This window comes from Physella acuta, unplaced genomic scaffold (assembly GCF_028476545.2).
Source record: "Physella acuta isolate Inbredline_101_S28 unplaced genomic scaffold, ASM2847654v3 ptg000764l, whole genome shotgun sequence".
Classification (NCBI taxonomy): Eukaryota; Metazoa; Mollusca; class Gastropoda; family Physidae; genus Physella; species Physella acuta.
The window spans coordinates 1-207,091 of NW_026732282.1; the positions used below are offsets into that span (position 1 = coordinate 1).

The window sequence follows — 207,091 nt, forward strand, 5'->3', positions numbered from 1 at the left end:
TTCGGGGGGGGGGGGCGTTAGACTTTTCTTCGGACTCTCCCCTCTCCTACCCCCCCCCCCCCCATCCGAAGAGATGCCTGGTAGCAACTCTGTTTGGTAGAGTGGTCGAAATTTCTTTCGCAAGTTTCCAATCATGAAAACAACGACGGGGATTTAACTTCAATTAACCAAAAACCTTTAACAACGCGAGACAAAGCATTACGTTTTTTTTTTTCCAAGATTAAATCGTCCTGATTATAAATAAATCCCTCCCCCCTATCATGTCTGCCAGCTTGACTTATCCGTGTTTAGTTATACCACGTGACCGGATGTAGCGTAGAAGCGCGTGGCGTGACGTTTATCAAATATGATTGATGCTGCTGTGATTGGTGGAGAGACTTCATCCCACACAAATAAACACATTTTTTTCCCCATCCTGGACAACTTTGGCGGGATACTGCTAGTCACTTTGTATCTGTAGTTGACGTTTTTACTTCCCAATTGCTTTGTGCTATACAGTAACATACTGTTCTGATTGTTTTGTGATAAAACTCGTGTATATACGTATATGTCAGAGAGCTTGAATCATATAGAACAGTGGCTTAGGCGGAGGGGGTGGGGGGTTAGGGGGGTCATAACCCCCCCCCCCCCCATAGACCCCTCGGTATATAAAAAGTATGAGGGGGGGGGGTGCAAATCGAAAGTTTGAGGGGGGGTGCAAATCGAAAGTTTGTCCCCGGGTAAAAATTGGAACCCCCCCTTGAGACGATCCTGGCTACGCCACTGATACAGAATGTATGTGTATGAAGATGTTCGTGTGTGTTTCTATGGTATTATGTCATATGTAATTTATATGTATGAAGATTATGTGTGTATCTTTTAATTTACTTGTGTGGAGATAATGTGTGTATCTTTTATATGTAATTTATGTGTATACAGATTATGTGTGTATCTTTTATATGTAATTTATATGTTGGTGTGTGTCTGAGGCCTTTAATCAGATATAATTTATATGTATAGAGGCTGTTGAGGGTTCTTATCCTACCTAGACAGGCCAAACGCCCTTTTAATTACCTCGAATTTTTTGTGCCCTGACTAATCTTTTATATATCAATGTTCGTAAAAATTTCGTTAGAAGAGTTTTTTTTTTCTTTCATTAGAAAAAAAAGTTGGATCAATTCCAGGTATGGCCTCACCTTGCGTGAGTAAAATGGGGAGGGGGTGGGGGTGGAAACGTTTTTCTTTTTACTAAGTCGACTAGTACATTACTAGCGCTCAACAAACGACTCGGTTTTACAGCTTCTTACTTGGTCGGCTAGTACATTACTAGCGCACAAGAAAGACATGGTTTTACAACTTTTGACTTTGTCGACTACTTAATTACTAACTCTAAAGATAAACATGTTATTACAACTTTTTACTGTTAAACATTCGCTTGCATACTGTAAATTAGTATTGGTTATCTATTGTATAAAACGATCATTTATTCCTTCTCTTCCAAAAATAAGATGATCATTTTATGGTTGCTAAACCAAAAGTCTCGAGTTCGGAATAGCTCGATAGCTAGGAACATCAACTCTTCTAGGAGAGACAACTCCAAAATCAAACAACTGCTGCCTTGTAGTTTGTTCTTTGTTGGACAAAGCTATGGAAGCAAATCCAAAAAGAAAAGCAGGCTGAAATCGGAGTCAACGGCCCATGTGGCGCATAACAAGTTGACACGCAATACTTAACGGTGTTGGGGGGAATCTCTTCCAACATTAAAAATTAAGAATGAAGAAGGAAAATGATCATTTTAAACGTAGGCCTTCATCGTAGTGTAAAATAAAACGTTGACAATTTATTTTTATGACGAATACCCCCCCCCCCTCCCTATAGAGCTTTTAACAATATCACCATCTTATCTGTGCTGGTTGTCCTGATGGCCCGGATAGCGGCGTCACTTGGTGGTGGTGAGCGGACGAGTGGGAAGTCTGAAACTGAAAACTTAAATTTGATTTGACAATTCAAACCGTTGGTACTGTCCTCACTCGGTTACTTACGGTAATGGCGGCCAAAGATCTTTAGGCAAATTTTGTAGACTAAAACAATGGTAGTGTCCGAAGTTAAGATAGAGTATTGCTTGTTCCTTTGTTGACAAAAAGTATTGCTAGTTCCCTATGTTGACAAAAAGTATTGCTAGTTCCCCCATGTTGACAAAAAGTATTGCTAGTTCCCCCAAAGTTGACAAAAAGTATTGCTAGTTCCCCCATGTTGACCAAAAAGTATTGCTAGTTCCACCATGTTGACAATAAGTATTGCTAGTTCCGCCCCTCTCCCCCCCCCCAAGTTGACAAAAAGTATTGCTAGTTCCCCCATGTTGACAAAAAGTATTGCTAGTTCCCCCAAGTTGTCAAAAAGTATTGCTAGTTCCCCCATGTTGACAAAAATTATTGCTAGTTCCACCATGTTGACAAAAAGTATTGCTAGTTCCGCCCCCCCCTCCCCCCCCCCCCCCAAGTTGACAAAAAGTATTGCTAGTTCCCCCATGTAGACAAAAAGTATTGCTAGTTCCACTATGTTGACAAAAAGAATTGCTAGTTCCACTATGTTGACAAAAAGTATTGCTAGTTCCCCTATGTTGACAAAAAGTATCGCTAGTTCCCCAAAGTTGACAAAAAGTATTGCTAGTTCCCTATGTTGACAAAAAGTATTGCTAGTTCCCCATGTTGACAAAAAGTATTGCTAGTTCCCCATGTTGACAAAAAGTATTGCTAGTTCCCCACATGTTGACAAAAAGTATTGCTTGTTCCACCATGTTGACAAAAGGTATTGCTAGTTCCCTATGTTGACAAAAAGTATTGCTTGTTCCACCATGTTGACAAAAGGTATTGCTAGTTCCCTATGTTGACAAAAAGTATTGCTAGTTCCCCAAAGTTGACAAAAAGTATTGCTAGTTCCCCATGTTGACAAAAAGTATTGCTAGTTCCCCACATGTTGACAATTAGTATTGCTAGTTCCCCCATGTTGACAAAAGGTATTGCTAGTCCCGTCCACCCCCGTCCACCCCCCCCCCCCCCCCCCCCCCCCCCACATGTTGACAAAAAGTATTGCTAGTTCCCAGTCCACGTGCTGATGCGCGGACTTCAGGGAGTAAAGTCTACCACAAGGCATGTTCCCACCCCCTCTTATCATCTTTATCTCAGTCGGACCCCGCACACCAGATAAACGGCGCTCGGGTTCCGAGATGCCCTCGCTGTTAAGCCCGGTCTGGGACTCAGCACGGACGATAAACCCTGGCACCATCTCCGGTTTCACGGGGTGTACCTAGCGGCTCAATCATTACGTGATGTGCTGTTGTTGTTTTTTTCTGGGGGGTGGGGGCAGGGTTTCATTGACGAGAATGAGTCTATTTTTATCATCGGGAATTGCCGTGTGATGACGAGTATGAGAGATTAACAAGATTCAAAAGACGTAATTACAGCCGTGTCCATCGTTTCTGTAAAGATGTAATCAAAGCCAGACCCTCCCCTCCCTGGGATGTAATCACAGCCCCCCCCCCCCTTCTCCCTTTAGGCGAGTCTCGTGGGGACACAATCGGGTCATCTCTGGGTCATTATTTACATCGCAGCCGCCGCGTATAATTACAGGGGTATGTATGGTGCAGCAGATTTGGACGGGCGTGGGAGGAAATTATCTCACCTCTCTTGACTTCCGCCTTGCTCAGGTAAGCGAGCCAACTTTGTGACGCCGAAATAGAACCGCTCCTAGATCTAAATCCTCAATTATTTTTATTTATTTTTTTTTTACTTTTTTTTACCTTAAATGTTTGTTTCATGATCTGAAAATAAAGAGGATGGATAGAACTGAATGAACCCGGGGATTAAGCCATGAACACACTGATGAAGGCTAAGACAGGGAAAGTGATGACGTCTTATCTTAAAATGATTGTAACCGGGGCGGACACGAGGGCCGCACGTAACTTGCCTGACGCTGGCCATCATTACCGGGCCGGGGCGAGTCACGCCATCACGAGCCGCGATCGATCTCTGTCTCCGAGACGGACACACGTATACGTCTCAGGTGTCTACGGGGATGACGTCATGGGACGGCCGGTTTACCCCAAGTGGGAGGCGGTGGTCTTTAAATCATCAAGGCGCCTTAAATATGCGTTGGTCGGTGGTTAAGTCGTGGTGGTTGATCTGTTCCATAATGAGATCAGTCGGTCACCACAGGCCATTGTGTTCTCACCAGATACATTTTAAAGGTCAGGTCATGTCGACTCGTTTGTCACATGGTCATCTTTGCCAAGTATACAAACATATTTTAGATATCTAAATAGGCATATCCACCCATTCATCCATCCATCCATCCATCCATCCATCCATCCATCCATCCATCCATCCATCCATCCATCCATCCATCCATCCATCCATCCATCCATCCATCCATCCATCCATCCATCCATCCATCCATCCATCCATCCGTCCGTCCATCCGTCCGTCCGTCCGTCCGTCCATCCATCCATCCATCCGTCCGTCCGTCCGTCCGTCCGTCCGTCCGTCCTTCAATCCATCCGTCCGTCCGTCCGTCCATCCAACCATCCATCCATGCATCTATCCATCCATCCGACCGTCAGACCTTCCGCCCATCCGCCCATTCATCCATCCATGTAGGTATATATATATATATATATATATATATATATATATATATATATATATATATATATATATATATATATATATATATATATATATATAAAGTGTATGTGTGTGTGTTATGTATAATAGAGTGAGCATCGTATTCCCAGAGTCCTAGTTTAGTTTATCGGGTGCCAGCCACAGTTGACGCGCCCCCCCCCCCCCCCCGTCAACAACACGTTCACCCATTTGTTTGTGTTGTAATCGTCCGTTGAAAAATGCATGTTGACACGTCCCGACACACTGGCGAAAAAGGCCATGATGATTGGGTAATCAAATGCAAATTGTCTCACCATTGAAAGAAGAGAAAAAATTTCCCGCATGATTTTATTAGTATTTATTATTTTTCAGTGGATTTCTTCCGGGTAATTTTATCTTACCACTGGGGATCCTATTATCCGTTACATACTTCACTCCCCCACCCCCCTTCCCCCACCCCTCCCGTAGATCCCAGTCTTAAAGAAGACGTCTAATAGACGTGCGTGCCCACTGGGCGGGCGTCGATCAACTATTCATAATGGATATCCCCCGCCTGAACGTGAAAACAGCAGCGGCGCTGGGGTGCATTAATTATGCACGACGACCTTTCACACGGACATAATGGAGGAGCGGTTCAAAGGCAGATCGCGGCAATACGCTTTGATTGGACGTCTATTTGGTGTCCTGTCCCCCTCCCCACTCCCTCCCCTAACACAGATATTGTTGGAAAGGTTGTCACGTGAATGTCACCTCGGCGGATATTAGAGCGATACAGATATAAAGTAATTTAAAAAGTTATGGTGGAACGGTAGAGCGCACGACTGCTAACCCGAAAATCTCGAGTTCGGATCCTGGACTCAAGTGTACCCCAGCTATGATGAGTACCCGACTCAAGTGAGGTTTCAAAAACAGGTGATCTACTTGACCTTGGCCAGGTTCGAAAAGGTAACCTTACCACGTTCTGCCGTGAGAGGTAGCATCCGACGTAAAGCATCCGAGGTAAGGGAGGAGAGTCATAGGATATACTAAAGTGGGGGGGGGGGGGGGGGGAGGGGGGGGGGAAGATAGTGACCGTTAATTTTTTTTTAAAAAACAAAAGGTAATTTTCTTCAGAATGATGGTAATTTGGGGATGGGTGTTTTCTGAGGACGTTGAGGATGTCATATTAGTACGGGCAGAGTTCTGACTATTTGTGACTTTTAAAAAAAAATGGCGACCCGTTTAACAGACGCCTGTAAGGTCCTGAATTTTCTGAGGGACATGCCATAGACAACCGTTGACGTCTTATACGTTCGATTTTGCTACGTATGCAATTTTCTTATTATCTGTATCTTCAAGCTTTCGAGCCTTTCTCTAGAAATGTTCCCCCCCCCCCCCACTGGTCACCTTCCTGTAGTTTATAAATCAGGCGACCCAGTAGTTCTGCAATACAACGATCAGTTTAGTCACTCACTTTGGTAAAAATCTGGTTTCTCTGACAAAAGCTTTTTTTTTTTCCAATATTTTTAATGATCGCGCGACTTATTGAAATGATTGTATTACTGGTATCGATACTCTAACCTTTGCGCTAACACCATTGCATTTGTTCACACACACACACATACACACACACACACACCACACACACACACACACACACACCACACTCACACACACACCATTGCATGTTTAGACACCATATTTATGCACCAGATCTATACCCATTGGATCTTTTCTCTGATCTTCTTTACTGACACCTCTTTATTGCATCATTTCGTCATCCCCCCCTTCTGTCATTTCCCCCCCCCCCCACTACAGGCAGTGACCCCCATTCCCCCCCCCCGAAAACCCCACTAACCTTTAGACCCCCACAGCCATGATGTAAACACCCAACACATACAGACGGTGACCCTCGACCCCAAAAAACCCCACTAACCTTTAGACCCCCCACCCCCAACACATACAGACGGTGACAGTGACCCCCCCGACCCCGGAAACCCCACTAACCTTTAGACCCCCACCCCCAACACATACAGACGGTGACAGTGACCCCCGACCCCCCCCCCCCCCAAACCCCACTAACCTTAGACCCCCACCCCCAACACATACAGACGGTGACAGTGACCCCCCACAACCCCACTAACCTTTAGACCCCCACCCCCAACACATACAGACGGTGACAGTGACCCCCGACCCCAACAACCCCACTAACCTTTAGACCCCCACCCCCAACACATACAAACGGTGACAGTGACGTATGGCCGATGGGTACACCGATCGATTCATCTCCCCATAAGGAAATTATATGTTTTTTTTTAAATTGAGGACATCGTTTGTACGCTCGTGTGACGGGTGGGGGTGGGTGAGGATATATGGCGTTGTGTGTGTGTGGGGGGGGGGGTGGGGAGGTAAAAGTTGTTGGGGTGGGTAGGTGGGTGACGATGGGAACGTCTAAGTGTTTGGGGGTCAAAGGACGGTGTGTTGGTGGGGAGGGGGGTGTAGGACGGTGAGAACGTTTAACTGTGGGTGGGGCTGGGACGGTGAGTACGTTTAACTGTGGGTGGCGTGTGGGACGGTGAGTACGTTTGTCTGTGGGTGGGGGTGGGACGGTGAGTACGTTTGTCTGTGGGTGGGGGTGGGACGGTGAGTACGTTTGTCTGTGGGTGGGGGTGGAGGGGAGGGTCGGACGTGCGACTGTGAGTACGTTACAGTAACCCAATAGTCACCCTGCAGCACCGTGTCCCCCCTGTGTGGTCATTCAATCTCTGGGATTCATTAACTCTGGTCCAATACAATTTAAAGCCACTAATTCGATTCCCCTTGAAGCTGGAGTAAAAAAAAAATAAAACAAGACTCAACGAAATCGTATTTTAAAGACGAAATACCTTGTGTATTTGTAGATTTAAGTTTGTATTTCCATCTTTTAGTTTAAGTACAGTCTTCTAGTTACTGTTAAACGAAAGTCTTGTTTTGTTTTTTAGCGAAGTATGACACGGGTGAATGCACCGCGGCACACCAATTTGATTGTTTTGTTTGCCCAACAACAACAATGTTGTTGTTTTTGTACACACGTAGCTGAATGCTCAATAACATCAATGTGTTGTTTTGTTTTCTGTAAGCTACGGCACAGTTAACTGCACAAAATCAATGTGGGTATTGTTTTGCATTGAAAAAAAGCTGGATACACTTCACTGCACACAATCAATAAGGGTTTTGTTTCATGTAAAATATTTGACACGCATCAGTGCAGAAAATCAATGGGTTTTTTTTTTCTTGCTAGTTTACTATTTTAAGACGCACCTGACCACGATAAATCAATGCGATTGTTAGTTCTTTTAAAGGGGCGTACAACTTTCTATAGACCATAGTCCTATGAAGTAATTATTTTATGTAAACACGTGTAATTGACACCAGGACTTAGTCCTAACAAACTAATTATTGTTGTATGTAAAAACGAGTACTTATTACTAGAACTTTAGTCCTACCCATATAATTAGCTAACAAAGTAATTATTGTTTTATGTAAAAATTGTACTTATTACTAGAACTTAGTCCTACAGTCCTACCAATATAATAATTGCTTCATTTAAAAACGTCTAATGTATAATGCCACCCAGTCTTACCAATGTAACTATTGTTTCATGTGAAATCGTCTCCGTAATATCGTCACCTAGTTTTACAGATGTAATTATTGCTTAATTAAAAATGGGTCCTTTATAATATCGTCACCTAGTCATAGCAATGTAATTATTGTTCATGTAAAAACGTGTCTTACTGTCTTTATATTATCACCTAGGCCTACCGATCAGAGTTTCTTTCATGCGTCTCTTCTGGGTGGGGGAGGGTGCGAAGCAAGTCTGACGCCTGAATAAAAAATAATGTATATAGAAAATATATCCTTTTACTTGTCTTCACCCTCCCCCTCCCCACCAGCTCGGAAAAAAGTCTGAAAGTAACACTGCTACTGCAAAAAAAAGTCTACGTTATATCGTCCCCTAGTTCTAATGGTGTAATTATTGCTTTATTTAAAAACGTCTACTTTATATATATACTTATATCGTCACCTAGTCCTACCTATGTTCTTATTGTTTGAGGTAAAAATGTACAATGTCACAAAGGAACCTAGCCCACTACCACGGTAGCTGAGATTGTGGGTTTAATTTCAATCTCCTTTCGCCTTAGAGAGTTCACTAGGTTTGAGCTAATTGGTTGAATGGCTTTGCTCTTGTATTATGCATTAAGTTTATACCCGGCCCTAGCGTCAAGCGCTGGGGGGATTCCCTGGGCACCGGAACATCCCGTTACGCCCCGGGAGTCATTGGGTGCAACACAATTATCTCATTGTCTAGTGGCAGGAGAAATCCCAACTCTACATTGTCTAGAGAAATCTCATCTTTACATTGTCTAGAGCAGGGGTCTCCAAACTTTTCAGTCCGAGGGCCGCATTAACTATCAAATTTCAGTTCGGGGGCCAGTTTCTTCCTGGCATGTCTTTGATTTTTCTGCGCAAAGTTCCTCATCATCACCAACAAACGATTTTTTCTTGGACAAAAAGGTCTCCGCGGGCCGGATGAGAGGACTTCGCGGGCCGCATCCGGCCCGCGGGCCGTAGTTTGGAGACCCCTGGTCTAGAGGAATCCCATCTCTACTTTGTCTAGAGAAATCTCAACTCTACATGGTCTAGTGAAATCTCAAGTCTACATTGTCTAGAGAAAACCCAACTCTACATATCTAGAGCATGGGTTCCCAACCTGGGGGTCGCGACCCCCCGGGGGTCGCGAAGGTCTTTCTCGGGGGTCGCCAACTGGTATACTAACCCTTAGTAAGTTGAAACAAAACATAAATATTTAGAAGAATTTTTGAAATTCGGCTTCATTAACATCACTGGAAATGTAATAGAGAAGAAACAAAGCGCACTGTACAAAGTTGTTCTCAGTCACGAATCTATGAAATCTTTAAAACTAAAACGTTATTTGAGACGAGTCATTCGGAACACACCAAAAAATATATGGAGTTCTTTCGTCGGTAAGAAGCTAGTTGCAAACGCCTGATCAAACAGGAAGTTTTCACCAGCATTAGTGCAAGCATCAAATGAAGTCGCGATAGAAAATGCCAAGCAAAAAAAAAACAATAGGAGAAAATCTCATCAAACGCTGCATGTACGTAAATGTTAAATAACACATTTTTATTGAAATTAAGCTTTCACCATTGTTTGCTTTTCAAGTTGATAAATCAACAGACGTGAGTTCGTGTTCGCAGTTGCTGGTCTGTGTCTATATTCATGCGGATGATAGCAAAAATAAAAGAGTTGCTCTTTTGTGAAGATAGCATGGAGAAAATAAATATCTTTTTTGAAACTGGATGATTAAATTGGGTTAGAACGGCTGTGGGGGTTTGTACGGATGGTGCGCCATCTATGTTTAGCTCAAAATCGGGCTTTCAGAAAACAGAAAAGATTTAGCTCCCTAACCACTGCCCTAACCAATCGACATCAAGAGTCCATTGCTAGTATAAGTCGTAAATTATATAAAATCTGGAGCCTTCAAAGAACTGAGCAAAAACATTAATATAGATCACGAGGTTCTGCTCTTCTACACTACAGTACGCTGGCTGTCAAACGAAATGTTGTAAATTGTGTTTTTGAATTGAAATCTGAAATCAAATTGTTCTTGGGAGTGCAATTGAAACAATACTTTTTGGTATACTTAAAACGACATAGAGTGGTTAGAGAGAGTATCAAACCTAGCAGATATGTTCGAACATCAAGATAAGCTTAACCTGAAGCTTCAGGGAAAATGAACGAATACTATAACTTTCCATGATAATCTCGGGGCATTTTTATCAAAGCTGCAAAATCGGTAAAGAAAACAAATCTTGGAAATATTGTAAATTTGAGAAACTCTGCGGTGTGGTAGATGAATCTGATTGTGAGATAATTAAAATTTTCAAAGAAGCGATTTCTGGGCATCTTGAATCTCTTGAAAACGAACTGTATCGCTATTTCTCTGAGCTGAAAAAAGAAGAATCTGCATTTACCCTTTACCCATTCTCTTCTTCCCTTGATGTTGCCAGCATTCCCGATGAATTACAAGATGAATTCTTTGATTTGCAGAATGATTCCGTGTAAGATGAAAAACTGCAGACACAATTTTGGTGTAGTATTCACCATTCATACCCAAACGTAAAATTGATTGACTTTTCGAGAATATATTTTCAACACTATTCTTCGATTAAAAACAAAATTAAGATAATTATAATGACATAGGTTGGCGTTAACAAATTTAAAAAAAAATTAAAAACTTAACCACGAAGGTTTAGTGAATAGTATGCAATTTTACTCATGCTATTAAAACAGTTATCAAGAGTAGTTCATATTGAAAGTCTACTAGAAAATCTTATTTTAGTGCTTATTAATTTCCGCACTAATTTCGGCTTTTTGATTCTATGGGGGTCGCGGGTCACTTAATTTTTATAAAAGGGGGTCGCCACTCGAAAAAGGTTGGGAACCACTGGTCAAGAGAAATCCCATCTCTACATTGTCTAGAGAAATCTCATCTTTACATTGTATAGAGAAATCCCATCTCTACATTGTCTAGAGAAACATCAACTCTACATTGTCTAGAGAAACATCAACTCTACATTGTCTAGAGAAATCACAACTCTAGATTGTCTAGAGAAACATCAACTCTAGATTGTTAGTGGCTATATAAATCCCAACTCTACATTGTCTAGTGGCTAGAGAAATCCCATCCAAACTTTCTCACACATCAAAACTTCCTGTAACACATCAAAATGTTCCCTCCTTTATGTATTTCTAGCTAGGAATGCTGGTAAATTATATCATTACCATACCCAAAATAAAAATCATTCTCAAACTGCTGCATTCCCAAAATATAACATCACATTCCAACACACCCAAAATAAAAAAATTCTTACAGTAAAACATTCACACATCCACAATACCAAACATTCTTAAACACCGTTCCCAAATCTAAACGATCCCAAGCCCTCGTAAGATAACGCCTATCTATTTTCTATTATATGAATGGGAAAAACCATTATGTGTAGTCGAAAAATCCTTAGGCTTTATCTATGTCTCTAGTCAACACGTTCAAATTTCTCACAGCAGTTTTCCTTTTTTGTAAAGATTTCTGATATGACCTTGACCCGGCCTTCCTGTGTAAACAACGGGTCTTGCTTGGTATACTTTTGGACGTCACATTTTTGTGGTTCGTCTTGAAGAAAATTGATTGAACTTTTTATACTGCTGTGTCTGACGGGTGTCTACCCATCTCCTTCCCCTTATACGTTACACACATTTAGATTCAGTGCTAGGGTCAAGTTTATGAAATTTTTCGTCTCTTTAGCTCTACACAGTTATGTAACCCATTCATCTTGTTACACCCCCCCCCCCCAACAATTGTGTATTCATATTGTTACACCCCACACAATTGTGTATTCATATTGTTACACCCCACACAATTGTGTAACTCATTCATCTTGTTACACCCCCCACACATGTTATGTAACTTGCTATATCTGGGCAAACAATCCACCCTTACGTCCACTGTCCCTCTGCTGTATTACTATCCACCAAACAATCCACCCTTACATCCACCGTCCCCATCATGTATCACTATCCACCATAAAACTTGCTATGATGAACACAAGAGAATATTTAATTGACTCGTTAATAATTCCATTTTATAGGCGACGTGGGGTAGGGTCGCCTGAAGATGTGCATTAACCACATACAAAGACAACTTTCATTTGTTACAAACTCAAAAAGTCCCTTAAAAATATAGTAACCAGCACAACTAACTTTCATTTGTTACAAACTAAATAAGGCTCCTAAAAATATAGTAACCAGCACAACTAACTTGTATTTGTTACAAACGAAATAACTCCTAAAATATCGTAGCCAAAACAGCTAACCTTTCCTTTATTTGTTATTATTTAAAATATAATAACCATCACTTCTAACTTTTAGTAATCACAAACTAAATAAGGTCCCCCCCCCCTCCCCCCGTAAATACAATTTCATTTATTCGCCCTCCGGTCCTCCTAATTCCAACAGCATAAAGCAGCCCCCTCCATATTCAGCCGATGATTACAGTGGCTTGACTTAGCCTCCAACCCCGCTTCGCCTTTCTTTGACCGGCCGTTACCGATGAATATTTAATGTAAAGTATAGAGAGGACGAATCAATCACACGCTAAGCCGTAATAACTTTTTTTTTTAGTTTGGTTACGTCACGTCTTTTCGCTATCATCACTCGTGGTAAGATTTTTTACGTAGACTGAATTCGTCTCACTATTATCTAACGGTAAAGTTTTTTTGTTTTTGTTTAGTTGCCTCAAGTATTTTTTTCGCTCATCATTCGATACAATTATTTGTTTGTTTAATAGCCCCAAGTATTTTCTGTCATCTCTCGGTACATTTTTTCCTTGTTTATTTCCTATTTTCCCTCATAATTCGATCGTTTTTTTTTTGTTACTCCATTTTTTTCTCTTGATGAAAAACAAAAACCATATTAGGTAAGCCATACGACACCTTATTTTTTATTTTATTTGCTAGGTATCTCTTACGTAAGGAAACTGTCCTCAAAAACACGTATCTTACTCTTGTCTCGTGTTTTTGTTTTCGTTGTTAAATAAACAAATATAAAATGTACGTTTTGGAGAATCTTTCTGTGTTGGTACATCTAGGTGATGGACTTAATCCTGTATAATTTACTACCTCGTCTAAAATTAACTAGTAACACTAATATAAATACTAATACGCTTTGCGATCCTTTTAAAATTGAATACAGTTCACAATTCGTGGTACTTGTATGATAGCTCGGCGGGCGTATCGAACCTTTTTAACTTTTTGGTATCGATACACCGTCCCCTAAACCCGATGCTAGCCCTAACAGTAGAACCGACAGGAAGAAAATAATCGATACCAGATTATGACCCTGCCGTCGATCTCCCTGAGAGAATGTGTGAACATTACAAACGATCAGTAACAAAATATTCACGCTTCAGTGTGAACAAATTTTGATTTATACACTCAAAGAGTCGCAAGCAGTTCCTCTACTATCGGTCGTGTACAGTTGGGGTAGGAGTTGGGCTTTAAGAAACAACACCACAAAAGTTTGGACCCCAAAAATTTGGACCACAGTAAATTGGATCATAAAAAATTGGACCATAAAAAATTGGACCATAAAAAGTTGGACCATAAAAAATTGGACCATAAAAATTGGACCATTAAAAATTGGACCATAACAAAATTGGACCATAAAAATATTGGACCATAAAAATATTGGACCATAACAAAATTGGACCATAACAAAATTGGACCATAACAAAATTGGACCATAACAAAATTGGACCACAAAAAACGACTATCAAATTCTCGACCTCTCGCGTTATACCACCACTGCTACATCATTGTTGTAAAGATATGGGGAGTTAGTTGTATACACACACACATACACTCATTGACACACTTGCACTCATCCCTTATCTTTCCCCTGATACCCGACTCCAACCTCCCCCTCCCCTTCTTTTTTTCACTGCTGCTGGTTTATCTCCCAGGGATTCGTAGCTTTCGTTCAGTATGTCCGAGACACCCCATACATTAATCCACACCCCCATACATTCATCCCCACCCCCATACATTCAACCCCACCCCCATACATTCATCCCCATCCCTCCCTCTCTCTGTTCCTTCGTCCCCACCCCAAGCTAAACGTATAGTCGCCTCTAAAAGCACCATGTTTTATATCCTAGTCATCCCCACTTCTTTAGTCCCCACCCCCATCCCCTTGCTCCACCCCCAGCCCCCCCCCCCCCACCTTCTTCATCTCTACTGACACCCTCACCACCCCACTCTTTTTGTCCCCTTCACCCCCCCCCCCCCCTCCAAGATTAACCTGTGTTCCCCACCACAATACAATATGCACAACTGATTGCATTTGTGTGTTTACTAAAGATTTATTTTTCCCCTAAGCTGAAGGGGATGAAAGAAAAACGTGTCGATTGTCTTCTTGAGAGTTCGGAACACACCAGAAATCTTTTCCCTCCTTTGTCGCCTAACCATGCATTAATTATTGAAAAAATGTAACAATGTCGAGTATTTTTCAGCGGGTATTTTATTGGATTACTCGTTGAGAGCCGGATTAAAAACAAATTGGACAGAACAGGATTTTAAATATCGATTATCTAAAACACAATTCTTGAACACAATTGAATATTTTACACGATTTTTTTAAAAATAACGATCAAGTGTGAAGGATTTTGTGAAGACATTTAAAGCTCGCCTAATCAATAACAATTATAATGAAATTAGTTAAATTTTTCCCTCAGGGTTGGAAGATGGGGAAACTTAAATTTACGTCATACACCGCTGACGCTAAATACCTTTCTTACAACAATGTGTGTATGGGTGCTTAAACCTAAGCTTAAGAGATGTTTTAGTTGCTCTCCACAGTAAAAACAATTTTTTTTAGCCTTATTGATCTGTCCGGTCCCTAACCCCGTTTTAATCGATATTATTGGTTTGACTGATCCAGCATTTTTAACTGACCACGTTTCAATCGATCTGATTGATTTGACCCTCCCTGCCATCTTTCAATCGATGTGGTTGATCTGTCTGGTCCGGTAGTTGTGAAGAGCTGACCACTGGTCAAGCTATCGAAATGTTGAGTCAGCTTCTCTAGCATAGAGTTGGTCCTGACGTCCATCGATCCGTTAATATAGACGGTCTGGTATTTCTGGAACAACCAGCTGTCCATCCGTTTACTTTAATCTGGGTTAGCCAAATGTCCAATTGTCGACATTATCTAGGCTAACCAACTGTCCACCCATTTACTTTAATCCCTGTTAACCAAATTTGCATTAGTCTATTGGTTAACCTTCTGTCCATTTCTCTAATGTACCTGAGTTAACCACCTGTCCATTTGTCTAGTGTACCTGAGTTAATCTTCTGTCCATTTGTCTAGTGTACCTGAGTTAACCACCCGTCCATTTGTCTAGTGTACCTGAGTTAACCACCTGTCCATTTGTCTAGTGTACCTGGGTTAATCTTCTGTCCATTTGTCTAGTGTACCTGAGTTAACCACCCGTCCATTTGTCTAGTGTACCTGAGTTAACCACCCGTCCATTTGTCTAGTGTACCTGAGTTAACCACCTGTCCATTTCTCTAGTGTACCTGAGTTAACCACCCGTCCATTTCTCTAGTGTACCTGAGTTAACCACCTGTCCATTTGTCTAGTGTACCTGAGTTAACCACCTGTCCATTTGTCTAGTGTACCTGGGTTAACCACCTGTCCATTACTCTAGTGTACCTGGGTTAACCACCTGTCCATTTGTCTAGTGTACCTGAGTTAACCACCTGTCCATTTGTCTAGTGTACCTGAGTTAACCACCTGTCCATTTGTCTAGTGTACCTGGGTTAATCTTCTGTCCATTTGTCTAGTGTACCTGAGTTAACCACCTGTCCATTTGTCTAGTGTACCTGGGTTAACCACCTGTCCATTTGTCTAGTGTACCTGGGTTAATCTTCTGTCCATTTGTCTAGTGTACCTGAGTTAACCACCTGTCCATTTGTCTAGTGTACCTGGGTTAACCACCTGTCCATTTGTCTAGTGTACCTGGGTTAATCTTCTGTCCATTTGTCTAGTGTACCTGAGTTAACCACCCGTCCATTTGTCTAGTGTACCTGAGTTAACCACCCGTCCATTTCTCTAGTGTACCTGAGTTAACCACCTGTCCAATTGTCTAGTGTACCTGAGTTAACCACCTGTCCATTTGTCTAGTGTACCTGAGTTAACCACCCGTCCATTTGTCTAGTGTACCTGAGTTAACCACCTGTCCATTTGTCTAGTGTACCTGAGTTAACCACCTGTCCATTTGTCTAGTGTACCTGAGTTAACCACCTGTCCATTTGTCTAGTGTACCTGAGTTAACCACCTGCCCATTTGTCTAGTGTACCTGAGTTAACCACCTGTCCATTTGTCTAATGTACCCGAGTTAACCACCTGTCCATTTGTCTAGTGTACCTGAGTTAACCACCTGTCCATTTCTCTAGTGTACCTGGGTTAACCACCTTGTCCATTTGTCTAGTGTACCTCAGTTAACAACCTGTCCATTTCCCTAGTGTACCTGGGTTATACCTGTCCACCCGTCTACTTTAACCTGACCTGCCCAGCACCTGTTACCTAACGGGCCCCCTATGACCCAACCAGCCAATCGATGTAACCCGACCCCAACCAGCCCCCACTGTAGTGACCCCGGCACGTAACCCGACCCCAACCAGCCCCCACTGTAGTGACCCCGGCACGTAACCCGACCCCAACCAGCCCCCACTGTAGTGACCCCGGCACGTAACCCGACCCCAACCTGCCCCCACTGTAGTGACCCCGGCACGTAACCCGACCCCAACCAGCCCCCAATGTAGTGACCCCGGCACGTTACCCGACACTTACTGCAGTGACCCGTGTCTTCGATCAACACATTTGGTTCATCAGTATCGAAGTACTCGCTAGTACAAATCCCAACCAGCCCCCACTGTAGTGACCCCGGCACGTAACCCGACCCCAACCAGCCCCCACTGTAGTGACCCCGGCACGTAACCCGACCCCAACCAGCCCCCACTGTAGTGACCCCGGCACGTAACCCGACCCCAACCTGCCCCCACTGTAGTGACCCCGGCACGTAACCCGACCCCAACTAGCCCCCACTGTAGTGACCCCGGCACGTAACCCGACCCCAACCAGCCCCCACTGTAGTGACCCCGGCACGTAACCCGACCCCAACCAGCCCCCACTGTAGTGACCCCGGCACGTAACCCGACCCCAACCAGCCCCCACTGTAGTGACCCCGGCACGTAACCCGACCCCAACCAGCCCCCAATGTAGTGACCCCGGCACGTTACCCGACACTTACTGCAGTGACCCGTGTCTTCGATCAACACATTTGGTTCATCAGTATCGAAGTACTCGCTAGTACAAATCCCATGCGGAATTATGCATGAAAAAATGTAATTCAATATAGTATTACATTTTTAAAAAAATGAAACCATTCTCTTATCCTACTGCATATCTGAGATAATTAGTGTCGGTGACTAACGGTCGTTTCGGTAAATACTAAAACCTGACAGCTGGAGGGAAGGGGGGGGGCTTTGATGTTGCAGTAACCCCCACCCCGCGCTCCCAACGTCACGTGACTCGACTTCATTATAATACAATTAAAATTAACCGCCCGGAAAATTGTATGGATTCTCCCGGCTAAGAGACGGGTGGTGATGGCTAAACCTGCCAGCTCAAATCAATAGTGTACGTTTGATTTTTTTTTTAAAGTTTCGCTATACCTGTAAAGTGGTTGCGCATGTAAAAAAAAAAGGTTTTACAGTACTTGTGATGTAACTGGACAATTTTTGAAAATGTTTACTGAACGTGTAAGATGGCTGAACAATTTTAAACATATGTTTACAGTTCTTTTTCACGTAGCTCACTAGATTTTGCCGTAAGTGTTCGAAAGTTATAAATATCGACATACATATTCCTTCTTTGTGGGACGGCGTGGTCTAGCAGTAGAGCGCTAGACTGCTAACCCGAGTTCGAATCCGGGTTCAAGTCAGTAGAACGTCCTTGCGTCCACCTAGCTCTGATGGGAACCTGACTCGTATAAGGGAATGTAGAAGCGACTAGTCATCGTGCTGACCACACTGTCACCTGTTTCAATAATCGCCAGGTTCGAAAAGGCAACTTTACTTCTTCTAAGATATCGTCTTCCCTGATTTACAAGAATTTTAACTTTTAACTCTTGTTTAAAGTCTTTTTTCTATGTATCGTTATGTTAAAAAGATCACTTCAGGACCATAAGGCTTATACAAAAAAATAATGCGCCAAGCACTAGGCCCAGTCGCCTTTACCATCCCTGACGTAAATTAATAGCCCTTTAGAGTTTGCTGAATTCTTGGACGCATAATATACTCATCCATGATTGGTGTCACAGACTGTATAATTAGATATGTTTATATTATTGTGTTTTACATGAAGTTGCATGAATGAAGAGTACCTGGCTAGCGGAAGGACTGTTTGAGCGATCGTCATGTGTTTTTCCATGTTTTTGGGTGAGATCGCTCATGTACGTAAGGGAGAGAAAGGAGTGAATAAAAGGGAGAGAAAAAGGTGAACGGGTGTTGTGTGCTAGGACTTGGGACTGGAACGATGGCAGTGGATGTAAGATGTCTCCATGACTTGGAGTCGTTATTATTATTTGTACCTATATCAGTTGATCTTCAAATATGGATGTACCACGGATTTATCTGTACATAGTGTAAATAAAGTTGTCATTTCAAGTTGCCACTGTTGCTCGTGTTCCTGTATGAAACCCACAACAACAAAGAATACATGTTGTTACATATGGTGTCAGAAGTGGAGGCAATAAAGTGACGTTGTTACATTGTATTACTGTTACTTATGATGTCACAAGTGGTTGAAGAATTGGTGCTACATATGTCAGAAATGGAGATATTACAGTCTGTGGTCTTCCACTGTTTACCAAGTACGTCAAGTTCTTGAAAGTCATCTATCTACACGCAAGTCAGAAGGGTTGCTGTAGTCAAGTCAGACGTTTTGTTCAAGTCAAGTCATCGACGTGATAATTTTTATCACCTTATTTCGATATTGTCTCACCAATGTCGAGTAAATATCGTCTGTGAGTTTTTTCTGTTTGGATTTAGCCGATCAAGTCTTAGTGTTTCTTTTCTACTGTTTGGATTTAGCTGTTCAAGTTTTTTCTATTTGGATTTAGCTGTTCAAGTTTTTTCTATATGGATTAGCTGTTCAAGTTTTTCTACTGTTTGGATTTAGCAGATCAAGTTTATTTTTGTAACTGTTCCTAAACTGTTCCTAAAGATGTCTTATCTAAAACTGGACAAATTTCTACTCTGTAACAGGCTACTAGAACTATTTTGAATTTTTTCAACTTTTTGGAATCAACAAAGTGAACTATTTTTGTACTATATATGTACTATGAACTTTTCTTGGATTACTAGATGTCTCTAATCAACTGAACAAAGCCAGAATACAAGAAAGGGTATTGTAAATTAATTAACATTTATCTATTGTCAACTAATGAATTTATATTTTATGTCATAGAAAATATATCAAAATGTCATGTTTTGAAGAATATCTAGCACTAGCGAGGGCGCAAGGCATTAAGAAGATGAATAAGCAGATAGCCTGGGCAACCAATCGACTTGAAAAAGACATAGAAGAAGCAAAAGAAGCATGGGATGAAGTACCAGAACAACCCCGACGAGCTCATGGAAATGTATTGAGAGAACTAGATGATATGATAGAAATAGTGTGTAATAGATCAAGAGCTATTACAGACATGCATAAAGAAGAAGACATTTCAGAATTAGATAAAGTAGAAGAGACTGTACAACCAAAAGGAAAGCGGAAAAAAAGAAACAGAAAACAGAGAGCAGATAAAAGGGCTGAAACTATGGAAAAACAAGTTGGCCTACATGAACTAGCATATGAACAAGAACTATTAGAAATGAAAGCTATAACAGACACAAATGAACCAAAATTAGAAAGTGAACAGACAGAATTTAAAGCAGAACTTGAAGAAGTAAATATTGGCAACCTTTGGAATGAAGAACTAAGTAACATAGTCCAGGAAGAATTGAAACCCAAGGATAAAACAGAGGGTGAACTTACTAATGATTTAAAGGTGTCAGATACATTAGAATGCCTTAAGATTGACTCTTTATTGACTCAAACGCAGGTACACGAGAATATTATTGAAAGTTGTATCGTAAGTCCATCAGAGAATGGCAGTCAACAAGAAACAAGTCCATCAGTGAATGGTAGTCAAAATGATTTAATAAGCCCATCAGTGAATGGCAGTGATGATTTAATAAGTCCATCGGAGAATGGCAGGAATCATGATAAACTAATGATGATTAATGAATCAGTGAACTTAATAAGCCACAATGAAGAGAACGTACCTATTGAAGATTTACTTCGAAAATTGGAGTCAAACTATAAAGAAGATATACTAGAACTCAAGAATAAATTTAACAAAGAAATGGAGAAATTAACACATAAATTTATGTGTGAACTAGAATCAATAAAGAAGCACAAGGAAGTTAAGAAAGATGAAACAGTAACTAGAAACTACAATGTCATTGGTGCACAGGATGAAAGTAAAAGAAATTTAGCAAACTATGAATACAGTCAACATGTTAGTAAGAATGTCATTAATGTCATTAATGCACAGAATGAAAGAAAAAGAAATTTAGCAAACTATGAATACAGTCACCATGTTTATAAGAAGCCAAAATCTAGATGTTTTTACTGCGGAAAAACAGGTCATTACCAAAATCAATGTTGGCATAGGTTGGCAAATCAGAGAAGAAACAATTATGTACAAAGAAAGTCATGTGGGAAATATAGTAATTTAAGAAAGAATATATCATGTTCTAATGAAAGATACCGAAGCAAGATGTATTATGAAAGGCCAAAGCAATGCCATAATATTTATATTGAGTTGGTTGATGAACCAAACCAACATACACAAAGCAAGATAACCACTGACGTTGTTCAGAAACCTGAAAAGTTAAAATTTGCAAATGAAGAAATGGATTTTTTGGGATTCAAAGTAGGCAAAAATCAAATTAGACCTACTGACGGAAATAAAAATAAAATTCTCAACTTAGAAATACCTAAAACCAAGAAAGAAGTCAAAGGTGTATTGGGTCTATTTAATTTCTACAGCAAATTCATACCCAAGTACTCAGATATAACTCTACCTCTAAGACAGCTAATTACCAAGGACAGCAGTAGAACAATAAATTGGTCTAAAGAATGTCAGGATGCTTTACAGCTAATAAAGCAGTACTTTGAACATGAAGTAACGCTTACTGCCCCTAACTTTGAGAAGACACTAACACTGGTAACGGATGCTTCAAATTATGGATTGGGTGCATGTTTAATGCAAGAAGTGGACAAGGTACTACGGCCTATATTTTATCTGAGTAGATCACTAAATAAAACGGAACAAAACTACTCAACCGTAGAGAAAGAATGTCTGGCCATTGTATGGTCCATGACCAAACTGCAGAAATACTTATTAGGAAGAAAATTCATTCTCCTCACCGATCACAAGCCATTGTTAGCTATGAACAACAAATGGATAGCCAACAGCAAGATAAACAGATGGTTATTGATTCTGCTGGATTTTCAGTATGAAATTAAGTCTATAAAAGGGAAGGATAATGTAGTAGCAGATTTTTTGTCTCGGCAAAATGTTGACAGTACAGAAACTGAGCCTACCCTAAACCACATAAGTCAACATTTATAATAAAAATATTGGGATAATAATACATTATCAATTTACAGTTTATTAATATTATACAGTCTGTAACTGTAGAATATGGATATCAAACAATTTGTATCAGTAATATAAAATGTGTACTATTTCAAAAGATTGTAAACTGTATTATGTTAAACCTATTCTATACTATTAATTAACAGTGAATAAAGTAAATAAATAAAAGTTAGAGACTATTTATTCCGCATAACAATAAGACGGAAGTCTCAATGATGTATTGTGTATTAGTCAATACCTGTGTAAGGCAAGAATGTGATTGTGTTGTGACCTAGATTTGTCTGAAATGGGTCAACTAGGGGAGACAACAAAGTATATTAATCATGCGTCGTAATAACATGCCTTGATGATAAAGAAGTTTTTTTTACCACATAGGATATAGTTATTTAAATTATGAGTTGAATCAAGTCTTTGATAATTTCAACTATGTATTATAGTTTGGTAATTTACTAAACTCATTGATCTTGTTTATACTACAATTACTGGGTAATTGAAATGTTTTTCCTTCTCATATTTGAATATATTACACATAATGCTTGTGCATTAATCTACAAAGAATGTATTTTCCATGTTTTTGAGATGTATAAAAATTTTTGTTGTCTGGCACATGGTCCTGCCCTACCAATATTGTATTTATAAATTTTGTTACACAAAATTTTATTTGAAGGGGGGACGTGTCACAGACTGTATAATTAGATATGTTTATATTATTGTGTTTTACATGAAGTTGCATGAATGAAGAGTACCTGGCTAGCGGAAGGACTGTTTGAGCGATCGTCATGTGTTTTTCCATGTTTTTGGGTGAGATCGCTCATGTACGTAAGGGAGAGAAAGGAGTGAATAAAAGGGAGAGAAAAAGGTGAACGGGTGTTGTGTGCTAGGACTTGGGACTGGAACGATGGCAGTGGATGTAAGATGTCTCCATGACTTGGAGTCGTTATTATTATTTGTACCTATATCAGTTGATCTTCAAATATGGATGTACCACGGATTTATCTGTACATAGTGTAAATAAAGTTGTCATTTCAAGTTGCCACTGTTGCTCGTGTTCCTGTATGAAACCCACAACAACAAAGAATACATGTTGTTACAATTGGAACTCACGATTTTCGGTTTTTTTAATAGTGCTCTACCGCCCGGCCGTTGTGGTTGCCTGATGCAGTGGTCTGCAGATGGTGTATCTCGGCACATCGAGGTTGGGATGAGAAGAAGTTTATGAGATACCGTCCCACAAACGTTAGCTGCAAGTAAAACGTATATATTCTTGCATTGTCATCGGAAATGAGCTTCTCTGGAAAACGAAAGAAGTTGATGCAATAAAAATTAAGGGTCAGAACTGAGCTACACGAACCCATAGTCAAACATTGCATCTAGTAAAAACTTGTTAAAAATAAAAACAAGACCAATTTAACATAGCTTGTGTTATAACTCTACTTATCCAGTCCTATTGACCGTTAGGTCCGAAACGGTAACTTGTATTAGAACCAAGTTGGTTGGGATAAAATCGATGTTTGGAATCTTTTTGTGTGGTATTAAAATCTGTGACATTCATGCCCTATATCGCCCCAACCACTTCCACCCTTCGAACCATTCCTGTAACAGCATCACCCACCAACCATTCATGTAACACCCTCACCCACTAACCATTCCTGTAACAACCTCATCCACCAACCATTCCTGTAACAACCTTACCCTTCCAACCATTCCTGTAACAACCTCACCCACCAACCATTCCTGTAACAACCTCACCCACCAACCATTCCTGTAACAACCTCACCCACCAACCATTCCTGTAACAACCTCATCCACCAACCATTCCTGTAACAACCTCACCCACCAACCATTCCTGTAACAACCTCACCCTTTCAACCATTCCTGTAACAACCTCACCCACCAACCATTCCTGTAACAACCTCACCCACCAACCATTCCTGTAACAACCTCACCCACCAACCATTCCTGTAACAACCTCACCCACCAACCATTCCTGTAACAACCTCACCCACCAACCATTCCTGTAACAACCTCACCCACCAACCATTCCTGTAACAACCTCATCCACCAACCATTCCTGTAACAACCTCACCCACCAACCATTCCTGTAACAACCTCACCCTTTCAACCATTCCTGTAACAACCTCACCCACCAACCATTCCTGTAACAACCTCACCCACCAACCATTCCTGTAACAACCTCACCAACCATTCCTGTAACACCCTCACCCACCAACCATTCCTGTAACAACCTCACCAACCATTCCTGTAACACCCTCACCCACCAACCATTCCTGTAACAACCTCACCAACCATTCCTGTAACAACCTCACCAACCATTCCTGTAACCACCTCACCCACCAACCATTCCTGTAACAACCTCACCCACCAACCATTCCTGTAACAACCTCACCCACCAACCATTCCTGTAACAACCTCACCCACCAACCACTTCTGTAACAACCTCACCCACCAACCATTCCTGTAACAACCTCACCAACCATTCCTGTAACAACCTCACCCACCAACCATTCCTGTAACACCCTCACCTACCAACCATTCCTGTAACAACCTCACCCACCAACCATTCCTGTAACAACCTCATCCACCAACCATTCCTGTAACAACCTCACCCACCAACCATTCCTGTAACAACCTCACCCACCAACCATTCCTGTAACACCCTCACCCTCCAACCATTCCTGTAACAACCTCACCCACCAACCATTCCTGTAACAACCTCACCCATAAACCATTACTGTAACAACCTCACCCACCAACCATTCCTGTAACAACCTCACCCACCAACCATTCCTGTAACAACCTCACCCACCAACCATTCCTGTAACACCCTCACCCTCCAACCATTCCTGTAACAACCTCACCCACCAACCATTCCTGTAACAACCTCACCCATAAACCATTACTGTAACAACCTCACCCACCAACCATTCCTGTAACAACCTCACCCACCAACCATTCCTGTAACACCCTCACCCACCAACCATTCCTGTAACAACCTCACCCACCAACCATTCCTGTAACACCCTCACCAACCAACCATTCCTGTAACACCCTCACCCACCAACCATTCCTGTAACAACCTCACCCACCAACCATTCCTGTAACAACCTCACCCACCAACCATTCCTGTAACACCCTCACCCATCAACTCTCCTCCCACCCACCCCCCTCCTCCTCACCACCTCTTTAACACCATCCCCCTTCCCTCCTCACCACCTCTTTAACACCATCCCCCCCCCACCCCCTCCTCACCACCTCTTTAACACCACCCCCACCCCGGAGACCAGCTCTTCTGTTCACCGACATCGCGTGGTCCCCACGGTGCTGTTTGATTTAGTTGCCTCTCAGCTAACCCACACACTATCTCCCACACACCCCTCCCCTCCCCGTAATCTCTGTGGAACTTTTATCGTTTAAATTCTCCGATCGTCGTTTTTTAGTGTTGTTGTTGTTGTGGGGAATGGGGTGCTGAATGACATTCAAAACAAAACGTTCTGGTTTGTCATTATATAATACCATATTCCACAAAACCAACAGAAAGCTTTCATTATATCATACTGTATTTGTCAAAAGCTAGCATAGGAAACATTTTACTTTATCATACTGTATTCAATGAGGCTTTTCATGGAAAGCTGTCACTATATCCTACTGTATTCGACAACACAAAAATAAGTTTCACTATATCATAGCAAGCCCGGAAAAATTCTCACTATTGACTATGTCATTATATCATACTGTATTCCACAACGTAAGCCTAGAAAAGTTTCACTATGTCATATTGTATTTGACAAAGCTAGCCTAGAAAGTGCCTTACTGTATCATCATACTGTATTCCATAAAGCTAACCTTGGAAATGTGTCACTATAAATCATCATGCTGTTTTCCACCATGTAAGCCTAGAAAAGTTTCACTATGTCATATTGTATTTGACAAAGCAAGCCTAGAAAACGTCTTACTTTATCGTACTGTATTCCATAAAGCTAACCTTGGAAATGTGTCACTATATCCTACTATATTTCACACCTACCTGAGGCAGCTTGCTACTATATCCTACTACATACCTGTAGAACACAACTTTAAAAATACCACCTGAGAATACATAATTGAAGTTGATGAGTCGACAATTTATCCACCGCACCAGATGGTGCCACTATACCCCGATTGGCCATCCATTTATGCAGGGTCTAGTGTTTTATATGTAGCGTGCTGGCATTGTTTTATATAAAAGTCATGTTCCCTGACGGTCCGTGGGGCAAGTGAAGTAGAGTGAATGGATAGTGTTGTCAGAAATTTACCCAGCCGTCTTTACTTTCCCTAACGTGTTAGGCACCCGTCAGAGCTGGGTGGACTCGGTTACGTACTACTGACTTGAACCCGGATTCGAACTCGATACTTTCGAGTTAGCAGTCTAGCACCATCCTTTATAAGGTCTTCCGCTTTATATATTTTTTTTAAAGTTACCATATATTTTGTTGCTTTATATCGTCTTCTGTTAAGTGGGTTTGCGCATTTCCGTTGTTTTATAAAGTCTTCCGTTCAATGTGTTATCGTATTTCCTCTGTTCATTATTGAACTCTCCTTTTGTCAGGCTGTGGATTGCTTTTTTTTCTGTGTCGCGTATTTTATTTAAAAAATAAACCGGGAGTGATCTCCCCTAAACTTTCTCGAATATTCTAATATAACACTATGGGGGATGGCAACTCGGGATATAGACTTCTAGACATAATTTTTAATCCATTTTAATAACTCAAATTTTTAAAAATAGAATATAATCTCGTAGAAAAAAGAAATGCACACCAAGTGAACGCTAAATAAAGATGTGCATAATAGTGCGCAATCTTATTAGTACTTTATAATTTACATGCGTTTTTTGAGAAATCGGAAATAGCGTAAATAAGTACTTCCAGTAAACGGAAATTACTCAACATTTGACAGAAGGTAGAGAATTAGATCTTTTACTTACATATCAAATTTTATATATCTATCTGAAATAGTACTCAAGTTATAGGCTTTTGAAAAATTCAAAGTAGAAAAAATACCACTCCCGGTTATCGGAAATCGCTCAAAAGTTGATACGGATCTACGATTTTGATAAAATACTTATATATGAAATTTCATCAACCTAGCTGTAACGGTACTCAAGTTATCGTGTTTACACACGGGGACACACACACACACACACACACACACACACGCACACACGCACGCACGCACGCACACACACACACACACACACACACACAGAGAGACAGACAGACACAGACAGACAGACACAGACAGACACAGACAGACACAGACAGACACAGACAGACACAGACAGACACAGACAGACACAGACAGACACAGACAGACACAGACAGACACAGACAGACACAGACAGACACAGACAGACACAGACAGACACAGACAGACACAGACAGACACAGACTGACACAGACAGACACACACAGACACACACAGACACACACAGGCACACACAGGCACACACAGACACACACAGACACACAGACATACGGACAAGATTGCAAAATTATGTTTTTCCGTATCAGAGAGATGTAAAACGTCGAGACGTCGAGATTTGCAAAAATCTCGATTTTTTTTTTGCACGATTACAAGACTTTCTCTATACTTCGTATATACGAGAAAGTAAAAAACAGTAGACAATCAATACGTACGTAAGGGGGGGGGGGAATGTTGTATTCAAACTTAAACAAGCACAATACCAATTTTTATATTTAAAACTAAACTAATTATCTCTTAGTTGAAGTTCAGTTAAATCTCTTAGGTTTTTTTTTTATTTTACCCCTACCCTACCCCTTCCAACCTAAATCTACTTTTTATATAGAAAACAATTCCGGAACAGTCTTACCAAGTTTCCCCAGGGTGCAAATATTCCACTGTAAGGATTTCCCTGACTTTGTGGGGCCAAACCTTGGCATTGATCTTTGACTGAGGTCGTCTGCTCCGCGGTTGTTTAGTGCATGAAGTCGTCTGTGAAATATCCTTGGTTGATAATTAAATGGAAGGCAGCGAAATTGTCTGGGGTTTCTGGCCCCAAGAGCTTAACTGCAGAGATTTTTGGGAGTCCACGACTTAACCGCTACGTCAATTACTGTTTTGGTTCAGGTTTTTTTAGGGGATGCTAGTCGACAGATTGTGGATCTTTGGGTTAATGATTGACGCGGCTGTTTGAGGTAATGACTGATGCGGCTGTTTGAGTTAATGATTGGTGCGGCTGTTTGAGGTAATGACTGATGCGGCTGTTTGAGTTAATGATTGACGCGGCTGTTTGAGGTAATGACTGATGCGGCTTTTTGAGTTAATGATTGACGCGGCTGTTTGAGGTAATGACTGATGCGGCTGTTTGAGTTAATGATTGGTGCGGCTGTTTGAGGTAATGATTGATGCGGCTGTTTGAGTTAATGATTGGTGCGGCTGTTTGAGGTAATGACTGATGCGGCTGTTAATGACTGATGCGGCTGTTTGAGTTACTGATTGATGCGGCTGTTTGAGGTAATGATTGATGCGGCTGTTAATGACTGATGCGGCTGTTTGAGTTAATGATTGATGCGGCTGTTAATGACTGATGCAGCTGTTTGTGTTACTGATTGATGCGGCTGTTTGAGGTAATGATTGATGCGGCTTTTAATGACTGATGCGGCTGTTAATGATTGATGCGGCTGTTTGAGGTAATGATTGATGCTGCTGTTAATGATTGATGCGGCTGTTAATGATTGATGCGGCTGTTTGAGGTAATGATTGATGCGGCTGTTTGAGGTAATGATTGATGCGGCTGTTAATGATTGATGCGGCTGTTTGAGTTAATGATTGATGCGGCTGTTAATGATTGATGCGGCTGTTTGAGTTAATGATTGATGCGGCTCTTAATGATTGATGCGGCTGTTAATGATTGATGCGGCTGTTTGAGGTAATACAGTTTCAACTCCTTCTCTTGAATATAACTTCACAAGTGACATTTTTACTATTCCTTTACTTTCTTTAATCCAAGTTTTTAAAAATAATTATCACTTCCACTTCCTTTTTAATCCGATCCAAAGATATCTTTTTAATTACAATTTTCATTTGAATAATTTGCTATTTTAATTTTATCTGTTGTATTTTTCTTATCTCATCAAAACCCCGAGAAATTCGGCACAAAACGATGCTAACTGTTACTATATTTAGAAATACTATCTTCAGAAGCATATCACCTGGAATTTTTTACATTTCATTCATCCCTGGTCAGTTCCTGCCACATCAGAGTGTAGCATTGTGCCGCCCCCCCCCCCCCACTTCGTGACTTTCACTGTGTCCAAGGCTAGCTGGCCATGTTTGTCATACGTTCTTGTCTAGGGGGGAAGTACGTTGAGCAGAACATTATGCTCCGGATTGTTTTGACCCCACGGGAAACACTATCTACCAACGTCGGCCATAGATTAAATAAGGTATACGCGTATTAAATAATGTGCAGAATATATACGTACAGAATTTAACCGTATAGAACATACACTTGTAGAATAACGCCATCAACAAATCCTGTTCTGTTCTCTCCGTATTTCCAGGCTAGAGTTTCTTTCAGGCATTCCTTGAGGGGGGAGGGGGGCGGAGCCTCTGAGAAGAACGTCCACCCCCATCCCCCAAACGAAATAGAATGTATATACAAAATATATATTTTTACGGGTGTCCGCCCTCCACAACCCCGGCAAATTAAGCCCCCCCCCCCCGAAAATTTCAAGTGCCCCCCTTCCTCCCCGGAGAAAAAAGTCTGAAAGAAACACTGCTCCAGACACCCCAAAGGTGGTCACAACAAGAAATGTATCTGTATCTTCTTTACAAGAAATGTATCTGTATCTTCTTTACACCCGTCCACCTGTGTTTGGGAAAAGTATCCGAGAAATTAAAAAATCGCGAGGATCCAGTTTGCGAAAAGTTCTTAAAATAATTTTCTAACGCGAAACGACACCAGGGGTTAAAATATTGCGTGCTGCGGGAAAAACAACTGTTTTCGTAACGACGTTGCATGTCGCATTTTTAATCGCATCCGGGGTGTCGTTCACAGAATTAGGGGATGGATGTTCTAGAACAGGAAGTTCAAGGTTGCCCGCCTAAACTATCTCAGCAGGAGTGGGGGAAGTGTGGGTCTAGTAGTTTTGTTCTAAAGGTCATATACATCATGTGGGTAGTGTGGGTCTAATACTTTTATTAATATATAATAAAACTATTTTTAGGTATTTATTTTATTTAGCCGCATTTTAAGTATTAAATAAATCTGACAAAGCTACTTCAAAGACTGTCTTTCAATCGATTGTTCTTTGATTGTCGTTGTTCTGCTAAAGCCAGCTTTAGCAGTAAAAAATGTTGTTGAGATAAAACCCGCGCTAGTAGTTAAAAAAATTGTTTAGCTAAAGCCAGAAAAATTGTGTTGTTCTAAAACCAGCTCTAGCAGTAAGAAAACGTGTGTTGTGCTAAAGCCAGCTCTGGCAGCAGAGGCGTAGCGACCCTTCCCGGGGACAAACTTTCGATTTGCACCCCCCCTCAAGATTTCGATTTGCACCTCCCCCCCTCAAACTTTCAATTTATTTTTCCAACCCATTTTTGCGCCCCCTAAGGTCGGCGCCCGGGGACATATGTCCCCCCCCCCTCGCTACGCCTCTGTCTAGCAGTAAGAAAATGTGTGTTGTGCTAAAGCCAGCTCTAGCAGTAAGAAAACTTGTGTTGTGCTAAAGCCAGCTCTAGCAGTAAACAAACTTGTGTAGTGCTTAAACCAGCTCTAGCAGTAAAAAATTGTGTTCAGCCAGTAACATCTCACTCCACAGCCCGCCATGCTGGGAAAACTGAAGCAATCAGTGAACACACATTAATAAAAGACGTATTCATATTGAACTATAAATAATATAAACACAAATGAAAACGTTTTGTCGATACACAATTCAACAAACATAACAGTGGTGTAGCGAGGTCGGGTGTTACCCGGTGCGGCACTTAATGGTGTCACCCCCCAGAGGCGTAGCGACCCTTCCAGGGGACAAACTTTCAATTTTCACCCCCCCCCCCCTTAAACTTTCGATTTGCACCCCCCCCCCCCCCTCAAACTTTCCATTTGCACCTTTTAAATCACTATTTAACACTCGAATTAATCGCTTAATTAAGTGGAATTATCATTTTTCTCTGTATATTTTGCTATTTTTTGCCTTGGTGCCACCCCCCCCCTAAATGGTGTCACCCGGTGCGGTCCGCACCCCCCCCCTCGCTACGCCTCTGAAACATAGTACAAGATGGCTAAACATTATTTCCAAATAAAAATGAAATAAACTGAAATATTATTTTGTTTAAATTATACAGTGAAAAATCTTTAAAAAAAAAAAAAAAAAAAAAAAAAAAAACCAATGCCTTTTAAATAAACACGTTCTCAAGAGCGCATCAAGAAAGATGTGAAAGGGTGGGGGGGGGGGGGGGGCTATTAGAAGCTGCAATTACACTAATAAACTTTAAACTGATTTTCATTTTCTAAATGGATGAAATCGTCAAACAATGAATGGACTGCAAATGTTTTGTCCGCTCAATAAAAGCTGGAGAATATGTGGAATAATTATATCATTAATTAAATTACCTTAATGTCATTCCAGCTGTTAAAAAAAGGAGGGGGTACTGTAATAAGTAGGCCACACACGTGCTTTATCTTCTTCAAACGAAATGGAAATATATTACACTTGGTTATTTGTACTCATGAAAGCGACATAACTTATAATATATGTACTGCTGCAAGGGACACAACTCACATGTACTACTGTAAGGGACACAACTCACATGTAAGGGACACAACTCACATGTACTGCTGTAAGGGACATAACTCACATGTAAGGGACACAATGCACGTTTACTGATGTAAGGGACACAATTCACGTGTAAGGGACACAACTCACACGTGCTGCTGTAAGGGACATAACTCACGTTTACTGCTGTAAGGGACATAACTCACGTGTACTCATATAAGCGACACTCTCATTTAAGGGACATAACTCACATGTACTACTGTAAGGTACATAACTCATGACGCTATATTTACTAGCTGTCAGCCGCAGATAGGAAGATAAAATAAATCTAAATCTTATGAAATAATGTATCGCAATAAATTAGCAGCATTCGACCGTAGGATGATCAGAGCCACCGCTCCTCCGCGAATAGATTTAAGCAATTTTAAGTCATCTATTGGACTGCCACGTGAAGTAAAACAAGAGCAGGACAATGTGCGGTAGTAGGCACAATAAGTGCTATAGAATAAACTTAATCTATCATGAAAGGCCGCTACACAAAAAAAATGACAATGTAAGAATCCTCTTCTCTCGTATACGATTCAAGATATTTGCTTATACGCTGGAACGGGGTTAAGAATCGAGCATTTATTCAGGTACTACCCACACTACCAGCCACTAGACCCGTGGGTTTATGCCAGGGGTTTGCTTCCTCCCCCAGTGTATCGAATCATCTGGTTTGGAGATGGGGGGACGTTGGGTCAGAGGATGACTTACAGTCTCGAGCCCAGCATTCGAACTCGTGACTTACGGGTTAGCAAGCGCGCGGCTGCCCCCATATTAATTCATTTGCTCACAGTTTAAAAATAGGTCTTTAAAATTATATTGAAGCTAGTTACTTTCTAATAACAAAGCAACTTTAAAAAGCTGGAGACATTGTATTGTAAGTTAAACCAGTGAAGCAATATAATAAAATAAACTAGGTAAAAAAATACACACAGAGTACATGAAAATCGGGCCACGACAGGTTCAATGACCCACTTGAGAAGCGAAACTAGAGGCGAATATCCGGCTTTCTTCCCTTCTGTATACCTGTGATTTGTATCAGTGGACATTCAGCGAATGTCCGGTTGTGTACCTGTTATGTGTATCACGTGACAGTCTCTCTATGCTAAGTGGGCCACATATGTACGTCATGCCGCGCTACGATTGGCTGTTACGTCAGATGACCACAGGTCAATCTGCTGAAATTAATTACAGATAATAACAGATAAGCTGTGAGGTGGGGAGAGAGAGAAAAAATCACGGGTGTTTTTATAAAGATTGCGGTAAAATAATTGTTTCACTGTTACACTAGTGATATACGTGACACAGTTAAGATAGATCTAGTTCTTATCAGTAAATGATTTGTCCTTCCTTAGAAATGTCTCTCCACACACACATACTAACACATGAAATGTATGGGGTTTTTTTTTTATGTTCGCTGGTAGAGCGTACCAAACCACACGCAAAAAAAAAATAATAATAAAATACTCTCAATGAAAAGAGTATTGCCCATTTATGTGACGGGATATTGAGGGTTGTTACAGTAGTTTGTACGGGGCGGAAGTTTCGATAAACACTCTCAGAGAAAATTGAATTTCAAGTGGAATACTTCATGATGATTGCAAGGAGATTTTGGTGAAGTTACATCCCCTTAATGGTACCATCTTTGTTTTAGTCGTTATAGACTGAATCGTGATGTTACCATCTTTATAGTAGTCGTTTTAGGGTGATGGTGCCATGTTTGCATGTATCGTATTAGCGTGATGGTTTCATATGTGTTGTAGTTGTATTCGCGTGATGGTATCAAGTTTTGTGTATATGTATCTCGCGGGGACCATAACATAAATCATGTTTGTATGAACTTGATTGTATAGTATTTGTATGAACTTGATTGTATAGTATTTGTATGAACTTGATTGTATAGTATTTGTATGAACTTGATTGTATAGTATTTGTATGAACTTGATTGTATCATATTTGCTGTAATTATATCACATAAATACCGCCTTTGTGGTGGGTATCGTACCTGCTATCGCACGTTAATTTCGTTGTTTATATAGCGAGCCGCACAATGATGGCTATTGGCACATCTTTTGTCTGGTAATTGGTTTTATCCTGTCTGCTGGGATGTAGCGTCCTACAGTGGGACCAGTAGGCTAGTAAATTGTGGACCTCACACGTTTTCACATCATCTTCTTTTCTCACTTGATGCCGTGGTCTACTTGACCACATCCTGATGCGATGCTCAATTGACCACATACTTCTGTAATGACCACGTGACCACATACTGATGTAATGTTCACGTGACCACATACTGATGTAATGTCCACTTGACCACATACTAATGTAACGTCCACTTGACCACATACTAATGTAACGTCCACTAGACCACATACTAATGTAATGTCCACATGACCACATACTGACGTAATGTCCACGTGACCACATACTGATGTAATGGCCACTTGATGTTAGTTTTCTTTAACCTAGTATTAAGACCTAACTTAACCAGATTTTTAACGTTTCGTTACTTTTTCACTTTTTACAGATATCTACTTTTTATTTTTCGTTTCAGAAAATAGTCTGCAAAAAAAAAATCGGTATTTTTTTGTCTACCGACTTTAAAAAAAAATGTATGTCTTTTCACCGATCCATTTTCCTATTCATTTTTAATAAAACATATTTAAGTTTTGGTCTCTAAGTTGATTATGAGAACCCTGTTGTTTTCTATTTTAGTTGAATCCTATTTTTCACATAACCCCATGCGATACCCTGAGCTGTTTGTGAAAGTTTGGCCACCAGCCCTCCCTCCCCCTTCACCTTAAAAAAAAGCTCGCTTCTTTATTAGGTGTTCAGTTACCTTTTTGTTTTTTAGCGCCAGACAGTTTTAATTACCCGCTACTAAAATAGCTGTAATCTAAGCTCATTGATATTTAAGCTGTGATATTAACAAAGATGGGCCATGTTTGTTTTTTTTTTTTTTTTTTTTTTTTTTTTTGGATTTAAAAAAAATTGTTTGTCTTCCGTCAGCAAAGATTTACTTCAAGAAATATTTTTATATTAAATTATTTCATAAAGTGAATTCCCCCCCCCCCCCCTTGAGGACGAATCCCCAGTCACCAAATATCAATAAACACAGCCGCGAACTATCCCTACAACGCACGCGAAATGGGACTCCCGTCTATAAATTGTTCATAAAACACACTCGGATCCATTGCCTTGTCGGTTCCTCGTGGACGATTTAGAAATGTGGGGGTTAAATGGTTAACATATCACTCGCGGGTAGTTATGGGGTTAAAATGTGAACACATTACTCTTAGAAAATGGTTATGCGGGATTATAGTTCAAATAAATAATACTTCCGGGATGCTAATATTAGTGATATCAAGTAAACTGGACGATAGATGAAGTAGAACTCTTCTGTATTTGGAATCACGGCTTGTTAAGTCATCAAGAAAAGTAAAGGTCCCTTTCAACCCTGACGGTCCATGAGGCTAGTGAAGTAGAGTTCACCTGTTTCTGTGACCTCGGCATATGCAGGGAGAGTGTGGTCAGCACTATACCCAGTCGCCTTTACTTTCCCTAACTTGAGTTTAAAGTACCCATCAGAGTTGGGTGGACTCAGGGACGTTCTACTGACTTGAACCCGTATTCGAACTCGAGACTTACGGGTTAGCAGTCGTATGCTCTACCGCTAAACCACGCCGTCCCGTTCATCACCATGAACAGCCATTTTCACCTTCTCCTAGTTAAGTCAGGTACTCTTTATAGCTGGGTGGACTCGTGGACATCTTTTGACCTTGCCGTTAGCAACTGAGTGCTCTACCGTGTGTGTAAACCTGTATCTCACTATTCTCACATTACATCCAGGCTGTACTACCATACTGTGGTGAAATTTGATACAACACAGACAGATGTCTATCGACCGACAGACAAAACGTGTTACAGCCACAAACCCCCACTAAACTACGGTTAATCGTTGTGTGTTTGTAAACACGTTGTGTAGATGTGGTTAGTGGAGAGGCTAGGGACGTCATGCGTGAAGTTTGTGACGTCAATGGTAGAGTTAAGGACGTCATTGGTGAAGTTAGTGACGTAATTGGCAGAGGGACGTTGTTTGTGAATTTACGGACGTCATTGGTGGAGTTTGTGACGTCATTGTTGGATTTTTCTGACGTCATGTGTGGAGTGTGTGACGTCATTGGTGGAATTTGTGACGTCATTTGTGGAGTTAGTGACGCCATTGTTGGACATCAATGATACTATGCAGACTGGAACTCACAATATCGCGAGTTAAGCACGTGTTCTACCGTTCGACCACTCGGATAAATAAACGACTGTGTACATTTTCAACCAAAAAAAAATGATTTTATCGATTATTTAAAAAAAAAATCAAGTAACAGTAATAAAGATCAGAAACACACCCGGTCACTTGATGTGTTTCATTTTATCTTTACATCTCAACCGGACCGGCAGGATTAAAGACGCCGTCATTCACATCAGGCGCGTTATCCTTACACCAGAACTATACATAGCAACCGTTGTATACTTTCTTATTCGCTTGCGTACACAACTAGTGTTTAAATAATGTTTCACCAGCTGGAGGGGGCGGGGGGCATTTGTTTAACAAACATTGATTTGTTTTACACTGGCTATAAAAAAATATACTGTGAAAGCAAACCGATACTTAACTTATTTGTAATCATACCCCCCCACCCCCCCCCCCCCCTTCCTCACCCATGTTCTGTATTGCTGAAGTAACGGGCGGTAATCCGGTTTGTTTGTGAACTAAGGGAAGTCACTGTAAGCTCACATCTGTTTCATTGTGATGTATGGTTGACAGGATGGATAACCCACACACATTTTTTTTAAAACCAAGGATTGATTGGGGGTGTTCAATACATACGTAACTAAGTCCTTAATCGATGCGTAGAAACAATAACAGTCGAGAAAGATAAACTTCAGTAACTTTCCATTTTTGGAATTTCTTTTTAAAATTTCATCATAACCCTCGATGTTAAAAAATGATTATAGTTAATTAAGAGTTGGGTTTCATGTTAGTTTTAAGTTGTTGTTTTTTTGTCGCAATATGCATTATTTTATTTCCTTTCAATTCAGAATGTCCTTATAACTACCTCAAAATGTCCTTCCAACTACCTTAAAAGGTCCTTACAACTACCTCAAAATGTCCTTACAATTACCTCAAAATGTCTTTACAGCTACCTCAGAATATCCTTACAATTGCATCAGAATGTCCTTACAACTACCTCAAAATGTCCTTACAACTACCTGAAAATGTCCTTACAACCTCAAAATGTCCTTACAACCTCAAAATGTCCTTACAACAACCTCAAAATGTCCTTACAACTACCTGAAAATGTCCTTCCAACCTCAAAATGTCCTTACAACTACCTAAAAATGTCCTTACAACAACCTCAAAATGTCCTTACAACTACCTGAAAATGTCCTTCCAACCTCAAAATATCCTTACAACTACCTAAAAATGTCCTTACAACCTCAAAATGTCCTTACAACAACCTCAAAATGTCCTTACAACAACCTCAAAATGTCCTTACAACTACCTCAAAATGTCCTTACAACAACCTCAAAATGTCCTTACAACTACCTCAAAATGTCCTTACAACAACCTCAAAATGTCCTTACAACTACCTCAAAATGTCCTTACAACAACCTCAAAATGTCCTTACAACTACCTCAAAATGTCCTTACAACAACCTCAAAATGTCCTTACAACTACCTCAAAATGTCCTTACAGTTCTACTGGAGTTGTTATCTCGAGGCCATCTCCCCCGTTATCCCCACGTTCTCACATCTCACTGCAAGCGATAAAAAAAGATGCATTCCCCTCAAATGGACAGCGTAGCAATAAAACTCATCCTTGCAATATAACTGATCATGACAATAAAACACATTAGACACTAAAACACATCAGGACAATAAGACACCACAATATATATATATATATATATATATGTATATATATATATATATATATATATATATATATATATATATATATATATCATCATAATCATAAAACAAAACACATCATGACAATAAACATCATGACAATAAAACACATCACGCCAATAAAACACATCACCCTAACAAAACACACCATGACAATAAAACACACGATGACATAACCTCAACCTTTCACCCTGTACATTAAACAACCCGACTACTTTTTGTGGTGTTGTGGCCACCATAAAATGTCCATTATCTGGGCCGACTTCCCCCCCCCCCCCCATGTCTCCGGACAATACTGGCCAGTTAAAATAAAAAAGATTCTGTCCCCGAGTCGAGCGTGTAGTGCTGGTGCCTTATTTGAACTAGGATGTAAAGGGGGGGGGGCGACTCACGCCAATAACGGCACGAAAACGGGTGTCTCGTGATATGTCCGTTTGGGTGGGAGGGGGGTGGGACACAGGGCCCTCGCCCGACCCCCCCCCCCCCCCCCCATGTCCCGTTGATTACCGTCTGCTGGGATCATAACTGGCGATTAGACGGGGTCATGTTGTCGGACCGGGGTTGTTCCCCCCCCCCCCCCCTGTACGGGACTCGGTGAAGATGATGTAAACTCTGGTAGCACGAGATGTCGCTGGCAGATGTAAGTCTGTTAGAGACTTGTGCGGGGTAAACGTGGGCGTCCTGGTTGTTTAGTGTGTGTGTGGGGGGGGGGGAGCTTTCATGGGTTAGATACTTTAAAGTTAACCCAACTAAAAATCAGTTATGATAATAAACTTTTAAATGCACTGAAAATAAGAAAACAAAACCAACTTGTTGCCAAAATGTCGAGAAGATCTCATGAGCGACCAATGAAAAATGTAGTAAAAGCATGATTTTACCAATTACCGCTTACTTTCTCATCTCTCGGAAATCGTGAGTACAGCCATCGGTAGTTTCAAGTGACACCCCCCCCCCCCCCTCACCGCTGGGAAAAATGCCTGAAAGAAACTTTATTTACCAGCTGGTCTAAACGGTAACTAAACCAAACAGAGCTTGTAGCGTACCTGACCTAGGTGTCTAACACAGCCTGTGACCAGTTTCTGGATTAACTGACCACAATCACGTGACAAGGTTGTGCAATAACCAGCCCGTTCTGCTTTTGATCCACAACCACGTGCTCAGGCGGCCATGTTTGTTCGGTGTCGTCATCACCACGAGTAAATAACCAGCAAAGTTCGATATCTCACGCCCCCTTCCATGTCGCTAGATTTTGTTTGAAGTCTAAAAATAGAATTCCACTTCATTTCCGGTTTTAGTGTTAATCTTGTTCTAGCATGTTATAAAAATAATTAAAGTATTGACTGAGCAGCAGATGCATAAGACACGTTACGGTCTAGTGGTCACATGGTACAGAATTCGTGTTGAAATCAGCTCACAAAAAAAAAATGTGTGGCGTTCGATCAAATGAATGTGAACCGCCGAGCGACCGAGAGATGAAACTAGGGTCTAGAGATGTGGGTCTTAACTTTTTTACTGGAGATTTAGATCCGCTAAATTTTTAATACAGGTGTACATGTGGTCATATTAAAAAAGAAATGCAGATGTGGTCACCTAACTGCCCAACCACCTAACTGTACAATCACCCACCTGTCCAATCACCCACCTGTCCAATCACCCACCTGTACAATCACCTACCTGTCCAATCACCCACCTGTCCAATCACCCACCTGTACAATCACCCACCTGTACAATCACCCACCTGTACAATCACCCACCTGTCCAATCACCTACCTGTCCAATCACCCGCCTGTCCAAATGTTTTGCCTCAGATTAGGCAAGTGTCGAAACTTACATACACCTTTCCCCCCCCCCCCCCACACACACACTTCTGATGTGTGTGTCTGTGTTTAAGATAGTGTGAGAAGTGACGCAACAAGTGTTCATATACATACTTTCATCAAGGCCCAACCGTACCATAATCATACATAACACCACATACAGATCCAACCTCCAATGTTCATATTCTCTGTAGGAATGTTCTGGAATGTTCTGGTTTCTTAAGCTCCTGCCACAACTCTTCAGACGTCACCTGACAATAAGATCCTGTCAGCTTGAAGTATTTACGTATGGCGGGAGGGGGGGGGGATGGATGACGGGCGACGACTCTTTAATTAAAGACAATTTGTCACAACGTCACAATTTTGGTCTCATAAGTTGACGAACATAAAAACCCGCACAAAAATAGACGCGTAATTTAGGTGAAGTTTAGCGAAACAAATCACCCATCGTCAACCATTCGCGCTATACACGTCTTGAAAGAAAGGATGGGGTGGGGATGATGAAAAACGGTAGAATAGATCATCATTGCCTTGATTGTAACACAGAAATACCACATACAACGTCTAAACACATACAAGAACAACCACATAACTGTTAATACCAACCAGAGCTTGTAAAAATATACTGGGAGTGATCTCCCCCTAAACTTTCTCGAATATTCTTATATAACACTAGGGGGGATGGCAACTCGGTATATAGACATGATTTTTTTAACCATTTTTAATTACTTAAACTTTTTAAAATAGAATAGATTCTCGTAAAAAAAAAGAATTGCGCACTAAGTGAATGGCAAACAATGTGTGTATTATAGTGCGGCATATTATAAGTACTTTATAAATTCATAAGCGTTTTTGATAAATCGGAAATAGCATGAATTACTACTTCCGGTCAATGGAAATTACTCAAAATTTGACAGAAGACGGATAATTAAATTTTTTTACTTACATGTGAAATTTCATTTATCTATCTGAAACACTAAAAGTAAAATAAGTTCCATTTCCGGTTTTCGGAAATCGCTGAAAAGCAGATACGGAACTACAAATTGGATATAATACATATAATTGAAATTTCATCAACCTAGCTGTAACAGTACTCAAGTTATCGTGTTTACATATATACGCAAACATACGTGCATAAACACAGACATACGGACAAACACAAATCTCGATTTTTTTTGCACGATTACAATACTTCCACTATAGGCATACTCTGTATAGGAGAAAGTAAAAAATTAGTTCTTTGGTCCCGACTTGAAGAAAATATCATGCGTGAAATTAATTAATGGTACACAATAAGTTGACCGTGAGTGAACATCCTACCGACCAGACACTCTCTCAGTGAGCAGTAACTAGACTGACCATCTGAAAGGTCACTTCAATAATTTAGGTAGATCCGATAAACAATAGACGTCTATTGTGTCAATGGTGTGTCGTTTAACGAATGCTACCCAAGTGTTAGTGATTACAGAAACACAACTAAGTGTACGTAATTACACAGACACACAACTAAGTGTAAGCAATTACACAGACACACATATTTTAAAGTTCAAATATGTTTATTTAAATTTTCTTCTATTAAAACAACTTGGGTCACATGAAACCCAGGGTACCGTCCTAATTTTTAATGTCCTTGTTTTGTGATGTTGATGTCCGATTTCTGATATTGATGTCCAGATGTTGATGTCCTGTTCTAATGTTGATATACTATGTGGATGTTGTTGTTCTACTCTAATGTTGATGTCCTATTTTGATGTTGCTTTCTGCCTAATATTGATTTTTTATTCTGATGTTGATGTCGTAATGTCAATGTCCTGATGTCAATGATGCAAATATCCTTATGTCAATGTCCTGATGCCCATGTCCTGATGTCATTGTCCTGATGCCCCTGTCCTGATGCCCATGTCCTTATGCCCATGTCCTGATGCCCATGTCCTGATGCCCATGTCCTTATGCCCATGTCCTGATGCCCATGTCCTGATGCCCATGTCCTGATGCCCATGTCCTGATGTCCTCTTGTCTATTCCACAGTCTGCAGCCTGGTTGTCCACAAACGATGCCATGAGTTCGTCTCCTTCATTTGTCCAGGGGCTGACAACGGCCCGGACTCAGATGTGAGTACATCATTGCTTTTGTTGCTCTAATGTTGGACTATATGCTTGCTCTAATGTTGGACTATATGTTGGGTCTAATGTTGTATTGTTGTTGGGCCTAATGTTGTAACTTTGTTTGGTATAATGTTGTAACGTTGTTGCATGGTGCGGATACGTGCATGGGAGCGTGTACAATCTGTCCCTTGTTATGTCTTTGGCATGCAGTGAATTAGTGCATGGCAGTGAGTAAAATCTGGAACGTGCATTAGCTAAGTATGTGACATGCCGCGTAGTAGTATTGACAATACAAGCTGCATCGGATGTGACATTAAATATGACATTCAGAAATGTGGCATTCGATATGACATCAGGAACGACTACTGCAGTCACCACACTCAGCAGCGCTTACCCCCCCCCCCCCCCCTGCCTGGAGTGAGACAAACCACATAACCTTCATGTCGACATCCCCCCCCCCCCCCCGGATAACCTAATTGTCTGCGCCATTACGTCGATATCCACATAAATCCTTATTACTTATGAGGATCTGTGCGCTGTGTTTGACCACATGGTATAAACAATACCACCTCAATACCCCCCCCCCCCCCCACCCTACCCTAAGACACACAGCCCCCTAGGCTAAACAGCGTCCTGTATAGCTCTATACCCTCCCTGACGTCGTAATCAGATGATTTATTTTTATCTTCTCATCAGCGTGGCTCTAAGTTTAGCTGACTCTGGGCCCCTCGGTGTGTCTCGTTTTTTGTTTTTAAAAACAAAATTTCCAACCCCCTCACATGAACAAAATGTTAACCTAAAATCTCCAACCCCCTCGCATGAACAAAATGTTGGCCTAAAATCTCCAACCCCCTCACATGAGCAAAAGGTTGGCCTAAAATCTCCAACCCCCTCTCAGATCCTTAGTACAGGGTTGGCATAGAAATATCAAACTCACACCCCACAAAATGTTGGCATAGAAATCACAACCACCTCCCATAACGAACACAAGGTTGACATAGAAATTTTACCCCCCCCCCTAATCATAAAGGGTTGGCTATGAATTATCTAACACCCCTACCCCCTCACTCCCACCCCCACCCCCACCCTACCCCCACACACACAAATATTGACCTGCATACCTCACAATGCCATCTCCCAGAGCGGAATCTAACTTTTGCTTCCCAATTTTTTTTTAAACTCCCGCTCGTGAAAACTTCCTTTGGCTGTCTTTCGCCTGATTAGGACAATATTTACCGATTGATTTCCTTTCACAGCCGGTGTTTGTACTAGGATGCAATCGCTGGTGTTTGAACACACTAACACGACTAACCCTGGCGGCCTATACACGTTGACTCTACTGCCCCATCGATTCGTTGATTTTTGTTGGTTTTTTTTTTTACTTTTTTTTAAAAATCTGTACATTCTTAATGTTATTAACTACATAATTAGTCAAATGTTGAGGCGTTTGATTATTCACATGCTGTGATTGATGGATCATCTCTTCTGCTCTTTTACGAGATTAGTGTCACTAAATCGGATTAGCGGTGAGATAATCCTCTATGCGGGAGTAGCCTTACTACAGCATGTAGTTAAAGCGTGACACAGGAAACAATGGTGCTTTAAGGATTTGTTCCTTTGTAAACTTTAAAACCTATCACCTCATTAATCCATTGGATGCAAGTATCCACCAAGCATTCAATTATCAATCCATTGGATACCACTATCCACCGTGCCTCCAACAAAACAATCACCTCATCAACCCAATGGATACAAGTATCCACCGTGCCTCCACCAAAACAACCACCCCATCAATCCATTAGACTGCAGCGAGCCCCACAAATTGACACTGAGTGCCCAAATATTTGTTTGGTTGTGAAGATTACAACTAACATGGCCGACTCCTGGGAGCTCTTCTGGGCGCGGAGATATGCAAGCTCTGTTTTAGGAGCTTGTGTTGGAAGTTGTCTATTGAGCTTAGATGTGTGGGAGCTCAGTTTTTCAACAGGCTGAAAACAGAATTCTTCGGTTGGAATAATCAGTCATACTTTAAAAAAAACAAATCTTTAGGACGTTACACTATCAAACTGTTGAAAACTGACCTTGAAGTAGACACAGACATATTGAAAACAAACATTGATGTAGCCACACAAGTTGAAAACAAACCTTGAATTAGCCAAATATGTTGAAAACAGACCTTGAAGTAGCCACACCCATGTTGAAAACAGACCTTGAAGTAGCCACACCCATGTTGAAAACAGACCTTGAAGTAGACACACATGTTGAAAACAGACCTTGAAGTAGACACACATGTTGAAAACAAACCTTGAATTAGCGACACACATGTTGAAAACAGACCTTGAAGTAGACACACATGTTGAAAACAAACCTTGAATTAGCGACACACATGTTGAAAACAGACATTGAAGTAGCCACCCCATCACCAGCAGGTTTAACGTCCTCCTAACCAAAAAAAAAAATCTCTAATCGATCATCCATCACTTAAACCGCAAGTAAAAAAAAATCCTTTCACCCAACCGCGGCCATCTTTGTTTCAATCATATTTTTCTCGCATTTTTTCATCTCCGCCTTCATTTTTCACCATCCTAATATTTAATTTTTTTACTTTTGATTGAAGTATAGATTTTTCTTTAATCAGTAATTAACACAAGACAAAAGTGGGCGTCCGCCTCCGTGCCTTGTTTGTTGGGAGCTGCAGCGTTTAGTTGTGGAGAATCTGTTCGGGGAGGTCTGTCAATGCAGAGGTGTGTGTGTGTGTGTGTGGGAGAGGGGGGGGGGGGTCGATAGATAGATGAGTCAGACTAGAGTGTGGACAGATAAGAAGACAAAAATGCTGACATAAATCCATATATATACACAGATACGCACATACATACTCATAGACGTAAATACAAAAAAATACTGACTGGCGGGTCGGAGCACCATCCACAGACACACGCAGAAATACACACAAACACATCAGACAGATACACACGTCACTAGACAGACACACAGATACACACATCTGACAGATACACTGATACTCTCGTGATTTGAAAGAATCATAGATACACGCGTCATTAGATATACAGACATATACAGACTTCTTTGGCAAATACACAAACCCACCACCAAAAAGACATCGACAAACCACTACAAACATAACCGAAAAAACAGACTTACAAACGGCTAAATTACTAGTATAGCCACTCCTCAGACGGACAAAATTCTTGTTAAAATGGCTAACGTTACACAATCACAAAAAAAGTTTTTTTTTTTCGCCTGGGGTGATTTACCCAACATGACATTTCGAGATATTTTTGTTTCGTATCTCTCAACGCGCAGACGTCTACAGTTTTCTGAAAAAATCATCAAAAAATTGATGATTGCTCGGCAAAATATTGATGATTGCTCATCAAAATATTGAGGATTGCATCAATCATTTATAACCCAATGAGGGTATAAACATCGCCCCAAAACATGATTTCCGTAGCCGTTGTTATCTCACTAGCAGTCGTCTGCTTGAGAGCGAGTCATCTGTTTGGGAGAGTCGTCTGTTTGGGAGAGTCGTCTGTTTGGGAGAGTCGTCTGTTTGGGAGAGTTGTCTGTTTGGGGGAGTCGTCTGTTTGGGAGAGTCGTCTGTTTGGGAGAGTCGTCTGTTTGGGAGAGTCGTCTGTTTGGGAGAGTCGTCTGTTTGGGAGAGTCGTCTGTTATGGGGAGTCGTCTGTTTGGGAGAGTCGTCTGTTATGGGGAGTCGTCTGTTTGGGAGAGTCGTCTGTTTGGGAGAGTCGTCTGTTTGGGAGAGTCGTCTGTTTGGGAGAGTCGTCTGTTATGGGGAGTCGTCTGTTTGGGAGAGTCGTCTGTTATGGGGAGTCGTCTGTTTGGGAGAGTCGTCTGTTATGGGGAGTCGTCTGTTTGGGAGAGTCGTCTGTTTGGGAGAGTCGTCTGTTATGGGGAGTCGTCTGTTTGGGAGAGTCGTCTGTTATGGGGAGTCGTCTGTTTGGGAGAGTCGTCTGTTTGGGGGAGTCGTCTGTTTGGGAGAGTCGTCTGTTATGGGGAGTCGTCTGTTTGGGGGAGTCGTCTGTTATGGGGAGTCGTCTGTTTGGGAGAGTCGTCTGTTTGGGGGAGTCGTCTGTTTGGGAGAGTCGTCTGTTATGGGGAGTCGTCTGTTTGGGAGAGTCGTCTGTTTGGGAGAGTCGTCTGTTATGGGGAGTCGTCTGTTTGGGAGAGTCGTCTGTTATGGGGAGTCGTCTGTTTGGGAGAGTCGTCTGTTATGGGGAGTCGTCTGTTTGGGAGAGTCGTCTGTTATGGGGAGTCGTCTGTTTGGGAGAGTCGTCTGTTTGGGAGAGTCGTCTGTTTAGGAGAGTCGTCTGTTTGGGAGAGTCGTCTGTTTGGGAGAGTCGTCTGTTATGGGGAGTCGTCTGTTTGGGAGAGTCGTCTGTTTGGGAGAGTCGTCTGTTTGGGAGAGTCGTCTGTTTGGGAGAGTCGTCTGTTATGGGGAGTCGTCTGTTTGGGAGAGTCGTCTTTTTGGGAGAGTCGTCTGTTTGGGAGAGTCGTCTGTTTGGGAGAGTCGTCTGTTTGGGAGAGTCGTCTGTTTGGGAGAGTCGTCTGCTATGGGGAGTCGTCTGTTTGGGGGAGTCGTCTGTTTGGGGGAGTCGTCTGTTTGGGAGAGTCGTCTGTTTGGGAGAGTCGTCTGTTTGGGAGAGTCGTCTGTTATGGGGAGTCGTCTGTTTGGGAGAGTCGTCTGTTTGGGAGAGTCGTCTGTTTGGGAGAGTCGTCTGTTTGGGGGAGTCGTCTGTTTGGGGGAGTCGTCTGTTTGGGAGAGTCGTCTGTTTGGGAGAGTCGTCTGTTTGGGAGAGTCGTCTGTTTGGGAGAGTCGTCTGTTATGGGGAGTCGTCTGTTTGGGGGAGTCGTCTGCTTGAGTGAGTCGTCTGTTATGGGGAGTCGTCTGCTTGGGGGAGTCGTCTGTTTGGGGGAGTCGTCTGCTTGAGTGAGTCGTCTGTTATGGGGAGTCGTCTGTTTGGGGGAGTCGTCTGCTTGGGAGAGTCGTCTGCTTGGGAGAGTCGTCTGCTTGGGAGAGTTGTCTGTTTGGGGGAGTCGTCTGCTCCTGTGCAATAACAGCAGGTCGCCGGCATCAGAGTTCAAGTCTGATGTGAAGATTGGCATTGTTTAAATGTGATCAACAGCTCAACACTCAGTTTATTAAAGATTTACCAACGGCGTTTTAGAAAATGTCAATGGTTACCACCAGGGTATTGTAAAAAAAATACCACTAGTCTGCTAGAAATCTTAGTCAAGATTTACCACCAGTGTATTAGAAAATGTCTAGATTTACCACCTTCATTCAACAAAGCAATTTGTCTGTATCAATATGTCACAGAACGTATAACATTAATTTTGTCTAGATTTACCATAACTACCCATACACTTTGTCTAGCTGTCCCCATATATCAAGCATTCTGATTCTATATATTAGTGGCATTCTGTACCCATATATCAGTGACATTCTGTCCCCATATATCAGTGACATTCTCTACCCATAAATCAGTGACATCCTGTCCACATATATCAGTGACATTCTGTCCCCATATATCAGTGACATTCTGTACCCATATATCAGTGACATCCTGTCCCCATATATCAGTGACATTCTCTACCCATATATCAGTGACATCCTGTCCACATATATCAGTGACATCATCTACCCATATATCAGTGACATTCTGTCCCCATATATCAGTGACATTCTGTCCCCATATATCAGTGACATCCTGTCCACATATATCAGTGACATCATCTACCCATATATCAGTGACATTCTCTACCCATATATCAGTGACATTATCTACCCATATATCAGTGACATTATCTACCCATATATCAGTGACATTATCTCCCCATATATCAGTGACATTATCTACCCATATATCAGTGACATTATCTCCCCATATATCAGTGACATTCTCTACCCATATATCAGTGACATCCTGTCCACATATATCAGTGACATTCTGTCCCCATATATCAGTGACATCCTGTCCCCATATATCAGTGACATTATCTACCCATATATTAGTGACATTATCTATCCATATATCAGTGACATTATCTACCCATAAATCAGTGACATCCTGTCCCCATATATCAGTGACATTATCTATCCATATATCAGTGACATTATCTACCCATATATTAGTGACATTATCTATCCATATATCAGTGACATTATCTACCCATATATCAGTGACATCCTGTCCCCATATATCAGTTATATTTCTTTAAGACTTACAAATTACTGTAAACACTTGCATAGACTTAAAGACATGACCATTTCCCATGACTTAAAAGCTACTGTAAACATTTGTTTAGTTGTACCTGAAAGTTGTGCTAACATTTGCCTAACATCACCTTTAGTTCTGTAATCAATCAATTTCTTAGCACAACTATCACGTTGTCAGACACATAGGTTTACATAACACTACAGTTTTACACACACACACGAATATTCTAGAGAGTAAATTATTTTTTTTGGGGGGGGGGGAGGGGGGGGGCGGGAGTCCCACCTTCCCCCACCCCCACCCTCACGTGACTGGCTAGGAGATGTGTGCTCACCATCAGACCGCTGTGTCGTGGAGATAGCCACTGGCTAGAGTGTGGTTAATTAGTCTTTCGCGGCGTTAATAAGCTAAATATGTCGCGTGTGGGGAGGGAAGGGGTGGAAGGGCAGTAGCTGGTGAGTTACCCGGGGGGGGGGAGGGGAGATGTGAGAGGGATAATAGTGAGTAACCCGGGGGTGAGGAGATGGGTGGGGTAGGGGAGGGTGAGATGTGAGAAGAGCAGTAGTTGGTGAGTTACACGGGGGGGGGGGGGGATTTGAGGGATAATAGTAAGTTACCCGGTGGTGAGGAAGGGTAGAGGGGCTATAATAAGCTATCCGTTGTGGGAGTAGAGTTGAGAAAAGGGTGGGGCAGGGGTTTGTTACCCGTGGGATGGGATAACGTGTAGTTGTAATACCCAGCGGTGGGGAGGCGTAGAGACGGGCGGTAGTTTGTGAGTGTCCCGACAGAAAGGGGGTGGGGGTGGTAGTGACACCCATGGGCGGGGGAGATGGGCAGTAGTTATGTGTTAACCGGGGAATGATATACAGTTAGGGCGGCAGTTGTTATGAATTACCCGGGGGGGGGGGGGGGGTGATGGACAGTAAGGGGGACGGGCAGTAGTTAGTGAGTCACCCTGGGGCTCTTGAGGCTGGGAAGCGCTGCTTGTTGTCATCGTTACCATGGTAACGGTGTCGCTTAATCCGGTATTTGTGGACATCTATGTGCGGGGCTTGGTTTTAACCTCAGAGTCGCTTCCCTGTTTTTTTTGTGAATATCTTGGGTGACGCGTCACTAAGTGGATAATTTCTAGGTGGATATGTTGAAAGGGCGGATGATGATTTTTTGGCTTGAAGGCGCCGCTAGTTTTAACAACATCCATCTTTTGTACTTCTGCTGTCGGTAGATTTTTTTAGATTAGTTTCGATTTTATTATAGAAAGTTTGTACCTACAATAGAGCAAACTATTATAATTTTGTTTAAAGAAAAACGTCAAAAAAAAAACCCACCAAAAAAATACAATTGATTTAGAGCGATTCACGTGCTTTGAGATTTCTATCTATCCACTTTCTTGCTAATACATCTTACAATGTCTAATTGTATCAGAATACGGACATCGTTACATGTAGATTTTATGTTATATAAGCTGCACTCTGGAGTTTTGGAGATATTACAAAATATTTACATCAAATTCACTATTATTACAAACGATTTACACCAAATTCGGTATAATTACAAATGATTTATATCTAATTCACTATTTTTACTAATTATTTACACCAAATTCACTATAATTGCAAATGATTTACATCTAATTCACTATTTTTGCTAATGAAATATATCAAATTCACGATTAAAATATCAAATTCAGGATTCAAATTCTATTCATTGTCCATATCCTTATTCACGTATGTACGGCCTTGTAGCCTACATTTACATATATATGTATATATTACATAATATGTATGGAAGTCGAGGAGTGTTCCTTCTTGGCCTAGCACAGCGCTGCGGAACTCTTGAAAACCAATTTCCCCTAGTTTCAGTCTCCGCAAGCCGTTGCGTTTTCAACTCCATGCTTAAGATTATCATACGTGGGAACCTACGACCCAAGGGAGTTGTACATTTGCATAGGCTGCGTTAAGTTAGCCACGTTCATGCACAGGAAAGGGGGCTACACTTTCAGGCGTTAATTTCACAGGGTCCCTGAAGATTTGGGGAGCGTACTGTAATATCGGGGTGGATGAAATGTGGGATTCATTGCTGCACAACTTTAGGAATTGTGTCATATTCTGTTGGGTGAAATGTGGTATTCATTGCCTCCAAACACTAGAAATTATGTCTTATTTTGGTTGGTGAAATTTGGAATTCATTGCCGTCCAACTCTAGAAACTGTTTGGTGAAATGTGGTATTCATTGCCGCAAAACTTGAGAAATTATGTCTTATTTTGGTTGAAGAAATGTGGTATTCATTGCCTCCCAACTCTGTAAATAATCTCATATTCTGGTTGGAGAAATGTAGGATTCATTGCCGCCCAACTTTAGAAATTATGTCATATTGTGGTCGATGAAATGTGGTATTCAATCCCGTCCAAGTCAGGAATTATGCACGAGAAGCGGTATTATGCTGTTAATTTAATTACTTTAATGCAAACTTTATTGCTTTATTCGGGCGAGCGTGGTTCATAATTCAACAGTTGGGTTCTATAGCAGAAACTAGAGTAACTAAAGGCTTGGTGGTGTGAAGGTTTTATGGTGGGTGGTGTGAAGGTTTGGTGGTGGGTGGTGTGAAGGTTTGGTGGTGTGAAGGTTTTATGGTGGGTGGTGTGAAGGTTTGGTGGTGGGTGGTGTGAAGGTTTTATGGTGGGTGGTGTGAAGGTTTGGTGGTGGGTGGTGTGAAGGTTTGGTGGTGGGTGGTGTGAAGGTTTTATGGTGGGTGGTGTGAAGGTTTGGTGGTGGGTGGTGTGAAGGTTTTATGGTGGGTGGTGTGAAGGTTTGGTGGTGGGTGGTGTGAAGGTTTGGTGGTGGGTGGTGTGAAGGTTTTATGGTGGGTGGTGTGAAGGTTTGGTGGTGGGTGGTGTGAATGGGGTAAACATTAGGGAGGTAAAAGTTAAGCGGAGTTAGCATTCGGCAAGTAGCTAGATGAGATGACCACTGGTCAGTAGCTAGATGAGATGACCACTGGCCAGTAGCTAGATGAGATGACCACTGGCCAGCAATATTCCCTCTAAGGGAGAAAAGCTAGTGTGCAAAATGTATTTTGTGTGCGCACTGTCCTAAAAGTCTTATACAAGGATATATGTATTTTACAAAACCACTGCGCGGCAGCTCAAAACTACTGCGCGGCCGCGCAACCGCGCAGCTTAGAGGGAACATTGCTGGCCAGTAGCTAGGTGAGATGACCACTGGCAAGTAGCTAGGTGAGATGACCACTGGCCAGTATCTAGATGAGATGACCACTGGCCAGTAGCTAGGTGAGATGACCACTGGCCAGTAGCTAGGTGAGATGACCACTGGCAAGTATCTAGATGAGATGACCACTGGCCAGTAGCTAGGTGAGATGACCACTGGCCAGTAGCTAGATGAGATGACCACTGGCCAGTAGCTAGGTGAGATGACCACTGGCAAGTATCTAGATGAGATGACCACTGGCAAGTAGCTAGATGAGATGACCACTGGCCAGTAGATGAGGTAAGTACTCTGCTGAACGTGCGTATGGTCTAGACGTGATAAGAACAAGCCTCTCCCCCCTGACACCGGCTGGTCAGCAGACAGACACGTGTGGTCAGATAGTGTCAAGTAGCCCTCTCCTTTGTTCACTTCACCTTAGTTTTTTCTTTTTTTCTGGTTCAACATCAGCAACAACATCAGCAACAACAAAAACAGCATCAACACCAGCAGCAATAAAAACAGTAACAGCAACAACAAAAACGGCAACAACAACATCACCAACAACAAAACAAAAACAGCAACAACAACACGAATATTATCAACAAAAGCAGCAACATCAAAAATAGCAGCCGTCGACATTTAAAAAAAAAAATTATCGTTATATTTTTATCAGTGCTAGAGCCATGGGTGTTTGTATAGCCTTGTGGACCACTGAAATAGTCGGGGTTATGTTGGTGTTAGGGAGGTGATGGTAAGGACAGATTGTGCCTTCAGAATCCCAACGTCAGGTATCATAGCTGTGGGTAGGTTGTAAACATAATGATAGAGAAAACACGGCGTAATGGGAATAGATGATAACTATGGGAAATTTGATGGGTTGGTGTCGGGTATGTGTAATGGTTATGTTAGGTTTAGCGGGGGAGGACGTAAAGCCCACACACAAACCATTTAAAATTGGGCTTATTTTGAGTCACAAGTATAAGAATGTGTCTGAAGTCTCAGGACGATTTTGTGTAGTCAAAATTGGGGTTCTAACTAATCAGGCAAATATGGGGGTTGCATCTTATAAGGCTAAAATAGGGGTTGCAGCTAATCAGCCAAATATGGGGGTTGCAACTAATCAGGCTAAAATGAGGGTTGCAGCTTATCAGGCTCATATGGGGATCGCAGATATAGATTCAAACGGCGAGGGGACTGCATCGATGTGCCCCCCACTCATTTTTCACAGGGATTGTTCAAAGCGAAAAAAAAAGTTAATAATTTATAGCCAGAATCGGGTGCGGTGATCACAAAGCTATTGTCGGCTTTGTTGGGGTCAGATATTGATGTTTGATTGAATATGCACTCGGACATGAAGTTCATAGCCACGCTCACACGTAGGGGCCATGTTGCAGATGGAGAGCGGAAAAAAGTCACAGAAATAAAGTCATAGAAATGAAGTCAGTTTTTGCTAGGGAAAAAAGTCACAGAAATAGAGTCATAGAAATGAAGTCAGTTTTTGCTAGGGAAAAATGTCACAGAAATAGAGTCATAGAAATGAAGTCAGTTTTTGCTAGGGAAAAAAGTCACAGAAATAGAGTCATAGAAATGAAGTCAGTTTTTGCTAGGGAAAAAAGTCACAGAAATAGAGTCATAGAAATGAAGTCAGTTTTTGCTAGGGAAAAAAGTCACAGAAATAGAGTCATAGAAATGAAGTCAGTTTTTGCTAGGGAAAAAAGTCACAGAAATAGAGTCATAGAAATGAAGTCAGTTTTTGCTAGGGAAAAAAGTCACAGAAATAGTCATAGAAATGAAGTCAGTTTTTGCTAGGGAAAAAAGTCACAGAAATAGAGTCATAGAAATGAAGTCAGTTTTTGCTAGGGAAAAAATTCACAGAAATAAAGTCATAGAAAGGAAGTCAGTTTTTGCTAGGGAAAAAAAGTCACAGAAATAAAGTCATAGAAATGAAGACAGTTTTTACTAGGGAAAAAATCACAGAAATAAAGTCACAGGTATTCTTGAAGAAATAGTGCAATTTACTTGTTGAGAATTGTAAAATATTGCATACTAGATAAATGGCCCGTTGAGGAAGGGTACAACGGGCGCTAGGCTGATAGTGCTGTCTCTTTTCTCTAAACTAAAACCAACCCACCCCCCATACACCACCCCCACCCCACCCCCCACCCCCACACACCACCCCCACCCCCCAACCACACACCACCCCCACCCCAACCCCTCACCCCCACACACCACCCCCTCCACACACCGCCCCCCCACCCCCCACCCCCCCCCCCCCAAAAAAAAACATGTCTACTGTCCCATTCAACGAAATATAATTATATACTTTTCCCAGTGTCCGCCCCCTCCCAGAATATTCTACCCCCGCCCCCGAAAATTTCAAGTACCCCCACCCCTCTCCGGGGAGGAAAAAGTCTGAAAGAAACACTGAAACCAACCCACCCCCCCCCACACACCACCCCCCACCCCTACACACCACCCCCCCCCCCCACCCCTCTACCCCTCCCCCCCCAACCCTCCCAAAAAAAAAAACATGTCTACCTTCCCATTGCAAGAAAACCACTTTTTAGATTAGACACATTAATTATAATTTTATTATAGAGTATCGATGAGGAAATTTCTTTTGAGTTGGGGAGGGGGGGGGGGGCTCAGACGTTCTTACGCGGGGGGTGGGGCTTCGCCCCTACCCGAAGAATTGTATGCAAGAAACTCTTCACGCAAACCATTTAGATTAGACAACATTTCCTTTTTTTCAATGTTTACGCGATAATCAATGACGTCATATTACTGTGTGCACTCTCTGGTTTGAGATTATGTTCTACTCTACGCTAAATGTGTCGACGTCATATTTCGTTTTTCGAATTACTGTGCATGTTTTTATTTTGCTTGTGTTTTCTCTAGAGCGTTCTTGTCAGACAGAGCGTTCTTGACAGACAGCGAAACTATTATTATAGATTCCTCTTTTATAACTATGGGTTGTGTTTTTTCAAGTAAGATATTTATAAACTTTAAAGGCTTTATGGTTTACAATAATCTGACTTTCATCTTATCAATAAGTAAAAATACTAAAAGATAATTAATATAGCAGCCTCAAATTTTGTTAAAGATTTATTTGAATAATCATTTTAAAAAGTAGTGAAACAGAAATATAGGTACAACACTGTGCAGAGATGTGTTTGATGGATGAGTTTTGATTTGGATTATTGACCTGTCGTACTTTACACGGAGTTCAGCCTTCAGAACGCTTTTAGCTCACGTTACCTGTGCACCTTAGCTCTCACTAGAAGCTCGAAAAACCTGCACTTTTGTAAAGCAATATTTTCTCACAGCTAGACAGCGACCTGTCTCGTTAACATTTGTAAACCAAAAATAATTTGTTTGACAAAACAAAAATCCAAACTGGCAAGTAAAAAACGATTTGTGTAGCAAAATCTCATTTGAAAGATGATTTAGGAAAAAAAATTCGTTGTTCTAATTTATAACCGGAGTTTTAGCGCATAGATCACGTGATGTCTATTTTTAAATCTGACTGAAGAGAATGTACAATGGCGGCGATGTTCACCTCAGAATTTGTGTGTAAACAGCGACTCGTGTACCCATGAAGAAGAAATGATTTTTTTTTCGTCTGGTCATTTTAAAGGACGAGAGAGGAGATCGATATTAGTGTGTGTTCGATCTTAGGACAGGTGATAGCAGTGATCGTGCTTATGTGGGGTGGTTTGTGGGGTGGTTTGTGGGGTGGTTTGTGGGGTGGTCTGACGGTGGGGTGGTTGTGTGATGCTGCTGCTTGTGGTTGGTGTGGTTTTGTCTATGGTTGGTGTGGTTGTCCGACAGTAAGATGATGTTGCCTGTGGTTGGTGTGGTTGTATGATGCTGCTGTCTGTGGTTGGTGTCGTTGTATGATGCTGCTGTCTGTGGTTGGTGTGGTTGTATGATGCTGCTCTCTGTGGCTGGTGTGGTTGTATGATGCTGTCTGTGGTTGGTGTGGTTGTATGATGCTGCTGTCTGTGTCTGGTGTGGTTGTATGATGCTGCTGTCTAAGGTTGGTGTGGTTGGTGTGGTTGTATGATGCTGCTGTCTGTGTCTGGTGTGGTTGTATGATGCTGCTGTCTGTGGTTGGTGTCGTTGTATGATGCTGTCTATGGTTGGTGTGGTTGTATGATGCTGTCTGTAGTTGGTGTGGTTGTATGATGCTGTCTGTAGTTGGTGTGGTTGTATGATGCTGCTCTCTGTGGCTGGTGTGGTTGTATGATGCTGTCTGTGGTTGGTTTGGTTGTATGATGCTGCTGTCTGTGGTTGGTGTGGTTGTATGATGCTGTCTGTGGTTGGTGTGGTTGTATGATGCTGCTGTCTGTGGTTGGTGTGGTTGTATGATGCTGTCTATGGTTGGTGTGGTTGTATGATGCTGCTGTCTAAGGTTGGTGTGGTTGGTGTGGTTGTATGATGCTGCTGTCTGTGGTTGGTGTGGTTGTATGATGCTGTCTGTGGTTGGTGTGGTTGTATGATGCTGTCTGTAGTTGGTGTGGTTGTATGATGCTGCTGTCTGTGTCTGGTGTGGGTGTATGATGCTGCTGTCTGTAGTTGGTGTGGTTGTATGATGCTGTCTGTAGTTGGTGTGGTTGTATGATGCTGTCTGTAGTTGGTGTGGTTGTATGATGCTGCTGTCTGTGGTTGGTGTGGTTGTATGATGCTGCTGTCTGTGGTTGGTGTGGTTGTATGCTGCTGTCTGTAGTTGGTGTGGTTGTATGCTGCTGTCTGTAGTTGGTGTGGTTGTATGATGCTGTCTGTAGTTGGTGTGGTTGTATGATGCTGCTGTCTGTGGTTGGTGTGGTTGTATGATGCTGTCTGTGGTTGGTGTGGTTGTATGATGCTGTCTGTGGTTGGTGTGGTTGTATGATGCTGTCTGTGGTTGGTGTGGTTGTATGATGCTGCTGTCTGTGTCTGGTGTGGTTGTATGATGCTGTCTGTGGTTGGTGTGGTTGTATGATGCTGTCTGTGGTTGGTGTGGTTGTATGATGCTGTCTGTGGTTGGTGTGGTTGTATGATGCTGCTGTCTGAGCCTGGTGTGGTTGTATGATGCTGCTGTCTGTGGTTGGTGTGGTTGTATGATGCTGCTGTCTGTGTCTGGTGTGGTTGTATGATGCTGCTGTCTGTGATTGGTGTGGTTGTATGATGCTGTCTGTAGTTGGTGTGGTTGTATGATGCTGTCTGTAGTTGGTGTGGTTGTATGATGCTGCTGTCTGTGTCTGGTGTGGGTGTATGATGCTGCTGTCTGTGGTTGGTGTGGTTGTATGATGCTGTCTGTGGTTGGTGTGGTTGTATGATGCTGCTGTCCGTGGTTGGTGTGGTTGTATAATGCTGCTGTCTGTGGTTGGTGTGGTTGTCTGATGCTGCTCACTGTGGTTGGTGTGGTTGTCCAGTGGTATGTGCTGCTGTCTGTGGTTGGTGTGGTTGTATGATGCTGTCTGTGGTTGGTATGGTTGTATGTTGCTGTCTGTGGTTGGTGTGGTTGTATGTTGCTGTCTGTGGTTGGTGTGGTTGTATGATGCTGCTGTCTGTGGTTGGTGTGGTTGTATGATGCTGTCTGTAGTTGGTGTGGTTGTATGCTGCTGTCTGTAGTTGGAGTGGTTGTATGATGCTGTCTGTGGTTGGTGTGGTTGTATGATGCTGTCTGTGGTTGGTGTGGTTGTATGATGCTGTCTGTAGTTGGTGTGGTTGTATGATGCTGTCTGTGGTTGGTGTGGTTGTATGATGCTGTCTGTGGTTGGTGTGGTTGTATGATGCTGCTGTCTGTGGTTGGTGTCGTTGTATGATGCTGTCTATGGTTGGTGTGGTTGATGTGGTGTATGATGATGCTGCCTGTGGTTGGTGTGGTTGTATGATGCTGCCTGTGGTTGGTGTCGTTGTATGATGCTGTCTATGGTTGGTGTGGTTGTATGATGCTGTCTGTAGTTGGTGTGGTTGTATGATGCTGTCTGTGGTTGGTGTGGTTGTATGATGCTGCTGTCTGTGTCTGGTGTGGTTGTATGATGCTGTCTGTGGTTGGCGTGGTTGTATGATGCTGCTGTCTGTGGTTGTTGTGGTTGTATGATGCTGTTTTCTGTGGTTGGTGTGGTTGTTGTGGTTGTATGATGCTGTTTTCTGTGGTTGGTGTGGTTGATGTGGTTGTATGATGCTGCTGTCTATGGTTGGTGTGGTTGATCTGGTTATATGATGCTGCTGTCTGTGGCTGCTGTGGTTGTATGATGCTGTTTTCTGTGTCTGGTTAGCTGCGAGTGTGTGTACTCCCCACCAGCAGACGACGGTCACTTTGACAGAGTCCGGCACCTAATTGGTTCCGTGCCGTCTGGGACTGATAGAAAAATCTGGCCAAATGTCGTCTGCCAGTCGTCTGCGTGTCGTGACAACCTGGCACATCGCACACGGGAGGGGGACCTTTTCTTTGGGGGTTGTTGTCGGTGTGTGGTGGTGGTTGTCGGTGTGTGTGTGGGGGGGGGTGTTGTCTCTGTGTGTGTAGTGGGTGGTGGTTATATTCTGTATGTGTGTCTGTTGTGGTTGTTGTCTGTGTGTGGTGGTTATAGTCTGTGTGTGTGGTGGTGGTTATTTTCTGTGTGTAGTTGTTAAAGTTTGTATGTAGTGGTTATATTCTCTGTGTGTGTGATGGTTATTGTCTATGTGTGAGGTGGTTATTGTCTGTGTGAGGTGGTTATTGTCTATGTGTGTGTGTGTGGGGGGGTTATAGTCGGTGTGTAGTGGTTATAGTCTGTGTGTGTTGGTTATTGTCTGTGTGTTTCTGTGTAATGTTTATTGTCTGTTGTTAAAGCCTGTATGTAGTGGTTATAATCGACGTGAAGTGATGATAATTTTCATTGAATTACCAGTCCAGCAGTGAACTTCATACTTTTTTGAGATCTCTTTCTATGAGCGTCCACTGGCGGCCCAGCCACAACCAACATATCGGACGTGCACCGGCTCCTACACTGCAAATCAACCGGCTATAACAACGCATAACCGGGTTTCATCCTTATACAGTCCTGCTCCGACCGACCCATCAACCGGCCTATTAACCGGCACTGAACTAACGTCTAAACCGGCAGCCGGTGATGAGTAATCAGGTTATAAAGACGGCGGGTCCCCTGCATGTTAATCTTTCGGCGACACTTGTGGAAAAACTTGCCGGAAAAGAAATAAAGCGTCATTTACTGCCGGTTGATTTTTGTGGGTACCGGCATGTTTGTGATAGAGCTGGGCGGCTCAGCCCCTCTTTACTGCTCCGTACGATTGGCGGTTAAGGTCATGTGACTGTCAGCTGTCACCCTCCTGCTGTCTTGACATGGCGCTGGGGCCTTGATATTTGCATAAAAGTTTTAGTAAGCTACATGCCGAGTTGGCGTTTTATTGTCGTTTCCTGTCATTCATATTGGCCGCTAACTACAGCTCTCCAGAGTTCTCTGTCCTGCTGGAGTATGGGCCACTAACTACAGCTCTCCAGACTTCTCTGTCCTGCTGGAGTATGGGCCACCAACTACAGCTCTCCAGAGTTCTCTGTCCTGCTGGAGTATGGGCCACCAACTACAGCTCTCCAGAGTTCTCTGTCCTACTGGAGTATGGGCCACCAACTACAGCTCTCCAGAGTTCTCTGCCCTGCTGGAGTATGGGCCGCCAACTACAGCTCTCTGCAGTTCTCTGTCCTGCTGGAGTCTTGGCCAACTACTACAGTATTCCAGAGTTCTCTGTCCTGCTGGAGTATGGGCCACCAACTACAGCAGAGTTCTCTGTCCTGCTAGAGTATGGGCCACCAAATACAGCACTCCAGAGTTCTCTGTCCGGCTGGGGGTATGGGCCACCAAATACAGCTCTCCAGAGTTCTCTGTCCTGCTTGAGTATGGACCACCAACTACAGCTCTCCAGAGTTCTCTGTCCTGCTGGAGTCTTGGCCAACTACTACAGTATTCCAGAGTTCTCTGTCCTGCTGGAGTATGGGCCACCAACTACAGCAGAGTTCTCTGTCCTGCTAGAGTATGGGCCACCAAATACAGCACTCCAGAGTTCTCTGTCCGGCTGGGGGTATGGGCCACCAAATACAGCTCTCCAGAGTTCTCTGTCCTGCTTGAGTATGGACCACCAACTACAGCTCTCCAGAGTTCTCTGTCCTGCTAGAGTATGGGCCACCTACTACAGCTCTCCAGAGTTCTCTGTCCTGCTTGAGTATGGACCACCAACTACAGCTCTCCAGAGTTCTCTGTCCTGCTGGAGTATGGGCCACCAACTACAGCTCTCCAGAGTTCTCTGTCCTGCTAGAGTATGGGCCACCAAATACAGCTCTCCAGAGTTCTCTGTCCTGCTGGAGTATGGGCCGCCAACTGCAGCTCTCCAGAGTTCTCTGTCCTACTGGAGTATGGGCCACCTACTACAGCTCTCCAGAGTTCTCTGTCCTGCTGGAGTATGGGCCACCAACTACAGCTCTCCAGAGTTCTCTGTCCTGCTGGAGTGTGGGCCACCAACTACAGATCTCCAGAGTTCTCTGTCCTGCTGGAGTATGGGCCACCAACTACAGCTCTCCAGAGTTCTCTGTCCTGCTGGAGTATGGGCCACCAACTACAGCTCTCCAGAGTTCTCTGTCCTGCTGGAGTATGGGCCACCAACTACAGCTCTCCAGAGTTCTCTGTCCTGCTGGAGTATGGGCCACCAACTACAGCTCTCCAGAGTTCTCTGTCCTGCTGGAGTATGGGCCGCCAACTTTTTCCTGCGATATTCTCAATGTTTTTACTATTTTTAAATCATAAAATTAAATCGTTAATATTGTGGATTGAAAAAAAATCTTCTTACATTAAAACATAAAATATATGCTTTTTTAATTACCTCTATATTTCATTTCGACACAATTTGAAATTCAAGTTTTAAAACATCAACTGTGTCAGTTGAATTTAAACTTACTCTCTATCTCACCAGTGTTTTAATTATGCAAACGTCTTCGTCTAGCCTTCTCTAAACGCGTTTAAAAAACTTCCACGATAATCGCTCATCTCGGCACCATCAAAGTCTGGAAATAGAATCCAAGTTTTTAAAGAACCGCTAGAGCTGAACGCGAACATTTCCCCGCGGAGTTTGATGTTGAGTAGCCTCAGTATCAGGGACGGCGTGCTATTTAATGTACCATGGGGGCGCTGCATTCAAAATGTATGATACCCGGACACCGAGGGGATGTCTTCGGGTCACTTCACACTTCCGGTGTGTTTTTTCTTCTTCGCGGATTACAAGTTAGGAGTTTATAAAAAGGTTAGGAGTTCTCTTCTCTTGGGACTTTTGGGTTTTTTGTCTTGTAAGAAGTTGTTTTTCTTTGCTTCATTTGGTTTCTTTAGCTTGGCCGTCTGTCATTTGGTTTCCTTAACGTGGCCGTTTGTCATTTGGTTTCCTTGACTTGACCGTCTGTCATTTGGTTTCCTTGGCTTGGCCGTCTGTCATTTGGTTTCCTTGGCTTGGCCGTCTGTCATTTGGTTTCCTTAACTTGGCTGTCTGTCATTTGGTTTCCTTAACTTGGCCGTCTGTCATTTGGTTTCCTTAGCCGTCTGTCATTTGGTTTCCTTAGCCGTCTGTCATTTGGTTTCCTTAGCCGTCTGTCATTTGGTTTCCTTAGCCGTCCGTCATTTGGTTTCCTTGACTTGGCCGTCTGTCATTTGGTTTCCTTGACTTGGCCGTCTGTCATCTGGTTTCCTTGACTTGACCGTATGTCATTTGTTGATTGAACTAGCACCTATTCTCCAGGTGGTTTTCTAATGATCGATATACTGTCATACATATGCGCTAACGATCTCTCCTGTTACTTGGAGCAATAGGTCAAGACTCTACTACACATCCTCCCTTCTTGAAGCTGTAAATACTAACTCTACATTACATCATATCTTTAGGTGTTTTATATCTAAATTTTAGTAAATATCCCTATCACTTAGAGCAATAAGATCCAAATTCAGCATCGAAATTATTTTTTTACCGCTTGTAGCTGTAGCTCCTAACTCTAGTGTAGAAATCTCTTACATGCCCATACCGACAGGTTCATGCACAGACTGACTCTAGACATAAAATTACTCAACATTCACTGCAAGCGTCCCCTTTCTCTACCAGCACGAACCCAACCCCTCAATACGAAACCTCTATTAATGTGTCGTAATGAAGGTATTGTATTCTAATCCATTTTACACGCAGCAACCCAAAGCCTAATCGGATTTTATCTTTTTTTTTTCACCAAACCACTGGAGAGGTTTCAATGATTTATGAAGCTATTTTTAGCCCTGCTTTCAACTTGGCCCTCCACGCCATCACCACACGTACCCTTTGAACCGCTGTTTACCGACATTAGAGGAAACCATTTAAAACAGAAACACGATTTTTTTTTTTTAAATTAATTAAACGTGTACACGAAAAAAAAAATGTTTCTTTAATTTCCTGTGTAACTCTGGACGTGGTCTAATGTTACGTGTGCAGGAAAAGCTAGACAGTTCGTAATGTAAGATTCGATTCATCAACATCAGCAGCTACGTAGGTGTCGGCGTGGACGGTATAGCTCGTGGTTTCTCAACCAAAAAGTCCAGGGTTCTAACTCTATGCCAGACAAGGCTATTTAGCTAGGGACCGCAACTCTTCTAGGAGAGACAACTCCAACTTAAAAAACTGCTGTAGTTTGTTCTTGGATGGACAATGGCTGTGGAAGCAAACCCAGAAAGAAAAGCAGGCTGAAGTTGGAGTCAACGGGCCAAATGGCGCATAAACATGTTGACACGTAATATTTAACTGTGTTAGAGGACATACCCTCTCTCCAATATTCCAATTACCAACGAAGAAGTAGCTGCATCGTTACTTGATGTGCTGCGATGTTGTGTTGTTGGTGGATACAAATCAGATGTTAATTCCAGTCGCAATCCTAGGATATTCGAGAGGATCGATATGGTCAACACACACACACAGAGACAACATGCGACACGGATACATTGATATGTTCAACACACACACACAGACAGATAACATGCGACAGTGAGTGATACATTGATATGTTCAACACACACACACACACACACACACATGCGACATTGATACATCAACACAAATATGCGGACAACAAGATATCAGTTCTGTCGACGACTAGAAATTAACCGAACGGTTTTTATACACGAGCCGACCAGAACAAAGTGCCAGTTCAAGTCTGCAATCACACACACACACACACACACTTTCTCTCTCTCACACACACCCACATACACATGCACACTACTCACACTAACACACACATATTCTCTCTCACACACGTACATTTTAACAAAACTGAATCTGACGAGCCTTTGAAAAACTGCGACCATGTACTTCGTGCCGAACTCATCAAACTGTAAGCTAATTTCGTATCGTTGTGTAGACCCTGACACGACGTCTCCAGGAAGTTCCACAACTCAGCTTGCTAGATGTGTAAGAAAACATTGATATCGTGCAGAGGCGTAGCGACCCTTCCCGGCGCCCGGGAACATACTTTCAATTTGGCGCCCCCCCTCGGGAGCAAATTTTCGATTTGCAGCCCCCCCCCTCGAACTTTTCATTTGCACCCCCCTCAAACTTTCAATTTGGCGCCCCCCCCCCTAAGGTCGGCGCCCGGGGTACATATGCCCCCCCCCCCCCCGCCAACCCCCCCCCCCCTCGCTACGCCTCTGATATCGTGTGTACGATACATTATTATAAAGTTCCACAATTCAACTTGCTAGATGTATAAAAATCATTGATATCGCGTGTACGATAAATTATTATAAAGTTCCACAACTCAGCTTGCTAGATGTATAAGACATTGATACCGTGTGTATGATAAATTATTATAAAGTTCCACAACTCAGCTTGCTAGATGTATAAAAATCATTGATATCGCGTGTACGATAAATTATTATAAAGTTCCACAGCTCAACTTGCTAGATGTATAAAAAAAACATTGATATCGTGTGTACGATACATTATTATCAAAGTTCCACAACTCAGCTTGCTAGATGTATAAGAAAACTTTGATATCGTGTGTACGATACATTATTATCAAAGTTCCACAACTCAGCTTGCTAGATGTATAAGAAAACATTGATATCGTGTGTACGATACATTATTATAAAGTTCCACAATTCAGCTTGCTAGATGTGTAAAAATCATTGATATCGTGTGTACGATAAATTATTATAAAGTTCCACAACTCAGCTTGCTAGATGTATAAGAAAACATTGATATCGTGTGTACGATACATTATTATAAAGTTCCACAACTCAACTTGCTAGATGTATAAAAAAAACATTGATATCGTGTGTACGATACATTATTATAAAGTTCCACAATTCAACTTGCTAGATGTATAAAAATCATTGATATCGTGTGTACGATAAATTATTATACATAAATTATTTGTCTTTGCCCGTGGGGCTGGGCGATCTAAATTAAGACGTTGGCGATAACAAGCTTTATTCAATTATGAGATGAATTTTCTTTTAATGAAAAGTGGAAAGGGAAATAACTTCCAGCTTTATTCTAAAGATTCTCTTGTTGTTTTTTTTTTTATTTCAGTGATCCATGTAGGCCTACATATCACCATAGATATTTTGAGTTTTATTTTAGTAATCCATGTAGGCCCACTTGTCACCATATATATTTTGACAGTTTTATTTCAGCGATGTATGTAGGCCTTCATATCACCATAGGTATTTTGAGTTTTATTTCAATAATCAACGTAGGACTACTTGACTCTTAGTTATGTTTTCTGCAATAGTATCACTGTTGTTATTTAAATAAACTGCTAGTCAGCAACTCACATACATCTTTCAAATTGTAGCCGTAGCGTATCTAGCTTTGAACTTTCCCGATAATTTCCATTGTTGTCGGCAAACCGTTTTTACTATCTGTGAGATGTTGCATTATTTTGTTGAGTTCTATTTATATGCTCTCATTTTCCCCAAAATAGCTCAATCTTAAACACAAAAAAACCTTAACCGCTAAATTAAGAAATTACGATTGGAAAATGCGGATTTTAAAACTTCTTCAGGGGGAGGGAAGAAAACTCAACCGCACATTTTTTAAAAGATAAAATATAAAAAAAATATGTCTTGTAGAGATGATGCATTTAATTTCCGTGGTGTGTCCCTCTATGCTAGCGTCTTAGAGCTATTAAGTTTCACAAATTATATCGCTGAAATCTCCCCCCCCCCCCCTCCCCCAAACCACTAACTCTTCCATCTCATACCTATCCACAATACTTCGCCCATCTAAAGATTCTGTAATATGAGAGCGTGGGTGAGAAACGACCCAATATTTATGTAGTCGATTATGTCTTGTATTCGATGTTATCGGTTTTTTATTTTAGAGCCGTTTTTTGTCTTGTCTGTAGAATCATCTTTTATGTCGTTGTTTGCAAGAGTGTCGGTGTGCGGTCAGTGACTGATGTTGTTAGTGGGTGTGGTCAGGAGTGATGTTGTTTGCAAGAGTGTCGGCGTGCGGTCAGGGGCTGATGTTGTTTGCAAGAGTGTCAGTGTGCGTTCAGGGACTGATGTTGTTTGCAAGAGTGTCAGTGTGCGGTCAGTGACTGATGTTGTTTGTGGGTGTGATCAGGGACATGTTTGCGTTATTCTGGCGGTGGTCAAATTATTAAAAAAAATTTTTTATTTCTGATTAACTTTTTTTGTGTCGCTTTTTTTTTAAAATAGAAATTTGTTTTGTTAAACAGCATCTCCCGAGAGATGACATTTTTGTGTCAATTAACTTTCAACTTGTTGTGATGTTTCTCTAGCAGTGTAAAATCTGAGACGGCTGGCTGACTCGACAAGTGTGTCAAAGTTCTCTGAGACCTCATCTGGAGTCAGGGACGTCCTACTGACTTTAGTGGGTGGAGTCAGGGACGTCCTACTGACTATAGTTGGTGGAGTCAGGGACGTCCTACTGACTTTAGTGGGTGGAGTCAGGGACAATTTATTCACTTTAGTGGGTGGAGTCAAAGACGGCCTAGTGACTTTAGTGGGTGGAGTCAGTGACGTCTGACTGACTTTAGTGGGTAGAGTCAGAGACTGCCTACTGTCTTTCGTGGGTGGAGTCAGGGACACTTTACTAACTTTAGTGGGTGGAGTCAGGGAGGTCCTACTGACTTAAGTGGGTGGAGTCAGGGACAATTTACTGACTTTAGTGGGTGGAGCGCTTTACCACAAAACCATACCGGCCTACTGATTTTTCTGCTATGTCTGTAAATTGCTGTCTACCCACGTAAACAGCTGTCCAGCTGTACTCTCCTGGCCCAGCTGTTCTCTACTAGCCCAGCTGTTCTACAACCGTCCCGCCTTTGACCTTACTATGGCAGCCCCGTCTCATCGCTGACGAAAATCGCCCATCACTCGTCCTTTGAGATCGATACCGATACAAGTGAGTCGAAAGTAACAATTACCTTGTTTCAATAGACGTGTTTGTCATTATACCTAGTCGCTTCCCCCCTGGTGATAATCGATACCGCCCTAAAGTAAATTGTCCGGGCCTGTTCCAAAGATGTACCCGCTTATTATGTAGCAGGGATCCGGGGCACAGAGTGGCGGTATTCGACTAATGAAATTGTATTGGCTTTGATGATACGACTATCGACTTGTGCGAGGGGGAGGAGATATTATGAAACGTAAGGGGCGAGGGCGGTAGGGAATACGAGGTTCTCATGTAATGTCGTGAAACTTTTGAGAAATCCGAGATTCCTATGAAATGTTTTGAAACTTTGAGAAATCCTATATTCACATGTAATGTTATGAAATTTTTTATAAACCCGAGATTTCCTTGGTCGCTGGAATTAAGAAATACGAGATTCATGGTTTGAAAATTTTGAGAAATCAAAGATTCACATGAACTGGCATGAAATTTTCGAGAAATCCGAGATTCATGTGTAATGTTTTGAAACTTTTGAGAAATCCGAGATTAGCTTGGACACTAGCAGTAACAAATACGAGATTGCCATGAAATGGTTTGAAAATTTTGAGAAATCTATAGGTTCTAGCGTTAAGAAATCCGAGATTCACATGTGATGTTATAAAACTTTAGAGAAGTCTCAGAATCACACGATTTCTTGAAGCTGTATGGTTGCTAACGTTAACAAATATGAGTTTCACATGTTTTTGGCTTGAGATTCGCAATACGAGAGTAGAGCATTTATTTGAAATAATTATTTGTCTAGAATAAAATAGTTCATGCCGTTGTCACCAGATCAAATAGCAATTAGTCTGTGGTGACGTGGCTTAGAGGTTTGGAAGTCAAGGTGGTACGAGGTGGTCAGGTGGTAGAGCACAGGACTGCTAACCCAAACATATTGGGTTCGGTCCCACGCCTAGATTCGACGGAACGCTCGTGTCTGTCCACACTTGAGACGAAGAAAGTGAAAGAGGGTGGGGTGGGGCGTCGTGATGACCAATAACTCGACCTTACGTCGTGTTGACCATGAACTTGACCTTACGTCGTGTTGACCATGAACTTGACCTTACGTCGTATTGAGAGTTCACCGGATAGATTTCATCATCCACCGTCTGGAGCTGCCGATCACATTTCTGGCGCCGGCCTTCGTCAAGGTCAGTCTGACCTGACTTGTCCATCAAAACGCCCACTCGATGGCCGAGCCTCATACATCATACTTGTACGGCATACTTGTACGGCATACTTGTACGGCATACTTGTACGGCATACTTGTACGACATACTTGTACGGCATACTTGTACGACATACTTGTATGCATACTTGTACATCATATTTGTACAGCATACTTGTACATCATACTGGTACAACATACTTGTACATCATAGTTGTACAACATACTTGTACATTATACTTGTACAGCATACTTGTACATTATACTTGTACAGCATACTTGTACATCACGGTTGTTCATCATACTTGTACATCATACGTGTACATCATACTTGTACATCATACTTGTACATCATACTTGTATATCATACTTGACAGCATACTTGTACATCATACTTGTACAGCATACTTGTACATTATACTTGTACAGCAAACTTGTACAGCATACTTGTACATCATACTTGTACGGCATACTTGTACAGCATACTTGTACATCAGACTTGTACAGCATACTTGTACAGGATACTTGTACAACACTCTGATGTGTCCATGGTATCCCTGCCCTTGTTTGTCTTTCACCCCAGCGGAACAGGGAGCTTTGTTTGAAGTATTAAAAGCACTCCCCCTCCACACACATACACACACACACACACCATCCACCCCTCTCTGGGGTTGATCGGTATTGTCAACAGTGCAGTAATGACAGTGCTCACCAGCTCCCCCCCCCCCGACATCACAAATCATTGATTGCTTGTTGTTTAACACCCCCCACCCCCCACCCTGAAGCAATCGGCACCAACCGACGGGTAGGTCCTACGACTACTTCACCCAAGACGTTTACCCTTTCACGCGGCCGTAGGTACACGAGAGCTGATGAGTACCACAACACAACCTGTTTAGCGCCTAAAATAGAAAAAATACAAAAACATTTTACGCACGCACACACACACACACATGACAGCAATAAATTTTTTGCCATGATATATTTTGTCCTAATATATTTTGTCCTGATATATTGTCTTGAGATATTTTGTCCGTGAGATATTTTGTCTGAGATATTTTGTCTGAGATATTTTGTCCGTGAGATATTTTGTCTGAGATATTTTGTCTGAGATATTTTGTCCGTGAGATATTATGTCTGAGATATTTTGTCCGTGAGATATTTTTTCTGAGATATTTTGTCCGGAGATATTTGGTCCGTGAGATATTTTTTCTGAGATATTTTGTGTGAGATATTTTGTCCGTGAGATATTTTGTCTGAGATATTTGGTCCGTGAGATATTTTGTCTGAGATATTTGGTCCGTGAGATATTTTGTCCGTGAGATATTTTGTCTGAGATATTTTGTCTGAGATATTTTGTCCGTGAGATATTTTTTCTGAGATATTTTGTCTGAGATATTTTGTCCTTGAGATATTTTTTCTCAGATATTTTGTCTGAGATATTTTGTCCGTGAGATATTTTTTCTGAGATATTTTGTCTGAGATATTTTGACCTGAGATATTTTTTCTGAGATATTTTGTCTGAGATATTTTGACCTGAGATATTTTGACCTGGGATTACTTGTCCGTGAGATATATATGTGTGTGTAAATAATATGTAAATAACAAATACCGATTTCCATTAACACATATCCATACATACATATTTATAAATTGAATGTTAAGTTGTTTACCGTCTCCATAAGATATGCCCCATCGCTCCATTGTTTTATCACGGTGTTCAGCCATTTCGCTTCATCTAGCCCCCCCCCCCCCCCCCCCCCCGGTACCGCGTGAAATGGCTTCTTGATGATCCAAATCCCCAAACGCCCCCAAATATCCGCTCCGGTGCGGCTTGTCCCGACCATTAGCGCTAACTTAGACCCGGGGTCGCGGGGGGTCCGTCCTCGAGGGTCGGGTCATTAAAAGTCCGACCGCTCGGAATAATTTAACTGTTACTGGAATAATAATAGTTTTTTTTTTGTTTGAAACCGGGGGATGAGTCCATTCTATGTGGGGGGGGGGTATGTTTTAACATATGTTGAGATATGATCGATTTGGAGAGTATATTCAGATGTAAGCGAATATCTTTATCATTTGCCTTTTTTTTTTACAAGTGAAGAATTCGTTTAACAAACTGTAGGAGTTAGGTGGGTAGTGTAAGGATGGAGTGGGAGGTTGGGTGAGGGTGTCGCATGATGCTGGGATGCCGTTAAAATATTTGGGATTTTTTTTAAAGTCGACATCGTGGGTTGGTCGAAGTACTAAAAAAACCGAAGATGATTTCAGTCCATTCGATTCGAAGCGAGCAGATGTTAAAATATGTGTCATTATAAGCAGCCATTCCTTCCATTGTGATATGTCGTTTAGCAGTGACCCCCCCCCCTTTTTAAGGTCAGCAAACACGTTTAGCAGCGACCCCTTTTGGGGACAGATGACACTTTTGCAGCGACCCCTTTTGGGGACAGATGACACTTTAGCAGCGACCCCTTTTGGGTACATGTGACATGTTTAGCAGCGACCCCTTTTTTAGACGGCAGACACTTTAGCAGCGACCCCTTTTGTGTACAGCAGACACTTTAGCAGCGACCCCTTTTGGGGACAGATGACACTTTAGCAGCGACCCCTTTTGTGGACAGCAGACACTTTAGCAGCGACCCCTTTTGGGGACAGATGACACTTTAGCAGCGACCCCTTTTGGGTACATGTGACATGTTTAGCAGCGACCCCTTTTGTGGACAGCAGACACTTTAGCAGCGACCCCTTTTGTGGACAGCAGACACTTTAGCAGCGACCCCTTTTGTGGACAGCAGACACTTTAGCAGCGACCCCTTTTGGGTACATGTGACATGTTTAGCAGCGACCCCTTTTGGGGACAGATGACACTTTAGCAGCGACCCCTTTTGGGGACATGTGACATGTTTAGCAGCGACCCCTTTTGGGGACAGATGACACTTAGCAGCGACCCCTTTTGTGGACAGCAGACACGTTTAGCAGCGACCCCTTTTTGGCGACAGATGACACTTTAGCTGCGACCCCTTTTGGGGACAGATGACACTTTAGCAGCGACCCCTTTTGGGGACAGGTGACACTTTAGCAGCGACCCCTTTTGGGGACAGCAGACACGTTTAGCAGCGATCCCTTTTAGTAAAAGTGTCGACACAGTAATATTTATTTCATATCAAGATATATACAGTGCCGGTGTCACGTTATTTAGCGCCCTAGGCAAGACTTATTAAAACGCCCCCTTTCACACTAATTAATTACTAAAACATATGTATAAGAAAACAATTAAAAGTGACATATTAATTTATTATCAATTGCCTACACGTTTTAAGTAGACATCAAAATCAAATTTTACTTGCCTCCTTCGTCTCAGAAGTTTGTACTAATTCCTTCAATGCCAGTTTACAAGCGTAATCACATTTTATTGAGATAGTTGCTAAGTGCACGAGTCTACTTTGTACTTTACCACATCCCCCCCCCCATCATTCCCCCCCCCCCCCCTCCCGGGAGAAAAAAGTCTGAAAAAAACCCACTGAATACAATAAAAATGTCCTTCTAGTGTTGGGCTCCCTGCAGTCCTCCCAAGATAAGTTTTAAAACGGAACTTACTTGTTTGAAATGAATGTAAAGTTAAGCAACGAATTATCTCCCATTTGGAAATACAAATATCAAAATTTTATTCAAGGTAAATAACTTTCACAAGAATAGCTAAATTAATCAAGTGTAACTAAGACATGCTTGAAGTTCACAATAGAACGCTCTAAATTTCATTACGTAATCATTATATAAATTGTTATATATTGCCTATGTAACCTTGTGAAAAAAAAAATATATTACCTATTGAATACTTAACTGTATGGGGTTTTTTTTGAAAGCTTATAAACGGTAGCTTGATTACAACATACTTCCATTCAATTTCGATGACATTCATTAAACGTGGGTACTTAAAATCAACAATGACAATGAAATTTTGGATCCCCTAAATAAAGGGGCGCTTTTAAAAAATCCAACACAGGTAACTGTTTTAGACATTGCTAGAATTGTTGATTAATAAAAAATATTTTAAAAAATTATAATTTAAAAAAAAACAAAGTTAACGGTTAGTAATAAATTCCATCCTATTTAATATTATATATTAAGAGTAGTAAATATATAGATTCCTAAAAAAAACAAAAGATTTTTCAACTAGAGTACGCATACCTTTCTTTGTAGTGTGTTCCGTACTAAATTGAAATCATCTAACTTACGATAAACTCGACTACTCGACATACTCTACTACGTTCACAACACATATCAAACTTCGATACCTAAACATAACTAGACTCGATGCTCCTGAACTACGGCACCAACTCGTTTAACAAACAGTACTCCCAATCAGTGGCGTAGCGAGGTCGGGTGTCACCCGGTGCGGCACTTAATGGTGTCACCCCCCAGAGGCGTAGTGACCCTTCCCGGGGACAAACCTTCAATTTTCGATTTGCACCACACCCTCAAACTTTCGATTTGCACCCCCCCCCCCCCACAAACTTTCGATTTGCACCCCCCCCTCCTCAAGTTTTTCTCTATATATTTTGCTCATTTTTGCCTTTGTGACACCCCCCTAAATGGTGTCACCCGGTGCGGTCCGCACTCACGCCCACCCCCCTCGCTACGCTTCTGCTCCCAATCAACTATTTCACTGGACCTATTACTACACTTTAACAGTCAATATAATTCGATACCTGAATACCACAGCAATCAATACTCCCTAACTCCAGAACTACGATACTTCATCACCTGGATTATCATTTCTCTAATACCAATCAGATTCCACTAGACGTTCAACTAGAAAACAACCGAATAAAAATTTTGACACTTTAACACTTCGATACTTTATACCTACGAAACCCTATCAGCAACAGCCTTCCGCCGTTACTCCCAAATCTAAACGATTCATCAAGTCTTACCAAACAAGTAAAATACTTTGAACACCCCGTCAATACAAAACTTTATACACCAGGACAGATTTCTAATTCAAAGTCAGAGAAAACGAGACTTACAAGCCCTATTAACTTATTTAATCGTTTTCTACATCAATTGTATGACACCAAATTAAAAAGGCAATGTGACTGGTAAAAAACGCCCCGATCTTTCCAAATTAGGGATGTGGGGTTGCATTTTCCCCATCGCGAATAAGGATATGCCTATATAGACCTAATTATGGGGCGGGGGTGCAAAATTGATAGTTCGTCCTGGGCTCTACCAATAGATCGCTACTCCTTTAAAAAAGGTATTAATTATTAGGTACTTTTTGATAATAGCGGTTAAACATTTTGCGCACCCCTAGGGATGGCGCCCTAGGCGACCTCCTAGTTCGCCTTATAGGTAGCGCCGGCCCTGGATACATAACAACCTCATTGTGTCTAGAGTAGAGAGCTTTTTAAAATTAATTAGATTAATTAGAATAATTAGAACCAGGTCACACTTTCAAGCCGCTAGATCATGGAGAGTTATCGGAATATTTAATGTCGAGTTTGAATTTGACATTATCTTTACTTTAAACACAGAGACAGGTGTTAACGTTCAACCGTGCCATGTTGCATTAATGCTACACTGATACATTAACGCTAGTAACTGTAAGGAAATAATCTACCAAATGAAGTTAAAAAGTGGCCATATTTCTAAACGTGGCCTATAGTTGAAAAAAGTGGCCATATTTGCAAACGTCGCCTGTCGTTTAAAAAGTGACCATATTTACAAACGTGGCCTGTAGTTTAAAAAGTGACCATATTTCTAAACGTGGCCTGTAGTTTAAAAAGTGGCCATATTTCTAAACGTGGCCTGTAGTTTAAAAAGTGGCCATATTTCTAAACGTGGCCTGTAGTTTAAAAAGTGGCCATATTTCTAAACGTGGCCTGTCGTTTAAAAAGTGGCCATATTTCTAAACGTGGCCTGTAGTTTAAAAAGTGGCCATATTTCTAAACGTGGCCTGTAGTTTAAAACCACGGGCGAAGCTTCTCTCAACCGTTATGATTTCACGACTGGCACTGATGAGGTCACGGTACTCTTCCTGGTCGTTTCAAGAGTAGTCCCCCCTCCCCCCCCCCCTCCACCCCACCCTCAGGAGCCCGCCATCTTGTCATTTCAGATGACATTTAGCTGACACTTTCAAGATCGGTGTGGCGTCAACGGCGCCGTGCGAGTGGTCTTTAAACGTTGTCACGATTGGTTTGTGTGGTGTCACGTTTAGCATGGGGTGGGGGTGTCACGTTTAGCATGGGGTGGGGGTGTCACGTTTTGCATGGTGTGGGGTGTCACGTTTAGCATGGGGTGGGGTGTCACGTTTAGCATGGGGTGGGGGTGTCACGTTTAGCATGGGGTGGGGGTGTCACGTTTTGCGTGGGGTGGGGGTGTCACGTTTTGCGTGGGGTGGGGGTGTCACGTTTAGCATGGGTAGGGTGTCACGTTTAGCATTGGTAGGGTGTTACGTTTAGCATGGGGTGGGAGTGTCACGTTTAGCATGGGGTGGGGTGCCACGTCTGGCATTGATACGGGTGGCTGGGTTTCACATTTAGCATGTTGACCGGTAAAGTCACCGTCCAGTCAATGTTGACCGGTAAAGTCACCGTCCAGTCAATGTTGACCGGTAAAGTCACCCGTCCAGTCAATGTTGACCGGTAAAGTCACCCGTCCAGTCAATGTTGACCGGTAAAGTCACCGTCCAGTCAATGTTGACCGGTAAAGTCACCCGTCCAGTCAATGTTGACCGGTAAAGTCACCCGTCCAGTCTATGTTGACCGGTAAAGTCACCCGTCCAGTCTATGTTGACCGGTAAAGTCACCCGTCCAGTCTATGTTGACCGGTAAAGTCACCCGTCCAGTCTATGTTGACCGGTAAAGTCACCCGTCCAGTCTATGTTGACCGGTAAAGTCACCCGTCCAGTCTATGTTGACCGGTAAAGTCACCTGTCCAGTCAATGTTGACCAGGCACTCTAAACCCAACCCGTCTAGTCGTCATTGGGCGGCCACCATCTGATAGATGTAAAACAGCCTGCGATCGGTTGAAATTGCATTCACTTATCTTAAACCAACCACGATTGGTTGGAATTGCTATAATTGTGTTCCAACTGGCCCACTGATTTCACTGATGTCTTGGTCCATGCAACTGGACAGGCCGTCGCTAGATGGTACGTCATTTGTTTTAATTCCAGCACACCAGCACACAGGGCATGTGCTGAGAGTCTGTAATTAGTTCCACCCCCAGCCCCTGGGGCCAGGACAGTCGGTGTCCTCAAATTGATTTGTTAACATCACTTTCTTACAAAGATTTGTTAACGGAATTTCCTCATGTAGATTTGTAAACAGTACTTCCATGCGGATATGTTTAAAGCACTTGCTTGAACTATTTTACTGAGGCAGTGATTTTACGTGTTTTAGGTAACTGATAAAATGACGGACGTTTTGATGTGTCGTGATCATCAACATTACAGGATAATTTATGGGTGGCCCCAGTCAACATTACAGGATAATGAATGGGTGGCCCCAGTCAACATTACAGGATAGTGTAATGTATGGGTGGCCCCAGTCAACATTACAGGATAATGAATGGGTGGCCCCAGTCAACATTACAGGATAATGCAATGTATGGGTGGCCCCAGTCAACATTACAGGATAATGAATGAATAGATTGCTCTAGTCAACATTACAGGATAATGAATGAATTGATCCAGTCAACATTACATCGTATGGGATCGATAGATGAGCTTGAAGAGTCAACAGTCGGGTATCACGTGATCAAACGTCATGTCGTGGGGATCCAGTTGTTCCTTAAGGTTTGATTCACATGTCGCCTCTTTCTTTTGACACCATGGGCACATTTAGACATGTTTTGGGGTTCAAAGTTCACACAGATCACCGCGACCTCTAGAGTCAGACCTTTTTCTGTGAGTAAACAGTTTTACATAGACCGCCGGGTACAGTGAATCCAGCAACACAGCGACTTACTGAATGTTCAACAAAATCTCATGGACGCTACGCCGACACCAAAAAATTCCCCTAACAAATCGGGATTTCCCGCTTGACATGACCACGCGAAATCTCTGGTTGGCTGAAATTGTGGACATTTATGGACAGAACATATCCCCGCATGTAACAGTGACGTCAACAAACATCAAGCTCTAACTCTCTTCTGTACCAGATTTTAGCTCTCTTCGCCGTCAGACCGTAGCTCTGTTCTGCATCAAACTTTAGCTCTGTCTTGCAACAAACTTTAGCTCTGTCTTGCAACAAACTTTAGCTCTCATCAAACTTTAGCTCTCATCAAACTTTAGCTCTCATCAAACTTTAGCTCTCATCAAACTTTAGCTCTCATCAAACTTTAGCTCTCATCAAACTGTAGCTCTCATCAAACTTTAGCTCTCATCAAACTTTAGCTCTCATCAAACTTTAGCTCTCATCAAACTTTAGCTCTCATCAAACTTTAGCTCTCATCAAACTTTAGCTCTCATCAAACTTTAGCTCTCATCAAACTTTAGCTCTCATCAAACTTTAGCTCTCATCAAACTTTAGCTCTCATCAAACTTTAGCTCCGCCCTGCATCAGACCGTTTTTCTCTAACTCGTGGAAGTCGGCGATAATCTCGTTCCCCCTGACGTCACGAGTCTATCGTTTTTGTCGGCCCTAATCAGCTTATACAGCATTAAGCCCCTCGTCTTAATCCTTTTCGCTAATTGATTACAAAGTGTGGGTCAGGCTGACCTTTTTAAAGCCTGCACTTGACCTTGGGATTTTGCCTAAATTTTGAATATCATCCATGGCATTGGTGTCACTCACATCTGTTTTACAACCACTTAACTCCACCCCCCTCACACACACACACTTCATATCTGTCAGCTTTCACACACACCCACACATCGCACTCATCAGTATTCTCCAATTTTCCCACACACACCTCACAGTTCTCCCCTTCACCTCCCAGCGCCACTCCCCCCCCACCCCCACCATCTCAGCCCTCGTGCTGTGCACGTGATTAATTAACCCTCGACCACCCGATCCGTGTTCTAACGTCTTTATTTACAAGTCGCCACTACAACCTGTTGCTCATTAGCGGCTAGCACATGGACTGGGCCCCCTCTAATTCAGCAGCCAGTAAATGGACTGGGCCCCGTTACATTACCAGTCAGTAAATAGACTGGGCCCCCCTCTGTGCTACCAGACGCCGTATGCAGGTTCATGTTTTTATACCTATAACGCCAGATTCCTGGTGTCCATTGATGTGGAGTTGTGTCGTCTGCAACACAAGCGAGCTTGACTAGAAATCTTTTAGAACAAGACACTTAAGAGCAGACCGGAAGTTTGTTAGTGCCAGTTAGTCTGGTTCCAGGGGTTCCCATCTCATGGAACTTTGGCGGGGGGGGGGGGGGAGATTTTTACTCAAAGTTGATGTTTTTTTTAATGCATGACTTTATAGTTTAAAGTGGTCCTTTGTCTGGGTCTAGCGGTAGATTTATAAAAGGTCAATTTCTGATAGCAGGCGTGAGTTTTAGCGGTCTTCACATTGGCTACACGGCCCTACCCAACACACAGGTAAACATGACCCAACACACAGGTAAACATGACTCAACACACAGGTAAACATGACTCGACACAACACGCAGGTAAACATGACTCGACCCAACACACAGGTAAACATGACTCGACACACAGGTAAACATGACTCGACCCAACACACAGGTAAACATGACTCGACACACAGGTAAACATGACTCGACCCAACACACAGGTAAACACGACCCAACACACAGGTAAACATGACCCAACACACAGGTAAACATGACTCGACCCAACACACAGGTAAACATGACTCGACCCAACACATATGTAAACGTGACCCAACACACAGGTAACATGACTCGACCCAACACACAGGTAAACATGACTCGACCCAACACACAGGTAAACACAGCCCTACACGCTTCCTAGCACGTAATGAAAAGTTGTGAGCACATTTGTGCACTCACGCGCAAAAAAAACATGTCCTCAACCTTGGCCCGTGACCCCGACATTTATCCCCCCCCCACCCCACCCCTGACTTTCCCGTCTGTCAACGCTCCGGGTGAGCCAGCACGGCAAAAACCAGGGCAGCTCTTACCTTAGCCCCCTTTTTTCTCACCTCTTCCATTATCCCTGTTTGTCTTAATGTTACCTGTATCAGACGAGATTATTCCATTACCTGGCTCACCCCCCCCCCCACCCCTCTCCGGCTGGTGTTGTTGGCGAAGCTGAGTTGTCTGTCGTGGAATGATTTCTATATGGAAGGTTAAGTTGTTGGCTGATGATGATGATGTATGCAATATTGTATTTGTCGAGAGCTCTTGTACTACTTAATTTGCTGGGGTGATGTGGTTGTGGCTGACTGTGGTTATGTGTTTGTGCTGTCTCTAGCTGTGGTATTGTGGTTATGGCTGGTTGGCGTGATGTGGTTGTGCTGTCTATAGCTGGCTGTTTGCTGTTTCATGTACGAATCTGATAGTAAAGGATACCTCACATCGTCTGTGCAAGTTATCACTTTTTAGCCGGCTGTTTCCTACAATCTACTGTAAGGACGGCAACTGCCTACTACCTTCTATATAGACGAAAATGTCCTACCACCGGTGGTATGGACGGCAATGTCCTACCCCCTTCTTATAGACAACTACCGGCTGTGTGAACCTTTATTACCTACCATTGACCGTACGGACGACTATTTGCCTAAACACGCATTGCCCAAATCGGATCATAGGGTCCATTTCATAACATGTCCCAGAAAGTTTGTCGTTTTTTTTTCCCTTGGTCTCGCCCCTGCTGCCCGGTGTAAATCTAGATTCCATTAACGTCTGCCACACCAAATTTGCATAGCACGGAACCCCTGTCATTACAGCGCTGGTCTGGATCTCCTGTTTGATGAGGAAATGGCATTTGGACACGGAGACGGGAACACACGGGGATGAAACAAAAGGAAGTTTGCTTGGGGGGGGGGGGGGGGGGGGTGAGGAGACGTTAGATAACTTGGGTGTGGGGAGGGGGGGGGAGGTGACGTTAGATAACTTGGGTGTGAGGAGGGGGGAGGTGAGGAGACGTTAGAGGGGGGATTTGTGGTCAGTGGGGTCTGTTGCTGTTGGAGTCAGTGGGTTGTTTGTTGTTGGGTCAGTGGGTTGGTCGTTGTTGGGGTCAGTGGTTTGGTCGTTGTTGGAGTCAGTGGGTTGGTCGTTGTTGTGGTCAGTGGGGTCTGTTGCTGTTGGGGTCAGTGGGTTGGTCGTTGTTGGGGTCAGTGGGTTGGTCGTTGTTGGAGTCAGTGGGTTGGTCGTTGTTGGAGTCAGTGGGTTGGTTGTTGTTGGGGTCAGTGGGGTCTGTTGCTGTTGGGGTCAGTGGATCAGTCAGTTTAGGGGTCTATGTGTTGATTTTTGTGTGGATCATTTGGTCAGTCGTTATTAGGATCAGTAGATTGGTCGATGTTGGGGTCACTGGGTTGGTTGTTGTTGGAGTCAGTTGATCAGTCGTTGCTGAGGTCTATGGGTCAGTCGTTGTTGGGGTCTGTGGGTTGGCTGTTGTTGGGGTCAGTGGGTTGGTTGTTGTTGGAGTCATTGGATCAGTCGTTGTTGTTGTGATAATTGGCTGTGACGTTGATGTGGTCTCTGACGAATGTCTTTCCACGGATTCGTCTGGAGATCTGATTAAAAAAAAACATCTTCAAAATTCATTTCGATGATACATTTTTGTTTACAAATCTCTTTTTCAACGATGTCTAAATTATTTGGATAAAAAAAGGTTTTCCGTTTTCCTCACTAAAAGTTGAAACAAATATAGAGTCGCTTCAATTCTACAGGTAAGCAATTTTTAAATAGATTCCGCGGGCATTTTTTTTTTAAATGTGTGGCTTTAAATTGCAGACGTGAAGTAACGTGTGGTATAGGTTTCCTTCAAGTTCTTTGATAACAAACTCAGCAGACCCCCATCTGGCTTATTACCTTGAAGATTTGACTTCTGTAAACAAGATCATTTAAACCCATATTAACTTTACACTCAGAACAGCATTAACTTTTTTTTCACTCTTTAAAACGCTGTACCTTACGGACTTCTCTTTATAACCCACACACTTTTATGTACCGAGTACACACGTGGGCACACTCTGATGTGTAAGTACTACACATTTATATAAATAGACTGCACGTGTATACACATTGGGTTCGATACACCAAGCACTCATGTCTATAGACGCCCGACCCATATGTAACCTGGCACCCCCTCATAGACGCCCGACCCAACTCTAGCCTGGCACCCCTGTCATAGACGCCCGAACCATCAGCCTGGCACCCCCTTAGAGACGCCCGACCCATGTCTAGCCTGGCACCCCCCTCATAGACGCCCGACCTCGCCCGCTTCATAGACGCCCGACCCATCTCTAGCCTGGCACCCCCTCATAGACGCCCGACCTCGCCCGCTTCATAGACGCCCTACCCATCTCTAACCTGGCACCCCCTCATAGACGCCCGACCTCGCCCGCTTCATAGACGCCCGACCCATCTCTAGCCTGGCACCCCCTCATAGACGCCCGACCTCGCCCGCTTCATAGACGCCCGACCCATCTCTAGCCTGGCACCCCCTCATAGACGCCCGACCTCGCCCGCTTCATAGACGCCCTACCCATCTCTAACCTGGCACCCCCTCATAGACGCCCGACCTCGCCCACTTCATAGACGCCCTACCCATCTCTAACCTGGCACCCCCTTCTGTTGCCTCCAATCATCCGACGCTTGACTGAGTTTCACGGAGCTAAATCGCATGTCCCTAACCCCTATTATTGCCTGTGCATCAATCATGACTCTATAACGTAATAAAAAACGTCCCCACCTCAGCCGTATTAACCTCCCGGTCTTACGGTACGACTGGCCGTACCCTGCCGAATACGGTTGACGAATCTAATTTGTTGTTTTCGACCCATTGTTATGTCTGTGATGTGTTGAATTGTATGATGTTTGTGATGTGTTGTTTTGTATACAAATATTTGTAATGATTTGTCTTCTATAACATTATCGTGATGAGTTGTCTTGTATAAGTTGTTTGTGATGTGTTGAATTGTATAACATGTTTGTGATGTGTTGAATTATATAACGTGTTTGTGATGTGTTGTCTTATATAAGTTGTTTGTGATATGTTTGTTTGTGATGTGTTTGTAATCGGTGTGTAACGTGGTAAAAATGGGTGATTGACGTCACTTCCTTAAGGCGATTGCACATGCCAGATATGCTTCTAATTAATCTAATTGGAAGGGTTTAATTGAAATGGGTTTTTAATCCTGTCGGTTTGTGTGTTTTGGTTTTAGTTTATAAACAGATCGCGTTGCTTGTTGGCTGGCTAAAGTTGTTGGCGAGGGGCAGATTGTATAAATATGTTGGCCACACAATCCCTCAGTTATTGGCCACACAATCACTCAGATATTGTCCACACAATCTCTCAGATATTGTCCACACAATCCCTCAGATATTGTCTACACAATCTCTCAGATATTGTCCACACAATCCCTCAGATATTGTCTACACAATCCCTCAGATATTGTCTACACAATCCCTCAGATATTGTCTACACAATCCCTCAGATATTGTTTCTAAGACATGGACCACACAATCTCTCAGATATTGTCCACACAATCCCTCAGATATTGTCCACACAATCGCTCAGATATTGTCCACACAATCCCTCAGATATTGTCCACACAATCCCTCAGATATTGTCCACACAATCTCTCAGATATTGTTACTGAGACATGGACCACACCATCACTGAAATGTTAGCCATTGGCACCGCCCCTGCAACTCATCAATTACCGCACGCGACCACACTGGACCATAAAACTTCATCAAGAGAAGGAAGTTTATCTCATATCTCATCCTTAGGGCCAGGGTTTGCTGAGGGGTTGATGAAAGGGGTTGAGCCAAAGGTTGGTGCAAGGATAGTCCAGGGGTTGATGAAAGGGGTTGCTGCAGAGGTTGAGGCCAGGGGTTGCTGATGGGTTGGTGAAAGGGGTTGGGTCAGGGGTTGGTGAAATGGGTTGTGCCAGGGGTTGGCGAAAGAGGTTGCAAACCTTAGAAAATATTTGAGTTATCTCATCCTTAGGGCCATGGGTTGGGCCAGGGGGTTGGTGAAAGGGGTTGTTGCAGTGGTTACAAACCTTAGAAAATATTTGAGTTATCTCATCCTTTGGGCCGGGACTTACAAACCTTAGAAAATATTTCAGCTGTAAACGTATGATACCTCCCACTACCGACAGACCCACACATAATGTACCAGCTCATCCATCGCGTGCCTATACCGGCGTGTGTATGCCTACATCTCCCTACACTTCTGTCCTCCTTGATCAACCGCCGGCTTGTTTTTCTTACCCTGTTGACCCAATGTTCGATATCGCTTTTTTTTTTAAATCGATGTTTTTAAATAGTAATTACCTTCACGGTCACGTGTTTGTCTGTTGAAATGTGGAGGTCTCGTCTTGTCCGCGCTTGTCCCAAAACTACCATAGTCGTGGAGTGAGTTACAGCCCTTAGTTTTGATTTGTTAAAATCTTGGATAGGCTGACTTCTTCACGTGTTGTATCGTGCTTCAATTGGGGAGGTGTTTAAACAAAAGCCATGATGTATGATACACCGGGTCTTTCTAGTGCAACTAACCTGGGTCAACGATCCCTTTTTGTCAAGTCACAACCGCCACACAACTCCTTCCCAGTAACTCAGTACGTTAGGTGCACAAACACCCACACACCCTCCCCCACACACACATCCCCCCCCCATTGGTCTGTCTGTGTGTGCCCACCACCTGCCGGACCCCAGCGGCCAACTTTACAGTCATCAGCTACATCAGGGTTTAAATGGTTGCCGCTGTAAATAATTAATTAAACCTCTTAATGACGCGCCTGTCTTCGCCCCCCTGGCCGTCTGATTATTCTGTTGTGTCTGTGGCTAGTGGGGACTCTCTCGTGTCCTGCCCTCCCAGCCGCAGTATTTAAAGTGGCTGACCACCCCACCACACACCACAAGCTGGCTGACCACCCCACCACACACCACAAGCTGGCTGACCACCCCACCACACACCACAAGCTGGCTGACCACCCCACCACACACCACAAGCTGGCTGACCACCCCACCACACACCACAAGCTGGCTGACCACCCCACCACACACCACAAGCTGGCTGACCACCCCACCACACACCACAAGCTGGCTGACCACCCCACCACACACCACAAGCTGGCTGACCACCCCACCACACACCACAAGCTGGCTGACCACCCCACCACACACCACAAGCTGGCTGACCACCCCACCACACACCACAATTGCGCCTACCACCCCACCACACATCACAATAAAGCAAGCTGACCACCCCACCACACACCACAATGAAGCTGACCACCACTCACACTGGCTGCTATCACACACGAACAGATCACTCCCTCCCCCCTCCCTACCTCTCCAAACCTCACCTGATTAGCCAGCTTTCTATAACTAAGATCGATACTGTCTTTTGTGGGCACACATTTTAATTCACTTTGACTCGATTCTGTACTCTACTAGTCCAAACGTTATCCACTGTTCTCCACTAGTCCACACACCCTCCACTGTACTGAAATAGTCCACACACCCTCCACTGTACTCCACTAGTCCACACACCCTCCACTGTACTCCACTAGTCCACACACCCTCCACTGTACTCCACTAGTCCACACACCCTCCACTGAACTTCACTAGTCCACACACCCTCCACTGTACTGAAATAGTCCACACACCCTCCACTGTACACCACTAGTCCACACACCCTCCACTGTACTTCACTAGACAACACACCCTCCGCTGTACTCCACTAACCCACACACCCTCCACTGTACTCCACTAACCCACACACCCTCCACTGTACTCCACTAACCCACACACCCTCCACTGTACTCCACTAGTCCACACACCCTCCACTGTACTCCACTAGTCCACACACCCTCCACTGTACTCCACTAGTCCACACACCCTCCACTGAACTTCACTAGTCCACACACCCTCCACTGTACTGAAATAGTCCACACACCCTCCACTGTACACCACTAGTCCACACACCCTCCACTGTACTTCACTAGACAACACACCCTCCGCTGTACTCCACTAACCCACACACCCTCCACTGTACTCCACTAACCCACACACCCTCCACTGTACTCCACTAGTCCACACACCCTCCACTGAACTTCACTAGTCCACACACCCTCCACTGTACTGAAATAGTCCACACACCCTCCACTGTACTCCACTACTCCACACACCTTCCACTGTACTCCACTAGCCCACACACCCTCCACTGTACTGAAATAGTCCACACACCCTCCACTGTACTGAAATAGTCCACACACCCTCCACTGAACTTCACTAGTCCACACACCCTCCACTGTACTGAAATAGTCCACACACCCTCCACTGTACACCACTAGTCCACACACCCTCCACTGTACTTCACTAGACAACACACCCTCCGCTGTACTCCACTAACCCACACACCCTCCACTGTACTCCACTAACCCACACACCCTCCACTGTACTGAAATAGTCCACACACCCTCCACTGTACTCCACTACTCCACACACCTTCCACTGTACTCCACTAGCCCACACACCCTCCACTGTACTCCACTAGCCCATACACCCTCCACTGTACTCCATTAACCTACACACCCTCCACCATGCAACACTCCACTAGTCCACTAATACTCCACTACACTGCTCTTTTGTTTTAATTATCTGCACCTTTAAAAATACCTCCATAAATAATTCCCAATCCATATTCCATTAGACATAAACTTAACCAATCTCAGCTAGACGCCTAATATCTCTCTAATATTCCCGCTCGCCTTTTACATTCAACCACCGCCACCACCCCTTTAACTCACATCAACTGACCCATCCATTTCGTCTATCAAGTTTAAAAAAAAATAAAAAATAAAAAATAAAAAAAAAACTATATAACCTGAGAGAATTTCTTGAATGTCGCCAATCAATATCCTATTCTTGCCATCCATGAAATATTCATCACAGAGAGGTGGGGGGGGGGTCATGGCTTTACATGGCACATCTAGAATATAGAGAGATGGCGTATTGTGGAGATTTATTTTTTTCAATCGGAGTGATATTTATAGTACTAGGTTCTAGGTGTGTTTCATGTGATAAAATGGGGGATTGATCTTTTGACAGTTGGACGAGATGTTCGACTTTTGCTGTTGTTTTTTTTTTTAATCTAAGCTGATACATTAGTTGTTTTTTTTTTTCGTTGTTAGAATTACTGAGATCTCACGTTTAATGGAGATTTATTTAAGGGTCAAATGACTAGTATCCTGAACGGCACACTAAGTTTACATTAGGCTTTCTGTGATTGTACTATGGAATACCGATGGCGTCAACATACTAATGATCGCAAATCTATGGGATACCGTTGGCGTCAAATACTAACAATCGTAAATCTATGGTGTATATTTGGGGTCAAAAAACTAATAATTACAGTTTTATGGAATACAGTTGGCGTCAAAATTCTAACAATTGCAGTTCTATGGTGTACTGTTGGCGTCAAGATTTTAACAATCTAAGTTCTATTCAGAACCTTTCTCCTGTGGTCTGTCTCTTTATGGGCTATGTGACCTGCTGTCCTGTTGACATTGGGCCATATGACCTGCTTTCTTGTTGGCATGAGGTCATATGACCTGCTGTCCTGTTAACATGTGGTCATATGACCTGCTTAGTTGTTGACATGGGGCCATATGACCTTCTGTCCTGTTGACATGGGTCTATATGACCTGCTGTCATATCACTGTATAAAATGTACATCGTGTTTTTCTCCCATCCGAGATGATGAACGTAATGGGAACCGTATAAAAAAATCCCATCCCCTTGTTAAACGCTCATATCCCGTACTTGATGTAGGATTTATCGAACCTGCGTGTGTTAAAATCCTCATTATATTTTCTTATCTCCCAGAGACACTTCATCGCTGTACTGTGAATATCCAGAATTGGACCATAATTTATGTTCTAATGTACTGTGAATATCTCGCATTGGACCATAATTGTATGTACTTACACCGGATTCTTTCTTACTATTTACAGAGCAATCTCAGAAAATTTCTTTTAATATCCTTATTTTTTTCCTTTTTTTTTTAATTTGGAAGCCAACTTAAAGAAATGGTTTTTCCTCCAGTATGATTTTTTTTTCTCCTTTACAATACGAAATGGATATTTGAATGTATTTTTTTTTCACTGGGGGGGGGGTGTCTCTATAGAGAGCCACGACGAAGTATTAAACGTGATGAGATTACGTGTGAAGGGGGGGGGTGCTGAAAACGAAAGTCTTTATGTGCTGTTTCTTATAGTGGAAGATGTAAAAAGATTTTACGTATTTTTAATACAGTCTTTTAACTGGGAGTTACTAAATATTTTTTTTAAATCGGTCTAGCAAGAGATTACAAAAAGGCAATTTGTAAATTAAATTCAGCTTTTTGTGGGTTAGTATGTGACGGTCATATTTTTTTGTTTCATAGAGAGAAAAAAATGTTTGCTAATTTTCTTTTTTTCGCACACCAATATTTTGAAAAAGTGAATATTTTTTTCGTTTTTTTTATTGCATTTTTCCAGTAATTGTTTAATGATTTTTTTTTTCGTTATGATTTCCAGTGCTGTAAAGATCAGACTTTATGAATAGGCTGAAATATGTTTTTACTAGCCCCGAATCTATCAACTTTTGGACCGTAATTTAGTTGCCCATATTTGACAACACCGGATGGGGCTATCTCTTATCACAGTCGCGTGTCTTGTTCTTTCATTATATCTTTGGGGGGGGGGGGGGGGGGCATTTGCGTACATTTTTAGACCCTTCAAAAGTCAAACAGTCCATCGGACATTTTATTTTCTAGGGTCTGGCGGTGAAATTTTAACAACCTTTTTTTATGTTATCACGTGACTTGAGTTTGTCATACCGTTGATTTCGTCACTCCAGCACCAAGTCAAACACCAAGTCAAAAACCAAGTCAAACACTGCGTCCATAACCGAGTCATATTTCAGTATCTACATCTCAACGCTGAAAGACAAGAACTAATATTTGAACTGCTTGAAAGATTCGCACCCCCCCCCCCCCATCTCCTTCTATCTACCTAAGTGTGAAGTGGCCGAAGACGAATCTACTTTAGTCGCCGATCTCAATGGCGGCCAATCTTATCTGTGAGTGGCCAACTTGTTTGAAGGGCCACAGCTAAACCCTCTGGTGCCAGGAACTACCTTCAAGACCAACTGGGAACTTCTACATGTTGGGTTTTTTTTATATGAACGCTAAGGATCTTCTAAATGTTGGTTTTTTTTTTTTTTTTTTTTTTTTTTTTTTTTAAATATGATCGTTAAGTCTCTTCTATGTGTTGACTTTTTTTTTTTAAATATGGACGTTAAGGATCGTCGTCTTCAGATAAAACGAAAATATTTCTTTACAGTATCTGAGACGGTATTCCCCAAACTCATGCCCCCCCCCCCCTCCCTCCCCACTCACTCACCTTTTTCCTTAATGGATCTTCAACCCCAGGATCAGCCGCCGTAGCGAGCATCGGGTTTTCCTAAAATAAACTTTTCCTTGTGGCTTCTGTACTGGTGGTGTTGCTAGCTTCACACTTCGGCGTTACCCTACCGGCTTGGTGTGGGAGAGGGTGTGTGTGTGTGTGTGTGTGTGTGTGTGTGTGTGTGTGTGTGTGTGTGTGTGTGTGTGTGTGTGTGTGTGTGTGTGTGTGTGTGTGTGTGTAGATTGTAATACTTCTACAGGTTTGTTTTCCCTGCTTATATTTCCTCTCCACAAGGCCACGGTTTAATACTTTAAAAGAAAAAAAATATTCAAGAACACAAATTTGTTAAGAAAAGTAAAACTTTATTTTTCTATCATCCTTCTTGGTCACAGTGTTTACACAAAGAACAGGATTCAAAATGTTTTTTTCTTACGCCGTAGCCTGATATGCATTGCGGGATTTATTGACTAGTATTGTGTCTCTGGTTTTTTTTCTGTCTACCTGTCGTCTACATTACAAATGCTGCAACCTTTTATTCTTGATGCTGTAACTTCCCCCCCCCCCTCCCCAGTCTACGCCACTAACGCTTTAAGAAATTGTGTTAGACGCGACAAAAGTTAGGATAAAATTCGGTTACGTGATGGTCTGTGCCGTATCCCGGATATGACAGCACGGTCACGTGTCATGTGGTCTTGTTGCTGTCCTGTGGTCACTTCTCATACCTCCCTTTCTCCCTCCCACCCTGAAGATTTCCATTTTTGGACAACTATGACTAGTGCGAAATACTACTAGTTCGATATACTACTAGTTCGATATACTACTATTTCGATATACTACTTGTGCAGTATACTACTATTTCGATATACTACTACTTCGATATACTACTAGTTCGATATACTGCTACTTCGCTATACTACTAGTTCGATATACTACTGGTTCGATATACTACTGGTTCGATATACTACTGGTGCGAAATACTACTGGCAATATAGTTCTGTTGCGATACACCACATAGATCGCGAAATCCAGTCACTACTTGAGATTTTGTGTTCCCAAACCAGCCAATATCTTCACAAATCCGATGCGATTGATCATCTCTTGTCTTTCGCTTTTAGAATCCCTAGACCAAACGTAGAGCTAAAGCTTAAAACTAATCGATACATCATCGATTATCGTTTTCATCTTATCAATCAGGCCGAGTGATTTCATGGGTCTCGACTTTCTGTTGACATTCAAAAGTCTGGAAATGTCAAACTTCGTGTCATTCAGCTAATCGATGTCATTTATGGTATGAGGGGTTTTTTTATCGCTGTCTCGCGAGTTTTTCATACGAACCTCCGCTCTGTCAAAAGGGGCTAGACTACGTCATCACTACGAATCACATTTGGACCTTGACCCATGTGACCTACAAACGAACTAATGAAACTGTTAGATTCTGACACTTTAGATTTGTCTGCTGTAAATAAATTCTTTTCTTAGTGTAGTGTTTCATATATTCATAAAAATTTATAAAGGTATATTTATAATTTAGTTTTGATAAAATAAATGCTGAATGTATAAAACAGATAATGAGTTACGTATTGATTTATATTTATTTTTCTAATTTGAAAAATAATACGTTTAAAATGTTTTCTCCGTATTCATTACAAAAGTATAAGTTTCATGCTTGACGTACGTGGTTTCATTATACCCGGCGTCTGGAAAACGAACAGACATCAATGTGACATTTAGGACAACTCGTCTGATTCTCCTGGTGTGTTGTAAACCAAAGAGAAAAATCTTCCACTAATTAAAACTTAATTAGAGGGCGGGTAGAATGCACCCGTGTGTTGCTAGACTTGGCTACCTGGATGTAATGTAGGCCAATACACGTGGATGTAGGTGAAGCTTTTAAGTGTTGGGTAATAGGAAAATGTGGTGGTAGTTACCGTGATGGTTCTCAGTAGAGGTATGCAGGTTACATCAAATTTGTGATGCTATAGGCTACATCAAATTTATGGTGCCACACACCAAACCTGTGGTGCTACACGCTACACCACAAGTGGTTGTTCTGCAGACTATACCAAACTTAGTGGTGCTACAACAAAGTGCTACATTTTTCTACTAGACATTCGCCATTTTTTACCGCATTTAGCCTAACCTCACCACACTTAACCTAACATCCCCACACTAAACATATCCTCGCCACACTTAACCTAGCCTCGCCACACTTAGCCTAGCCTCGCCACACTTAACCTAAACTCGCCAAACTTAACCTAACCTCGCCACACCTAACATCGCCACACAAAACCTCGCCACACTTAACCTAACTCCGCCACACTTAACCTAACCTCGCCACACTTAACCTAACCTCGCCACACTTAGTCTAACCTCGCCACACTTAACCTAACCTCGCCACACTTAACCTAACCTCGCCACACTTAACCTAACCTCGCCACACTTAACCTAACCTCGCCACACTTAACCTCGCCACACTTAGCCTAACCTCGCCACACTTAACCTCGCCACACTTAGCCTAACCTCGCCACACTTAACCTAACCTCGCCACACTTAGCTTAACCTCGCCACACTCAACCTAGCCTCGCCACACTTAGCCTAGCCTCGCCACACTTAACCTAAACTCGCCAAACTTAACCTAACCTCGCCACACCTAACATCGCCACACAAAACCTCGCCACACTTAACCTAACTCCGCCACACTTAACCTAACCTCGCCACACTTAACCTAACCTCGCCACACTTAGTCTAACCTCGCCACACTTAACCTAACCTCGCCACACTTAACCTAACCTCGCCACACTTAACCTAACCTCGCCACACTTAACCTCGCCACACTTAGCCTAACCTCGCCACACTTAACCTCGCCACACTTAGCCTAACCTCGCCACACTTAACCTAACCTCGCCACACTTAGCTTAACCTCGCCACACTCAACCTAACCTCGCCACACTCAACCTAACCTCGCCACACTTAACCTAACCTCGCCACACTTTACCTAACCTCGCCACACTTAACCTAATCTCGCCACACTTAACCTAACCTCGCCACTTTTAACCTCGCCACACTTAACCTAACCTCGCCACATTCCCTTCTAAATAAATTGTTGATTCGTACGCCCATCTGACGCTGTTTTCTAATTGTGTACTTTCATTTTAAAAATAAACACAGCTGAGAACGTACACTCAGAGGGGTTGTTGTTTTTATTTTCTCACAATTACATAAAAGAAAAATTCGGGGGGGGGGACGTGGCGAAAAGATGGAGATTTTTTTCAGCTATGCCATGAACATTTGTAAATCTGTGCACTTTTGTAGCCGATAAGATTTGTCAGTTAAAAGTTGACTTTCATAACATCTACGTTTCAACACAAATCTGCCTTTTAGTGAGTACTGCTCACTGCTCAGCCCTCTATCCCTACGCATTCTTTAAACGAAATCCTTTTTTTTTTTTTGAGAACTGAGTATATTTGCAGATACCAATGACTTCAGTAACTTGACTAACATTCATAGTTCACTGCAGTGAATCCAGACATGTACTTTTTTTTAATGACAACAAAAATTATAAACATTGAATGTCAGTAACCTGAGCACAAGACCTAGTTGGTGGTGAAAATTTGAGACAGACGCTAATTGCTTCTTACCCCACATCGATATGTAGATTTGAAGTCCCGTGGGCGGGTGTGTAAAAGCTTGATCAACATTAAGCCAAAAATCAATCAGCCTAGCCTAACACCATCCTCACTGTCGTCCGCAACATCTTCAGCATCGGAGGTTTTGACGTGAATTTTTTTCTTACTAACGCCACACTACAAGATACTCCCGCCTGTTGCGACATTACAACATACACCTATCTATTGCCACATCTAAATACACGTCTACAGCCACAGCCAAACCCAAAACCGTCTACAACCACAACCACACCCACTCTATAACCACAACCACAACCACACCCACTCTATAACCACAACCACAACCACGCCCACTCTATAGCCACAACCACGCCCACTCTATAACCACGCCCACTCTATAACCACACCCACTCTATAACCATAACCACACCCACTCTATAACCACAACCACACCCACTCTATAACCACAACCACACCCACTCTATAACCACAACCACATCCACTCTATAACCACACCCCCTCTAAAGCCACAACCACACCCACTCTATAGCCACAACCACACCCACTCTATAACCACAACCACACCCCCTCTATAACCACAACCCCACCCACACCCACTCTATAACCATAACCACACCCCCTCTATAACCACAACCACACCCACTCTATAACCACAACCACACCCACTCTATAACCACAACCACACCCACTCTATAACCACAACCACACCCCCTCTATAGCCACAACCACACCCACTCTATAACCACAACCCCACCCACACCCACTCTATAACCATAACCACACCCCCTCTATAACCACAACCACACCCACTCTATAACCACAACCACACCCCCTCTATAACCACAACCCCACCCACACCCACTCTATAACCATAACCACACCCCCTCTATAACCACAACCACACCCACTCTATAACCACAACCACACCCACTCTATAACCACAACCACACCCCCTCTATAACCACAACCACACCCACTCTATAACCACAACCCCACCCACACCCACTCTATAACCATAACCACACCCCCTCTATAACCACAACCACACCCACTCTATAACCATAACCACACCCCCTCTATAACCACAACCACACCCACTCTATAACCATAACCACACCCCCTCTATAACCACAACCACACCCACTCTATAACCACAACCACACCCCCTCTATAACCACAACCCCACCCACACCCACTCTATAACCATAACCACACCCCCTCTATAGCCACAACCACACCCACTCTATAACCACAACCACACCCACTCTATAACCACACCCCCTCTATAGCCACAACCACACCCACTCTATAACCACACCCCCTCTATAGCCACAACCACACCCACTCTATAACCACAACCCCACCCACACCCACTCTATAACCATAACCACACCCCCTCTATAGCCACAACCACACCCACTCTATAACCACAACCCCACCCACACCCACTCTATAACCATAACCACACCCCCTCTATAGCCACAACCACACCCACTCTACAACCCCACCCACACCCACTCTATAACCACAACCACACCCACTCTATAACCACAACCACACCCACTCTATAACCACAACCACACCCACTCTATAACCACAACCACACCTACTCTATAACCACAACCACACCCACTCTATAACCACAACCACACCCACTATATAACCACAACCACACCCACTATATAACCACAACCACACCCACTATATAACCACAACCACACCCACTCTATAACCACAACCACACCCGTCTATAGCCACAACCACACCCACTCTATAACCACAACCACACCCACTCTATAACCACACCCCCTCTATAACCACAACCACACCCACTCTATAACCACAACCACACCCACTCTATAACCACACCCCCTCTATAACCACAACCACACCCCCTCTATAACCACAACCACACCCACTCTATAACCACGTCTCAATGTTTGAAGCCTCTACGATTTTTTTAGCTTTGTATTCTCTGCGAGCCAAACATTTTTATAACGCCACTTCCTCTTCAATTTAGACCTGCCTCACACTTTAGCCGCTAAAAACTTTTTTTGTTATGTTAGATCTGGATACATTCTGACAAACAGCTTTCCTATTGTCAACCTTCTTCATTGATCAAGCGACATTTGTTTGTTTTTATGCCTTGCACTCTTGGCGCGGCATGCGACTGGCCATTCGCTTATTGAAACGAAACAAAAATGCGATAGCCATTTAACTTAAAACAGAATCAGCGGCCTGTATCGAAGTTGAAGCTAAAACTGTATTGATATCGCTAAGGGGATGATATTGTGTGTGTGGGGAGGGTGGGGGTGGTTGGGTGAACATATATGAGCTAACTCCGAATTCAGACCCCCGGGCAGATGAGGCTCGTTAGCTGGGGACATCAACCCATCTAGGACAGAAAACTCCAAAATCAAACAACAACTGCCTTGCAGATTGTTCTTGGATGGACCCAGACAATGGAAGCAAATCCAGAAAAGACAAACAGGCTGAGTCCGTGTCTACTGTCGTTACCGTTATTGAATAAATTGAATAAATAAATTGATTAAATAAATTGAATAAATTAAGGCGCAGACTAGATGTTGACATGTAATACTTTGTTGGGAGGAAATTCCCTCTAATACCAGCCTATACAATTAAGAACGAAGAAAAAAGCCAACTTTGACTCTTTAAAAGTGCTTTCAACAGAAACAAAAACAACACTGACACAAAACTGGACTTTAGAAACAAGAACCCTCTTCCTGTGTGTAACAGATTGGTACACGCTAGACTACGAACCCGAAAGTCTCGTGTTCGGATCCCGGGCCCTAGTCTATAGGGACGTCCCTGAGTTAACCCAGCTCTGATGGGTACCTGACTCACGTTAGGGAAAACAAAATCAACAAGGCATAGTACTGATCACATTATCCCCTGTATGCCGCGGTCATTGAAACAGATGAACTCTACTTCATCTGCCCCATGTGTCTTTGGCACGAACGAGACAAGATGATCATGATAAAATAATTTCGTTAAACTCCAGATTTTATTTTTTAAAGTCTTATGAAAACAGACATACGGCAAACAAGTGTCTTGTTGAATAATGTTTCCAGAAATCATCTTAAGCAGGCAGGAAGTTTATATATAAACAAGATTTTTCTCTCAGCATTAACTCAGTTTATTTTGTATATATTAGTCGGTTGCTTCGACATGAAGTTTAAAAAAAAAATTAAATAATGTGCCGCGTTATTTAAAGAATATCTGTTTTTCTGAAATGAATTTCTTAGCGTCTATTGAAATAAAATGAAAACATCCGGGATTGAAATACTTCACATTACAGAATGTTCGTGGAGTTTTATAAATCAAATGATTACATCTTGGGATGGAGGGGGGGGGGGGGGTAACACACACGTATGTGTTTATTTGTAATAATTAGTTTAGAAAACGAGACAGTTATTTCCCCTTATAAAACAGTTCTCTTGACGTGTTTCCGCTCCAAAACGTCACCGCGTCCCGACGGTCTGTCAGCTCCGTCCCCTCCCCCGTCCCGCGGGACAGCCTTTCACCCGGGTAGACACGCGCCGCGGGTGGCTGTGTTTACATTGACTGGTGCGCGGCGTTTAAAGACGTCCCCCGAGGGGTGGGGGGGGAGGGTGAGCAAACGTTTGTTAAATCTTTTTTTCAAGAGGTCTGGTCTTGATGTCCTTAAAGATTTCAGTGAGAGATGTCCACTAATGACACATGTCCACTTCCAATGACACATGTCCAATGACACATGTCCAATGACACATGTCCAATGACACATGTCCAATGACACATGTCCAATGACACATGTCCAATGACACATGTTCAATGACACATGTCCAATGACACATGTTCAATGACACATGTCCAATGACACATGTCCACTCCCAATGACACATGCCAATTTTTGATGACACATGTCAACTTCTAAATCTAATGACAGGTGTCCATACCTTAAGACAGTTACCCACATTATGAACGAAATATGTGAAATACACACATACAGACTGGTGATATCAAATTTATTGGCACGCACGCACTAACATACACACACACATACACACATACACATGGGTGATCATCACCTCCACACACTGCCAGAATATCCCGGCTTTTTCCTCGCAGGTCTCAAAACCAAACTGAACCAATCTTCAATTAGTGGAGGGTGACGGGGGCAGCTAGAATTCAGCTAAACGGATAGTTTCATTTATTAACTGTAAGTAGGTAACCATAGCAACACGTGATGCCGAACAATGTAACCGTAAACTTGATATATTTCGAGTAACTGACAGATGTGTATGTTCTATTACAATGGCACCATCCTTGTGAAATCATTAGGGTTTCTACAAAATCTCCGCAGGTGTTTTGTGTGATCTTCTATTTGGACTTCTATTTGGACTCAAGCGATATGACTAAATTTAGTTCAGTCGCTAATGTTAATGTACTATAATCTAACAATAATTTCGTCAAATTACAGAAGCCGTAGAATTACTGATGCATTTTATTTTTATAACTTTAATTAATGAATCGTGCAAGACAGGCTGATCAGAGGGGAAAAAATGTTTTCATTAGTGTAATTAAGTATTGATCCCTTGATTGGCGTGTACCACCGTGGCGTTAGATGGTCCGCTTTGTTTTCCGGCCGTGTTTCGATCCCCGTCCGTGTGGTGTGTCCGCCGGCTTATCTGACTCAAATGTGTGTAGTGTGCTGCATGGATGGGTGTGTAGTGTGATGCATGGATGGGTGTGTAGTGTGCTGCATGGATGGGTGTGTAGTGTGCTGCATGGATGGGTGTGTAGTGTGCTGCATGGATGGGTGTGTAGTGTGCTGCATGGATGGGTGTGTAGTGTGCTGCATGGATGGGTGTGTAGTGTGCTGCATGGATGGGTGTGTAGTGTGCTGCATGGATGGGTGTGTAGTGTGCTGCATGGATGGGTGTGTAGTGTGCTGCATGGATGGGTGTGTAGTGTGCTGCATGGATGGGTGTGTAGTGTGCTGCATGGATGGGTGTGTTGCTGGTCAGGCTAACATGTGTGTTCTGCACGTGCTCACTGACCTGTGTGTGTGTTTGTTTGTTTGTTTGATTGTTTTACGTGTGGTCAACTGTGTTTCGTACACGGTCGTTGAACTATGACCTTATCCTATCTGTACGGTTGTTGTATTATGAAAGAGATGGATCAACTGTGACCTTTGTTTTTTGTTGTGTCTTGCGCGTGGAAGCTAAACTTTGACCTTATTGTTTGTTGTGTCCTGCACGTGCTGGATGAACTTTGACCTTAAATGTTTGTTGTGTCTTGCACATGGTAGTTGACCTTTGACCCCAATGTTTGTTGTGTCCTGCACGTGCTGGCTGAACTTTGACCTTAAATGTTTGTTGTGTCTTGCACATGGTGGTTGACCTTTGACCCCAATGTTTGTTGTGTCCTGCACTTGGTAGCTGAACTTTGACCTCATTGTTTGTGTCCTGCACGTGCCGGCTGAACTTTGACCTTATTGTTTCAGATGTATAGAAAGGTAAGCATACCACGGCAGACAACTCTAATGCTTGTGTTCACTTTGATCACCTAACGCTAGAATATTTTATAGCCTAGTTTTCGGGGTTTTGTTTTTATTTCTTTACATTTAAATAACTTATCTATATCCACACAAAGACCAAATCAAATGTCTTAACACAAGAGCAAATGTTCTACATTAGAAAAATATGACAGTATTAATTTTCTGTTTTATTTTAGTCACTGACCCTCTACCCCCCCCCCCCCCTCCTTGTGTAACTATAGCAAATCATCTTCAGATTTGAAAACATTTCTAGAGCCCTTAGTTAGGATCTTGCTGGTGAGACTTAACATGTTGACCAGCCCATTCTAGTGGTTGATGGGTCAGTGCCTAGTCAGTGTGCTGTAACTCGCTATCTCACGTAACGTTTGGCAAAATCGTAATCTTTGAACGTGAGTGGAAATATATATAGAGAGAGAGCTACATCCAATACTACACGCACTCATGGAGGTGGTAAAACAATTTAACACTTACTTGAAAGTTCAAGAAAAAAATGTTGTTAAACACTTATTTTCTGTTCTGGTTGAGCATCGAAAAAAATTTAATTGAAAGGGCTGGAAATGTTTGATCTAACATTAATTTTAAACATTGACAGCACGAAAAAAATATTTAATGGAACAAAATGTCAACATAAAATTCAGAACAAAGGAAATATAAATACAAAATAGAACAGGTTATATGAATGACTCGACAAATATTTTTTTCTATTTTTTTCCCTTAAATTGCATGCCAATATTTATAGTTATTTAACAGTTAGCACCTAAAGCTTTAATACAATTATTGTGTTTTACGTTTGTGTTTTTGCATGTGACACAGATGTATTTTTAACATTCGATCGACTTTTGAAAAAGAAATCACAGGATTGACCTAGATAGTTTAATCTCCCTGGTATTACAGGGTCCCAATATCTCAGGGTCCCAGTATCTCAGAGTCCCAGTATCTCAGGGTCCCACTATCTCAGGGTCCCAGTATCTCAGTGTCCCAGTATCTCAGAGTCCCAGTATCTCAATGTCTCATTATCTCAGAGTCCCAGTATCTCAGGGTCCCAGTATCTCAGGGTTCCACTATCTCAGGGTCCCAGTATCTCAGAGTCCCAGTATCTCAATGTCTCATTATCTCAGGGTCACAGTTTCCAGGGTCCCACTATCTCAGAGTCCCATTATCTCAGGGTCCCACTATCTCAGAGTCCCATTATCTCAGGGTCACAGTATCTCAGGGTCCCACTATCTCAGAGTCCCATTATCTCAGGGTCCCACTATCAGTCCCAGTATCTCAGGGTCCCACTATCTCAGAGTCCCATTATCTCAGGGTCCCACTATCTCAGTCCCAGTATCTCAGGGTCCCATTTTAACCTCACTGTTATCTCAGGGTACCAGTATCTCAGTGTTCCAGTATCTCAGGGTCCCAGTTTAATCTAACTGGTATCTCAGGGTCCTCACTAACTCACTAACAGTTTGAATCAGACTTCCAGTATATTCCACTCACGGTTGTAGGTCACGTGGTACTCACTGTATGTGGAGGTCTTGCACGCGGGAGTTAAAACGCCTGTCCTCAGTCACACATCTAACATCCATAAGTGATGTAGGTCACCATTAATATATGATTTAGGTCCTCAGTCACACATCTAACATCTGTAAGTGATGTAGGTCATCATTAATTTATATGATTTAGGTCCTCAGTCACACATCTAACATCTGTAAGTGATGTAGGTCATCATTAATTTATATGATTTAGGTCCTCAGTCACACATCTAACATCCATAAGTGATGTAGGTCACCATTAATTTATGATTTAGGTCCTCAGTCACACATCTAACATCTGTAAGTGATGTAGGTCATCATTAATATATGATTTAGGTCCTCAGTCACACATCTAACATCTGTAAGTGATGTAGGTCACCATTAATATATGATTTAGGTCCTCAGTCACACATCTAACATCTGTAAGTGATGTAGGTCATCATTAATTTATATGATTTAGGTCCTCAGTCACACATCTAACATCCATAAGTGATGTAGGTCATCATTAATTTATATGATTTAGGTCCTCAGTCACACATCTAACATCCATAAGTGATGTAGGTCATCATTAATTTATATGATTTAGGTCCTCAGTCACACATCTAACATCCATAAGTGATGTAGGTCATCATTAATATATGATTTAGGTCCTCAGTCACACATCTAACATCTGTAAGTGATGTAGGTCATCATAAATATATGATTTAGGTCCTCAGTCACACATCTAACATCCATAAGTGATGTAGGTCATCATTAATATATGATTTAGGTCCTCAGTCACACATCTAACATCCATAAGTGATGTAGGTCATCATTAATATATGATTTAGGTCCTCAGTCACACATCTAACATCCATAAGTGATGTAGGTCATCATTAATATATGATTTAGGTCCTCAGTCACACATCTAACATCCATAAGTGATGTAGGTCACCATTAATTTATATGATTTAGGTCCTCAGTCACACATCTAACATCCATAAGTGATGTAGGTCATCATTAATTTATATGATTTAGGTCCTCAGTCACACATCTAACATCCATAAGTGATGTAGGTCATCATTAATATATGATTTAGATCCTCTGTCACACATCTAACATCCATAAGTGATGTAGGTCACCATTAATATATGATTTAGGTCCTCAGTCACACATCTAACATCTGTAGGTGATGTAGGTCATCATTAATATATGATTTAGGTCCTCAGTCACACATCTAACATCCATAAGTGATGTAGGTCATCATTAATATGTGATTTAGATCCTCTGTCACACATCTAACATCCATAAGTGATGTAGGTCACCATTAATATATGATTTAGGTCCTCAGTCACACATCTAACATCCATAAGTGATGTAGGTCATCATTAATATATGATTTAGGTCCTCAGTCACACATCTAACATCCATAAGTGATGTAGGTCACCATTAATTTATATCATTTAGGTCCTCAGTCACACATCTAACATCCATAAGTGATGTAGGTCATCATTAATATATGATTTAGGTCCTCAGTCACACATCTAACATCCATAAGTGATGTAGGTCACCATTAATTTATATGATTTAGGTCCTCAGTCACACATCTAACATCCATAAGTGATGTAGGTCATCATTAATATATGATTTAGGTCCTCTGTCACACATCTAACATCTGTAAGTGATGTAGGTCATCATTAATTTATATGATTTAGGTCCTCAGTCACACATCTAACATCCATAAGTGATGTAGGTCATCATTAATATATGATTTAGGTCCTCAGTCACACATCTAACATCTGTAAGTGATGTAGGTCATCATTAATATATGATTTAGGTCCTCAGTCACACATCTAACATCTGTAAGTGATGTAGGTCACCATTAATATATGATTTAGGTCCTCAGTCACACATCTAACATCTGTAAGTGATGTAGGTCATCATTAATTTATATGATTTAGGTCCTCAGTCACACATCTAACATCCATAAGTGATGTAGGTCATCATTAATTTATATGATTTAGGTCCTCAGTCACACATCTAACATCCATAAGTGATGTAGGTCATCATTAATTTATATGATTTAGGTCCTCAGTCACACATCTAACATCCATAAGTGATGTAGGTCATCATTAATTTATATGATTTAGGTCCTCAGTCACACATCTAACATCTGTAAGTGATGTAGGTCACCATTAATTTATATGATTTAGGTCCTCAGTCACACATCTAACATCCATAAGTGATGTAGGTCATCATTAATATATGATTTAGGTCCTCAGTCACACATCTAACATCCATAAGTGATGTAGGTCATCATTAATTTATATGATTTAGGTCCTCAGTCACACATCTAACATCCATAAGTGATGTAGGTCATCATTAATTTATATGATTTAGGTCCTCAGTCACACATCTAACATCCATAAGTGATGTAGGTCATCATTAATATATGATTTAGGTCCTCAGTCACACATCTAACATCCATAAGTGATGTAGGTCACCATTAATTTATATGATTTAGGTCCTCAGTCACACATCTAACATCCATAAGTGATGTAGGTCATCATTAATATATGATTTAGGTCCTTAGTCACACATCTAACATCCATAAGTGATGTAGGTCACCATTAATTTATATGATTTAGGTCCTCAGTCACACATCTAACATCCATAAGTGATGTAGGTCATCATTAATATATGATTTAGGTCCTCTGTCACACATCTAACATCTGTAAGTGATGTAGGTCATCATTAATTTATATGATTTAGGTCCTCAGTCACACATCTAACATCCATAAGTGATGTAGGTCATCATTAATATATGATTTAGGTCCTCAGTCACACATCTAACATCTGTAAGTGATGTAGGTCATCATTAATATATGATTTAGGTCCTCAGTCACACATCTAACATCTGTAAGTGATGTAGGTCACCATTAATATATGATTTAGGTCCTCAGTCACACATCTAACATCTGTAAGTGATGTAGGTCATCATTAATTTATATGATTTAGGTCCTCAGTCACACATCTAACATCCATAAGTGATGTAGGTCATCATTAATTTATATGATTTAGGTCCTCAGTCACACATCTAACATCCATAAGTGATGTAGGTCATCATTAATTTATATGATTTAGGTCCTCAGTCACACATCTAACATCCATAAGTGATGTAGGTCATCATTAATTTATATGATTTAGGTCCTCAGTCACACATCTAACATCTGTAAGTGATGTAGGTCACCATTAATTTATATGATTTAGGTCCTCAGTCACATATCTAACATCCATAAGTGATGTAGGTCATCATTAATATATGATTTAGGTCCTCAGTCACACATCTAACATCCATAAGTGATGTAGGTCATCATTAATTTATATGATTTAGGTCCTCAGTCACACATCTAACATCCATAAGTGATGTAGGTCATCATTAATTTATATGATTTAGGTCCTCAGTCACACATCTAACATCCATAAGTGATGTAGGTCATCATTAATATATGATTTAGGTCCTCTGTCACACATCTAACATCTGTAAGTGATGTAGGTCACCATTAATTTATGATTTAGGTCCTCAGTCACACATCTAACATCCATAAGTGATGTAGGTCATCATTAATTTATATGAAGTAACAACAACGATGTAGGTCCTCAGCAACAACTCGATGAAGGTCCTTAGTAACATATGTGTTGTAGGTCCTTAGTAACGCATGTCTGTAGGTCCTGTCTAACCTTAGACCTACCATCTCCCAACAACAAGACTCGTGTATTTATCTTTCTACTCTATTGACAAGACGCACCAAACTCCGCGCCAGTTTAGTCTACGTCACATTTCACAAAATTCTACTCACACAGTTCACAATAAGCCTCATCACGTGACTTTTTTCTTGCCATCTTTCAAAGTCCCACCTCACTCGTTAATTATAAACAACCATTTAAAATAGAACTTTTTTAAATTGTCACATATCACACCACAGATTGTTATCAAGTTTCCTCACACTAATTTGTCACATGAATATACAATTTACATGAATATACAATTTTCGTTACGATAATATTAATACATTGGAGTTAATGAATACTAGTAAAAAAAAATTTACCTTTTATTACTAAGTTTTTTTCTTTTCTGTATATAAATATGTGTGTATATAAATAATGTGTGTATTTTGCCAATTATGATAAATAACATGGGGTTTCGCTAAATACATATATTGCTATATTATCCTCATTATTTACGGGTGATATTTTTTTCTTCTTTTTAAATTAAAAAAAAATTAAATGATGTTCGTTGTTTGTCTATTTTTTCAACAAATTAAAAAAAAAAAACATTAATGAATTTTGCACTGTTAAAATCCATTTCGATTCTTCGTTATCAATTCTCTCGTTAATTAATCGTTAAAAATGATTGTTAATTAGCGCCTAATTAGCTGCAGTCTGCCTTATTTTAATTACACTAAAACTCATCGCAATGGATCACACAGATTTCTTAAACTTTGGTTGAGCCAGGGTGATTAACAATTTGTTTTTCTCTGAGAAATTGATGATCTTGTGTGATTGTACCAGTCTCCATCTTGTGTGATTGTACCAGCACCCATCTTAAGTGATTGTACCAGCCTCCACCTTGTGTGATTGTACCAGCCTCCATCTTGTGTGATTGTACCAGCACCCATCTTGTGTGATTGTACCAGCCTCCACCTTGTGTGATTGTACCAGCCTCCATCTTGTGTGATTGTACCAGTCTCCATCTTGTGTGATTGTACCAGCCTCCATCTTGTGTGATTGTACCAGTCTCCATCTTGTGTAATTGTACCAGCCTCCATCTTGTGTGATTGTACCAGCCTCCATCTTGTGTGATTGTACCAGCACCCATCTTAAGTGATTGTACCAGCCTCCACCTTGTGTGATTGTACCAGCCTCCATCTTGTGTGATTGTATCAGCCTCCATCTTGTGTGATTGTACCAGTCTCCATCGTGTGTGATTGTACCAGCCTCCATCTTGTGTGATTGTACCAGCCTCCATCTTGTGTGATTGTACCAGCCTCCATCTTGTGTGATTGTACCAGTCTCCATCTTGTGTGATTGTACCAGCCTCCATCTTGTGTGATTGTACCAGCCTCCATCTTGTGTGATTGTACCAGCACCCATCTTAAGTGATTGTACCAGCCTCCACCTTGTGTGATTGTACCAGCCTCCATCTTGTGTGATTGTACCAGCCTCCATCTTGTGTGATTGTACCAGTCTCCATCTTGTGTGATTGTACCAGCACCCATCTTGTGTGATTGTACCAGCCTCCATCTTGTGTGATTGTACCAGCCTCCATCTTGTGTGATTGTACCAGTCTCCATCTTGTGTGATTGTACCAGCCTCCATCTTGTGTGATTGTACCAGCCTCCATCTTGTGTGATTGTACCAGCACCCATTTTGTGTGATTGTACCAGCACCCATCTTGTGTGATTGTACCAGCCTCCATCTTGTGTGATTGTACCAGCCTCCATCTTGTGTGATTGTACCAGCCTCCATCTTGTGTGATTGTACCAGTCTCCATCTTGTGTGATTGTACCAGCCTCCATCTTGTGTGATTGTACCAGCCTCCATCTTGTGTGATTGTACCAGCACCCATCTTAAGTGATTGTACCAGCCTCCACCTTGTGTGATTGTACCAGTCTCCATCTTGTGTGATTGTACCAGCCTCCATCTTGTGTGATTGTACCAGTCTCCATCTTGTGTGATTGTACCAGCCTCCATCTTGTGTGATTGTACCAGCCTCCATCTTGTGTGATTGTACCAGCACCCATCTTAAGTGATTGTACCAGCCTCCACCTTGTGTGATTGTACCAGCCTCCATCTTGTGTGATTGTACCAGCCTCCATCTTGTGTGATTGTACCAGTCTCCATCTTGTGTGATTGTACCAGCACCCATCTTGTGTGATTGTACCAGCCTCCATCTTGTGTGATTGTACCAGCCTCCATCTTGTGTGATTGTACCAGTCTCCATCTTGTGTGATTGTACCAGCCTCCATCTTGTGTGATTGTACCAGCCTCCATCTTGTGTGATTGTACCAGCACCCATTTTGTGTGATTGTACCAGCACCCATCTTGTGTGATTGTACCAGCCTCCATCTTGTGTGATTGTACCAGCCTCCATCTTGTGTGATTGTACCAGCCTCCATCTTGTGTGATTGTACCAGTCTCCATCTTGTGTGATTGTACCAGCCTCCATCTTGTGTGATTGTACCAGCCTCCATCTTGTGTGATTGTACCAGCACCCATCTTAAGTGATTGTACCAGCCTCCACCTTGTGTGATTGTACCAGCCTCCATCTTGTGTGATTGTACCAGCCTCCATCTTGTGTGATTGTACCAGTCTCCATCTTGTGTGATTGTACCAGCACCCATCTTGTGTGATTGTACCAGCCTCCATCTTGTGTGATTGTACCAGCCTCCATCTTGTGTGATTGTACCAGTCTCCATCTTGTGTGATTGTACCAGCCTCCATCTTGTGTGATTGTACCAGCCTCCATCTTGTGTGATTGTACCAGCACCCATTTTGTGTGATTGTACCAGCACCCATCTTGTGTGATTGTACCAGCCTCCATCTTGTGTGATTGTACCAGTCTCCATCTTGTGTGATTGTACCAGCCTCCATCTTGTGTGATTGTACCAGCCTCCATCTTGTGTGATTGTACCAGCCTCCATCTTGTGTGATTGTACCAGCCTCCATCTTGTGTGATTGTACCAGCCTCCATCTTGTGTGATTGTACCAGCCTCCATCTTGTGTGATTGTACCAGCCTCCATCTTGTGTGATTGTACCAGCACCCATCTTGTGTGATTGTACCAGCCTCCATCTTGTGTGATTGTACCAGTCTCCATCTTGTGTGATTGTACCAGCCTCCATCTTGTGTGATTGTACCAGCCTCCATCTTGTGTGATTGTACCAGCACCCATCTTGTGTGATTGTACCAGCCTCCATCTTGTGTGATTGTACCAGTCTCCATCTTGTGTGATTGTACCAGCACCCATCTTGTGTGATTGTACCAGTCTCCATCTTGTGTGATTGTACCAGCCTCCATCTTGTGTGATTGTACCAGCACCCATCTTAAGTGATTGTACCAGCCTCCATCTTGTGTGATTGTGTCCAGTTCACGCGATTTGTTATTGTGTCATACTCCACCTTCTGTGACTGTGTCAGGCCCCGCCTTGTATGATAGTCAGGCCCCGCCTTATAGTCAGGCCCCGCCTTGAATGCTAGTCAGGCGTTGCCTTCTAGCCAGTCCCCGCCTTATAGCCAGGCCCCGCCTTATAACCAGGCCCCGCCTTGTATGATAGTCAGGCCCCCGCCTTATAGTCAGGCACCGCCTTCTAGCCAGGCCCCGCCTTATAGTCAGGCCCCGCCTTGTATGATAGTCAGGCCCTGCCTTCTAGTCAGGCCCCGCCTAAGAGGTTCTCTCTCTCCCCCACAGGCCACCAACCTGCACAAGTTCAAGCTCCACACCTACGGCAGCCCCACCTTCTGCCTTGAATGCTAGTCAGGCGTTGCTTTCTAGCCAGGCCCCGCCTTATAGCCAGGCCCCGCCTTATAGTCAGGCCCCGCCTTCTAGCCAGGCCCCGCCTTGAATGCTAGTCAGGCCCCGCCTTATAGCCAGGCCCCGCCTTGTATGCTATTCAGGCCCCGCCTTATAGCCAGGCCCTGCCTTGTATGCTAGTCATGCCCCGCCTAAGAGGTTCTCTCTCTCCCCCACAGGCCACCAACCTGCACAAGTTCAAGCTCCACACCTACGGCAGCCCCACCTTCTGCGACCACTGCGGCTCGTTGTTGTATGGCCTGCTGCACCAGGGGCTCAAGTGTGACTGTAAGTAGTTTGGTTGTAGGACATGGATGTCCTGTCAGGACATGGTCCTCTCAGGACATAGTCATGTTCGGACTTAGACTTGACTGTAAGTAGTGATTGTAGGACACAGATGTCCTTTCAGGACATGGTCCTCTCAGAACAGTCATGTTACATCATAGACTTGACTGTAGTTAGCTCGTAGGACATAGTCCTCTGAGAACATAGTCCTCTCAGGACATAGTCCTCTCAGGACATAGTCATGTTAGGACTTGACTGTAAGTAGTTTCATTGTAGAACACGTCATGTCAGGATATAGTCCTCTTAGGACATAGTCATGCTACATCTTAGACTTGTCTGTTAGTAGTTAGCTTGTAGGATACGTCCTCTCAGGACAATTGTCCTATCAGGACATATCATGTTAGGACTTCTACTATACTGTAAGTGCATGGACAGGTTGTGGGGACATGGATTGTCCTGTCAGGACTATCAGGACATAGACAGGACAATCAAGACTAAAGCTTGAATGTAATTACATGGACTTAACTTAGCTACCATTCTAAACTGTTTTAATGTTGGTAATTACTTAATTATTTAATGTATCTAATTAGGCCTAATTTAACCTTTTTTTACAAATAAATTTAAAATAATTTAACAACGGATGATGTTAAATGATTTTACTGGCCTACTAATGTATAAACTACTACACATTTTTACAACAATTTGCTTGTAGAAAACGCATGATGAATTATAGATCTCTTTGAATATAATTGTGATTTTTTAAAACCTAAAAACTAGATTCTAGATGTCTTTAACATAGCTGTAATGTTTTATAAAGTCTAACAATAGAACGTTGCACAGTATCAAGGCACTTCTTTGTTTCGTTACACAAAAGATGCCATTGTTGTGAAAATACAAACATTTATTTTAAGCTACTACATAAGTTTCCTATGTTGGTCCTCCATCTTTCTGTATTAAAAGTTAGTTTTGGTCAGCTTCCTTCTGGGTTTTGATGAATGGTAATTGTCGCCATTCTGGGATTTTTATTAATTTTAATGTCATTCGGGTATTTTGATGAATGGTAATCGTCTTTAATCGGGTATTTTGATGAATGGTAATTGCATACACGCCCCATACACATACACACCCTCTCACACCCACCCTCAAACATACACACACTCACACATACACACCCACCCTCAAACATACACACACTCACACATACACACCCACCCTCAAACATACACACACTCACACATACACACACACCCTCAAACATAAACACACTCAAACATACACACACTCACACATACACACACACACCCTCACACATACACACCTTCACACAGACACACCCTCACACATACACACCCTCACACACACTCCTTCACACAAACACACACCCCCCAACACGTCCCACCATCCACCTGTATAACCTGCAATCTACAGACCAAAATCAGAAATCTCTAGCACCCCAATCCCAGTTGACTCCCAGCATTAAGCAGCCAGACCATTCTTCCCCCCCCCCCCCCCCTGTTAGTCTCCAGACACACAGACAAGGCTTGTCTGTAATCAGCTGTTTTTTTGTTGCTGTTTTTTAATTATTTACGACCCTATTGTCGTCGTCCCCCTCATTTCCATATACATGTGTTTATATATATATATATATATATATATATATATATATATATATATATATATATATATATATATATATATATATATATATATATATATCCACGAGCATTTATTTTCCTCTACGAGATATGGCTGTCTTTTTTCTGTTGAACAAATATATCATCTCCCCTGGGCCTACATCACAACAATGCACATTGTTTTGTTTTTGTTTTTTTGTCTATCAGAAAACTGCTGGGTTTATCTGGGTTTTTAGTGTTAGATATGAGAGCGGTTTTTTTTTTAATAATTTAAGCCAGATATGTTGTTCGATCAACTTTTTGTATTTTTGTAATAATTCCCGGGTCGTTGTTTGTACCATCAACATCTATCTCTGTTTCATTTAAATTAGGATATTTTCGTCACACTCATCTGTATTGATCTATTGTATCTCATAAGCCGTTCGTTATCTCCTCAATATTTACCTCTATCAAATCTGACAAACTAAACTAAAAGAACAATTGGTAAGGATGGCCATATTTTTCAGCTTTGTTGTTCTCTTCAGCAGGTTCTAATGCTTTCTCTTATATTCCTAGAACATTGCAGCGGCTGTAGATTTTCTGTAGATAACTATCTGTATTCTATCAACACTTCCTATAACTATCTGTATTCTATCAACACTTCCTATAACTGTCTGTATTCTATCAACACTTCCTATAACTTTCTGTATTCTATCGCCCTACCTATGTTGTCTCCCATCCTACAAACTAACATCCCAGACTTTCTTTGAATCATTCCAGACTGACCCTCTATTCAACTCGGGAGCTGTATCCATTTCATTCCCTGACAACCACAATCTTCTTTCACGTCTGTCACTTCATTTTGTCGTCGTCTGCTATGGCTTGGAATCTTCTCACCTTTTATCCAATTATCTCACTAAATCTAATCAAATTAAACGAGGATTCTATTGGGAAAACGAGATGCTAAACAACACATTTTTTTCTGGCCTTAGTGCTATATTTGAAACTAGTTATTGATTATGTTGCAGGCTATGTCGATGTTCTAGGATTGGGGTTGGGGGTAGGGCGTGCTGTGTGTGGGGCTATTAGGATTGTTCTTATCTCAGCTTATGTCTGGGTTGGAGGCTATTATGTCTATGTTATAGGCCATCTCGTTCTTATATTCTGTCAACACTTCCTATACCTGTCTGAATTGGGGCTAGATAGGTATTATGTCTATGTTATAGGCATCTAGTTCTTATGTGTCTGTGATTGAAGCTAGATAGGTATTATGTCTATGTTATAGGCCATCTATTTCTTATGTGTCTGTGATTGAAGCTAGATAGGTATTATGTCTATGTTATAGGCATCTAGTTCTTATGTGTCTGTGATTGAAGCTAGATAGGTATTATGTCTATGTTATAGGCCATCTATTTCTTATGTGTCTGTGATTGAAGCTAGATAGGTATTATGTCTATGTTATAGGCCATCTATTTCTTATGTGTCTGTGATTGAAGCTAGATAGGTATTATGTCTATGTTATAGGCCATCTATTTCTTATGTGTCTGTGATTGAAGCTAGATAGGTATTATGTCTATGTTATAGGCCATCTATTTCTTATGTGTCTGTGATTGAAGCTAGATAGGTATTATGTCTATGTTATAGGCCATCTATTTCTTATGTGTCTGTGATTGAAGCTAGATAGGTATTATGTCTATGTTATAGGCCATCTATTTCTTATGTGTCTGTGATTGAAGCTAGATAGGTATTATGTCTATGTTATAGGCCATCTATTTCTTATGTGTCTGTGATTGAAGCTAGATAGGTATTATGTCTATGTTATAGGCCATCTATTTCTTATGTGTCTGTGATTGAAGCTAGATAGGTATTATGTCTATGTTATAGGCCATCTATTTCTTATGTGTCTGTGATTGAAGCTAGATAGGTATTATGTCTATGTTATAGGCCATCTATTTCTTATGTGTCTGTGATTGAAGCTAGATAGGTATTATGTCTATGTTATAGGCATCTAGTTCTTATGTGTCTGTGATTGAAGCTAGATAGGTATTATATCTATGTTATAGGCCATCTATTTCTTATGTGTCTGTGATTGAAGCTAGATAGGTATTATGTCTATGTTATAGGCATCTAGTTCTTATGTGTCTGTGATTGAAGCTAGATAGGTATTATGTCTATGTTATAGGCCATCTATTTCTTATGTGTCTGTGATTGAAGCTAGATAGGTATTATGTCTATGTTATAGGCCATCTATTTCTTATGTGTCTGTGATTGAAGCTAGATAGGTATTATGTCTATGTTATAGGCCATCTATTTCTTATGTGTCTGTGATTGAAGCTAGATAGGTATTATGTCTATGTTATAGGCCATCTATTTCTTATGTGTCTGTGATTGAAGCTAGATAGGTATTATGTCTATGTTATAGGCCATCTATTTCTTATGTGTCTGTGATTGAAGCTAGATAGGTATTATTTCTATGTTATAGGCCATCTATTTCTTATGTGTCTGTGATTGAAGCTAGATAGGTATTATGTCTATGTTATAGGCATCTAGTTCTTATGTGTCTGTGATTGAAGCTAGATAGGTATTATGTCTATGTTATAGGCCATCTATTTCTTATGTGTCTGTGATTGAAGCTAGATAGGTATTATGTCTATGTTATAGGCCATCTATTTCTTATGTGTCTGTGATTGAAGCTAGATAGGTATTATGTCTATGTTATAGGCATCTAGTTCTTATGTGTCTGTGATTGAAGCTAGATAGGTATTATGTCTATGTTATAGGCCATCTAGTTCTTATGTGTCTGTGATTGAAGCTAGATAGGTATTATGTCTATGTTATAGGCCATCTATTTCTTATGTGTCTGTGATTGAAGCTAGATAGGTATTATGTCTATGTTATAGGCCATCTATTTCTTATGTGTCTGTGATTGAAGCTAGATAGGTATTATGTCTATGTTATAGGCATCTATTTCTTATGTGTCTGTGATTGAAGCTAAATAGGTATTATGTCTATGTTATAGGCCTTCTATTTCTTATGTGTCTGTGATTGAAGCTAGATAGGTATTATGTCTATGTTATAGGCCATCTATTTCTTATGTGTCTGTGATTGAAGCTAGATAGGTATTATGTCTATGTTATAGGCCATCTAGTTCTTATGTGTCTGTGATTGAAGCTAGATAGGTATTATGTCTATGTTATAGGCCATCTATTTCTTATGTGTCTGTGATTGAAGCTAGATAGGTATTATGTCTATGTTATAGGCCATCTATTTCTTATGTGTCTGTGATTGAAGCTAGATAGGTATTATGTCTATGTTATAGGCCATCTATTTCTTATGTGTCTGTGATTGAAGCTAGATAGGTATTATGTCTATGTTATAGGCCATCTATTTCTTATGTGTCTGTGATTGAAGCTAGATAGGTATTATGTCTATGTTATAGGCCATCTATTTCTTATGTGTCTGTGATTGAAGCTAGATAGGTATTATGTCTATGTTATAGGCCATCTATTTCTTATGTGTCTGTGATTGAAGCTAGATAGGTATTATGTCTATGTTATAGGCCATCTATTTCTTATGTGTCTGTGATTGAAGCTAGATAGGTATTATGTCTATGTTATAGGCCATCTAGTTCTTATGTGTCTGTGATTGGGGCTAGGCAGTTGTTGTTGTTGTTGTTGTTGTTGTTGTTGTTGTTTTAATTTAATACTAGCTAGTCACTCCGTCTTTTTTCTAATGGCATTGTTTCTTGGTTTTATATCTAGTTCGTTGCTTTCCATTTCTTACTGTTGGACATTGAGTTGTCCTTTTCTTTCGTCATGAGTTGTCTTGTGTGTTGTGTCTATATTTGTGATCCGTTGTAAGGTGCTAATTCTTCCGTCTTTCTAATCGTCTAGCGTGTCGTAGGACCATTTTTAAAATTTCCACTGAAATAAATATTTAATTATCGATAGTTTTTTTTATTTTTTACTTAATGTATAGGTATTTTAATAGGTCTCGGGTAGTGGTTTTTAACCTTCTTGGAGGTACCGAACCCCCACCAGTTTCATACGCGCATTCACCGAACCCTTATTAATAGTTCTATCGCCTGAGAAAATCCTATCATGAATCATATGAGTCGGGTGTGTGTCTAGAAATCCGCCGAACCCCTGAGACTGACTCACCGAACCCCTGGGGTTCGATCGAACCCAGGTTAAGAGCCACTGGTCTAGAGGTTATTCGCTGGTTATTAATTTCTCTACGTTTCTAAGTGCGCTTAAAAGTAGTCCGTGGCAATCGCCCGTGTGGCGAGGGGAAAATTTGAAAAATATGCCAGATATAATTATCATTAAAAAAGTTTTTAAAAACCCACGTTTTCTGATTGAACTAAAAAGTAGAAAATAAATGCTATACATCACATTAATGCAAGCGATCACTCTACTATAAGCGATGAAAAACGTGGGGCGCCGAAGTAAAAGTTTTTTATCGGTCATTGTTAATATAAAATGTAAAAGTTATATTACTATTGATTAGATAATACTATTGACTTTTATTAGGGAGCTTGTAGAGAGTCAACAGTATTAGAAACTGTAAGAAAATCACGGCGCCCCACGTTTTTCATCGCTTATAGTAGAGTGATCGCTTGCATTATTGTAATGTATAGCATTTATTTTCTACTTTTTAGTTCAATCAGAAAACGTGGGTTTTTTAAAACTTGTTTAATGATAATTATTTTCTACTTTTTAGTCTTTGTCTGTTTGCATTAAAATCTTGCTATCGATTTTATCTTTTCGCATTCACTTTTTTTTTGGGTAAACGAAGACAACTCGTAAAAAACACGTGCCTTGAACCCGTGTCGAGTGGGTTAGCAATCGTGTGCCCAACCACTCGACCATATCGTCTCCCCCATACTGGCCACCAGTTGTTACGTTCTGGTTGTTTGTACACAAACACCGCGTGACAACTACTCAGTAAGCAAAAAGAGGGAGAGTACCGAACCTTGTTTTCATCAAATTACAATTACTGGGTTATGTCCCTTTTTCCCCACGTTTTTTGTACAATTATATAGCGGTCTAAAATGATCAATAAAATGTTTCCATGGATCAATTTAGTAATAATAACAATTTAATATTCTATTGTCATCGGAAACAAAGCTTCCCTGAAAATTTCAGCACCCTAGCTAACTGGGAAGTGCCCGAAATTTCGATCGCAAGATTTGATTGGAAAGACGCGAAAGCAAGTTAAAGAAAACGTGAGAATAAAATAATAAGCCTATACAAATTTAAAATGGTATGTTTGGTTGGTGGTCAAATGCCGGGATCTTTCTGGCTTTACTCCAGACCACCCCACACCCTATCACATGTACAAACCACGGAGGTAACTCCTTCATCAGGTTTTTTTCTTCTTCATTTTGTCATGGGATGTTTTCAACTCTATTCAGTCAACAGCAGTTTAAAAACTGGGTGGTAATTTGCCAGAGAAAGTGTTAGAAGAGTAAGCCAAAAAAAAAATTGGTTCCAAGCCTGTAATGGTTTTCATTTTTTGTATAGTTTTTAAAATTATTTTTAAGTTACCTCCCTTCAGTTGTGTCTATTGTGGAGTTTGTCTTCAGTAACGAATTTTCTTTTAAAACTCGTTTTGTGGATATTGAAGGATTGAGCTGGGATATTAGTCGCGAATAAAGATTCAGGTGTTGTTAGCGTCCGCGTCTTTTTCCTCTCTACATCATGGAGGCAACGAGATGAAATACACAGACACAATCTGTGGTCTCAGTCATTTCAAATAGGGGGTGGGGTGGGCCCGTGGGGGTTGGAAGGTCTAAAATAGGCGGGGTTTCGCAAAATCTAATGTTGGACTTTTTACAAATGTACGCTAATTCATACATGAGAATTTAGAACTGGACTCTATAAAACAAGCAAGGTGATTGGCGTTGAATAAAGAAATATGCGCACACACACACATATATATATATATATATATATATATATATATATATATATATATATATATATATATATATATATATATATAATGTAGGCCTATATATACATATGTACATATATCGATAGAGATACAGATAGATATATGTATATGTATATATACATTTATATTTGTATATATATATATATATATATATATATATATATATATATATATATATATATATATATATATATAATATTATGAATAATATTATATGAATATATACATATATATATAGGCCTATATATATATATGTAAATATAAAATAAATTTTGAAACACGTATCATTTTCTGTTCTAGCATGTGACATGAATGTACATAAACGATGTGAAAAAAATGTTCCTTTACTCTGTGGCACCGACCACACGGAGAGAAGGGGCAGAATCCATCTCAAGGCTACCGTCAAGGGAAACAAAATTACTATAGAAAGTAAGTAGCTTCCCCTTATTTATTTATTTTTCTCATAACCGGAGTCATTTTTTTTTCCTGATGTGAAAACAACCTTAGTTTTGTGACGGAAGTAAATATAGTGGTGAGGCTCTATGGAGAGCTTCCATCTAATGATATAATAGACGCTGGAACTTTCAGACATTTACCAACAACAACTGTCACAATAAGCAGATTCCTGCACTAGCCCAAAATCCAGTATCCGCCATTAACACAGCACCCAGTATCCGCCACTAACACAGCACCCAGTATCCGCCACTAACACAGCTAGCAGTATCCGCCACTAACGCAATATCCACTACCCGCCACTAACACAGCACCCAGTATCCGCCACTAACGCAATATCCACTACCTGCCACTAACACAGAACCCAGTATCCGCCACTAACACAGAACCCAGTATCCGCCACTAACACAGAACCCAGTATCCGCCACTAACACTACCCGCCACAACCACACCACCCACTACCCGCCACAACCACAACACCCACTACCCGCCACAACCACACCACCCACTACCCGCCACAACCACAACACCCACTACCCGCCACAACCACAACACCCACTCCCCGCCACTACCACACCACCCATTCCCCAAGCACACACCATCATAAAACGACTCCCACCTACACCAACATTATCCGACGCCTACCTACTAAGACAGATAACCGATGTGATTTCTTTCTTTACATGACCCCTGACCTTCTTTTGTCACACCTTTCTTCAAAAGGTCAAAGTTCATGCCCGTTGACCTGGGATGACTCTAGATGTTATTGAAATGTTTTAATGATATTTATGTTGTCGGAATGCCAGATCCCTTTCGCCTCATTCAAAGATTCCAGTAAAGACAAATCGTTTCCTTTAGAAGCTGACTGACTTGTCTAAGACGGTGTATGATTCGTTACAGGCTCGATGCTCGACTTGAAAGATGATGGCAGCTGCGTTATGCCAGATATTTTTTTTAACCCCGGCTCTGCATGCCAATTCACGGCGTGGGATGGATTAAATGTTTGTGTTTTTGTTTTCACGTGATATAGCGACTTAATCGTCTAGGAAATTACTCATGGCGTGTCGTGGTGGTGTACGAAATCTTGCCCGCTGGTCCAATATCAGCGCTAATCGATCATTAACACTAATCTATCTTTAACACTAATCCACAATTAACACTAATCCATTTCCACTAATCCACGGTCTCCTTAAACTCCACTAATCGACCACCAGTTCAAATCCATCATCAACACTAATCCACTATCAGAATAAACTCCACTAATCCACCATTAGCACTAATCCATCTCGAACACTAATCCACTATCAGAATAAACTCCACCAATCCACTATGATAATAAACTCCACTAATTCACTATCAGCACAAACTCTACTAATCCACCATCAGCACAAACACTAATCCACCATCAGCACAAACACTAATCCACTATCAGCACTATCAGCACTAATCCATCATGAACACCAATCCACTATCAGCACAAACTCCACTAATCCCCTATCAGCACTAATCCATCGTGAACTCTAATCCACTATGAGAATAAACTCCCCTAATCCACTATCAGCACAAACTCCACTAATCCACCATAAGCGGTGTCCACTCTGCCCTAATTGACCAGCTGTAGCAGATCTCGCCCCTGGGTCCACCTGTGGGAGGGGCTTGATGTCCCCTGTCACTGTCTCGGTCACGTTTTAATTTCCTCGCTCGTCATCCCCGTCTGCTGGTGGGGGGGGGGGGGGGGGGGGCTCGTCGCTAGCTTGGTGCCGCTGGCCATCAGTTAGACCATCACTGAGACAGCTGACCATACAACTGACCATCACTGAGACAACTGACCATACAACTGACCATCACTGAGACAGCTGACCATCACTGAGACAACTGACCATCACTGAGACAACTGACCACACAACTGACCACACAACTGACCATACAACTGACCATACAACTGACCATCACTGAGACAACTGACCACACAACTGACCACACAACTGACCATACAACTGACCATACAACTGACCATCACTGAGACAACTGACCATCACTGAGACAACTGACCATCACAGAGACAACTGACCATACAACTGACCATATAACTGACCATCACTGAGACAACTGACCATCACAGAGACAACTGACCATCACTGAGACAACTGACCATCACTGAGACAGCTGACCATACAACTGACCATATTACTGACCATCACTGAGACAACTGACCATCACAGAGACAACTGACCATCACTGAGACAACTGACCATACAACTGACCATATAACTGACCATCACTGAGACAACTGACCATACAACTGACCATCACAGAGACAACTGACCATCACAGAGACAGCTGACCATCACTGAGACAGCTGACCATACAACTGACCATCACTGAGACAACTGACCATACAACTGACCATCACTGAGACAACTGACCATCACTGAGACAGCTGACCATACAACTGACCATCACTGAGACAACTGACCATCACTGAGACAACTGACCATCACAGAGACAACTGACCATCACTGAGACAACTGACCATCACTGAGACAACTGACCATCACTGAGACAACTGACCATCACTGAGACAACTGACCATCACTGAGACAACTGACCATCACTGAGACAACTGACCATCACTGAGACAGCTGACCATACAACTGACCATCACTGAGACAGCTGACCACACAACTGACCATCACTGAGACAACTGACCATCACTAAGACAACTGACCATACAACTGACCATCACTGAGACAGCTGACCATACAACTGACCATCACTGAGACAACTGACCATCACTGAGACAACTGACCATCACTGAGACAACTGACCATCACTGAGACAACTGACCATCACAGAGACAACTGACCATCACTGAGACAACTGACCATCACTGAGACAGCTGACCATACAACTGACCATATAACTGACCATCACTGAGACAACTGACCATCACAGAGACAACTGACCATCACTGAGACAACTGACCATACAACTGACCATATAACTGACCATCACTGAGACAACTGACCATACAACTGACCATCACAGAGACAACTGACCATCACAGAGACAGCTGACCATCACTGAGACAGCTGACCATACAACTGACCATCACTGAGACAACTGACCATACAACTGACCATCACTGAGACAACTGACCATCACTGAGACAGCTGACCATACAACTGACCATCACTGAGACAACTGACCATCACTGAGACAACTGACCATCACAGAGACAACTGACCATCACTGAGACAACTGACCATCACTGAGACAACTGACCATCACTGAGACAACTGACCATCACTGAGACAACTGACCATCACTGAGACAACTGACCATCACTGAGACAACTGACCATCACTGAGACAGCTGACCATACAACTGACCATCACTGAGACAGCTGACCACACAACTGACCATCACTGAGACAACTGACCATCACTAAGACAACTGACCATACAACTGACCATCACTGAGACAGCTGACCATACAACTGACCATCACTGAGACAACTGACCATCACTGAGACAACTGACCATCACTGAGACAACTGACCATCACTGAGACAACTGACCATCACAGAGACAACTGACCATCACTGAGACAACTGACCATCACTGAGACAGCTGACCATACAACTGACCATATAACTGACCATCACTGAGACAACTGACCATCACAGAGACAACTGAGCATCACTGAGACAACTGACCATACAACTGACCATACAACTGACCATCACTGAGACAGCTGACCATACAACTGACCATCACTGAGACAACTGACCATCACTGAGACAACTGACCATCACAGAGACAACTGACCATCACTGAGACAACTGACCATCACTGAGACAACTGACCATACAACTGACCATCACTGAGACAGCTGACCATACAACTGACCATCACTGAGACAACTGACCATCACTGAGACAGCTGACCATACAACTGACCATCACTGAGACAACTGACCATCACTGAGACTGCTGACCATACAACTGACCATCACTGAGACAACTGACCATCACTGAGACAACTGACCATCACAGAGACAACTGACCATCACTGAGACAACTGACCATCACTGAGACAACTGACCATCACTGAGACAACTGACCATCACTGAGACAACTGACCATCACTGAGACAACTGACCATCACTGAGACAGCTGACCATACAACTGACCATCACTGAGACAACTGACCACACAACTGACCATCACTGAGACAACTGACCATCACTAAGACAACTGACCATACAACTGACCATCATTGAGACAGCTGACCATACAACTGACCATCACTGAGACAACTGACCATCACTGAGACAACTGACCATCACTGAGACAACTGACCATCACTGAGACAACTGACCATCACAGAGACAACTGACCATCACTGAGACAACTGACCATCACTGAGACAGCTGACCATACAACTGACCATATAACTGACCATCACTGAGACAACTGACCATCACAGAGACAACTGACCATCACAGAGACAACTGACCATCACAGAGACAGCTGACCATCACTGAGATAGCTGACCATACAACTGACCATCACTGAGACAACTGACCATACAACTGACCATCACTGAGACAGCTGACCATACAACTGACCATCACTGAGACAACTGACCATCACTGAGACAGCTGACCATACAACTGACCATCACTGAGACAACTGACCATACAACTGACCATCACTGAGACAACTGACCATACAACTGACCATCACTGAGACAACTGACCATACAACTGACCATCACTGAGACAACTGACCATCACTGAGACAGCTGACCATACAACTGACCATCACTGAGACAACTGACCATCACAGAGACAACTGACCATCACTGAGACAGCTGACCATACAACTGACCATATAACTGACCATCACTGAGACAACTGACCATCACAGAGACAACTGACCATCACAGAGACAACTGACCATCACAGAGACAGCTGACCATCACTGAGACAGCTGACCATACAACTGACCATCACTGAGACAACTGACCATACAACTGACCATCACTGAGACAGCTGACCATACAACTGACCATCACTGAGACAACTGACCATCACTGAGACAGCTGACCATACAACTGACCATCACTGAGACAACTGACCATACAACTGACCATCACTGAGACAACTGACCATACAACTGACCATCACTGAGACAACTGACCATACAACTGACCATCACTGAGACAACTGACCATCACTGAGACAGCTGACCATACAACTGACCATCACTGAGACAACTGACCATCACAGAGACAACTGACCATCACTGAGACAACTGACCATCACTGAGACAACTGACCATCACTGAGACAACTGACCATCACTGAGACAACTGACCATCACTGAGACAACTGACCATCACTGAGACAACTGACCACACAACTGACCATCACTGAGACAACTGACCATCACTAAGACAACTGACCATACAACTGACCATCACTGAGACAGCTGACCATACAACTGACCATCACTGAGACAGCTGACCATACAACTGACCATCACTGAGACAGCTGACCATACAACTGACCATCACTGAGACAGCTGACCATACAACTGACCATCACTGAGACAACTGACCATACAACTGACCATCACTGAGACAACTGACCATACAACTGACCATCACTGACACAACTGACCATACAACTGACCATCACTGAGACAACTGACCATCACTGAGACAACTGACCATACAACTGACCATCACTGACACAACTGACCATACAGCTGACCATCACTGAGACAACTGACCATACAACTGACCATCACTGAGACAACTGACCATCACTGAGACAACTGACCATCACTGAGACAACTGACCATCACTCAGACAACTGACCATCACTCAGACAACTGATCATCACTCAGACAACTGACCATCACTCACACAGCTGACCATACAACTGACTATCACTAACACAACTGACCATCATTCACACAACTGACCATCACTCACACAACTGACCATCACTCACACAACTCATCTACGACTCTAGAGCCTCGGTCTTGTGATGCTTGCCGCCACTAACAGCCACCACCAACCCATGAAATACGTAAACTCCACTTCAACCTGCCCACGTGAAATCTGGTTCCAAGAATGTACTAAAATAACCCTCACCATTATCCAAAATATGAATGAAGATTTCACTACCCCTCCCCCCACACACACACACACGTGTATGTTGTGAGGACGAGCGAGTTAAAGATTACATCACACAATGCCCTCACCCCCTCCGTTGAGATATCGACGTGTGGATGAGTGAGTAATGACCCGACGCTCTCGTGCGTGAAGGTATTTTCTACTCACCCCCGTCTTGAGAAGAGAGATGGAAGCTTTCGGCTTGATTAAACCCTAAACATGTCCGCCCCACCCTCACAGGTCATAGCCCAGACCCAGATGTATTTCGCCCCGATAGTTTTCCGTGTATCGATTGTTTGTTCTTTTGTTATGACTTCCGCAGACGTCCTAATCGTCCGCTATTTGGTAATCTGTTTTTGATTTATCGTTTTCCCTTCTCAAATTTTATTAACTCTACTTATGTGGAATAGGAGGGGAAAAAATATCTCCCAAGTTCTAAATTTAATTACTTAATCAAGCGGTTAATAAAAAGCAAGAGTTAATTCTGATTTATAGCAATCTACGAATAAAATAAACAGTTTTTTAGACATAAATCTTGTCAACAGACATTCATGTAAACAAACGCTTCAGTTTAGGAAAAAAAGAAATTATTTTTTTAAAACAGCTTTTCTAAAATTACATTAGCATTTTCCTCCTTCAAAATTTAATTTATCCTCTGGTGTCTGCCATCCGGAATTCCCTCCCTTCTCACCCCCCCCCCCCCCCCCCCACACACACACACACTCACACTTCAATTCCTTATTTTCAAATACCAGAAAAAGGCGGGAAGATGTCTAGGTAAAATATGTTCAGACGGGATATTTTTAAAAAACATTTGAGTGCGCATGTCTGGTGCGCATCGACGCAGACCGTCGCTTCCTATCGATTAAAACACAAACCGTCGACCAGAAATAACTTTCACATCGCTAGTTGGCCAGAGTTTTTTCAACAACGGGTGCTAAATGTGGGAACGGAATTCCATCTTTGAAAACAAAAATAAACTTTCTTACAATCTTACGATGAGTAATGGTGATATTGCGTCCAGACGACCCCCCCCCCTTACCCCCTTTTAAATCCCCTCCCACCCCTCCATTTAGTTTACATTATGTGTCTATTTAAGACTTTATTGTATACATACCCAGTACCGTTTAGCCGCACACTTAATAATAATTGAACGTTACCGTCAAATCAATACATTTCAATCTATTTTTTATGTACATTCTGAATTCTTCAGACTCCACAAGGATGAACCGCCCCAGACTATAAAATTTGCTGGTGACACCAGAAATTAAGATAAATCTGGAGTCAGTTTTTTTTAGGTTTTTTTATTACAGCTTTATTCCTCAATGACAAAACACAGCAGTGTTCCATCAACTGTTACAGTTAACAGCGTCAGTCGTGTATACTGGATAAAGCTGATTTGCTAATCTATATTCGATGACATGGGAGCCGACCGGTTATATACGTGGTGGGGGAGGGGGGCGTCAACCGCCAACATAGGTAAAGCAGAGGTTAACCGGCTATACTAGTAAAGCAGAAGTTAAACGGCTCTATAGGTAAATGGGAGATCAATCTATACAAACTCCCTTGCCCGCCCACCCCTTCAATTGTATGCAAACAGTAAGGTTTGATATAGATACGAAAAACGTTTTCGATTTGGATACACAAAGTATGGCATGGGTATGATTTTTAAAAAGTTTGATTTCGATTTCGTGACACACCGTCTGTTTACCAAACACAGCAACCTACAGGCTCCGCGAACCACAACTTCCTAATGTTGGTTGCTGTGTGGAACTTCCGGTATGATGTAATTAGCCCAACTATTTTTATGTTGACTCGCCTTCACCAGGTGCACACCTTGCTTTGAGTGTATATGTGGTTACGTTTAATTTACAGAGCGCCCTACGCCAGCCAATGGGGGGGGGGGGGGGAGGGGGATATCATAGGGTAGTGAAGGGGAATGATACAACCATTTTGGCACACCGTTTATATATATATATATATATATATATATATATATATATATATATATATATATATATATACAGTAAATATTTGTAGCATAAATAATAAAAATATAATAATCAATCAACATCGCGACTGTCTAACACAGCATGTTTCGCTTTACAGAGAAATCTCCAACCCGTGGTCCGTCCCCCCACATCCCCCACCCCGGAGGTGGGAACATTGCACATGCATTTTGTACTGTAGGGCGGAGTGGTCGAGCAGTAGAACCCGTCTGTTTGATCATGTCCCGAGGTTGGTCAAGTCCCTCCCTAGCTTGGGTCGTGGGATGTTGAGGTTATAGACTGACCACACGACCTCTACGTGGAGAGGGGGGTGGGGGGTGGGTCTGATGAAGTCAACTTTGTGGTGTTAAATAGTGAAGGATTAGTGAAGTTTGTGTTTAGTGGATTAGTAGAGTTGGTCGGATTAGTAGAGTTGGTCGGATTAGTAGAGTTGGGTGGATTAGTGGAGTTTGACTGGCGGTGGAGAAATGTAAGAGTGTGTGCTCTGTGCTTAGAATTATTAACAGAATATACGTTTAGAACACCCAGTGGCACCAAAATTTCGACCACTAAGACATACACACCAGCGATCCTTTACTGCCCCTTGTATCTATTTTACATGATCAAGGTTTGTCTCCAACTGGTCGTATTTTCCATAAGGTGGAGGCGAAGTGGGCAGGAGAAGGGGAGATAACAAGAGCTCTTATCCAAAAGACAGTTGTCTGCTCATCAAGATTCAAGACGGGTCCCTTGCTCAATTGATTATCATATTTTCTTAGTTGCTCCAACTCAATTAGCATATGCGTGGGGTGATGGGTAGGAATAGATCTATGCTTTGTGTGTGTGGATAGGAATAGATCTATGCTTTGTGTGGGTGTTGTATATGAATAGATCTATGCTTTGTGTGGGTGTTGGATAAGTAGATCTATGCTTTGTGTGGGTGTTGGATAAGTAGATCTATGCTTTGTGTGGGTGTTGAATAAGTAGATCTATGCTTTGTGTGGGTGTTGTATGAGTAGATCTATGCTTTGTGTGGGTGTTGGATAGGAATAGATCTATGCTTTGTGTGGGTGTAGTATAGAAATAGATCTATGCTTTGTGTTGGTGTTGGATGAATAGATCTATGCTTTGTGTGGGTGTTGGATAAGTAGATCTATGCTTTGTGTGGGTGTTGGGTGAGTAGATCTATGCTTTGTGTGGGTGTAGTATAGGAATAGATCTATGCTTTGTGTGGATGTAGTATAGGAATAGATCTATGCTTTGTGTGGGTGTTGGATGAGTAGATCTATGCTTTGTGTGGGTGTTGGGTGAGTAGATCTATGCTTTGTGTGGATGTAGTATAGGAATAGATCTATGCTTTGTGTGGGTGTTAGATGAGTAGATCTATGCTTTGTGTGGGTGTTGGGTGAGTAGATCTATGCTTTGTGTGGATGTAGTATAGGAATAGATCTATGCTTTGTGTGGGTGTAGTATAGGAATAGATCTATGCTTTGTGTGGGTGTTAGATGAGTAGATCTATGCTTTGTGTGGGTGTTGGGTGAGTAGATCTATGCTTTGTGTGGGTGTTGGGTGAGTAGATCTATGCTTTGTGTGGGTGTTGGATGGGAATAGATCTATGCTTTGTGTGGGTGTTGGATAAGTAGATCTATGCTTTGTGTGGGTGTTGGATGGGAATAGATCTATGCTTTGTGTGGGTGTTGGATGGGAATAGATCTATGCTTTGTGTGGGTGTTGGATAAGTAGATCTATGCTTTGTGTGGGTGTTGGATGAGTAGATCTATGCTTTGTGTGGGTGTTGGATAAGTAGATCTATGCTTTGTGTGTGTTGGGTAAGAATAATATTAAATCTATGCTGTTTTTGTGTGGGGCAAGGATAGAAATAAATCTATCCTTTTATTGTGCGTGTGGTGTGAGACAGGAATAAATCTAAGATTTTCTGTGCCTTCTTCACTAGCAGTTCACGTCTTGCCCACCCCACCCCCTCCCCCTTACCTCACTGACCCCCCCCCCCCCCGCCCCTCCCTAGTGTTTTGTGGCTGGCATTGTCCCATCACGTGATTTACATACTGGACAGATAGGGTCATGTTGGGAGTTTTTTATCACATAAAGGTTTGGTGGTCACTTGGCCAACACTACTTCAATGGTCAACATGACATTGGGTGACACTTGACATGTAGGACTACAGTATGACGAATGTTGGCCAACAGGACATATAGAGTAAGTCCGCATGAGCAGGACATATTGGGGGCACATGGCCTGTAGGACATTTTGGCCAACAGGAAAGATTAGCTCATTGTGAACTGACTTGTAGAGTGACCATTGGCCAACAGGATGTCTAGGGTAAATCCTGGCCAAAAATATTTATATTTTGAGGAGTTTTGGCCAGAATGTCACCTGGCCAACAAGAGTATTGTAAAGGACACCGTATTAGAGCAAGACTAGTCTCTATATAGGCTGCAACTCTTAGAGATAACCTTTGTAACCAGTTTGTTTTCTCTTTCTTTCAGTCATAGAGGCTAGAAATTTGTGTCCAATGGACCCCAATGGTTTAGCCGACCCCTACGTCAAACTTAAAATTATACCTGCCTGTTTGTTTCTTGTTTCTTTCAGTCATAGAGGCTAGAAATTTGTGTCCAATGGACCCCAATGGTTTAGCCGACCCCTACGTCAAACTTAAAATTATACCTGCCTGTTTGTTTCTTGTTTCTTTCAGTCATAGAGGCTAGAAATTTGTGTCCAATGGACCCCAATGGTTTAGCCGACCCCTACGTCAAACTTAAAATTATACCTGCCTGTTTGTTTCTTGTTTCTTTCAGTCATAGAGGCTAGAAATTTGTGTCCAATGGACCCCAATGGTTTAGCCGACCCCTACGTCAAACTTAAAATTATACCTGCCTGTTTGTTTCTTGTTTCTTTCAGTCATAGAGGCTAGAAATTTGTGTCCAATGGACCCCAATGGTTTAGCCGACCCCTACGTCAAACTTAAAATCATACCTGCCGAGGCCCAGAGACTAAAGTTGAAAACCAAAACAATCAAAGCCTGTCTGAACCCAGTCTGGAACGAAAGCTTCACAGTGTAGGTCAATTAATTAGACTAATTAGAGATCTGCCACTGATGTATAACTGTTTGTTTATAATTGAATTAGTCTAGAAAATGTATTAAAAAGATAAAGATAAAATTATTAGTAGTAGAATCTAGTGCGTGCAAGTGTGGGTGGAATGGCTTAGAGGTAGAGCACTAGAGTGCTAACCTTGAAGTCTCGAGTTTGAATCTGGGTTCAAGTCAATAGAACTTCCCTAAGCCCACCCTGCTCTGTTGGGTACCTAACTCACATTAAGGAAAGTAAAGGTGGCTGGGCATAGAGCTGACCATACTACCTCTTTATATGCCAAGGTCACAAAAACAGGTGAACTCTACTTCACAAACCCAATAGATTGTCATGTTTTAAATGGAACTTTCCTACTTTACTCACATACCTAATTGTATGCTTATAACCAACATATTCTTAAGTTATCAATAATATTTCAGTAATAGTTTTTATTAGCTTTCTGTTCAAATATATTATTCATGAATGCCGTTTTCATAATTGTGATACTACAGATCATTAGATTCAGACTGTGATACATTAGTCTGATTCACATTCATGTTGTGGTATTGTGATACATTAGTCTGATTCACATTCATGTTGTGGTACTTTCTGTTTGTGTAATGACTTCCTTGTATCCCTAGGTACAGCTTATGTGTGGGTTAATGGTCTAGACGCCTCCCCTGGGTTAGGCTTATCTGTTGTTTGTCCACAGGGAGGTGGGGCCCGACGATCACGCCCCTCCCCCTGGGTTAGGCTTATCTGTTGTTTGTCCACAGGGAGGTGGGGCCCGACGATCACGCCCCTCCCCCCTGGGTTAGGCTTATCTGTTGTTTGTTCACAGGGAGGTGGGGCCCGACGATCACGCCCCTCCCCCCCCTGGGTTAGGCTTATCTGTTGTTTGTTCACAGGGAGGTGGGGCCCGACGATCACGCCCCTCCCCCTGGGTTAGGCTTATCTGTTGTTTGTTCACAGGGAGGTGGGGCCCGACGATCACGCCCCTCCCCCCTGGGTTAGGCTTATCTGTTGTTTGTTCACAGGGAGGTGGGGCCCGACGATCACGCCCCTCCCCCCTGGGTTAGGCTTATCTGTTGTTTGTTCACAGGGAGGTGGGGCCCGACGATCACGCCCCTCCCCCTGGGTTAGGCTTATCTGTTGTTTGTTCACAGGGAGGTGGGGCCCGACGATCACGCCCCTCCCCTGGGTTAGGCTTATCTGTTGTTTGTTCACAGGGAGGTGGGGCCCGACGATCACGCCCCTCCCCCTGGGTTAGGCTTATCTGTTGTTTGTCCACAGGGAGGTGGGGCCCGACGATCACGCCCCTCCCCCTGGGTTAGGCTTATCTGTTGTTTGTCCACAGGGAGGTGGGGCCCGACGATCACGCCCCTCCCCCTGGGTTAGGCTTATCTGTTGTTTGTTCACAGGGAGGTGGGGCCCGACGATCACGCCCCTCCCCCTGGGTTAGGCTTATCTGTTGTTTGTTCACAGGGAGGTGGGGCCCGACGATCACGCCCCTCCCCCTGGGTTAGGCTTATCTGTTGTTTGTCCACAGGGAGGTGGGGCCCGACGATCACGCCCCTCCCCCTGGGTTAGGCTTATCTGTTGTTTGTCCACAGGGAGGTGGGGCCCGACGATCACGCCCCTCCCCCTGGGTTAGGCTTATCTGTTGTTTGTTCACAGGGAGGTGGGGCCCGACGATCACGCCCCTCCCCCTGGGTTAGGCTTATCTGTTGTTTGTCCACAGGGAGGTGGGGCCCGACGATCACGCCCCTCCCCCTGGGTTAGGCTTATCTGTTGTTTGTTCACAGGGAGGTGGGGCCCGACGATCACGCCCCTCCCCCTGGGTTAGGCTTATCTGTTGTTTGTTCACAGGGAGGTGGGGCCCGACGATCACGCCCCTCCCCCCTGGGTTAGGCTTATCTGTTGTTTGTTCACAGGGAGGTGGGGCCCGACGATCACGCCCCTCCCCCCTGGGTTAGGCTTATCTGTTGTTTGTTCACAGGGAGGTGGGGCCCGACGATCACGCCCCTCCCCCTGGGTTAGGCTTATCTGTTGTTTGTTCACAGGGAGGTGGGGCCCGACGATCACGCCAAGAGGTTGTCCCTAGAGGTCTGGGACTGGGACCGGACGTCTAGAAATGATTTCATGGGCTCTCTGTCTTTTGGTATCTCAGAGGTCAGTGGTACCAGATAGGAGGGTTTCTTTCTCCTCAAATCTGATGTTTGTCCTACCTTTAAATCTGATGTTTGTCCTACCTTTTAATCTGATGTTTGTTCTACCTTTAAATCTGATTTTTGTCCTACCTTTAAATCTGATGTTTGTCCTACCTTTAAATCTGATCTTTGTCCTACCTTTAAATCTGATGTTTGTCCTACCTTTAAATCTGATGTTTGTCCTACCTTTAAATCTGATGTTTGTCCTACTTTTAAATCTGATGTTTGTCCTACCTTTAAATCTGATGTTTGTCCTACCATTAAATCTGATGCATGTCCTTCCTTTAAATCTGATGTTTGTCCTACCTTCAAATCTGATGTTTGTCTTACCTTTAAATCTGATGTTTGTCCTACCTTTAATCTGATGTTTGTCCTACCTTTAAATCTGATGTTCGTCTTACCTTTAAATCTGATGTTTGTCTTACCTTTAAATCTGATGTTTGTCCTACCTTTAAATCTGATGTTTGTCCTACCTTCAAATCAGATGTTTGTTTTCTCCTAAAATCTGCTGTTTGTCCTACCTTTAAATCTGATGTTTGTCCTACCTTATGTTACACCTTACTTTCATGCAACTCAACAAAGGCTTCACAGTTGTATTTGTTTTATTCAGGTCATGTTTTTACACAAATCAACGTAACATATTCTAGTTGCTACCGTAAAGCCCCATAACAATCATTCACTTCTCTTTTATACCAGCATTCGACATAGGGACAGCAATACATACACCTATGTTAACTAACCTCGTACACTCCCTATCCCCTAAGTTTTATACTATTCTATCCTATTCTAACCTAAACTCCAAATGACACCTTCAAATCTAAAGTTTGTCCTGCTTTTAAATCATATGTTTTTCCTCCATTCATATCTGATATTTGTCCTCCCTTTAAATATGATGTTTGTCCTACCTTCAAATCTGATGTTTCCTCCCTTCAAATCTAATGTTTATTTTCACTTTTCACCTAATATTTGTTCTGTCTTCAGATTCATGTGTCTTTAAATGTGATATGTGTCATTGTTTTTAAAATGTGTACTGTCTTCTAATTTTATTTGTTTCACATTTCTCTTCTAGTACCCACTGCCGTCTTCTAGAAACACCCTTAAAAATTGGTGCAGCCATACAAAGAATAATTTTATTGCTGTATTTTTAGATAGATATCTAGATAATTCAATTATCCATCCAAGGGAGGGCATCCCCTTCCAACTGATAAGGGAATTAACCCATATACTGTATTTGATTTTTCCATAATATCAAAAAAGGCTCGCTTGCTTATAAATATTTATAAGTTATAACCAGACTTTTATCAGTAAGTTAAAATATGTGGTAGTTAACAATTTTTTACAGAAGATGAATGATACAAAGGATAAGTAATAAACAATAAGATATGTTTAAATTAGAAGTTAGAAAAATGTTAAGGTTTTATTAGATTTCATACTTTTACCCTTTCTCTTATAAGTTTCATGTAAAAGTTTTTTATGATTAAATGAAATAAATTATACGTACCCCCTGGTATTTTCAGCTAATAAAAGCCCCAATAGATGGCTGGTTTAAGCTGTTGAATCAGGAAGAAGGAGAGTTCTATGGGGTGCCTGTCAGTGATGACTACACAGAAGACATCCAGGAAATTAAAAGTAAAATGCATGTAAGTGGGTCACCCCTCTGTCACATTGCTAAATTCCTATTGCACCATTTAGGGATGGCGTGGTCAGGCAAAATAGGGCATAGCTTCAAGCCCAAAAGTCACGAGTTCAAATCTCATGGATTGAGTCTAAAGGACACCCTTGAGTCCACTTAGCTCTAATGGGTACCTGACTCATGTTAGTGAAGATAAAGGTGGCTGGGCATAGTGCTGACCACTTTATCTGTTTATATGTAGAGGTCACAAAAACAGGTGAACTCTACTTCATCTGCTTCCATTGATCATCACACTGGTAATGGTAGCTAACTTACTTTTGTAAAATTTTAAGAAACACCATCCTAAAACTGCTTTATTCAAGAATAAACATTTCTTATTGTATTTGAATACCATCCTGAAACAGCTTTATCTAAAAAAAAACATTTTTAAAATAGTATTTGAATACCCTTCTGTGTTTTGTGTGAGTAGAGATCAAGTATTAGTGAAAGAAAGATTCCAGAACCAGACAAACTACAGAGTATCAGCAAACAGGATATAGTCAGGGCCAGCGACTTCAACTTTCTTACTGTCTTGGGTAAAGGCAGTTTTGGTAAGGTAAGATTTATAACAATCTTTCTTCTGTAAGGTAAGGTTTCTTGCCTTAAGAATCTTTCTTCTGTAAGGTAAGGTTTCTTGCCTTAACAATCTTTCTTTGGTAAGGTTTTCTTCCACTTGCTTTAAGAATCTTTCTCACAGCAATGAATAAAAAAAAACTAATTTATCAGAGTAGGATTATATATTTGGAAGTATATAATAATAAAGCATTTTGTGTTTATATTTGTTAACAAATAAATTCAAATGTTCTAACTTTGATATTTAATAAAACAAAATCAGAATGGTACAGCAAAGATAAAAGATTTTAATGGTTTAACTGACCTACAAAATATGCGTTGTAGTTGGGTTTATTTACATGGATTTAAATTTGGCCAGTATTGCCGACTATTTATCTGGCCAATTTTTTTAAAGTAACATGATCTGTATTTGAAAAAAAATACCAATGCTTTAATATCTACATTTTTCAGGTGGTGCTTGCTGAAAGGAAAGGAACAGACGAGCTGTATGCTATCAAGATTTTAAAGAAAGATGTCATTATACAGGACGATGACGTGGAGTGCACCATGATAGAGAAAAGGGTCCTGGCACTTCCAGATAAACCTCCATTCCTAGTCCAACTCCACTCCTGCTTCCAAACAATGGTAAGTTATTTTTTTTTAAACCAAAATTAATTTTACTTGATTTTTAATATTGGTGACTAGGATCTGTTTTTAGTAGATGAACCTTTTTAACAAATACCTCTCTATTTTGTCCCATAATGTTTAATTGCGGTGGCTGAATCTAACTTCTGTGTTGAAGATTCCCACTGTTTACTAGTGTTGGAAGCTACTCTCTCTTAAATGGATGTGCAGTGATATAGGCTATTTTGAGCTTGTATTCCTGATCCAAATTCAAAATTGTGACCATAACACAGATCCTAACAATGACACCAGCAGTACAGTGTTTCTTCCAGACTTTTTTCTCCTGGAGAGGGGGAGGGACACATTGATTAAAGTATATATTTTCTATAAATTCCATTTCGATCGGGGGGGGGGTGGACTTTCTTAGAAGAGATGCCTGGAAGAAACTCTGCAGCAGTACTATAATTATTACTGTCCTGCATTTGTCATTGTTCAATAACTAAGGTTTGTCTCTGTTGAATTGTTCTGTTTTCTTTAAGTTGTCTATCTGCTATGAAGTTTTCTCTAAGTCTTCTGACTCAGGCTGTTTTGAAGTTTTCTCTAAGATATCTGACTGTTATGATATATGACTGTTATGAAGTTTTCTCTAACATATCTGACTGTTATGAAGTTTGCTCTAAGATATCTGACTTATGATATCTGACTGTTATGTAGTTGTCTCTAAGATGTCTGACTGTTATGATATCTAGCTGTTATGAAGTTTGCTCTAAGATATCTGACTTATGATATCTGACTTATGATATCTGACTGTTATGTAGTTGTCTCTAAGATGTCTGACTGTTATGATATCTGACTGTTATGAAGTTTTCTCTAAGATATCTGACTGTTATGAAGTTTTCTCTAAGATATTTGACTGTTATGAAGTTTTCTCTATTGTATGTGACAGGACCGACTGTATTTTGTGATGGAGTATGTCAACGGTGGTGACCTCATGTACAGGATACAACAGGAGGGCAAGTTCAAGGAACCAGTGGCAGCGTAAGTTTGTCTTGATGGCTCTGATTGGCTGGATAAGTTTGTGTTGATGGCTCTGGTTGGCTGGATAAGTTTGTGTTTATATCTCTGGTTGGCTGGATAAGTTTGTCTTGATGGCTCTGATTGGCTGGATAAGTTTGTCTTGATGGCTCTGATTGGCTGGATAAGTTTGTGTTGATGGCTCTGGTTGGCTGGATAAGTTTGTCTTGATGGCTCTGGTTGGCTTGGATAAGTTTGTGTTGATGGCTCTTATTGGCTGGATAAGTTTGTCTTGATGGCTCTGGTTGGCTGGATAAGTTTGTGTTGATGGCTCTGATTGGCTGGATAAGTTTGTCTTGATGGCTCTGGTTGGCTGGATAAGTTTGTGTTGATGGCTCTGATTGGCTGGATAAGTTTGTGTTGATGGCTCTGGTTGGCTGGATAAATTTGTGTTGATGGCTCTAGAAATAAAAAATTTTATTAATAAAATTCCGTTGTCTAATGAACCCACTGGAGGTTTCAAACTTTACTGTCTTTAACAGACCATGTCCAACCAGTTTAGATCAGTGAGTGCTTCTGGTTGGGGGTGATAAATTAAATATGGCTGAATATTTAAATTATAGTAGGCATGTCTACCTAGTTAAAAGCAGTGGTTGGGGATAATAAATATGGCTGAATATAGTGCTGACCAAATCAGCCCTTCATATATCCAGGTCACAGAAACAAGTGGACTCTACTTCATCTGACCTATAGAACTTTAGGCTTAAGAAACTATTGTTATTTTAGTTGCAGTCCTAATTGTGAGACACCGATTTAACTAATGAGATATTTATCTTTAATTGGGCTGTGAATCTTCTCTATTTCTAGGTTTTATGCTGCGGAAATAGCCATTGGACTTTTTTACCTCCACACCCAAGGCATTGTGTACAGGTATAGAGCTGTTCCTACCTTACTTAAGTTCCTAGTGTAAGACGCTGTTTCTACCTTACTTAAGTTCCTAGTGTAAGACGTAGCCCAATGCTTGATGTATGACCGTGTCCGCTGTTTCTACCTTACTTAAGTTCCTAGTGTAAGATGCTGTTTCTACCTTATTTAAGTTGCTAGTGTAAGACGTTGCCCAATGCTTGATGTATGACCATGTCCGCTGCTATAGAGCTGTTTCTACCTTACTTAAGTTCCTAGTGTAAGACGCTGTTTCTACCTTACTTAAGTTCCTAGTGTAAGACGCTGTTTCTACCTTACTTAAGTTCCTAGTGTAAGACGCTGTTTCTACCTTACTTAAGTTCCTAGTGTAAGACGCTGTTTCTACCTTACTTAAGTTCCTAGTGTAAGACATAGCCCAATGCTTGATGTATGACCATGTTTGCTGGTATAGAGCTGTTTCTACCTTACTTAAGTTCCTAGTGTAAGACACTGTTTCTACCTTACTTAAGTGCCTAGTGTAAGACGTAGCCCCACACTTGATGTATGATCATGTCCGCTGTTTCTACCTTACTTAAGTTCCTAGTGTAAGACGTAGCCCCCACACTTGATGTATGATTATGTCCGCTGTTTCTACCTTACTTAAGTTGCTAGTGTAAGACGTAGCCCCCACACTTGATGTATGATTATGTCCGCTGTTTCTACCTTACTTAAGTTGCTAGTGTAAGACGTAGCCCCACACTTGATGTATGATCATGTCCGCTGTTTCTACCTTACTTAAGTTGCTAGTGTAAGACGTAGCCCCCACACTTGATGTATGACCATGTCCGCAGGGATCTGAAGCTGGACAACGTCATGTTGGATGCTGAGGGCCACATCAAGATCGCAGACTTTGGGATGTGTAAGGAGAACATCATAGGGGACAAGACAACCAGGACATTTTGTGGGACGCCAGATTACATCGCCCCTGAGGTCAGGTTATATTTGAACTTGTTTTTTGTCATGGATATTAAGGGTCACTTATACAAATACTGACCACTGAACATTTTGTACACTGAGCACTGAATTTCATTAACACTAATGATTCAAATGTTGTAACGTAATGACTGAACTATTTTCAGGTGACTTATAAACAGCTGTGTGAGGGTAACTTTATATCTACACTTACTACTGTTCTTTGACTGGACACTTGCAATTTTTTAATCTAATTAATTGTTTTTTAATTTGATATAAAAGTTGTTCTAAATTGTATGTAATATTTTTACATTACACAGGTTTTTTTTTAATTTTTGATTGCTGATTTTCTTAATGACACAACTTATTTTTTTTTAGACACAACTTTTTTTTTTTAAAAAGACAATACACTGCAACCTATTTTTTTATAAGTTTTAATAGTTGCTTATTTCTGACTTTCCAGCTTTTTTTAAAAATAAAATTCTAGGTAATTTGTATCAGGACTAGATCTACTTTCTTTTTTCTTTCTTTTTTTTTTTTAATATAAATATATAGGTACATGTATCATGATACTTTTTTAAAATCTTAGTATTTTTTTTATCTGACACTCAACATTTTTAAAATTCTAGATAGTTCTGTATCAGCCGTATGGTAAATCTGTGGACTGGTGGGCTTATGGTGTTTTGTTGTATGAGATGCTGGCCGGGCAGGTAATCCCCCTTTGATCAAAATAGTCATATAGTGCGTATTTCCCTTGAAGTGATGTAATTGCTTATTTCCCTTGAATTGATGTAATTTCTGTCCTTTGGTGGTTTTGTTTTATAAACTCTTCTAAGAAACGTAGAGTACCTATCATTGTATGATTAAGTCAGATGTTAGTTATGTTGTAACTTGAGTAGAACAATGATAATGTCCAATCTCTTTAGCCACCATTTGACGGAGAAGACGAGGAAGAATTGTTTACATCAATCACTGATCACAACGTGTCTTACCCTAAAGCATTGTCTCGAGAGGCTGTGTCTCTATGTAAAGGGGTAAGCAGAGCCATTTTTTTTTGTTGAGGTGGGGGGTGATGGTTTATTTGTCTTGGTGAGGGAGTGATGGTTTATATGTCTTGGTGGGGAGTGATGGTTTATTGGTCTTGGTGGGGGAGTGATGGTTTATTTGTCTTGGTGGGGAAGTGATGGTTTATTTGTCTTGGTAAAGATCATCTTGCGACTTAGCAATCCATAAAGTAGAGTTCATGTTTCATGATCTCGGCATTCGAAGGGACGGTGTGGTCAGCACTTTGCCCAGCCGCTGTTTCTTTTTCCCCCAATGCAAGTTGGGTACCTATTAGAGTTGAATGTATTCAAGGACGCCGTACTGCCACTGGCCCCATTCCAAACCGAGATCTGAACTCAGACCTTCGGACTACTAGCCAAATGCTCTACTATTCAACCACGTCGTCTCATTATTTGTCTTAAATTTTTGTAATGTGGGGGGGGGGGAGTAATCATTTTATTTTTGAGAGCTGTGAAGTTATGATTTTTATTTTTGTGGGAATTGGCTGCGTGAAGTATTGATTTGTTTAGTTTAGTGTGTGTAGAAGGGGATGTTTATAACTTCCTGTTCTTTGTGGAATAAGTTGTAGGCTCATATAGACTGTGATCATTAATGTTGTCCCAATCAACAGTTGTTAACGAAGACGCCAACCAAGAGGTTAGGGTGTGGACCCAACGGAGAACGCGACATTAAGGACCACGCATTTTTCCGAAGAATCATCTGGGAGAAGATTGAGCTAAGGGAAGTGCAGCCTCCTTATAAACCTAAAATTGTAAGTTACCCTGCTGTGTTTCATTCTTGTCAAATTTAGGCATGGTTATGAAAGCTACATGTGAAGATCAGCTTTTGGGGGGTGGGGAGGGAGCTTTCATGATCATGCCAGTCTTTAAGCTGCTTGGAAGAGAAGGTAAAACGTGGATCATTGAGTTGTCTGTTCACTCCAATGTTTTTTTATTCTTTGGTGTCTGTTGGAGTTTTCCTTTCATTGTGGAAGTAGAAAGATTTCTAGAAAACTTTCATTTCAGTTTTGCATCTAATTCATTTACAGTTTTCTTTTAATCTGAATTTACATGAGTATTGAAATTAATGTATTAATTCTCATTTGGTTAAAAAAATATATTTAAATTATTGTTTCCAAAAATGGATTCACAAAAATAAAAAGAAGAATTGAAGATGGCATTTTTCAACCTAAGCTTATTTACATTTTAAATGCTGAAAAGATTTCCAAATAAAGTTTATACATTTTGGCTGGATCTTGTTAAAATAATTGACTTTAAAATTGTATGCTTATAAAAAAGCTGAAACAATTGATTAGCTTTTTCTTATAACTCTAATGAGATGTGATCTTCTCAAGAAAGAGTTTAGTTAGTCTAGTCTTGGCTAATTATTTACTTTCACTGACTGAGATTTATCATCCATTATCTGGTCACCTACAATTTTGTTAATTTGATAACTCGAGTTCACTTAATTTTTTTTAAATGTGTCCATGTGCATGCTCTGCTAGAGAGATGTTTGCTTAAATTTAATTAGCTAATTAATTAAGAAAGTTCTAAGTGTCCAGCCCAACTGCATGTCAGCTAATTAGATGCATTGTGAGCACACCCTGAGCTAAAGAGTTGTGTTTGCACAGTAGAAGTTTGACCGGTGAGCTAAAGAGTTGTGTTTGCACAGTAGAAGTTTGACCGTACGAGCTTGCTGTTGTAAGATGCCATCTTCATGTTGTTTTATTTTTGTCTCAACATTTGCACTTTCAATAAGTCGAGACTTACTTGTAGTAATAGTCTGGATGGTTTGAAGTCTTGCTGTTTTTACAAACAAATTTTTATATTAAAATATTTACTTTATCATGCTATACTAGATTTTACAGCAGTTTTTTTTTTCACTACAAAATAAATTTGACAGATTGATTTGAAAATTTGACAAAATATCGTGATTAGGGATTTTTAAAATTATCTCAGTAATATAATTGAATGAAAACGGAATCGTTTATTGTTGATGAATTTAATCAAATTTAAAGCCAATTTTATGCTGGTTCGGTACTAACATGTTTCAAACCACCCTCGATGATTTTCCTGTAGTCTACAATCTTTCTACAATTCCCTTTTGTTTTAGTTCATCATCTGTTTACTGTCTTCAGTGCACTTTTTTGTTTTAAATATCTATCATTTTTAAATTTCTTGTTTTTTATATGATGTTTTTTAATTTTTAAACACAAAAAAACAACATACAAAATACGCAGACGGACAAAAGAAAGGCTGAAAATTTTGACAAGCTGTTTACCAAGGTTCCGTTAAAGATGACCCCAATTGACAAACAGCTGTTGCGGAACATTGATGAGAACGTCTTTAAGGATTTCACCTTTACCAACCCCTACTTCGACCCCCTGGAGGAAAATACGCAATTGTAAATTGACCAAAATTTTTATCCTAGCTCATGCTCATTTTTTTAAGCTGCTATTTTTTTAAAACTCCCTCTGCCAGTTGTTATTAGTTGTTTTTTAAGCTTGTAATTTTTACCTAACTTGAAAGATATACATTTTTTATAAAGAGATTTTTTAATTACGTCAACAATTCATACCTTTTAAAAAATTTAAAGTTACAATTTAAAGTATTTTAAGTATTATGATAGTATTTTAAGTATTATGATAATATATACAAACCAGGTCTACAGTAAATTGTATGCATTGCAGCCTAACAATTTCCTATGCTTTTTGCATAAATTAGCCTATTTTGTGACTTAAGATAATGGCATTGATTTATTATAGCTCAGCATTGTTATATATCTACTGTTGCATTTCTAAAACTTAACTTGCTACAAGAAAGTGCTATCTATACAAGAGCTAACATTAACACATGCCAATTCTTTCACTTTGTAAGTCTTTGAGGGTTTTTAGAATGAAAGAATTTTAAATGACTTTAACAAAATTTTCTCTGCATTGCAGTTGTCAGTAGCATAACCTTCAACTCCCAGCCTCAGGAATAGAATATCAAATTTAGCCACACACACCCCCACATATTTTCAAATATTTATGTCAAAAGTGCAACTTTGGGCTGACACCACCCCCTAGTTACGCCACTCTTACTTCCCCTAGTTACGCCACTCTTACTTCCCCTAGTAACGCCACTATTACTGTCCCTAGTTACGCCACTATTACTGCCCCTAGTTACGCCACTGGTACTGTCCCTAGTAATGCCACTCTTACTTCCCCTAGTAACGCCACTATTACTGCCCCTAGTTACGCCACTGTTACTGCCCCTAGTTACGCCACTGTAACTGCTCCATTTCTGCTGTTCCAGTTTTCCTATTCCATTTCTGCTGACCAAGTACAAATTCCTGTTTTAGTCCAGCTAATATTTGTCCATAAAACAAAATGCGTAGATCTATCCATTTCCTGATAATATCAAAATTTCTTTCAATATGACTGCTCTAAAATCCATTCACATCATGCAAGAAACCTGTCTTTCAATCACCACAAAGATGCTCACTAACAAGTTAAAAAATAATATTTGCAAAGTAATGTTCCTTCATTTTTTTTTATTGATTAAAAATGGGTCTGAATCATGCCTTGTACAAATTGTGTATGATTGCAGACAATGGAAAAATGTTGAGTTGTAAGAAAAACTGTTTCTTTGTCTGTGTCATCAAGTAGGATTCAATAACCTCCATTCATCAAAGAACAATCCAGGCTTTATCAGGTTTAAAAATGTCCCCATTAGATACTTTTCCCAATCACTTCAATAAACTTTATTCTACCCATAACTAAAAACTTTTTAAACATTTAAACCCAATATTTGTGAGTGAATTTCTAGTTGCTAAAAGCTTGTTTCACTGAAATAGATGCTGAGTCTCAATGTTGAAAGTATTGACTGGACATGCTCAAAATCAAATTGTTAAATCACTGTACATAGATGTCATGACAGCATCCTCCAAACCACCTACCTTTTGCCAAAAAAAATAAAACCTCTTTTAGAGTAATTGGAAAATGTTAATGTGATAATCAGCTGATTTTATTACCTGTTAGTTGATTTATTAATTAGCTATTGTTTTTTAAATTCTAATTAAGGTTCTAATTAAGCGGAAGGCTGTTTAGTTTTTATCCTGTGGAAATTCAAATCTGATAAAAAGTAAGCTTAATATTTACATATTTCAGATTAAAGCAAATTTAGAGTATAATATCCATTATTTTTAGATTTCTGATTGATTTCATGTGCATAAATTAATCATAAAAGTGGAGAATGAAAGGTATTAACAAAATTAAAATTTAAAAATTGTGTCTGGTTTGTTATCAGTTATGAACAAAGAGAAGATAAATTTAGTTGACATAGTTGACATCTGTAAATTAAAGGAATGATAAATTTTTTAAAACTATCCTTAGTCTAAGAAAGATAACTTAAGTGAACATTATTGTTTGAATGGCTGGTACCTAGCTTTTGGCTAGCTTTTTTTTTATTTAACAAGATGTGTGGTATCTAAACAAGATACATGTATTAACATGTTTTATCTCATTTTTTTACTTGAATATTTTAACCCTGTATCATAGGCCATGCTCATACAGGCTCAATTGAAAGATATTTTGACTGAATGATGGGCAGTAGGGTGTTGCCAAACCTTTTTTTTTATGGTTACCATGGTAGATATTGAAAAAGATGAAGCCTTGATTTTTTCTACACACAAAGTATTGTGGTTATTTCAATGTATTTTATATTGAGAGTTCCACAGGAGTTCTTATTTGATTATAACAGTGGGTGCTTTGTGTTTGTTGTATACTTGTCATTTAAGTAGTTTAATGCTCAAATACACAGGGTATATTAGAGCAAGGATAAATAAACCGGTAGTGATCTCCCCTAAACTTTCTCGAATATTCTTATATAAAACAACAGGGGATGGTAACTGGGGATATAGTTATGATTTTTAATCCATTTTAAATACTGAAACTTTTAAAAATAGAATAGAATCTCAGTAAAAAACAATTGCGCACCAAGCGAACGCCTAATAAAGGTGTGTATAATAGTGCGCAATAGTATTAGTACTTAATAAATTTACATTAGTTTTTTGAGAAATCGGAAGTAGCGTAAATTACTACTTCCGGTCAACGGAAATTACTCAAAATTTAACAGAAGGTAGAGAATTAGATCTTTTACTTAATGTGAAATTTCATTTATCTATCTGAAATAGTACTCAAGTTATAGGCTTTTGAAAAATTCAAAGTAGAAAAAGTACCACTTCCGGTTGGAAATCGCTCAAAAGTTGATACGGATCTACGATTTTGATATAATACTTATATATGAAATTTCATTAACCTAGCTGTAGCGGTACTCAAGTTATTGTGTTTACACGGACACACAGACACACACACAGACACACACACACACACAGACATATGGACAAGATTGCAAAATTATGTTTTTCCGTATCAGTGAGGTGTAAAACGTCGAGATTTTTAAAAATCTCGATTTTTTTTTTTTTTTGCACGATTACAATACTTTCTCTATACTACGTATATACGAGAAAGTAGAAAGTACTCAGGGTATGTTAGAGCAAGGCTAAAAAAGTGGAAGGTTCTCAGGGTATATTAGAGCAAGGATAAAAAAAAATGGAAAGTACCAGTGAAACGCAATTTAAAACTGCTAATGCTTTCTATAGAAATTTTTAAATGTTAATAATATAATCCAATACCAAATGTTCCTGTATACTAAAATAATGTCCTTAAATAAAAAATAAAAACAGGGAAAGTTTGGGTAAAAACTCTTTAAAAAAATAACCTAGATGCCATTTATTTAATTATCAAAATCTAGAAAACAACAAATGTGGTGGGCAATGGTCTTATCCAATAAAAATAACTTAAGCTAGAAATGAAGAGGACATTACAAAAGAACATTTTGTATGGGAGCCAATCTTTATTTTAAAATAAGACTTTTCTGTGCTAATAATCTATATGGATAATTGAATTGGGTATCAGAATACAGGGAAACAAAAAGAGCTAATAATACTTTCAGCTTGTATAAACAATCATGAAGTTTAAATTCCCATGTGACACCCTAATTGTGGTTGATTGTGATTGGTATTTACTCAATGTATTCATTGTTTGAATAATTTTATAATTTCTGTGATGTCTAATGACTGTCAATTATTTTATGACTGATGTAACCTTACTTCAGTAAGTTTTTAATTGTAAATTATGTTTCTTTTATCTTTAATCCCATTGCTTCAATTAACATTTTTTGTAAGATGGAAACTATGCAATTTATAAACTGCGACATTTGAATATCAATAGTTTTAATTATATATTTTTAATTTAAGACTTTAGAAATTCATGTTTATTTTACATCTTTAAATAATAAACCAGTTTAAAGATATTTATTATTATCTGTACAATATATTCAGCATTTACTAGTGGCTAGTTATTTCATGAAGTGGCTAGTTGAAATTTAGAAAATCAGTTTTCTTTTAGCTGTCTTTGTTTTCCTGCCTGTAATGTTATTTTTAGCAATTATCCTTTGCGATTTTTCCACAAGGGAAAATATAAGCAGGAAACTTCTTTCCCCTTAAGCCCGATCTAATGCTCAATAAAAATAGATCTCACTATCCTACATTTAACTCTTTTTTTTTGTTTAACTATGAGGCATTTAACCCTAATCCTGCACCTATAAAAAGAAAACTGTTTAATTTAATACAAATATAACTCAGTATTTTTTTAAAAGTCGCTTAGCTTGTAGAAGTGCTAGTTTGTCTAGATTGATACTATGATGAAAAAGTTATTGATACAGTGTATTTTTATGTAAGCTCTAACCACAAATGTTAATGCCAATGTACAAATTGTGTTCATCTCATGACAGCTTGCTAAAGTACGCATTTATTTGAATGGTCACATTTCTCCAGTCATCACTTATTCTGGTCACACTTTTTAATTTAACCAACTAAAAAAATGATTTTGTCTATACAAATGTCCATCTTATCTAACGATGGTTGCGGGTGTGTATGTGCTGATGGGCCTACATTGTGTTGTTGACTTGTGTGTTACAGATATTGACCTGTATTTTTTTTACTCACCTGAGCACTCTACACACATGTTGATTGTGATAACCCCATGTGCCTTACTGTTTTCATTTGTACAAACTTTCACGACATAATAAATGGGTTTCTTTACAACCAGTTTATCCTCACAACTTTTTTATTCCTTTTTTTTTTATTTATTTTAAAATACACTTTACTACACCTTAGAGATCCATTATTTGGATTTTTAAAAAGGTTTAAGTAGAAGTAGAGAAGACTTTGATTGGCTAATTACAAGAAGACTTTGATTGGCTTAATGTAATTAGTGCTTTAAAAATCGTTTGATAAGTACATATAAACATGTATCAATAGAAAATATCTTCGTATTTATAAGTTGAAAAAAATCTGGCAAACCTGATTTTATGAGAAGTCAGCTGGCAGTTACTGATGTCATGGATAAAATTCTTATGTCATTATCCGTTGAATGGATGTAGTGGTGTCCTGAAGGTAAGACTCTTACATTATCCATAGAGGTTGATTCTCCCCCCTTACCTACATTCCGCTTTAGAAGCTACTATCATAATCCCCCCATTGCAATGCTGTATCCTCCCATCATGAATATATAGGGGACAGCTTTCTTAGTGATTATTAAAGATGTTTTGTTTCAAATCTTTTTCTTTAAAAATATTTATGAAAATGTTTATACTAATAACAATAACATTTTAAATGTTTAGAGCTAAAAGTTGATGTTTTTTTTTTAATTTGATAGCACTGTGTTTATCAACAAGCACCTGCATGAAACTGTTCTGTATTGTCTTGGTTTTTGGCTGTTATTTTGTTGCCCAATGTGGACAAACCATTCTTTTTAATCAGTGTATAACTTACTTATTGTAGCACAATAGAAGTTTGACTAATTAGCTTCACAGTATAAGTTTGACTAATTAGCTTCACTATATAAGTTTGACTAATTAGCTTCATAATTAACATCAACACACAGCATCTTTAATATGTTTTGTAGCTGATAGATATTCATATTCTTAAAGGATTATTTAGATATTTTATTTAAATAGTTAACCATTTTTTTCCTCTCCACAAAGCAACTAACCAATCAATAGTTTACTAACATCAGCATTGCTGACATTTTTGTCAGATTTTTATTTAATATCACGCTTTTTAAAAACATAAAAACATCACTGCATATTTTTTTTATTGAAACGCATTAACTATTATTTTATTAAAGATGTTTTTTTTTCTTGCTTTCCAGAAAAGCCGAAAAGATGTGAGCAACTTTGACAGAGAATTCACATCTGAGGCTCCGAAGTTGACCCCGACAGACAAGCTGTTTATAATGAATTTAGACCAGTGTGAATTTTCAGGGTTTTCCTACGTCAATCCTGAATTTGTTGTCACAGTGTAGGTGTCGCTGGTTGTCTAGTTTTGTTCAAATAGTCTTGTCTTGTTAACTAAGGCTTCACAAAATTTACAGAGGGTTGTACACAGTTTACATAGCCTTTCAACTTTTATACAGTGTAAATTTATATAAATTTTATAGATTCTCAAACTTACCGATTTGCTTGAAATTACGGTTTAAATATAGACTACCAAAAAAAAACAACTGACAAGTGTTCTGAATTAAAGTTCCAGTTTTACTTTTAAAAATGTATTACATCGATAATTTAACAGATTACTGACCTATCTGTTATGCTTGATATATTAAAACAGGATTTTAAAGTGATTTTGAGCAGTTATCTTAAGTGATGTAATGAAATGGCAGAGGTTCAGATTGTAAAATTCAAGAATTTAGATATAAAGATTTACAATTCTGTATTATATTGAGCTATTCATACTGAAGTTACAATGAAGCAAATTTTAAAGACCGGTTGTAAAAAAAAAACTTGTTAGGTGGTAAAAAAAAATTCTGGATAATGATAAAAAAAATATTGGATTAATTGGTTCTTGCTCTTCATGTTGACAGAAAAAATGTAATCTTCGACTTTTTGCATGAAATAATTTCTAAGATAGCTTCTATCCTTGTTGCATGGATTCAATGAATGTATTTCTAAGGAGGTTTATGACAAAGTTGAGAGATTTACAAAAGAACATTAGTGCAATAAATGATTATATTCTTCCACTTAAGAGAAATGTTAGGTATAGCACAATTGTTGAGGCAGGCTATTTGCTCTTGTCATTTTAAGACATTGTTTCAACAGGACAAAAATGTAGCCAAAAATGTGTTCCGTAACATTTTATGTAAGGATTTTTTAAAAATAGAATTCAATAAAAATAAGAAACAGTTTTTTTTTTAAATTAAAGATTGTTTAATTGAGACAACAGACAGATAACAACTTAAAAACACAAAAGAGCAGATTCAAAAAGTTAGTTTTTTATATAATTATTTATAGAACACAGGGTAGGCGTTGGCTTGTGTTGTTTTTACTGAAGAATTAAAATCAATTTTTTTTAGACAAGCTCTAGAAATTATATCTTACTAAATCCAATACGCTGTCTTGTTTATGCTTAGTCTGCTGAAAAGTTTATTCCAATATTTTATAAGCAATTTCATTTTTAGCATAAAATTTCAATAGCCACATTCATATTTATTAATGACTTCCATTTTTAATAATTAAAGAAAATTGAATTTAACCTTTTAAAATTCACAAATTTTCAAAGCTAATGTTGATCTTGTACACTAACTTTGTGTTTGTTGTCCATACACTATTTATAGATTGTTCTATTATCAATGCAGTATTATGTTGGGGAAAAGTATACAAGCTGTGTTGAATATTTTAACTAAATTGTTTCCCAATTATAGACCTACTGGTAAAGTTTTTGTCTGATGTGATACATTTTGCAGATTATTTTTAACATTGCTGTTAATGCTTTTTAAAAATGTACACATGAAAAGTGTTTAGAATGTTTTAAATTTATTTTAAAATGTTTTATTCACTATTCAGTTTAAAAATCTGGTCATGTCTGTAATTTACTTAGAAAGATATTTAAATAATCTAGAATTTGTTGGTTATAAATTCATTATTTTAAAAGTACAAACAGTTCTAACTTAAATTCTAAAGCATTGTAAATGGTTGCTCAAAATAAAAGCTCATTTTAAATAAGTTAATTTGCAAACGAGATTTGTGTTTTTTAATAGGCCCCTAATTCTTGAACAAAGTGATGGAATATCTTTCCTATTAAAGTATGCGTAAGCCTAAAAATCAATAAACAAGAAGTAAACCATTGGGAATATTGGAACAAACATTTAAAATTGGCATTTCTACACAATTGTATTGCTTTTTTATTTGGAAGTTCAACTGTTTTTACTTTAATTTATTTTGTGACTTTCTAGAACTGGATATCTGGTTTGTTTCATTTTTGTAAATATCTTTGTATTGTTTTAACTAAGCTTAAGCTATTGTACTATATCATTAAATCAAGGTTCAAAAGTGTGCAAAAAAAATGTTGAATGAAACTATGTAAGTTTAATTTAGACTTAGTTTTTAGATTTTTTATTTCTTTAAAAAATTAGAAAACAAATTCTTTGGTATGTTAAGCAGATATAAAAATATTGTTTAACAAAATAAGTAGCTGTTTTTTTTTTGTTAATGATATTTTAGTGAATGGCTATAGAAGTGACAACCATACCTGAAGTCATGATATATTATCATGTAATCAGGCTGTAGTTTCACTCTTTTGTTCATGAAACATTAACACAACTTTTTTTTTTAATTTGCATTTTTTTAAAATTGTCAGTGTGTTGTGAAAAGCTCAAGACATCATATATTACAACTCAACAAAATTTCATTTTCTAGACTATTTTTAACTTTAAAACACACAAGAGTTCTCTAACATAGCAAATCCTTCTGATTGACTGCAGAATGGCCCTATTTTAGAATGTATTAAAATATTTCGCCTAAGTACAATAGAAATTGATCAACTATTATGTAAATGTTTTTTCATGCTCATTGTTACAATGCCTCACAATTTTTCATTTTGAAAAAATTATTTTAGTTTTTTTTTTTTTTGACAGACATTACAAATTTGAAGTAATGTAACAACAACAAACTATAAAACCTTTCTGGAGCCATTTTTTTTTTCACTTACATTCATTAGTTTTCACAGGAAGTCTAAAGCACTTATGGTTAGTGAAAGTTGCACGCTATTCAAATTCATATATTGTATTTAACAGAAACATTACAGTTTGTTAGAACACTCTCCTATTTTTTATACTGCTTGATCAATTCTTTGTTAATAATGATCATAACATTCAGGATTTAATTTTTTTATTTTTGTTTGTGAATTTTCACATGTTTTACTGGTAATAATTCCTCTATATTTTTATAATAATCTAAAAATGGCCTGGCTTCTTTTTTTATAAAAATAAACCTGTTTCTCAACAATTTAGTATGCCAGTTTGTATAGCTAAAGCAGTAAATTGCATCGGTGTAATGTTGATGTGATAGCTGTCATTTGTGCTACTATTGGTTATCCATGTGGTTCAATTTATCTTGAAAATTACTTTTTATTTCAACCGATGTAACACATTTCCACACAGAAATTGTTAAATAACTATGAGCATGTTAAAAATGTCAAGGAACAAAAACAACACACATTTAGGTTTAGAAATTAAAATTTGCACGACACGACCTATTTTATCTGGCAACTTCCCCAGCACTGCTAATCTTTTCTTATGCTCAATACTATTTTTAATTCCACCGTGTCAACAAATTTTAGCTTGGATGTATATTTTTATTGAAATTTTGTATCAGAATCATTGTGCATTTTATCATTTTGTAATACCATAGTTCTATCATGTTTACAACTACATTTTTTGATGAGCTGTTTGGGGAAAATTTTATTATTACATTGACTCTATATTTAGGATAATTACGCAAGGACAATTTGGTCATTAATAAATGTAGTAAAATGTATATTCAAAAGGTAATATATTTGTGTTATCAGAATGTGAAGTTACATTTTATTAGTAAGATTTATTTAAACTTAAAGTTTATTCTTCCTCATCTTGTATCATCTTAATCACATAGCAGTAAAGATATAATCGTACGTATTTTTATTTAATCATGATTCTGTTAACGGTCAAAACATAAATATTTCCTTTACACACATGCTGTGTTAAACATAATACATTTGTGTCATAATTCATGTTTTAAAGAAGGAAATAATACTTCAGAATTGAAATAAAATTTACCATCTGTTTGTACTTAAGAAATAATTACTCCACGAGTAAATTTAACAGGTTTTGCAATTAAAACTGTCAAATGCACGTTAAGCAGATTCTCTATTCTGGATTTAACGAGCGCCTAGTTGACCAAGAAGTTTGTGTGAATGCAAGTACACCCAAAGCTAAAGTATTATTTAATTTCTGCTGCCATCTCTCCATTACTTGAAATATATCTGTAAAAATTCACATCATGTTTGATTCACACAAAGTGCATTTCTTCATAATGAGTAACAAACAACTGCAGTCCTTTCTTTAGTATTTTTTTTTAGGTAAAATTTATGTTTTAATTTTATACTCTTTTTCTCTATACATTTTTACAAATATAAAAATCCCCCTAAATAAATTAGTAATGTTAAATCAACCTCTACTTTTTAAATTCAAATAAATAAATTTTTATATCCTTTTAAAAAAACTTTTCCTAAATGTTTTTTAAAGATTAATATTAATCTATTTATAATAATAAATTTCAGTAAGTTAGTATGGTTTGTTGACTTCAGGCATAAGAGTGCCATTTTGTACAAATTTTGAAATATTTTTGTGTGTGAAGTGGTCAGTTTGTGGTCAAATAATGTCTGCTGGTTTTAACATTCTAGTTTTTATCTCACTTAAGCTACACATTTATCATATTGCCTCTGTGTGCTTCTATTCATAATTGACTACCATACTTCTATTTGTAATGTATATTATTAAACTAATTAAAGATTTTTTTCCCCTTTTCAAACTGGTCATCTTATTCTTTTATGATCTAACATATATATACAAGTCTTGTTCTAAATTTATCCCTACAATTTTCCACACTGAAAATGTAAAATAATTTTTAAAGTATACACTGTAATGAGCATTAAATAATTGAAATGCAGTTATCAAGCTTGAGATTATCCTGCTGAGTGCTGGGCTTATATAAGCACATATAGAACTGCCCAAAATCGAGTCTGGTGGAAAAGTGAGACTGCCGCCCTTTGCTCCCCAGGGGCCATTTAAGTTAAGTATTCACAGTAATAGAAATAAATCTATCTACAATCAGGTTTCAAAGATACATATATCTTCTGGTGTATAATAAATAAATGAACAACTACTTTTGTGTATCTTAACAGGGCAAAGTTTCTTGATGTTTTAAGAAATACCCAAGAGTATCTTATTTTTTTTTAGTTTTTGTTGATCATTACTTAAATTAAACATAAATAAAAGAAAATGTAAGAGAAAAAACATTTATTGTCATGTGGAATCAAACATAAACAAAGATAAATTCTTTTCATCTTCCTCAAAGACATCCCTACTATTGTCAATTGTTTTGTTATCTTCTATAGGTTTATTATTAGTGTAGGTTTTAGTTTTAGACTTGATCCCATGAGATTTTTTCATCTTTGAACTGTTTGTTGACACTGACAGTGATTTGACTTGTTCATAAAACCTGAAATGAACCCAACAAACATTAAGAAAGCAATAATTTTTTTAAAAATATGTTAGTGATCAAGTAGTAGAGCACACAATTTCTAACCAAAAAGTCTCAGTTCATTCCCTGGGTTTGCCTCTGTAGGTGATCATACAGCTCCTACAGGTATCTATTACTAGTTGAGGAAAATAAGGATGGTATGACATAGTACTGTCAACACAATCTCTTAAAATCTATCATCAGAAAACAGATAACTCTACTTCTTCTGCTCTATAGAATTGTACTTTTAAAATAACTGTATGGATTTATTCAAGAAGTGTAAATAAATGTTTTAATTAAATTGAACCAGTCCCAAAGGGACATAATTTAAAATATGCATATTTCATGATTAGTAGTTTACAAATTGAAGTTGGGAAGGAAAAGGGAGACAAAAAAGAATAGCAATAACATACTAATTACATTGTTAGCCTGAATATACTTAGAAAATAAAGCTATCACTTTTAACACTCCATATGAAATATAAAATACCATCCCAATATAACAAGTTACATGATAGAAAATTATACATCAAGAAAAATTAAAAACCAAGCAAGTGAAATATTCTTGAATAGACTTATTTATCAATAGAACTTGATGAAAATAGCCATGGCAAAAAGAAAAGGTTACCTGTTGATTCTGCAGAAATTTTCCTCCATTTTACTGTTTGCAGATTCAATTAAATATTTTATGTACTGAAAAAAGTAAGAACAATATTTTACCATTATGATTGTTTTAAAAATACATTATAATACATTCTGAGTTACAAATGTGTAATACCTGTTGCGTTACCAGAACTTGACCTTTGGAAGACAAAGGGGCTTCTAATGAATGAGTGCCTCTCACAGCCTAGAAAATGGTGAAATAGATTTTTTTATTAAAGAGGAAAATGTCATAAAAAATAAATCCTGAAATAGTCAGTCATTTCTGGTCAGGTTTATGTCATTTAATTGAATTTTTCAAAAGTATTAAAAGCAAGAAATAAGAGTAGGAACAAACAGTTTAAAAATATGGATCCTACCATCATTATTTTCCCTTTACTTCCTATCGTGATGCCTGAGTTTCTGAAACCAGATGCCACTGCTGCTTGATGCTACAATAGGTTTGTAATTCATGAAACACAGATGAGCAATTAAAATGTCAATTTTATTTTAAAAACATTGATACAAACGTGTAACAATCAGGTAATGTTTATAATTCTTAATATAAAAACATATTAGATTTTGAGTACTTTAAAAAATAAAGAGAAATGCAATACACCAATTTGCAATTACCTTATGGATTTAAAATACCATTACATGATAAAAAAATATATCAATGCATATACTTTTGGTATTGAACTAAATTAATTACATTAATCTACATTTGACGTACCAATTTCTGAGCACTTTCCAAATCTTGACACTGTATGTGCATCACCATTGGTTCAAACTTAAAAACTGCCTCGTCTGTTATATTCTCTAGAGATTTTTCCTATGAATGTAAGATTTTGAATTCAAAGCTAAAAACTATTAGGCCCCTTAATTAATTTTATAATATAATCATTAAAAAAAAGACAATCAGTAAAATTTTCAATAGTTCTACATTCAAGATAAGTAAGGTATTTTAGAAATAGAATATTTACTATAGCTTCAAACTCCACAGGAACATGAGACACATACAGCCACTGGCATCCTTTTTTCTTTACTGTTTCTGATTGCTGAAAAATTAATTAAGGAAAAACACTGATAAAGGGAGATAAAATTAAATGTCAGAAGAAATATGTTTTAGTTTTAGGCCTAAATATATAAACTACAGGCCAAGGTCTAACTTTCATTAAAAATTATTAATTTCACAATCTAAAAATAGGTGTTGGGAATACTATTCAATAATCCAAAACCAAACTATTAAATTCTAATATTATAGTACTCCTTTTAGTAGTAATAGATTCTAATACTAATGTATACTATTACAAAACAATTTTATTAGATACATATTAATTTGAATAATAATATATTTTGCTGGTAAGGAAATTAAGCTGTATTTATTCCCTTTAGACTTTATCTGTCTACTGATTGAGTGGGTGGGAGGAAGAGAACTTGTGTTCATTCTATGACGTATGCTGAACTCACAGTGACCTCACCGACCGTGGGCCGTGGTGGGATTTTCCACTCACAGGATAGTAAACGTAAGGCAAGCAAGCAATCACGACAGTGACGATGTTTGGAAATTTAATTTAAAAAAAAAAGTTATAATTTCAATATGAAAAAAAATGTTAACCAAAAAAAAAAACTAGTACTGGCCGAGCTAACCCGGATTCTAACTTGGAACTCAGGGTTTATGAACTACAGTCTACAGCTGGCACACTGTTAACTCAACCACACCGGATGTGATGGATATGTAAAAAGTAAGCATTTTCAATTACAAAATGGCAAATCCAACCTGCGAGACGCGTAGTCTACTCCTTAGGGGCCACGCTCTGTGAGATGCGTTGTCACTTCGAATTGAAAATTGTGTGACTAGACGTCTACAGTCTACATAATAGGCCTATATTTTATATTAAGCCTAAATTCTATCTATAGACTAGGCCCTATCAAGCTAACACTGGGTGTGGTAAATAACTTATAAATAGTCGCTAGTCTCATAGGCCTATAGGCTCATTATTGTGATAAACTTAACTATGAATACATTAAAACTTGACTTCATACATACATTTTGAAATACAATAATTCGTCCTGAGCATGAGCTTGTGGTAAAATATTTTGCATTAGCGTTAATAAAGTGTACAAGTTCAACTAGTGCATCATCAATTGCGCCTTTTCTAGACAGATCTGTGTGCTCCAGGCGCTGCATCTTCTGGTTTGTAAATGCCATTTTCACACAGAGGTCTAGAGAAAGAAAAATAAATTCACTAGGCTTATGAAATTAAGTTAACAATTATCTAGTCACTAGTACTACTAGTAGTAGTATTTGGGGAAAGTGTTCGGCACTGTTCGGATAACATACCAGATCTCTAACAGCTGAGTGGTCACTGAAGAATTTTTATCAACAAAATAATGCGCTTGTAGGCCTAAATAGTAAATAATAAATATTATATTACTAAATTAATAGGTAGATCTGTAAGAATTTCAATTTAGGCCTAGAACTAGATTCTACTTACTAAACTACTTTTAAAAAAAAATTTCTAGATCGAGAAAAGTTGTCCAAGCCTTGGTCCAAGGAATAGATCTACTTCAGAGGTAATCTATCGTTTTAGGTTCGCAAAATCGCCAGCGACTAGTAATGTGAAAAACAGGTGACTCCTTAAATTTTAATAATTATTATTATTTCACATTTTGATGAGGATTTATGTTTTGAAAAATACAAAAATGTGTCCTTGTTTCATTTATGTACCTGTTTTTAAACAATTGAATTAAAACTTTTCAGTAATAAATGAAGACTAGCGATGTTTTCATCAGATGCAACCATGCTCATTACTATAGTAGCCATCTTGTTTAAGTTTTATTTTGTTAAACTTATAGCGGGAGATTCAGGGGAAGCCACTCTATTTTACAAATGACTGTTGTTTATCTGGCAAATCTTGCTTGCAAACACTGCTGTTTAAAGTTAATTTCTGGCCTATATTCAGTATTGATAGGGCCTAGGCCTATATTTATTATTTAGCCATTGATTTTGGTTTATTATTCATTTATCTATAATATTTGACACAAATATTTCACAATATAGATCTACTTCTATTATTAAAGCCTTGACAATGAGGTAACTTTTTCGTACATTACTAGTACACTACAATTACAATAATAGCCGCGGCCGATTTTACTTACCTAAACTTTAGGGGTAATCTATCGTTTTGGGTACGTAAAATCGCCCTCGGCTATTAATGTACGAAAACGTTACCTTATTGTCAAGGCTTTAATAGAGGTATATTGTCAAATGTTTGAGTCAAATATTATAGATAAATGAATAATATTAATAAACCTAAATCAATGGCTAAATATATCGATATACGCCAGAAATTAACTTTAAACAGCAGTGTCTGAGAGCAAGATTTGCTATATAAACAGAAGCCATTTGTAAAATAGAGTGGCTTCCCCTGAATCTCCCGCTATAAGTTTAACATCGCTAGTCTTCATTTATTACGGAAAAGTTTTAATTCAATTGTTTAAAAATTTAAAAACAGGTAGATCTAGGCCCTACATAAATGAAACAAGGTCACAAGGAAACATTTTTGTATTTTAAAAAACGTAAATCCTCCTCAAAATGTGAAATTTTAGGTCCTAAACTAAACTTACTAAAGTCACGTAAAGTGTCCTTCCTTAAGCTAAGCCTGTCCTAAAGCGATAGATTAGCTAAGATTACGGGCTCCGTTGACCCTAAAAACAATTATGATGCAGGGTTTATTGTTCAAGTGGCCTATTACTATACTATTAGATAATAAGTAGTAAAAGAAAATTAGATTCTAGATCTATACCTTGATCTAATCTAGAATCCTAGGTCTAGTTAGTAGTAGTAGTTAGTTTAATTTTAGTAGTTTGTTTATTTATATATAAACCGGAAACAGTGTATACGCCAAATGACAGATGTCTCGTTGTTGCCCTACCTCACCCAAATACACGCAAACTTGTAGCTACTCTGCAATTTGAAATCAGACATAAATAAACATATAGATCTAGATCTAGAAGGCAAAATGCATCGGAGCACGTCCATTGCCCCTTTCCCGCGATGAAATAGAAAAAAAAATTTAGGGCCTACATATAAAATGTATATGCTATTTTTAAATGGTGTCCGCCCCACTATTGAAGTTTTAAGCGCCCCCCCCCCTCCTCGAGAAAAATACACGGAAATAACACTGCTTACATTCCACAGGACTAAATCAAAAGCAATATAAAATGCCCGTTAGATAATGGGAGGAAAGTATGGGTAGCTTCACAGCATAATTTGAAAATAAAAGCCAAAGAATGTAGCCCTACATCTAGGCTATGTGGTTGGTTACATTAAATATTTGTTGTTTTTGAAACATCAGATATTTTAATGGCAGGATGATCGCTTTACCTTCACTAATGCAACAATCATCAGCAATAATTCGTAAAGACGACTCCTACGGGTCTTTAACTTTGCATAATATTGGCATGCTATGTGAATGTTGCTAAAATTGCGACGGTAAGTCTTCGAAAGAATGAACAAGTAAAAGATGGCTTGATAATGTCCTGGACCCTTTGCCATTTACGTGTTAATCAATATTAACCGTATAATTTCATAACTAATCATTATAATTATGAATTATGTATTAATAAAATAAAATTATTTTAACCAAAAGGCTAATACTAATTCTAGCGGCTTTTAAAATCTTGGTAAGTGGGCGAACCATCAAGGATAGCGACCGTACGTTCATGTATGTTGACGAGAACTGTCAATTCAATGTCATTTTGCAATTCATTCTAGGAAAATACCTCAACAAAGTTAACAGAGCTTTACCGTAAAAAAATTGGGCATATAAGAAGGTTAGTTACTGCTATTAAATCAAAATGTAATCACAATAACTCCCTCCAATTCATTTAGCGGAAATTATAACAAATAAAAATAAAAAATCATGCTGTTCTGTGTTCAGAACTTCAGTCAGTGTTCAATCTGTTCATGTTGTAAAATAAAAGTAGACCTGCCCTCGTCCAGGCCTAGGGTAGTGGACTATAGAAGAGGTAGACTGTAGGGCATAGGGGCAGTGCAGTGAGTACAAAAACCAATTGTAGCGTGGAAGTGATTCAATTTGTTCATTTCACTAGTGTAGTTACTACTAGTTAGTTAGTAAGTTAGTTAATCATGATAATGAATAATGCCGCCATGCTACACTCTTATCTTTACATCACTTCTTAAATTAAATTTTTAATACTATAATTCACTTACTTTATACTCTCTTAAATTAAGTCTTAATGCTACTCAGTAGGCCTATACACTTTTGTGACTTTAAACTTCACTGAACATATTAACAAATGTTAAATGTTAAGTTACCATTAGATGCATTAGTCCTACAAACAATGTCCATTCAATGTAATATCAATGTAATGTTTTGTTATTTTTGCCACTGCTTTTCTCTTTTCTGGTCTTTGTTTTTTTTCATTGTGCTTTTCCACACAGGCTGTAAAAATGAATCTCGAGGTTTGTTTTTTCACCCCTTTCATAATGTTAAGTGTCATCAAATAATTCTGAAACAAAATCAGTTGTAACTTTTTCTGGGTGTTTTTTTCCACTGACTTCTAAATCAGCTCAAGTCCGGTTACTTGTATCTCAAATTTTGCTCAAATGCAAAAGCAAATTTTAGCTCGTTCAACCGTTGCTATCTCAAAAATCCCGTATGTCGGGGCACTCGTTCCACTGTAAGTGTAATACTAAGTAATTAGTAATATAAATAAAACTTTACTAGACTAGTTAGTTGATATTATAATAATATTAATAACTAGATTTCTTCACTACTAAAACTGCTAGATCTAACTAAACATAGTATACTACTCACTTTACTTTACACTTAACTTTTTACCTTTATGCCATGGTCATTTACAAGATTTTTTACTATTTTTTTGTATTTCTTTTTAGTCCCTGGCTAGACCAGAGTTGCTGGAGAAAAAATGAGAAATATAATACTAAACTAAATGTTTCTTAATAAATTAAATACTTATGTTAAGTAACTTTCATTATGCAAATGATTATGTTATTGGTAAACCTGGTTTGTGTGAGTAGACCTAGGACATATCCTATGGTGCTGGGCTATCTTCACAGACTAGAGTGTTGCTCTAACTGCTAACAGAGCAGTGGAAGATTATAATTTATAATCCTATGCTAGTAATCTAATAATTAGAACTTAGTAATAGTTTCAGTGCAGTGCTGAGAAATAGTAAAAGGGGACCATGTGATGTAGCTAATTGTTTTCCTTATGAACTTTGAGTGATAATACAACAAATATTTTTATTTTAGGTCATACCCACATTTTCATATATTAATAAAAAATAATTATATTTATATAATTAGGCCTATAACCTACATAGAAAATAATGGTACTTGATTTAGTTCATTTTTAAAAAAATGATGTTAGTAATTTACTATTTGTTTAAGACATTAGCCTAATCTTTAGGATAAAGTTTGATAGTATAAAACTATAATATAGCCTAAATAGATAACTGCTTCCACCCTTGTTCATCTTTAGGATAGTAACATGACAGTAGGCATAACTGCTAATTATAATTAGTGATATTCAAACAACTGTGGGTTTTTTTTCTTCAAATTTTGGAATCTCTCTCATTCCCATCTGCCAAGTAGGCTTTCTTTGTGCAAAACTTGTAGACCTATTTTGTGCAATACTTGCGTAAAACTCCTTCATATGTACAATTATTCATCATACAGCTGCCAGTTTCAGGATTCTTGAGTGTATAAACACAAAGTATTTACAAGTGTAATTATATTAAAGGTATCTGTGTAATTTAAAATAATCAAGAACTCTGCCTTTCAATTGATTGTAGAAGCATACACAAGCACCTGCTTGGTTATAAACATTAGGGAATATGGTGTCTGGGGCTTTGTGGTGAGTAGACTCCCTCACTTTGAAAACTCCTAGTACCAATTTGAGAAATGGTTTATTTTCATATCAATTCAATGTGGTGACAATAAATTTTACTACTTAAGAGTGGTTACATAGCCCAACCAAGTGATTTTTTTAAAAAAGTGCTTGTGCATGGGAGTGTTGTTTCGTTTTCGTGATTTTTTTTTTCTGTCCTAGTTATTTCTAAATTCTTTGGTTGGTTTCATTTACATGTTGATTAATTTTATAGGGGTGGAGGGGGTATGTGGAAGCAGATTTATCTGTGATCTTGACTTGTCAATATTTTAAAACTCCCGACCGTCGAGGAAAAAAATAGCAGAATGTGTATTTTTAATTTTTGTTCACATCTGCTTGAAGCTTGTCGTCCACGCGTAGTGCACGATGTTTGTGCCTTGTCGATGACGCGGTTGTCACGGAGCCATGGGACACCATCCCTCTTGTCAGGAGGTATCGATAAATCAGTATCGAAGTTTGTATTACAGTCGCGGTACTTTCCCGTTTAACCCTGGTCAGGGAAACTATCAACTCAACCTTAAATCTAGCCATAACCTAGTCGTTCTGTGTTTCGACCTTCAGAGAAATCCATTGCTGTTTGGGTCTTGAATCTAAATTTAGTAATTCACATAATACGAGTCAGTGCAAGTATTCCTGTACGTTTATGGGACAAACGTCGATACCATAGGACGGGATCGAAGCGATGGGAAAAAAAATTCTAAAAACTTATTAGAGAAATTCAAGTCACTTCAGTTAGATTAGTGTGCACTTAATTCGCCAGCAGAGTTGAAGCGTTGCATTTATCAATTTACCACGGAGTTATATAATGGCTGGGCCGGTGTGCGCGCGCATTGATGACGGGGTCCAAAGTTCGAGAGTTCAAAGTGTGGTGGACTATGGCCTGGCATACATGTGGCCGCCTGACGACAGCTTACTTGACGGTCACCTGTGGGTTTGTCCTAGTCTCACTCTGGCCACGCCCACTTCATGTTAACGAGCGTTATCCCATCTCTCCCCCCCCCCCCCTCTACACACACGCATGGCAACAATTAATCTATTATTACCTATTCAAATAATGCTGAAGTTGGTCATAATTCGTAATATTTAAACTTACTATTTCGTATATAGATTTACATAACTGCACATGTGAAACAGCTGGTAATGTAAGCTGTTTCCTAAAATAGACGTGATTGACGCGAACAGTTCCTATTATCAAACTATTATTTTCTATTACACAATTTTGCTATTATAAAAAAATATATACTGAGAGTGAATATTACACGGACGGTTCATCGAGCGTGTGTTTTCTTGCCACGCGAACTCTGGTGTGTGACTGTGTACCGCGCTTGGAGCATTGACTTTAGTTTTATCAATTAGATTTTCTAGATAGTTTGTGCGGAAACCAAGAAAAATAGAGACCAAAGTCCAAACACATTGTCTTGTATCGCATGATGATGAAATGGCCCACATTCTCCGCACTCAGTCGTAATACTGTCGACCTCTCGTAGTAGTCTTGTTCTCTGGGATTCTCTGTACTGTAAGTAACGAAGGATTTTTGTGTTTACTCGCGTATTTCTTTACTCCCCTTATTACTTGTGCAGGAAACGTGGGGGTTGTAAACAACGATCTTGTAGTGTTTTAGTTTGTGTTCTCAGTATTAGGTAATGTACATTTTCGTCGCTGTTGTTTTTTTTAACTCTAGCATTTGTTTGTCTTATTATTAATTTTTATTTATTTTTATTTTTGAGAATATTATAAGATCTCCGAAACTGGTATTTATAGTTAAATAGATGGTTGTTTTTGTGTCAGTTATGAAAATGTCGTTGAGATTATGTGTGTGTAGACTATATGTGTGTGTATAGCCTATTTGTTTAAACACACACTAAATAAAGTGAGTGTGTAAACAAAGGAGTAAACTGTAATTAAATAAGACTGGTTTAAAGATTGTTCAGGGGCTGTCGGATCTTTGTGGAATATTTGTGTGTTAGCGTATAGATCGTGTTGATCTAAGAATAGTTTCACTTCGTGAGTTTTAAATGTCAAGGTCGGATAGGTTTCTCGTGCTGGTGTTGTGCGCGTGTGTATCTATGTACGGAGGCACATCACTAGCAACAGCAGTTGTTTGTTTTTGTAAATTTATGTGAGTTAATGTTGTCAGCTGTAATTAGTATCGTGTACTAGTCACTGCACACCAAGTCTCATTAATTAATATGAGTAGAATCCTATCGTTTTCAAATGTTTTAGCCAGTTTCTTTCACTAGGCATCTCTTTTATGGAGCACTGCCCCCCACTCCCCCTCTACGATTTTTTTTTTAATTCTTCAACCAGCATTTGAGAGTACCTCACAAACAAGTTCTCTCAAGTTTATGAGCTGTATTCATTGTTCAACGTGAATAGCTTTCGGTCTTGCCCGTATGTGTTGGACAGCGTGACCTGGTAATATCTATCACGTCCAAAGCTTCGCCTGTAACAAGAAACGTCTTACTCTTTACAAACACCGTGCTCTGTGTCTTGTTCATGTTTAATACTGTTTGTCATCAAGTGTATTATTGTAAAAATGAACGTTGTTGCTGTAGAGATGTGTGTAGTTGTGGTGTAATGATGTATTCTTTGGTGCCTGTCACTCACCCCCCCCCCCCCTTGTTATTAATAAGGAAAAAAAAAGTCTTATAATTTATTAACCTCGCTTAACGCCCCTGTTGTTTTTACAGAATCAATTTGGTTTGATAGCTGCATGTTTCTACAATGGAGGTAGATATTAAATATTATTTTGGGCATTTTTTTTATTTTTGCTTAAAATTTTTTTAATTTTATAAATTACTTTTTTTTTTGCTTATTACTTCTTTTTTTTTTTTTTTTGCTTCGTTGCTTATTGTTGTTCGTTTTAGTTTGCTTAGTTTATTAGCTTGCATTTATTACCATTCATTAGCTGTTCAATTTAAGTTATAAGTATTGATTGACCAATGCTTTGATAGAATTTTTATTTAAGACATTTTAATTAATTAACGTTTATTTAAAAGCAGTCTCATTTTTTTTTCTTAGTTTGTCTGGAGAAATTGCTTTTTGTAAAAAAAAAAAAAACTGAAACCTACCCAACAATGTATTAGAAATTTTCATTTTTTTTTTATTTAAAAAACATGTTTAACGCTATCCTTGGCTATCAGTTGCACGCTTTTTTCGCTGTGACAGATCTCTATTCAACTTGTTGTGCGTGTGGGCTTTCAATCTGATGTTTGGGTGACTGGGCTTTCAAGTGTGGGCTTTCAACCTGTTGCTGGGGTGTGTGGGTTTTCAACCTGTTGTTGGGGTGTGTGGGCTTTCAACCTGTTGATGGGGTGTGTGGGCTTTTAACCTGTTGATGTGTGGGCTTTCAACCTGTTGCTGGGGTGTGTGGGTTTTCAACCTGTTGTTTGGGTGTGTGGGCTTTCAACCTGTTGATGGGGTGTATGGGCTTTCAACCTGTTGATGTGGTGTGTGGGCTTTTAACCTGTTGATGTGTGGGCTTTCAACCTGTTGATGGGGTGTGTGGGCTTTCAACCTGTTGATGGGGTGTATGGGCTTTCAACCTGTTGATGGGGTGTGTGGGCTTTCAACCTGTTGATGGGGTGTGTGGGCTTTCAACCTGTTGATGGGGTGTATGGGCTTTTAACCTGTTGATGGGGTGTGTGGGCTTTCAACCTGTTGTTGGGGTGTGTGGGTTTTCAACCTGTTGTTGGGGTGTGTGGGTTTTCAACCTGTTGATGGGGTGTATGGGCTTTCAACCTGTTGATGGGGTGTATGGGCTTTTAACCTGTTGATGGGGTGTGTGGGCTTTCAACCTGTTGATGGGGTGTGTGGGCTTTCAACCTGTTGTTGGGGTGTGTGGGTTTTCAACCTGTTGTTGGGGTGTGTGGGTTTTCAACCTGTTGTTGGGGTAAGTGGGCTTTCAATCTGCTGGAGTAAGTGGGCTTTGAACCTGTTGTTGGGGTGTGTGGGCTTGGCCCGTTGTTGCTTTGTGTCAACAAGGCTTTCTTTATGATTGGCTAGCTGGGTCTAATGCGCTAATGTCTTACATCAGAGGCCTGACTAACTGTTGCTGTCCCATCTCTACTTTCTGTATTTGCCTCATCCGTCTCTTGTTTATAACACGGGTACAAAGCCTATAGTTCAGCACCAGTCTAAAACTGGTGAGCTTTCTAATAGTTTGTTATTGTTTTGGTCCAACTATTTTTTTTAGCCCTACGGCTGGTTGTCATGCCGTTATGTGCGGGTCAGACGTCGCCGTATGTGTGGCTATTGATCACACCGTATCGATCTGTTGCCCTCCGGCTCCCTGTGATTAGATGTATGATCGCCAGAAGCCATCTGCTTGTGCTTCTGTTTGTTTGTTGTGTCTGCTGGTATAGTTAGATCTGCGGCTGTTTGTTTTGTAACCGTCTGGAAGGCTGGTAGACACTAACGGCTGAGGTTGCTGTGGTCAGTGGTTGGTACAGTCAGTGGTTGCTACAGGACATGGTCAGTGTTTCTGCATGGCCTGGTAAGTCTTGCTGTTTGGCCGTTAAGCTTGCGCTGGGCTAACCTGTGGTTAAAACAGGAAGCTGGAGGCGGTGCCAAATCGATAGGTAGCGCAACCAGATGCCAATATATTAGATGTTATGCAAAGCGGCCCGCCCCCCCCCCCCCCCGCCCCCCCTCATCCACCAGACAATTTATTTAAATTGTTTTGGTGTGTTTAGTAAAATGTTCAGCTAAGTGTGATAATACGTGTGATAAGATTAACATTGAGTAATGTTAATGGTATAGTTAACATTGTGCTGGTAAATCTAACATTTTGTCGTTGTCGTTCTCGCCCCCCCCCCCCCCCCACACACATACATTATGTTAACATTACCTCCTGGTTATCGTAGGTAAAGTTAGCATTGTATATGTAACATTGCAGCTACCCCAAGGTATATGTAACATTGCAGCTACCCCTGGTATATGTCACATTGCAGCTACCCCTGGTATATGTCACATTGCAGCTACCCCTGGTATATGTAACATTGCAGCTACCTTTGGTACCTGTAACATTGCAGCTACCCCTGGTATATGTAACATCGCTACCCCTGGTATATGTAACATCGCTACCCCTGGTATATGTAACAAAGCAGTTACCCCTGGTATATGTAACATTGCAGCTACCCCTGTTATCTGTAACATTGCAGCTACCCCTGGTACTTGTAACATTGCAGCTACCTTTGGTATCTGTAACAATGCAGCTACCCCTGGTATATGTAACATTGCTACCCCATATATATATATAACATTGCGGCTACCCCTGGTATATGTAACATCGCAGCTACCCCTGGCGGTGTAAGGTTATGTACTCTAGACCACGGGGAAGCCACGCTGTGGAGTTTGAACTTGTGAGATAATAGACCCGGCCATATACATGGCCTCAGATTGATTAAAGGGTTGAGGCCAGAGCTTTGGTCTAGTTTCTCATCAAGGCCTTTGGTCTAGTTTCTGCTGCTGTTGTGTACACAACAAATCTGCTGACAGTCGGGACGCCGGTTCCTCACAGGAGCGTACACATCACATCACACCTTGGTCGTCAGGGGGGGGGGGGGGGGGGGGGGAACTGTTGTCCAGTGGTGTCTGTAAGGACACAGTGTCTTGACAGACAATGACGACACACAGGCTGTTGATTGCTCGGACTTTACATCAACTGTCAGCAGCAGGAGAATCGATAGCCTATGTCCATGTGTCATCTGTATACTATGGGGGGGGGGGGGTCGAATTTGTAGCTACTCCCAGCTGCCAAGTGTGGTCAATGAACTCTGGGTGGGGGGGGGGGGGGTCAACTTTGTAACTATTGTCATGTGTCGTCTGTAAACTATGGACGGGGGGGGGGCGATCTAGCTTCTCCCAACTGCCATGTGTCGTCTGTAAACTATGGACTGGGGGGGGGGGGTCGATCTATCTTCTCCCAACTGCCTTGTGAACTGACTGACACGCCCTCCTTGTCTATAAAATATCAATGAAGCGGCTTGCCTATTGTTTTAATATACCAGGAGATGAGATATCACTGCTATGATATGACCTTTATACGAGCCACGGTAAAAAAAAATCAATAGCTTAGTATGAAAGAGTCAAGATAAAAGTGATGAACCAACAAGTAGACAAAAATAAACGAGACTTGTTCCATGTATTGATATCTACCATGAATATACGTAGCTACAAACCACAGCGTAAATATATTTTTTTAAGTTAGCTTTATAACGCCTCACCAAGTGCCACGCACAAGTGTCTAGCTATTGCATTATCGCGCTGTCTTCGAGGTCGTTCTCTTAGGTTGGGTTTAGAATTATTATTTTAAATTATAAAATATATATATATAGCTATCGGGTTGTTTTCGCATATAGAATACGTGGTAACAAGATACAGCACTGGGTGTATCAACTAACAGAGTCTATAGAGCGAGGGTTTTGCGAGGGAAGCAAACTTAAAGAACTGGTTCTAAACGCGCGTTAGACAGTGAAGCCGGGGGTCGGTCGTGTACTGGGGTTTGTATGGAACTTTTCTTCCTCCAATGAAGTAGTGTAATAATTGCTAGTCTGGCGTGTGGGTGTTTGTATAGAAAACTTTTCTTCCTCCAATGAAGTAGTTTAATAATTGTTAGCCTGGTGTGTGGGTGTTTGTATGGAACTTTTCTCCCCCCCCCCCCCCTCCAGTGTAATAAGTGCTAGTCTGGTGAGTTGGCATTTGTATAGAACTTTTCTCCCCCCTCCCTCCAGTGTAATAAGTGCTAGTCTGGTGAGTTGGCATTTGTATAGAACTTTTCTTTCCCCCCCCCCCCCGCTCCAGTGTAATAAGTGCTAGTCTGGTGAGTTGGCATTTGTATAGAACTTTTTCTCCCCCCCCCCCCTTCCAGTGTAATAAGTGCTAGTCTGGTGAGTTGGCATTTGTATAGAACTTTTCTTCCCCCCCCCCCCCCCGCTCCAGTGTAATAAGTGCTAGTCTGGTGAGTTGGCATTAGTATAGAACTTTTCTCTCTCCCCCCCCCCCCCCCCCCGCTCCAGTGTAATAAGTGCTAGTCTGGTGAGTTGGCATTAGTATAGAACTTTTCTCCCCTCCCCCCCCCCCCTTCCAGTGTATTAAGCGCTAGTCTGGTGAGTTGGCATTAGTATAGAACTTTTCTCCCCTCCCCCCCCCTTCCAGTGTATTAAGCGCTAGTCTGGTGAGTTGGCATTAGTATAGAACTTTTCTCCCCTCCCCCCCCCCCCTTCCATTATAACAAGTGCTAGCCTCGTGTGCTGAGTGCAGACACACAACACGGGCACGCTTATTCACCGGCTATTATAATTCATGCGCCGCCTCGTTAGCTGATCAGAACAACAACAACACACCGTGTTACGAAGGAAATTAGGCCGCGAGTGGCGGTTCCTCGTGTTTAAGTTCCACGAATAGCTGTAGCGTGGGGGTGAATCAAGTCATTCATAGTGTGATCGCTCGTGTGATCAGGCCAACAGGCCATGTTACGAACTCCGTGGTTGGTCGGCGGGGCTGTCACACCACGGGAAACACTTGGAATTCGTGGCTGAACTGTGTCACTGGGAGCATGCGGGGTCAAGGTCATTTCTGCTGTGGCTGGTGACATTGAGACCCAACAGCATCGCTCGGTACCAGGCTTGTATACTTCGGTGAACGGAAAAAAAATTCCAGAAAAAGTCAGTTTTTGCTAGGAAAAAAGGTCACAAAAATATTCTAAGAAATATCTATATGTATAAATACCACGCATATATATAAAAAATGATGACATTGCATTTAATTAATCGTAAGTTGATTAGCGGATTAGATAAAATTATTAACAAATTCCGTGCAAAAATACATTTGTGACTTTTTTCCTGTGACTTTTTTTCCTACAATTGTATACTACTTGATGGTGTATGGGTGTGTTGCTGTCATACTACCTTGGTGATAGTGTTGCTGTCGTTCTACCTTGGTGGTGGTTGCAGTCGTACTACCTTGCTGTTAGTGTTTAGACGGATCGCACTACCATAGTGGTAATGGTCACAGTCGTTATTCCTTGGTGATTGTGTTACTGTAGCACCACCTTAGGTAACTAACAGTCATCACCTTATGTAACGCAACGTTATTATCGCACTACCTTAGGTAACGTAACAATGTTACTGTCGCACCACCTTAGGTAACTTAACAATGTTACTGTCGCACCACCTTAGGTAACGCAACAATGTTACTGTCGCACCACCTTAGGTAACGTAACAATTTTATAATCGCACCACCTTGGGTAACGTATCAATGTTACTGTCGCACCACCTTAGGTAACGTAACAATGTTATAATCGCACCACCTTGGGTAACGTAACAATGTTACCGTCGCACCACCTTAGGTAACGTAACAATGTTATAATCGCACCACCTTGGGTAACGTAACAATGTTACCGTCGCACCACCCTAGGTAACGTAACTGTTGTGAGTTCTGTCCCCCCTGGGAAGAAACCCGAGTGTTGTACCAGAGACTGGGCGGGGCAGTAGGGTCAAAGGTCCGACACGTCAACTTAGGATAAGACCGTTTTTTTTTTAGCTTTATCTGCAAGGCTATAGCCTTGGACAAGAACTAAAAAAAACTTTACAGTGATGTACTTTAGTTAACATTTGCTGACTGACATGATATTTTCCTTGATGGTCTGTACCATGTCTCAGCTTGCTTTAAAACATGTATCAGTCACTTCTCTGGCGTCATTGTAACTCGGGAGATCTCTATGGTAGGTCACTGATAACGTGTTGTTGTAGATCTGGACAGGCACTGCTGTTGGTCAGAGGGACAGCACATACCTGTACCGTAATGTCCTCTACAGGTGTATCTACAATTATTTACACTGTTTATTTTTAACTCCCCGAAATGTAATCCTTGCTGTATATGTAATTGTTACAGCAGCCGACATCTACCCCATGTGTCTAGTCAGATGGGCCGCCGCGTTGCACTTTTACCTAGACCCTCACCAGTGTCCTTGAACTTGTTTTCCTCCCAGGCCACCCGTCTCCCCCTCCCCCGTCACTGACGATGTACTTTTACCCAAACATCAATGTTTGGCGTTATCATTTGTATTCCTCTTGCATTGATAATTGATATTGTGGGTCCAAGGTACATACCAGCTGAGATAGTTGGGACAGTCGTACTCATAATAGGGGAGGTTGTTGTGACATTAGTGCTCACGTTATAAGGGGGGGGAGCGGGGATTTGTACTCACGTTATGGGAAGAGGTTAGGGCATTTGTACTCACGTTATGGGAGGAGGTTAGGGCATTTGTACTCACATATAGGATGGAGGGGATGGGGTTAGACAAGAGATGAAAAAGATTCCACTTCAGTGTTAGTTTAAATCCTGCTAAGTTGATTCACATCAGGTTGAGGTAAACACGCGAACACTACTACAATTATAAAAAAAATAAACCGGGAGTGATCTCCCCTAAACTTTCTCGAATATTCTTATATAAAATAACAGGGGATGGGAACTCGGGCTATAGACATGATTTTTAATCCATTTTAAATACTTAAAGTTTTAAAAATAGAATAAAATCTCGTAGACAAATTAATTGCACACCAAGTGAACGCGAATAAAAAAGCGCATAATAGTGCGCAATATTATTAGTACTTTTAAAATTTACATTAGTTTTTTGAGAAATCGGAAGTAGCGTAAATAAGTACTTCCGGTCAACGAAAAATTCTCAAAATTTGACAGAAGGTAGAGAATTAGATCTTTTACTTACATATCAAATTTCATTTATCTATCTGAAATAGTACTCAAGTTATAGGCTTTTGAAAAATTCAAAGTAGAAAAAGTACCACTTCCGGTTATCCGAAATCGCTCAAAAGTTGATACGGATCTACGATTTTGATAAAATACTTGTATATGAAATTTCATCAACCTAGCTGTAACGGTACTCAAGTTATCGTGTTTACACACGGACACACACACACAGACACACAGACATACGGACAAGATTGCAAAATTATGTTTTTCCGTATCAGTGAGATGTAAAACGTCGAGATTTGCAAAAATCTGGATTTTTTTTTTTTGCACGATTACAAGACTTTCTCTATACTTCGTATATACGAGAAAGTAAAAAACGTAATGATGTGGCATGAGTTGAGTGAAAGATGATCAAAGAGATACTTGCCCCGCTGGTAATGTGCCGCTTGGTCCGTGTTTATTGCCTGCTCACGGCAGTACACGGTCACAGTATGCTGGGGACTGTAGCGGATATTGATCGTCTGTTATATGATGTTTTATTGCATATCGTGTGTCTGCACGCTAGAGAAATTATTACGGGATGGTAACAGGATATTAGCTGTACTGTACATGAGATGGATGTACATTGGATTGATTTGAAGTAAAACAAGGGAGAGAATTGTACTTGCAATATCTTGTCCTTGCTAGATTTCCCGAGTTATCTGTCTTACATTGAGTAAACAAACACAAAATGCGTTAAATGGACCTACTGCTTCTAAACTTGTTTGAACCTGGGTCTACAAATTATATAATTAAAGGACTTGTGTGTAAAGTATGCCCCACTTCTGTGTCTGTATGCACCCATTGTCTGCCTGTTTCTGGGTTTTTTCTGTTTTCGTGCGAGACATATTTCACCACCAGACTAACAAGAGCGGTACTGTGTTATTTCAAACGAACGAAACGCTTGAAACCTGATTTTCTAGATGCCAACCTATGTATCTTGTCATGCTTTTTTTTTGTGTCTTTTAATTGTGTTGTTTTGTTTATGTGAACTCAGCTCACATCTGCAACATGGGATTGCCTAGCTTAAGCGAGTGTTTTAAGACAGGCATTTTAATGTTTACAAACATTCACTGGTGTTTGATTGTGTTGTATGATGTATGGATCTTTGATGAATAGTTACATGAAGAAAAATAGGCGGGGTGTATAGGGCCTACTTTTTAATATTTCAGTATGTCTGCATAGATAATCTTAAAAATAGAACTTTTTTTTTTCAATGAAAAATAAAACCAGTTATTTATACTTAAAATGTAAATTAAAAAGAACATGAAATTATATAAACGTTCCTGTCACTGAGTGGTGTTATTATCGAGTGATTTCTTCTCTTGTTGTAGGTAGCCATGGACTATCTGAAGCTGGCCAGCGCGGGGGTGGTGACGGTGGGGGCGGCCACTGTGTACTACCTGCTCCAGGGCCCTGACCCACCCGAGTTTGCCGTGGACTTGAACCATCAGTCTGAGATCCTGTCGGTAAGTCTTTTGTTGGCTACACGTGTATCCTCTCTCAATTGTAGTGATTATCTTCCCCTGAGCTTATAGCTCCATGAGTATCCTCTCTCATCAGTACTGATTATCTTCCCCTGAGCTTATAGCTCCATGAGTATCCTCTCTCATCAGTACTGATTATCTTCCACTGAGCTTATAGCTCCATGAGTATCCTCTCTCATCAGTACTGATTATCTTCCCCTGAGCTTATAGCTCCATGAGTATCCTCTCTCATCAGTACTGATTATCTTCCCCTGAGCTTATAGCTCCATGAGTATCCTCTCTCATCAGTACTGATTATCTTCCCCTGGGCTTATAGCTCCATGAGTATCCTCTCTGCAGTACTGATTATCTTCCCCTGTCCCTCTAACTTGTACTGGTGTCTCTAACAGGTTGTGAGAAACTTTCTCCACGCTGGTTATCCCCCACTAAACTACTGGTTATCCCCCCCCCCCCCACTAAACTACTAGTTATCCCCCTTGGAGTGTATTGGTCATCTCCCTTGGTGTACCATCCACCAGCTACCTCCCTCTAAACTACAGGTTTTATCCCACATCTTCTCTATTATAGACAGCGCTCTAATCTCCCTGTATACTATGTAGAGCTGACAGATTGAAATGGGATTGAATGATTTAAAGCTTTTTACAAATTGAACAGCTGATGTTATTAACATTGAAGTGTGGTAATCAAACTGTGTACTGTTGGGTCTGATTCATCCAATGGCTTTAATTTGTTTATTTACAAAGTGGCGTCGCTAGGTAGGGTGCATTGGGGTGATAGCACCTTGCACCGAAGTGGCATAAAGGGAGATAATTGTCGACCAGTATGGGATTTCCGCTTCATTTAAATTAATTAAAAGCGATATTATTAATTCACTTGCTTCTACACTTTTTTTCTATATGAATTTTTTATACATACCGAGGTTAAGACATTCCCGAGTTTCTGCTATCACTCGCAGGTTTTGGCTTTACTGTTGAGTTTCTGCAGACTTCAACCATTGTAATGTTTCTTTTAACATATATTTCTTCTCACATGATTACTCAGTGCTGTGTGAGTAATGTACATGAGTCAGCAAGTGTGTCGTGTTGTTTAATTTGTGTGTCGGTCTGTCTGTCCGTGTGTGTGTCTGTAGAGCCATCTACGAACGCCGGTAGACTAGATTTTTATAATTATGTCCTGTTGGGGATAGTGTCAGCGTGTTGTTCAATTGTTCAATGTGTGTGTGTCTGTCTGTCTGTCTGTCTGTCTGTCTGTCTGTCTGTCTGTCTGTCTGTCTGTCTGTCTGTCTGTCTGTCTGTCTGTCTGTCTGTCTGTCTGTCTGTCTGTCTGTGTCTATATAGCCATCTATGAATGCGGGTAGACTAGATTTTTATACTTATGCCCTGTTGGGGATGGTGTCGGCGTGTTAAATTACAACTTTACCACGCTTCCTGTTCCTTGCTTTTATCAATGTTTCCATTTCTAAACATTGATGTTACAATTCAAAGAACCTCACTACCATGGGGGGGGGGGGGCACATATGAATGGGAGTAGTTCGGACTTTGGTGACCATGCAATACAAAGTCCTTGCAATCATTGTAGGGGCCACCCATAAATAAAATCACGTTTTAAGGCAGGGGGTAATTCAGATTGGTTGCAATGCGTGACAAGGGAAGGGGTTTAAATGGCCCGAATTCTGTTAGAACCGCGTGGCGTCAGTCATGGACGACCCCCTAATATTAATTAACGTCAGTAATTGCTTCGTGCATGACGGTGTTATTCTAATGATTGCGTACTTTTTTCTTTTAAACATAAACTGTCAGGCCAAGTCAACCGATACTTAATTTAACAGTCTAATGTGTCTGTACCAGAAGTGGTTTGGTTGAGTGTGTAATAATGGCCTGGTGGGGGGGGGGGTTGACTTGGCTGGTGCTCAATTATTGAATCTTATGATACTTGTAATCGTATGATCTCCTATAACTGGATTGAGTCACGCTGATTGTGACATATGACAGGGCTAGCGAGACTTTGATCTGGAATCCAGTTTAAAACATAGGACTGAACTCGTTGGTATGAGATTTTGATTTTAGCCACGGCCTGTCTAGAACTCACTTGTTGATCTGCCATTGATAAAGACGTTTTTGGTTTTCTCTTTTGATTATTTGTTGTTGGGGAATGCGTTGGCGTCTAAATGTCGACTATTTTGTGAATTTGAATACTTTGACCTAATGGTATACTATTTTGTGAAATCGACTGCTTTGACAAAATTTTAATCTTTGCCCACCGTTTAAACTAATTCTACCAAACTTGTATCATCAAAGAACAATCAAAACCTATTACGTGTACCAAACATAGACCATCACACGTGTATCTCTTCATCACACTTAACTTTGATGTTGAACAGGATATCCTCCAACACAATTACTTATTACGTGTCAATATAATAACCACCTAATTAGGCCGTTGGATTTCTGTCTGCTTTTCTTTCTGGATTGGCTTTCATTGCTTATGTTTGATTGTGGAGTTGTTTCTCCTAGATGAGTTGCTGTCCCCAGGTATCAAGCCTCCTCTGTCCAAAAGTTACGAACTCAGAACTTTTCGGTTTAGCAACCATTAGCTTTACCTACCCGACCACGCCGATCCCTACAAAACAATCAGAACTTTTTACTTGTACCAAACAGACTATCAAACAGCAGTCAGAGCTTGTTTCTTGTATCAAACTTAGAATTTCAAACAACATTCAAACTTGTTACTTGTACCAAACTTCGACTATCAAACAACATTCAAATGTGTTACTTGTACCAAACTTAGATTATCAAACAACATTCAAATGTGTTACTTGTACCAAACTTCGACTATCAAACAGCAATCAGAACTTAACTGTACGAAACGTTTCAAACAGCCGTTAAGCTGTGTATATCAATGTTGTATATGTTCTCTGAGGGACCAGTGTTTGTTCCAAAAGTAAAGTAGCTGTAAATCTGAGTCTGACACGTGGGTCTGATGTAATCTTGTGTTGGTCCAGTCGTGTCTACGTTTAGACACAGGTTACAGTCGTACCTAGACCCTGTTTCAGCCACGCCGAGATAGGTGATGTAGCCACTTTATCTGGCACTATTTTATTTCAAGTTGACAAGACGCTTACATGTGTTCTTCCCAACCCTGCGACAGTTATTTCAAATTTTGTGCTATGGTTTAACCTTGTTAGACTTTGATTCGCTAGTTTCATCTCGTCTATGGTTGTTTATTTATAATATTTATATATCGGAATGTGAGTATTCATTCAGGCATATACAAGTGTCTAGTACAATATATTTTATTCATTTCATTTGGTCAAGTTAAAAAATACATTTGGTTGTCAAGTTTTGTACATAAATAGATCTATACATTTATATTTCTTGGTTCTAGATTTTCTGAAGAATTTATATTTTAGAAAATGTGTCTACTTTCATTGGTATAAATTAATCGAGGTTTTGTTTTTCCCTATTTGATAAATGAAACTTCAAATTCGTATTTGCTCTAAGAAACACGAAGTATGTCTACGGCACTGCGTCTTCATTTCGTTTTAATATGAATTTTATATGAATCAATCTTCACCAATGTAAAAATGATGGGCATGTCCGGCAAACACAATCCTAAAAAGCGAGCAACAGCTTGTCCAATGAAAAATTTAACTTGAAGAATTATATCCTTAACCACTAACATTAACTGAAAAAGTCGATGTTGTTTTATTACCTCCCCAAATAGAGAGTCCCGATAAGCGATCAGCTCCTTGGGTTGCCGGCCCTGTCCACTTACAGTTGTTTACGTCCTGGATTGATGGGAGCTAACTTTGACGTAGATTTGATGACATGTCGAGTATAAAAATTACCAGCTAAATTATCGTGTGCTAGCTATTGATCCCCCCTCTCACAATTTGAGCTGAACACATTATACTGCACAGGTTGTGTTGTAAAAGTTGACATAGTTTATTGTGTGGTTGTTAAATTTATGCCGTTATCTGCTGTGAGCATCTGTTGTTTTAAGTAGATATACGACTGTGCCGTTTTTCTAGAAATAAATGTGATTAGTCTTGTGTTGATGTCGGTAGATCCACGCAGTAGATCCTGTTAGTTTTTTATGCAAGTCGACTCTTGAAAGAAACAGAAACAATGAAGGGAAACAACTCTGTTTTCGATTACACTAGCCAGACACAACTCATTGAAGTAAGTATGGCTTTATTATTACATTAACGTTCCTAGTAGAAAATTACAATCGTCCTGGGGTATTATGTTTAAAAAAGCAATAAGCCCGATAGTTGTCTTTCAGTCCCGTGAGGTACTTAATCTCCTGTAGAGGTGATTAGCTTGTGTCAACTTTTTGTGGGAACCCTCCTACCCTCCACCCCCACACACACACACAACCTATACGGATATAGTTAATGTGATTGTACCCCCACCTTAAAGATGATTTGATTAATGTTGAAGTGCCCCATCCCTTAAAGCTATTGTAATTATTTTTTGACATCGTGCTTGAAGTTACATACACCTTATCTTCTTTCCAAGGCGTGATTAGAAAATGTAGAGTTTGTGTAACTGTGATATAGTACCGATGGTCTAGAAAAAAATAGTCATTTTATTGGTGTATAAGGACTTGTTTAGTGTAGTTGTGTGCTTGCTAAAATCCGCTCTCTGTCTTGCCCATAAATATCTAGATATGCACAATGTCCATTTAAACTTCCATAGGCTTGGCATCTAGATCTGCACTGTCCACACAAACATGTATTATTGTTGCTATCTAGGATTGTTAACAGTCGATATTAGCCAATACACTAAAGTTATTATAAAGTTGAAGCTAGATGTAATTTGGTGCCTAGACAAGTAAATGACAGGTTACATTGGATTAGAAACGTTGAACCTACTGTTTGTGCTCTAGACAATTCTACAGCACGTCATAATGTAGTAGGAAGTCGAACCTACTGCTTGTGAGAGATACGAATCTTACTGCCCTAGTGAATCATGAATTTTTTATTCAGTTCCCTGTTGTTGACTGAAGCTTCACTAGACCTAAATGTAAACACAGAGGAATGTATCATTTCCCTGTGGTCTCAGACCTACTCTCAACTACCGGACTGAGAACTTGCTCATGTTTTCTTCGTATTAGTAGTTTTATGTGCGAGTTGCGCTTGTTCTGAATGAACCAATCAGGCACGATGTAATCTCATGGCGTGTTTAGATGACGTAACTTTTAATTAGACAAGTGTCTGATTGAATTAAAATTGTTAAGTAAACAAGAAGGAAACCTACCATCAGGAAGTGAAACCAAATTATTTCCCCAACCGGATTTATTTCGCTGTTTCTGCTTGTGTTTTCTTTAGGAGATCTATTCAAATTTTCACATCAGGAATGTTAGCAGTAAAAAAATACTTTGTTGTGTTACTTATTTTCTAAACTCATATTTGTGTATTGAGCTTGTTGCCCCCACCCCCGGGCACATAAACCTATGGTAGATTTCCCTAGAGACACGTGACTTGCCGTGAAGACCGGCCCCTTATATAATTGTTGCTTAACGCTTGATATAACGTGAACACATAGGACCTCTATATGCAGCTAAGAACACGTTCGTCTACCTCAATGGACCAGAACACAGGGCACGAGGACGCGTCCAATAACCAACTAGACTACCTGGCCTTATTAAACATCAACAAGTTTTAACACAGTTTGGCGAAGAGGAGTGTTGGTGCGTTATTTATTCAAGTTGTTCTGCCTAGTGCGACAGTCTAAGTTAGTTAAGCTTGCTTTAGCTAGCGCGTGTTTGTATGCACATTGCAGTCATTAGGGCCCTAATAAGACGGCTTGTTTTGTGAACTCTGTTCCTTCTCGTTGGAGTATTGTTTAGTAGTGTTTGTTGGTGGTTGATTTCGTGGACCTGCTGGACAGATATGGGAGAGGCCAGTCCTAGGCCAACCATGCCGGGTGAGAAAAAAAATAAACAGTCCTCGTACAAAGTACATCAAGAACCGGTGAACGACTTGAGCCGTCAGTCGATTCAGGTGAGGTTGTCTATAAGGATGCACGGGTTAATTAAGTCGGTCAGTGGCCAGGTATGGCGTGTACTGCGTCATAGGGATAGGTAAGCTTGTACACAGAGAGGTGGCGTTGATTGGAATTGTTTGGTGTGTATATAATCGATGTATTTGATCCCAATGTTAAGTTCGATTGCCTTTATTGGCTATATTCGTTTCTTCGTTGAAGTTAAGTCCAGCCGTTTTTGAACGCAAACGTTAAGTCTTCAAGCATTTTTATTTTCAGTTTCCAGGGGATAAAGAATTATAAATACTAACAACCAAATGTCCGGTAATAGTAAAATAAATGGACATTTTATCTTTTTAAATCAATTACATTGCGAAAATCAATTCACCAGGGAAAAAAATGGATTCTAAACAAACATACACATTCAAACTTTTAAACACGAACTAAACTTACCCAAAAAAACAGCTCAAGGAAAAAGAAAATAAAATTCAAAACTCCAAATCATGTTTTAAAAGTGTAAGCAGAATGAGAGTACCGGCCATTGAACAACGCCATGTAGATAGTTAAATGAGAACAAATATCCCGTCTGTGAATGGATGGAGGGGGTGGGGGGGATGCTATACTCACCCTCGAGGACCATGAAGTCGCTGTATTGCATGAAGACCTCGAGTGTTCAGACATCATCTTGTGATGCGTGATATACTGGATTGTCGTGGTTGTATCACAAGAGTAGTTTTAGTCACCGATTTTGATGATGTTAGTAGTATAATGAACTATTCTTTTTCTTTCAACTCTTTAGTCTGATAGAGAACTGTTTACTTTCTAATGTCACGACTTGCCCAGACTAATCCTCGAGCTAGTGAATTTCTCCGCTAAGCCTGTCCTTATCCCTAAAGCTGACTGGCTCTATACATATACAATAATTTGTATTGTCTAATCTTTAATCTCTTAGCTGCATACGCAGTTTTTTATTTAAATTGTAGACTCAATGTCATATCAATTATCATACGATCACAAACTTACGTTTAGAGAGTTGTCTCTCTCAGATGTTAGTTTCCCTTTATAGAATTGTCTTTCGCATGTGTTCGATTGTTTCCCTTTATAGAATTGTCTTTCACATGTGTTCGATTGTTTCCCTTTATAAATATTATCTGATGTGTGAGTGAGCAGTATTTGAAGGTCGCGTGTTTCCCTCTGGTCCTTGTTGTAAGGTGTATATGTGTGAGGGGGGTTGTCTTGATGTGCCTGCATGTTGTGCTCACCACGACCTGTGCTGTACGTGTCACCTTGAGCCGTGAGCTGATTCTCTCTGTGCATGAGCTTGTTAGGTCCCTTACTCCCAGTGTTTGGTCCTGCTGTCAATGGCCATTATACGTTGACATTTCTAACTTGACATTTACATGGGATTTGTGTAAACCTTTCAAATATCAAGAGGTTTACCTACAATAAGCTAAGACATGTTGACATGGATAAGAGATCGATTTTAAAAATATGAAAACCATGTGTACCATAAAACTGTGTACTAAAAAACTATAAAACTGTGTACCATAAACCTGTGTACCATAAACTTGTGTACTATAAAACTGTAAGCTTTTCCTCCCTATATCATCATCAAAGTTGAGGTACCCGGTGCTACCATGGATAAGTTACACTGATGGAATATGTAAAGCACTTGTAGCGGCAACATGTTAGCTGACTCATGAAATACGATATAGTTAAAATGTGATGGAGAGTAGGGTTTCCGCCATGAATTACATTACACCACGCGGTAAATCTATCGCTGTTTGTCTAATGCTTGTATATCAGTTTCTCCAGTCGCATGTGTTCCATGACGACTCTTATTTAATACGACCGTACATTCATATTAACCCAGTAGTTAGTCCAGCGCATTATTTGTTTTTAACTCACAGAACAACACCATTGTGTTACCGTACATTTTTTTTTAAATATTCCTGTCAGCAAATTGTTGCAGTAATATCATGTATAACATTGCAACCACAGCGTACCTGTCTAATTAGTTAATATTGATTACCTGTACCCCCCCCCCCCCACACACACACTACCTGTCGACACCCCAGTTCTCTGTGTTGCCCCCCCCCCCCTCTTCTTGTCTTTTGTTGTCAAGCCATGTCTAGTCTATGTATGTCTCTCATGTGCTGATCAACTTTGTTAGTGGTGGTGGGGGGGGGGGGCATTTTTATTTAGACGTATATTTTTATATTCGACTCGATTATTTATTTATATTATTTGACCTTCTCCAAACATGTGGTTAAAATATATATTTAAGTGCCCCATGGTTCTAAAATCGAAATTATATTTTTTTTTAGATTACTAGTTGTACTCACCTCTGAGTTGTCGAGATATGTGTTTTTCTTTTTGCCGTTCCGTATCACACGCTGAAGCCAATGGGGGTCTAGTTTATGTTGGCTATATAAACTGCTGGCAAGATATGCTGTAAAGCTAAGCAAAGATGTGGAGAGCTTAAATTAAAGGCTCCAATTCATATATATATATATATATTTTTTTTTTTTTTTTTTTTTTTTTTTGTTATTTAGTTTATCATGACTCGATTGGTAAATCTTCAATTACTGGGACACCTAACGCAATTGCTGGACATCATGTTGCGATTTGTTAACGTGTGCAAGTAAAATTTTGAATGTTAAAATATGTGTATATTGAAAAAGTTATTTTTTCAACACACCGGCTACACCATCGTGGGGTGTTGTTATTTTGCTGCTGTCTTAATCACGGACAGTTCATTTACTGGAAGTTTTGACCCATAGGTGTTGTGGTTATTCCAATAAGTAGAAGAAACATTTGTATATTAGAAGGGTAGCTTTGTTTGGCGTGAAGTTTTGTTGGTTATGTAAAGGGGGATGGCACGGTGGCAAAAAGTTTAGACCAGATGAAATATTGGGAATGAAGTCTTATGAGACACTAAGGCTCTATCCCTTCGTCTATTGCAAACAATATCCTGTTGTTTTGGTCGTGTTTGGCATTTAAAATTGGCATGGAAATTGCTTTAAAACGTCACATAACTATTTTGTTTTTTAAATACGTATTTCTCTATCGGGTCAGTCGTTTGTAAATAAAATATGTGGCTTCACTGTAAAATGATCATGTGATCACTGTACACATTGTAGACAAACATCACGTGACTCAAACAAGCCATTGCATCATATAAACACGCTTGCTGCGCATTGGAAAATACCTTTGACGTGGTGCGGGCCAACAGAGAATAGCCTGCTCTATTTATTCCGCGCGCGCCAAGGTCACGCTATAAATAGCCCCCCTACTTATCGATCGAGTATGAGCCGAGTGTGGGAGCCGACTTGAGAAATCCGAGTCGCGCGATGCCGCTCCACCAATAAACGTGCGCATAGCAACAACGTGGTGGTGCCGTACTGGGGAGACGACATACCTCGTGGCCTACTCAGGATTCTTAGAACCGTCTTTTGTTGTATTTATAGTTTTAAAAAAAAAACAATGACACGATATAACTGTGTTCATAGTGTTAATTGATCGAAGTGTGTGACGCAGTGAATGAAAGTGTTGTTTTCTACACGATTGGATTACACACTCGCGGATTACACATTGACTTCCACTCGCGCATTGGCTCGGATGATTGTTCATTAAAAAACAAAAATGGGGAATTTGTTCTCGTCCCGTGGCTATTACGACATACCCCCGTACGTGAGGCTACAGACCCAGTCTAAGAGGACCAACAAGCATTACAAAGTGGTAAACATGCGTGCCTGTGTTGGATATTCATGTTTTTGTGGTTGAGTAGAGATCTAGATACCTGTAGTGAAACATGCCGGCCGTGTTTTCGCCGATGTGTTCCCTGGTCCAGTTATGAGTCATTGTGGTGAAGTCTATGAACTGTAGGCCTAGTTGATATTTTTGCACGCTCTCCCCTCCCACTCTCTTTCTTCCCAAAAGTGTTTGCTAATACAATTGTATTTTAGATTGGATAAGTGTATACATAATAAAACAGAAATGAACTAATGACCAAAATTAAACGGATGAGTCCCTGATGTGCTGTTGACCCTGCGTTGTGTGTGTGTGTTGATGTCAGTGCATGTTTTACACTCTAGATTTGCTAGATCTGTTTGTTTGTTCACATGTCTAGAAAAACAACTGAGAAAAAGTTAATTACATATGGAAAAAATTTTCCCATATAGTATACAAGTCGAAAGTGTGAACGTGGTGTAACTTTGCCTCTGTGTAGTTGTATTGCGTCATTGCCATGCCCTCTTTGTATTGTATTTTCAAGTTGAACTATATAGATCTATAGACTGAGGGTTACTTATTTGTTTATACGAATGTAATCTAAGCCATCCAACTAATAATAGTTATAGTCGTTTATCTCGTGGGTAAATAAAAAATCATGGGTTGTTTTATCTTGTAATGGTCAATACATTTCTGCTAATACATGTGACTGTCATACACTCGTCGTGTTTGCCTTTAGAAGCTAGAGAGTAGCATATAGTGTTCAGTCAAAATCTGATTGTGTAAAACTAACGAGCTGAACTCTTTAAACAAACTCAATATACCCCTTGCTTTGGTTTATTCTAAAGAGTGTATTATTAATTAAATCACAAACGATTTTGGTGACGTGTCTAAGTATTATTATATTAATTCTAATAGGCTGATTACAACGCGGAAGTCGCGATGCGTTGTTTCAATTTTCATTGAAAAAAAAACAGTAATGACCTAGATTTAGATGTCTAGATCCAGAATCTAGGGCGAGCACTCAAAAAATTAGTTTTTTTTTTATTATTATTATTATTCGAAGTAGGCCTATACTGCGTAGTAACCTAGATCTATTCTATATGCAAATTTTAGTAGGGAGGCTTACATCTAGCCCTTCATTTTTTGACTCAAAATTCTAAACACTAGAACACTAGTTCACAAGGCAATATCGCATCTGTTAGGCCTAGTTTAAAATGTTCAAAATATCGTGATCAGTTCACAACAATATTGTGATCACATGTCATTGTGAATCCAGCCCTATACGTCCGGGACGACGCCTCTATTTTATAAAAACCAAAACTTCCTGTTGACATACCGGTACTCGAGATGCTGCTAGCCTAACACATTTCGTACATTTTTGGAACTACGGTTAACTGAAAATGTCACAATGCTGTGGCGATAAACACAGATATAAACTTATGATAGATAGACATAATCAATCTAAAATTTTAATTGACAAAGTGAGTCTTGGTTTCTCTTTTATTAGACTAATTTAACTTGACTGAGACTAGATATCTAGATTTAGTTAGATCTAGATTTTATAGAATTTTTCCGAGAAGCAGCCTCGTGACTGACTTTGACTAAAGTCACTAAACTAATATTTAGATTTTAGGGTAATCTATCGTTTTGGGTACGTAAAATCGCCCGCGGCTATTTATGTACGAAAACGTTACCTCATTGTCAAGGCTTTAATAGAAGTATATTGTCATACTTTTGTGTCAAATATTATAGATAAATGAATAATAAACCTAAATCAATGGCTAAATATATCGATATAGGCCAGAAATTAACTTTAAACAGCAGTGTCTGAGAGCAAGATTTGCTATATAAACGGCAGCCATTTGTAAAATAGAGTGGCTTCCCCCTGAATCTGGCGCTAAAAGCTTATAAAAATAAAACTTAGACAAGATGGCTGCTATACTAAATAAGCATGGTTGCATCTGTTGGAAACATCGCTAGTCCTCATTTATTGGGGAAAAGTTTTAATTCAATTGTTTAAAAACAGGTACATAAATGAATCAAGGAAACATTTTTGAATTTTTAAAACATAAATCCTCCTCAAAATGTGAAATAATTATTAAAATTTAAGGAGTCACCTGTTTTTCACATTACAAATCGCGGGCGATTTTACGTACCCAAAACGATAGATTACCGATTTTAGGCCTATTTAGATCTATTTAATATTTAATTTAACATTTTAGAACAATAGTTAACAACATGATGATAATTAATGGAGCACAACAGGCTGTGTCTGTTCTAGATCAAGATATCTTGATCTGTTGTTTTTTTTTTAATATTTATATTATTTTAAGCCAAAACTAACTAGACTAGATCTAGATTCTAGATCTATGGGAGTATGGTCTGCTAGGCCTAGCCTTAGATTAGAGTGCTTAGATCATGATTCTAGTCAGTTACTCATTTACTGACAGTCACAGAACCAAGTCGTTTAAAAAAAAATCTAGATTTTAGATCTAGAATCTACTGCTAGAGAGAGATCTAGTCTAAGATTCTTGCTAGATTCTTGATATAGAAATTAAAAATTCTAGATCTACTACTACTACTCTAGAAATCTAGATCTTTCTGACTTTCTCAAGACTAAGACTAGATAATCTAGATCTAGATCTAATTCTAGTCAATTGAAAATTGAATGATTTTGTCTAGACACTACCATAATTGGACACACTGGTCTGGTTTGAAAATTCAGCTTTTTGTTTAAAACTGAGACAGTTATTCTGTTACCATACATGGTACTTAAAGCACTTCTTTAAATTAAAAAAAATATATACCCCAACCTAAACATCTTAAATTTATTTTGAACTTACTTCATGAAGAACTAACGTTTTATTTTATCTATTTTTAATTTTAGACAACTGATGGAGCACGAATATCTCGTCTATGCCCTGACAATAAACTAGTTAGTGTTTATCAAGAAGATGTTACTACACTGTATGAAGGTTTCCAAAAAGGAGTCCGTAGTTCAGGTAGGTAGTCTTTTTATTTTGTTGTTTAAATTATTTCTTGTTTATTGAGACTTTCCAACTCTTTAACATGAGTGGTCAAATGCAAATTATGAGTACTATGCCTAAATCTAGCAACTTAGAATTGTTTAGTTATCTTGTAGATAATTTGGTAGCCGAAGAGTTGACATTAATGAAAATCTAGTTGTATTTTGTTACTATAGTACTTAACTGACTTAAAATAACAAGTACTGCTTATCTGAATATCTTTAGGGCTAAGGGGCTATCACAAAAATTTGGACTTACTGTTTAGTGTTTTATTGAGTTGTCATGAGGATTGAACTATCAAAAAAAAATTAGACTGGTATGTGTAATTATTTAATAGAAATTTAATAGAAATCTAATTTTGTATGCTATTTTGTTTTTAGGAGACAAGCCTTGCCTGGGCTGGAAACCTTCCCCAGACAAACCTTATCAATGGTTAACATATAATGAGGTATTTCAAAGTTCATTTTTTTTATTGTTTTTATTAATTCTTTATTAAATTTGAAATGATTGCTCATGAACCACACGTTTTATAAGCAAAAACATCAGATAGGCTATAAGTCTGCAGGTGGGATTGGTTTTTGGCTTCACATGTCATTCACTAGACTACCACTGTCTTAATATTTTTGTCCATATGCATATATTACAGTTAATTTTCAGTAGGCACACCAACACTTATTATTCATGCACTATCTTTCTTTACACTAAGCTACTTTGCAATAGTTCAATTAGTAATCCTTGCTAACCTACAGATCTATGTTGGTGATGTTAAGGGGAAACATTAATGTACTTAATATACTGTCATAGGTTTTGTACTATCAGAAAATGTTTGCTGTATGTAAACTTTTATCAAGCTATACCTAAACTGTAAAATGTTCCATCTTAATTTGATTTTTTTTTTTTTAAGTTTTAAAAATACCAAAATGGCCTTGCAAAATGTTTCTACCCAAATGTTACTAGTGCAGACATACCAAAAATATACATGAGTAGCCAGATTAGCTAAGAAAATTTTCAGCTAAATTTTAATTAAAGGGAAATTTTGTTTCAAAATAGACTTTTAAAAATGCCTTTTACACCAATGGGGTTTTTTCTTATCACAACACAACAGGCATTTTAACCAATAGGCATCAGAATTGTATTGAGACATCAGAATTGTATTGCATTAAAAATGTATCCTTTTCTACTCTTGACAGGTCAATGAAAGAGTCACAGCCTTTGGTTCTGGACTGGTTTCTCTTGGTTTAAAGCCTCAAAATGAGACACGAGTTGGAATATATTCACAGAACAGACCTGAGGTTTGAAATTTCTCTAAAGTAAACTTAAAAAATGCATGCTACTAGGGAACACTCTAACTCGAAAGTCTAGTTCAATCCCAGGCTGGAGTCTGGACCACCCAACTCTGATGGGTATCTGACTTATGTTAGGTAAACACTGGACATAGTGCTGGCCACGAGAAACTATGATATATGCTGCTTTTACTAAAACTGTTGTTTTTTTTTTTTATAATTTATGTATCTTAAATTCAGCCCATCTGCTATATATGTAAAGGCATTATAAATTAGGTATTTTAGATATAAAAAATACTTACTAAAATTTAAGTATATAAAATATACTTACTAAAATTAAAGTATGTCACTAAATTTTAACTAGGTTAAAACTAATGCTTAAACGTAAATAAAATTTTAAACAATAATGGGGAAAATGTACTCCCCTACTAAAGGAAACACTTTCACAAAACAGCTGAATAATTTATTTTATGCTCTATCATTCTACAGTAAGAATATGTAATAAAATAAAAAATTAACCACCCATGTTATTAAAATACAAACATAGAATACCATCTAGGATGAATCAAAAACTAATATGTTTTTAACAAAACTTTACAATACTTCCTCAGTACACTATAGCAGATCAGGGATTTTTCAGACATTCAATCTGTGGTGTGCCCTTGTATGATACACTTGGAGAAGAAGCATGTAATTTTATTATAAATCAAGGTAACTTAATTGGATTTCTTGTTTGCCAAATTATTTATTTAAAATATGTATTTTGTTATATTAACATGCTAACTACTTTGTATATTATTTTTCAGCTGAACTCTCCACAATTATATGTGACAACAATGCAAAAGTTACAGCATTACTTGATAGACGGAAAAAGTTTCCTGTTTTAACACGGATTATTTTAATGGAAAAAATTACAGAAGAAAATAAGACAAGAGCAGCTCATGATGGAGTTCATTTAATACAGTTTGAAGATGTTGAGGTTCGTCAATTTATTTGTGTTCTCTTTATATTAATCATAATGCTAAATCGGAGGTTCTGAACTTGGGTTCAATTGAACAGTTTGGTGAGTCAGTCTCAGGGGTTTGGTTGAGGTCAAACGCTCGACTTTTTTATCAGTGCAGACGATTATAGCATCTATGGCCCGTGAGAGTTCAAATAACTTATAAGACAAAACGACATATTAATAAAGTGCACCAGTACCATATTTCTAGTGTGGAATCCTTGACGTTCCGTCACTCTAACATGACAAATATACTTTTTATTTCTTTATCGTGGCCCAGTTGTTGACTCATGACTGTTTGTCTTTTTATTGCTTCCTACTATGTCAAGCAAAAAAGAAAGCGAATTTTGAAAAAAATCACATTGTATTTTTTTACTAAAAGGGCTTCGTTAAATGCGATTATGTAGCTGGTGGAGTTCAGTACCTTCAAAACGTTTCAGAACCACTGTGCAAAATATTCTTTCTATTACTTTATTGCATCACATATTTAATATATCAAAAGTTTTAGAATACATCAACAGTATGTTTTCACATTTTTATTTACTTTACAGAAATTGGGCAGAGAAAACCCAGTTGAAGCTAAAGTAAGTGTTTTGTCATTAAAAGCTGTGTTGAATATAGTTTGATCTAATTTCTCATCATAACAATTTTTAGAATAAACTTTAAAAGTTTGGAGGGGAAGAAAATGGATTATAGGGTGAGTAAAACAGTGTACTTCCAATCATAGTAAAATGTAGTTCTCTTCACTATTATCTAATGAAGTAAAACAAATTTTGTATTTCAGCCCCCCAAACCCAGTGATTTGTGTATGGTTTGTTATACAAGTGGCACAACAGGTTTGATATTTTTTTTTAGTATTTATTTTTAGATTTCCTATGCTGCAGCTTAATTCTCACCTCGCCATTACTTTAAAATATGTGTAACACAGTAAAGGGTTAGTCATTGATCTTTGTAAAACCACTGTAAAATGGACAACAAATTTTTCAAAGGATAACAGATGTCTATTACCAGTGCTATTATGTCCTTGTAAATTTGGCATATCACCATTATAACTTGATACAGTTAATTGTCATCCATATATGTATCTCTGATACTGTGACAAATAGTTAATATGGACATGATTTTTCAAAAAATAATTAACCAATGCATGCTAGCTATAGATAAAATATTATAAGGAAGTTTGTTTTCGGTTATTTCTAAATCAAATTTTGGATTTGTAAATGATTTTTTTTTTAAAACTGCCAACTCGGGTCTTAAGAGTTGAAGCTGCAGTCTTTGTTTTTTTTTTAATGTAATTTTTATTTAAATACTTCAGGTACACCTAAAGGAGCTATGTTGAGTCATGCCAATATGATTGCATGTATTTCTGGAGCTTTGTTATTCTTGGTAAGTTGATTTGTTTTTCAGAATTCATCCTATTTTGGAATTTTTTTGTAGAAGTTTTATCATAATTATAACCAGAAAGAATTCATTTAGTTAGCAATAGCAAGTTTTATTAGTTGTTTGTTCTAACATTGGTTGTGCAAAACAGCAAAAAATCTTTGCCCATTGAAATGGATAAATTTCATGTAATAAGCATTTCCAAAATAGCTAGATCAATGTCTAAAACTATGTTATCGTCCTCTTCTTTAATTCCTGCTCTGACTGCCAGACAAAGCCTCAACTTTTAATCTTGAAATCATACTCTGTGTTTTTGTTTTGAAAATTTCACGATTTATTGTCACTTTTACAAACACACATGCTTTCTGTGGCAGCCCTATGTGCCTTGGTGCAGAAGGGGGAAAATTCTGTTTTCATGGTTACTTGTGATGCATTGTAAATCAGGTGAAGTGCTTATTGATAGAAAATAAAATATATCTCTTTAGGAAAAATGTGGGATAATACTGAACCATGAGGATTCATTGATTTCCTACCTACCACTTGCACATTCCTATGAAAGGATCATTGAGGTGAGAGTTCAATACTAGAAAATGTTACAATATTTTAGTCATTGCATAATTTAAACAATTAGCCTTTTGTTTTATAATATAGTGATGTATATGTATTAAAATTGCACAGCTATGTATATTTAGAAATTAAAAGCTGATTTATGATTTTTGTGAACCCTTTTTCTAAATTTCAGGCCTGCATCTTAATAGTAGGTGCTCGTATTGGATTTTTCCAAGGTGATGTCAGAAAATTAATGGATGACATCAAAGAACTCAAACCTACCCTCTTTCCATCTGTGCCTAGATTGTTGAATAGGTTTTATGATAAGGTAACAAACATGAATCATTGTTTTTTGTTGTTGTTTTTTTTTAATTAGGAAATTTCTTGTTTCTAATGATTATTTTTCTTTGAAGGTATTATCCGGTGTGAATTCCAGCAAACTCAAGAAGTTCTTGTTTGATCTGGCTATGAGCAGTAAAAGTAAAGAACTGAAACGGTGAGTTTTTTTTTACTTTTTACTGCTAATATAAATTTTTCTAGATATATCGGATTCATAACTCTTTAAGTCATTATAGAATGTCCATGACAGTTGCTTTTTTTAACTTTTGTTTCTGGTTCTAATTAAATGAAACACAATCTTTACTACTTTTTAGTTTTGAATGTACAATCTTTGTCCTCAGGGGAGTGATAAGAAACAACAGCATATGGGATAAAATTGTTTTCCGAAATGTACAAGCAGCTCTAGGTGGTCGTGTGCGTCTCATAACTACAGGATCAGCCCCCATCTCTGGGACTGTGTTAAGTTTCTTGAGGTGCATAGTGGGTTGTCCTGTAAGTAAAGACACTTCTATACTTTTTTTAAATGACCTAATGGGGGATGGTGTACATATTTTATAAAACTAAAATATTCTTCATTAAAAATAAATGAAAAGTTGTAAATATTTTTTAAGAGAAAGAATTTTTAAGTTGGTTATGGCAGTTTGTTCATCAAACATTTCTAATCTGCTGAAATACTAAAATGTATCTTTGTAATCTTTGCATTCATCTTTTACTTATCCTTACAATTAGGATAATTTTTAAAAATAAGTTTTCAGCAAATGCTATTTTTAATTAGCTTTTCTTTTTTTTTTAAACGTGTGTAAAAATATTTATGAAATTAATACCATTTTAATATATTAATCAGATTCTTGAAGGCTATGGACAAACAGAAAATTCAGCTGTCTGTACACTGACAATAGTTGGTGACCCAGATTCTGGTAAGATATTGAATAACTTGGGTTGTTTTAATTTTGTTTCTCTAAGTAGTTTTTTTTTCTTATTTAAACTTTTTTCTCTTCAGGCCATGTTGGACCACCATTACCATGTACTATGATTAAGCTAGCAGATGTTCCAGAAATGGATTACTATTCTAATAACAACAAGGGAGAGGCAAGATTGCTTTACAGGATTTTACTGAACCAAACTAATTTTAAACAATATGATACAATCTTACGAAGATGATTTTAATTAAAAGCTGTTGCTAATTGTGTCACACTTCAACAGGTATGTTTGAAGGGAGGCAACATATTTTTGGGTTATTTGAATGACCCTGTAAAAACCAAAGAAGCTTTAGATGATGATGGCTGGCTTCATACAGGAGATGTTGGAGAGTGGGCTGCTGTAAGCTTTTTTTCTTTTTTGTCTGTTGTTTTTTGGTAAATAATTGTGAATCACATTCCTCTATGTAAACATGTCCTGTTTCTATTAATCAGCTAGGTTTGTTTATTGCAATATGGATGAATTTGAATCTTTAAATATAAGATCAGCATATCTGTCGTAACTTTTTTTTTCAAAACTGTAATAAATATATTGACTGAAATTTTAGAATTTCTATTATAACAATGTTTTGTAATAATGGGAATGGGGTTACTTTTTTAAGCAGTTATCTAATGTATAACACATGTCAGTAAAATATAGGCCTACTTTTTTTGAGGAAAATCTACAGTTAATTTTTAGTACTAATCCTATATAACTACTACTCTTTAGATTTTTTGTTTATTCCTTTGTTTTGCTATTGTCTCCTTGACTGTTGTGTGACAAATAATTTTTTTACCAACAGAATGGTACACTGAAAATAATAGACAGGAAAAAAAATATCCTGAAACTTGCCCAGGTAATCATTTCTCAAAGCATTTACTCTGTTAAAAACTTAAAAACAGAATTCTTTTACTGGCAATGTTAAATAAATGATAATACATTCAGTGGTCTTCTTACACGTTTGATTAATGTTAATTATAAAATAATTTATTTCAAACATAGGGAGAATATGTTGCACCAGAAAAGATTGAAAATGTTCTTGTCCAATCACCATATATTGCTCAAATTTATGTACATGGTGACAGTTTACAGGTAGTCTTTTTTTTTTCATAATTAATACCTTTTTAGCATGGTTAATTATTTTAATTTATTGTTTAGAATTTTTGTAAATAGATAATTTTAAAAAAGTGAGTCTTTTTTTTTATATTAGCACAATTTAATTATTTGTAACTTGCAGTGCTTTTAGAGTCAATGAGGTTTTTTTTTAAATAGTTTTTCTCATAACTGCTTTTTTTAAACAGGCGTTTTTGGTGGGGATTGTAATTCCAGACCCAGAAACATTTCCAGCTTTATGTAGTAAGCTTGGCTTCAATGGTAGTATAAAGGAGCTCATTCAAATCAAGGTTTGTAAGCCAAACTGGAAAGTTTGTCTTTTATAAAAAAACAAGTTAATTAAAAAAGTCTAGTGACATTTATGCGCAATTTCCTTATGTTATCTAAAAATAGCTCTGACGTATAATGCTTTGGTGCGTTCAAGCTAGAAGAACAATCGGTTTGTAGGTGTTTATGTAATTTTAAAAATTTGTGACCGAACGAGAGGATATTTTGAAAACTTTCTTCGGCAATGTTGTTCTAAATTATGGCAGGAATCGATTGGTACATGTTTCAAGTCGCTAAGTGGTCTGGTTGCCGAGATATGGGCCAAAAACTGCATTTTTTCGAGGTTTTTTGGCTTTTCCGGGAAATACATGAAAGAAACCCGGAATTTCTATGGCCTATGCTCATTCTCGTAACTTGCTTAACATAATTGCTTTTGGAACTAGTCATCGATATTGCTTCGTTGAGGAGGAGATACGACTTAAAGCCCGGACACACATTCATCCATCCATCCATCCATTCCCAGAAATGACGAGTTAATAAACGCAATTCTCCAGAATGGAAATTGCGCTAAAAATTTCATACTTTTGCATGTTTCAATAATCTTTTAATGTAACTACCAGAAAGAATAGAAATTCTAGAAACTTGATACAAATTTTAGACTAAGGTTTTAACTTTTTTTTTTCACTGAACAGGAAGTGAAACAGGCAATTTTAAAAGATTTAACAGATTTGGGAAAGAAAAGTGGTTTATCATCACTTGAAATAGTAAGTTTTATTTTTTATCTAATGCTCTTTTTTTTCTGAATGATTTAATCTGTTTCAAATGACACATACATCAAGACCCAATGAAATTACCATTCAATTTTTAACAGTTTTATATAAAGTACTACTTTATCACACTATTAGACACAATTAGTGCATTCATTTGGTGTGCTAATCTAAATAGAAAAGCATGCACATGAAAGGGTATTCATTACAGAATAGTGATCCCGTTTTCTATTATTTTAACGGTAGATAATTATGCATTCAAAGCCATTTTACTTTTATACAATTCCATTTTAATTTTGCCAAGATTTTTTACTTTTAAAACGTATTTTAATTTATCTATTTTTTTAGGTGAAAGATATTCACATACACCCTGAACTTTTCTCTGTTGAAAATGGAATGTTAACTCCCACTTTCAAAACAAAACGCCAGGATGTTTCTAAATACTTTGCTAATGAGATAAAAGAAATGTATGATCATGCAATGGAAAATAACAAAGTATAAAACCTGATCAATATGTTAACGATATTAAAAATTGTGCTTTATATCAGAAAAACATCAATTTATCCAGTCTGATCATATTTTTTTTTTGTTTGGCGCTTAATTCCTTATAAGCCATAGAGTGACGATTACAATTATATCAATATACATGAAAATGACGGAGCTAATATGTGGTCCTTAAGTTTTGATTGTGAATGTTATTAATGAAGATAAAGTGGCAGCAAATGTAGGTAAAAGTGATGTGCATTGTAAAATGGGCACATACTTCTGCAACACAGAATATTTATAAGATAATATTGTGTTGTGCCATTTATTTATTTAAACAATCAGTTTGAGTTTGGGTGTACACTGCCAAGATAGACTGCATGTAAATTCTTTATGAAATGTGATTGCTTGAATGGGAATCTTGTATGATTGTATTATGTTTTCATCAGTTTGTGAGATAATGACAGGCATTTGCTGAAGTACACAGTAATTTGTATGATTGTATTTTGTTTTCAACAGTTTGTGAGATAATGACAGGCATTTGCTGAAATACACAATAATTTGTATGATTGTATTTTGTTTTCACTAGTTTGTGAGAGGATAGGCATTTGAAGTGCACATTAAAATAATCAATTGCATTTTCTGTAAACTAGATTTAAAGTAAAACGGACCTTCCCCCACCCAACCCTCCTCTAATTATAGTTTTATCACCATTGGGTATAAATTCTTTTTTTTTTTTTTACTAAAATGTATCAAATTTTTTGTCAATGTTTGTTTATACATCTCTTACAAAAAAGCATATCAGAATGTGCAAATATAACATGTTTGGTTTATGCAAATTGAAGGAATTCTATTGACATTGATGTAGTAAATGTTTTGCATCACTTTCATTAGTCGACATCCATTGAGACAGAATTTAACAGAAGTCTTGAGCTTCAAAAGTTCAAAAAGTACCCAGAAAATTGTCCATTTGCCCCTAATTACAATTCTGATCACACAAAGGTTAGAAACTGATAGAAATCTTACAACTCTTATTGACTTTGACAGAAGCTGGTCTTGTTTTAGTATGTGTAATACATTTATTCATTTAATATCAGCCATAATAAAAAAATTATACTTCACTACTAAAGGCGTGTCCTATTTTTTTTCTTTAATGTAATGGTTAGCATTACTTGGATTTTAAAAAAATGTATTTCTTCTTTCAAGTTCTGTTGTATTGTTAAAAAATAAAGGTAGGCTATATAATTATTATCAACGGCTATTTTGACTATAACTCCTTTTTACAAAAGGATGGGCAGAGTAAAATATATATAGAAATTCTGTGGAGTTTTATTATTAGTTTCTTTGGAAGTTTTGTTTCAAATTTAATCCACCAATCAATGGTTAAAATCACTTTCATTAAGATATTGTATTCACCCCACATATTTTTTTAAAACCTTAATGTACAAAGTAATTGAGGGCAAGTTTGATTGTATAAAGCCTAATTGTAACATTCTGTTTTTGCATTATTCTAATGTATATTTTTTAATTTACAAAAATGGGGGCATTTTATAAACAAATAAAAACTGCCATTTAGTATATTTTAAGCTCCAAAGCCATTATTTCCAATAACTTATCAAATATACTTTTTAAGACAAATCAGGTTTTTTTTTACTAAGCAGAATTTGTTGGTTTTTGAAATTATGAATTCCAACTCACTTTGATGTGTTATTGCAGTGTACATCATTTGTGATATTCAGACCAAGTTGATAAAAATGCTTTGATTAGAAACCAAATAAAACACAACTGTTTGACTGACCTATGTGTTTCTTGTATATTTTGCTGAAAACACCTTGCCAGGTATATAAGTTCAGTTTTGTCAAGATACTCTATGCTGTGCAAATGAATGTCTTGTGTATTTAAAAAGAAATAGTGATTTGTAACGAGTATACCCTATAATAAATCACTATTTATTTATTGTCTCTGCTAGAGATAGCATTTCTGATTTACAATTTTAAATTGACAAGAGAAATCAAATGTGTAATTTTCGTCATACATCATAATAAAACATTTAAAATTGAAATAAAATTAAAGATGTAGATCACTTTTTTCCTTAGGAAAGTTAATTTTTATTTTCAATATATCCTTGAAATGTGCCATTTCCATTCCACACGAAAAACAGAATACCTTCCCTTTGATGTCAAATTGTCTTAAGATGTATGTCTACAAGTAGTGCTTTGATGCACCTATTATAAACTGAAGTGGCTATGGTACTAGTAAAACATAGGTTTAATTAATGACGCCATACGGTAATGATGTAATGTGGGTGAAGGGGTGGGTGCTGTGTAGCTGACTGCTGAAAAAAGTAGCAGGGGTTTTTAAAGGGAGACGAAAAAAGTGATGGGGGGCGCACGGAAACTTTCAATCTATGTAAATAACACATTTTTTAAAAAAAACTTTAATATTTAAAATGCACTGGGAAATAATATAGAAAACTTGCTTACACTAACATTAATAAAAGTAATGGTCGCTAAAAAATATGTAAGAGATTTCGTGAGCGACAAATGTTTTTATGAAAAAAAAAACAAGTTTTAAAATTTGCATTGCATACTAAAACGTTATATATATGGCTAAAATAACGATCAGTAGCGCGAGAACTCGAAAGGTAAATTGTCTGCCCCTTCTTAACACATGTGGTCGATCATAGGCATGAAAGTTGAATGAAACCGGCTTGATCGAGATTAATCTTGTTATCTCCCCTATTATTATTGAAGATAGTAGTCTTTATATAGTTTTTACGACTAACTTTGTATCAAATATATAAATAGTTTTATTTTCTTCTTTTCGATGCATTCAAAAACTTATTTTAATATAAAGTGGTTTTTTTATTTTATTTATGTAAATACCATAGACCATGAATCGGTATGTCCCTTTCTCAAGAACAGTAACTCCGTAATAAGGTAGGCCTTTACACCTTTAACACTGAAATATAAAGTACAAAGGTTTGTTATTTAAAAAACAATAGCAACAAATCTTGGGCGAGCCACTTTAAGCAGTAACAATAACATTTTAAAATAAAAATTGCCCCCCATTTCCACTCACCCCACCCCCACCCCCATTTAAAAAAAAGAAAAGTGTATAGGGATTTTGTTAATTACTTTTCCCTAGTTACAATTATGATTAAGCATTTATTTTTATATTTGGATTCAATATTTGTTCCATTTCGTGCGGAAGGGAAGGGTCGTGTTTTCTTTGTTTGTTTCTTGTTTTTTTGTTTGTTTGTTTTTTTTGGGGGGGGGGGGGGGAGGGGGGCGTAGACACGCAAGTGGGGTTAGCAGTTTATTTTAAACGTTCATCTAAAATGAACTTAAAAAGTTTAGTAACAGACGCAACAATGTCTCGACGGGAGACTTCACGGTATAGGCCTACAATATAGATCTATGTACGAACCAAAACTACTATTTGATCTGGGCCATGAGAATAGTTGTAACTTGTTGCACAAATTTCATTTTCTAAACTCTCTAAACCAACTAAACATGTTTTTATTCATTTGATGCAATGTTGAGAGTAGGCTATTATTTACTAAACAATGAAACTTCCGTCGTCAAAAGGGTCTAGAATCTAGATCTAGAATCTAGATCTAGAGTTAAACTTAGTATGTTAACAAATAGTTATGTTCCTATCAGTAAGGTATCGTTCTAACCGCATCCGTCAATTTAAAATATTGAGTTTTCAGTACATCAAAGCTTCGCTTTCGTGCTGGAGAACTGATCTGTTTCGTAAAAACCAAACTTCGCACTTAAACAGATTTAGATCTAGATCTAGTTGCACACCAGATCATGTGATTACCACTAACATAACTCCTGCGTATTTGAAATATGGTTATCGGAAGATGTCAATGGGGTTTGGTGGCGATGAATACGAATATAAACTTCAATTTGATTTAAATAACCAAACTAAAATTTTAAAAGGACCCGACAAAGTGAGTTTTTTATTTTATTTTATTTCCTACGAAACTCTAGGCTGACACTAGAGGCAGTGGCGTAGCGAGGGGGAGTGCGGGGGGTGCGGACCGCACCGGATGACACCATTTAGGGGGGTGACACCAAGGCAAAAAAAATAGCAAAATATATAGAGAAAAATGATAATTCCACTTAATTAAGTGATTAATTCGAGTGTTAAATAGTAAATAGTCTTTTAAGAGGTGCAAATCGAAAGTTTGAGGGGAGGTGCACATCGAAAGTTTGAGGGGAGGTGCACATCGAAAGTTTGAGTGAGGGGATGCAAATCGAAAGGGTCGCTACGCCTCTGTGAGGTGACACCATTAAGTGTCGCACCGGGTGACACCCGACCTCGCTAAGCCACTGACCATAGGGCTGGTAAGTAGGTCTCCAGCCAGTTCTACGGCTGAATAAAACCTGCTTGAGCCATAGAACTGGTTGGTGGCCTACTTACCTGCCCTATAGGATTTACAAAAATACTAGGAGTTTTACATTTATTTATTACGACGATTTTAACCTACACTAAATTCAAAATATGGGACGGAGTAGTTTAGCGGTAGAGAGCTGGACTGCAAACCCGTAAGTCTCGAGTTCAAATCCGGGTTCAAGTCAGTAGACCGTCCCTGAGTCCACCCAACTCTGATGGGTACCTAACTCACGTTAGGGAAAGTAAAGGCGGCTGGGCATAGTGTTGACCACACTATCCCTTCATATGCCGAGGTCACAGAAACAAGTGAACTCTACTTCACTTGCCGCATAGACCGTCAGGTTTGAAAGGGAACTTTACTTAAATTCAAAATGGGTTTTACACTTCTCACAAAAATCCGGACAAACGTATCAAAATGCTTAGCGACATTTTATCAGTCAGTTTGAACTTATGATTTGTCGCCTATATATATATATATATATATATATATATATATATATATATATATATATATATATATATATATATATATATATATATATATATATATATATATATATATATATATATATATATATATATCAGTGATTCTTAACCAGCGCTTGATCGAATCCCTGAGTCAGACAACACTACAACAGCACAACATATGGGTTAGGGGTCATCCATAAATGACGTCACGCTTTTTTTGACGATTTTTACCTCCGTCACACGTCGTCACAAAAAGCCAGCCCCCCCCCCCCCCCTCCCCTACATGACTTCACACCTCAACCTACTGTTTTTATAAATTGAAATAAAAATTGATTAAAATACTCTATGTAGACCGAGCTCGATCAAGATTTAAAAAAAAAACAATACCGATGTTTTAAGAAAATACAACTGCAATTTTAAGGGGTGAGGGTGCTGTATGCCGATGCGGGGGTCTGGCTTTTTGTGACAACAAGTGAGGGAGGGGAGGGGGATGACCCCATATTAATAAAGTGCGTCAGAGCTCGATAACGCGTATCGGTTTCGACATATTTATATATGGGTCAACGCCACTTAAACAGGCGCGCGTTGATCTTGTATTTTGTGCACCACTAAAATACAAAAGTAAGTTGTTGTTTTTTACTATAAGAAGGGTTGGGTGAATACGTATATATATATATATATATATATATATATATATATATATATATATATATATATATATATATATACAGTAGCGTACGCAGGGGGGAGCAGGGGGAGCGGCCGCTCCCCCTCTGGCCATTTTCATCAAAGTGGCGCCTTTTTGGAAACTTTTTAAACTCAAAGTTTTAAACAATGATATTTGATAAAAAAATATTTTTGGTTGGCACATCTACGTAAATCACAAGATTTCGTTTCATGCAGCAATTAAGCATAATTGTCCAAGTAGTAGTGTCAACGTTTACAACACGTATTAACAGCTGCATCAGTTTGCCATTCTAAAAATAACCATTACCATGCATTGCAATGTTTAAAAAACCTCTATATATTTGTGTAATATATATGTATGTTAAGAACAGTCATCTAAAAACTGACGCTATATTCACTCTGAGTTGGTTAACTCTCCCCCCCCCTCCCCACACACACACCTCACCACCACAATTGTGTAGAGCGACATTAATGTCACATCAAGGTATAACCTGGGTTGGATAATTGACCTAAAGTGACCGGACAGTGGTGAATGAAGTTGAACCCCCCCCCCCCCCCAACCCACCCCGAACTGATCTGTTAAGTACATGTAGAAAAACGCGTAATGATGTACCAAAGTACCATGCCGCCAGAAAATTAGCTTTTTAAACGTAAAACTCTGTGAATATTTTTTTTGCAATTACCAGTAAAAAGGTGTTCGATCAATACAATGATCTAACCCATATCTATCACTATGTTAAAAAATGAAACAGTAGTTAATTAAAAATATGATCTGAATTAAAAGACCAATATTTAGTTAAACGTAGGTTGTTATTCCGGATGTTTTTCTATCACATCGAAAAGCGTGTTTTTATACCAACTCTGATTTTAAAAACTTTTATAATGCTGTAATACTTTAGCATTTATGATGACGATATATTGAATTCTGATTATAGACAAAAACATTTTGTAAACACGAATAGTATTATAGAATTTCATTATATTCTTAAGTAATTATTTATTTGTTTTGACATTTATAATTAAATGTGTAGATATATACATATTTATATTAAGAGAGTGATTATTTCCCCTATTTCACTTGTCTTAAATAATTTCCCAGGAATTATTAGGTAAGTAATTTTTTTTTACAAGAATTACAAAACAGATCGTGTTACGTTCATTGTTTTTGGTTGTAGTGTGTGTATATATATATATATATATATATATATATATATATATATATATATATATATATATATATATATATATATATATATATATATATATATATATATATATATATATATATATATATATATATATATATATATATATTGTTTAGATTGATACAATTTTTGTTTTGTCGGCCTACATGTGTGTCTTTTCTTCTTTAGAGCGCTAGTTTCAATTTATTTTACATCATAGCAAAGTAATGACATACAGCTAGTAACTATATATATATATATATATATATATATATATATATATATATATATATATATATAATACACGTATATAGAACGTGTTAAAAATTCGGCGCCTTTTTTTGCTCTTTTCGCTCCCCCTACAACGAAAACCTGGATACGCCTCTGTATATATATATATATATATATTTGTGTGTGTAGGCCTATATATGTACATTAATTTGACCCCTCCTCCCCTCTACACACCCACCCATTCGAACATCATGCCTACACCACTTCACTATCATGTATCTGAACTTTTAGGCAACCGATGGAGCACGGATATCAAGTACATGTGTTGACAATAAACTAGTTAGTGTGCATCAAGATGTTACTACAATGTATGACAGTTTCCAAAGAGGCGTCCGTATTTCAGGTAGAAATAGATTGTTGTAGCTTTCCAACTATTTAAACATAGCTTTCTTATCGACCTAATTAGTTATAAAATGTTAGGACCTTGTCCAAATGAGCCCAGCCACTATTGCAAAAAGTGAAAGGGCGAAATGTTAAGCCCCGCCACTTTATGCCAGCATCAATATAATGCACCCATGCAACCTTGACCTATTTCTGATGGTGAATGGAAAAAAAAGTCACAGAAAAAAAGTCACAATTACAATTGTAAGTAAAAATACTCTAAGATAATTTACACAACAATCTCAACTTTTGTTACGTATTTAGTTAAATACGCGGTAGAAAAGTTAATTATAAAAGAAATTTAGGCAAATTTTGCCGTAGGCTATTCTCTGGTCGGCCTCTCCTCAGTAGGCATTGTCCGAACATATTGTGTGTTGTTGAAGTTGTGTGTCAATGACAGCCATTGAACCTTGTCGGCTTTCTGTTTTGACCCTAAGTTTTGTTATGTAATGAGCGTGATAAATGTGGGCAGTAAAGGTGGTTGAACTAAACATAACTATTGTTGCCATGAGTTGAGGGCAGCAAGTCAGATGAACTTACCATTTCACGGTAATTTAATGTTGGTATTAAAAAAAAAACACACGATGAAAACCGTGGACTTAGGAGCATTATATATACCTGACTGGTAAAACCTTAAAGAGGTGCATAAGGCCCAAAACATGTTGAGGGTTGGCCATACTAATTTAGATTCGCTTATTAACATCATAATGTAGTTTATTTAATAGAACTTTATATTATTTATGCCTAATATATTATAATTATTTGCTTTTTTTTTAAATTTAAAACTTGCGTTGACATTTATAAGGATTAATTTTTTTTTTAGGAGACAAGCCTTGCCTGGGCTGGAAACCTTCCCCAGACAAACCCTATCAATGGTTAACATATAATGAGGTATTTAATTATTTATTTTATTATTTTTCTCTAGGGATTTTAAAATTGTTATTTATATCTTTGATTATATCACTATTTAAAATATTACAAAGTATTTTTATGGACAAAATCTTAGTATGAGAACAGAAAAGCAGTGCACAATTTGTTTGCCACATTGTTTTGGCCGCTCCTTTTATCCTGTCAAAAATGTATTATTTTATACATAAACCTAACCATGCATATTAATCCAATACTAAACAATAAACCTGTTTTTTACACAAATAATTTTTACTACAGATCAGCCATTTTGTCTCTTTACTGGCTCAGTGGGTATGGGGTCATCCATAAATGACGTCACGCTTTTTTGACGATTTTTACCTCCCCCCTCCCCTCCGTCACACGTCGTCACAAATAGCCAGACCCCCCCCCCCCTAAAATGACGTCACACCTCAACCAAACAACCCCCTCAAAATTGCAGTTGATTTTTTTTTAAACATTGATATTTTTCCAAAATCTTGTCTAAACTATTACAATTTATTAAAACAGTTATCTAAAACGCGAAGTAACGTCTAAAATTCGTTTTCTAACATTGCTTTTTTATAATGCAAAAATGTGACGTCACAACATCTGAACCCCCCCCCCCCCCCTCATCACACATCGTCACAAAATTACGGACCCCCCTCCCCCCTACGAGTGTGACGTCATTTATGGATGACCCCTATGAGCAAAAGAAAATTTAAGTTTAGGCACTGTTAGATTATTGGAACTAAAAAAAATAGCTACTGTCTTAAGAACATTCACCTTTTTCTAATGTAAAAATATTTATATGTAGCCAACAATATTGCACACATAAATATAGTTATTGAATGTGCATATTTTAAGTTACTGTCCTTTTTATTCTTTGCAAGTTGTTCGCACCCACTTAAAAATCTTTAATACTCTTGACAGGTCAATGAAAGAGTCACAGCCTTTGGTTCTGGACTGGTTTCTCTTGGTTTAAAGCCTCAAAATGAGACAAGAGTTGGATTGTATGCTCAGAACAGACCTGAGGTTTAACTATAAAACTTCTACGAATTAAAAACTAATGTGCATCCAGTCATTATTCTTAATGTATTTTATGACAAATCTTTACAACACTTCCTCAGTACACTATAGCTGATCAGGGATTTTACAGGCATTCAATGACTGCTGTTCCTTTGTATGATTCACTCGGAATAGAAGCATGTTACTTTATTATAAATCAAGGTAACACTCTTCGTAAACTTGTTTTTGTGGCTTGCTAAATCTGGGTTTAACATTTGAAAGTTTCAGATGTTAAATTACAAGAACTTCTGAAATCATCCCTGCTTACTTTTTTAAAACTATCTTTTTCAGCTGACCTCTCCACAGTTGTATGTGACAACAATGCAAAAGTTACAGCACTACTTGATAGACGGAAAAAGTTTCCTGTATTAACACGGATTATTTTAATGGAAAAAATTACAGAAGAAAATAAGACGAGAGCAGCTCATGATGGAGTTCATTTAATACAGTTTGAAGATGTTGAGGTTTGTTAGTTTAGTTGTCGCTTTTTAGGGTTTCTTCAGAAGGCATTGATTTATTATGATATTAAAAATATTTTGAAAGGTGTGGCATATTTTAACGGTGTTTTAATTATATCACTCTAATGAGTTGAGAGGGATGTTGTTCATTAATGTTGACATGGAACCTTCTTAGTCCTATTTCAAATGAACCTACTTTAATTAATTTATTTTTTTAAATTAAATTATTGCTTAGAATTTTTTTTGGAAAATGTAATATTTAAAAATGCAAGCAATAAAATAAAATTTGCAAATGCAGAAAATTTTATGAAGTATTTTTTTTCCTTTGAGGCAATATTTCTTTTTAAATATGCATATATACCATTGTTTTTTTTATTTCTTTCTGTATCACTTTTAAAATAAAAAAAAAACTAAATGGCTAACTAATCAGGATACCATTATTTTGTGCTTGTACAAGAATTGTATAGAAATTTTAAAATCTTTAAAAAAGCAGTCACATTTTTTATAATCACATGTTTAAATAAAGTTGCAAAAATTGTAAACTTCTCCAAGTTCTCTTATGAGATTACTCTAGGCTTATTAAATTTTTTTTCATATTTTTATCCTTTACAGAAGTTGGGCAGAGAAAACCCAGTTAAAGCTAAAGTAAGTATTTTTTCATAAAAATTTGATTATCTTTTGAATATAGATAGTTGTTCTAATTTCTTTTCACAACATTGAAACTAAACTTGCAAAGTTTAAATTAAAGATATTGAAGTAAAACAAATCGTATTTCAGCCCCCCAAACCCAGTGATTTGTGTATGGTTTGTTATACAAGTGGCACAACAGGTTTGATATTTTTCTTATGCTCCTCTTTTATTTTTTAGGCTTTTTTACAATGTATAAGGTTTCTTTTTTTTTTCTCAAACATGTTTTTTTTAATACTTCAGGTACACCTAAAGGAGTAATGTTAACTCATGCAAATATGATAGCATGTATTTCAGGGATTTTTCATTTATTTGTAAGTGTGTTTTCTTTGAGCAATATCTTAAAATTTATAAACAACGTAATATAAAAATGTGAACAGTCCAAGTTTCTTTGATCTTTTGTATCTATGCTGGAAAATTTATGTTTCTTGTGTTACTTTTTCAATCATATGTACAAACAAAATAAATCATCAAGCATTCTAACCGTATGCAGAAACCAAATAAAGCATCAAGCTAGCAATAGCATGTTTTACCAGTTAATCATTCTAATTCTAACCTTGGTGACTAGAACTAACACAAAACTTTGTCTTTTGGAAAATAAGAATTTCAAATAATAAGAATTTCCAGACTTGCTATAAAACCTCTAAAAAATCCCAATTCCTGTTGTCTTCTCTCCTCCCTTTCCCCTTTCCAACCTTGACATTGTTTATGAAAAACTAAGCAGACTTACTCAACAGTCAGACTAATCCTCATCTTACAGTTGCAGTCTAGCTTTGATTTCGACATAATAAACCAGACATTTTGTTTTTTATTGTTACTTATAAAACATCAAAATAACTGCTTCTACTATTTAAGTGCTTATTTGTAGTCATTAAAGCAAGCCTATATTTCTTTAGGAAAAATGTGGAATAATATTGAAACAAGAAGATTCATTGATTTCCTACCTACCACTTGCACATTCCTATGAAAGGATCATTGAGGTGAGAATTCAATATTACAAAATGTTGCAATATAGTTGTCATTGCATAAAAGCTAATTATGCAAAAATATAATTTATCTATTATGATTTTTAAAAATAGTTTTAAAAATTTCAGGGTGGTATCTTGATAGTAGGTGCTCGTATTGGATTTTTCCAAGGTGATGTCAGAAAATTAATGGATGACATCAAAGAACTCAAACCTACCCTCTTTCCTACAGTGCCTAGATTATTGAATAGGTTTTATGATAAGGTAACATACATGCAGCATTGGGTTTTATAAGAAAATAAATCAGGTGAATTTCTTGAGCAGTTTTTAAAGATTCTTATTCTTTTGAGGTAATGACTGGTGTGAATTCCAGCAATCTCAAGAAATTCTTGTTTGACCTGGCTGTCAGCAGTAAAACTAGAGAACTGAAACAGTGAGTTTATTGCTATACATTATTCTATACATTTTAGCAACAAATTGTAATACAGGTCCACATTCTTAACTCATAAATCCACTCTATAGATGTGCAATACATTATAATTCAACTTCTTATTTAAACAGAGGCGTAGCAAGGGGGGGGGCGCCAAATTGAAAGTTAGTCCCCAGCCGCCGTGAAGGGTCGCTACTCCTCTGTATTTAAACATTTGTATCTGATTGGTTTTAATTCAATGAAACTTGAAATCTTTATTACTGTCCTAAGAGGGGTGATAAGAAACAACAGCTTGTGGGATAAAATTATTTTCCGAAAGATCCAAGAAGCCCTCGGTGGTCGTGTGCGTCTCATAACAACAGGATCAGCCCCAATCTCAGAGAATGTATTAACTTACTTGAGGTGTATAATTGGCTGTCCTGTAAGTAGTAAAACACTTTAATTCTTCCCTATAATAATCTTCTATGGGATAGTACACATATTCTTTAAGTCTTAATTCTGTTAGAAACAATTGCAAGGCTAAACATTTTTTTTAAAGAAAAATGTCTGAGTCAGTCATCAAAAGTTTTTTAAAAGTTGAATTTTAGAATGAAACAGTATTAAGTTATTTGTCATTACTCATGATAGGCTATTACCAATTTCTATAATTTTGATTATTTTAAATTAAAAGTAGAATCTTCATCACCAAATGATCAATATTATTTATTTTTTTATTTTGTAAAATACATATCTACTTATTAATAGTAATTAAATACTTATTAATTTATTAATCAGATTCTTGAAGGCTATGGACAAACAGAAAATTCAGGTGTATGTACATTAACAATAATTTGTGACCCAGATTCTGGTAAGATATTGAAAATTGTTATGTTTTAATTTTCTACTTATAAAAAATAATTTTTATTCTTTCCAATTTAATTTTTTTTCTCTTAAGGCCATGTTGGACCCCCATTACCATGTACCATGATTAAGCTAGTAGATGTTCCAGAAATGGGTTACCATTCTAATAACAACAAAGGAGAGGTGAGATTGCTTTTGTTTAGGGTATCATTTAACCATCATTTTAAAAAATGAACCAACAAATTTGTTCAATTACATTTACAACCTATTTTCAACATTGAAACCAGAATTGCATGTTAACCTTGTATATATTATAGTTTTCTGCTGTCCTATTTTATTATCCAGATATGTTTAAAGGGAGGCAACATATTTGTGGGTTATTTGAAGAACCCTGTAAAAACCAAAGAAGCTTTAGATGAAGATGGCTGGCTTCATACCGGAGATATTGGAGAGTGGACTGCTGTAAGCTTCTATTTTATTGCATTCACTCAGTTATCATTCTACTTGTCTTTGCTCTTTTTAAAAATAATTGTAATTTTTGTCCTGGCCAAATCAAGTGTAAAAAAACCACAAATTAAAAAAAAAACACTTTTTCCACAAGGAAAGAAAGAAAAAGTTGATACACTCTTTGCGTTAGTTTGTTGACACTATTATGAAATAATGCCCTTTTTAAAAAAACACTTAATAATCACTGCAAACTCAAAATGTTTTGTTATGCTACATAATGGGAAGTAGGGAAGGGGCAAGAGGGAGAAAAGAGGTTGTAGTTGGGGGTGGTGTGTGCATTTGATTGCAGTGTGTCATAACAAGACCAGTGTTTCTTCCAGACTTTTTTTCTCCAGGGGGGAGGGGGTAGACACTGCTAAAAGTATATATTTTCTATATAAATTCCATTTCGTTCGGGAGGGGGGGGGGGGCTTTCCTTGACTCTTGTGGTGATTACAATTATTTTTCTTACTTACAGAATGGGACATTGAAAATAATAAGCAGAAAGAAAAGTTTACTGAAACTATCCCAGGTAATCTTTGACTCAATCTTTGCTATTGCTAGTTTTATGTTTAACAGTTCTCACATCTTGATTTAGGGACGGTGTGGTCTAGCGGTAGAGAGCTGGACTGCTAACCGGTAAGTCTCAAGTTCGAATCAGGGTTCAAGTTAATAGACCGTCCCTAAGTCCACCCAACTCTGATGGGTACCTAACTCACGTTAGGGAAAGTAAAGGCGGCTGGGCATAGTGCTGACCACACTATCTCTTCATATGCCGAGGTCACAGAAACAAGTGAACTCTACTTCACTTGCCCCATAGACTGTCAGGTTTGAAAGGGAAACTTTACTGTTTTACATCTTGATTTCACAAAAACATATAGTTTTGTCTTAAATTTTAAAGCAAACCATTCATGTTTATTTTTCATAAAACTGGTCCTCTGGAACATATGACTTTAACATGCTTGATAAATTTTAAGTTAACTATCCATTAAATGTAAAATGTATTTTTAATCTTAGGGAGAGTTTGTTGCACCAGAAAAGATAGAAAACATTCTTATACAGTTGCCATACATTGCTCAAATTTATGTACATGCTGATAGTTTACAGGTAGTCTTTTATCCATAGTAGCTTTATAAGCAAGGTTAATTGATTGTTATATTTTATTGGGATTTTTGTTCATATATACTGGTATATTAATAATAAAATGTGGATTGTTTTTGTTATATGAGGGCAATTATTTGTAGCTTGTAGATTATTACTTTTACAGTCAATGAAATGAATGGAATGTAATAGTTTGTCTCATAAATATTTTTTTTTTAAACAGGCGTTTTTGGTGGGGATTGTAATTCCAGACCCAGAAACATTTCCAGCTTTATGTAGTAAGCTTGGCTTCAATGGTAGTATAAAGGAGCTCATACACAACAAGGTTTGTAACCCCTTATTTTGTTTTAAATTCATTTAATAAACCATACTATTAGAAGGTTATTGTCTTTTATGTGCTGGTGTTATCCTTCAGCACATTGAAAAAGTTAATTTAATTTTAAGAAAGAATACAAAATGTATATACTTAATACAACTTTGTGGTTATGTGTTTAATAAAATTTTCTCCACTGAACAGGAAGTGAAAAAAACAATTCTTAAAGATTTAACAGATTTTGGAATAAGGAGTGGTTTATCACCCCTTGAAATAGTAAGAAACGTTTTTCTTTTGTTTGACTAGTGGATATACTTAGAACCATGAGCCGACGTTTTTTTTTCCAACCCTTTTTTTTAGGAAAACTAGAGTTAAAAGATTGCCATAAGGTAGCCCCCCCCCCCCCCATCCCCACATATATTTTGCTTGTTTTTTATATGAGCTATGTTAAATTTTAAATGTTTAACACTGTTTTCAAATGCGCAACGCAACAGATAATTAGAAATGCTGACACATTTGATTTGGCAGTCAGGCATAGATCACAGATTTTATAGCCTTTCATAAAAATCAAGTCTTTTGACAAAATGTATAATTATAACATAGTAAAGTGGAATAGCATTAGGTTTATGGACGAATAACCCCATTCCATTATTTATAACTATGCCAAAAATGTTTCGACTACTGGAATTTGTTAATTGACACTTTTTTTTATGTTTTAGGTGAAAGATATTCACATACACCCTGAACTTTTCTCTGTTGAAAATGAAATGTTAACTCCCACATTCAAAACAAAACGGGAGGATGTTTCTAAATACTTTGCTAATGAGATAAAAGAAATGTATGATCACGCAGAGGACAGTTGCAAAGAATAAAAATGATCAATATGTTTATGATATTAAAAAAATATTTACATCAGAAAAACTATATTCATTTAGTCTGAACATTTTTATATGTGAGAGTTTACACTGATCAGTTTTAAAAAAAACAACTATAAATAATTCTTTTAAAATAAATCACATTTTATGTCACAGTGCGTTGTCATCGAGGTCTTGACCTATGTAAAAAGCTTTGATGAAATCGGTCTGAATGAAGTTAATGATGTCACTAAAAATTGGAGATTAATCCAAGTAAAAGCACTTGTACTTATATAAGAAATTTCGTCCAAGTACCTGGAACATTGCTCAAGTTATAGCCTTCACACGGAAATAGAGTAAAAAACCATTCTGGTTAACGGAAATCATTCAAAATTTGACAGAAGTATTCGCATGCAATTTAATATTTACATGTGCAATGTCGTCTACTTAACACAAAGGGTAATCAAGTTATTGGCTTTTCAAAAACTACAAGTTTAGTAAGTACCCCTTCCGTCTACCGGAAATCATTCAAAGTTGATACAAAAATATAAATTAAATATAATACCTATTCTTGACATTTCGTCAACATAACTAAATCGGTACTCAAGTTATGGTGTTCACAGACACACACATACACACACACACATCCACACGGACAAAATTGCAAAGCCCAGTTTTTCTAACTCGATGACGCGTAAAACACCAAGATTTTGATAAATCTGGATTTAGAATATTTGCCCGATTAAAATAAGTCCCCTATAATGAGCACTAAGGTGTAAAACGGCGAAAACTGTCATTATTGCAAGTGATTTGTGTGCACGATTACAATACTTCCTCTATACTCTGTATACGAGAAAGTAAAAAGGACACACTTGATAAACAGTTTGTTATTAAATAGAAGAAAAACAATTTAACCATTGTTGCTACTACCTCAACCCTTACTGGGGTGTGGGCCGAGGTAATACAATGAATTTCAAATAGGACATTATAGAGTCGGGTTGTCAAAGAAATCACTCTACCGCATACACACTTATTGAAATGTATCATTAGTATGGGTTGGCTGGTAACATGATTTTCTCTTTTCTATAAAAACTGTGGAGCTTTATCCACGACGCACTAAAGTGAAAAGGTATATTTTCAATTAAACACTTGACCAAATCGGTTTTTATTAAAGAAACAATCAAATACATTTACTGGGTTGCCAATGAAGTTAGAGCCAAACATAAAAAAAAAGCATCAATAAATGGTAAGTTATTTGCCAAAAATAAAATTTTGAAATGATACAGTGGAGTAATTTTTAACAATTTCTATAATGCTCAGATAAAGTGTAAATGCCAAATAGCTGGATAGTGTTTAATTATTTTTGCTTTAAAAAAAATATGTTGACAGCATACAGGTGTGTTGATTATCATTCTGAATGCAAAGCTACCAAAATAATAATTAAATTGTCATTTATTATTTAGAGTCGTCCATCGCCACACACATACCCCCATCCAAAGATCATCACAGTCAGACGCAAACTACCCTAAGGGGTCGTCCTTAAATGACGTCACACTTGAAGGGGGGAGGGGGGGTCCGAAATTTTGTGACGGTGTGTGATGAGGGGGGAGGGGGGGTGTTCAGATGGTGTGACGTCACACTTTTGCATTATAAAAAAGCAATGTTAGAAAACGAGTTTTAGCTGTTATTTCGCGTTTTAGACAACTGTTTTAATAAATTCTAATAGGAATAGATTTAAATACTCTATGTTGACATAGTTCAGACAAGATTTTGGAAAAAATACCGATGTTTTAAGAAAAATTCAACTGCAATTTTGAGGGGGGTTTTAGGCTGAAGTGTGACGTCATTTTAGTAGGGGGTCTGGTTTTTTGTGACGACGTGTGACGAAGGGAGGGGGGGGAGGTAACATCGTCCAAAAAAGCGTGACGTCATTTATGGATGGCCCCTATGCAGCTACTCAGACTTCAGCCCCAACCACTGATATCAATTTTCTTGTATTTTATTTCGAATATAACAATTGATAGGGGACGGAGTGGTCTAGCGGTAGAGAGCTGGACTGCTAACCCGTTAGTCTCGAGTTCGAATCCGGGTTCAAGTCAGTAGACCGTCCCTGAGTACACCCAACTATGATGGGTACCTAACTCATGTTAGGGAAAGTAAAGGCGGCTGGGCATAGTGCTGACCACACTATCTCTTCATATGCCGAGGTCACAGAAACAAGTGAACTCTACTTCTCTTGCCCCATAGACCGTCAGGTTTGAAAGGGAAACTTTTCTTTTTTTTTTATAACAATTGATCTATTTATCCAAAAACAAAAGCATTTTGCACACAAATATAATAAAAATATCGAGCTCCGAAAAACCTTGCAAGTTACTAGTAAGCTGATTTTGTAAATAAAAACAAACAAACTTGCTAATCAACATTTAGGCTGATACTTGAGTCTAAACAGTTTAACAAATAAGGATCTAACTTGGTCAATTTTTTTTTACTAAGAACAAAAGAAAAAACAAGTTAATTAAAAAGTCTAGTGACAATTTAAGCGCAATTTCCTTATGTTATCCATAACAATTTTAAATCGTCATCACGTTCAATAGATGCGTCATCACGTTCCATGGCTGCGCCCATCACGTTCAGTAGGCGCGCAATGGTTTTTAGTCATATAAGTATATTGCTATATAGTACTGTAGTGCAGGGGCGTAGCGAGGGGGGGGGGGCTGGGGGTGCGGACCGCACCGGGTGACACCATTTAGGGGGGTGACACCAAGGCAAAAAATAGCAAATTATATAGAGAAAAACTCGAGGGGGGCTGCAAATCGAAAGTTTGAGGGGGGGGGGGGTGCAAATCGAAAACTCGAGGGGGGGGGTGCAAATCGAAAGTTTGAGGGGGGTGCAAATCGAAAATTTGAAAGTTTGTCCCTGGGAAGGATCTCTATGCCTCTGGGGGGGGGGGGGGTGACACCATTAAGTGCCGCACCGGGTGACACCCGACCTCGCTACGCCACTGCTGTAGTGTATTATTATGTATAATGTAAGTTTAAAAAAATTTTGTGACCGAACGAAAGGATATTTTTGAAAACTTTCTTCGGCAATATTGTTATAAATTATGGCAGGAATCGATTGGTAAATGTTTCAAGTCGCTAAGTGGTCTGGTTGCCGAGATATGGGCCAAAAACTGCATTTTTTCGAGTTTTTTTGGCTTTTTCGGGAAATCCATGAAAGAAACCCGGAATTTTTTTGGCCCACTATCATCCTCGTAACTTGCTTAACATAATTGCTTTGGAACTAGTCCTCGATATTGCTTCGTTGAGGAGGAGATACGACTTAAAGCTGCGAACACACATCCATCCATTCCATCCATCCAGAAATGACGGGTTAATAAACGCAATTCTCCAGAATGGAAATTGCGCTAAAAACTAGATCTATCAAATATGCGAAATTAACTCCTGCTAAATATAATTTTAAAATGCTAACTCGTCACGTGTACCCCTATCAGTATCCCCGATTCCCCCCATCCCCTAGCAGTATGCAGTGTTTCTTCCAGACTTTTTTCTCCGGGGGGGGGGGGGGGTGCACTTGAAATTTTCGGGGGGGGGGGGGGGCAGACACTGTCGAAAGTATATACTTTCTATATAAATTCCATTTCGTACGGGGGGGGGGGGCGGTAGACTTTCTTCGCCCCCCCCCCCCCCCCCCCCCGAAGAGATGCCTGGAAGAAACTCTGGCAGTATGTGACATCATTTATGGACGATCCACTTATTAATACTAATAGTTTCGCTGTCTGTCTATGTATCTATCTATCTGACAAGAACGCTGTAGAGAAAACACAATCAAAATAAAAACATGTACAGTAATTCGAAAAAACGAAGTATGACGCGGGTCACATTTAGCATAGAGTAGAAAATAATCTCAAGCCCGAGAGTGCACACAGTAATATGACGTCATTGATTCTCGAGTAAACATTGAATAAAAAGAAAATTTTGTCTAATCTAAATGGTTTGCGTGAAGAGTTTCTTGCATACAATTCTTCGGGTAGGGGCGAAGCCCCCCCCCCCCCCCCCCCGCGTAAGAACGTCTGAGCCCCCCCCCCCCCCTCCCCAACTCAAAAGAAATTTCTTCATCGATACTCTATAATAAAATTACCGCCTAATTAATGTGTCTAATCTAAAAAGTATTCTTCGGGTAGTGGCTAAGCGCGACACCAGTGTTTCTTTCAGACTTTTTCCTCCCCGGAGAGGGGTGGGGATACTTGAAATTTTCGGGGGCGGGGGTAGAATTTTCGGGGAGGGGGCGGACACTGGGAAAAGTATATAATTATATTTCGTTGAATGGGACGGGTAGACATGTTTTTTTTTGGGGGGGGGGGGGGGGGGGTGGGGGGGGGGGTTTCAGTTTAGAGAAAAGAGACAGCACTATCAGCCTAGCGCCCGTTGTATCCTTCCTCAACGGGCCATTTTTCTCGTCTATAATAGTTTCGCTGTCTGTGTATGTATCTATCTGACAAAAACGCTCTAGAGAAAACACTAGCAAAATAAAACAAGCATAGTAATTCGAAAAACGAAGTATGACGTCGTCACATTTAGCATAGAGTAGAAAATAATCTCAAGCCCGAGAGTGCACACAGTAATATGACGTCATTGATTATCGAGTAAACATTGAATAAAAAGGCAATTTTGTCTAATCTAAATGGTTTGCGTGAAGAGTTTCTTGCATACAATTCTTCGGGTAGGGGCGAAGCCCCATCCCCGCGTAAGAACGTCTGAGACCCCACCCCTAACTCAAAAGAAATTTCTTCATCGATACTCTATAATAAAATTACCGCCTAATTAATGTGTCTAATCTAAAAAGTGGTTTTCTTGCAATTTCTTTAATGCAATTCTTCGGGTAGTGGCTAAGCGCGACACTTTTTTCCTTTCCGGAGAGGGGTGGGGGGGTACTTGAAATTTTCGGGGGCGGGGGTAGAATTTTCGGGGAGGGGGCGGACACTGGAAAAAGTATATAATTATATTTC

General features: G+C 39.3%; 4 protein-coding genes across 13 annotated transcripts; 3 read left to right on the forward strand and 1 right to left on the reverse strand.

The window, feature by feature from the left end:
* Nucleotides 1-41,662: 41,662 nt before the first annotated feature.
* On the forward strand, nucleotides 41,663-141,590 carry LOC131950448 (calcium-dependent protein kinase C; the record flags this gene model as incomplete). The annotated part of the gene is made up of 16 exons (XM_059312602.1): nucleotides 41,663-41,745; nucleotides 104,828-104,936; nucleotides 112,805-112,933; nucleotides 124,052-124,208; nucleotides 126,285-126,393; nucleotides 127,949-128,071; nucleotides 128,534-128,659; nucleotides 129,127-129,300; nucleotides 130,226-130,317; nucleotides 131,161-131,223; nucleotides 132,048-132,186; nucleotides 132,798-132,878; nucleotides 133,095-133,202; nucleotides 133,844-133,984; nucleotides 135,452-135,615; nucleotides 141,470-141,590. Coding segments are annotated over 16 exons (1,817 nt in total), but the record flags the coding sequence as incomplete, so codon positions are not given.
* A 5,057-nt stretch (nucleotides 141,591-146,647) lies between these two features.
* Nucleotides 146,648-151,412, reverse strand: LOC131950451 (tRNA wybutosine-synthesizing protein 3 homolog). 2 transcript variants are annotated; one of them, XM_059312605.1, is made up of 8 exons: nucleotides 151,402-151,412; nucleotides 149,562-149,737; nucleotides 148,495-148,569; nucleotides 148,245-148,343; nucleotides 147,892-147,963; nucleotides 147,651-147,719; nucleotides 147,501-147,565; nucleotides 146,648-146,852 (listed from the first exon to the last, which is right to left on the reverse strand). In XM_059312605.1, exons 2-8 carry the CDS (start codon nucleotides 149,721-149,723, stop codon nucleotides 146,657-146,659), a joined length of 738 nt encoding a protein of 245 aa, XP_059168588.1. In that variant the 5' UTR covers nucleotides 149,724-149,737; nucleotides 151,402-151,412; the 3' UTR covers nucleotides 146,648-146,656. The 2 variants fall into 2 exon arrangements, with proteins under 2 accessions (XP_059168588.1, XP_059168587.1); XM_059312604.1 differs by lacking the exon at nucleotides 151,402-151,412 and adding an exon at nucleotides 149,856-149,924.
* An 801-nt stretch (nucleotides 151,413-152,213) lies between these two features.
* Nucleotides 152,214-188,375, forward strand: LOC131950447 (long-chain-fatty-acid--CoA ligase 1). Of its 9 annotated transcripts, none has more exons than XM_059312592.1 (23): nucleotides 152,214-152,350; nucleotides 157,143-157,182; nucleotides 165,540-165,674; nucleotides 178,302-178,416; nucleotides 178,821-178,888; nucleotides 179,631-179,732; nucleotides 180,335-180,434; nucleotides 180,530-180,702; nucleotides 181,275-181,307; nucleotides 181,508-181,559; nucleotides 182,039-182,109; nucleotides 182,589-182,672; nucleotides 182,846-182,980; nucleotides 183,066-183,148; nucleotides 183,333-183,483; nucleotides 183,836-183,908; nucleotides 183,992-184,080; nucleotides 184,195-184,311; nucleotides 184,751-184,804; nucleotides 184,951-185,040; nucleotides 185,250-185,351; nucleotides 186,021-186,092; nucleotides 186,444-188,375. In XM_059312592.1, the coding sequence occupies exons 2-23, from the start codon at nucleotides 157,177-157,179 to the stop codon at nucleotides 186,594-186,596; spliced, it is 2,058 nt and encodes a 685-aa protein (XP_059168575.1). In that variant the 5' UTR covers nucleotides 152,214-152,350; nucleotides 157,143-157,176; the 3' UTR covers nucleotides 186,597-188,375. The 9 variants fall into 9 exon arrangements, with proteins under 9 accessions (XP_059168575.1, XP_059168578.1, XP_059168577.1 ...); XM_059312594.1 differs by lacking the exon at nucleotides 152,214-152,350 and adding an exon at nucleotides 155,841-155,968; XM_059312595.1 differs by lacking the exon at nucleotides 157,143-157,182.
* Nucleotides 188,376-190,152: 1,777 nt separating this feature from the next.
* On the forward strand, nucleotides 190,153-202,180 carry LOC131950450 (long-chain-fatty-acid--CoA ligase 1). Its single transcript, XM_059312603.1, has 21 exons — nucleotides 190,153-190,539; nucleotides 193,847-193,958; nucleotides 194,820-194,887; nucleotides 195,815-195,916; nucleotides 196,012-196,111; nucleotides 196,241-196,413; nucleotides 197,020-197,052; nucleotides 197,185-197,236; nucleotides 197,338-197,408; nucleotides 197,991-198,074; nucleotides 198,189-198,323; nucleotides 198,410-198,492; nucleotides 198,760-198,910; nucleotides 199,264-199,336; nucleotides 199,424-199,512; nucleotides 199,675-199,791; nucleotides 200,294-200,347; nucleotides 200,833-200,922; nucleotides 201,140-201,241; nucleotides 201,434-201,505; nucleotides 201,949-202,180. Exons 1-21 carry the CDS (start codon nucleotides 190,231-190,233, stop codon nucleotides 202,099-202,101), a joined length of 2,223 nt encoding a protein of 740 aa, XP_059168586.1. The 5' UTR covers nucleotides 190,153-190,230; the 3' UTR covers nucleotides 202,102-202,180.
* The last annotated feature ends 4,911 nt before the right edge of the window (nucleotides 202,181-207,091 follow it).

Bases quoted from the DNA above. Each gene is read 5' to 3' on its own strand.
- LOC131950451 (XM_059312605.1), bottom strand. From the start codon at position 149,723: ATGGCATTTACAAACCAGAAGATGCAGCGCCTGGAGCACACAGATCTG. The intron at 148,570-149,561 runs GTATGTATGAAG...TTAATTTTTCAG, and splicing joins GAATTATTGTATTTCAAAAT to CAATCAGAAACAGTAAAGAA. The intron at 146,853-147,500 runs GTAACCTTTTCT...GGTTCATTTCAG, and splicing joins AATTTCTGCAGAATCAACAG to GTTTTATGAACAAGTCAAAT.
- LOC131950447 (XM_059312592.1), top strand. The intron at 180,703-181,274 runs GTTCGTCAATTT...TTTACTTTACAG, and splicing joins TACAGTTTGAAGATGTTGAG to AAATTGGGCAGAGAAAACCC. The intron at 185,041-185,249 runs GTAGTCTTTTTT...TTTTTTAAACAG, and splicing joins TACATGGTGACAGTTTACAG to GCGTTTTTGGTGGGGATTGT.
- LOC131950450 (XM_059312603.1), top strand. From the start codon at position 190,231: ATGTTCCTATCAGTAAGGTATCGTTCTAACCGCATCCGTCAATTTAAA. The intron at 199,337-199,423 runs GTAAGATATTGA...TTTTCTCTTAAG, and splicing joins AATTTGTGACCCAGATTCTG to GCCATGTTGGACCCCCATTA. The intron at 199,513-199,674 runs GTGAGATTGCTT...TTTATTATCCAG, and splicing joins CTAATAACAACAAAGGAGAG to ATATGTTTAAAGGGAGGCAA.